Below are 288,358 nucleotides of genomic sequence, written 5' to 3'. Positions count from 1 at the left end.
TCTCTTTGGGTGTAGTATGAGAAGTGTGGGTGTTAAAGGTGAAATGAAAGAGGAAAACTTGCACAATGTTCCTATTGCAGCTATTTTCTCAATCAACATTATTTTTTATGAAGGAGTGTATATTTTCACGGAAGATCTAGAAGTTGTATGAGCCTGTGTGCCACTCGGAAAGGTTTTCTGTACCCTCAAGGTATATTCAAATCCCTAGTTACATTTTAGACTACAGTTCAGATGTGCAGTTTTTCAGTTTGATGTTTGAAAGCTCTAAATACTGAGCCTGAATTCCTCTGGTTTAACTATAAGGATTTTGTGTCATTGGTTAGCTACCAGTCTCTTAACCACTATCTTGATTTTAATACCATATATTAGTTTTGCCTGCCTTAAAAAATTTTATACGCATAATTCAGCATGTATTTTTGTGTGGATGACTTATTTTCTTCCAGATTATTCTTAGGAAACTCATTCATTTTTATGTCACTGTGGTTAAAGGTTTATTTTTGTATTGCTTCCCATTCTGTGAATATACCATGATCTGTGTGTCTGATTTACAGGTGATGGAAATCTCAAGGTGTTTTCCATTTGGAGTTTTTGTAAATGATGTTACTATAAACTTTCAGAAGTTTCTTGGTCCCTTGATGGCAATTATCATTACCGGCCAGTGTAGAGAACTTTGATTCCTCTTCTTCAGGGTCCTAGTGGTAGGCTTGTTGAGGAATTCTTCTTGAGATTCTAACCATTTTTATGGAGATGAATACTCATGAAGAATGCTAAGTAGAGGCCCCAGGACTAGAAAACATGAAGCTACTCTAAGAAATTACTACTAAAGAGCACGCTCACCAGGTAAAGCCGTTTCTCCACAAAAGTCACACTTCAAAAATATGGGAAAAAATTGCAGCCATTTATTTACTTATTTTAGCTACTAGAATCTAGATATTTATTGCAAATGCAAATCATTAGGAAAAGTTCCTAGAAATAGACTTGTTGGACAAAATAGATACATTTTGAGGTTTCTGATTAAGGACCAGTAACATTTTACACACCATCACAATGTGTCAGAATGCCTATCTCCCTTACTAATGCCACATAGAGATTATTGCCAATTCTGGCTGAAAATGGGATCTCTATATTGTTTTTATTTTCATTGTTTTGATTGCAGGTGGTGTTGAAACAGTAGATCTAATCATGAGACAGAGCTTGGAGTGAGAAGAGAAGGAAAGGGAAGAGATAATTAAGCTTTTATTTAAGGTTTTCATTCTGATTTCTGTTATTAAAATGTGTAAATATAATTTTGGATAAAGTTCCCCCCTTTGTCATCTACCTCTCTGTTCTGGAATCCTTTTACTTATTTAATTATCTATTTTTCAACATTTCAGATTTCTAGGTGGAGCCGGAGGCAAGAGGCATGGGGTGGAGTCTAAGAGGCTGGGAACCATTAGGATTAGATGAGACCAGACGATTCCTTTTCTTCTACATTCTCTACCAAAATTTAGATTATGAAGAGCACACATACACTGTGATAATACTATTCTACCTTTTTGAAAAAGCAGAAACATCTAAACTTTAAGATTTCAAAATAAATTTTGCCTTAGCAGTAATAAAGCACAAGGACACCAGTGTTACACAATGAAAGTTAGTGGCAAACCAGTTTCCTTCATGTATTAGAGCACCTTGTCTATAGTATGTATTTTAAAAGGTTGAAAGAATGAATGAACAAGAAAGTGAATGAAAAATGTTTACTTGCAAGATATGAATGCTAGCAGAAAAAAAAATCAAGCTGGGAAATGTAAAATGGTTTTTAAATCTCTTTATGTCTTGCACCGGGGTGACTGAGTTGGTTAAACATCTGCCTTCAGCAGTTGGGTTGGGTTCCTTGTTCAGTGGGGAGCCTGCTGCTCTTTCTCACTGCTGCTCCTTCTGCTTGTGTTCTCTCTCTCTCTCTCTCTCTCTCTGTCAAATAAATAAAACTTTAAAAATTAAAATAAAAAATAAATTTTATGTCTACTGTTTACTAAAAATGTTAGAGGTTTGAGTTATCAAAAAATCAACGAGCAAAATATTGCTCATTGAAAGAAATAATGATTTTTATGTCGTCCATTGTTATGTATCAGTTTATGGGCCAGTATAGTTTGTCAAAAGCAAGCTAAGTGGGAGATTGCTGTGGAATATGCTACTAGGGGTTTTTTGGTAAATAAACATCCTATGGGGAGAGAAAAATAATTCCAAACATTATCAAAGAAAAATCCACTTTGATGGATATGCATTATTACTTCAGAGATTTTTTTCACTGTTGTTACAGCTAAACTGATAATTAGCCCTCATTTGTAATATTAAATATATAGATGAAATATTAGAAACACAATTAAAATAGCAATACTGTAGTATGCATTACAAAGTCTTTTCATAAAAACACCAAGCATTTGTTCCCAGGTAGGATTAAGACGTATGGAAATGGAGAGGAAATTCCAGAAGGACAGTTGGGGGCAAAGAATAAGGATCCATTCCTGTTAGCTTAGGTGATTGGAAATATTATAAGATGGATACAGAATTTAAAAAAATGAAAGTAAACTATCTTAGCAGATGCCATAAAATATTAGCACGTAATTCTTTTTAGTTTATAATCGTCCTTTTTGAGAAATGAAATGTTTAGATGCAAAGCATCTCAGGGAACTACCTTAGTAGAGACCATTCTTTGCTCCTATAATGTGTCTCCTTTATGATGACTTCAGTTATATTCAGTTTCAACTTCTTGCCCTTGCAAACTGATTACTTTCTCACTTCCTTTCTTTTCTTTTGTCATAATATATCTTTATTTAAGACTTCTGCTTACTTATGGCTTGTGTAGGTTTTTATTGTTTCAGAGATCCTGCTTACAGGCTTCTCTTTCTGTAGATATCCAGATTTGCTCATCATATTTCCTGATTTCCACTTTGTGTGGCTTATGGTCCAAATTCAGAGAGAGATCATCTAATTAAGTGAAAGATTCACAAAATACAAGGCATTTTTTGGTGTGACTTTTATGTTAGATAAACCCAGAAGCCATTTCAGGAAAATTGCCACTAGTGTTTGTTATTAACTGCTCTGGAGTTTATTTTCAGAAAACAAATTTCAGGAAACAAATTTCTATAATGGGGTCCTATCACTAGCCAAATTGCCTTGGCAGAGTTCTTAGATCACCTGTGTAAACGACATGCTTAGAAGAAGGTTGGACATAAGAGGAGTACGTTGAAATTTTTCAGGACGTTGTGAAACTGGCAGAGGGCTTCCATGGTATGCCTTCCAACCTTGTGAAAGGTGATAGTAAATAAGAATCTTAAAGATTCAAGAAAAATTTTTAAAAAGCTGAAACTACAAAACTCTTATCATTTTATGATGAAATCATTTAATACATCACAGTGCTGTCTACTGTCATTTATTTTTGCCAAGGAAATGTGCTTATAATGAATAACACATCTAGCACCTGGGTGGCTCAGTCAATTAAATGTCTGACGTTGGCTCAGGTCATGATCCCAGGGATGAAGTCCCACATTAGACTCCCTGCTCAGCAGGGAGCCTGCTTCTTTCTCCCTCTCTCTCTGCTTGCCACTCCTCCTGCTTATGCTCCTTCTCTTTCTTTTTCATAAATAAATAATAAATAAATAAACAAACTCTTTATAATGAATAACACTTCAGTTAACCTAAGAGAGTATTAAAAATGTAAAAATGTTGGTATTCTAATAGTTTATACATGGTCAGTCTTTCTGATTAAAATGCAGTGCTATAATAAATGTTGACTCTACCCTCAATTTCCGTAGTAAAATCATACTCAAACCATATTGAAATAATAAATCAAGCAAAAGAGTGCAGAGATCAGAAAGGACCACCTTGTATAAAAGTTGAAGTGACTTATTCAGAGAATTCCTTTACTCTTTACGGGTAGAGACCCATGGAGAAGTCAACTTTCAGTTTAGGAGGTAAAGGGATGGTGACTTACACATTTGACAGTAGTAGTTACTTTTAAAATTAAACAAAATGGGGTTTATCTTCAAAGTAAAGCTTTAGTTACCAAAGCCATATCATTATTCTGTTTATTGAACCTGAGAGTTTCCTTTCACAGTAAACAAGAAGATGTAATAGTTTCAGAGAGGGAGAAATGGGAGCCTTTTCTGGGAGCCTTATTGACTGTTCTTATGAACTTGTGAAATGTTTTCCTATTTTAGGTTAAGTATTAAGTAGAGTGACATGTGGCTGCACCATTTTTACACCCCCTTGTTAAGTGACATACACTTCCATACACTATTTGAAATAATAAGTGAGCAATTTGAATTGAGTGTAGGTGTTAGTAACATTTGCAGAATTTTCCACATTGTGCTCTTGGCTCCTGCCATTAGACTTTTAACTACTGAGAAATAAAGCTATAGACATTTCTAGTGATAACTCTGGCTAGTTTCCTTCATAATGCAAGTATGGAGCCAAATTTACCCACATGAAACACACATACAACTTGGTTTGGAGGAGAATTTCAGAATGGCAGTACCAAACCTAGGATAGTGCACTAGACATCATTTGTCCCTTGTTTTCATTTTATATAGGCTCAGAGAGGTCATTTTACACAAAAGCAAAAAAATTGCAAATAAAAATGGATATTTTACTAAAGAGAGGATATAGGCATATCTCACTTTATTGTACTTTGCAGATACTGAGACTTTTTTGTTTTGTTTTGTTTTTGTTTCTTTAACAAACTGAAGGTTTGTGGCAATCCTGTGTGGAGTAAATCTTTTGGCACCATTTTTCCAGAAGCACTTGCTCACTTTGTGTGTCTGTGTCACATTTTGATAATTCTCGTAATATTTGAGATTTTTTCGTTACATTTGTTAATATTGATCTATTATCAGGTGATCTTTGATGTTACTGCTGTAGTTGTTTTGGAGAACCACCAACCGGGCCTATACAAAATGGCAAGCATAAACAATAAACGTATGTGCCCTGACTGCACTAACCAGCAATTCCTCGGTTTCTCTCCTTCTTCTCAGACCTCCATATTCCCTGAGGCACAACAATGTTGAAATTAGGCAAATTAATATCCCTACAATGGCCCTTGTTAAGTGTTCAAGTGAAAGGAAGAGTCACACATCCCTCACTTTAAATCAAAAGCTAAAATTTATTAAGCTTAGCGAGGAAGGTATATCAAAACCAAGATAGGCTGAAAGCTAGGTCTCTTGCACCAAAGAGTTAATCAAATTGTGACTGCAGAGGAAAAGTTTTTGAAGGAAATTAAAAGTGCTACTCTAGTGAACACACAAACGATGAGGAAGTAAACCAGCCTTATTGCTGATAGGCAGAAAGTTTCAGTGGGTAGATCAAACCAGCTATGACATTCCCTTAAGCCTAATAAGCCTGATCCAGAGCAAGGCCCTAACTCTCTTCAATTCTTTGAAGGATGAGAGAGGTGAGAAAACCGCAGAAGAAAAGTGTGAAGCTAGCCGAGGTTGGTTCATGAGTTTTAAGGAAAGAAGTCATGTCCATAACATTGAAGTGCAAGGTGAAGCAGCAGGTGCCAATTTAGAAGCTGCAGCAAGGAATCCAGAAGATTTAGCTAAGATAAGCAGTGAAGGGTGGCTACAATAAACAGATTTTCAATGTAGATGAAAACAACTTTGTATTTGGAAGAAATTGCCATCTAGGACTTTTATAGCTAAGGAGAAGTCAGTGCCTGGCTTCAGAGTTTCAGAGGACAGACTGACTCGTTAATGGCTGATGCAACTAACTGGCGCCTCTACGTTGAAGCCAGTGCTCGTTGACCATTCTGAAAATAGGTCTCTTAAGAATTCTGCTCACTCTGCTCTGCTTGTGCTTTAGAGATAGAATAACAAAGACTGAATGACACAACGGCACATCTGTTTACAACAGGGTTTGCTGACTATTGCAAGCCCACTCTTCAGATCTCCTGCTCAGAAGAAACAATTTCTTTCAAAATATTGCTGCAAACTGACAATGCACCTGGTCACCCAAGAGCTCGGACGGACATGTACAAGAGGTTAATATTTTCACGCTTCCTAACATAACATGGTTCCAGCTCATGGATCGAGGAGTAATTTCGACTTAAAGTTTTGCTTTTTAAGAAAAAAACATTTTCATGAGGCATCGCAGCCAATAGATAGTGATTTCTCTGATGGATCTGGCCATAGTAAATTAGATACCTTCTGGAAAGAGTCACCATTCTACGTGCCATTAAGAATATTTGTGATTCGTGGGAAAATTTTGGTCAAATATCAGCAGGAGTGCAGGAGTTTGGAAGAGGTTGATTCCAAACCTAATGGATGACTTTGAAGGACCCAAGACCAGTGGGGAAATAGTGGACCAGTGGATATAGTGGAAACAGAAAGGTCTGGAATCAGAAGTGAGTCTGAAGATTTGACTAAATTGCTTCAATCTCATGAAAAAAACCTAAATATAAGTTGCTTCTTATGTTTGAGCAAAGAAAGTGGTTTTTTGAGTTGGAATCTACTCCTAGTGAAGATGCTATGAAGATTGTTGAAATGACAACAAAGGATTTAGAATATTATATGATAAAGCAGCAGTAGAGTTTGAGAGGATTCACTCCCAATTTTCAAAGGTTCTGTTGTGGGTGAAATGCTATCAGACAGCATCAATGCTACAGAGAAATCATTTGTGAAAGGAAGAGTCAATCAATACAGCAAATTTTATTGTCTTATTTTAAGAAATTTCCACAGCCACCCCAGGCTTCAACAACCACCATTCTGATCAGTCAGCAGCCCATCAACATTGAGGCAACAATTTCTACTAGCAGGAGAGCCTGGGTGGCTCAGTAAGGGTAAGCGTATAACTCTTGATTTCAGCTCAGGTTAGGATCTCGGGGTTGTGGAATCAAGCCCCACATGCGGCTGTGGGCTCAAGGTGGAGTCTGCTTGAAGATTCTCCCTCTGTCCTTCCTCCTACTTGTGTGAGCATAGGCTTTCTCTCTCTCTCTCTCTCTCCCCAAATAAATAAATCTTAAAAAAAAAAAAGGAATTTCCACTAGCAAAACTATAACTTGCTGAAAGCTCAGATCATAGATAGCATTTTTTAGCAATAAAGTATTATTAAATTAAGGTACGTACATTGTTTTACGAAACATAATGCACTTAATAACACTTAACATAACACTTAATAGACTATAGTATAATGTAAACATAACTTTTATATGTACCGGGAAACCAAAAAATTCATTTGACTAGCTTTATTATGATATTTTCTTTATCGTAGGGGGCTGAAACCAAACCTGCAATATCCCTGACGTATGCCTGTATATGTATGGAACCATTTTAAATGGTTTACTCTGTTTTCTCCCATATTTATAAGTAAAAAGATTTTTTCATATTTTATTTAAGTTCCTTTATTTTGTAATGAGCACAGAAGTTTAGAGACTTAATTTACACTTAATTTTTGAAGGAAACTCAGCACATGTTACAACCCTAATTAACATTTTTTACTTTAACTTATCAGATACTGTAGGGGTATACACAAGTTTCTACAGTGTTCCTGTTATACGATTTAAAACATTCCCACTGTGGAATGTCATCAGTGTCTGTTGTTGGGACACATTTGAATAACATTCTGCTCATTATAAGGAAATCCCATCAATTTAATTAAATAAGAAACAAGTGAAATATACAGCCTCTTAGCTCACATGTAGTCTCTCTGCTGCATCATTTCGCTCTTGTTGACAGGCTCCTTGATGCTTTCACATGGGATTCTTTCACAACATCTTAGGCTCTTAGAGGTCAGGGACTACATTTTATTTTCTTCAACATTCCCAGTGTATGGCACAATATTGTGAACATAGTCATTTTAATAAGTAAATGATTATTTGCTAAGTAATTATGTTATACTTGAGAGCACTCATACATGAGGTCGGTCGGTTATTAAACAAGTAGTAATTAAGCAAGTGAGAAGTCATACATGCCTTTCATTTAGTTTTCACTTTTTCTCTTTCCATTTGATTTTTTTGCTGATAATGGTTCCCTAAGAATACCTAGAACAAATCCTCAGATATCTGTGCCTTGTATATTGTAAGAAGGTGCCTACTATTCAGTTGTTCTTCTGTGAGTAAACTGTCTGAAATTGAATTCTTGAAGTGATTTTGGAGATGAAAGGGTTGCAAGCATTGAACTCTCATGGCTGCTAATACTCTAAACTTCAATAGATCTTAGAGAAATTTATCAGAATTGAAGGATTTTATGAATTTTTACATTTTATCAAGTATTTTAATAGTTATTATGAAGTACAAATCAGAAAATGGTAAATAATGAAGTGGGAATTTTTGAAATGAAAGGATAAATCTATCGAGAATCCGAGATTAGCTAATCCTGTTTTAGGTGGAGTAAGAAAACCTGGAATTGGGCACATGATCAGGATGGGCACATATGCATAAATTGTCCCTGGTTGAGTACTATAAAAACGTCTTAGGCAATTTATCACAAACAGGTAACTTATAGATATGTCTTATTTGACATGTGTAATATTTTGTAAACATTTGAATATGTTGTAAACACTTAAAAGTCAAAAATTTTTACTTAAAAATTTGAATTTGTGGTTCTCTTGGACCGTCAGATCTGGCAATTCTGGTTTAACATCTTAGCCACAGCTACAGTTGACTAAATCAGCAGGCTGCTTTTGATGAAGTAGTTACTGTTATTTACAGAATGGTTATATGGTTTTTAGGTCCCCTACAGTTGTCACTAGTTTCTTTCACCTATTTACATGATCTGCCCAGCACCTTTGCTTTTTGTTTTGTAGGTAGTATCTCAAGCCCACAGATCTACGTTCTTGAATTACTAGAATTAACTCAATGGGCTCATTGAACTACATTCAAAGCTGGAATGAGATAGTATAGATCTGTATTGTTCAATATAGTGGCCACTTCACATATACAATTATTTAAATTTAAATTCACTAAAATTAAACAAAAAAAATAGGGGGAATAGGGAAGGGGATTAAAAGATACAAACTTCCAGAATATAGTTAACAATATGTAACAACTTTTCATGGGGCCAAATGGTAACTAGACTTAAGGTGGTGATCACTTTGTAATGTGTGTGTGTGTGTGTGTGTGTGTATATATATATATATATATACATATTTTACATATATACATACATAATTTACATATATATTTTATATATGCATATATATATAAATCACTGTGTTGTGCCCTGAAACTAATACAATAGTGTATGCCATCTACACTTCAATAAAAAAATTTAAAGATTCAATTGTACTAGCTGTATTTCTGCTGCATTTCAAGCTGTCCTTTCATATAGATTGAGAAAATTTTTATCATTGCAGAAAGTTTTATTAGACAATACTGATATAGAAAGTAAACTCTTTACAAGTGACAGTGACAAAAGCTAAATCAAGGGTAGTAGCTGCAAATTGAAAATGCTGAAAAAAAAAAGAAAAGAAAATGCTGCAGCTCAAATAAGTAAGCATCCAGCACCCACTGAATTAAGGTATAGAAAGTGGGAAGTGTTTAAAAAGATAATCCAAATCTCCTTAAATCTATTTAAGCACACTGGCCCAAATGGATTGCATTCTAAGGAAATGGAAGTATTTGTACATGGAATGGGAAAACTTACTACTGACACTGAGGTTATGAACAGTTGGATTTCTAGAAGAAAAAAAAAAAAACCTGGAAAAAAATCCTGGAAACTATATACAAGGGCACTTATTAATCTTTGGGTGGGCATAATTACATAATGGACCCCCAAACTGATGGCTTAGGAATACGTAAGAAAACAATTGCATAATGAGCCAGCTTAAGAGAAGAACAAGTAATGGCAAAATACCTATTAACTTGGCCCACTGCATTGAAATAATTTTAATGAAAAACTTCAAGACATTTTATTGTCTTCCCTAATAGTGACTTGCCTAGCTAATCTTCAAGGTCTCTTCAAGTTCAAAAATATTATGCTTTTATTACTGAAAGAAGAATGTCTTTGAATACAAGATTTGGAATAATAGATAGATTTATAGCTGAGTCAATAACTTTACTTAAAATATAATCACTAAATAGATGGTAATTCAGGAGGGATCTCTTGTGGCATTCCATAAAATTAGAAGATTATACGTTGAGATGTGTCATGTTTTATATTTTTGTCAATGATTTGAATGAATGAATTCATACAAGGCAAGATTATTAAATTATCAGTGACACAAAGATGGGAGGAAAAGTTAATATATGCAATGTCAGAATTAAAATTTGAACAGATTTGATGTCTCAAAACTAACAAGAGTTAGATGAATTTTTTTTTAAGGTGATGCTTAATGGAGAATTTTTTTAAGGGCATAGACTGGTATTTCTTAAGAAGTTATGAATTTTAGACTCAAAATTCAGACTAACTTGACAGCCTGAAATCTGGGTTGAATTAAACAAGGTGGTTGGTGGTGATACCCTAGTATTCAACCTAAAATAAAACCAGCTATCATGATACACCTGCTCCTTGAAATACCTTCTTTGCTTGATTTCAGAAAAGCAAGCTCCTTATAGTTCTACAACTACTCCTCCTCTGTTGTCTACACTGATTCATCTTCATCTCCTCTCTCTTTCTTTAAATTTTATCTATTTGACAGACAGAGAGTAGGAGCAGGGGAAGAGGGAGAAGCAGACTCCCCACTGAGCATGGAGTCCTATGTGGTGCTCAATCCTATAACCCCCGAGATCATGACCTGAGCCCAAGGTAGTTACTGAGCCATCCAGGTGCCCCATTTTCCTCTATTTCTTAGAGAGCATTCATGCTTGTACCATTGAATCTGTGTGGTGACTCTTCCAGTTTTAAATCTCTGAACTGTGTATTCACATATCCAGCAGCCTACTTGCATAGGCATCTCCTCTTGAATTTCCGGTAGAAATTATCTCATACTTCCATGCATATTCCCAGTAGAAATACCTCATACTTCTGTGGGCCCAGTTCCTCATTTTGTCTTCTAGACTTGCACCACCTTCAGTGTTCTCCATCCCAATTAACTTTATTCTCTAGTTCAGGACAAAAATTTGGAGTCATTCTTGACTCTTCACTTTTTCTTACCTCTAAATGTAGTCAGTCAGAAAATTTTGCCTAAATAATTCTAGATTGCCTAGGTTTTCAACATCTCCACTGGTCTAGTTTACCATCCGCTCTCACCTGGATATTTCAGTAGCCTCCTAACTCTCTCTCTGTTCTCACCCTTGCTATATCCTTTGTACTTTGAACTTTGTAGTCAGGTTAATCCAGTTAAATATTACCCTGTCACTATGAGACCCAGTGTCTTCCAATCAGGACCCTTCTCACTCAAAATACATCCCTAAAGTCTCTACAATGGTCTGTAAGTCTTTCCTCTCCCATTTCATTTCTGGCCTAATGTAATTCTCTGCTACCACATTGACCTCTCTCTATTCTCTAACACAGCAGGTCCACGCTTACCTCAGGGCATTGCACTCTGCCTGTAATACTTTTTCTCCAAAGTAGTTTTTGTTGCTCATTCCCTCATATCTTTCACATTTTTAGTCAGGTATTATTTTCTCATGAGACTATCCTATTTAAGCTGTCTGTGTAAATATTTTCAGTTTCTCCTAATGTCAGACTTTCTTCCATACTTAATTTTTCTCCAGAACATATATTACCTTCTAAACCACAGTATAACTGGGACACCTGGGTGGCTCAGTAAGTTACGTGTCTGCCTTTGGCTCAGGTCTTAATCTCATGGTCCTTGGGATGGAGTCTCACGTTGGGTTCCCTGCTCAGAGAGGAGTCTGTTTCTTGCCTCTCCCTCTGCCCCTCCCCACAGCTCCAGTGCTCGCTCTTTGTCTCAAATAAATAAATAAATAAATAAATAAATAAATAAATAAATAATAAAATCTTTAAAAAAAAACAACAGTATAACTTACACATTTTTGCTATCTGTCTTTGCCCGCTAAAATATAAATTCCTAATGCCAAGAAATTCTTTCTATTTTATTCACCATTTTATCCCTTACTCCTAAATTACTGTTAACTTACAGTAGGTGCACAGAAATTATTTCTGAATGAATGCATTTATTTATGTGGGAGCAAAAGAAAGAATGACTCAATAAAGCTACTGTGGAAAAGGTAAAGGATTTACCTAAGTTCGATGTTCATCATTGCTGAGGCATCTAAGAAAGACATCTTGGTTTATAGGAATGAAGTCTAGATTAAGAGGCATCAAAGCCCTCTGTGGTGCCCCAGCACAAACTATTATTTTGCCTTTATGCCTTTGAAGACGACACTTGAAAAGCATCAGTTTTAATGGAGAGTGTTAGAAACTTAAAAAAAATGATTTAGAAGTTGTTCGATGAAAAAATACATTTATTATGAGTAGATTCAGAAAGTACTAGTAGTAATGGGTGAAAATTACTGATCTAGTATCAGTGTTTAAGACAGTATCATCAATATTCTTTATAATTGCCATTTAAAATGGTGTGATCTGTAATTGTCAGTAGGAAGCTTCCTTTTTGAGGGAGTACTCAAGCAGAGGCCAGATCGTTAACTGTCTAGAAAATTATAGAATGAGATGTGTAATGGGTAGAAAGAGAGGCTTGTAGATCCCATCTGAGTCCTAATATTCTATAATTTTTACTACTAAGCAGAGATTGATGCACAGATATAGCTGTGTGAGTAGTTATGTATGTATGTATATAGATTAGGTTTATGTAGAATTTATGTACATAATTGGCATATATATACACATATATATACACACATACATATATTACAGAAATATGCCAGTTTTATTTTTACAGACATTAATTTGATCCTAGAAATTACATTATTGCATGTAAAACTCATCAACCTTTGCCTAAGCTTGGAGTTCAGACCCTACAACCTGTTTCCTTCTAGTGTTTTCTCCTTTCTGGGACATCAAATTCCATGTACAAAGTCAAGGCCGTTAGACGATAAGCATAACTTTGGGCCTTTAAAAGATCAAGAGCTGACCATATGGATAAACATTTTTACCATTTACTGCTTCAACCAAGTTTTAAATTTTATCCAATATAAATTATTTTCCCACAGAACACACAATTATAACTATGGTTCTCTATTACAAAACCCATTTCCTTATAAGTTATTTCTTAAGGTTTTTCATATTCAGGCAGTTTTCTGGAAGTGACAAGCATGAATTAAACCTAACCGGTATGAAGTTTATATGTCGACACATGAGGTTATCTTTTATTTACCGAAGTAGGTCAAAAGGAACGAGAAGGAAAAAATAAATCAATGATCTGGCAAGATGAGTGAAAGTTCATATTGTCTATTGTTTCAGAGAGCAGGTGTTGTATTTATTATTGCTGTGAAACTTGAGAGATGGTTGGGTGAGAATTTTCAGTTGTATTCCAGATAAAATTCCCTTGTGAATGAACTGCTTCCAAAAGTTGATAACACAGTTGTCAAAGAAGCATCTAGCCTATTAGATTTAAATATTCATATATATGTCACTGTTTACAATAGTAATTATTTTTAAGTGACTCCATACCAGGGTTTCTGAAACTTTAATTACAGAAAGAAAAAAATATAAATACAGATCCCTGGGCCTTACATCCAGATAGTCTGAGTCTTCAGGTCAGGATAACATAGAGACATGCTTATTTAATGAACCCTTGGCCTCCCTCTACCGCATGGTATAGATGGTCTATGGACCACGCTTTACCTAACACTCTAAACCTTTATGTACACCCGTATTTTTAAATCAAAGGTGTCCTTTTGTATGCCTGGTTTATACTACATAGATATGTAATAGAGTAAAAGTCCATTTGTGTTTAGGTCTAGACTTTTTAGTGTTTTTTTCCTCATTACACATATTTATTCTAGCAAATTCTTTCATCATGTCTTCCAAAATGTATGTGGAAGGACACACAACAAAATAATTTTCTTTCCTAGCTGAGGCCTCTCACTTTGCAGACACATATTTGGGGAGAGAGCACCCTCATGTGGTTATATGATGCTAATGTTCCAAAATTTTATTTTATGTCTTAGGCAATGAGAAGAAATTGCCGGTAACAGCACCACCAACCCATTGGATTGTTTTGTTTCCAGAGTTTTTAGAGGACCCTTTTTTTTTTCCTGGTTTGTGTGTTGGGGGGGGGGTGTTAGCTTGCAAAAATGGTCCCATTCCCACTTGCACTTTCAGGTTCCCATAACTGTGACATCCTTTATTGCTTCAAGAAGCCTGTCTCAGTACTAATGTTAAGTCATAATGAAATAAAATTAAGTTTCTGGGGACATGGGACTCATCAACACACAATTACAGCATTCTGGTTTTGGTGTTTGTTTTTAAGCAGGTTCCACACCCAGCATGGAGCCCAACTCAGGGCTTGAACTCAGCACCGTGAGATCAAGATCTGAGCTGATATCAAGAGATGGATGCTTATCCAAATGAGCCACCCAGACACCCAGTGTTCTGTTATTATTTAGGGGTTTTTCTGGACCATGGGAATAATTTAACTTTGTTTCAAAATCCTAAATGAAATATCAAAAATATTCTAAGGTTTAGGGAAATTTTTGAATTGGACATTAAGTGTTTCACAAACAACAACAAAAAATAACTTTTTTATACAAACAAAACTGCCCCTGAACTTGATTACAAAATCTTTTGGATGACAAACCTTTTTGTAGAGGACCTATATCCCACTTACTTTTACTGTTGTGTTTGGGGAGTGTTAGACACTGTAAAAAAAATAAACAAAAACAAACAAACAAAAAAACCCAGTAACTCCAGCCAAAAGAATGACATTAACAACAGTAAACAAAAAAGATAATTAAAATTTTCTATTTTTATTGTTTTATGGTATAAATTTGCTTTGTATTAATATTTGTCAAATATAAGCAAGAAGCACATACTTAATATGAATAATACATTAAGCATGTAAAAAAGAAATCTATGAAATTACTGAACGATTTTAAGATTGCTGATAGGTTGGCCATTGCAACCTAGAAGAATTATATTAATTTGAACTTATACTAATAAAGAATAAAATAATAGTAGTAGTAATAGTAGTGGCAGTAGTAATAATAGTAGTAGTAACAATAGTAATATTGAAGAATAGCGTGCAGCCTATGGCAGTAGGTTACAGAGAAAATATAAAAAGAGTATGGAAATAGTGTGATAGAAATAGAGAAGAATAATTTAGATAATTTACTATAGGAAACTGAAATCAATTTGAAATTACAAAGTACGGAGTCATAATCACATCTAAAGAATATAAGCAATTAAATGAGATATAAGATGCAAGGACATAATTTAGGAGAAAAATAATTACTTGGCAGAGCCCTAAAGCTTATTAGAATAATAAAGAGCAGAAATACTTCAGTAATCGTGATCAGTGCTGTAAATGACCAACGATGAAAATCATAAGAAAGCCTAAGAAAACTATACTAGTGAAAGTAATCCTAAAGGAAATGTACTAAGTATTTGAATTATTAGAGAAAGGATTTATTAAGGATTTGAATCCGCAGGAAAGATGATTGGCATCACCAATCATGAGAATAAAAATTGATAACGGCTCAGAAAAAGAAAGAAAATCCACAAAGTCAATAGGGGGAGAGATGGTACACCGAGAATTCTTTATCTCTGTAGCATATAAATGACATATCAAAGCAAGGGAAAGGCAATTTCTTTTTTTTTTTTTTTTAATTTTATTTATTCATGAGAGAGACACAGAGAGAGAGGAGAGGTAGAGACTCAGGCAGAGGGGAGAAGCAGGCCCCATGCGGGGAGCCCGATGTGGGACTGGATCCCAGGACCCAGGATCACACCCTGGGCTGAAGGCAGTGCTAAACCGCTGAGCCACCCAGGGATCCCATGGGAAAGGCATTGTCATACAAGACTCAGGAATTGTACAATCCAGGTATTCTTCTGGAAAAATTTCCTTGAAGACATAGATAAAGAAGAGGAGAATGGAAATAAGAAGGTACAGGTAAAGACTTTGTTAGGGGGCATTTTTTTTTTTTTTTGAGAACATTTGCCCTTTAATTTGCATTTAAAATCAGTTTCTTTAAATATTTTAGTTATATGTTCTGAATAGTGAAGACAGAGTGGATGGTGCAGGCACTCAGCATCAGCTCCCAACCCCCCTCCCCCAGGCCTTGCTTCTCTGCTCAAGATCCAAAGGGGCTCCTGGTGTCAAGTGGCCACTGCCTCAGGCCCGGATGCAGCTGGATGCGAAGTGAAGAAGCCCAGCAGCTTTCGTGACAAGTATTTAAACTTGCTCCAGACAATTCCAATGATTGTACCCAGACCAAGGGGCAGCATCACCTCAGAGGTGTGTTAACATCTTGGGGCTGGTTTCCACCACCATCCGCCCTCCCCAAGACCCGCGGTTCTGCAGATGAAGCGCTTAGACCCCACTCCCCAAGGGCCCTGATGCAGAGAAGCAGAGCTTCAGTCCCAGTGCTTCCACCCAGGGCCTTTAAAAGCTCACATCAACCCAAGCCAGTCCACAGAAGCCTCCTCACCCCAACCTCACCAGGCTCTGGCCCTTGGCACCACACCCTGTCCCACTGCCATGCGCTACAATGGTTCCAGCAGCCCAGAAAGGCCATACAACACAATATTACTTGAAAATTGTGTAAAAAACCCACAAAAGATAGGCAGTATCCTACAAAATTTTAAAAAACAGTATGGGGGCAAAATGAAACATGATTTAAATCAATATAAGTAAAATCAAATATACCTATTAAAATATAATAATTATGAGCTTAGAAGTAAAAGGAAAAATACTTTCAGTGTGAGTTAAAGCATTAACTTTATGCTGTCCTAAGATATATATTCAAAATCATGCTTTGTTTATAATAATGTATGCAAATTGACACTTTGTCAATTATTTTAACTACAAGACATGTTATGACCACTGGCATGACTCAAAGTAGGTACTACTGTTTCTATTTTTAATGTATAAGAAGACTGACACTTAGAAAATATTATAGATTTGAGCAAATTCAGTATTTAAATGAATGCTGTAACCCTGACCTCCTGACTACCAAATTTGGTGTTTTTCCTGGTACATTATGACACAGAATTTTCATTTTATCAGTTTCTAACATACACCATTATATCTAGAGAATAAGTTACTTTTTAAAATCATTTTACAATTACATGAATGTTGATCGTAGACCATCAGGAAAATACAGACAAAATGGAACTAGAATGAAGGAGACAAGCCCATGTGTTTAATCAAGTCAATGTCGTATGCCTGGGTTTTAGGATTTCTTTATTCTGCTGACTTTGCCAGGAGCTCGCTGTTCTTTACTTGCTTGCTTATTCATAAAATGAGTCAATATTATTAATTATACTTATCACTGTAGGATACTTGAGAGAAGAATGACGTAATACTTTTTTTGTTTTGTTGTTTAAGGTTTTTATTTGAATTCTAGTTAACATGTGCTGTAACACTGGTTTCAGGAGTAGAATGCGGTGATGCATCACTTACAGATGACAGTACTCATCACAAGTGACCTCCTTAATACCCATCACCCATTTAGCTCATCCCCCACCCACCTCCCCTTCAGCAACCCTCAGTTTGTTCCCTACAGTTAAGAGTCTCTTATCTTTTGCTTTCCTTTCCTTTGTTTCTCATCTTCTTCTATTTTCACTTTTTTTTCCTTAAATTCCACATACGAGTGAAATCATATGGCATTTGTCTTTCTCTGACTGACTTGTTTTGCTTAACATAACACACTCCAGCTCCACCCATGGCAAGATCTCATTATTTTTGATGGCTGAGTAATATTTCATTATATACTACGTCTTCTTTATCCATTCACCAGTCAGTGGACATTAAGCTACTGTTGATAATGCTGCTCTTCCCATAATTTGGCTACTGTTGATAATGCTGCTGTAAACACCAGGGTGCACGTGTCCCTTTGAATCCGTATTGTAATCTAGGCATTAGCATCTACCGGGCTTCAAACCTTTCTTATAAGAATGAAAACCAAAAAAATAAAAAATAATAAAAAAAGAATGAAAACCAACATATTCTAAACATTGCTGTGATCAGTGTAGCCCAAGTTGTGTGTGGGTCCCAAGCAGGGATCTGTATCTCTTTGATTCAGTTCCTCATTGCCAACGCTCCACTTCATACTTGCTCCTTTTGCTACTGGATATACTGTTGTTGAATTAATTAATTGATCAGCTACTTAGCTGTTCAGTAAAAAGAGGCTTAAACTTTCTAAGTGGAAAGCATCTTTGCTTAGGATGTTTGAAAGAGGATTTGTTGAGGCAAACTAAAGCTACTCTTTAAAATTAATTATGTTAATATTATAAGAATATAACTTAGAAACATGCTTTAAAAATTGAAAACAGATGCAGTATGGATCTGTAGTTGTTGGCTACCCAACCTTTCTCAAAAAAAGAGACAGTCTGGCTCGCTCTTCAGTTTCCCGTTGCTCCTACAGGCAAAGGTTAATATTCTCTCCCACCGAGCACCATGGCTTATATTAGAGTGGCTATATCTGCTGAATTTATTTACAAATTTCAGAGTTTGGAGCCACTGTGGGTGCAACTACTCAAAGAGAAACATTAAAATTACCAGCTTAATCAATTGACATTCGGTGGCTCTTGATTTCTGCTTTCGTATGTGACTTATATGAACCACGAGGAAGTAGATGACAGGCATACTGTCGGCGTTTGCAAAATATGTTTTCCAGCAGCCTGTGGGGCAATTTGATTAAAACACACACACACAAACACACACACACACACACACACACACACACACGTTTGGTTGTTATCCAATTTCTTTTTCCTTAGTTCTCAGTACTAGATCCAAGTGTCTGTCTGTCTATACTGTATGCATGGGAAGTGTGGGAGACTAATGGTTTTTATAAGCTATGGCAATTTTAGAATATATGATATTTAGTCTGGATCTCGTTCTTCCTTTATACTACCAGTAACTGGAGAGAGGAGGCCTTTCATTTAGTTCGTCTGCTTTCTACCCCTGACTCACTTGCTTTCTTTTTTTTTTTTTTTTAATTTTTTATTTATTTACGATAGTCACACAGAGAGAGAGAGAGGGGCAGAGACACAGGCAGAGGGAGAAGCAGGCTCCATGCAGGGAGCCCGACGTGGGATCCGATCCCGGGTCTCCAGGATCGCGCCCTGAGCCAAAGGCAGGCGCTAAACCGCTGCGCCACCCAGGGATCCCTCACTTGCTTTCTGACTCTGAGCAAATAATCATCTCTTTTGGTCTATAGTTTCATCATCTTTAAGAGAATTAAACAAATGGCCTCAAACGTCTGTTTCATCTCTGTAATACAAGTCTTAGAGAACTATTGGGTTGAAACATATGAAGATGACACTTTCTAGGCCAAATTGTTGGATGTTGGAGTTTCATATAATTAGTCTTCGTAATTGGATATCTTGGAGGACTGAAGATATTTTCAGGAGGTGGCCTTGCTATTAGTTACCTTGGAGGACATGTCATTCTCTTCGTTCTTTAGTAGTCTGAGATTCTGAGCTCTATTAGAGCACAGTCTCCATTTTTTAGTATTTTATGCCCTTGTGCCTAGAACAGTGTCTGGCAAATACTAGACACAGAGTAAATGTTTGCTGATTGAACTGTATTATGACTTAAAATCATTAAATTCTACAGAATTATAATGATTAATAATGATGATAATCAGACATGTTGAAATACCAGAGTAGGTAATATCAAAGGTGAAATTTCTGACAGCTCTGTTAATGGGAAGGTGACAAGTTAATCTTAGCTAAAATAATCAAAGGTGTGGCACAGCAGACAAAGATGTAAAAGCTGTGTCAGTACAGGGCTTAACATGGTTTTATGAATATTACTTTTAAAATATATTCATTCTTGTAATCATAAATATATGTCTAAAAACATTTTAAAAAGTTTAAAGAAAAATAATTTATAATTACCGCCACCCGCAGAGAAAAAATAATAAAATTGGAGCCATGTGTAATACCTTCTTATAACATTATCATTTGCCATGTTGTCAAATATTCCTTGAAAACATTTTTTATGTTTTTTTATTTTTTTTAGGTTGTATGTGATTTTACTTAAGGTGTACAATGTGATGATTTAATATATGCACACACTGTGAAATGATTACCACAATCAGGTTAATTATACATCCATCTCCTCATTTACCTCTATGCGTATGTGCGCAAATGTGTATGTGAGTGTGTGTATGATGAACACTTAATATCTACCCTTGTAGCAAATTTCAAATATGGGGTAATTTATGGTAATTATTAGCTATCATTACTGATGTTGTACATTAGATCTTCAGAACCTTATAACTGAACGTTTGTACCCTTTGACCAGCATTTCCCCGTCTTTCCCTGGCTCCCAGCCCCCCAGCCCTTGGCAATCAATCACTGTCTACTCTCTGGTTCTATGAGTTTAACTTTTTTAAGATGCCATAGGTAGGTGAGATTATATAGTGCTTGTCTTGCTTGTTTTTCTGTGTCTGTATTTTCACAATATCCATGTTGTGAAAAGCAACAGATGTTCCTTCTTTTTTTATAACTGAATAATATTACGTTGTATGTACATTTATAGCATGTGTGTATATAATATATATATCATATACACACTTTCTCTTCACATTTCCTTTATTCATTTGTTGACGGACACGTAGGTTGTTGTTGTCATATCTTACCTATCGTGAATAATGCTACAATGAGCATGGGAGAGCAAATATCTATTCAAGATACTGATTTCATTTTCTTTGAATATAAATCCAGAATTGCTGGATTGTATGATAGTTCTATTTTTAGTTTATCAAGGAATCTTCATATACTTTCCATAATGGCTATATCAATTTACATTCCTGTGAGCAGTGCACAATCACTTTCTTTTTACCACATCTTCACCAACACTTGCTACTCTTGGCTTTTTGGTAACAGTTGCTCTAATAGATAAGAGGCAATATGTCACGGTGTTTTTTTTTTTTAACGATTTTAAAAAATTTATTCACGAGAGCCACAGAGAAAGAGGTAGAGACACAAGCAGAGGGAGAAGCAGGCTCCATGCAGGGAGCCCGATGTGGGACTCGATCCCGGGACCCTGGGGTCATGCCCTGATCTGAAGGCAGATGCTCAACCACTGAACCACCCAGGCGTCCCTCTTACTATGGTTTTAATTTGTGTTTTTCTGATAACTAGTGATGTCAAGCCCCTTTTTATCTTTTTGTTGACTGTTTATATGCCTTCTTTGAAAAAATGTCAGGTCCTATGCCCGTTTTAAATTGGATTGATTTTTTTTTTTTTTTTTTTTGCTGTTAAGTTGTAGAAGTTTTTTTTTTTTTAAGTATATTTAGGGTAATTAAATTTAAATATATTTATTAGTTCTATGTTTTACATTTTTTCCCATTGCATAGTTTGACTTTTCATTTTGTCGCCTGTTTCCTTTATTGTGCAGAAGCTTTGCAGTTTGATGCAATCCCACTTGTTGATTTTTACCTTTGTTACCTTTGCATTTGGGTACCATATCCAGAAAATCTTTGACAAGACCACTGTCAGAGAGCTTTTCCTCTAAGATTTCTTCTAGGAGTTTTATGATTTCAGGTCTTGCATATAAGTCTTTAATCTATTTCAAGTTAACTTGAATGTCATTGAAATTTTGATAAGGATTGCCGTGAATCCGTAGATTGTTTTAGATAGTATGATCATTTTTACAATATTAAATCTTTGACTCCATGATCATGGAATATCTTTCAATTTATTCATGTCTACTTCAGTTTCTTTCATCAATGTCTTGTAATTTCCAGGGTGCAGGTCTTTCACTTCCTTGGTATTCAGTTTAGTCCTAAATATTTTATTCGTTCTGTTGCTATTGTAAATGGGATAGTTTTCTTAAGTTCTTTTTCAGATAGTTCCTTGTTGGTATATAGAAATGCAACTGATTTTTGTCTACTGATTTTATATCCTGCAACTTTACTGAATTCATTTATTCTACATTGTTGTATGTGCATGGGGGAGGAGTCTTTGGGGTTTTCTATAAATAAGATCATGTCATTTGCAAAGAGAGACAATAAAACGTTTTTTCTTTATGATTTGGACGCCATTTATTTCTTTTTATTTGCCCATTGCTCTGACTAGGACTTCCAGTATAATGTTGAATAAGACTAATGAGACTGGGAACCCTTGTTTTGTTTCTGATCTTAAAGTAAAAAAAATCAGCTTTTCACTATTGAGTATGATGTTAGCTGTGGACTTGTCATATGTGGCCTTTATTTTTTATTTAAAATATATTTATTTATCTTTTTTTTATAAAGGTATTTGTTATTTGAGAGAGAGAGAAAACACAAGTGGGGTAAGGGGCAGAGGGAGAAGCAGACTCCCTTCTGTAAAGGGATCCTGATTTTAGGCTCCATCCCAGGACCCTGGGATCATGACCTGAGCCAAAGGCAGATGCTCAACTGACTGAGGCACCCAGGCGCCCCTTTTTCTTTATCTTTAATTGAAGTATATTTGAAATGTATTTTTTAAATATTATTTATTTATTTACTTATTTGAGAGAGAGAGAGAGATCACAAGTGGGGTGGGAAGGGACAGAGGCAGAGGGAGAAGAAGACCCCCTGCTGAGCAGGGAGCCCAATATGGGGCTCCATCCAAGGACCCCGGGATCATGACCTGAATCAAAGGTAGATAGATGCTTAACCAACTGAGCCACGCAAGTGTCCTGAAATACAATATAACGTTATATTAGTTTCAGGTGCACAACATAGTTATTCAATATTTATGTACATTATGAGATGCACACTACATTAAGTCTAGTTACCATCTGTCACCATACAGAGTTATTACAATATTATTAACTGTATCTGTGTGCTTTTTTACATCTCCAAGACTTCCTTTGTAAGTGGAAGTCTGTACCTCCTAATCCTTTTCACCTATTTTACCCATTCTCCCAATCCCCACACTCTAGAAACTATCATTTTGTTCTTTGTCTTTATGAGTCTGTCTTTGTTTTGTTTGTTCATTTGTTTTGTTTTTAGATTACATATATAAGTAAAATCATAATGGTATTTGCCTTTCCATTCTGACTTATTTCAGCATTATACCTTCCAGGTCCCATCCATGTTATTGTCAATGACAAGGTTTCATTCCTTTATTTTTATGGCTGAGTAATATTCTATTATACCCCCCCCCCCACACACACACACCCCACACACTCTTTTCCACACTAATTCATTGATGTACACTTAAGTTGGTTCCATGTATTGGCTATTGTAAAATATGTTGTGATAAGCATAGGGGTGCATATATCTTTTCAAGTTAGTGTTTTTGTTTTCTTCAGATATCTAGAAGTAGAATTAGTGTATGCCAACAGACACATAAAAAAGATGTTCAAATAATCATTATGGAAATGCAAATCAATATCACAATAAGATGTCACCTCACACTTGTCAGAATGGCTGGCACCACATATGGCCCTTATCATGTGGACGTATGTTCTTTCTATGCCTACTTTGTTGAGAATTTTTGTATGAAAGGTCATTGAATTTTGTCAAATGTTTTTCTATGTCTGAAACAATATTCTTAATCTTTATTATGTTACCATTTTCACAAATAAATGAAAGTAATAAGATTACTACAACTAATCCATGTTTTCATCATCCAGATTCAGCATTTATCAAGATTTTACAGTATTTACTTCATCTGTCTTTCTTTTTTATCCTTTGTTGTCATATTTTAAAACTAATCCCAGAATTAAGCCATTTTTCTGTATATGTTCAAGGGTGTTCCTGTTTGAAATAGGGGCATTTTATACAGACATAATAACAACAAAAAGAATAAGTAAAGCTTTAGGATCATCCAATAGTATAGAATTGAATTACTCTACCTATCTCAAAAATGTCTTTTGACAGTTTCCTTGAGTTACGATCCAACTAGTAACCACATATTATTTTTGGTTCTTTGGTCTCTTAAAATATCCATTAATCGGTAAAATCAGTCTTTCTTTTCTATCCTGATATTGATTGCTCCAGAAGAGTTAGTTCTTCTGTGGAATATTTTACATTTTGGATTTATCTGTTTAAATCCTTGGTATCATTCAACTTTTTTTTTTTTTTTTGGTCTTTATATACTCTATAAATGGAAGTTAATGTCAGAGGTTTAAGCTTTGGGTTTAATTATTTAAGACTGGTTTTCTTACTAAAATTCTTTATCAGCTTTTCATCCAATAGTTTCTCTGTTTATAATCATTAACTGAAATAATTATTTTACTAGAATTGCAAAATATGGATTTTATAATTCTATAATTTCTCCCTCATTAATTAGCTAGAATTCTATGATTAAAACCTCCCATCTTCAACTAGAAGTTATCAGGTATTTTGAAACAAAGTTTGTAAAAGATAAGTTGAGTTAAATAGTTAATGATTTTATTTATTTACTTTTTTTTTTTTTTTGCCATTTTTCCAAGTCAAGACTTCTGTTATCCTATAGTATTATAAGTTAGTTTGAAAATGCTACTGATAATAATTATAATTAGAGGATAAACTTTACAGTTTTCTTCCATAGCTCCATTTTTACTTAGGACCTATATTCATCTAAGCATGTATAGTCAAAGTACTATGCTATAAAATCACTTGAACAATTTTTTTCTGGTATGATTACATTTATTTTCATTAAAAAATATTAGGTATTTTTTCTTTTTGTATAATTTTATTTTTGAAAATGTAAATACTTATATTTCCTATGTTTAAACTATGCAGAAGTTATATTCAGGGATGCCTGGGTGGCTCAGTGGTTGAGCGTCTGCCTTTGGCTCACATCATGATCCTGGGATCCTGGGATTGAGCCCCGCATCGGGCTCCCTGCATGGAGCCTGCTTCTCCCTTTGCCTATGTCTCTAACTCTCTCTGTATCTCTCATGAATAAATAAATAAAATATTTTTAAAAATAAATAAAAAATTATGCAGCAAGTTATATTCAGAGAAGTCTCACTTCTATCCTGGTCTCCTATAATTTGTTCCCGTTCCCTTTATAAAATAACCATTATAATTAGTTTTGGTTTATGTTTCTAGTATATTCTAGTGTGTGTGTGTGTGTGTGTGTGTGTACATATATATACACAAACACATACATGCATACATTTTTTCTTACAAAGAAATAAACATTCTATTCATTTTCTTTTGCAGTTCATTTTTTTTTACACTTATTTATATGTCCTGATAATCTCTCTCTTTTCCAGTGTATAGCAATGGTTCTTAACCAGGGGCGGGGGGGATATTTCCCCTCTCTAGGGGTATTTGGTAATGTCTGAGAAATTTTGGGTTATCACAACCTGGATGAGAGAATTGTTACTGGTATCTGGTGGGTACAGGCCACAGATGATGCTGAACATCCTGTAATGCACAGGAAAGCCACTACAACAGAGAATTATCTGGTACAAAATGTGAGTAGTGAAAGATGGAGAAAAAAATAAAGTTTATAGTAACTTGCTTTGATGTCCTTGTCTGTTAATTTACATCTATGTCACCATGAAGTCTTTTTTAATTAAGTAATGTTTCCCTTGGTTATGGATCATGATTTCCTGCTCATTTATATTCTAGTACTTTAAAACTTGTGTTCTTTTTTTTTTTTTTAAGATTTTATTTACTTATTCATGAGACACACAGAGAAAGAAGCAGAGACACAGGCAGAGGGAGAAGCAGGCTCCATGCGGGGAGCCCCATGTGGGACTCAATCCCAGGACCCCAGGATAATGACCCAAGCTGAAGGCAGACACTCAACCAGTGAGCCACAGGTGCCCCAAAAGTTGTGTTCTTGACAGTGTGGCTATTTTGTTACTTTGAATCTGGAATATATTCTCTTCCTTTAATAGGCACTGAATATTTTTTTGGAAATTATGTAAATTGCTTCCTCACTTTGATCCTGTCATGATAGGTTTTAAGATTGTGTTAGAATTTGTCAGTATAATTTTGTCTTTAGTTCTGTAACACAGCCCTTGACATAGATTTTTATCTTTACTTCTGGTTTATGTACTTTTTGGCTCTTAACTAAATTTTCTTGGTTTGACTTCTCCATTCTACCTGCCCCAGAACAGCAATATCTTCCAACATTGCCCATGTTCTCATATCTCTCTTCAACTTTATATTTTCCAGTTAGGATGATCAAATTCATCCTGGTTTGTCCAGGACTGTCCCAGTTTTATAACTAAAAGCTCCATGTTTGGAGAACTTCCCCAGTCCTAGGAAAACTGTGTTCTCAGGGACTGCTCCCTGTTAGAATTCATAGAGATTGTACTATATACCTGCCCTGTCCAGCCCTCAGTCAAGGACATCTGGGGGCATTCCCCTGCAGGTTTCTGGGACCCTTCCTCCGTGCAGCTCCCTCTCCTCTGTTATTCTACAATAAAAATTCTAGAAACGTCAGCAACCCAAATTCAGTAAATTATAGCTACAAATTTTCTAAAACCAGGAAAAGCCTGCAAATGAGAGTTACCACTAGGCTCAAATAGGGAAAAAAAAAAAAGAAAAAAAAGAAAAATAAATCTTTCCCTAGATACATGGTAGATTGTTGAAAATCAGAGGGCTATTTGATTCTTTCTCTTGGAGTTTTCATTTCTCTATTTATATTGTCTACCTGTTTTTTGCACATTTTTCACTATTCCCTTAGAATCCTTATCATATTAGCCATGATTATTTTAAATTCTGGGCAACAAATTTCCAAAATCTCTCCATATCTCAGTCTTCTTCTGTTACTTGTCCTGTGTCTTCAGACTTTATCTTTTATCAGACTTTTATCTTTTATTTTTATGTTGCCTTTTAACATGCATTATATTTTTATTGAAAGCTGGACATGATGTAGTAGGTTAGTAGGGGTAGCAGTAAATAGGCCTTTAGTTTTATGCATATCTGGGTAGGAAGATGGCTAGAGGTATATGGAGTTGGGTATTTTCCTTCCATTGGTTGGTTAGGCTTTGGTAAAGTACTTAACCTTGAAAGCAGGCAGAAAACAGAATGTTCTGGAAATACCTTAAAAATGGTTAATTCTCCCCCCTCCAACATTCTCCCTTCTGGAATTATGAAAAGTTTTCTCACATCTTGTCAATGAAAACAGGGAGATGTTCCTGGAAGTAAATCTCAAAAAATGTTCCTCCTCACAAAACAACAGCAAATCATCTTTCCTCTTAGGTGTTTGTACTCAATCTGTAGCAATTGGTCAGTTACAACTTCTGTTTTTCTGTCAGTTTCTGGCTCTAGCAACTGCTGTTTATGTTAAGCTATGGTTCTTTGCCTTCACTTGTCTCTCCAGTTTTCAGGGCTTGAGTTTACCCTATGACCTCAGCTGTCTGATGGATCTAAAAAAATGTTATTGATTTGCGCTTTGCTTAGCTTTCAGTTACAGGGATGAGAGTGACAACTTCTAAGCTGTTTACATGTCAGAGACTGGACCTAACTTTCATGATTTTTCAGGCTTGATTTTAGGTTGTATTAGAATAGCTTTTTTTTTTTTTTTCTTTTTTGATGGAGGAGTGTAGAAAGGCAAGTCATTTATCTTTGATGTGAAAATGGGAAATCAGGATGGAGGGAGAACAAGAGGGGAACCAGCCTGGTGTTTAGATTTTAGTCAAGTGAGAATGAGAACAGGGGCTGGCCTCACAATGGGAATCTGGGTCCCAGAAGCAGTTTATTAAAGCACCATATTCTACTAAGTCTTATTCCAAGCTAAGCAGACCTAAATTTATACTGGAAAGTACTACTGTCTGGAATATTTGAAGAGCACAAGAGTGAGTTGACGTGTAACAAGTCAACCACAGGGCAAGCAGTGTGGGCTAGGCTAACCTAGGAGCAGAGCTCAGGTCTCAGGAGGCTTCTCAGTTTCCTTCCTGGACTTGACACATTGATATACAAATACTTGACGCGTTTACCTGGAAATGCACAATATTGGGTAATTATTTTAAGAGGCAGTGGGACCGATAAATATCTCTACTATTAGAATGTGCCATGATTCAAAATACTCAGTGTTTTCTTTTTGGAATTTTTTCTTTCAACTTTCCATTTTTGGACATTTATGTTAACAAGTTTTCACTTTCCTAGTTTGGACTTCTCAAAATTTAAAATTATTACAAGGATGTTCATCTTAACAATTAGTAGCTATCATTTATTGAAGGCGTGCTCTGTCAAAGATACCATTCCAAACAGTATTGTAATTCATTTATACAAACTCAGTTATATCTGTATCATGGACTGAATTTTGTGTCCCTCGAATCCAGATATTCACATCCCAACCCCCAGTACTGCAGAATGTGACTCTATTCACAGACAGGTGTTTTAAAGAGGTGAGTCAGCTAAAATGAGATCTTTAGGGTGCACCCTCCAATGACTCATGTCTTCACTGAATAGGGAATTTCAGCACAGACATGTATAGAGGGAAAATGATATGAAGATGAGGAGAAGATGGCCATCTGGAAGTCAAGGAGACAGGCGTGGAAATGATCCTTCCCTTACGATTCTCACAGGGAACTAACTGCCAAAATTTTAAACTCAGGCTTCTATCATCCTGAACTGTGAAAATAAATTTTTGATGTTTAAGCCACCCAGAGTGTGGTACTTTGTTATAGTAGCCCTAGGAAAGTAATAACACTTGCTGAGTGAAAACTAAAAGAAAAAGAGTAAAGAAAAGATAAATTTGTGTGTAATTGGAATACACTAAAATTATATTTTATATATCACTACTAGAGTTTTATACACAAAATTATGTCTGTTGTGACTTGTGAGCATTTTTGTATTTTAAAAAATTACTATATAGTTTGTCCCCAGAATCTGACTTAGGGCTATAGCTACCAATTAAAATACAGTTGTACTTTATTTCATGTCGTCCTTATAACAAACCCATGAGGTGTATAGTTCTATTCCCATTTTATAAATGAGGAAACAAATCTAGAGCACTTGACTTATTGCCCTTGGTAACAGAGTGGAAAACTGCCGAAGTTGATATTTCAACCTGAATTTTTCCTAATCCCAAGCTACATCTCTTAACTGCTACACATTACTGAGTTATGGCTCCTTTCTTATTTCTTTCACAACCACCCCACCACTGTTTTCTTTATAATCTAGAATCTAAAGTTCTATTTCTTTGTACTTTATAAAAGAAAATCATCATTTTTTCTAGACATTTTAAAAGACTTCTATTTCAATTTTATCACATTTTATCTTTCTTTGCTATCTGTGCTGCTAATCACAAATGCTTTCCTGAAATCTGTCATCTTTTAAATATTCCCCTTTCTCTTGCATATTCCTTAATGGTACCTTTGCTTTTCCTTCACTGCTATTTGTTCTTAAAAGTCCCAAACATTAACTTTGGAGAAAACTCAAAGCTGAGTCCTCTGTCTCTTCTGTTCTTCCTCTAAACTTATTCCCAAAGAAAGCTCTTCTAACTTCCTTACTCCTGCTATCCCTCTTTTACCCTCAAATATTAAACACCTTGTGGAACCCTCTACTTATCTCTATTCTCAATTTCTATTGGCTGAGAAGCAAAGTATCTTGGAATTCTCTTCTCTATGTCATTTTCAAGATAACACAACATTTCTCTAGGTATTTTTGTTTTTATTATCACCATTGTTATATTTTGCCACATTCTTTATATAACTAGTTACTTATACAATGTGGGCAGAGCAGTTATTGTGTATTAAACTCACTTGTGGGCCCTGAAAATGCAGTGTTGCATAAGTGACAGACAAGCACCCTCTGTGATTATCACTAGCAAATTTTATCCTCCAGAGGAGGATAAAAGAGAAAAGATACCCCCAACCCTGAGCATACGAAGTCTTACCCTGGCAAAGTCTTATTAAATGTATTTCAGCTTCTCCACTTGCGGCCCAGATGGGTGACCTTTTTTAGAGCTCTATATTCATAGTTTACTCAGATGTCATTCTTATAGACTCGTGCACTTTATCTTTCTGGCTCAGCATCCTAATCAGTCATCTAATCTTATTTGTTCATGTATTTTCAATTTTATTTTCCTTTTGCTTCCTGACATGATCTTCTAGCCTTTGTTCTCTCTGGTTCGTCTTACCCAATTCTGAGAGACTATTCTAAGAAAGTGCTTCTATAAACATTTCCGGTTCCTTATCAAGACAGACTTCTCAATTTGTCTGTCTTGTCCACCCGATCTTATCTTTACTTTGGAACTCATTTTTCCTGAGTCCTTAATTCTGAACTACTTTGAGAATGATCTTCACTCCTTACTGGAGACTGTCTCCGTTTAACCCCAGTACATCTTTTTATGCTTCTCTTCCATCTAGATGCTCTGCCCAGCGTTTTCCTGGAATGCTTCCACCTGCCTTGCCCTCCAGTATTGTCAATTCAATGTACATTTCCTTCAAATGTAGAACTCTTTCTTTACAAATAAACATTTGTTTATTTGTATTTGTATTTATTATTGTTTATCTTTACAAATAAACGCTCTTTGCTCTGCAAATCTTTTCCCACTTATTTAAAGTACAGTCCTTATAAGGAATGTTATTTGTCTAGAATTACTTCCAGTGTATGGGTCTTATTTTCTAGATTCAGAGCATTGGAAGATGTAGATTATATTTTGTTCTTTGTTGTGACCTCACTACTTCAGAGCTCAGCAATTTGTAGGAGCCATAGCATGTACTAAATAACTCTGTTCTGTTTACCTTTCTCAAGTCATGCATAACACATCATAGTCTCCTCATCCAAAAATAAAGAAGTCTTAAAATCTCAAAACTTTAAGCCACCAAAATACTTAGTGCAAATCATGGCTATTAGATCTTAGTGGCTGCCCAATTCTCTTAATTGTTGTCTTGAGGGAGGGTCTTAAACCTCCATAAACAGTCAAGTGTAAATGCCTTTAATCCTCAAATAAAAGTAAAAGTTGGCTGTTAGAGGGAGAAGGTAAAAAGGTGATGGAATATCGGACCTGACTGAGAACATCATGTATGCCCTCTTTATTTCTGGCCTCATTCATGCATTTTTGTTCTGGGGCTGTCTTTCAAACCCTCCTCCATGCCCATCAAAACCACCTTCCTCCACCTGTGTTCATAGGTATAAGTGCATATCCTCAAACAGGTATGGGTGGAAAAGACCAATGAAACACTTGTGATATTGCAAGTAATGCTCACTTTTGACTAGGGCGAGTAGGAGTAGATCATCTTGAAAAGATTTTCATCTTTTGTCTATCACTATTCTACTTTGGCCTCCGAATATAGATATTGGTAGGTAGAAAAATGAGGGAAGAAACAGGACCACATAAACATTACACGTTCCAGTCTTCAGTTTTCCGGAACTTTGTTCCATTTTACTATTCTCAGGATGCAGATGTATACATAGGCTCTTCTCACTATAAGCAGCAAGATTCTAAGTCTATAGAATAAAGCACAGTATAGTCTGTGATTCACAGAGACTTGCAGAAATGATTCAATACCAAACCTACTTAAATTTTTATATTAGAGATTTACAAAGCTTAACAAGTAATGACAAAGTTCTTTCTAGCTAAAAACTGCCATACAGACAAATGACAAGAAGGTGGAGGTGATGATGATAATTATTAAATAATCAAGCTGTTTTTATTTTTATTTTTTTTAAAGATTTCATTTATTCATGAGAGACACACAGAGAGAGAGGCAGAGACACAGGCAGAGGGAGAAGCAGGCTCCCTGCAGGGAGCCCAACGTGGGACTTGATCCCCGGTCTCCAGGATCACGCCCTGGGCTGAAGGTGGTGCTAAACCACTGAGCCACCTGGGCTGCCCAATCGAGCTGTTTTTAAATTTAATCTAAAGCTCTGAGTACCATCTTAGAGGTAATATTATCACAACTCTTAACTAGCTCATTGAAAATGTAAAGTTGAATAATTTGGAAATTAGTAATAATGTTAGTGTCCTAGGGCTGCCATAACAAATTTCCATAATCAGGATGAGTTTAAAATGCTGACTCAGCTTTGGAATTAGAGTAAAATGCAATAGTAGTTTAAACAACAATGTGACAAGGGAGAAATAGACAAATAAAATAGAGCATTTTGAATTTCTTTACTTTTATTCAAATTCAGGTAATAGGAAAATAACACATTCAGATTTTTATACTTTTCTGCTTAGTGTGCATTAGTGATGTGCTTGCTTATTGGTGGATAAAGAAATACTGCTTTCTTCAACGTGAAAAATAAGCACACTTTGAAATATTTAAAAAGTAAACATAATGTAGGGTCTATGTTTACATGTCATTCTTATTAACTCTGAAAGTTTTCATTTATATAGCATCTTGTTTGAAAGCCAATGTAATAATAGTTAAAATGAAACAAAGGTATTAATATAAGTATTTGTAATATATAGTGTAAATTATTTCATGTTTATCAATCTGATGTTCTCAGCAACTATGAACTTCTTGAAGAAAGGGGACTTGTAATTTATATACTTGGAAATTTTTCTATGACAAAACACAATGTTGAGAATAAAATACATGCTCAAGAAAAGTAATAGTTTGTCTTTAGTTATTTTTAATTACTGTTAAAATCTTGTTTAACTTATTTTTTTGCAAAGAAAACTAAACATTTTACTTAAATATTTACTGATACTTAACATATAATATGAGCAATAAGTTGATAACCTACTGTGGTCTCAGTCCCATATTATTTTTTCTCTTCAGCAGATGAAAGTAGAACTGAACACAAATAATTATGTTAATTTTTGCTATTTAACAATTTAACAGTGTTTCTAGGTTGGTTTTATTTGGGCTTTTAGGTTTTGAAATACATAAAATGTCTTCATCTAACCCTTTCTGAGAGGATAGTCTATCAATATTTAATTTGACCAGCCAGAAAAGCATTAACATAACATAAAACAATTTATGAGATTGGCTTAGTCTTGGATTTCCTTATTAAATGTGGTTAACATTTATCAACAAGAGCATTATGTGAACGTATTTGTTATCTTAATAATTCTAATTAACTTTTGGTAATTGCTGAGAATCTGCAATTGATGAACTATTTCTATTTTTTATTGTTATAGTTCTCAACAACCAGCAGAGAAATTAATAAAACAAGCCTGTGAAGAATGAAACAATGTAGGCCAACTAAGTTTTCCTTCTCATTAGAGAATATAAAAATCACTAACAAATATTCTATATATGAATATTTGAAAAGAAGTCAGATTACTGATAAAGTTATAAGAAAATGTGAGAAATCTTTAAAAGATTACATATACACATACATATATATATACATGTTAGTGAGTGTGATTTTTTTAGTATTTATATTTATTATTATTATTAATTACTGAGGGATATGACTCCCCTGATTAATAGGTTTCCTCTCTTTGGTGCTTAATTTACTTTTCTCAAGTCACATAAAATACATACATTATAGTTTCCTCATCTTAAAATAGTCCTAAAATCACAAAAAAATAAGGCACCAACAAGCTTAGCGAAAAAATGACTGTTGGGTCTTGCCGTAGTCTTGCTGTAATGGACATGAATGGAAAAGATGCATACACTGAACTGAGCTACATAAATGATTCAGATTAATTTCGACTTCGGTCAGTCTCACAAAACAGTATGGTCTTGCTCATTCACTGATTGTTCATGCTACAAAGCCATGATTACAATTAGTTTCTAGTAATAGCTGAACTGACAGGTTTGGAAAACAGATATTTTCCGGAGATGACATTTGTGGTCTCTTTACCACATTTAATGATATGGAATATAATAGTAAAGAAAAGAAAAGCAGCAAGAGGTTATCTATGTGATTCAACTAAAAGAAAAAAATACTTGATTGCTGTATGATTTGCCCTAGAAACATGAGTTATAGTAAATTATTAATTTAAAATAAAAACCTTACTATTTTACATGTTATGATTTTGTAGATATCAGATAATTATTCAGTTTGTTAACAACACACAACAACAAAATATATGTATGTATATATGTATATATGTATTCTTCAATGTAGGGAAGTAGGTTAAGTTGACCAACTTTATAATTAGCTATTGTTTCAAATATCAATTCTGTCATTATTTAGTCAGCTTGATCAACATTTCTGACTTGATTATATCTGAAGTTTGTTTTTAATGAATTTCACCTCATAAGGTGTTTGTCACAATTAAATGGGATATACTATGGAAAGAAGCTGGGACAGGAAGTGCCTAATAAATAACGGTAGTGAGAGTTGGCTGTGGTTATTTTACTCCTAATAGGAATTGGTTGGCTTGTCATTATTTATCTTATATTTTCAAGGTTCACAGCTACTAAGATAGGTTTCTTAATGTGCAGAGGAGAGAAAATCCTGGGCCTACAAAAAATAGGGAGATGGACTGTAAACTCCTGTATAAATCTGAGACATTGAAAAGAAATGATAAAATGAAAAATACCTTGGTCTCTAGGCAGAGAAAATATTAAACTCTATCCTGAAAATGTGAAATTATAATTCATGTGTGTCATTGGCCTGTATAATATATAGGTTTCAATTATTGAATGTTTACTGTATCCTTTTGATCCATGAATCAGTCACAATAAGGTAATATAAAAAATAGTCTCATGCTGGTGCTCTCTTTGGTCATTTGACATAATTAATAGAATATGAAATATGGAGATATAACCCTGCAAACACTTCTAGAGTTCCAAAAGAGAAACAACCTATATAAGTCAGATTTTTCTAACAAGATAAACAATAGATTTTTCATACTAATACAACATCTAACAGATTATAGAATTGGTATGTTCAGTGTGATTAAAATATAAGAAAAGTCTATAAATCATGAGAAAATAATGTAAAAAAAGAACAGACTTATTTGAAAAAGTATCTAGAATCAAGAGATGAAAATAAACAGGAAGATGTGATACGATACATTCCTTAAATATGGGATGTATTACAGTGACTTCTATCCAGAGTACAGAATGGAAAAGGAGAAAAAAAGAACCTTAACAGCAGAGAAACTTGACAAACACTATCTCAGTCAGTTGATAAATATTAACATCATCAGTGGTAACTCATGTTCATGCCATGTATTTTTGATATATGATGAGAATGTCACCCCGTGTATCATTGGGTCTTGCTTGTTATTCTGACATTTTCTGTCTTTTAAGTACAGTGTTTTGTAAATTAACATTTGCTGCAACATTAGATATTGTTCTATTTAGTCATTTAATCATTTCTATTTATTCTCTCAGTTTTATTTCTTTATTTTTCTGTTCCTCCTTTTCTGCCTTCTCCTTGGAATATTTAATTTTTAAAAAAAAATACTTTAGTCCATCTGTTGGCTTTTTAGTTATACTAATTTGCATATGTTTTAATGTTGCTTTGAGTTGTTTCAAAGACTGAAGGGTATATGATTTTTTTACCTACCTTGCAAGCTAAAAAATTAGCTTGTTGGAATTTCATGGATACTGGCAGAAAACATGAAACTCCTGAGTTAGAGATAAGGAACTCTTGGTTACTCATAGTAGTAGCAGCCAATGTATCAGTTAATATCTTTCATGGTTTCCAAGACTCATCATAAGGGAATATTATGAGAACCAGGTGATATCTGCATACATAGTGATTTGCATAACAGATGATGAGCTCTAAACTCAAGGAACCTGATTATTTTATAATAGGCTATAAATCTGACTGCCCTTTGCTTTGGAGGCAAAGTTATTTTGTTTAGACTACAGTTATAATGCCTTGCTAATGCTCCAGAAGGAAATACTATATATTTCAGGCTTACTTGCTCTACAAATATCCTTGAAAATATAGTCTGGAATAAAGGTAGATGGCATCTCACCTTGCAACGTGTGCAGAAATGTGAGAGATTCAGAAATAATTGCTTCCCAATGATGTATGTTTTTCAATGTCTATGCATGAGGGCATTTTCCCTTGAATACACAGCACCATTGGCTACTCTGATTAATTTGACAGAGGCTGGGACAGAATTTACACAATTTGTCTCATGAGGCATTTAATTACATTTGCTATGAAACAGCAGGATGAGTCCCATTGCAATATTAACCTTGACCATGTCCACAAACAGCTGGATACATTTCTTACACCATCTGAGTCTATACTGGAAAGCTAGATGGCTTCCTTCTTAAGTTTCTGTATTGGCTTTCCCACTTAGCTGGAGGTATTAATTGACCTCGGCTAATAAAGTATAGATCTAGGGCCATTCTGGCACCCATTACAACCATGACCAGTAAGGTGAGACAGATTTGAAAGAATTTTAAGACCAAGGTATTGTCCTTGATCATTAAAGCTAAAGTCAGGGAGAAATTCTATCTCACTTTTCCTAGTTCAATTACTCTCATTATAGGGATAACTGCACTCAGACTGTACATACATGAGCAGTCATTCATCCCTCTAGAAAGCTCTCCCAGAAGGGTAGTCTTATTTTGGAGATATCTCTGCAATCCTTTGAGGGCTACATTATACACGTTTTTTGTTTTTTTTTTTTTTGTTTTTTTTGTTTTTTTAAGTGAGAGAACATGAGTGGGGAGTAGAAGGTGGGAGGGTGGGAGCAGAGGGGGAGAGAGAGAGAGAGAATCTTAAGCAGGCTCAACATCCAGCCTGGAGCCCAACTCAGGGTTCATTCTCACAACCCTGAGATCATGACCTGAGCTGAAATCAAGAGTCAGATGCTTAACTGACTGAGTCTTTACAGGAGTATTTTTGTAAACACTTGAAAATATTTTATGAGCACCCCCCTAAGATACACAGTGACTATGTTTTCAGGAGGGAGGCAGTTTAATGCTTGGTTTCCACAACAGTATAATGTGAAAACTGTACATTAGGGGTACAAGCTCACAATATGGCATCCCATCCAGTTGGTAGGCAGGCCTTAAGGGTTCCAAGTTAATTTCCAGTGGTTGAGATGACTTGGTGATTGTTGTTGTTTGGAGAGAGTGGTAATATAATGTGTGCTGTTTGTCCACACAGCCAGATGACATTCACTTGTCCCATGGAATAACTGAGTGGTGGCTATGGAAATGCAGTGGGGAATACGTTCATGTTCTTTTCTTTCCTTTTCCTTTTCTTTCTTTTTTTTCTTTTCTTTTCTTTTCTTTTCTTTTCTTTTCTTTTTTTCTTTTTTCTTTTCTTTTCTTTTCTTTTTTCTTTTCTTTTTTTCTTTTCTCTTTCTTTCTTCTTTTCTTTTATATGTATGTGTTTTCCTGTGGAATATGTGGAAGCTGGAACCAACAGAAACTGCTGTTTCTCATAGACTACTAGGGGAATGACAATCATATCATGGTCAGAAACATCCAACGTGGATGGCAGACCTAGTGGCTACAGTTTGGTACACTTTGGGAGAGCTTTCTCCACCATGTGGAAATCTCCATAAGTCATTCTTTAAAGCAAAGATTATCCGTGTCTCTTTGTCCTTTTATACCTATTGTGTCCAGAAGGAATTTCCTCTGTATGTGCCAGGGTTATAGTTCTTACACGGCCACACAATCTGGGTGTTCCATACTAGTAGCTATAAATCTACCTTTTGTCCAGTCATCTCCTGCTAACCTTCAACCTTTAATCCAGAAATGTAAGTTAGGCATGGCTATTTAAGAAGAATGTCTATGAATTAAGAGTCCTATTGAACCAGCAGCTTTGCTTCCTATAACAGAGTAGCAGATAAAGCTTCCTCCAAAAAGATAGTTGCTATTTTTCTTATAAAGCCAAGATATTGTTGGGGCCAGGCTGGCTTCGCTCTTGAATACACCATTTCCCTTTGACATATAAGACTAATTAGACTCTTCTTACCTTGTTAGTTTTTCAGTCCCAGTTGGCCATCACCAAAAGGGGATATCAGGCTGGGGAACCATAGTGTTTTCACATGTCACACAGTTCCCACAGGAGCCCAGTAGGAAGCTAATAGCTGAGCATATCAGGAAGACAGCAAGTCCAGCATCAAAATGTTGCCTCTGGGTGGAGGTTACCTCACCTCGCTAGGGTTTCCAATTGGTAAAGTCACCAGTGATGGAGGTTTAAGGCTCAAAAAAGGTAATTAGGATTGTGGGGCCCCACAGGTACTATTAGCATGAATACACATGTGGCTCTTCCCAGTAAAATGATTCCATCCATTATTATGAGTATGTACATATAAAATATCAATAGTGTTTTCGTATTTAGCAGCTGAAGCCACAACTCTAAATACATTGAATCCGCCCAGAAGGTTTCATCCATAAGGTTACATGAACTTCCTTTACCTGTTGTGAATTCTACCCAAATCCCATTACCTAATTCTGGGTATTCACAATGTGTGAGATTGGTAAGATGTTACCTTGGGAACCTGAATCCAATGGAGTTTGAGTCATTTCTCCCCCCCCGCCCCGCCCCCACCATCTCCCCAGGATACTATGACATATGGATAGCCTTTGGTCTTCTTTGAGGAAGGGAGATCTCAGTACCACTACTAAAGTTTTCCCCTCAAAGCTATCAAAGTCATACTAGAAGTGTTGGTATCAGAGGGTGTGGAGAGAGAACATAGCTCCATACCAGTAAATAAGGACCTTTTAGTTTCAGTATTAAGTACTCAGACAGCTGCTCACAGCTAAAATTGTGCCAATTTCTAATGGTTTCTATTCACCCAAATCCCTATATCCTCACTGCTGACAGCACTTATTTCTGCTCTGGGGGTTTCTTGACTCAGAAGCACGTTTGGAACTAGAATGAGGGAGTGTTGTACTTACTTTGGGCAAAAATGTTAAGGAGGTGCCAAAAGTCTAAGTAGTCAAATTAAGTAATATTTTAAAGCAATGGAAAGTTGGAAAATTAATGCAAAACTCCCTGGTGAACAAAATATCAAAACTTACAGACACTATATGATCCTGTACATGCATGATTCAGCTCTCTTGCCCCATTCTCACCAACATCTAGGATACTAGAAGATACTAGAAGATATGAGACTCCTGACTTAGAAACCAAAGCCTTGTTTACTCAAGTAGCATGAGCTTTATGTTTGTATCTGTTAACCTTGATCTCTGCTCCATGAAGGTGATGTGAAGAGGTCTGGGTAGGTGCTGAATATGTAGGAGAGGGTCTTAGGCACAGCTAAGGAAACTTCAGGTTAGAAAATCTGAATCTTTTATAGTGGGCAGGAAGCTCATCTGACTTTTGTGCCAGAGGAGACAGGACTTCTTTTGTTGTGGTGAGTAGGAAACAAATCTGCCACTTATTTCAGAGGGAGATACTATCTGTATCTTTAGAGGCTGCTGTGTACTGTACAAGCATCCTTGGCAAGATAGTCTAAGATAGAGATTCCACTTACAGGACATGTAGAAGTATAAGTGATCTGTGGAGAGTTGTCTCCTAAAATATCCAATAAAATACTAAATATAGAATGGCTAGCTTTTGAATCTGTAGGTGAAAAAAGTAGACATAAAGAAATTGATTCTATTTAGTGCAATGGAACACAAGAAGGAAGAGGAATGACACTCGAGAAAAAACATTGCTAATAGGAAGCACAAACCATAGAAAGAATTTAAATATATAATTAACCCCAAAGAGTATGGCCAGATTAAGTTTGTGAAAGTGAGATATTCTTAAATTGTTTAAATAAATCCAATATATTCTTTTTGAAAGACAAAAACCTTTTTTTTTTGTTCTTTCCTTATGGTTTCTGATGCCTATTTTTATTTAATAAACACATAACTATTTCAACACTATTACACAAACACAACACTATTTTACTGGCACAGTTCAGGGTGCTTTACAAATATGAATTAATTTAGTTCTTATAACAATCAAAACAGGTTATGCTACTACTATTACATGTTTGTCAGTCAAAGAAAATGAGATAGAAAGAGGTTAAATGAATTTCCAAGGCCACTTGATAATAGATGATGAAGACAAGGTTGGAACTCTGGCATTTTGGCTCTGGGATCTATTCTCCTCATACTCTGCAGCCTCGTCAGTTCTTTTAAACATACTGTCCCCAGTCCCCACCACTGCCATGGCTACCCCCAGTTTCTCTAAAGCCATTTTATTATCTCAAAGACTTTAACTATTATTAATGTTACCAGAAAGACTGAAAATTGAAGAGTTGGGAGATTTATACCTGAGAACGTTAATCACAAAGGATCTCGAGTAGCTATGTGCATACCAGATAAAATAGACTTGAGTACATATCAAAGCAAAATAAAACAATCTCTCAGGAGTAGGATAAATCAAATTAAAAATTTATCGATAGAATATAAATTTTCTGGAACTACATGCAGAGTAATAATAATCCTCAACATATATAAAGCAAAACCAATAATTTGGTTAAAATTATTTGGTGAAATAGGCAAGTTATTTGGCTAAATAGAGTATTATGGAAGGTGTTAACAAACTTAGGTTTAGAGATTGATGAATACGGGATCTTGATGTTGATGTTATCTTCCTCCATGATGCGGCACCTGGTTAAGCACTAAACTTCCCAACATAGAGAAAAAAGAAACTATATAACTTGGTGAAATACATAAGCAAGCTGTTTTCCTGTGTTCAGGAAGGAGCTAACAGGCACTCAAGCCTGCCTTCCCTGAAACAGAAAAATTGGCAAGGTAAACCTCATGATCCCTCAGTTCTCTGCAGGAAGTGAGGGTTAAGAGGAGCATCTCCCAAACTCTCAGAGAGCTATGATCCTAGTCCAGTAATGGCACTCCTGCTGAGTGAAGGAGTCAGAAATCCAGGTTCAGGGAGAAGAGAGATTGGGGTAGAAAAAAATATTTGAAAATAAATATTGCCCATAACCTTCCCAGATATGATGAAAAATAGCTACGCATGTATCTAGGCAGCACAGTGAATCTAAAGCAGTAAATTAAAAATATCAATAAGCAATCAAATCAAACTTAGGAACATAATAGTCAAACTGCTAAAGACCAAAGTTAGAGATAACATCTCTTAAGTACCCAAGGGATAAAAGATGCATTGACCACATGGAAACAGGAATAAGTGAGAATCACCACAGACTGCTCAGACAGAATTGTGGCCCATAAGATATCTTAAATAAAGAAAAACAGTGTTAAAAAAAATTCTGTATCTGGTGATAATATTCCTAACCTGAGAATAAAATAATATTTTATTTTCAGATAAATGGAAATTGGCAAAACTCATTCTCAGGAATGTGTAAAGGAAATGATACAAGGTAGAGTTCAGTAAAGAAGGGCACCAAAAATGTTACAGAGTATGTATATAAAATAGAAGTACAACATTAGAATAATGCCAAATGCACAATATCGTGCACATCATGATCTCATAAAACGTAGTTAATAAAGAAATTAATAACAAAAAGTAATCCCCTTAATCCCACAATATAGAAATGAAATAAAACATTTCCAAATTATTTGTGGCTCAGCAAAGAAATTATAATTATAGTTAGAATGTGCTTCAAACTGAACAGTAAACATAGTGTATTTCAAAAACTTGAGATCTAACTAAAGTTATAGAAATTTAAATCCTTAAATTCATATATTGAATAAAAGCATAGATTAAGAAAATAGCAGTTCAACCCAAAGGTGATCTATGAAATCAAAATAACGCTAATCAAAATTCCAGGTGTTTGCTATATCCTATTAATTAATGTTAATTAAAGAGCTATAGTACTTAAGGTAGGGGTAGTGTCACAGAAAGAGAAAACATTATTTTATGGATAAGCAATCCTACTTAAAATACTTAGGAAGCATGACATGACAGAGGCAGCCATATGAAATTAACTTTTGAGTAAATAACACATTCAAAATTGGCTGAGTATGTGAAAAATAATACAAATTTGACCCTACCTATCAGAGAGGCAATTCAAGAACCAGCACTTGGGAAGGAAATGAGAAGAAAATAATTGAGGGTGAGGGATGAAGCTTCAGTGCTTTAAATGTATCTTTATATTTTTGTTTTTGATTTTAAAAAAAAGTGAAAGCTCTGAGGCAAATAAAGCAACCATTGAGTCAGATATTCATGATAGAAACATGGTAATATATATTATATATGGTAATATATATATGTAAACATGGTAATTTGTATATTATTTATAATATATATTATATATATTTGTATTTTTTGGTATTTAAAATTATAGATTAAAAAGTAAATGTAATAGTATGTATTGGAAAGTTTTAGTTGCACACCACAGCTTTAAAAGAGAAATTTATTGGGATGCCTGGGTGGCTCAGTTGGTTAAGCATCCAACTCCTGGTTTCAGGTCAGGTTATGATTTCAGGGTCCTGGGATCAGCCCTTGGTCAGGTTTCTTGCTCAATTTATTATCTGCCTGTCTCTCTCCCTCTGACACTCCTCTTCTCCTATGCCCTCTCTCCCTCTCAAATTAAAAAAATAATAATAATAAATAAAATCTTTAAAAAATATTTCTAAAATTTTCATACATTTCAAGCATATAGACAAACTGAACTGTGTGGAAAGAGGATAGCAGGGTCAAGGATAGACTAAAAATGGAAGAAGAATGGGAGTTTTTAGCTGGTAGAAATGAAGATAGTAAGATAGCTTTCCTTAGATATTTGAAAAGCTCATTTGTAAGAAAATTTAGATTCATTCAGCATAGCCATGTATAATAAATTTCAGGATAATACATCAACGCATCACTTTAATATTTTTTGAGTATACCTTAGGTCTAGATCCTAGTCTTGGCACCACTAATAAAACCTCAAACAAGGAAGATGAGTTTCCTATTCTTGTGGAACTCACGTTCGCGTGGCATGAGGAGGAAGATAAAAAAACAAGTACATGAACAAATGAGCAAAAATATTACTTAGTGACAAGTGCTTATTCTGAGAAATAAAAAAAGTACTGAGACATTCAGTGAATGGAGCTCCTCTTGACTGGCCGACAAGAGGAGGTAAGTGAAACCTACCTTCATGATATGGTCAGGAGCAGGAGTTTCCCTCCCCCTGATAGGCTGGGGAAAATCTGCAAATTGTAAAGAAGCTTAATTTTTTGAGTAAGGAAAAGAGATCAGTGTGGCTGGGGAATATTTGGATATATTCTAATTTACGTATTCACTGTTTTCCTATGGGAACCCAGAACTCTTGATTTAAACTTTTAATAGATGATTATGACTGCTCTGTGTTGAAATGTGGGGAATAATGGTGACAAAAATGGGGAGGGTTGGGAAGGATGGACACTAAACCTTCACTTTCAACCTCGTGAAAGAATGGACATTATTAAATCTTACCTTTAACTGGGTGAAACAAAATGGAGGATTTTATTCACCAGAATTCCAGTATCATAACTACTAATAAAGACATGAGTAAGAAGAGGGAGGTGGTTGAGACTCAGGGCTGCCCATAGCAGGAAAACCCACATGTTAAGGATCTAGGTCTTTGAAAGGGGATTGTCACTAAGTGGTGTGCACCTTTGGTCAAGAAGGGAACAAGAAAACAATGTGCATATGAACGGAGGGAATAGTGAGGAAGAGAGGAAGAAATGTTTGTCATCTCAGGAGTGTGAGGCATAGGAGAAAAGTTCAATGTTTCACAGAGTTGTATTGCGAGATAGTTTGTATAAATTATCGCATCACCACTCAAGAAAACCTATAGTCAACTGTTGCATTGTTTTTACAAAATACTTGCCAAATTTGCATTTCAAAGTTTAAATATTTCAGTATACTGAGACAAAATTTGAGGGGATTCAGCTATCTCTGGATCAAGTGAGAAATAACTGTATATATCTGAAGTTCTCTCAAAACAAGGAAGGAGATTGGTGGAGCTTATGATCAATACACTTAATTGGTTTGGTTTGGGCGAGATAGGTGACTATAACTAACTTTAAGGATCCTTCTGGTGAAAAATCTTGTTTTCTTTGGTATGTAATATTTCTTTGCCATTTCTCATGTCAAAGATGAATAAAAGAAACAGGATTGTAATTGATAAGCATATAAAGTATAAACAGAGAGTTGGAGACATTGACAGAAGCCTTCTAAATATTGAAGTGACATTAAAAACCTGAAAAAAAAAACAGGAATTCTGAGAGTCTATGCAATAAATAAATTTATTAAATACGTTCCTTCCTAAAGGCTCTGTGTCCAAATATCATTACAGTAGGGGTTAGGTCTTCAAAATCATCAGCTTTGGAGGGAAGGAACCATTCAGTCAATAACAGTGTCACAACCAAATCCAACTGTAATGGGTACAAATCCTTTGCCATTCTCCATCAGAAGGACACAAAAACAAATATTTTCAGAATCTTGTTCTACTTTCCATTTACTGCCCTATCCTTCTCTTCTACTTGTTTTTCAAATGTCTTGCAACTTGAAAAGAAACACGGTCCTTACTCAGGCACCTTTCCTTTGCTCCTGGACCAGTCTGGCTTGATCTCCATCAGAGCTACCACCTAAACGATATCATCTGTACATAAATGCATACATAGAAAACCACCATCTGATTTCTTTCTTTGACTCACTTTTTTAGGTGTATCACGGGCATCTTTCCTTGAGTCATTTTCATTTCTTTAAAACCACTTTGCTAAAGGGGTGCCTGGGTGGTTCAGTTGGTTAAGAGCCTGCCTTTGGCTCAGGTCATGATCCTGGAGTCCTGGGATCTAGCGCTACATTGGACTCCCTGCTGAGTGGAGAGCTTACTTCTCCCTCTCCCTCTCCATCTGCTTGTGCCGTCTCTCTCCCAAATAAATAAATAAATAAATTCTTTAAAAAAAAAAAAAAACACTTTGCTGAAGTATAATTGAACATGCAAAAAGCTGCACATATTTAATGTATACAATTTAGTAGAGTTTAGTAGAGTTAAGTATAAACTCATGAAACATGGTGAGGATGGGATTAGTGCTAAAAAGCGAGAGAAAGACTAGAGCTTGCTCTCACTTTCTACTACATGAAGATAAAGCAAGAAGGCAAAAAAAAAAAGCTACATATTTAATGTATACAACTCGGTTGAGTTTGGGGTTAAGTATAAACCAGTGAAACTTGATGAGGATGGGGTTAGTGAGGATGGGGTTAAAAGCAGCGGAAGAGAGACTAGAGCTTGCTCCCTCTTTTTACCACAAAAAGATAAAGCAGGAAGGCTGCTGTCTACAAGAAGATGGCCCTCACCAGGAATTAAAGCTTCCGGCACCTTGATCTTCGCTTCTCAGCCTCCAAAACTGTGAGGAAAAAAACTTCTATTGTTTAAGCGAGAAGGTAAATAAATGAATTAGTTGAAAGTTGTGTGAGGAGTGATAGGAATTATGAAAATTAAACATTATTGTGACAAATATTTATCAGTGCCTAAAATGTGCTAGGCCATGCACATAAACAAAATAGACTTGAATATGTGATTCTTTGAAAAATACTTAACTGTCTTACTACAGAAGTTCGGAGTCACTGTTATACCGTGATGTTGACTTTTTTAAGAATAGGTGCCTATCTACCTAGGTGTATCATGTCCTCTTCTTGTCCTCACCCTCTTATAATCTGTAAGCATAACTTGTCTGAAATGTAGATGGAAGGGTAGGTAAAGTCAGGCAGCAGAGAAATGCTAAACAGCTCTCAGAGACCTGAGACTGCTTATTACGTACACACCGAGTACATCCAGATTTGTAGACTACGCACCCAGAAAAATGTACAAAATGATCCCATGTAATGTGGAAAGGAAGTATTAGGACTTCTGCCTACGTGTATTATATGCAAAAGAAATAAAGCTTTACCAATATCCAATTTACTAATTGACAAGCCTATAGGGATGAAAATATACATATATTAGAGTGCACGCACAGATATATTTTTGAAGGAGGTTAACCTTTAGACCGTTAGGAGTCCATTGCTGTAAACAACTGTAGTCATCAAGTGAAGGGGGAAATCACCCTTTTGTTTCCATTTTTAGTTTGATTTATTAGAGAAGAATCTGTTGGAGCCAAACAGAGTAGATTATTTTTTATAGTTCAAATAAGGATGATAATACCTCATATGCTGTCGTGGGGAGAATTCAGATGTGGATAGTAAATCAAACTTAGCACAAATATTGTCACAAAGGTGACACATTCTCCAAATTATTCCCATCTCTAGTATCTGTGAAGAAGGATATGTGTTAATGGCATTTTGAGTGACTTCTATTTAGTAAGCTACTCCCTTTTATTCCACTTAGAGATCAAGTTTCTGATGGTTTGAAGAGTATGTTGATTTAGGCTTGGGAGTTAGGTTGAAGAATGTGAGGACCTCCATTGTTATTTGATGTTTTTTTTTTTTTTTTTTCTCAGCAACCTGGTTTTAAATACTCCCTTCCCTCCACTTGCAGAGAGTGAAGAGCTAATCTGAAAAGCAGAAGCTGAGTTCCTTGTTTACATGGAGGTGATGTGAAGGGACTTCATTTTCTGAAGTACTATATTGATAATATCCACATAGCAGGTCCAAAATATATGCTATACTGTATCTGTTGCTATTGTCTACATGTTCTAACATTTCTGGAAAATATAATTATTGTTTTTGTTTGTTGGCATTTTTTTCTTAATCATCTGTTTGTATACATTCGGTGGTGCATAGAATGCCTTCTTTAAGGAATGGATTTTGGAAGTAGACAGGTGTTCTTCCTAGATGCTTTAGATTTTACTTCTCTCTAAATAGATTGCATGATAAACATTGAGTAGTAGATAAAAATGCAAAATAAATTTGTTTGTTCTTAGGATCTAAATCTAATTGTTTTAACAATGTACCCATGCCAATAGATTGCAATACAAGAAGATTATAAACTGATGGTTAGATGTTAATAACAGTAACACAAAACATTAAGGCAAGTGACATTTACATAAGTATCTGGATCTTAATACATGTAATTTACATATGAAAATTTAATCATCATAGAGATAAACAGCTGCAAAGTTTAATTAAACTCTCCACACAAAATCAGCCTGCAAGAAGTAGTTTGTCACTGCTAATTCATCACAATTCTCTTAAGTATTCTTTAAAATAAAAATGCAAAATAAATGACTCTTATTGATAATTTAACTTCTGGTTACTTTGTATTTTAATTGTATCATCAAAGCCTGTTGAGAATACATAAAGATTGTAGGTTTATTTTCACTCTGTTTAGAAGGCAAAGCGTAAATATATAGAGAACAAATGTATTTGTTTACAAACTTGTAAGGGTCACCAGCACAATAGCACTAGAGTCTAATTTAAGAAATTTGAATGCCAAAATAAGTTGTGGGTAATGAAGGGATATAAAAGTCTTTCTCAATGGAGCTTTAAAAACAATGAATTATACACAGAAATTAATGCCAACATTAGTCAAAAAAAGAGTAACTAACGATTGCTAATGTAGATAGATAAAACTGAAAATCTTAATTGAGTTTTAAGACCACAGAAACAGTACACCAAAAAGAGCATGTTTAATACATAAGTACTATAGGACGTCACCTTTGGGAAATAGGACATAAACCAATGGCAGGTTTTTTTTTTTTCCATGTATCTTATTTTTTTAAGCAAATGCACTTATTCATTCATTTACTTAGAAAAAATAAGTATCCACTGCATGCCAAGCATAATGGTATAGACCAGCCTGAAACAGTGACCGCAGTTAGCTTTTGTTATGACATTCATATTGGTTGCAACCTTTTCTTTGTAGACAGACTCAAAATGTAGCAATAGGAGACAATGGATATATTCATGGTAAAGCAAAGGACATCTACTATTCAGGACTATGCTTCAAGCCTTTTATTTTTGCACCTAAATTCAGGTGGCTGGATAAGATTATAAATAGAATGCATGACATTCATTTAAGTGAAGATGAAATTAAATCGGACTTTGAAAAGGGGACATTGTCCATGAGTTGGTCCCTATGATATGCTTTTAATGTTGGGTTCTATCTCAACGTGTTTCTCCAAATAATTAAGTGTGTAACAATTACCTAGACGGAATAATAGATATAATTTCCAAGTATACCAATGATATAGTATTAATTACATTATTAACATCAATAATTTCAGTTTCTGTTAAACTGGTTTTTAATGTGTAAATTAATAGCATATCAGGTATTTTATAGTGTTATATGTTTAAATAAATTAAGCCAGGTCTTCCCAGATTGTAAGAATAAACCATGCCACGGAGTAAGCTGGAGGTCATAACATCTGAACAACCCATAAGAGAACTATTGTACACACTATATTTTCCTTCTTCTTTTTTTTTAAGATTTTATTTATTCATTCATGAGAGACACACAGAGAGAGGCAGAGGGAGAAGCAAGCTCCATGCAGGGAGCCCGATGTGGGACTCAATCCTGAAGCCCTGGGGTCACGCCCTGAGCCAAAGGCAGAGGCTCAATGGCTGAGCCTCCCAGGCATCCCTTTCTTCATGTTTTATATAAGGGGATTCATCTGAGGCTGGGGTAGCTCTCAGTTTCTTTTGTACAAAATGAATAGCTTGGCTTAAAAACCTAAAATTTTATGCACTGAATCTCCAAAATTCCTTGACTTTATCTGAAATGTTTAAATGTTCCAACTAATGTGGGAAAAATAATAGACTAAGACAAATATATACTGTTCTGTCCATTTAAATCATTTGAGCAAATAAGTGTATTTGATTATGAAGCCTTGAAAATAATGCTTGATTTAACACTTTATAGTTGTGTGTGTATGTATAGTGTGAGAGAAAAATCCATATTTAATTATCTACTCCCTATCTCGCTACCCATATATCTAAATAGAATCCCTCTTATTAGAACCTGAAAGTGGTTAGTTAGCTAAAAATCAGGAGGCATAAAAAATAATACCTCATACCTTAAACATTTAATTTATTTCAAAATGGGCACAACCCCTCAGCAGTCTTTTGATTTAGGGCCTAAGTCCTTTCTTGAAGATTGAGACTGCTGATTGGGACTTGAAATTAACTTTCTTGCATGAAAAAGTGCAATGTTAAATATTCAATGGTTTACAGTTTATTTCTCCTTAAGGGGGACACAAATTTAAATATAGTATAATATGAATGAAACAGTCTCTTGATTTTTTCCCCCAAACTTTTATACTTGTCTCTCTTATACTTATTAGATATTTTTACACACATAGTCTATCAGTTTTTTCATATTAAATTTTCCATGGCAAAAACAGGCACATCTTATAGAGGCTGGTTTGTATTTGCCCATGTTTCAAATGGTGGGAACAGAGTGTGCATGAGCTTCACTGGTAATATATCAGTTCACTGGAAATTGTTATAACTTCTTTTGTTGTATTTTACTTGACCTTCAAAGCCATCCTATAGGGGTTAAGTGATTCATATAAGATTATGTTATTGTTTTGGTTTCCATAAAAATATCAGGAATATTAAATGATTCACATAAGGTTACAAAATGTAGGAGACAAACTCTGAAAGTAAATTGCAAGAACAAACTTACTGCTATTATTTTGTTATGAGGTATTTCCAAAATAAAATTAATAGCTTGGAAATCTGTTGAAGTGAAAATGAGTATAGAATGACTTTTTCACTGATCTAGAATTATTGCTTAGTTTTATCTGCTCAAAATGTGGAATCTAGTTTAAACAGTTAGACCATCAGTAATTTTGTGATACTTTAGCAGTCTAGTCTTTCCTGGCTTATTATAAAAGCGTTACCAAAAATTAAAGGTATTGATTATTCTATTAATATTAATGCATTAGTGGGTTGTGGTTATACCAGAATTCTCTCGCAACTAAAGATACAACTTAGGTGTAAAATCTTTCATGCTGTATTTTAAGAGTTGTATTTTGTTTTGTTTTAACTTTGAAATCAGGTGCTGATGTACTCATATAGGTATTGGTGGTTAGTTTATAGAATTTTTCTCCCTTATTTGCTCAAATTCTTTTTTAGATTTTACTCTTTCTCCTCACTTTGATACATTGATATTTTATCCTGAAGAATACATGATCCATTTCAGATTCTTACTTCCTGGTTTCTATCACTTAACTGTTCTGAAGATTAAGATCAAATTTTTAGGGAATGGTTTTTAAATGAGATGGATTGGATTAAATGCAGAGGTGCTTATTTTATGTTCTCAGAGTATCAATTACCTTTAATGAGAGACAATAAGAGTCTCAAATGAGGAAGAATGCTTATATTACAAGGTTTTGTTGTTGTTGTTTGTTTTGTTTTGTTTTTTTTTTTGAGATCTAAAATAATATGTAGAGACCAGGAGTTGTACATTATATGTGTTTAAAACTTGAGGTATTATTTCATATTTATTTATGTATTTGGCTAGGACTGTTGAGTCAGTAATGGGTCTAAATGATTATTTTGCCAAGAGAAGCTCATTGTAAAGATAAATTTTATATATGACATAAAGTTAATAAAATTTAGATTGTAAATTCTTTCCTTTCTTAGTAAATTTTCACCTTCTGTTTCTCTTGGATTTGGTTGAACGCATTTAAACATTCTCTGTATGCATCTGAAATTGGGGTTTCTGGGGGAGTGGACAAAACATTGGATATTATATTAGAAATTTTAGCAATTGAAGTAATAGAAATACTCCTATCTTCGTTTTTCCCAGTGGGATAAATACAATTAATGGAGAAAAATTCTTTATATGAAAAGAAATATAGTTTAGCTTACCTTTTCTTTTCTGGATTAGTGAGCCAAACATTACAGCTGCCCATGTTGTCAGAATGCCATAGGAGAATTTAGAAGAGGAGTAGCCAATAATGTAGTCAGCTTCTGACGTTTAAATACATGTTTCTGCTGTTCCATCAAAATTAATGATTAACTTCAGCATTAGAAGCATGTATTTCAATAGGAGAGGGAAATTTTCCCACCATCACTTCAGAGGAGAAGTAACCCTCTGGCGTTATAAATATATATTTCAGAGTAAGAGAGAAGATTGATCCCACAGGATATCTCTCTTCTCCATCCATTGATGATGTCAGTGAGTGTCTGATTAGCTGCTGACATTTGAAATTATGGTGGGTCAGCAGGTTAATGAAAGCCTTCTTTATATAGCTGTGTCCCCATTGCCTCTGTGCCTTCCTAGGCTTTTGGCTTGTTTGCTGACCTCAAAATGCAAGGCAAAAATAAAAGTACACATCAAAAGAAGTATAGTTGGAGCACTCATCTATTGATGATTTCTAATGCTTCTATTTAACAAGAAAGAGAAAGGTTAATGAATAGCAGCGACTTAACTTATTTGGGAATGGTTGAGTACAAAGGGTCTAGTTAATAACCTCAGTGACCTTATTGAGGATAAACTCTGTGTAGATGAAAACATTTCAGTAGAATTGTCTGTACCACAATTTTTCTGCCTTTAAGTGACAGAGTTACATAAATTTCCCATTTTATAATATTGAGTCATCTTCTATTGAGGCAAGGAGAAAGTATAAAACTGAATTAGGTTTCCTGACTCATCAATCATAGTGTCTTAGAGCCAGAGAGGGCCCTTGAGACCTAGTGTGGTGTTTTTTAAAGCTGTGTTCTGTGGCACTTTCAGGTTCCTCAGAGTGACCTTGCAAGCTGCCATAGGGGGAAAACAAGTACGTGGGGCCCTCGTTCCTATTCATATTTATGATGCCACCTAACATGTCATGTAATAAAAGACTCTGCTGACAAAGTTTGAAAACCACTGAGCTGCAACTAACACTCTCAATTTGCACTTAAGGAAATTGAGGTATAGGTGATAAAGTGAAGTTGCCAAAATCCTGTAGCTATTCTACATCACAATAAATGTGGGAAAAAAAAATGTACCTCTTGAAGGATAGTACTTTTCAGTATTTTTGTTTTTCAGAGAAGAGTACAAAAGCAAAAATAATGTCTTGGGACCAATCTTGTTTCAAAATGCTCTGAATCCCAATGGAGGTCAGATGAGGAATGCCAGGCTGATCTTCCCAAACCATTTCCCTGCTCATTTTGTCTGGATAGGGTGAGAGCTGGTTTCCAGTGCCATCTGTGTAAGATGTTTAATTTCCTTTACATGTCAATTTAGGGGATGGACATTGACTCTGGAACTTTAGAAGTTTCTAGTATCTCCAGAGAAGATCATCTGTTTCTGGATTTCTGCATGTCATCAGTAACAGACATTAGGACCACACTTCTGCATCTGTTGGTGAGACAAGTGCAAGTCTGATTAAACTCCAGTGTTGGGTGCTCAAAATGCTGGGGGGGTGCGCAGCCTAAAATGTAAAAAGAAACCGTTAAATATCTGTATATATTTACTTTAATCTAAAAATAGGAAAGAAATTCAGCATTTCTGGATAGGCTGACATGATGCTGAGTTGGTAGGTCAGAGTCTATCTTTAGAGCTGGAGAGTGACTAGCAGGAAGAAATCTTGATGGCGGCCTCTCTCTCTCTCTTCCTCCCACCACCCTGCTGCCACCTCATGTAGTCCCATCTTACCGCAACCAGTTGCAGTATCATGTGCCAGTCGTGATGGGTTTGAGGTTTTGCTTTTGATAAAATCTTTATAAAACTATGTGGAGAGATTGAGAGTGACCATGGAAATCTTTATTGCACACAGAAGTTCTTTGCTATTTTGTAACCAAGTGTGTAAAAGTATTTTCAAAGCTAAATTTGAGGTTTTCCACAGAAAAACTTTTCCAAATTTGCAACAATTTTCTGAGTTGATAATGTTTTTTAGTACTATGGTGTATAAAAGATATTTTTGGAACATGCACACACACTCACATCCAGTCTCTTACACTTTACTGTTCCTTCAAGTTACAGTACATGACTGAGAAAGTGACAACTTCCAAAACAAACAGACAGACCGACAAAAACTTTGATAATATGAAGAAGAATTAGAAGTCTAGAAGGTGCTGGGAAAATGTTCTGTCACTTAAAAAGCTTTTACATATGTCTTCGTCTGTATATAAAGATTAGAAATAATTTCTTTTTCATAGCATTATTATGAGGAATAAATGAAGCTATAATAGAAAAGGTTAAGAGACTGCTTGATATTGGGATGTTTTCAATTACTATTAGTTATGATGATGATCATTATTAAATACTTGGAAACTTACACCATTTAAAAACTTGCCAAGTGAAGAATTTTAATGAATACCAATTTAGTTTTTATAACATAAAAATTATAATTATATAACATATATTATACTTTCCAATTAGTTTTTAAAGAAAAAAAATGACATCAAGGAGGAGAGAGGGAATTTACTAGATAAATTTAAACAAATAGTCTTTGTATAATTGGTAAGTGACTGAAAAATGGGTATAATTAATCAGAAAGTGCAAATACTAATGCATTTCTTTTATGTCTGTCTACATATTCTTGAAAGATATGCTTGTAAGCTATGAGATCCGTTAAAACCAATGATTGAAATAAATTGAATCAAGGATTGCTTGTAGTTAAAGTGTTAAAGAATATCTTTACAATATAATGAATTCAGTTACATTACTTTCACTAAAATAGGGTTAACAATATTTTTTCTGAGGACATACAGTTCTTGTATAGTGTCAGTAGAAAATTAAAGTAGAAGTCATAAAATAGTGTTTACTTTGTCATCTAATCCTTTTAAAATGTCTAGATTTGTATATATTTTATATTGTACAATATAGAATTAGAATAATAATTTACAAATAAGTCATTATTATTTGATGAGAGAATGTCTGTTCCAAACCGTTTGAAGAGTATGAGATGTAAATTATTTAAGATGTGATGAAAAGAGAACTGGGTTCTGAGAGAAAAGATGAAGAAATGAGGCAGTGAAAAAACATGTGGCTTTAGTCAGAATTTGTGAAAGGTTGGTAAATATCCTAAGTGAACACAGTCATCTTTCGTGCTAGGCTTGGTTGGGTTCTGAAGTAGAGATATCCTGGGTAGAGCTAAGCTCACTGTACAGCAAGGATGGAGTGGAGAAGCACTCTGATCCACATGGGACTTCTGCTAATTAAGAAGAACTTCTGGATATTTATCCAAAGAAACAAAAACATTGATTCAAAAAGATGTAAGCACCCTATGTTCATTGCAGCATTATTTATAATAGCCAACACGTGGAAACAAGTTAAGTGTCCATCAATGGATGGATGAAGAAATTGTGTGTGTGTGTGTGTGTATAATTAATATATAGCCATAACAAAGAATGATATCTCACTGTTTATGACAACATGGCTGGACTTTGAGGACTTTATGCTAGATGAAATAAATCAGAGAAAAATAAGTACCATATAATCTCTGTAATATGTGGAATCTGATTCTATATCTCTATGTCTATAGAGATAGATATAATCATATGCAAAGAACAACTTGGTGTTTGCCAGAAGCAGACAGTGGGGATGGGATGAATGGATGAAGTGTTTTCCTTTCTGTTTTTCAGTTTAAATTAATTGAATAAAAAAATATAAATAATGAGGGGATCCCTGGGTGGCGCAGCGGTTTGGCGCCTGCCTTTGGCCCGGGGCACGATCCTGGAGACCCGGGATCGAATCCCACGTCGGGCTCCCGGTGCATGGAGCCTGCTTCTCCCTCTGCCTGTGTCTCTGCCTCTCTCTCTCTCTCTGTGACTATCATAAATAAATAAAAATTAAAAAAAAATTTAAAAAAATATATATAAATAATGAAGTAATGAGTGAACAACATAAAGAGAGAACTCTCATATAATACTGATGGGAATAAATGGATAAATATTCCTTTAGAAAAGTTGGGCATTATGTTATTCAATGAAATTCATGATATTTAAAAAAAGGAGGAGTAGGAAGAGGAGGGTGGAGGGAAGGGGAGGGGGAGGAAGAACAAGAAGAAGAACTAAGTAGGTTCCCCATAGAGTTCTCAAAGCCAGAACTTCCTGGATGGACTCTATTGACAAGGTACCTTCATGTCTTCTCAAGTCTATTCTATGAAGGTTGATGAATATTTTCAGTTCCAGGTTAGTGGTCATTTTCTCTTGACATCAGTACCTTTGTTCATGTTATATGGTCCTAAACTTGTGTAATTTCTCTAGAACATATTTTTCTCATGGCTCTGTTTTATCTCAGTCCTCACAGTCTAGAATTCCATATTTTGTAAGGACTCCATTTGATGAGTGAACAACTACACAGATGCCTGAAAGCTCTTTGATAGGAGTAAAAACAAACAAATAAAATGAAAGAAGTAGAAGATAAAGCAGCAAATCCACTAGAAATAAAATATATAAAATATTTCAGAGACAAAATGAGGTAATAAAAATATACTAGAATAGGAATCTGGAGTCAACCATCTATTTAATTGCATGACACTTCAGAAAGCCATCATCCTCTTTATTTCTCAGTTTTTTTAGGTTGTGAAATAAGAGGTTTGATGAGATAACCTGTCCATCTCTTTCCATTTCTAAAGTTCTTTGAATAAAGAAAGACAAAAACGTGGAGAGGAAGGCATGGCATGGAGAGCTTTCTGCCCAATTATCCAAAATTGTTATGTTGTTTGAGAATAATTATTAACAATAATAATAAATCATAATAATAAATAACAATAATACTCAGCCTAATCTCTCTTTCAATGCAGTGTCAAAGGTGGAGGAAAAGGAGATTGATGAGAGAATAAATGGAGGCTCAGTGTTACAACCACTACTTCAAGTCATTGAACTGTTCTGTAGGCTCTTCCTCTGATGGCCAGTTTTCACCAGTTTTATTGTCAGCGAGGTAGGAATATGTAGCTAGCTCCACACAGGGAGAAAAGAAGTCAGGATTCTTAATATAAAGAATGTGCATTCCATTAATTTTAAAAGACCTGTGAGAATAATGATCAGTTCTATACAGTTACTTCCTTTAAAACTAATCCAGCACCTTATTCAAGTAGCATTAATTCTTGGGAAGATGTCTGATGACACTAGGGCACAGTATCGTATAAAATAAGGGCCATTCTCAACTTTCTTTTCACTCAAAATATGTAGAACTTTCAACAGTTATGTATTGAACTTTGAGATGGTTTTCCTTCGTATCTTCTTGGGAATACTTGTTTTTGCGTTCATAAATTTATCTGTTTTATGAAACAATGGTATTGAAGATATTTAAGATTTTGTATCTCACATAGAATCTTTGAAGCACGAGCAAACTTCTTATTTTACTGCAGTTACAGGCAGACCATTTCTACAGGTCAGCTTCCTAGATTTGTTTTCCTTCTTCTTCCCTTTAAGGTACATCTCTAAAGGGAGTTTTTTTCTGGAAAAACAAAGGTGGCAGATTTATTCAAAGGGAATTAGTATACTTTTTTTTTCCCTACAAAAGGAAAAAAATTAATAAAGAAGACCTGCAAAAAATAAAATTAAATGTTGATTGATAGCTGAACATGGTAGCAAACTGAACCTAAACCATTTATCAAACCATGCAAATGAGAAATAGGGTTCCATGAGGGCTCCTGCTGAGCCCTCTGCCCAGCACAATATGCCAGATAATTAATTGTGACAGATGATTTTGAAATGAGGGACAGCCAAATAAAATACATGTATCATTTTTCTTCCATATTTGGGGCTTGTATAAAAGGCCTTTGCCACTAGCAGTTAAATTGGTACAGTATTTCTATTTTCTTAGGAAATATAGGAACTATATTTCACTTTATAATCCACCTCCAGATGTTACGTGGAGAGTTTGTTAAGAATGATTTTCATACCCTTTAACAACTTGATAGGGAAAACCAATACAATCAATCAGCAGTATTTGCCATGAACATTTTTGGATAAGTGATGACATTCATTCTACATCCCTCTGTGAGACAATTTATTAATCAGAACCATTTATAACATTTGATTTTTAAAAATGCATACAAAATGTCTGTTTATAATTTCATATGCAAGTATGTCTGTGTTTTTGTGGTCGTAATGGTGGATTTTGTTTTGGTTTTGGTTGAAGAAGGTAGTTCAATGCAGGGCTGGGATGGGGATGTAAGAAACTAGGTGTTGATGATACATGAAACATACAGTATTATTGTGGCAGATTCTCTCTAAGTTCTCACACCCAGATTTTATTGTTGTTCTTTACGAATTATATTTCCATATGTGAAATGATTTTTTGGAATAATGATGCCTGAGGAATTCCCCTAGATTTAGTCATTTATCAGATTCATATCTGCAGTAGAATGAGAGAAACCAAATAGTGCCATGGTAGAGTTTCTGACTATGGAAACATTTAACCTAATGGGTAAAAATTTATCTCCTATGAACCTAATTTTCTATCTATCAAATAGAATTTGTTAACAATTCATGTACTGTTGGACATTTTGTGGACTTGGTATTCTACTGCTTAAAATATTGGAAAAGGAGGAAACAGAACATGACTATTTGAGAACTGAACAAATTAATACAAGTAAGGCATATAGATTAATCTGTCATAAAAGGTTTGGACAAAGTATGTTTTTAGTATTTTTGTATATATAGTTGGTATTTTTCCCCAGGGAAAAAGGATCTCATTCCTGAGGTTGGTGATTGAGGGAATGAGACAAAGGCCATTAAATGATTATGGAGTATCATGGGAACTTGAAGGAAGTCAGTGGTGAACATAGAGGTGTATGATGATGATGATTGAGGATCAATTAGAAAAAGTGTCATAAAAATTTGGTTGCCAATACTTTATCCTGCTTATGGTGTTCCCCATGACTTTTGAAAGGTAAAAAAAATAAAAATCTGTGTAGACTGTAAATAGAGAGTAAAGAAAGGCTGATTATATTGATCTTTCCCCCCAAGCCTCTATAGAGTATCAAGCACTCAAAAACTCTGATGCAGTAACATTGGGGCATGGAGTGCAAGCTTAAGTGTATCTTGCATTTTTAGTTTGATTTAACTTTATAATATGCAAATTTTTTGAGGCAGGAAGTATAATATACAGTTTCTTGACATTTACAGTAGATGAATTCCCTGTGGTCTTGTAGGAATAGTACACGGGGCTCTTTTAGGCTTCCAGTTTGCCAGAACTGTTATTTTAGTTATGATGATGTGGGCATTTGCTCCTTAATGGTTAAGACTCTCTTCTCACCAGATGTGGTCTTTTGGAAAAGAGTTCAAGCTGCCTGGCAGGTCAGTAAAAGGGAAGTGAGCATTGTCACTGCAAGTGCTCTGCCTATTTTGTGAATAAATGGATGACTTTACTTTCCAAGGTTGTCAGTCTTTCACAAGAGCCTCCATTTAAATCATAATAATGATGCTACTTAAACTCCAGTTCATCTGCCAGTATTTGATTAGCAAGCTGGCTGAATGCAGTGATAGAGAGGACGGCAGAGCTTCATTTCGTCTAGGGTATCATTATAGCTTAAACCGGCTCTCACATTACCATTATTGTTATTATTAATTGTTACTTGGTGGGGAGGGGGCTGATAAGATTCCTACCATTATTCTCAATGGGGAAGATGACATGGCCCCTTTCCTGGGTCACCACGATCAAAATTAAATAGACATAGATATTATCTCACCTCGGAAAGGGATGAGAAAGCTTCAATTCTATGATTTCTTGTATAAAGTTATAATTTATATAAATTACCTTTGGAAAATTAAGCTCAAATTATTGAGTGGCATTTTTGCATTTATAAGCTTGTGTATTTGAATTTATATATATTTTTGCATATGTATTATATATATATACATATATATACACATATATATATATATATATTTGCGTACAGATACATCTAATCCTTATACCTATGCTGTTATACTTTTAACAGGGAGGAGTTCCAAATCAAAAACCTATGCAACATGCAATACTGAATGAATAGAGACATCATTTGCAAATTTTCTTGTCGTACGTGTGATACCTTCATTCAGTGTTCATATTGCATAAGATTTCAGTTTTTTTGTTTTTAGCTGTTGTAGATGGAACAGAGTGAAAATGAAGGCTTTTAGGAATCACTAATTTATCTTTTCATCTTTCACTCTGAGTAGCTATGTGAACATTTTATGGGCTTGTAGAATCAGAAGTTAGTGATCCTCTTTACTAATTCTATAAAAAACAAGGTTCACAGAAAGTTGAAAGGACCTTGAGCTACATATTCTCTGACATGAATATATGTTTTTAATTAATAGACTATTTTCAAACAGTTTTAGGCTTAAAGAAAAACTGAGCAGAAAATAGAGTTGCCATATATTCCCCACCCTGCCCTCACACCATTTTCTACTATAGCTAGCATCTTACATTATATGGTACATTTGTTATAGTTGATGGGCCAGTATTGATACATTATAAATTAAAGTCCACAGGTATATTAGGGTTCACCATTTGTGCCCCACATTGATTGTATGGATTTTGACAGATGTATTGTAACATGTATCCACCAATATTGTGTAATACAGGGTAATGTCATTGCTCTAAAAATCCTGAGTTCCATCTCTTCATCTCTCCCTCTCCCCAAACATCTGTGAACCCTGATCTTTTTTTGCCATCTGCATAGTCTTACCTTTATTAGGATGTTATATAGTTGGAACTACACAGTATATAGCCTTTTCAGTTTGACATCTTTCACTTAATATTATACATTTAGGAATACTTCATGTAAGTTAATACCCAAAACTATATGAAAAAACTTATATAATTCAACACCAAAAAGCCCAAATAATCCAATTTAAAAATATGGGCTGAAGAGCTAAATAAACATTTTTTCCAGAGAAGACATACAGATAGGAAATAGACACATGAAAAGATGTTCAACATCACAAATCATCAGAATAATGGAAATTAAAACCACAATGAGATACCATGTTACATCTGTCAGAATAGCTAAAATTAAAAAAAAAAAAAACAAACAAGTAATCGCAAGTGTTGGAAGTTGTAAAGGACCCCTCATGCACTGTTGATGGAAATGGAAACTGGTGCAGCCACTGTGGAAAACAGGTATGGTGGTTCCCCCAAAATTAAAAATAGAGCTACCATATCCTGTATTCTACTGCTGGGTATTTACCCAAAGAAAATAAAAAGACGTATGCACCCCTATGTTTCATACAGCATTGCTTAAAATAACCAATATATGGAAGCAACCCAGTGTCCACTAAAGATGAAGAGATACAGAATATACAAAAGGGAACATTATTCAGCCTTAAAAAGAATGAAATGTTGCCGGTTGCCTCAACATGGTTGGACTTAGAGTGTATAATGCTGGGTGAAATGAGTCAGCCAAAGAAAGACAGATACCATATGACTCCACTCATATCTGGAATTTAAGAAACAAAACAAATGAACAAAGAAAAATAGACACATGAATACAGAGAACAAACTGGTAGTTGCCATAGGGAAGATGGAGAGGATGTGGAAAATGGAGGGGATTAAAAGTGCCCTTATCTTGATGAGCATTATGAAATGTATAGAATTTTTGAATAATTATATGATACACCTGCAACTAATATAAATCTGTAAGTTAATTTACTCCTGAATAAAAAAGAATTTTCCACGTCTTTTTGTGGCTTGATAGTGAATTTCATTTTTTATTACTAGTTAATATTTCACTTACAGATCTACTACAGCTTTTTTTTTAATCTATGCATCTTTTGAAGGACATCTTTTTTTTTTCTCCCCAAGTTGTGGCAGTTATGAATAAAGCTGTAGTAAACATGTGTGTGCAGGCTTTATGTGGATATGAGTTTTCAACTCATTTGGGTAAACACTAAGCAATTTGGATGCTGGATTATATGGTAAGAGTATGTTTATTTTTGTAAGAAACTGCCAAACTGTCTTCCAAAGTGGCTGTACCATTTGTATTTGTAACAATAGCAAATGAAAGTTCCTGTTGTTCTACAACCTCGCTAGCCTTTGATATTGTCATTTTTTAAAAATTTTAGACATTGTTAGTGGGTGTATATATATAGAGAGAGTATATATATGTATATATATATAGTGATAGATGGATAGGTATAGTTAGATAGATACCTCATTGTTATTTTTAAGTGGTAATTCCTTAATTACATATGATGTTAAACATCTTTTATGTGCTTTTTTACACCTGTGTATTTTCTTTGTTAAGGTGTCTATTTAGAGCCATTACTCACTGTTTTATTGGGTTGTTTTCTTCTTGTTCAGTTTTAGCAATTCTTTGTATATTTTGGGTAAAAGTACTCTACCAGATAAGCATTTTGCAAAGGTTTTTATCCCGGTCTGGACTTATCTTTTCATTCTCTTAACAGTGTCTTTTACAAAATAGGAAATTTTAATTTCAGTGAATCTAACTTCTTAATTTTTTATTTTGTGGTATGTACTTTTAATGTTGTAACTAAGGTATCGCAACCAAATCCAACATCACCTGGATTTTCTATCATTTCTCTTATAGGAGTTTTGTCATTTTGTTTTTTTACATTTAGGCCTATGATTATTTTTTGAGATCCTTTTTGTGTATGGTTGCATTTTGACATGCAAAAATTCATGCATGTTCCAATTCCTCATTTACAAAAAAAAGTATAGAATTATCATGGGGAAGCCTTCTTAGTCAATTGAGAGAGTGTGCGTAATGCTGCAAAGAGTAGAACAGGATTCTAGTTCCATGACTTATTCATTTTGTTAACTGGAAGCCTGTACCTCCCACTCCCCTTCACCCATCTTGCACGTCCCCTCAACTGCCTCCGCTCTGGCAACCACCATTTGTTCTCTGTATTTATAGGTCTGTATCTATATTTTTGTTTGTGTTCATTTGTTTGTTTGTTTGTTTGTTTTTAGATTACACATATGAGTGAAATCCTGTGATATTTACCTTTCTCAGTCTGACTTCTTTCACTTAGCATACTACCCTCCAGGTCCATACGTGTTGTTGCAAATAGCAAGATCTCATCCTTTAAAAAACAAACAAACAACAACAACAACAACAACAACAAAACAAAAAAAATAGGCTCTGTGCTCAGCATGGAGCCCAATGTGGGGCTTGAACTCATGATCTGAGATCAAGACCTGAGCTGAGATCAAGTCAGATGCTCAATTGACTCAGATAGCCAGGTGCCCTGATCTCTCCTTTTTTAACGTTGTGTAATGATGTTCCAGTGTGTGCGTAGGTATCCCACATTTTCCTTATCCCTTTGTTTATCGAATGGAATTATATGTTGGGGGATCTGTTCTAATCTGTTTGGATACTCATGAGACTGCAGTTAGCTGTGAGTCACAACATTGTTTCCACGCATATATATGTAAGTTATATTTCCCCAGTTTTATTAAGATATAATTGATATACACAACTGTGTATGTTTAAGATGTAAATAATAATTATTTAACTCTCAGTTATTGTGAAATGATTGCCACAGTATGTTTAGTTTGTATCCACCGTCTCATATACATACAATAAAAAGAAAAAGCAAAATAAAAATTAAAAGATTCTAGCTCCAAGGGGGCCACCTAAGAGCCAAGTGACTTCCCTAGCTTCAGTTCTATCATATATAAAATAAGAAGAATAACATGTGTCCTGTTTCCCCATGGGTATTTTTGTAAGGATCAAATTATGTGAACTTTGTTGGAAGCACCTTGTAAATGTTAAAGAGCAAGCAGCAAAATCAAAAGGCTCATTAAGAGGATTCCTAAATTTCCTTTGCTCAGCTAAACACAGAAATATTAAAACTGAACTCAGAACATAGATAGCAAGATAACCAAAACAAGACGTAATATCCTAATGAAGTCCAACACACAACTGAAATACATTGATAACTAAACTTAAGATCACAAAGGCTTCAAGTCAATGGCCATTATTGAGGATAAGGATAAATTAGTATGAAGCAATTATGACTTCATCTTGAGGCCACGGTCATATCTGATTGCTGTTGAATGACAAGATTATACAGATATAACTGGAATGGAAACAGATGTAGTTGTTGAAACTTATAAAATCAATGGACTTTCATGTAATAGAGCAGATAGACAATCTCTGAAATGAACAGACATTTTTAATGTTCTTTTTGAATTTGGAAAAGTTTTCGCTGGCTCTTTTATATAATAAAGTATCTATGAGGGTCTTAGTGTTGATTATGTTGTACTGAGAAACATTAACAAAATAAAAGGAAATTTAGATTCTGTGTAGTCATTGAAAAAGGGAATTTTCAGTATTAGAAAGTTAAACTGAGGTTATTTAAAAACTCACATGGAGGGGCACCTGGGTAGCTCAGCAGTTGAGCATCTGCCTTAGGCTCAGGGCGTGATCCCAGGATCCGGGATCGAGTCCCAGGTTGGGATCCCTGCATGAAGCCTGCTTCTCCCTCTGCCTGTATCTCTGCCTCTCTCTCTCTCTTTCTCTGTATCTCACACAAATAAATAAGTAAAATCTTAAAAAAAAACCTCACATACAGATGAAAATCACCAAAACTCATATAAACTATGAAATAAGGTAGAGAAGGCATTGTGACTATCTAAAGACAATCCTTGGCTTTAGAGTAGGTGAATCTTCAGGCTTGACTAGGTATAAATGATTCCATGGTGGGAATAAAGCCCAAATTTCCCCCTTCCCCTTCTCTTTTTCTCCTCTTCCTCTTTATTTTTTCTCCTCTTCCTAATCCAATGGTAACTCATTCTCTCTTTTCTATCTCTTTGTCTCTCTGTCTCTCGCCCACCCCACCCCTCCACCACATACACACACCAACAAAAGGAACCTCGGATTGAATAATTTTATCAGCGAGTTAAAACAAGATCTGGAACACATGACTATAAAATGCATAAATATAACCACATGAGCCAACAGTCGATCTTTTTTGGCATGTATCAATAATTCATTTCTGTTTATTGCTGGGTAGTATTCAGCGGTATGGATATACCACAGTTTGTTTAAAAGTGACCCATTGAGGGACATTAGGGTTATTTCCACTTTTTGACTATTGCAAATAAAACTTTGTGAACATTTGTGTACAGGTTTTTGTAAACCTAAATTTTCATTTCTCTGGGATAAATGTCCAGGGTTAAGATTTATGAATTGTATAGTAAGCATTTGCCTTTTTGATAATAGCCATTTTAACAGGTGTGAGGTAGTATCTCATTGGGCCTTGATTTTCATTTCCCTATGATGAGTGATGTTGATCACCTTTTCATATACTTACTGAATGTTTCTGTGTCTTTTTTGGGAAAATATTTACTCAGGTCTTTTGCCCATTTTTACATAGGATTATTATCAATATTATTGCTATTGAATTGTATTGGTTTTTTATATATTTTTGTTGTTAATCTCATATCAGATATGTGGTTTGCGAATACTTTTTCCCATTCCTTAGGTTGCTTTTTAATTTTGTTGACTGTTACCTATACCGTGCAGAAGCATTTTAGCTTGATATAGTCCCACTTGTTTATTTTTGCTCTTGTTGCTTCAGCTTTTGGTGTCTCATCCAAAAACTCATTGATAAGACCAATGCCAACGAGATTTTTCCCTGTTTTCTTCTGGGAGTTTCATGGCTTCAGGTCTTATGTTAAAGTAAAGCCCTTAATCTATTTCAAGATCATTTTTGTGAGTGATATACAATAAGAGTCCAATTTCATTATTTTGCATGTGGATATCCAGTTTTTCCAACACCATTTATTGGAAAGAGACTTTCTTTTCCCCACTGAATGTTCTTTGTGCCCTTTGTCAAAGATTAGCGGACCATAAAGGTGAGGTTTTATTTTGGGGCTCTATATTCAATTTCATTGCTCTCTGTGTCTGTTTTTTTATGCTAGTATCATGTTATTCTGATTACTGTAGCTTTGTAATATAGTTTGAAATCCAGAAATGAAATGCCTCAGGCTTTGTTCTTTATTAAGGTTGGGATCTATATGACTTCTAGGATTATTTTCTTTATTTCTGTGAAAATTTCAATTAGAATTTTGATAAGGATTGCATTCAATTTGTAGATGACTTTGGATACTATAGACATTTTAACAATATCAACTCTTCAGATCCATGGAGATGGAATGTCTTTATTTGTGTCTTCTTGAATTTTTCTTTTTCATTAGTATCTTATAGCTTTCAGTATATGGATCTTTCACTTCTTTGGTTAAATTTAATCATACATATTTTTTTGTTTTTGATGCTGTTGTAAATGTGATTGATTTCTTTGTTTCATTTCCAGAAAATTCATCATTGTATGGAAATGCAACTGATTTCTGCATATTGATTTTGTATCCTGAAACTTTACTGAATTTTTTAGTTCTAATAGTTGTTTGGTGTAGTCTTTGGGACTTTCTATATGCAGGATCATATCATTAGTGAATAAACAGATAATTTTCCTTCCTTTTCAATTTAGTTGCCTTTTAGATCTTTTTCCTACTTAATTTCTTTGACTGGGATTTTCAGTACTGCATTGAATAGGAATGGGAAAAGTGGGGTCTTATTCCTGATCTAATAAGAAAACTTCCAATCTTATACTATTGAGTATGATGCTAAGGGCTTATCATGATTGTGCTTTATTATGCTGAGGTATGTTCCTTCTATAATGACTGTGGATTTTTTGTCATTAAAGGATGTTAAATTTTGTCAAATGCCTTTTCTGCATCTGTTGAGATGATCATATGAATTTTTATCTTTTATTCTGTTAATGTGGTATATCACTTTATTGATTTGCATATGTTGAAACTTCTATGCATCCCAGGGATAGATCCCATGGGATCCTTTTAATATGCCATCGATTTTGGTTTGCTGGTATTTTGTTGAGAGTTTTTCTTATTTGACTTTGGTATCAGCATAATGCTGGCCTCATTAAATGGGTTTGGGAGTGTTATGTCTCTTAATTTCTTGGAAGAGTTTGAGAAATACTAACTTTAGTTCTTAAAAGTTCTGTAGAATTCACCCGTGAAGCCATCTGGTGTTGGGTTATTTGTTGGGAAGTTTTTTGAGTACTGATTCACTCTTCTAATTTGTTTTTTTTGTGTATTCACATCTTTTATTTCTTCATGATTCAGTCTTGGTAGGTTGTGTGTTTGTAGGAATTTTTCCATTTATCTTGGGTTGTCGAATTGTTGGCAAGTAAGTGTTTATATAGATTCTAATGATTCTTGTGTTTCTGTGGTATCAGTTATAATGTATTTTCTTTCATTCTAATTTCACTTTTTTTTTTTTTTTAGTCTTTCCCCCCCTTTTCTTTCTGGGTAAATTTAACTGAAAATTCCTCAGTTTCATTTATCTTTTCAAGAAGCCAATTGTTAACTTCTATGGATCTTTTCTAATATTTTTCTATTCTCTAGTTTATTTATTTTGACTCTGATATTTGTAATCTCTTTAATTCTGCTAACTTTGGGCTTTATTTTTCTTTTCATAATTCCTTGAAGTGTGAAGTTAGGGTGTTTATTTGAGATATATGTATGGATGTATATTTAAAGTAAGCATTTATCACCATAAACTTCCCTCTTAAAATTGCTTTTGCTGCATACTAGAAGTTTTATACATTGTGTTTCCATTTTCATTTGTTTCAAGATTAAAAAAAAAAAAACAGAACCAAGGTTCTTCTATTTTTTTTAAAGATTTTATTTGTTTATTCATGAGGGACAGAGAGAGAGAGAGGCAGAGACACAAGCAAAGGGAGAAGCAGGCTCCACGCAGGGAGCCCGATGTGGGACTCGATCCTGGGTCTCCAGGTTCTCGCCCTGGGCGGAAGGTGGCCCCAAACCGCCAAGTCACCTTGGCTGCCCTGTTTCAAGATGTTTTTTGATTTCTTCTTTGACCCATTGGTTTTTTAGGAATGTGTTATTAATTTCTACATATCTGTGTATTTTGCAGTTTTCCTCTTATTGATTTCTAGTTTCATACCATTGTGGTCAGCAAAGATAGTTGGTTCTATTCCATTCCTTTAAATTTCTTGAGGCTTGTTTTGTGACCTAAGGTATGATCTATCCTAGAGAATGTTCCATGTGCATTTGATAAGAATGTATATTCTGTTGTTTTTGGATGAAATAATCTGTTTGCATCTGTTAGGTCCATTTGATCTAAAGTATAGTTCAAGTTCAATGTTTCCTTATTGATTTTCTGTCTGGACAATCTATTCATTGTTGAATGTGGGATAATGAAGTTCTCTACTGTTATTGTATTGTTGTCTATACACCAGTGGTGGTCTTTTCCCTTTATACATGTTAGAATTTGTTTAATATGTTTCCGTGCTCCTATATTAGGTGCATATATATTATGATTATTATATCCTCTTGAATAAATTGACCCCTTTAACATTACATAATGACATTTTTGTCTCTGTTATAGTTTTTGATTTAGTCTATTCCATCTAAGTATGCCTACCCCTTTCTGTTTGCCTGGGATATCTTTTCTCACCCCTCCACTTTGAGCCAATGTGTATCCTAAAAGTGAGTCTTTCATAGGCAGCAGATAGTTAAGTCTTGTTTTTAATCCATTCAGCCACTATGCAACTTTTGATGGGAGAATTTAATTCATTCATGTTTAAAGTAATTACTAATCAGTAAGTACTTACTAATACCATGTTATTGCTTCCGGGCTGTTTTGTAGTTCTTTTGTTTCTTTCTTTCTCTCCTGCTATCTTTCTTTGTGAATCGGTGATATTTTGTAGTATAGTGGTATACTTTGATTTCCTTCTCTTCATTGTGTGCATATCTACTATATATTTTGCTTTGTGGTTCTCTGAGGCTTACATGAAACAGCATATAGATATAAAATTCTGTCTTATAACAATTTCAATTACATACAAATACTCTACCCTTTTATTTCTATGCCATTTTATAATTTTGATTTCACAGTTTACCTCTTTTATATTGTGTATTCATTAACAAATTATGGTGCTATAGCTATTTTTATACTTTTGTCCTTTAATTTTATACTGTAGTTTGGTGGGTTAACACACACCATATTACAATATGGAAATATTCTGAATTTTACTATGTATTTACCTTTCTCTTTATTGATTTTATAGGTTATTTTTTGCCACAAATAAAGGAGCAACTATCTTGTCCACAATCTTTGGAGTAATGCACTGAACATAGTGAATCATCTCAGTCTTGCTTTGGATTAATCTAATCTTTTTCAACTATATTATAGTTTTGGTTTATAAGTACCTGAGGTGACAAATTTCCAAAGTGTTCTAAACAGTTTTTTATATAATGTTGCTGATGGTAATTCACTTTAACATTGACATTTATTGGGCAATTACAACACAAAAGTGTGAAGTAGTGCAAATTGCATCCATCACACTAAAAAGAATGTACATGACAAAATATGAGTGCACTACCTAGGCTGTCCAAGAACTGCAAAGCTCTCATCCTACTGGTGTGGAGGTAGGGTGTTAGTGTCATAGTATGTAAAATGGTTGGTAAATTTGGAGGCCATAGCTGAGCCATACCTGCATGTTCCCCTAAACGGAAGCTGTCATAAGCCTGCCACTTCATTTTTGCTCTGCCTATATTCACAAGCACCACCAACCTGTATTAGCACTGGCTCAGTGCCCGCAGCAATCCACAGAGGAGAGGCAGTTCAGGGTAGAGGCTAATGAAAGAGCCACAATTGGTCTTTTGCTCTAATATAATTTAAGCAAAGTCAAGATGGGTTTCTGAAGAAGAGTTGTTTTTATTCTGTAAAGGTCCTATGCACAATCATGTTTTAACAAGATTCCCAATTTGCATTATGAAAAGCTGGCAGACTTTTCTTCATAAGGCTATTTACTACATTTGCCCTTTTGGTAACATTACTATGTGTTTGTATTGAAGCCTATTATTAAACGAATAAATAGCAGGAAATGCAGTATTAGATTAAAGAAAATGTTGGGCTTTCAAATGGCAAACAAATGTGTTAAAAATTCTCATTCTTTAAATGTGGATCCACAGGCCTCTGAAAAATGATTAAAAATGGCAGAGAAAACCTGTGAAGCTTAGATAGACATTTTCATTATAGGGCTACATTGTTCTCATAACCAATCTGTGGAAACACGGCACAAGGGTTATGCTTGTTTTTTGTTTTTTTTCTTTTTTGGTCAGGTGCAAAATTACTTACAACATTTTAATGTATTTCTTTCTGCAAAAGAAGCTGCTGTTGGGATTCAGCTTGGCACTCAAGAACTTCTAGAGACAATTCCCAATGCCTCAGTTGCCCTTTTATCTCCCTATCAGTGTAAGGTTTTCAGTTCTTTTTCCTTTCTTAATGTACCACATCTCTTTTGATAATCCACAGAAATCCTCAAACTGTAAACTTTCCTATAAAAATAACACTGTACTACTGTGTGGTTTAACAATTAAGAAAAAGAAGGATGCTAAAGACTTTCCTCCAAGTCTTGTTGGCTATTTGCCATTCCCTGAATGGTGGCTGATACAAAATCAGGGCCCAATTTTATGCCGATTTTGTGCCCCAGTTAGCAGTGCTAATTGGGGCACACAAGTAAATTGCACTCTGCCCTGTGGAAATTTTCAGTTAGTCTACTAAATCAGAAAATCATTGAGAGCACTAATCCATTACTCAGTCTCTATTTAATTAGGTGCAAAATCTATGGTCCCTCCAGGAAGGACAAAGTTCAGAAATAGGATCTCAGTGGTCAGTTGTTTGGAATTTGATATATTTTTTATCTTTTGTTATAATCTGAGTTAAAAAAAAAAGTATGTCTGCTTTTGAGGAGTAGAGCATAGGAGGTTTTAGTGAGAATTAACAGTCCAAGTATTATTCAAGTAGACAGGAGTAAAGGTCATTTGGTTTTCCTCACACTTGAAAGACATGGATTTTCTGAGGGAGAAAAAAACAAGATTTTTAGACATACAGAGCATAAATACACTGATAAGTTTAACAGCAAATGCTCCACATTTTATAAGGTCAAATTAGAGTTTGGGTTCAACCTCATTGTCTGAACTACCACATTTAATGAGAGAGCAGAGATTTTTTTCTGTTTCCTTTACTGATGCATCTGAAGTGCTCAATAAACATTTTTGAATGAATAAATGGAGATACGCCTACTGCCTAAGCAAAAAATAACTGAAAAATGTTATATTTACCTGATATGATGAGCTAAAAAATAGTGTTTCTGAAGAGTCAAGTGTAATGTCCATAGTACTTAACTCTGGTAGAATGTATCATTCTAGGTGTGATCATGACCTTTAAAATATTTTTACTTTTCTAGAATACAATACGGAGATTTGAAAATTTTTTCTTCAATTCTCCTGAAAACTTTTATTTTAGGTACAATATAAATTAAAATTAGTTCAAAGGCAAATATTGTTCTCAAATTAAAATTATAGCTTAAAATCAATATGCTTAAAAACTTTTTTCTCCCTTGTTAGAATATATAGATTTTTAAAATTTTAATGTGTAAATTATTTTTAGTTCTAGAATAGTTATAATCTTAAGGAAACTAATTTTGGCAAGAATCATTGCTAGAACAAAGCAACACTTCCTTTCAAAGATTATAGGTTTTTAAAAAATTAAACTGACCCATTTACTTAAATTGTTTGATGAAACATATTGATATAACATAATTGAGTTTTAGAGAAATTTAAATTCTGAGCCTGAAGATCCAATTACAGTATTGCTGAAATGAATGTTGATTTATGTATTGATAGAAGGACCTCCCCACTAGTCCTATATTGACCCTCTTCCAACCTCCTTCTACTTCCTAATCTGTTTCTTTGCTAGATCTTCTTCCTTTTCTTCTTTACCTAAATCCTTCTATTCTTTTTCCTTAAAGAAGTCACACACTGTAATCCTTCATCTCTCTCCTACATTCCAGTTCTGAAATTCCAGATGCTGATAAAATATTTCCAAATAGATGTCCAAGCTAACCTTCAAAATTAGGAAACATTATTATATCTCTATTCCTTTTCTCTTCCAAATTTGCTTTTATTTTTACCATTCCAGTTTCTTCCGTTCATTGTAATTTCCTCTCTGTCATTCACCCTTGGCTTAAGCCCTTTTGTTTCTTCTCTTCACTTCTCACTCTCTTGAAGAGTTCTCAGTCCTATTAATTTCTTATTTTTGCATCCATAGATCTCCTATTTATCCATTTATTTCCAAAGATTTACCTATTTTCAGTAGTGAACTGTTTAGGCCAGGTTTATGGTAGTTAGTCTATTCTAATAGGTTTTCTACTTCTGATGTCTTACCTTCTGCAATAATTTCATGCCAAGTTAATTTTCCACAAATTTTCCTAAAATATATTTAAGACCATGCCACATTGTTATCGAGGGACTGCCCATTACCTATAGATATATATTTTTAATTTTTTCTGGTTCCTTATATTTCGCGTTCTGGCTATATCTACATTTCTTGCTGTATGACATATATTTTGTCTATAAACAAATAAGGAAAGTCTTAATACAAGCTAATGGACATTCCCCAAAACAATGAGCTTTGTGACCTTCATATCTTTTTTTGTTTCCTCAATTTCTGTCTTAGTCCTCTTGGGCTTCTATAACACAATACCATAGACTGGGTGACTGATAAACCATTGTTTCTATCAGTTATGAAGGCTGGGAAGTCCAAGATCAAGGTGCTAGCAGATTCAGTGTCTGAGCTCCTAGCTCACGGATGACTGTTTTTCTGCTGTATTTTTATATGGTGGAAGGGGTCATTTTTATAAGGCTACTAATCTCACTCCTGAGGACTCCGTCTCATGACCTAACCACCTTCCTAATCACCTCCAAACACCATCACATTGGAGATTAGTTTTCAACATACAAATTTTGGAAGGATCTAGATATTCAGTCTATAGCACCTGGTTATCACCTCTGCCTATGAAAATCTTTTCTTCCTTGAGAATATATGGAAACATTACCTTTACTGAGCCCTTATATAATTGGATATTTTAAGGGATTTTAGTGATGAATGGTATGAAGAGAGAAACTCTTCTACTTTTCAAGCCCTCCATTATTTACCCAGCTCTTTGTAGAAGACAATAAGAAAAACAGTGTTAAGAAATAGACATTATTCAGAAGGACTTAAAAATCGCTAAGTTTTAACTCAACAATATATCTTAAGTTATAATCAGATATTGCACTATCATTTCATCCCTCTGGTGGTCAAGTTATTTTTCTTTGAACAGTTTCAAAAGTTTAGGCAGAACTGGCTGACCACTGTACTCACTGTGCCTTCCAGAGGATATGACTTGTGTCTCTTCTCATATCCAAGATGATAATAGTTACTTCTTATCACCTTTCTTCTTCACTTGGGGCCCAGTATAGAAGCTTTCTTATAGTCAGTATCCCAGAAATGACCTAATGGCAAAACTTTCATAAATTGTACAAGGCTTGGACTATAGAACATCTTATCTTGTGCTTTTGTCTTAGCTTTCATTATATTAGATCAATCACTTCATCATATTCAGCCTAGATCTTTTTGTATGATGCTTTTTTGGTGACAGTATGGCAAGTCTAGAAGTTTCACAGGTGAAGTCCAAATGTTTACAATTTGACACATAGAAAATGGCTAAGAAAGCCCTCTGGTGGTTTAAGCAAGACTGTTCAATGGTTTTCTGGCACATTAGCTCTATAAAAGAGAGCTACTCCCCCATGATTCTATAATATTTATGTGAGATTTATCTTATATGGCCTTATTTTATAGATATCTGTGTACATTTTTTCCCAAGACTGTATTTTAAATTGTTGGAGACTAGAGATCAAATATGATACATCAGAACATTTAGAACAATTATTAACATTCTGAAAAAATAATAGAAATCCTCCCATGAAATCTATATGAGCTTCTAGAGGAAAGCCTGTTGTACACCTGTTAATAAGAGAATGTATACCAGCATATATTACTGACTCTTTCATGAGTGTTTTTCAAAAGTTGTAAAATTGTGTGTTGGAGGCTGGTAGGAATAATTACTCTGGAAAGGAGCTGTAGTCATGCTTTCTTTGTATCTCCAATATGAATGAACACAGTGCTAAATAAATGAGCTGTTGATATATTGATATCACTAAATTCTGAGATTTAAAATTCTCTAGCATCATCTATATTTCCTCTGGTCTTTGCTATCTCAATTTTATTTGCTATTATAGACACAAGGTAGCCTTCAGTGAACTGCACCTGGTATTCACACTGTTGAATGTGGACTGGTGCGGAAATCTTTAACAAACAGAAAACAGCACAGGTATGTCAATTTTAGGCTTAGTGGTAGAAAGTACTGGAAATTTTGATTTTTATATTCTCAGAAGCCAGCTATCAGATAAGAAGTTCTATTGCTCTGACACTACTATGCTGTGAGGAAGCATTAGCTAGGGTTTTAGAGAGGCCATGTGGAAAGAACCAAGAGATCCAGCTGACAAACAAAGTGAGGGCCACATTCTATAGACTCAGCTGAACTCCCAGCCAGTGTCAACTTACCAGCTGTGTAACTAAACCCGATTGAAGGTGGATCTTTTAGCTGTAGGCCAGCTGATGCTATCAGAAGATAACTAAACTGGTTTCTTTGAGCCCTGCCCAAATAACAGAATTCTGAGCAAGTATTTACTGTTACTTTAAGTCAGCATTAGACAAGTAACAGGTTTCTTTTAAAAAATGCAAAATTGAGACTGAAATAGGCCACTCACATAATGGTTAAAAGTGCAGTCTCTGTGGTTACATCACCAAAATTGAAATCCTGACCCTGGCAGTTACAAGCTTGATGCCTTCGGCAAGTTCTTTTATCTTTCCTCAATTTTTTTTTTTTCATTTATACATGAGGAAAATAATCTACATAATAGAATTATTTTAGGTGTTGAAAGTATTTATTTATTAGACTCTTACAGAGGTGCCTAGCATATGCTGAACATCCAGTACATGTTAACTATTGTTATTTATGTAATTATTTGTTGAGTATACATCTTTTACAGTAGGTCGTATCATAAGGAAAGGAAATACTTCTGCACGTGTGTGAGTGTGTTTATCTGACTTATGTCCAGTGCCTACAACACAGAAAGAATTCAGTAGATATTAGTTGAATGGATGGATATGGTGTAGGTGGAGCACTGTATGGTATCTCAGATTCCATGGTGATAAAAAAGGAGATGGGACACCAGGGTGACTCAATGGTTGAACATCTGCCTTCAGTCCCAGGATCAAGTCCTGCATTGGGCTCCCTGCATGGGGCCTGCTTCTCCCTCTGCCTGTGTCTCTGCCTCTCTCTCTCTCTCTCTCTCTATCTCACATGAATAAATAAATAAAATCTTAAAAAAAAGTGATGAATGCAATGGTGATGAAAACCTTTGCCTAGGTTTTAAATTTTGGTGTCAGATGCTTATACTCATCAAGTTCACCTCAGTGGAAGCATGACAGAGAGGTTGCTGATGCAGTTAGATCCTTAAGCACAGGTGAATGGGACAATACATAGAGGAGAAAGAGGAACTTTTCAAGAGATAACATCAAATTTAGGCACAAGAAGATGAGTGGATTTTATGGAAAGAGTATATAGTCTTATCTGTTCAGCATGAAATGTTCTTAAGGCAGCATTACCTTAGAATGTGGTGCTTAAGTTCTAAGTGTAAATTTGATTCTAAAGAGAATAGTTAATTCTAAATATTTTCCAAGTAGCAGAAAGTACAAGTAATGCTGGAAAAGTAGATTGTTAGGGTTGGAACATGATTTTATACTTTTTATAATTTTATATAATTTTATAAGCTGACTTTGAAATGGTGGCCTAGATGGACAAATACATGTGTACTTAAGGCAATGAGAAAAACAAGGCTGGGATATTGGTGAGGAGAGAAGACCAGTAATTATGTCCATGTGTGTCACTTGTATAGCAGTGATAGTTTAAGTCCCAGTAGCAGGAAAATCAAGGGCCACAGAAACTGATTTATCTACATGAAAAGGATAGAGGATGAAACAGAGGAAGAGAAAAAAAGAGGAGATTAAGGAAAGCATATTTTCATAGAAACCAAGAAAGAAATGAATTTTTTAAATTTGGCAATTTTCAAAGTATCAAACACTTTTTTAACAGGAAGAGTGGCATCTTTTAAAAAAATGTGGGATTTAGTATTCTGGAGTTCAATGGTAATATGAAATAAAATGATTTTGTTATAATGGAGTATAGATACTTAAGTAAATTATGGTAGAAATTGAAATAGGTTTTTAAAGTCTGCATTAGACTAGTTCAATTTTTTTATGAGTTGAAAATGAAGAAACTATTTGTGGTAATCCAGATTTGAATATATCAGTTGTTATACTTGCCAAGGATTGTATGTAATGGAAGAGTAGGGTTGAATACCTATACACTATGTTCCCTCAGTTTCCATTTTATTTTAATGCCAGATAGCTTGGAAACAAAGAAAGTAAGGTGACTGCATTCCGCCCTTTGCCACGGTGAATTTTAAATCACCCAGTTGTTATTTATAATATGCCCTTTAAATTATTAACTGTTACATCATGTTCATCATTATTAAACAGCTGTGATAAAATCTTACTCTTTTGAAACAAGATGAAGGAGTTTTATGTTTTTAACATCCCACCATACTATTTTCATTAGAGTTGTTGTTTTCTGTTGTATTGCTGAATAGTCTATGGTAAGAATTATTTGTTTAAGGGAAACAGCATCATTTTAGACCTTTGCAGGTGACCTTGGTGTTTTTTCATTTTCAAAACAGTCTTAAAATACAGAAAGGTATTTTGTTTGTGGTCACTTAGTTTCTTCATTTATAAGAAGAAACAACAAATTAAGACTTTTTTCTTTTAATTGGAACACATAATCAGATGTTTCCTTCAAGGTGGATCTGTAGGTAAATTAAATGTACACTCATAAGAAAATCCTGGGAAGTTTCAAAGGTGAAGGTTCAATGGCCTAGTTTACGTTCTGCTTCTTTTGTCTCTTTAGTTTTTACTTGCTGTCACAAAAGAAGCCCACTAGATGGTGTTAAAACCACAAGCTACCTACTTTGATTTTATTAAAAAAAAAAAAAAAAAGTCTTCAAAGGAGAGTGCTTGCAAGGTTTCAGAGGTTGTACTTTCTCCATTTTTTTTTTTTTTTTTTATGAAATGGAGAAGAGGCCAGAAAAAAGCAAAATAAATATTTAAAAAAATAGGTATTTTCCATGCAACTTAATTGTGTTATGAAGTAGACTACTGTTTGCCCCTGAATTATTTTCCAATGAGCTTCTTTCAAAATTAAGCTGTTTTGTCAGGATAAATATCAAGTAAAATGATTATGAATCATCGTGGCAAGTTTTAATACAAATCAGAAAGTAAATTAATCCAACTCTGTCTGACTCATCATGCCTTTTTTTTCTTGAGATACAAATGAAGAGTAAACAATGTTTTGGCAATTTTTAGGTTAATCATGTAGAACTGATTACTCAAGAAGAATGCTATTAACATTTAGTCAATTTATACCCTACAATATGACAAATTAAAATTAATGTTGCTGTTTTTAAGATACCGAATGGGTTATGATTTTAAGAAAAATGAGAACTGTTGTAGACAACTGATAATTTTGTCTCTGAGCCTAGTGAATCTAGGCTTTTTAAAAACCCACTGAAATCTCCCAAAGAAAACAGTACAAAGATTTAGGTAAAAACAACTCTGATTTAGGTAGAGTGTGTCCATAAGCAGGTCTTCTCTAAGAACTGTAATGAGGAATAATAATCAATTCTGAATAATTCCCTATGGAATAGCTATGGTTAAATCTTGCCAATAGCTTAATAACAAGAGAAAGATTTTCTTTTTAGATTGAGTGTATTCTCCTGATGAAGCTCTATTTGATAATTTTTTTCAATGTTTATAATCAGTTCCCTTTAGTATTCATTTAATTAGCTCATTTCAATATACTTCCTTGATGGCATGTGTATGTAAATATATATTTTAAATCATCTCCTTTATATCCAAAGTAATTGATATAATGAAAATATGTAACTATTAACTTTTGAATCAGATCTAAAACAATACATACTACACATTATAACATAAATTACTTTATAGGAAAGATGATTTTTTAAAAATTGCACATCAGACATGTCCATAACTGTCTACTTGGTATCTTTGTACACGTATGTATATCAAGTGCTCGGAAGCTCCCTCTGAGCTCCTTCTCTTTAAAATACATTTAATAATAATAATGGTCATCATCGAAGAGTCACAGGGTATAGCCAATGACCTTTTCTACATTGTCAGTAATATGACACGTCCTGGCTAGACAGCATTTAAAAATCTGCTTCCCTTTCATATTGGCATATGCATTTCCCATGATGTCTACTGGAGTATTATCTACATGTTGCCACATTCGGTGGTAAATTTATCTGCCTCTGATGGCATGACAGGTAATTTCATTGACTTGGGTAATTTTAAAGGCTTTTACCTATGGTTTACTCTTGAACTTAGCAGGAGGAAAACTGGGAACCCTGCTTATTTTAAGGGATGGTTAAAACTCTTTGAGCAAAGACTTTGTTGACATACAGACCTACCAATTCTGGACGTGTCTGCTCTGAAAGCTGCCTCATCCTGCCCAAGCTCTATTACTCCTAAACAGTGTAGCAACATCTCGGCCAAATCCTAGGGATTAGGCCTTTTTGGTTTCCTTAGACACTGCAGTCTGCTTTCTGTTCTGACTCAATGAGACACTAGTAGTGAGATTGTCATTGTCCAGTTATTCAAATGCCATCCTACACCTGACCTTTCTCAGCAGCTTTGTTAAAATATAATTTAAAAAACATGCAATCTGGGCAGCCCGGGTGGCTCAGCAGTTTAGCGCCACCTTCACCCCAGGGCGTGATCCTGGAGACCTGGGATGGAGTCCCACGTCAGGCTCCCTGCATGGAGTCTGCTTCTCCCTCTGCCTGTGTCTCTGCCTCTCTCTCTTTCTCTGTGTCTCAAATAAATAAATAAATAAATAAATAAATAAATAAATAAATAAATCTTTAAAAAAACATACAATCTGCCTCTTAAAGTATACTATTTGTTTTTAGTATATTGTTTTGCACAACAAAAGCTGTGCAACCATTGCTTCAATTTTAGGACACTTTCATCATTCCCCAAAGAAATCTTATACCTATCAGCAGTCACTCTCTATTTCTCTCCAACCCCCCCCCCCCATAGACTTGGGCAACCTCTAATGTACTTTTTATCTCTAAAGATATGCCTCTCTTGAATATTTTACATGAATGAGGTCATACACTTTATGGTCCATTGCAACTCCCTTCTTTCACTTAGCATAATGTTTTCAAGTTCACCATGTTGCAACTTGTATCAGTACTTCATTTTTTCATCGTTAAATACTATTCCATTGTATGGACATACCACTTCTTATTAATTTGTTCATCAGTTAATTGATATTTAGGTTGTTTATTTTTTTGGCTATTATGGTTAATGCTTCTACAGATATTTTTGTACAAGTTTTTGTGTGGAGTACACATTTTTATGTTTTTATTTTTCAGTGATATAGTAGGAGTGGAATTGCTGGATCATATGATAGATAACTCCAGTTTTAACATTTTCAGGGACTGCAAAATAAGTTTTATAAGCAGCTGCAACATTTTACATTCCCATCAACAATGTAAGAGGGTTCCAATTTTTCCATATTCTTGCCAATACCTGTTGTTATGTTGTCTGTCTTACTAGCTATAGTCATCCTAATACATGTGAAGTGGTATTTTACTGTGGTTTTGATTTATATTTCGCTCATGGCTTATAATATTTAACATCTTTTTAATGTATTTGTTGACACTTGTATATCTTCTTTGGGTAAATGTCTAGTCAAATTGCTTGGTTTTCAATTGAGTTGCCTTTTTTATTCTTAGGTTTTAAGAGTTCTTTTTATATTCTTGATACAATTCCACTATAAAATATATGATTTACAAACATTTTCTCCCATTCTCTGGGTTATTTTTTTCACTTTTTGATGGTATCCTTTTGGACAAAAGTTTTTAATTTTGATGAAGTTTAATTTACCTGTTTTTTTCTTTGGTTGGTTATGCTTCTATTATCATATCTAAGAAGACTGCCTAATCCTAAGTCACAAAGGTTTGTTCCTGTGTTTTCTTCTAAGAGTTAAATAATTTTAGCTTTTACATTTACATCTAAGATCTGTTTTGAGTAAAGTGTTTTGTGTTTACTTCGGAACCAATTTTATTCTAACTTCTTTCCATAGGAGATTTAGTTGGCCGGTGGAGATACAAATCTTAAACCTGGCAATGTCTTAATATCTGCATTCTTTTCTTCTCCTTTTAGATAGAGTATAGTTGCCTAACATTACATATATTTTTAAATCTATGAATTGAAGAAGCCAGCATAAATCTATCTAATATTAATTAGAAAGATTAGGGTTATGTAGTAAAATTAATAAAATATAATTTTATTGTTTTTCTTCTTCAGGGACACTGTTTAAGTGGCATGGTTGAATTTAGCTCAAGACTTCTAGGGCTAAAGAGAAGCTGCTATAGATCATAAGATGCTAAGTTTCCACGGAAAAGTAATAAAACCACCTGATAGAAACACATAAAGGCAGATAACACCATGTTATAGGAAAGACTGTGCTTAAAGATTTGTTTCTCCTATATCTCCTCGTAAACTCTCAATTCTTATAGTAGAGGGTATGGAATGAGAAATAATTTTCAAATGTAATGAAAGACATGTCCTAGCTACTGCTTTGAGCTAGATTTGCAATGCAGCACTGCCAGCTTCTCTGATATCAGCAAGCATCATTAAATCAATACTGATTTTCAAGATTATGAAAACGAAAACTAAAACTAAAACAGTCTCTAACATTTCTAAAATATACCAGAACCCCAGATGGGCTCTAGGAGCTAGGCAGAAATACTGGCCGTGATCACATATAGCTTTTTCATTCCCGGCTGCCACAACTTACTTGCCAATTATTTATTACGAAAGGACTCAGATTCACTATGAAAATCAAGCATTGCCTTTTCTCAAAAATCAATCTAAAACATTTAGTGTTTTTTTTTCTAAGAAATACATGGTAATGCCTTTAACACACATTATATTAATATTTTAAGTTACTGAGTAAAAAAAGCCATAGCTTATTATACATTTATGTGGAAGGGTGAGAAAAATAAACATGACGATATCATTTAATATGAGTAAGTTCACAGGCTTTATTAGAGAAATATAATTTAAGGGTTAGCTAAAGAGATGCAAGCAGTCTTTTGTTGACTTTTAATACAAAAAAAACAACAAAGTGGGATTTTGACATTGCTGGATGCACAGTGGAATATCCTCCAGGAGAGGAACCCAGCTCTTCAATGTTCTTCTGGTATAAGAGTGGGAACAGCCTTGGAAATAGGATATAAAAAGATACCACTTAGGCAGCAGATACTTTTTATGAGAATTCCAGCTGTACAGGAAATTGTCTGAGGATGCTGGTGGCTAGCACCTGGTGATACTGGGATAAATTTGACTCAGGCTTTTGGGGAAAGCAGGTTTTTGCACCAATCAGGCAACTAGAATTATTGGGGTCTTTTACTGGAGAATAGTTTTTTTGTGCCCCAATATAAAAATCAATGCCAATAAAAATAGTTTATCAGTAACTGCTTGCTGAATAAAAATAAAATACATGATGTTCAAATATGTAAAATAAGACAGGATACCATATTTCATTCTATTTCCCAAAATAAGGGACTAGAACTCTTGTTGTTTTCACACTTCCTATAGAGTAGGTAATTTGATATTAAACTTAATAATAATCTATTATTTTGGTATTATTAACCCTATTCTGAGGTTCAATTAGAGGTTAATAGATTGTCCAATGTTATCTGGATTAATTAGAAAATCTATAATTTGAACCCGAATATATTTGAATCTGAAGCCCATATTGTCTCTCATTTTTTTTGTCAAGTGATAATTTTATAAAATTTAATGTAGCCATACTCAGGTGTACCTCTTTTCATACATGAAAACTTTTTTTTTTTTTTTTTGAGCAGTGCAATTCTTAATTTCTGTTGTACCAGTTGTGTGTTGTCACTTGAACATAGCTTTTCTCATACTCTCTTACCAAACTCAGGATGGTGGGATTCATAGATTCGCAAATAGAGCTGAAAATGAGGAGGGATTTTTAGATTTTCTGTTCCATTCTGTCTAAAGAAAATTTGTAATCTGAATGAGGATCGAAGTGAGGCATGGGGTACAAAATACAGTGGAAAACATTTCTTAACTTTTGAGAAGTAGTTTCAGGAAACCCCTTAAACTAGAATACTGAGAGAGGTTCACGTGAAAGGGATTCACAGACACAGAAGGAAGAGACTCGTCTCAGTTAATGTGTATTGATCTGCGAACTGTGAATAATGAAACGGATTTACAGTATAGTGGATTTTAGACTTTGTTTAGCCAAGAAATTCTTGATTCAAGCCAAGTATTACTTAGGTACAAAATAAAACAATAAAATATAACAGTTCTGTTTTTGTATCCTGTTATTATTTGGTTGGGAAGGACATGCAATGTCCCATTTTCATATATTTTTTTCTTCCTTGGACATCTTAAAATCAGTGATGTAGTATATTCCCACTTAATGTTTAATATTTGTAATTGCTTTGAATTACATTGTAAGACCCTTGAAGCCTAAGGCCATGTTTTGACCTTCTCTATGGCTTTACTCAGAGCCCTAGAAACAGCACTGTCTATACAATAACTACTCATCGTGTTGACCAAAAACTATTGATTGACTATCTGCTGAGGAAAGAAAAATAGACAAATACCTGCATACCTTATTTCTGGATCTAACTTTGATCTCTGCCCTTATTATATATGGTTGGCTTATTTATTATTCTGTCTATAGCATCTTCTTCTTTGGTACCTGAAATCCAGCACACTCAGAATAAATATGCTGAATGAAAGGACCTTTCAAGCTTCCAACTACAGATTGGGTCCTATTGAGTTTTGAATTGATTTTTATCACATTTGGTGAAGTTTGGCAACATCTGTACTTGACACTGAGCCTGGTAACTAGTAAGGTCTCTGTGAAGCCAGACTTCGTAGGTTGAAATTCTGACTTTGCCTCCTTGTAGAAATTTGCCTGGGGATTTTCACCTCTCTGTTCCTCAAACTTTTTCTCTATGTACCAGAGATGGTATCAATAACTGTTTCATTATGTTGTTTTGAAGATGAAATGTGCTAGAAAGACAGGAAGAAACTTTAGTACAGAATTTAGCTAATAATGAAGTATTTTTATTAATTTTGCAAAGACATTTTATTAATATCTAAAGAGGCTGGAAATTCCTCCTGGCAGATAATATGTAAATTAATCTTTTGAAAGCAAAGGTGTTTAGATCGCTTCTGAGAAAAAAAAAAAAAAGTACACTTGAGATGCAGAATTGTCCAAGAAACAGGAAAAGACATGTCGGTCATAGGTAAGTAAGTCAATTAAGACTAGAGAATATTTCAGCATCAAGGAAGGACTTATAGAAGAATACACGCTTTTTTATTCATTTTCCCCATATACCCAGATGATGCAATGTGCTACATAAATACATGTGACCACTTAAACCTGGGCCTGATCTTCTGCAATGGTGAAAAAAGTGAAGTTTGAACCATTGTGTTTATCCATGTATCAATCATAATAGCTTTATTGAGCACTTACCACATAGCAGGTACCTAAGTGCCTTCAGTTTTTAACTTACCTAATCATCACAACACCCCTATGAAGGAGGCATAGTTAATGTCCTACTCTACAAATAAGGAAACTGAGACAAAGACAGGTGCACAGGGTCATGCAGTCAGTAAATGGCTCAGGGTCAAACCTGAAGAGGTCTGGCTCCAGGTATTCTCTGAACAAAATATGTCCTGCAGAGTAAATTTTATGTTCTTTGTCCCATCAGACTAGGCTAATCTCTACCCTAACATTTCTTACTTGGTCAAACATCTTCTCAGTTTCAAACTCTCTGAGGTTTCTTGAAGCTTTGCCATTGACTGACTTGCTTATTTGTCTGGGTTACTGATAGGCTATTTGACCTGGACCTATGGAGCAGGTATATTTCTTAATTCTCTTTACATATCTGGACCTCTTGAGGATAGATGCTTTTCATTCTCAAGTTATCCATCACCATTTTACGTAATTATAGACTACCTAAATACTCTTTGTCTATTAATACCTTTTCCAGCCATCCATCCGTTGTAGAATAGCTGCCACCCTTTCCCAGACTCCGTATAATATTTACAGGCTCAGTAGTCAAACCAAAGTGTTAGGACTCCTGGTCAGTATCTGTAGGAGTTATTTATGTATATTTTAGACTAATGCCTTTTATCCTCTAGTAGCTAAATGACAAGCAGAGACTCAAGAAAAAATATATTACATTTCTTATAAGGAAAGCCATGTTACAATATACAGGCAAAAATATGTTTTTTAATATTTATGATTTATTTATTTATTTATTTATTTATCTATTTATTTATTTATTTCAAAGAGAGTGAAAGAGAGCATGAGTGGGAGAGGGAGAAGCTGGCTTCCCCACTGAGCAGGGAGCCTGACACAGGGCTCAATCCCAGAATCCTGGGATCATGACCTGAGCTGAAGGCAGACAGTTAACCAAATGAACCACCCAGTCTCCCTCAAAATATATTTTAAAGTAATATTTTTGACTGCTATATCAGTAGTAAAGTTGCACGTTTGAAGAGTTTTCACAAAATTTTCAAATTTATTTCTGGCAACAAGACCAGTTAGTTAGTGTAATTATTGTTATCAGTAATTAGGAATAATGGGAGAGGGTCTATGAAGAACCTGGGAATAAAGGAAATATTCTTTTTTTCTTCAAGTATTTTGAAAATCAGCACTTATTAAATAAGGGAAGAGAGGAGCAGAGTCACTCATAAGATACAACTCAAACTTGACAGAGTATGTCCCTGTACTTAAAGAAATAGTGTCAAAATGGATATAGATCAGCCATGAAGATAAAAATAATTATTCATAGAGGACAATATTGGAAATAAGTATTATTCTAAGCTGTGTCCAGGAGAGAGCCTTAAAAAATAGACTTGGATATTGCAATTTTATTGGCAAGCTCAAGCCTTGTTATTATGACATTAAAACATAAGGCTATGTGAGTCTGATATTATTAACACTTCAGTTTAGCTACTCCTTTTTGTGCTGCATCCACATCACCAAACGAGCTAATTATGATTTGGCTTCCTCTGTAGATCTGCCTATAGGAGAAAAGGGACTGATGGTCAAGCTTCAAGTATCCTGGGGGATGGAGTTGTTATTATATTGTTGAATACTTTGGGTGGCAAGGAACAGAAGCCTACTTGTGCTAGCTTCAACAACAAAAATCAAATAAATGCAAATACATGAATCGGTAATGAACATGCTACAGGAAATAGAGTATGTCTTGGAGTTTGTGGCAATGCATGCAGACAGGTCTCAGAAGTGGACTAAAATGAGAAACTGGAAGGCACAGAGAACCCGTAAAACCTCTCTCCAGCTTTCATTTGTCTTCGCCATATGGATGCTTCCTTTTTCATTTTCTATAAACAATTACTTCTGTTTCTGTAGACTACATGGGAATTGCAACATTACTACTTTGTATTTCCCTAGCATGCGTGTTTTTACGTGTAGGCATACGGATAGAAACTTCGATTTCCTTTCTTCTGTATTATTGAGGTGTAATTGACTTATGCTTATTACTCATAGGTCTTTGGGCCCAAGGCCTTCTTTTTTTGTATGTTTTAGATGAAATTTCCACAGAACTTACCAAAACCTCTTTTTTTTTTTTTTTGGCTTGAATAGACCAATCCAGCTTTAGCCTCGAAATTCTAAGTGCTCTACCCAGGCAGGGATCCTAAGAAATGTGTATGCTCCAGGTCTTGCCACTTTATCTGCCTTCATCCTGCTTGACCTTCCCATTGTGGCCTTTTGAGGTATGTATCTGTGAGTCTGTGAAATACTTTCCTGTTTTAGTTTTCTTTCAGTCATTTGTTGAACCCACAGCTCACCATTAGATCTTGGGACTCTTCTTGAATGTTAATTTCACAAAGTCACAACATGTATGAATTTTAGAATCAGCCCATCAATTTCTACAAAGAAAGCCTTCTTGAATGTTGGAATTATATTGAAACTATTCATCAGTTTGGGGAGGGAACTTGGCATACTAAAAACTCTGAGGCTTCTAACTATTGAGTAAGATCTCTCTCTCTCTGTTTTTCTGGGTCTTCTAAAAACTTTCTTTTACAGTTTTCTAAAAACTGTAGTTTTTAGTGTATATAACTTACACACTTACAGCCACATTTATCCCTGCATATGCTATACTTTTGGATCTACTGTAAATGGTTATTTTCTACTCCAATTTTCAATTATTTGTTGCTAGTACATAAAAATTCAGTTGTTTTTGCATGTTGACCGTATATCCTTTCATTCTTACTAAAGTCATTTAGTAGTTTTGAAGTATATCCTCCCACATTTTCATCATAAAGAATAATGTTATTTATCAATAAAGACAATTTCAATTGTCTTTTCCAACTGGGTGCCTCTTACTCTTCTTACTTGCATTATTAGATTGGCTAGAAATTCCACTTAAGTTTTGAAAAGAAATGCTGAGAGTGGACATTCTTTTCTTCTTCCTGATTGCATTCAGTCTTCCAATATTAAGTATGATATTAGCTATAAGGTTTTGGGATTCTTTGTTTTTTTGGTTTAATTGTCACTCCTTATCAGGATTAGGACATTCAGGTATATTCTTACTTTCTTCAGAAGTTGTATCAAGAACAAATACTGGATTTTTGTCAAACGCTTGTTCTAATGAGATGATCACATGTTTTTGTTAGTGTTCATAGTGTTTTTAGTTTGGCATTACATTGAATGATAATTTGTTTTCTAATGTTAAACTAGCCTTGGATTCCAGAGATATACTCCCACTTGAATGTTATATATTATCCTTTTTATATATTATTAGGTCTGAATTCAAGTATTTTAAAAGACATTTGTACATATCTGGTTATGAGGCATATTAGTCTGTGGTTTTCTTTCTTGTAAAATCCCTTTGGTTTCCATTCCAGGATAGTGCCTCTGGAATGATTTGGGAAGAATTGAATTTTTGTATGCTATTGTAATGGAATTGTTTTCTTAATTTCCTTTTCAGCTTGTTTATTGCTAGTGATTTTTGCATTTGATCTTGTGCCCTGGATCCATTTACTAGTGCTAATAGCTAATATAGAATCATATCGTCTGTAAAGAGATAGCTTTACTTTTTCTGTTCCAATTTGAATGCCTTCTATTACTTTTAATTGCATAATTTTTGTTGCTGGAATTTCCAGTACAAAGTTCAATAATAGAGCATGGGAAACATCTTTTTGTTATTCCTCATCTTAGGGGGAAAGCTTTTAGTTTTTCACTACTAAATATATTGTTTGCTGTGGGTTTTTATAGATGTAATCTATCATTTTGAAAATTGTCCTTCTATTCCTAGTATTCTAAGTGTTTTTCATCATTAAAGAGTTTGTTTTTGTCAAATGTTTTTACTGCTTTAATTGAAATGATCTTATTTTTTTTCTTCATTCTAATTTGGTATATTACCGTGATTGATTTTCTTATGTTCAACCACACTTGCATTTGGGGATAAATTCCACTTTTTCATGGTCTATACCCTTTCAATGTGCTGTTGGATCCAGTTTGTTATATTTTGTTGAGGATTTTTTTCCATCTCTATTCATAAAGGATGTTGGTCTCTATGTAGTTTTCTTTTCATGTGACTTTGGTAACAAGATAATGCTAGTCTCATAGAATAAATTAGAAAACCTTCCCTTTTCTCATATTTTTTGGCACAGTTTGAGAAGAATTGGTCTTAAGTCCTCTTTTCATGTTTGGTAAAATTCACAATTGTAGCCATCTGGTTCTGGGCTTTGCTTTGTTAGAGGCCTTTTTTTTTTTTTTTTTTTAACACTAATTCAGTCTGTCTCATTGTTATAGGTCTGTTCAGATTTCCTATTTCTTTAGCCCAGTTTGGTGGTTGGTATATTTCTAGGAATTTTTCTATTTCATACTGTTTATCTCATTTGTTGACATAAAATTATTACATTACAATCTTTTTAACTCCTGTAAGGTCAGTAGTAGTGTACCCCCTTTCATTTCTAATTTTAGTTACTTGCACTTTTTCTAGTTTTTGTTAACCATCCAGTTGAAGGTTTGTTAATCTTGTTGATCTTTTAAAAGAATAAACGTTTGATTTCATTTTTCTTTCTACTGTTTTCCTATCATCTTTTTTTGTTTATATCTGTTCTAATCTTTATTCTATCCTTCCCTTTGTTAGTTCTGTATTTAGTTTGCTCCTCTTTCTCTAGATAATTTAGGTGTAAAATTTTGCTATTGATTTAGGTACAAAATTTTGCTATTTATTTGAGATCTTGTTTTTATATATTGTCATTCATCCTTACAAGTTTTCCTCTAAGCACTATTTTCTTTGCATTCCATGTATTTTGGCATGCTGTATTTTTATTGGTCTTTTTTTTTTTTCTTAATTTTTATTTATGATAGTCACACACACACACAGAGAGAGAGAGAGAGAGAGAGAGGCAGAGACACAGGCAGAGGGAGAAGCAGGCTCCATGCACTGGGAGCCCGACGTGGGATTCGATCCTAGGTCTCCAGGATCGTGCCCTGGACCAAAGGCAGGCGCCAAACCACTGCGCCACCCAGGGATCCCTTTATTGGTCTTAAAGTAATTTCTAATCTCCCTTGAAATTTCTCTGTTTTGTTGGTTGTTCACAAATGTGTTGTTGAATTTCCATATATTTGTTAATAGTCCAATTTACTGTCTGTTATTGATTTATAGTTTCATTTCATTATGATTGGAGGCCATTTATGATTTCAATCTTTTTATATTAATACTTGTTTTGTGGCAAAGCATATGGTTTGTCCTGAAGAATGTCACTTGTGTGCTTGAGAAAAATGTATATTCTGTACATATATTACTGTTGCCTCTGTTTTTGCTTTATGCAGTAAGTTTTTTGAGCATTTTTAAAAATAACTTTATATATTTACTTTCACTTATGGTAGTTCTTGAACTTTCCATTTTTTATGTGTAAATCCAAATTTCTGCCTTATAACATACTTGTTCCTGAGTAACTGCTTTTAACATTTCTTGTAATGCAAGAGTTCTGGCATTGAATACACTTTTTAATTCCTTTTTTACCTGAGAAGATTTTTATACCTCTTTCATTTTTTAAAGCTTATTTATTTGTAGAGAGAGAGAGAGAGAGAGAGAGCACATACTTGGGTAGGGGCAGGGCAGAGGAAGATGAGAAAGGAGAGAATCCCCAGCAGACCCTGTACCTAGCATAGATACAAGGCTCAGTCTCAGTTCCCTGAAATTATGACCTGAGGAGAAACCAAAAGGCAGACCCTTAAGAGACTGAGCCACCCAGGTGCCACTCTCATTTTTTGTAAGGATAATTTTTCTGGGTATAAATTTTTGGTTTATTTATTTATTTATTTATTTATTTATTTATTTATTTTTAGCACTTTGAAGATGTTACTCCATTGTCTTTTGGCTTGTGTGGTTTTGGCAATGAGTAATAAATCAGTTTGTTTCTTGTAATAATAACAAATAGTAACAAAAATAATGTAGTGCTTACTACATTTAGGCACAATTGTAGTACCTTTCAAATATTTACTTTTTTATTTACATGTTTAAAAATTTGTTTAAGAAAGTGAATTTAACTGCTTTGTAAATTTCCTAAAGGAGTAAACATAAATCTATACATATTTGCCTGTATATAAATATACGTTAAGAAAAAAAGTGATAAATGACTAGTGTCAGAAATAGCAAAGAGATCTACCCTAAAGACTAAATATTGTTTATTTAATTTAGAAAATGAGAGGTTGTTAATATTCTTAGTAAAACTATTTTTTGTAAAATATTTATAGGGCTAAAATCAGATTATATTGGGTTGCACATATAAAGGCTATTGAAAGGGAGATAGGGCAATTAAGTTATTAGTCTTTTGAAAAATTTGCATGGGAAAATGGAAAAGTGTGAAAAAGGACAATGGGAGTAATTATAAAATTTATTATGATAAAATTATAAGCATAGAACACTAAGTTTAAACATTTACTATGTGCTTACTATGCTGAGGGCTTTATATACATCATTATGTATACATTAATTATTTTAGTTAATTCACATCAGTCTGATAATAGTATTTTGAGGGAGATTAAATTATCTCAGTTGTACAAATAAGGAAACTGAGGCATAAAAAGATTGTGTTACCTATCTGTATCCTGAGAGTTTTGTTTAAAAAGAAAAACCGGAGTCTCTCCCTGGCTTTCTCCCTCCCCTCTATCTCTGTCTCTCTCTTTTCCTTCTCCCTGCAATAGGACTTAATGCTTGTCTTGGTTGAAATACTTCAGGTGTGACATATTTTGTTTATATTTTTAACATATAGAAATCAAATGCGAATTAAAGTTTATCTTGTTTTAAGTGCCACATGAAATATTAATAGTGAAGCCAATTTGGAGAATGGTTTGGCAGTATCTACTGAAATTTAAATCTCATTTCCTTTCATTGTAGAGGGATTTTTCCAAAATATAGCTGTCCCAATGTGATGATGATGTCTTCCATCAAAAGTAAGGTTATGTTTACTTTCTTTGAAACTAGACAGATCTGTGTGAATATCACAACCTTTACAATGTAATGAAAATGATGATGCATGGCTTTTGAAACTCTCTTGTGATAAACAATACAGATTTCTTCTGATCTTTTCCCTGTCTTGAGAAGCTTGCTCTGTAAACCCTGCTACCACACTGTGAAGAAGTCCAAGTCACACTGAGAAGACTTGAGTAGGTATTCCAATGACAATCAGCCTCAACCATCAGATATATTCTAGTTCTTGATTTTAGAACTTGGAGCTGAGGCCTTAGACATAATAGTGCAGACACAAGTCATCCCCCTTGTACTCTGTTTAAATATTTGACCCAGAGAAACCATGAGAAATAATAAATAATTACTGTGTATATTGTGTATAGCCACAGGCTTTTGAAATAATTTGTTACCCAACAATAGATAACTGAGTTGTGTTGGTTCCAATAATGGATATTTGGTTTCTACTCAGAAACTTTTATACAACAAGGTATATGAAAAATATTTGTTGGGTCATACATAATTGGTAAGGGCAAGAAACTTGAAAAATCTAGAAATAAATGTCTAAAAATTAGAGACTGGCTACATAATCCTAGAAAATATAAACTATGGGGCAGCCCCGGTGGCACAGGGGTTTAGCACCGCTTGCATCCCGGGGTATGATACTAGAGACCTGGGATCAAGTCCCACGTCGGGCTTCCTGCATGGAGCCTGCTTCTCCCTCTGCCTCTCTCTCTTTCTCTCTCTCTCTCTCTCTCTCTCTGAAAAAAAAAAAAAAATCATTAAAAAATAAAATATTTAAAAGAAAAAAAAAGAAAATATAAACTGAAACACAATTCCATAGTTAAAAATATCAAATTTACTCATGAGGAAAGTTTTTTTTTTTACTAGATACAGTTGGATAAGATCAGCAAAGTACAAAAGGTATTAACATTTTATCTAAAACAGATACATTCCCCCCAAAATAATATTACATATTTTCTACTGAAATATAAAAGTCAGTGAACACAGGTGTGATAAAATGCACCTAATCTAATGCCTTAATGAGGGTAAGGATAGTGTAAATTCAACCTAACATGAGTTAAACAGAAAGAGGAAGAAGTTATCTGGGGTTCTGTTCTCTGCAAGTTATTAAACTATGAGTCTCTTTGATATTATTTTATATATATCTCATAATAATCTTGTGAAGTATATATTATTGCCATGTTTTTTTAAGAGAAGATAAATGAGGGCAGCCCAGATGGCTCAGCGGTTTAGCACCACCGTCAGCCCAGGGTGTGATCCCGGAGACCCAGGATCGAGTCCTGCATCAGGCTCCCTGCATGGAGCCTGCTTCTCCCTCTGCCTGTGTCTCTGCCTCTCTCTCTCTGTCTCTCATTAATAAATAAATAAAATCTTAAAAAAAAAAAGAGAAGATAAATGAGTGTAAGGGTATTTAATACATGGTATAGAAGCTAACTGTGCTTAGTCTACTCCATAATTGATTCTAGAGAGCCTAATTTTTGACTGCTTAGTACATGTGGGCCTCTTTCAACATACATATGGCTTTTGAAATTATCTTTAATCAAATAGTTTCTTAAACCCACTAAGCCTTATTTTCCTCATGTACAGTGGTAAGGGGTTAACCAGATGAATTACATGATTTTTTTAACTCGGAAATTCTGAAAGTACATTGTAGTTTGAATCAAACCAAATGGATATAAGTTAGTGGTCTCTCAGGTCATGTTTTTTGCTTCCTTTATTTCAGTAGACATTTGTATTACACCAATCATTGAACACATTCAAATCAAGGACATTCAGAGTTCTTTGGTGTTCTCCTTGAGGATTATGGAGAATAAAGCAGAAAGTTTCCATGCCTGTTCCAAAAACAGGCGCCAAATGCTATTTGTATGAAGCTTGTTATTCATTGAGACTAATTTCACAGGTGTATGCAACAGATCATCTAGCTGAATGCAAGCAGACTTTAGTGGGAAAGACTTGATTCAAATCAAATTACCATGTGTGAAGGAACTGGACTTTCCTCTGTGATTGCCTTATAAAATCCTTTCCCAGTCACGTGACTATGTTTCAGTTCTGTAAGAAATGGCCTTATCATGTGTGGCATCCACATTTTGGCTCAAGTTAGTTCTATTTTGGTGTCTTTTTCATTGCAAAGCCGATGTTTCTGCAAGAGCCAGTGGTCAAGTTGACTGGTTCAATTATGTTCTCATGTGTGTATAGATATTATGTGTGTTGCATGCATACAGACAGATATGAAGCAAGAGAATATGTCGGGCAATGGGCAGAGGAACAAGCAGCAAGTAATAACATTATTTCTTAGAACAGGAACCAGGTAATATTGGCCTAAGGCATTAAGAATTTGTTATATTCAGATTCTTGGTAATGTGTGGGTTCACCTTAATTCCTAACTCCACTTCTCTTAAATTGATTTTAATCACCGTGAACGTTCAGGTACTTTAGTTTATCATCTTATGTCAATGCTATTCATCTTGTGTGTATAGTGCTGTGCTTTGTCACTTGGCCATTATACTACCCATTACTTTCCTTGAATATATTCTTTTCTAAAATAATGAGTCAGTGTCAAGAAATCTTGTGGCAAGATCTTGATATATTTTTAACTGGAGGACTCCTTTAAAAAATGAGTCAATGATGAAGGATTGTCTTGTAGTGAAGGGAAAAAGAAGTAGAAAGGTAATGAATCTGGACTTTGACATGTCATATATCTTATGCAGGGACACCCAAGAATTGTTGGAGAATGTTGGAAATATTCCAGGATTTGTCATGGCAGGATGGTAGCCAGGTTGATGATGATGCATTGTCATTTTACTTTTGGAAAATCCTATGAGGCTCGCTATGGAGTCTGGCAATAGCAATTACAATTACTGTACTTCATTTTATTCACTTGGGCAAAATAATGTCATTCCACTTAAAACATACAAAATTACAAACTAATAATAAAGCTCTCTTAATGGCCCTTAGAGCGAGGAGTTAACCTTGATGATAAAGTGATGTAAGGCTTAATAAACCTTGTTTCTGGCCAACTCTCAGGGAGAATGAATTCTGTGTGGAATCAATAATAACTGACTGCTGCCTGGCACTAGTTGAATGTGAGGATGGAGCACAGCGCTCACCACAACTAAGGCATTTGCCCAGGCTTTCTCCACCTGCCCTCACAGTGCTTCCCTTTTGCTTTTCTTATCATCAGATGACTCTCTTCTGTGATGTGATACTCAAGTGCTTTGGCGTGCATTTGACTGTGGCTCCCCAACAAGGAATAGTCTTACTAATGGAATCAAATTAAGCACAATTAGATGTTTCAGGCATTTATGTGCTGAATAACAATAAACCTTGGATAAATATTTTAAACAGCCAATAGCAAACTTTGTAGTGAACCAGGTAAATACACTGGAGTGGAATTCAAAGATCTTTTATAAAACAAAGTTGTTGAACGACTCCACTTAGAGTTGTCCCTTAAAAAATTCACAAAGCCCGGATGTTAGTAGAATGCTATATAGACCAGGAAATTCATATTGCAGAATTTTGAAGAAAGGGTATCAGGACAAAGTTCCTGTGTAAGAAGACACTTGCCCGACTAAATTCACTACTTTCTCAGTCTTGTGGTCTCAAGAAAGAAAACTTTTGTAAGAGCCCTGGGATACACTAGAACTGAGGTCTTGGAATTAAGTAAAAGCCTTGAGAGTATCATTCACAAAATATGAAGCTGTATTCATATGCAATAAAATGTATAGGTATCTACCAGTTTATTCTCTGTACCATTCAGAAAGTAGCTCTTTAGAAAGTTATTTAAGTGAGTATAAATTAACACAGGGGTAATTAGCTGCATGTTACAAATGAATAATTGCTGGAACGCATGGATAGCACAGTGGTTAAGCGTCTGCCTTCACCCCGGGGCATGATCCTTGAGACCTGGGATTGAGTCCCACATCGGACTCCCTGCATGGAGCCTGCTTCTCCCTCTGCCTGTGTCTCTGCTTCTCTCTCTCTCTCTCTCTCTCTCTCTGTATGTCTCTCGTGAATAACTAAATAAAACCTTTAAAAAAATGAATAATTGCCTCCTACTGTAGTATTTGAGGCAGATGACATTCTTAAAGTAGTTTAACAGGGATGCATTCCCAGGGCCAGTGCTGGCTAGCATCTCCCCTTTGCAAGCTGATGCATGGACACTATCATTGCTTGTCTGGTTTGACCAGTTTGATACATATTTCATTTTCATATTAGTTTTTATATAAATAGTAACAGAAGTACATTTCTTATATAAATAATGGCCCTGGTTAGAATGCAATGAAACCTAAAAGCCAGTTTGTATGCTGAGAATTTAAAGGTATTTCTAGGACTTGCAGGCATAGATTGAGGGTCTCTGGAGAGGGGCTTTATGCTTAGAGTTCCAGGCTGAATTCCAGGGATATGAATAAACCCCAAGGTAGTTTTGTGGATTGTGGGAATAGAAGGGCCATGTTATCCATTTCCTATATAGAACATTGGGACAGTAGGGAAGGGAATTTTTTCCATTACCTGTTAGATGCAGAAGAATACAACATTTTCAGGATGTCATAAAGAGTATGAGTAAGCTGGCGAGGGCCCTAGAAGATATTGGAATGGACCATGTAATTAGACGCCACTTGAAACTGTGTCCCTGACAGCAACCAGTGTGGAAAGGCTGGGAAGCTGAGAGAAGTTTATAACTCAGCGAGGCTATCATGGACAGAAACCAACCTCTTACTGAGTTTTACTCTCAAGGTCATGGTCAATTTCAGCCTGCATAGCTAAGTCATCCAGCCCATGAAAAAGGAAGGGGAAAGGGAGACATCTTAATTGGCTGAGTTTAAAATTGAAATGGCTGAAAAATATACTAGCATGATCAGGCTTATCTAATGTTAACTAGATTGATTTTTTTTTGCCACTAGTCAGAAGAGAGTCTCAAAGTAAAGATGAAGTTAATTAAAAAAAAAAAAAATCAAGCTAAATTTTGCCAATCAGAATTTGCGGTTTGAAAATACACATCTGCTTTTTGTTTGCATGTATGTATAAATGGTTGTGGGGTTTATACTGGGATTTAAGGCATTTAGAACATTATAAAAAAGATGGGTTGTTGAGGTTTTTTGAGAGATAGAGAATTTGTGTAGCTATAATTCAAATTTATAAAACAACTGTTCACAAATATTTCAATATTATTGGTTTAATGACAACAGATACTCTGTCTTGATACAATTTTATGATGAGATTTGTAATCTAGAATTAATGTTATTGACTTTGCTGTTAGGTTTCTTTAAAAATTCTGTTTATTAAGTGTGTAATGTTTTAATGATAGCATGTGGAGAAGAGGAATTGGGACATTCCTGACCAAATTTTGAGCTATAGTGGCCTCAAGATAGCTTTAACTTCTTTATTTCTCTTATACAGCAATTTATACTAATTACAACAATTCATTTTAGCTAACACATGTGGAAACATAAAAATGTGGAACCATACATAATGAAATTGAAAGTGATCATAAAATTTTAAAATAAATTTTAATATGAGTGGTTCCATGCAGCTGCATATTTAGACTTTTCTTTTTCCTATTTAGTTCCCCAAATATTTCATTAGTGTTTGTTATTTCATGATCAGTATAAATGCCATAGCCCAAACAATTTTGAGCAATAAGTAAAACAGGAGAAATTCATTATCATATAAACTTCTTAGAAATAATATTGAGTTTCAAATCATTGGAAAGAGTAATAACCAAATTAGATGCTATCAAACTTTACTAATACAGTCTATATGTTTCTCCATTCTATTACTTGAATACTTGAGCAATTAGATGCCACCAGCAATGTTAGATTTGATTAGGGGTTTTGGCTTACTGCTTAATAAGCTTAGCTATGAATATCAGCTTACTATCTTTTAGATCTAGAATAAAAATCAGAGTATTACAAATGAGTTGGATTCCCTTTTTTTCCAAAAAAAAATGTCAGCAGTCACAGGACAGTTAAAGTAGTAATAGTAGCGGAAATTAACAAATTTGCATATAGAAGAGGTGGGGGTGGGATGAATGGAGCAAATAGAGTAGAAAATACATGACTGAAGGTATAGGAATCTGAAAAAAAAATGTTTGTATAGCGTATTTCCTATCATTCATTATGCCTAGCATATCTACTGTGAAGAGGAAAAAGCTTTAGATGGCTGGAGACTAAGTATACAAGACCATATTATGGAGAACCTTCCATTTCCATGCATTGACTCAGGACGTTAACTGGTCATTTCTAAAGGACATTTCACAGAGCCATGGCATTACCTTAATCATTGTGACTGCCATTTTCTTAAGGAAGAAAGATAAAGAAAGGAAATTCGGTTCGATTATGAGGCTTGAAGGGGATATTAATCATTAATAATAGCCAATGAGGAAAATGGGAAAGTGTAACCAATAATCAGGACAAGTATTTTAGGGTGGCACTGATGTTTAAGATCATGTGTTAGAACTTTGTTATGTTGCCCATAGACAGTTTTATTCCACTGTGCTAAGCAGCCATGGTAGGGAAACAGAAATATGAAAAAGGAAAAGTGATTAGAGGTGTTATGATATAGAATTATAGGATAAAGTTAAGAACAGAAGATATCTTGTTATAGTCAAATAAACAAACAAACAAAAAACAACTCCTCATATCTCAATATGTTAGACCAATAGTGATGGATTTCTTGCTCTCATGACTAATGCAGTTTGAGTGATGTTACAGGTTGAATTGTGTCCCCCAAAAGGTATGTTGAAGATCTGACCCCTAGGACCTAAGAATGTAGCCTTATTTTGAAATAAGTTCTTCACAGATGTAGTCAAATTAAGATGAAGACACTAGAGTGGGCCCTAATGTAGTTTAACCAGTCTCCTTATAAAATGGTGAAATGTGGGCTCGAATCCAGACACATGCAGAGAAGCAAAGATAATATGAAGAGACACAGAGAGAATAAGCTATTTCCAAGCCAACCCTGGAGCTACCAGAAGCTAGGAGAAAGATGTGGAACAGATCCTTCCGTAGAGCCTTCAGAGAGAGCACAGACCTATTGACACCTTGATTACAGAATTCTGGCCTCCAGAACCGTCAGACAATATATTTCTACTGTTAAAGTCGCTTAGTTTAAAGTACTTTGTAATGGCAGCCGTAGGACACTAATATAGGTGGATTTCCACTTTTTTTTTGTAATTTTACCATCAGAAAGATGCCTCCAAACTAGCCTTAACAGAGAGAAGCATGGACGTTGCACACTGTTTCTTATCTGCTTTGGTGAGAAGTGGCATAAATAACTTTCATTCATAGTCCAATGCCTAGAAATAGATGGATGGTCTCAAATTTAGTTTACAAACAGCCTCTTCTTTGCAACTGCTGTTGAAGTAGATGTATCTGGCCCATGTTTTTAAGAGAGAGTGAGTGAGAGCAGGGTGGGGAGGGGCAAAGGGAGAGGGAGAGAATCTTAAGCAGACTTTTCCTTTGGCACAGAGCCCAATGTGGGGCTCAGTCTCACGACCCTGAGATCATAACCTGAGCTCAAACCAGGAGTTGGACACTTCACTGCCTGAGTCACCCAGGCACCCCAATGTATCTGGCCTTACTCTTATTTCAGTGTCTGCCTCTTAATAGTGGGAAAATTGTTCCTATCTTAATCATTAATTTTTAGATAAGAGTAATTCTGCTGTTAAATAAGAGGAATCTTATCTAGTTGATATGAAGCACCTGACATAGAGATTATTTTCAATAAGCCATTGTTATTAAGAATTAAAGGATTTTTGTAGAATGAGTTCTGCCGGAGGATACAAGGACTGAGACTGTTAGCATCCTAGTGATACTACTTTCTAAAAGTTTGAAGATATTTTGAATTATTTTAGGTATTACTTATTATCAAAACTATGGTGGACTTGGATAAGAATTCAGCAGTTTGAGGAACACCAACCTATTCAGTCTATCCCTTTATTCTCACTCATTTTACTATTAATACATGAATTGGTGTATATTATATATGATAACTTGTTAAGAATTAGACTTTTCACTTTACATTTTTATCACTCACTAAGGAAAACTAGAAAAAAATTAAGTATATAGGAGACCATGTAGGCAAATAACCAATATTTTGTCCTGGATAAAAGTCATTTTATTTGACATCCTTTTTATATTTGTCTTCTTAAATTAAAGCAAAATTAAATATAAATGCTGATCAGGAATATTTTGTTATATTGGAAATAAAAGATAAAGAAATTCTGAGATTCTATATATTTATCCTTAAAGGAAATTTTAGAAATTTATGTTTCTAGTTAACTTTGTATTTGAAACAAAACCATTATATAATTTTATATGGTAACAAAAAGCAGAAAATGTTTCACAGTCTCTGTCCATTTACCTTACAAACATAAAATTCATGTATTTAAATAATTTTGACGTAAATGGATGGTGCCAGCAAGTAGCTACGATGAGCAACATTTGGTCTTTTTTATTTTTATCTTATTCTTGATGATTCCTGTCTTTTTTTTTTAATTTTATTTTATTTCAATTTGCCAACATATAGTATAACACCCAGGGCTCACCTCACTATGTGCGCTCATAAAGAAGATGTATATATACACAATGGAATATTACTCAGCCATCAGAAAAGATGAACACGCACCATTTGCTTCGACATGGATGGAACTGAAGGGTATTATGCTGAGGGAAATAAGTCAGTTGGAGAAAGACAATGATCATATGGTTTCACTCATATGTGGAGTATAGGAAATAGTGAAAGAGTCTATAAGGGAAAGGAGGGAAACTGAGTGGGGAAGAATTAGAGAGGAAGACAAATCGATGATTCCTGTCTTAATAAAACTTCCACATAATAAGTTGAGTAGTGTGGCTTATACTGATGAACTCAGATAGATAGTGGCATTATTAGTAAGGAAAGCACAGGAAAAAAGGATTCCATTTGCAAAGTATTTTAATCTTGCAAAGGATTCTAAGACTAAGGGAAAACAGTGCAAATGCAAAAGAGAGCTGAGAAGACAGAAAATCATATGAAAATGTGCATGATTTTGCTGTCAAAAAGTACAGTCAAAACAATAACGTGAATAATTACAATTATCTGTTAGGACTACAGAAGTGTGATTTTTGTTGATGTCATTAAATCAAGGGATAATTCCAACTTCTGTACAGAAAGTTCATAGGAAATACATTTTTGCCACCCAGAAAGTATGAAAATTATAGAGAATAATAATGGCAATGACAATGATTAAAGTCAAAGACCTATTAAAGAATAAAGCAAATGAATATTTGATATTACAGAGTGATGAATATAACTTCAGAAAGTCATTGATTCTGTGCCAACACCATACATTTATCATGGGGTGGCAAAAGAAGAACAGGGTCAGGTATGACAAACTATGGCCGAAGACCTCTGTAGATTGTTCTTTAATACATGCTGACTATCGTGGAGTTTTCCCTGTCATGAGAGTCCTCGGGAATCTCCTACTAATGCAATAAACAGCCTGTTTTTGTAGATTTGATGGTTTGGGGGTCTCTACCCCCTGTGATAACATTCTGTCTTGCTGCTCACTCCTCCTCTCCGTATCAGACACACACCTGGAGTACAAGACAAGCGAATTCATTATTCATGAGGTTGCAGTTTGACTATTTCCTACACGCCTGGGATTTTGCCCCAAAAGTAGATTAATAGCAAGCCACTATACACACTACTTCTTAAAACCCTTATCATGATACTCCAACACAGGCAAGCATTTCAGACTGAGCAGATGTATCAGAGAAAGGTAAAGCAGGTCAGTATGACCAGGTGAAGACTGGAATATTGTACCGTTAAGTGATCTGGGAAAGCAGCACGTAGTAGTGATCAGAATCCTGAAATGTCATGCTAGTTTTGTTTTGTTTGTGAAAACTAGAAATTTGACAAGCCTAATTAGAGAATGGTAATTATTTTCTTTTTCTTTTTCATGTATTTTCAACTCTATGACAGAAAGAAAACATTATTTTCTAATTGGCCTGTCAAAGATTTAAAGCATTATTTAATACTCAACGTTGGACCGACTGCCCACTTCCTTTCACATCACTGTCTTCTCCCTGGCGTTTCCAGTTTCTCTTAACGTGTACAAACATTGGAAAAGAGTAACATTAATAGCTATTATTTAGGGACGCCTGGGTGGCTCAGTGGTTGAGCATCTGCGTTGGACTCAGGGCATGATCTTTGGTCTGGGGATCGAGTCCCACATAAGGCTCCCTGCATGGGGCCTACTTCTCCCTCTGCCCATGTCTCTGCCTGTCTGTGTTTCTCTCATGAATAAATAAGTAAAATATTTTTTAAAAAAGCTGTTATTTAATTGAGTAATATTGTATGCTAGACATTGACCTAAGTCCTCTATGTCTGTTAAATTATTGGTCTTAACAACCTTATGGGGGTAGGCACTGTTCCTAACTGAGGCAGAGAAACTGAGGCAGAGAAAGGGTAGGTGACTTTCCCTGGACGACATGCATTTAGAGCACTTTATGCCGTGATGCAGACTTAGACAGCGTGGCTTCAGAGTTGTCCTCTCGACGTCTGCCTTCTACTGGTCTGCAGTAGAATTCCCTCCTGCTGTGTCTGTCTTGGGCTCCTTCACAGCTAACAAGTAACACAGAGAGAAGAAACCTTACTGAGTCGGTACCTCCCCCATTTTACATGCATCAGAATCACCTAGAGACTTGTTAAAACATCTTCCCGAGCCCCCCTCCTCTGTGCTGGGGCCTTCAGGGTTGCATTCTAACAAGTGTCCAGGCGGTGCTGGTGCTGCTGGGCTATAGGCTACCCTTGGAGTTTCACTACGTTAGATGACATTTCATTAAGCCGTAAGCTCTTCCCTATTTACATCCCAGCTGTGTATCTTTGAGACCCTCAGAACGTGGCTCTTTTTCTAACCTGTTCCTAAGCTAATAAGGACATAAAAGCTGCACCCCATATTGGAATCAGAAGTTTGTTCACTTCGACGCAGCATTGATACTTATAGTTTTCTTAGCCGTGGAGAAGTTGTTCCTGTGAATAGATGGCAGCAAGAGAGATTTAGGTTAGTGTTTAGCAGGAATTCTCAAAGATATTTTCTCATCTCATAAGAACAAAATATTAGAGGGATTAAATTATTTCAGTTTTGATCCCAAGGTGTTGACCCTTCTAATTAGTTATGAACATTTTTTTAGGTCAAGAAGAAACTTTATCTTGAATCAATTGTGGCTGAAATCATCTCTTTTCTTTCTGATCTGTGTATTTCATCACATAAAAACTTCCAGCCATTAGCTAGTAACAGAAGCCTAAATGAGAAGATAGCAGAATAGCGCTTTCAGAGGAATTAAACCTGTGTTAACATTGTCATTTTTCCTCTGTAGCATTTTTGCTCATGGCATTGACTTTGCTAAAATATTTCCTGAAGGAATAAAGTTAGTAATGCATCCAAGAAAAGTCTTTTTTTTTTTTTTCTTTCTTTCTGTCTCACTCCACTCAGGACTAAATAATTTTCCCCCCTTTGGAAAGAGACATTTTCATATGTCACGTTTCAGTTCCAGCTCAATAAACAACCATTTATTTACAATTTTAAAACAATCTTCAGCCTAGTCAGGTAAGAATTATTTCAAAAGAATAAAAACATTTTCATTTCCCATCACTGCCAAAAAAGAAAAGAACATGAGTTATGAGTCTTGCTATGTTGTCTTAAGTTGATTACTATGGAATGATTAAAAAACTAGCTGTGCTGTCAGTGCAGAGGAGTACATTATAAGTGTAATAACAGCTTAGGGATACAATCCATCAATGCCGCACTTGGAAGAAGAAAAAAAGTTGATCTATTTCTTTGGTCATCATTTTCAGCATATTAGATGACAAATAATTGTACATTCATCAATAACAATAGATTAAAGTTGAAATGATTTATTGCTATTACACTGCTGTTATGATGGAGCACCGGGTCAGTCAAGCATCAGCGGGGTCTGTATTTAATTTTCATGGGTCTCTTAGCAGAAATAATAGACAGAGAGTAAACCACCTGAAACAAGGTAGATCAAAGTTGTTGACAAGTGATTTGTAGGTTGGTTCTTCATGAGTGGTGGAAGAGAGGCGGTAGGACCTCCTCGGCGGGCTTGTTGAACCACTAAATCAAGCGAACCTTACGGAGCTCAGGCTAATGTTCAGCCAGGCAGCACATGGGAATATGAAGGCTACACAAGTATAAACTTCATTCAATGTTACCCAACGGTGATGGAATGCAGTACGTGTTACTGGGACGAAGCCAGGCAATTTAAATAATCTGCAAATCTCAGGTAGGCTAATGAGAATCTGCCTCTTAGGAAGTAGTCTAATTGTCTTTACATCCACTGACTGTCAAGAAGTTGGTGTGATCATGGAGAATTACATAACATGTTCACCTTAACGTATTTATTATGTTTTCTTAAGCAAGGTGAGAGTTGCTTCTATTCAGTGTATTCAGACATTTAAATTCCAATTCAACAAGAATTTACGAAGCAGCACATTGGCTAGGTTTAATCAAAGTGTCTGTATCAGAATCACCTGGGATTCTTGCAGAAACAAGTTACTGGACTCTATCCAGCCACACCTAAGGAGAATTTCTGGGATAAAGGCTAAAAATGCGCATTTATATAAAGTTTCCTGGGTGATTCTGTTGGAATCTAAACGTTTAGAATGAATGTGTTAGGGGGGCACCTGGGTGGCTCAGTCGATTAAGTGCCTGCCTTCATCTCAGGTCATGATCCCAGGGTCCTGGGATCGAGCCCCTTGTGGGGCTCTCTGCTCAGCGGGGAGTCTGCTTCTCCCTCTGCCCCTCCCTCTCCCCAGCTCGTCCTCTCTCTCTCTCTCTTTCTCTCTCTCTCTCTCTCTCCTCTTAAGTAAATAAAATATTAAAAAAAGAATGAATGTATTAGGACCACATATTGTGAACAAGCAATAATTAACTATATTGTCTCAGTGGGTTTCAGGAAAGCCTACCCATCGTGGGGTTTGGGCATACCCAGAGACAAGTAAATATAGTTCATAAGAATTCAACTATGCATGGATCTTCATTATCCTTACCTTAGGTTTTTAAATGCTTTTTTTTTTTTTTTTACATTTTAAAGGCCTTATTTGGATTTGTCATGTGAAACATTGTGACAAAATCCCTTATTTGCTAGTTTATGAAATAATTTTGTGCATCACGTCATCCAATATGCATCTTTATTGATTTATTTTATGTTTACTAATCTGTGTTTTTAAATTTATTGTCCATTTTCTGCTTTTGCATAATCTTCAGTACAATTCTTAGTGGCTATAATAGGTTTAGCAAAAGCTGTTACACAGCATAATTAATTAAAATAAAATGTTTGATGATGTTGAATTTTGAACTGTCTGTGCTTAAGTAGTTTCTCCTATTATTTAAAAAAATAGACATCAGTTTGGGAATTCAAGAATAAGTGATTTTTTTCCTATCCAAAAGTGATAGAAAAATTGTCATTCTGAGAACTTACATTCTGAGATGTGTATTCAGTAGAGATTTGTTAATAAAAGTTAGGAGGAAGACATATTTATAAGGTACCTTTCATCTAATTCATAAGTAAAAGATCTTGGATTGTGCCAAACCAAACGAAAAGTGTCAAAATAATCTTTTATAATTAATCATAGAGAAATGACCAGTTCAGAATGGAAGGAAATAAACTAATAAATCAATGCTTAGTTTATTGCTGCTGAAGTAGACATCAGGATACAGTGTTACCAACACCCACTACTAGATTGGCAGAGAATTTCCATTTTATGGGCAACAGTGGTGATTGGCGATATCTACCCAGAGCCCCATGTTTAGAAGTTGCCCCAAGCATAGACCAGAGAGTAGTAGCTTATTTGCCAAATGAAGTAAAAAGGGAAGGGGAGAAAGTTAATAGTGGTTAAGTTAATGTGAAGTTATTGCTGAGCAGTTGGGGCTCACTCCCGCTGGAGACCCCTTAAAACATCGTGTAGAATATGACCCAGGGGCAATGAGTCTCGATATTAACACCAACTTTCATTACACGATGAGTGAGGGTTGCTCCTGACGTGCCCCTGGGACTTTAAACACTTGGCTCTTCTGGCCGACCCCGTACTCTGGCCAGACAAGCTCCATAGAGAGAAATAGGTACTTGAGGTCAGAAAGCCTTAGGTAAGTACTGGGCCTGCCAGAGAAGTGCAAACTGACCTCTGAGGTGGGCCAGGGAGTTTTGGGCTGGGCACTGAGAGTATCTGCTTAAAAAACATTCTCAGGTTAAATCTGGACTGAACAGATGAGAATATATTCACAGATGTCCTAGATGTCTCTGCTGGCATTTGCCATCCTTTAACTTATTATAACCCCCTCCCCCATGATTGCATTTCATGGAAACTGAAGCTGATCATATTTTTCTGTGGTATATATATGTTCCCTCTGTATGGATGATTGACATGGAAATAACTGTAGGAGTGCCACATACATACCCATAGTGTCCATAGTTAGCAGTAGCCTTAGGGACATAGAAATGACTTTCATATTAGAAGAATTAAGACCAACAACGTTCCTATTGTTTATGATGCTGTTTGGGTGGTGAAGGCTGAGTTCTCAGATTTAATTTGGTAAACATAGTTTTGTGTGGGGTGGTTGTCACCATACTGCAAATATTTGAAAGCATGTCATTACATTTCCTAATTTAAGGCTTTAAAAAAAAAGACATATTTAGTAGTCGTAGCTGTGAAGGCAACAATGTCTAACATGAAATCTGTCTACTGATGTTTGTAATTTGTAAAGGTATCCCTGTACAGAGCAGTGTGCTAACAATCACTGATAGTATTAATTATTCCTTTCAGTTTAAGAAGAAAATGAGAAGTGCTTAATAATCAATTTCAAGTTTATTAGGAGCTAGCTTCCATTGGATGTGAGAGGCAGTTTGCAGTAAGAATGCCGGAGGAGCAGATCCAGTGGCCTGGAGCCCCGCTGAAATTAAAATCATTAGGAAACAATTAACATATGTGGATTTAGCAAACCAGATGACTAGCTAAATTCAGCTTTGAAAAATCCCACACCTGTCAATAGTTATCATCAGCAAAGTAGTATGTGTAGTTAAAAAAAAAGAAAAAAGAAAAAAGCTTTAATTTTCTGTCCAGTCAAATCTAAGTGTATCACACTCAATTTTCCTTCCTTAGTAATCTAAATAATTTCCCACCTTGCTCATGATGAATGTCTTGCCAGTTCCTACTCAGTTCCTCCACTTTACACGACCTAATTAAAGAAAACATTCCATGATTGCCTATTTTTTCTCATGCATGACAACCTATTATTTTTTCTACCACCTGATTAGGGCTTTATTACCCTTGGATTTAGATTGATTTGCTGAGCACTTTAATAAAACACTACTTAGTTTGATTTAAAGGGCTACAGGTTTCCTTCATTCATACAATTATTCTTATAACCATCTCACATTCTAAGTACACTACAGTCCCCCCCCAAAAAAGCAGCTTTAGATTGCCACTGAACAAGGTTATAAAATAAGGATCACAGGTGACATTCCTGTTGAATATGGGCAATGCGGTTTCCATTGTGGGCAGTCATGAGGGGACATTTTGCAATATAATTTGTCAAGAGTGATAAATCTATTTCATCATATCTGTCAGGAATAGCTCCTGTGTATTAAAGCCACTATAAAGTTTGCTCAAGATAAACCAAAACTTTCATATGATTAAATAATAATACGTTTATGATGACAAATTACATTTACTGTGTTATCTACAATGTGAGCCAAAATTAGATAGTTAGAGTTCAAATGGATGATGATGCATTTTGATTTCATATCTAGTGAATTTTTATTAAATGAATGTGCAACATTTATAAAACTGTCTTTTATTTTGGACCTTTTAGTAGAGAGTTGTATCCTACTTGTAAAAAATAAATAAAGGGACACACATACCCACATTGAATAACCTACTAATTGAATACATTGCTAATAGAGAAAGTATTTAAATATGAACTGGAGTATACACTGAGCTTTTTGGAAGCTAAGCAGTTACAGATGGAAAGCAATTCCAGTCCTAGGAGCAAGTCATAATTCCTGCTCCATAGTGGTGGAAGAAAGGTGTTGTTCAGCAGTAGGCGAGAAAAGATAGCCTAGTGAAACCCCACTGGAGTCCAGGGACTTAAGAAATATTGACAGAAGGTTCAGTTGCACATAATCTAATAAGAGATTCAATCATTTATTTATTTACTAAGTACATGCTCCGTGAAAGATTCAGAACATAATGTTTTCCACAATTTTAAAGAATCCCAAGGGGCTTGCAATCTCATTGGAGTAACTAGGTTTATTTGTCAAAGGGAGTTTAAGGAGGGCAGGCTTGGAATATGCCCTATAGGTGTTAAGGAGCTGTATAAATCCCAACTATCTTACTTTAGGATTTTCTCCTGAGGGGACTGAAAGAATGCAGATGGAAAGTGGTTTTTGGCCAAATGGGAATTTCTGTGACTTCTAATACCACAGGCGTATACACGTGTACACGCACTTATTTTATGCATGGGATAGAATTAAAAGTTTTCCAAACTTAGTAGCATTCATGAATCATATCAAGCTATTTTTGTACCTATTCCAGGTCGGGTGAATTGGGATTTTTTTCCCCAAGGATTTCTGTGCAGCAGCCAACCTCAACCAGTCAGCCTGTGGGAGTCGCCGGGTAGTCACTTCCTAATATGGTCAGTGAGATAATTCAGTATAAAAATCACCTGTCTGAAAAGCCAGGATCAAGGCCTATGAGTGTTGTGAAGAGTTCTGATTTCTGTAGAGTGTGAGGTGAAGATAAATCTAGATAGGTATTTTAGGGTATGTCTAACAGAAGGATTGCAAATATGGTGAGTGTAGAGTGATTGCAAAATATATTGTCCGAATTGGGACACCATTGAAAGTAATAGCGGATGCTGGTAGTAGTTATACTGTTGTAACAGTCCCAGGCTAACAAGATGCGTGTCTGCCGTGGGTGTGTACCTCCACGCTTCCCACTGCCCTCCCCTCCTAATTCCTCTTCAAACTCCACGAGACATGGAACAGAACATCAGTATTACTGGTGCTCGTATTATCATCTCTATCATCCAGGTCCTTTGTAGTTACCATGTTTTCCTCTTTATGTTAATCTCTCTTGTTATTGAAACTCCGCTGCCGTGTCAGTTCATTTTTTCCATCTCTACTCTTTGTCATCTATCTCAGTAGCAACCATGTGTGAGCCACAGTCAACTAACTGCCTGGCAACTCTCAGTTCCTGAATTTACTTGTCTGTAAAGATCTTTCAAATGCACTGGTTGTTTCAAATACACTCAGCTGCTCATTGCCAGGTAGCCACATTCTAAACATTGGCATCCCCAATAACTGCAGTTCTCTCAAAATCTTGGGGTCAAGCATTTTATTTTCTGACCACCGAATTTCATCTCTTGACTTCCTTACTCTAATACTTTGCAGCAACTTAAGAACTCCTAATCATTCACCCACATCAGTATTTCATTTTCAACATATGTCCTCTTCCATAGTTATTGCCTCACCTGCACTGAAAATGCCCTAAAAATTTTACTCCACTCTTTCTCCTCTGTACTCCTTGACTAACCCAAATTTAAGCTTAGTTATCTATATTTCCACATCTACAGCAGAATAACTGAAATTTTTGAGGGGGGAAAAAATCACTCTACAAAGAAATTGCTTTCTTCTCTCTCATAGCAACCACAAACGCAGCCACAAACCAATCACAGTGTCATAGTGCACACCCGAAGTTGACCAATGGCTTATTTTATTAAACCTTAAATGGGCACTCTGTACTTAATCCTCTTATATTTCAGAGATAAGATCACTTTCTTCTTAAAAAGACTACACTCCTCTTTTTTGCCATTTTTCCCCACTTTTGCCTTTACCTAATTACACCTGATTGAGAATATAGAAGTAATCAGGAACAAATTATCTCATCATCTCACTAGAAGCCTATCTCCGTAATCTCTATGTTCTTAGTACTACTCTGGATTACATGCCTTCTCTGCTTTCAGTAGCCCCCTCTTCCTTCCTTCATCAATTTCTCTCCCTTTCCCCCTCTTTCTTTCTCTCTCTTCCCCTCGCTTCCTTTCCCTCCCTCTCTCCTTCCTTTCCCAGCCCCCACCTCCTACCCCCTTGTACCTCACCAGTCAAGATCATTTAAAAAATTTTTTAAAGATATATTTATTTACTTGAGAGACAGAAAGAGAGAGAGCACGCAGTAGAGGGAGGAGCAGAGGGAGAGGGAAAGCAGTCTCCCCCCCACTGAGCATGGAACCCAGGACCCTGAGATCATGACCTCATGGAACCCAGAACCAAGAGTTGGACGCTCAATCAGCTGAGCCACCCGGACACCCCCAGGATCATTTTTTGAGTATATAAAAAATGTACTCTAGCATCATCTATCCTAAAAAAAAATAATAATAATAATAATTCTTGAACCTTGCATCCTTCCAAAGCTACTACCTCCTTTCTCCATTTCTTTCACAGTAAAACCTGTTGAAATAATTGTTCACCCTCCACCTTAATTTCCTTGCTTCCCATTCACTATCCAGCTCTCTTCAATCTTGTTTTACACCCATAATTACATGGAAATTATTTCTAACAAATTCATCAGCAGCCTTCATGTGATGGAACCATTCATTAACAACTTTATTTCCTATACTTATTTGACCTCTTATAAGCATTCCATACAGTTGGATCCATGACTTCTCATTATAGTGATCTGCCACCCATTGTGGCTATACCCTTGTAAGTCCCATATGCTGGTTGTCATTCTCTACCAATCTCTGATTTTAGAATTTCCTTGTCTCTCTTCTCTATCTATATTATCAGCCTTAGGAACCCAATCCATTTCTGTGGTCTTAAATGACATCTCTATACTATTTAAATACACATTTCTCTATCTTAAAACTATTTTTCAAACTCCAGATTTTTATTTTCAACTGCCTATTTAATATTGTTTTGACTTTTATCCTACATTCAGAACAAAAATTTTGATCCTGGCTCTTCAACCAAAACTGGTCCCTTTTCTCATCTTGTCTAAGTAAGTAACACTGTCATCCAACCAGGATTCATCAGATTGTCAGATGAAAACCATGGGTTCCAGACATACAGCTTCTCATTACCATTGTATAATTGCTATTAGATCCTCTTGATCATCAGATTACTGACCCCAGGTAGTATAATAGCCTTTTTGTTTGCTTCCTTGTCAATCATATGAAAAGCCCCGTGTACAGTTACAGCTTCCAGTTCGGATGAAATCTTTTGACATTGCTCAACAGAAATGTTCATCAACTGAAACTGGACCCACTAATCCTATAGAGTTTAAGGTGGTCATAACAGTATAAAGTCCACAAATGTGTCCTTGTGCATGGTGATGAAAGGAGCCGTTCCTATTACCAAGTCTTTGCTCCTACATGTTCTAGCTATCATTTATTGGCTCCTGGTTAAGTGCATAGACCTCCTCATAGTGGACCACTACTCAGTCTTGCAAGGCATTGTTCTTGAGATGACACTTAAGCTGAGCCTTCAACATAAAATCCCATTATTATATCAGAGCAGCTACGTACATGGTCAGAGCAGAGAATTTCACAATTATTATCTCATTTTATGCTTTTGTAGTAGTGAGAGTTCATAGCCTATAAAAACACTATATATGAAATTATGACAATGGGTCGAGCCCTTAGATGGTGCCTCAAGAGGCATTTGAGCAGGGAAACTGAACTTTAAGCACATCATTCTGTATTCTGTTACTCTCATTTCTGTCAGGCAGCTGCTTCCGAATGAGGGAATATATACTCAAGGAACCAAGAAAATCACTACAGGTTGGGTCTGAGTACCCATTGAACTCAGTAAGAGATGGACTCAGTCCAGCACTCATGTGACCCCTGCTCAAAGGAGGACCTTGACAGTATTGCAGATCCTCCTGTACTACACCAACTCCGATCCTGTATCTTAACAGTCCTTGAAAAGTCTGGGTATTCCCTTTTCTGTAATGAATGGTTACCCTGGTAAATAAAGCCACATTCCTTTGGGGAAACATTAAAGTGCTGAATCTACTCTATCCTGCATTTGCATTGCCAAATCTTCTCAAGGGGAATCCTATCTTTCCTTTAATTAGTGGGCTTAGGATATGAAAACTGGATTAGGTCTGGAAACTGGATGAAGATCCTGATTTTCCTTTGACCATCTCTTCTATTATAATAAGTTTATCCTTATGATTACTCAGAGAGAACACATTCTAGTTGGCTATTCATCTTTATTGCCCTTCACACCACCACAATATGTTGTCATTGTCATGGGTCTCCATAGGTCAAAATATTCTGTTTGCTTCTACTTATTAAGATGACTATGTGAGGACTTGCTATTCCTTAAGCCAGTTTCATCTACCTCTCCCTCTTTTCTTACATACTTCGACTGGTCTCTGCCCCTCTGAAGTTCTATATTCAAATTCCATGGTGGCATCTCCTATGATCACACATAGATTGGAGGTGGATAATAGCCATTATCAGATTTCTCAAAGATGTCACTGCTCCTCCTCAGAGATACATTCCTTATTGACCTAGCAAAGACAGGTACCTGGAGAAAACAGTCAGGTTTTATGTGACCAGGCCTTGTGTAATAAATGGCTTCACATCGTTCATCTCGTAGCTAACAAATCACATATTACTGCCCAAGAGCAATCTTCTCTGACAACCCTGTGTAAAGAAGTCTTTTCTGCTGCTGCTTTATTATATCACTGTATTTATTTCCTTCAGCACACTTCAGGAGAATCGGGAAGTTGTCTTTTTGAGGTAGGTGTTTATTTGATTATTATCTAGTTCCCCAGTAGAACGTGAACATCTCCGTGACAACAATGTTGCTTGTCCGACCATATGTTTAGCTCTTAGGAACTAAAAAAATATATTTTCAGGAAAAGTGAAATTTTTGGTTTCTAGAAAGCTCTTACGCCTTCTTATGTGCAGAAAGTGCTTTGATGCATAGAAGATAGAAAGTATCTTCCAGGGGCTTACGCTTAGTAGATGACACTGATTCTTCTGGTTCATAGATGATTACTCAACAGAGCAAACATCTGTATGTTAATAAGATTTAATTTTATTTTTTGTATGTATTTGAAATATTATCATTATGTTGTGCCCTTTTACATTACATATATATAAAAGCAGAGGGCTGTATTTTATATCAAATAATACTTTTATGGTAGATACTATGGTATATAAGTGAAGATAATCTATCAAATAGCAGTATTTGGAGAGTTCTGATATTTTATATTGCGGCCTGAGGTAGTGATAAAAATGTGCTTCCTTTAAAATATCTTGTATTTTGGGGATCCCTGGGTGGCTCAGTGGTTTAGCATCTGTCTTTGGCCCAGAGCGTGATCCTGGAGTCCCAGGATCGAGTCCTGTGTCAGGCTCCCTGCATGGAGCCTGCTTCTCCCTCTGCCTCTCTCAGTCTGTCTCTATCTCTGTGTCTCTCATGAATAAATAAGTAAAATCTTTCATGAATAAATAAGTAAAATCTTAAAAAATATATATCTTGTATATTGTAGATTGTTTTTCTTTTAACTGCTAATACTCTTTCCCAAATTCCAACTTACAAAAATTAATGCACATGAATTGGGAGTGGGGAAAAGAGAGAGAAAGATCATAATCCAATAAAAATTCTAGGGTAGGAATTCTGAAATTTTACTGTAGTCAGAGACTCATTTATGTATTTAATATGTTCATTATAGGAGTAAATTCAGTTCTTATGTAGGAAAACTCACTTGTCAAGGAAACATCTTATTAGAATAAGAACTTTTAATAAAAATGTATGACCATGCTTTCTCTTTTCTACAGGAAAAATAGTCAGGGATAATGCTCTTAGAAAGAATAAACAAGCTATTATTTAGGATATATTATTCACTTTCCATTGAAAAGACCAAATTACTGACTTTCAATAATTTTTTTTTTTTTTTGCAGTCTTTTCTAGTCAACATTTTCCCTCTTAAACATATGGAGCCATGCTTTGTCAAGAGTATATGAATTAAAACCTTCAGTTTATCTAAGCCTACTGAAGTTTATTTAAATTAGCTCCAAAATACTGAATCTGGGAATTCAAATGTAGTTTAAACTGGGAACCCATGAGATCTTTATAATTGTATACTTAGTTAAATTTATCAGAAATTTGTGTAATTTATTAAATTCCAGAAACAATAAATGGCTACATAAATAAGAAGTTCTACAAAAGGCTAGTTTTATAGTTTTGAGCAAAATAGGGAAATACAGGGACACCTGAGTGGCTCAGCAGTTGAGTGTCTGCCTTTGGCTCAGGGCATGATCCTGGAGTCCCCGGATCAAGTCCTGCATTGGGCTCCCTTCATGGAGCCTGCTTCTCCCTCTGCCTGTGTCTCTGCCTCTCTGTCCATTTCTCTCATGAATAAATAAATAAATTTCTTTAAAAAAGATAGGGAGATACAGTATTAATAGAATGAGAGTACACAAATTCTTAGTATGGAACAAACTTTTTAAAAAATTTCAGATAGTTTGCTTATTAATACTGGAAATAGACTAGAGCAAAAGCTTTGAAAGGATCAATTTACAGGAACATTTTTTACAGACTCAGTGTCATTTTTTAATTCTTGGGGATGTTGGTTTAGTACATCAGCAGAATCTTTTAAATTTATGTAATTGTGAGAAAGATGTATATTATTTTTACTATTGATATTCATGAACCAAAGTAGAGGAAGATTTCATCTATTTATTTTACTTCCAAGATGTTACATAGGTGTATTATGTTAGATGAGGAAGAGAACACCGATCAATAGGCATCAATTGAAGAGTATATTAGATTGGCCATAGAGTATGTTCATTGGTTTTGTAGCTCAGTGACATGTATTTGGGCTTTTATTTTTGTTCAGGTGTCTCAGTTTGTAAGTTTAATTTTCATATTCCGGAAACTAGTTTTTGAGAATGGAAGATGCCTGTCATGAAATTCTAGAACTCAAGGAAGAGAATATCCTTAAATGGGGATGGGGGGCGGGGGTAGGGGAGGTGGGATGTACCAGATAAAGAATGCTAATTTACCAAGATAAAAATCTGAAAACCAGACAAGGGAAACATACAAAGAAATGATAGATTCAGTGGTACAGAAAGCAAACAGAGTTTCTCCTGGTGTTGATAACTCTTTTCTAACAAGGTTATTCTCTATGGCCCTGTGGTACAGATAATGTAGTCTTTAGAAAGGGAGCAGAGACATTTTCATATATATATTCCAATGCTCAAGTACAACATAGAAGTAGGTGGATATTGCTATTTATTACAGTATTGTTTCAATAGTAGTCATTCTTACTTTATGAAATAAACAATTCCATAAGCAATAAAGAAAAGTTGAGTATCTCTGTGAACTATAAAGTGTAAAAATTTCTCTAATTGACTTTTCTTTTGTGCCTCCATTTCCTCTATTTTGGATAAATGGCAATAAAGAAGGTTTTTGGCTCATGCATGTTTATTTCTAACATAATATTTGAAAAGTTTGTAGTCTTGACAGCAAAGGGAACTTGGAAGGAAGAGCTTCTGGATAGTGAGATTGTAGGTTTGCATGATTCTGTTGATTTATGACTTAGGGGGTTGCTTACTTACCATCCCAGTTTGTTCTGTATTCATTAAGGAGAATGAAGAAACTGACATATGGGAAATATACAATTTCAGTTCCAGACACTCTGACATATTTTAAAGCTTAATAGATGGAGTTATTCAAATGCAAAACAACTACATTCAAGTCAGTACGCAAAAGCATGTTGAAATTTTCCTCTTATCAAAATATGAGGCAAGGCCTGCCCAGGTTCAAAACAATTACTTTTTTTGGTAGATAAACATCAAAAATAATTTTCTGCATTTGTTGGTGTTAAGATAAGGTGCTTTATCAGTGTAATAGTTGAGAATGATATGCTCTAGTAATATTTTGATGAATTACATGATTATAGTTAAAATGAACAATTTCATCATGCTTGAATTAATAATGGTACTATGATTTGGCAAGCACTCTTGCAACATTCTCTAACTCATTACTTCAGAAGATAGACCTGTACAGTCCGTCCATTGTTTTAGAAAATGTAAGTTGATATAGTTTCAAAAAAAGAAGGAGCTGAGGAATCATGTAAGCTACAGAAACTAATGCATGCACAGATTTTCATAACATCATTGTTTGATTACCTTACTTCTTACTGCTTATTTTAATATCTTGAATAACTAATAGTCAGAAAATAAAGAGGCATTTTTAAATATTTTATTATTTACCAAATTTAATTGAAAATGATTCACACCTCAGGGTACTCCTGGTACACAGACATTTTATGTGTATGTATGTTATTTTACACTTAGATTTAAGAGATTAGGAAGGATAATATATAATCAATGCAACATTCAGTTGGGTATCAATCAAGTGAAACACACACATAGAGCTGAACATTACATAATTTCAGGCATAAAAGTACAAATTGCGAATTGATTTAATATATTCATAACTAAGTGTTCTCCTTTAGTGTAACTTGTAATTTATTTCATAAAATTATTCTGTTCATTTTCGTTAAAACCTTACATGCCTGGATACGTCTTCTTAAAAGATACATATAGGGGATCCCTGGGTGGTGCAGCGGTTTGGCGCCTAACTTTGTCCCAGGGCGCGATCCTGGAGACCTGGGATCAAATCCCACGTCGGGCTTCTGGTGCATGGAGCCTGCTTCTCCCTCTGCCTGCGTCTTTGCCTCTCTCTCTCTCCTCTCTGTGCATTCTCATGAATAAATAAATAAAATCTTTAAAAAACAAAAACAAAAACAAAAACAAACAAACAAACAAAAAGATACATATAAAGGCACTCTTTTAAGAATTTATACTTATATGTTGCATTGTAGATCAGAGGTAGTAAAAATTAACATTTCAACATCCCTTTTTAACAGATATATGTGAATGTAAAGGTAAATTACAAATAGATTATTATTCTTTCTTGAAATAATGTGGAGATATTTTAATAAATATTACTTTAATATTACAATGAATATTCAAAACAAAGCAATGCTCATCATTTATGTGCAGTTTTTTAGCACATTTTAAATGAATTTCTTATATGACATGTGGCATTTATTTCATTTTTCTTAAGAGAAGTATCTGGAAATTGTGCATCTATTTTTGATGCTTTTTTTTTTTTTAGCAATCTCAAAGTGCATCTGTATTCTGAAATGTTTATCTACAGTTATTTAGGTGATATCAATAGGACAAAGCCTCATACATTGCAGAGTAGAATATTTCAAAACTGTCATGTCATTAAAATTGATGTTATATTTTTATCTTGATGGCTTTTAATATATGTGTTGTTTTGGATTTGAATTGTAAAGTTGAACTAAAAAATCTTTATGTTTAAAAGACATTTACAAAGAAGGTTGTGTTTTTATCTCATTCGATACAAAAGTAGGCAATTATTCTCATCTCCATCCTTAGAAAGCTTTCCAGACAGAGTAGAAAAGGAAGATCTGATATCGTTTGGTTAATTTGATTACCTTACACATATTGGATGCTTCAAACCTTGGAAGTACATGCAGCATCTTAGAATGCAATAGTTGAAAAGGCAAAACGGTGCCATATTTTCCAGGATCATCTGTTTTAATTAAAAGAAATAGGTTTGTGTTCTTAAAAGTTGTATTTATGTACATCCATAGGCAAATGACATCAACTAGATTCCACTTTTTTATGAAAGTCAACCTCATGTCATTCATGGGATTAGGGAGAAGTCATATTTGAGGTCAACGGATGATTGAAAACCATGTGTGTATCTTGAGAGCTTCATGCTATAAGAAGATTAGAAATGTTGGTATAAGTAAGATTAGAGAATATTACTCTGGAAGAAGAAATGGTGTTTATATTAGTGTCCTGTAGACCAGGGGCTAATCATAAGTCTTTGGAAGTCTGCAGATGATTAAAACTTAAAACAAAATTAATATTTTTTGTTTTTTAATATGTTTGCTTTTTATATTCCATCACTAAAACCCAAATATTTTTCACAGATTACTTCAAATTCTTGTGGACTGTTTTTATAAACCTTTGATTACTCTTAGTTGCATTTTCTGCTGCTTTGAACTACTAAAGCATATGTCCTTAAAATGACCTATGTGAAACTTTCCTTTCTCAAAGTGACATAATTCATAACAACTGAGGAACCTTCTCACTGAGGAAACTAGAACTGGGTGGACTGGTGCAAATGGTGGCATGTCTACCACAAGCATTTGTTAGAAGGCATCAGAGAGCGAAAAGGTTGTGAAGTATTTCTGGTTTAAGATATAGGACAATAAGGATATCCATGGAAGTGGGGTGCTTTTCCCAGAGGGACCTTTGCAAATTACGAAATAGTGACTGGAAGGCTGAGCAAGTAGTTCTGTTAATTCTTTCATGGTTTGGAACCACAATTTAGAATAGCAGGCTCATGGTCTTAGTCACCCTTGTATATCCTCTTATCTTCTAATTGGCACACAAAATGAATCTACCTAGAAGTAAAGGTGAACTAGAAGCAGATGACCTCATACAGAGTTTAGCCCATCTACTAGCCATTTAAGTGGCCCAGAAAATTATTGCTCAAATTAGATTAAGGTGTTCTGGATGTCAGTTTCCCCACAGTGTTTAAACAGAGGAAAACAATATCCTAGACCTCAAAATATATCTAAGATAAGTTACCAAATACAGCATCAAACAGATCAAAGATATCCAAGGAGAGAAAGAAATATAAATGATAACCTATAGCAAAAAAGAGAAAATTGAAAGAGAACTATAAGAGTTTCTCATATTGAAACTATCAAGTATAGACTTAGAAAACAATGCTTACTTTACTAGAAGCCATTTTTAAAACATACAAGATTAATAATATTGACAAATAATTTAAAATTATAAGAAATTAGAAAGCTTAAATAAATTCAAATTTTAGAACTGTAAATTGTAAGAAACAAGATGAAGTCTATGGATAATTTAAGCAGTAGAGAGATGTGAATAAAAGAGAACTAGAAATGTCTAAAAGAGATCAAAAGAAAATACCAAAGGTGGATGGAGAGATAAAAAGAAAATATAGAAAACTAGATAAGAAACTGTGAAGTTATGATGATTAGACCTAGCATTCTTTTATTTGAAGTCCACATTTCAAGTGATAATTGTTGAGAATTTTCCAAAACTTACTAAAAAAATCTTTCAAGATACAAGAGACCATGCAAATCCTAAGCAAGAACCTAAACAGAAACTCATACTTAAATAACTCATAGAAAAACTTCAGAAGACTACTGATAAGAAGGAAAAAAAAAAAAAAGAAGATAACTTAAGTGGAATAAGAAAAAGGAATTGTAGATGACGTCTAAATAGAATCAATGAAAGCAAGAGTAAACTTTCTAATATGATGAATAAAATAATAGATAATCCAAAATTTGTAAGGCCACTGCAGATTTACATCTACAGTAAAAATGAAATATTTTTTTGACAAAAAAAAGAAAAAAAAAGACTTGAGGAAAAAGAGGGAAATTAACAACCTGAATATTTGGTTCCCCTTATCAACCAAGTCTTTAAAAAGTATAAATAGTATTATATTTATATACATGGTTTTATATATATGTTTTATATATATAGCTTAAGCATAAATAGTACTAAAGAAATTATAGATTGTTTTGAGTCAAGCATAAGGCTCTACTGGATTTCTAATATGTATGCTTATCTTATGTAATTCAGTTATTGTCACATAATGTATATTAGAGTATGACAAGAAATATAATTTAGAGTCAGATGTGAGAAAATCTATATAAAAATATATTTTGTTGGACTCCTAACTTATACCATTCACAAAAATGAACTTGGAATGGAACAAGGAATTAAATATAAGACCCGAAACCATAAAAGTTCTAGAAGAAAGCATAGGGAAAAATTTCCCAACATTGGTTATGGCGAGGATTTATGGGATATGACTCAAAAGCACAAGTAACAAAAGCAAAAAAAAAAAAAAAAGTGCTGTATCAAACTAAAAAAAATTCTGCATAGCAGAAGAAACAACAAAATGAAAAGGCAATTTACTGAATGGGAGACAATATTTATAAGCCACACATTTGATAAGGGATTAATATCCAGAATGTATGAGGAACTACTGCAATTCAACAGCAAAACAAAAACAGAACCCCCAAATAATCCAAATAAAAACAGGCAAAAGATCTGAATACACATTTTTTCCAAAGAGGACATGCACATAACCAACAGACACATGAAAGGTGCTCAACATCCCCAGTCCTTGGGGAAATGTAAATCAACACCACAATGAAATATCGCCTCACACCTATTAGAGGGCAATTATCAAAAAGAAAAGAGATAACAATACAGGCATGATGGAATATTATTCAGCCATAAAGAGGAAGAAAATCCTTCCATTTGCAACATGTATGGACTTTGAGGGCATTATGCCCTGTGAAGTAAACCAGACACAGAAAGACAAATACTATATGATCTCACTTACGTGTGGCATCCAAAAAAGCTAAATTCATACCAGAGTAGATTGGTAGTTCCTATAGGGAGGGGAGGGAGAGAGATGTGGAGTTGTTGGTCAAAGGGTGCAAACTTGTGGGTTTTTGTTTTTGTTTTTGTTCTTGTTTTTCAAACTTGAGGTTTTAAGACGAATAAGTTCTGGGGATCTACTGCACAGCATGATGACCTACTGTTAACCATACTGTATTGCAAACTTAATGCAGTAACAGTTGAAGTTACTATGAAAGTAAATTTTAAATGTTTTCACCATAACATCATCAACAACAACAACAACAAAACAGTAATTATGTGAAGTGAAGAATATGTCAACTAATCTTATCGTGGTAAACATTTCACAATATATGTGTCTCAAATCATTACGTTGTACACCTTAAATGTTCACAATGTTATATGTTAACATATATATCTCAATAAGGCCCAAAGAATAAAATAATCTCATATATAGGTATGTATTTCAGCTGAAATTTGAAAGATGAGCAAAGTGAGTGAGTGACATGAAATAGAACTTTAATGTTTTCATATTAAGTGGCATGACCAATATACTGGGTTTATGAGTCCTGATCTGGCATATTCTTATATAATACAAAACAAGGATCCTAAATCCTCCACAGAATCTATTATTATTTATTTAATATCCACTATCAGCAAAGTCACCTGCTGGACATTACCAAGGGGAATTGAGAAGGGAGCAAAGATGATCATGACATGTCTTTATCCTGGCAGTTTTGCATCTAGTGGAAGTGAATTTGTGGGGTGGCCATGCATCAAAAAGACATCCGAAGTGAACCAGGGTGAGTGGAGTACGTGCTGACTATGGCCCAAGGATGGAAGTCTCAAACTTTTCATGCTTCTGTCTCTCAGTGTAGCCTTTTATTTATTTATTTTTTTAGAGATGCTGCCTCTCAGTTTTAAATCATTTATGACCTAGCATGTAAGTCTACACCCTCTCTGAAACTTTGAATCCATTTGTTATTTTTAGAACCTCAGAGTATTTTGAGGCTACTCTTGATGAAATCTTACCTCCTGAAGATTCCCTTGAATCGCCCATCTCAAACTTCGGTGATAGATACTACTTTCTAACTGTATATTGTCTTCATACTATAATCATTTAAAATCCATGGGTTTATTTATTTATTCATTATTTGTTTATTCATTATTCATATAAAATATAAAAATGAATAAATAAACCCATGGATTTAAAAAAATTAAAGATTTTATTCATTTATTCATGAGACACAGAGGGAGAGGCAGAGACACAGGCAGAGGGAGAAGCAGGCTCCATACAGGGAGCCCGACGTGGGACTCAATCCCAGGACTCCAGGATCACACCCTGGGCTGAAGGCAGACGCTCAACCACTGAGCCTCCAAGGCATCCCTACTTATTTATTCATTAAGTCATTCAAAAATGTTTGATTTTCAAGGATATTACTAGTATTTGGGATTGAGAGAAGATGAATGATATAGATCTTATATAAAGGTTTGGCTTATCTTGCTTACTAGTCTCTGCTCCTTTTTGATTCATATTACATTGAGCTATTTGAATAAAGTCTGCTGTCTATAGTGAGTAGAAAATTGATGTCTTTTGTTGCTGTTTTCAGATGTGATGTATGTCCTGTAGTTCCAACCATGGTTCCACTGAGTGAACCATCTGTGGGCACCCTATGCCAGTGTACATACATTAAAAGATCAGATTATGAGACCTTAATTAATCCCTTGAAAATAATGTTTGTGTAGGTTTCAGATTCAAAGTAATTGGAAAAAATTTACTCTTGCTAATGGTAGAGGTATGATGATAAGCCAGATATTCTTCTATGCCAATTCTTTTTACAGATGAATCAAAACAATCTGAAAATTGCATTAACTACTGTGTTATAAAGTATGCTTAGGCTTAGGATCTTCATGCATATGTCTTAACTTTATAAGTTAATTTGTCCACTGTCCCAGGTAAATAATTATGATTAGAGTAAAAATTTAAAACTTCTAAATGCTTAATTAATATTTAATTTTTTAGTTTTTTTGTTTGTTTTTTAGAATACTAATATAAGTTCATTGTGGAAAGAAACAGAAACTACTCTGAAGCAAATAGAGGTTAATTTAAAAATACTGATTATCCCACCCATCAGACATAAATTTAATATATTTTTCCTACCAACATATGTGTGAGTATATTTATGAAAATGAGATTATGCTGTAATGGAGATAATACCTCAGAGGGCTGCCAGTAGGATTAGATGAGAGCATATAGCAGAGTGCCTGGTATAACAGAAGTGCTCAATAATGTAGCTCTATATGGTAGTATTTACAGTTTTTAAGACTGTACAAAATGAACATTTGTTGTGAACAGATAATTCTTTTACAACTCCTGTTTCTTCAAATTGATTGGACTATATTCAGTGGTATGGATAAGTCTATTTTCCCTATTACTAGAAATGTTTCTAATTTTTTATTATAATAGATAACAATGGAGCGCAACTCTTTGTGTCTGTTGATCTTGTTCGTTTTGTTTTGCTTGTTGATCTTTTTAAAACAAATTCTTTAGGATACCTTCTTTAATTTTTATAACCTGACAACACAAAGCTCTGATATGTTGTAGTCCACTTTAATTTAAACATTTACTGTTCCCCAATAAAACAAATACCTCACATAGATTTAGTTACGACTTGGCGTCCTCCGTCTTATGTGCCATGATAGTCATATAGTTTATATCATACAAAATATTGTTATGTTCATATGCCAGTTTTAAACTTGTTACCTCTCAGCTCCAAATCGATGTGTTGCCCTGCTTGGTGATACAGAAGCTGGACTTGAAAACGTTTCTCCTTTGCCAGTTGGCTCAATATTACATATTTATCATTTCTGATCATTTTATTCTAAGCTAAAGTTTGGTTTTCCAGCAAGAGCACGTTTCTTCATTGTGATGAAATCTGGTTAGTATTTTGTGGCGTGCAAGTGTGAGTGGTACAGAGTTTTGTTTGAGTCTGAAAACTTATTTCACCATCATCTTCAAAGCAAATTTCCAGTAGCTATACACTTCTAGATTAACAGCTGTCTTTTTCCCCTTTAGTACTTTAAATATTTCAATCTATTGCCTTCTGGCTTCCATTTTGGTTGATATTCAGCCATTAGTATGGGGCTTGACATTTTGTTTCTGGCTTCCTGTAGAACTTTGAGTATGATTCTTAGCAATTTGGCTCTGAGTAGTTTTCTTTGTGTTTTTCCTACAGGACTTACTGAGACTCTTGAATCTATGGGTTGATGCATAAACTATTCAATTTTTTTCAATGCCATTCTCCTCCTCTTATTCTAGGAGCCTAATTAAGGCTTGTCTGATCTTTTAGTTGAGTCTCACCTACTCTTCTCCTCTGTTCTGACTTCCCTTTTCCTTTTAATTTTTTCTCTGTACTTCACTTTGAATATTTTCTATTGACATCCTTCTCAGTTCACTAATCCTGCTTTCTGCTGTGTGCAGTCTCTTGTTAAATCTATTAGATGAGATTACCTTCAAACTTGAAAGAAAGTTCTTAGCATTTTCTTATCGAGGCATAATCTATGTTTGGTGTACAATACGATGATTATTAGTGCACGTGTACACCTTGATACAGAAACAGGTAAGATATAGCTAATTTTCAACATCTCAGAAATTCCCTTCACATCCACTGTCAGTAAGTTTTCACATCTCCTAAGTAAGGTTTCTTCTCATTTCTGTAATCAGATTTATTATCTCTGTTCTTGAACTTCGTATAAATGGAGTCACACAGTGTGTACTCTTCTATGTCTACCTGCTTTCATTCAACGTGTTTTTGAGATGTACCCATGTAGTTTCAGGTGGTAGGTTATTAGTTCTCCTCCTCCTTCACTGCTTCCTACTGTGGGGTAATATTCCAGTGTATGAATATATCAAAATTTGATTATACATTATCTTGTTGATGGACATCTAGGTTGCTTCCAGCTCATAGATAGCGTGAACAAAACTGCCACTCAAATATTCTTATACAAGTTGTTTTTCTTGTGTATATATAAATTATCATTTATCTTGGAAAAATACTTAGGAATGAAATAACTAGACCACATGGTAAGTTTATAATTAAATTTATAATAAAATTCCAGCTTTCTAATTGGTTGAACCACTTAATACTCACCCAGTAATTAAAGAAAGTCCCAGTAGCTCCACATCTTCACCAACATTTGGTGTTATCATTTTATTATTAGCCAGTCATTTATCTTCCTTTTAGAAGTTTCTAAAGGATTTTGCCCATTTTGGTTGGGTTATTTTTTTGTTACTTATCATAGCCTAAATACAAGTTCTTTTTGATACATACATATCAAAAATATTTTCTTACAATGTGTGACTTGCCTTTAATTTTTTAATGATGTCTATTCATGGGTAGAAGTTTTTAACTTTGATAAAGTCAAGTTTATCCATACTTTTACTCTTATGGAATCTATATTACTGTTTTCTCCCAAAAGTTTATGGTTTTGCTTTTAGACTTGTGTCAATAATTTATTTAAAATGAAGGTTTTTTTGGTATGGTATGAGGTGTCAGTGAAAGTTTTTCTGTTTTGTTTTTGTTTTCTGATACATGTATTTAGATTTTCTGGGACTTTTTTTTTTTTTTATCTATTTCCTTGGCCCTTTTATGAAAATCAGTGGTATTCCTGATTCTATTCCAAATCACTAAGGGAAAACCAACATCTTAACAAAATGAATCTTCTGATTCGTAAATGTATAGCTACTTTTAAGATTTGACTGGTGTTACTTATCTAGAAAAATTCTTAGACTCTTGTATATGGTTTCCTGCTAGCTAAGGTGATCTTCATTTGTGCCATCATATGTGGAAATCCTGTATTTATTCAACTTACTGGTTTATGCACATTATCAATAATCATAAACCATGTCTTATTTATTTGATATTTTTCGTCTCAGCTGAAAGAAGCTGATCCAAATAAAGCATTATTTATGTAGTTAATGGACTTAAGCTTTTTTTGTTAAGGTGATGTTTTGATTTTGTTTATTTATTTAGAGCATGTGAACAGGGTAGAGGGTGCAGAGGAAGAGAGAGAGAGAGAGAATATTAAGTAGGCTCCATACTCAGCATGAAGCTTGATCTCATAACCCCCAGATCATGACATGAACCAAAATCAAGCATCAGACATTTAACCAATGGAGCCACCCAGGAACCAGTTAGAGTGAATTTTTAAAGTATGCAACTAGGCGACCTTAGTTTCTACAAACTTAGCATAAACAAAAATGGAGTTTATTCTTTAATAATGATAACAGTTTATTTATTATACTGTTTTAGGAGGAAGTTTATATAATTATGCATTTAAATGTTAAGAGCTAGGTATTACTTTTTGGGCTGAAAATATAAAGTGCAACATAATCCATAACCTTATAAACATGTCAGTAGTATGATTATTAATTGTTTAAGCAATGTCCTTTCACATCTCTAAACATATTGAAATGCAAGAATATATTACTCTGTATATTTGCTTCTAGTTTTCATTGGTTTCCTTGAACCTTATAAATAACTTATAACTTTTTATGGGGATATCTATCTGAATATATATCATTAATCCGTTAAATACTTTCTATTGTATCTCTTTTTTACTCTTTTTGTGTTTTTAGAATATTCAACTTAACCCTTTCACTTCTATCCCCATTCTTTTATTATCACTCTCCCTTTTGAATCCCTCTGAATGAGCATCTTATTTTCCGTTTCGCTGACTAGTTCTTCAGTTTTATCTATTTGAACCATATATCAAGTTTTCTATTTTAACTGTGATATTTTCACACGCAGAATTCCCAGTTGTTATATTTTATTATTTTTGGTTCCCTTTTCAAGTTTACAATATCCTCCTTTGAGTATCTGAGAACATTTAGCATGTTCACTTAAATGTTAGATCAGTGTTGACGTATACGTTTGCAGTTTGTTGTCTTTCTCTTTTATTTGTTGAGCTCGCAAGGTGTCTTTTTACTTTTCCTTGTGAGTCTCTGTTACCTTTGGGAATTAGGCATCCTTACTAGGTTGTATACTTGGGGATGGGCAAAAAAATAGGGGGCAAAAAAATATCCACGTTCTGGTCTTTGTCCCTCTTGGTGACTTTTGGAGGTAGGGGACATGCCAGAGAACAAAGAACCATTGTGGTATAATTTGTACATTTACCCAGACACTGATCTTTTTAAAGAGGTATTTCCTCCTTCTTCCTTACCTAGCCAGCACTACTCCTGCAAAGGGCAAAGTGAGGGAAAAGGAAATGCCTCTACCAAAACTTATGGCTATTTTAATTAAATCAGTGCTAGCTAATCTACTTCTCTTCTAGGTTTTTCTGCTTTTTATTCTTTCCACCTCTCTCTCCACTTCTCCACCACTTCCCCACCTGTACACAGCCTTACCCATCATCTTTTGCCTCCACAGACCCACAAACCCTTCTGTGACTTTTGCTGGATGGCAGATCTATTAATCTTTCTTTCTGGAAATTCTTTATTGAGAAGGAGCCAGACTATATTATTTCACCATCTTCTCAGAAACTACAACTTGGAACAGTCCCTCAAAGGGACTATGTGGAGTGATGGAGGCAGAGAAATTAAGAGCTTAAATTATTTTTACCACTATAGCTTCTCAGAAAAATAGTATGCTAAAATTATTATTATTATTATTTTTTTAATTTTTATTTATTCATGATAGGCACACAGTGAGAGAGAGAGAGGCAGACACACAGGCAGAGGGAGAAGCAGGCTCCATGCACCGGGAGCCCGACGTGGGATTTGATCCCGGGTCTCCAGGATCGCGCCCTGGGCCAAAGGCAGGCGCCAAACCGCTGCGCCACCCAGGGATCCCAGTATGCTAAAATTAAATGATCAACCTTTTTCCTAGAGTTCTTTGAGGACAGATAGTACAATATATTTTTTTCTTTGTATTTCCCCATATCAGGATTTTGTTCCAAGTAGGAGATCCGTAAATATTGTTAATATATCTTCATATAATCATGTTATTAAATGTGAGAGGTCTGGGATCAAATAGATTGGACTACCTAGGAAACCGAAAGAGAATATAATACACTTTTTTGAGGGTTCCATAATAACAAGTAATTGAAAATTCGTTAATAAACAACCACCTGGTGACTATGATCCTTCGTTCTTAATTATAGCATGCAGCCAAGACTTCAGCATGTGGCACGACACAAATAAAAACTGATGTTTTAATGGTTTCTTAAACAACAAATTTTGTACTTATTAATCTGATATGATTCTGCAGATCTCTGTAAGTTAATACCCAACAAATAAGTAAGAAGTACGAGATGTGAGGATTTCTATGAACTTGGTCAACACTTTTAAAAAGAAATGCAATCTGATAATAATTCTATTGGATTTTCTCCAGTTCTAGATGGTTAAAAAAGGAGGGGGGAATTCAGTGAGAAGAGATCGCATTCACCCATCCATTTAAAATCAGTGCTTTATTTCCACAGGCTAAAAGAGTTACAGTTGCACTGTTCATTACTTTGGAAGTGTCACATTTCCTAGTATGACAAGATGTATTATGGATGGGGGGTTTTACAGATGTGGAGAAATCACTTTCCAAGTTTTTTATTTGACTTTCTCCCCTTATGCTTCTTTGTACTTTAGCGGCCAACCTTGGGATAATGGGATTACTTTATGCTTTCCACATCAGGCTCTGGATGAGTGCACAGAGGCCAGTGGCAAGAGAAATAAGATGGCTGTAAAAATGCAAACATTGGAAGTTAAAAAAGGTGCACCCAATAACTTGCCCCTAAATTTAAAGGGAACTAAATGAGGAACTTCTGGACAATTTATCTTGCTGTTTACTGATAACAAGTCACTTTGTTTTTATGTGCTCAGTCTAGTATTCCATAATTTATTTGAAAGAAGATGAGAAATAATGTAGATAAATGATGAAGTGTCAGGGTCTGACGCTCTTAAATGAAGCTATTATGGTCAAAGAGAAAACGTAAAACCTGCGGCTCATTATGAGAGTGTTCTACTTGTCAGTTAAGTGAAAAGGCCTGGAATGATTTCCAGTTTATTTGTCATTGCAGTTATTAAAGCTGTCTTTTTGGTGCCATGAAAATGAATTGAAGACTTTATTCGAAGTAAATTTGTACTAAAGCTTTCAGATGTATCTTATGTGAGCTCAGTGAGGCAGGGAAGCAGCTTAAAAGCTGAAATATTACAAAGAGACAACTACCGAAGTCTTTGAAACATACCAGGATATATAAATGGCAATAAATAAAGTGTTTGCTTGACTAAGTAACAAACTTTTTGAGGACACAATAGAATAAGGTTGGCAATGGGATATAGCACGTGCTAATTGTTGGGATATATTTTATTCCAAAAAAAAAAAGGAAACTACCTACTTTTTTGTGTAACACTTCTATCAAACTGTCTTTCCTAAGATTGATTTCCAAGAAAAGCAAAAGGATGTATGTTTTTAAATAATATCTACTTATAAAAAGGTAATGAGGATTAATGGAACAGATATATCAAAGAAACGGAAAGGTCTAGATTTCCTTTTTTTTTTAATAACAGGAAGTGTTGAGCTATAACAACAACCTCTTACAAAGTTTACAAGGTAAGAAGCTCAGAAAATCTGACTCGCATAATCTGTTTTCCTCATTGAACTATTGGACTGCAAAGGCTGCACCTCAGTATAAGGAATGAATATAATTACTGACATTTTTATCTCACACGGCTGTTCTTAAAATACTTGACATCCTCGCCAAGGTGTGAGAATAGCTTACATTTTATCTCAGAAGGAGATCAAATCAGATGGACTGTTGATATGGTTGAGGTGGAATTTTTTTTTTTTTTTAAGCACACACAAAAATAAACTCTTTTGTGTTTTCTACCCCATGACCTAGAAGGAGGCTTTTGGTGTTCATTGTACTAGTCTGGCAATTAAAAATACTTTTTGTATAGTTTAGCTGTGCTTTTTGATGAGTGGCAATTAATAGATATAGGTAAAGGACAATTGAAAGACTTTTTCTGCATCAGTTTCCATCCCCCTGCATGAAACTAGACTCACTAAACTGAATGTTTTATTCCAAGCCTAAGAAATCTCCCAGTCTTGCCTTTGAACTCTTTATTGTGAATATTACAAATGTGTGACACATCTTCAGGGTCAGTTTAAAGACAAAATGGGTTCTACATCCCTCTCAGAGGTAATCCGTCTCGGAGGTAATCTGTCAGTGTTTCCGTCAGATTTTATAGCCATTTTCTGTGATATTGTCAGAGAAAAGATCTACCAGGCTCTTTATTATATGCCTTATTTTCAGGCATTTAAATGTGCAACAAAACCTTCCTTTGAAATGGAATCCAGTGTTATATTTGGGATATTTCAAATATTTCTGTAACTTTTATATGCTAATAACTATAAATCCCAATGATTTAAAAATAAATGTTATACAAACTCATAGCTGTGATGAGACGATGGAGAAGGCTACATCATAGCAATTGCCAGTTAAAGGTGTAGAGTTTAGATTAGATTCAGACTGATTCAGATTCAGACCGTGTTTAAATGCCCGAGAAGACTTGTAAACAAACAAAATGGTTGAATTCTTTGGTTAAGCAGTTATTTGGGGAGAATTTTTTTTTTTTTGATGATTCATGTTTTAATGTTTTTACATATAGACCTACCTTTTGTGTGTAGATAGACTAATATGGAGATATACAAGGTCCTTATGTTTTTGAACATATTCAAGTTTTTATTTCAGATTAATTGATTTACTTTGGGTGGTCAAATATATTTTAATCCATTTTAATTATTTAATAAACAGCACTAAGTTGTCAAGCACTAAATTAGTTGACTAAAATGTCAAGCACTAAATTAGTTGGATTATAAAATTAACAGTTTTTATTTTTCTTGAGATCATGGAATTGAGAAGGATGCAGAGGGATGCCTGGGTGGCCCAGTTGGTTAAGCACTGGCCTTGGCTCAGGTCATGATCCCAAATCCTAGGATGAGCCCCACATCTGGATCTTTGCTCAGCAGGAAGCCTGCTTCTCCCTCTTCCTCTGCCTGCTGCTCCCTCTGCTTATGCTCTCTCTCTCTCTCTTTCTGTCAAATAAATATATAAAATCTTAAAAAAAAAATAAAAAAAAACAGAGAGAAAGAAGGAGGCATATGTATAATTAAGGACAGTTAAATGGATTTAGAGACATCTATTTCAGCCTAGCATCATAGGTAAGCAAGGACTCATAGTGGGGAAGATTCCTGACCTTGAATATAGAGGAGACAGGAAAATCAACCCATGAGGAATAGGTAAAAAGTATCTTATGTTCATCGTTATATGACCAGCAGTCTACCTGGCTGATTTCTTTCCTCCCATGACACTAGGCCATATTTCTTTGTTTAAAAAAGCACTGGGCTTTTTCTTCCCTGAAAAAATACCTAGAATCAATGTGTCATTAAAATCGTACTCATTTTCTTACTTTATTTTTATAAATATGTATTTATAATTCCACATAGAGGTTTAATCAACATGTGTTTATTAAATATTAACAATGGAAAACAATAAAGAAATTTGGGGATATGCATAATCTTTTCCTACATAAATTTATAGTCAACAAACTTAAAAATGAAAGAATATCTTTTTTTAATGTTCCAGTTGCTTTTCTGAAATTTCCAATTTTCCACTTTTCTATAAAAGCATGAGAAGTAATTTGTGAATTAAAGTACAAGTCATTTGGTATTATAGTTCTTATTAAGGATTCCATTTTCAGATTAGTTTCCTTTTTGTAATATATCATTATAAGATATTAATCAATTAATAAATGCTTATTGGCTATGTTAAGTATCATTCTCAAGAAGGTAAATTTATGCTTCTCAGACAAATATTAAATGAATATTTGTCAAAGATTCTGTTTAACCCATTAATTGATGACTGAGACAGTAAGTTTAAATCAGTTCAAAGATCATTTGATGATGTGGGTGTAGAGGTAATTTTTTTTTTTTTTTAAGATTTTATTTGAGAGAGAGAGAAAGAGAGAGAGAGCATGAGCAGGGAAGAGGGGCAGAGGGAGCGGGAGAAGCAGACTCCCCACTGAGCAGGGAGCCCAATGAGGGGCTTGATCCCAGGACCCTGGTATCATGACCTGAGCCAAAGGCAGACACTTAACCAACTGAGCCACCCAGGTGCCCCAAGGCAATTTTAAAAAGAAATATGATGATAAGTTTCTTGGGTTACATGTAAAGCTGGTTAATGTCTTATAAGGCAATAAATTATAACTTTGGGGGTTATCTCTTCCATTGGACAGGAGTTATTTTCATCTGTACCTGACAAAAATTTATAAATGAACTGCTTTTCTTACAGATCATAAAATAGTTAAGTAAATACGAAATCAAACAATAGAAGAATACCCAGTTATCTATTTGTTGTTTCCAAACTTCCAAACTTCAGGTAATTTTTCTGATAGTTGTATGTAGTCACTGTGATCCTTTTCTTCAAAAATATTACTCTAAAGTTGCCACCGTAGCTTATCAGTGTGCCATGGTTAGACTGGTGAAGTATTTCCATAGTGGACCAAAATAGATACTGTTCTTGGCTTTCATATTTGGTCAGCTACTTAAAATTATTGGTTGGGTCAGCATCTTATTTGACATTTGAATATTTTTCTAATACACTTTCTGAAAATGGCCTGATAAATGTAGTTACATTAATCCCATTAAAAAGAAAGTTAAAACTTAAATCTTAGTGATGCTTATCTTAAAACAATAGGTGAATAAAGGAACAAGGAATTCCCTCACAACAGGGTATACATAAAAAGTTCCTTATGGGGTGTTTGGGTGACTTGATTAAACATCAGTCTCTTGATATTGGCCCAGGTCATGCATGATCTCAGGGCCCTGGGATGGAGCCCCTGGTCCCCTCCACACTGCTTTTCCCTCACCCTATCCCTCTGCTCCTCCCCCTACTCCCTCCCTTTCTTTCTCCCTAAAAGAAATAAATAAAATCTTTAATAAAAAAGTTTCCTTACAGTTACCACATGTGTGTTGTTATGTATTGAATTGTGGCCCCACAACATTCATATGGTGAAGCCTAACCCCCAATATAAGTATATTTTGAGATAGGATCTTTAAATAGATAATTAGACAAATAAAGTCCTAAGTGTGGAGCCCTAATCTGAAAGGACTGGTGTCCTTTTAAGAAAAGGCAAAAAATATCAGGGATGTGTATGCATAGAAGAATGATCATGTGTAGACACAGCAACAAGGCACGCAGTACACACCAAGGAGAGAGGCTTCTAGAGAAGCCAACCCTGCCAGTGCCTTGATCTTGAAGTTCCAGCCTCCAGAATTATCAGAAAATATATTTTTAATCCATCCGGTATGTAGTATTTTGTTATGGCAAGCCCAGTAGACTAAGATGATGCTTTTATTCACTAGAATATGTGTGGCATTAAGCAAACCTATTTTCTGTAAGAACTAAAGGTAGTGTCTTATAATTTAGATAAATTCAAATCCAGTCAGTCATAATTCCTTCAATATGCAGATAGGAGGCATCCCTGGATGTCTCAGTGGTTGAGGGTCTGCCTTCAGCTCAGGGCATGATCCTGGAGACCTGGGATCGAGTCCCACGTCGGGCTCCCTGCATGGAGTCTGCTTCTGCCTCTGCCTGTGTCTCTGCCTCTCTCTCTCTCTCTCTCTGTGTGTGTGTGTCTCTCATGAATAAATAAATAAATAATTAAAAAAAAAAAAAACAATGCAGATAGGTTAGGAGAAACTGGAAAAAATAGCCAAATAAAACTATGTATAAAATAGCACCAAAATATTTACTGTAAACTGTTGTAAATTCTTAGCTCATTCCTTTGTCCTTACCAGAGTGTCTCTTCTATTTTTTAAAAACAATTCACCCTCCTTTCTCACTTCTCAATATGAATTTTCTCCATTCCCTGAACTGAAGCAAGGATAAATTTCTTGTTTATTTCAATTACTTCTCAGAGAAAATACTGCTAGTTTTCAAGAGACTGACTCCATCGGACAGCTGGTCTTGTTTCTTAATCCCAGTTTGCATTGCTTCTGGCTAGATCTACTCACCAGAAGGTGTTGAATTAAAAGGATGATTTGAATCACAGTCTTATCTTACTAAGGTTTTGTGCAGCAATGTTTGTTTGTATTTCTGCATCAAGCTTAGAAATAGACTAAATATGACAAGCATGCAACCACTCTCTAGGCTTGAATACGTTGAGGAAGCCAGACCCTGGCTTTTGGTCAGCGATATTTTGTTTGTTTTTCCTTTGGGGATGGGGGACTAATATTGAGGAAAAGAACATAAGTAAATATGACCAAAAAAGGCATTCATTTTATCCTGTTGATACTCTCAAGAAAATCGATTAAAAAATTCTGACTGGATTCCTAATATTTCTAACAAGCTGTGTATTACTGTGTATTATTACCTGTTAGTTTTCCTTGTCTCTGCTTTCCTTCTCTCTATTCTTTCTTATTTCCCTTTCTAATTTGCCTCACACTTTTTTTTTTTTTTTTTTTTAATAATACCATTTAGGTTCATCCCACTCATTTACAGTTTATGATTTCAAAGCTCTTCGGGCAACTTTTCCATATGATAAAAACGTAATGCCTGGTTGTGGAAGTGTCTTCTGGAAGCAGTATCAACTGTTTTCTATGGCCCAGGAAAGGGGACTCAGCCACCACCATCGCTAATGCTCGTTACATGAAATAAAACATGGGCATATGCTTGTTTGCTTAGCTCATTTCTTAGAGCCTCCCCGCTACTTCTAAGTTATCAAGATTAAGCCACATGTAAATTGATGGGAATAGCAATTTTTTCATATGTTTATCTTTGCTTTGAATAGTTAAAATCAACTCTCAATCTTAATTGCACTGATCTTATTGAGCTGGTGAGAATGTAGTTTTCATGGCTCCATACGCTGGATGCATAGAGTGAGCCTAGGGGAATTCAAATGACTTCTTCAAGATAACCCAAGTGCCTTTGGAGGAGTCTAGCTCCCAGAACAGTGATTTTTCCATTTTGCTACATGGCTGTAGAAAACCCATACCTGATCTCAAGTATATTTTTCTAAATAAAGGGTAATCAACAGTCAGACACATGGTAAATATATTTGGCTGCTGCTGTTACTCTGGTGTGCTATTATTTGGGGCTTATGAATAGAAAATGTAAAGTAATCTCACAAGGAATTTTATTCTAATGTTTTTTCAAAGAATGAAAGCTTTTCTTTCAAAGGAGTTAGGATGACAAAAACCTAAGATTATTAGAAACCTGGTAGTAGATCTTTCCTTGGTAAGATTAGGGTGAGTTATTACCAGTAAGGGGTAAACAGGGTTCATTCATTTTCCTTTGGTAAGTTGAACTTCAGAGGAGCAGTTGCCAAAGGCTTTGTAGCATATCATTCAGTCACAATGCATTGGATTAAAGAAATATGGTACCTTCCTAGCCTTTCTATCTAGTCCCTCTACTCGGACTAAACCTTAAAACCTTAGATTTTTTTGATAAAATTCTTCAAATAGATGTTTTGATTGTTAAAATTCTACAAGTAGCCACGTGTTGGTGGAAAAATTTAAAACTTGTTGTTTTTCATCGATGTGCTAGGCTGTTTTTTATCCAAGAAACTATAGGCATTAAAATGCCTCTTCTTACATAATGTCAAAATTCTTAATATATTCTGCAATTTATACATAGCCATGTCAAACATTTTCTTCCCTGGAGTGATAACCTTATTGACTGTGTGTGAAACCTTATTATTATTATTATTATTATTCTAGATACCTTATTATTATTATTATTAATTATTATTATTATTTCTAGATACCAATTTTAGTAATTTGGTTTAAGAAACCACAATAATAAATGTTCAAGAAGTAGACCCACAGGAGTGCCGGGGTGGCTCAGTTGGTTAAGCATCTGACTCTCTTGATTTCCACTCGGGTCATGACCTCAGGGTCCTGGGAACAAGCTCTGTGTAGGGCTCCACACTCAGCTGGGAGTCTGTGTTAGGACTCTCTTCTTCTCTCTGTGCCCCTCCTCTCTCTTTTTCTTTCAAATAAATCTTTGGAAAAAAAAAAAAAAAGACAAGTAAATGCTTTCTACTCTCTCTTGCCTCCTTGTGAATAAAGGACTTTCCTACTGTATAGATTCTGTGTGCTTCTTACAGAAAGAAATTGTCTCTCTCATGACAGATGTTCTCCCTTAAAGTATCTGTGTGGACCAAATCCCAAAGGTATCATTTGACTTCCTTATGAATGCACTATTTTTTCCTGTTCATTAATGGGATAATGTAATCTTTACTTCTTAAGATATGGGACATTGACTTTTCACAATCAAAATATGTTTCATAATGTATCATTGAAAATGAAATGAAGAATTTAGGGATGATGAATTCACTTCTTAAAGACAGCTCTATTTTGGTGTTGGTGTGAGAAGTCTAACAAGAAAAAGAAAACTTTCATACCCTAAATTTAAGATGAGCAGAAGAATGAAGCAAGCATATATGGGATTCTTCAAATTTTTAAGAGAGTGAATATTTTGATTAAGTTTATGTAATCAAACTTCATGCACCTCATACTAAAAGACATTTCCCATCTTTTATTGACATGATTTTGGTCCTAGGATATCTATATATAGCAAAGTGGGTATGTTTATTCATTTATAGAAAGGAATTTTATAAGAAATTACTATTTGTTTTCTGTTAAAATTTGTTATAAAGACCATATTCCTTATTTTGAAGCCTCAGTTCTAACTTCAGGGTTTTCTTTTATGATGCTGACTCCAGGGAATACAGTGCTATATATATGTTAGGTTTCTTAGAATTATAAGTAACTGGATATGTAACTAAAAACAAACAAAAATCCTGCACAATGGTAACCAACTTGTAGAATGCAGTAAGTATGTGAAAAACCAAGAATCCAGATAAGGAACCTCAGCTAGAAGCTTTCACAGACATTCTGTTTAAAACACTGTAGTAAAACTGACACAGTTTTAAAGATTTTCTAGAAATTTGTCCCCTCAGTTACAAATGTCCAATTTCTAATGACACAGAGATTAGCCTGGCTCCTGCACAAAGATGACCTGCCAATTCATGAAATGTTCCATATTTTTCTGACGTGATTGGCTTTCTACTGCCACTGGCGAGGAGAGGGGCTCTGAGGTCATGACAAGGAGCAGAAAAATACAAATGAGAAGAAGGAGGAAGCCAAGTAGCTTTGTGGCTTTCCGTCTAACCTTTTTGTCCTCAGCCTGTGTCACACCGTACTGGCATGTCCTCCTTTAGCAGTCACAGGTTCTACTACCAATGGCCTCCCTTTTTCCTGAGTCTCAGTGCTTCCTTCCCCTCAGAAAGCCTCTCTCCTCTGGGTCCCTCCTGGGAGTGTTTTGTAGTCCTGTGGGACTCACCCCAAAGTATTAATAGTAGCTTTGTAATAACCAAACAAAACACACACATTTTAAATTTCTGAGGGGGGAAAAAGTCTGATTTTCTTGTTGACTATGGTGCCTACTTAAGCACGAGAAACAAATTTCTGTATTACAGTTGTGCTTATGTGCTAGTGAGAGTAGGGCAGCTTTTAGTGAGAGAAATTTCCAGAAAAGGAGGTTGGTCATTGTGAGCTTTGAAGCCCTTCCAAATGCTGAATAAGTCAAATCCAAACAAGTGACAGTAAGGATTATGATGGATATTCAGAAGTATGAGATCATATGAGTATGAGACCCTGTCTCTGAAGAAATTATAACCTAATTTATTATGGCAGCATAATAGTAGGACTGATGGAAAATAGAACAAATTATTTAAATAATCACTTAAAATAGAATAAAATAAAATAAAATAATAAAATAAAATAAAATAAAAAAATAAAATAAAATACCCCAAAGTGAAGCATATAGTTTATTGGGTATATATTGTACAGAGGGTAAGAGGGAACAAGTCAGAAAGATTACTTTCTGTAGGATAGCTAATAGAAGTTGTGCCATTGATATAAGATATACATTGTTCTTTTAAAGCTGAGTCCTTCAAAAGGCAAAAATCTGTTCAGAAAGCATTTTATTTATTTATTTTGTTTTTGATTGAAGTAGAGTTGATAATATTAGTTTTAGATGTACAACATAGTGATTCCGCAATTATATACATTGCTAAATGTCATCGTAAGTGTAGTTACCATCTGTCACCATACAAAGCTATTTCAATATTATTGACTATATCCCCCCCACACTGTTCTTTTTATCCCTCTGACTTACTTATTTTGTTACTAAAATTTGATACCTCTTAAACCCCTTCACCTTTTTCACCGATCTCATCACCTCCCTCCCTTCTGGCAATCCCTAGTTTGTTCTCTATATTTATTAGTCTATTTCTCTTTTTTATTGTCATTTATTTTGTTTTTTAGAGACCACATATAAGTGAAGTCATATGGTATTTGTCTTTCTCTGTCTGACTTATTTCATTTAGCATAATACCCTTTAGGCTCATCCATGGCATGCGTGGCAAGATTTCTTTCTTTTTTATGGCTGAGTAATCATCCATTGTGTATATATACTATATTTTGTTTATTATTCTGTCGATGGTTGCTTCTACATCATGGCTATTAAAAATAACATTGTGATAAACATTGGGATACATAGATCTTTTCAAATTAGTATTTTTGTTTTCTTTAGGTAAATACCCAGAAGTAGAATTACTGGATAGATGCTACTTCTACTTTGAGTTTTTTAAAGAACCTAGCTAGTGTTTTCCAATTTACATTTCCACCAACGGTGCACAAAGGTTCTCCTTTCTCCACATCTTTGGAAACACATGTTATTTCTTGTTTGTTTGTTTGTTTGTTTGTTTTGATACTAGTCATTCTAATTACTGCAAGATGGTATTTCATTATAGCTTTGATTTGCATTTTAGGTGGAAGAAATGCACTAGGTATCATTCCTTTTCTTTGATAGGAACAATGAAGTTTTGTGTGGAAGTCATTAGGCCAGGAGACTGTATACTATGCCTGTTTGTGAATAGCGTCTATTAGGGAGGAATATTTTTAATCTACCTATCTTCATTCTTTGGCTAATCTAATAATCAAATTAACATAGGGCAGATTAATAGAATAAAAACAAATTTAATTACATTTTAATTGGGCCTCACAGACATAATAAGACACAAAGGCATATTGGGCAGTTGAGGTTTATATGCCATCCCGAACTAATAAATAGAATCAGAGCCTAGAGCTTTAAAGAGGAGGAAGGAAATTGAAAGGACAATAGAAAGAATGAATGTTGGTAGTTAGATGTTTGCCCTGCCATACAAATAGGGCATTCAGAGCTCTCTGAGCAAGGCCTCCTATCTAAATCCCTTTAAATAGTTAAGGGAATGGTAAAAGGTCTCCTTGCATCAACTGAGTCCTGATTGCCTTCAACTCAAATAATCCACATGCCAGAGTGGCATATTTTGGGGTCATATATTGACCCCTCTTGCTACTCCTCACCTTAGAGATTTTATTGTATATGATCTTCCAAGTTGAGTAAAGCTGTGTATGTGTATTTGATTTATAAAACTATGATATAAAAAATATGTTCAGGAAAATTGTCCTACTGCCTTAAGATTTTTGTGACAAAAATCTTCTTAGTTTTATATATGAACTATTTCTTCATTGGGCATTAAAAATAAAATGGGTATTGGATACTAATGATAGGAATTTACCATTTAAAAAAGTACCTGTTTTGTGTATTTTAATTACATTTATTTTGTTAAAGAGATATTTTCTCTCAATTTTTGTCACTTTACCCAAAAGAAATAAAATGTCAACGTGGTACTTGGTTTCTTTGTATAAATATGTGTATTTTTCTGGAAATAGGGGTCTCTTCATATTGGGTTGTTGTTGCATGTGATATGTGCTATTTCTTGAAATATTTATTTACAAATAAGGTGATAATAGAGATAGCTAACTTTTTTTTTTTTCAGGCAATATCATTAGTTTAGAAAAAGACCAATAATTCTGTCCTGATAAAATGACAAATTTAAATCAGGCACTGTGCTAACCTGGCACCTACAAAGCAGAAACCAATAGAGCCTACATAGTTCTGAAATTATGTATATGTGTAGAAACATATTACCAACTGAAAAATATTTTGTGCCTTCTGACAAAAACAGTTTTAACTACTCTAAAAAGTACCTGAAATCAACTATGAATGTTAGATTTAGATACATCTTATCATCAAACAAAACTGAAATCAGTGAAGTATTTTAAAAATATACATTTGAGTCTAGAAATTAGAAAATAGCATACATTTTGACAGTTTAAGAAGTATACAACTAAAGGGCTTATAAAAACTACTTTGTAGGGGAAAAAAAAAGCCTATTGAATCTCCAAAGAAGTATTTTATAACGTTTACATTTTTCAAGAATTTTGATATGAGACATGAATCCTGATAAGCAACAAAGATTGTGGACTGGGCATATTTCTAAGCCTAAAGTAGTAAACTGAGTAAATAGTCGAGGGAAGTCATGTTGGGCAGTACGAATGAGCATCCTACAGTAGTATTCTAGGGGTGTTGCATGGATTTTTTCAGTCAAGTAGAGAATGCCTTGACATGTTGCCCTCTCCATTCTAACACAAAAAACTTTCATTCTATCATTTGGCCATTTAAATCTAAAAATATATTATCTAATATAACTGAAATTGTTATTTTTGTAGATAGAAACTATCCTCTTAGGGAAAAGTATTTCAAAATTTTTTATTGTGATAGAGCAAGCAAATGACTAAGTTCTACTTCACCCCCTGAAAAATGTCTTCTAACGCCATATTTAAAGGTATTCACCAGGTTTCATCAGTGTTGTCACTGAGACATTCTCTGTAAAATCAAATCTATAGTCTCTTTAGTGCAATAAGTCCTCAGCTACTTAAACTATTATTGTGTGACTCCCCCCCGCCGGATAAATTATTTAAAGTTCTTTGACATTCTTTTTTTTTTTTTTTTAAGTTTTATTTATTTATTCATGAGAGAGAGATAGAGAGGCAGAGACACAGGCAGAGGAAGAAGCAGGCCCCATGCAGGGAGCCCAACATGGGACTCGATCCTGGGAGTCTGGGATCATGCCCTGGGCCAAAGGCAGATGCTCAACCACTGAGCCACCCGGGCTGCCCTAGAATTTTCCTATTTATTTAAATCTTAAAACTCCTTTGACTTACCCATAATCTCTCATGCAGTACTCCAGGATGGCTGCTACATTCCTAGAAGCTGCTAAGTGATCCAAATGAGAATGCTATAAAACAATTACCTTTCAGCTTTAAGATACTGTGTCCTTTTTAAGTACAAAATAATTAAATGAAATAAGTGTTTGCATTTATTCTGGAAGCTAAGTAAATTTCATTTTTAAATTTTTTTTAAGCAGAAAAAATAAAATTTCTCCATATACGCGTGTGCGTGTGTGTATATATATATATACACACACACATATATATGTGTGTTATTGTATAGCATACACATACACATATGTATACACATACACATATATATACACACATATATATATGTAGTTGTATAGCATACATTACCAATATTTGTGAATTCTGTGTTGAAAAGGGCATGTTCTCTTTATTGCTAAGAATGAGCTACATAAAAGTTTTAAGATTTTCCTAAGATGTTTCTATGTATGGATAAAACTGAAGGTCCAGAGTTTGCTAGCATTGAATTTTCACTTCTTAGTCACATTGCATCAGGAATGACTTCAGTATTTTTACTAATATGTCAACAGTAAGATTTTCCTAAGATGTTTCTATGTATAATTAATAATACTATTATGTAAAAACTATCCTATAGGGAACTCATAGTCCTAAGGTTATACACGAATTAAAGATAAAATCTGTGATATTGTACTATTCTTTTTTTTCCATTCTCATCTATCTATATGATTCAGATTGCCTAACTAAACTTAAATACAATTATGAGAGTTAGAGTATTTGTAAAGTACTAAGCTGACAAATACAGAGTGCTGGCTATTATTTCTGTTTAGAAGTCAGAGATTTGAGCTATTCATTTTGTAGTCTGACAGTCATCACTACAATTCCTTGAATTCCCAAAGCTTTTCACACAGCTTCCTCAAGGACGGCTATCATGTCTTAGCTACTGCAATGACAGATGGGATATAATGTGTCATGTGATGGATAACTCTGGAGCCATAGTACTTAATCCTTCTAATACTAATAGCTGCATTATCATAGAGATTTATGGGAATGTCAGTTTCAAGTTCCCAGTTCCATTCATGGGTTTTTAAAACTTCAGCTGCAAAAAACATGCATCCATCCCATTAATTCTAATTATCATGGTTCATCTTCTCAGCAGTTTTGCACTCCGGAACCTTTCAGTGCAAATTAACGTACCAAAAAAGTGTATTAATTAATATTTGTAGCTTTTAATTTCTGCAAGAGTGTTGTCTGGAAGCAGCTGGCAGTACAGGGCCGCTGCTATTGAATCTTTGCCAAACAAGTGCAGATGTAATTTTGTTATCTCTTGCTTAGTCATTTACGCAAATTAATTTGAACAATTAGCCTTTTACTGGTCCTTCATGAATCATGCAAAAGGGATCTGCCAAAAATTGCTAGTTGACAGAAAAGAATTGGTTAATGCTGTGCATTTTGTGGGAAGGTAATGCAGAGTGAAGCTCAACACTATTTTAAACTATAGACAATTGCTTAAATATTCTATTGTAAGATTTACTTAGCACTCTGAAACTTGAGAATCCCCTTAGTGAAGAGTAAACCTGCATACTAGTGAAGGTTTATTTGATAGGGTTCAAATTTTTCAAGAAATATCCAACTTGAATATGTCTTAATCGAGTACATATGCAAAATAAGAAATGAATTTTCATTAGGAAACAGAAATCGGTTAGCCAATTTTTACTACTTCTCAGGTCACAGATACTCACTTTTATTTACTCAATACTTGTGTATATCTTTGTGTAATTAGTTGACATACAATACAGATATAAAACACATTTGTGGCTTCATTTGGTACCTTCTAATAATCCTCTACCCCTCTTAGAAGTTAGAGATGGAGACTATTTTAAAATGTTAAATATGTAGTCATTAAAATTTAAAGGTCAGGTTAAAAAAGACTTAAGTGAAAGATACATAATTCAATCACCTCTGAATGAGTAGAGATCTATTTTGTGGTCTTAATATGAAGTTACCAGTATCTTAAAGAAAAAAACAAACAAAACTGGGAAATAGCAATTATAAAATTTGTGATTCTTTTCCTTAGAAGTGGTCCAAACTACCTGTGATTTTATGTTTTTAGTTTAATTTGAATCCATTTGTTTTCTTGGGATTTTTAATCACTGGCATTTTAATCACTGAGGATTTTTTATCTAATGTATGCAGGTGGTTGGATGCTGTTATAATGTCAAATAAAAGCTCACCAAAAAATAAGTATTTCTTCACTTTGTATAGCATTAGTTTAGAAAAGGCCCAGGAAGTATTTCATGACATGCATTCACATATATTCAAAGTTATGCATGTATAGGTTTTAAATATGTTCACATGAACAGCATATTTATATTTGGTTAAAATATGTCACTCCATCTTATTATCATTATTTAAGTATAAAAGGAAATTGTTACTCTCAGACCATAGCTTTTAGAAAAGAGAATTTAAAAAAATAAAATTCATTTAGATAACCTGTCTCAGCATAGATATTAAAAGTGAGTCTATGCGAGATAGGGCTGATGAATTTCTCCTGCAGAATATTTTTAAAATTCAAAGTTACTGATCACCATGGGTAATCATTGTAATCATAAAGATTAAAATCACGGATGTCTAAAACTGCAATAGGATTATTTCTCAATGACTTTTTTTACTCCATAATGGAATTAAAATTTCCCCAAATATAATTTCCACAAATCTAACATTAATGGCAAAAACAAAGTATTTGAAATATTTTAAATTGTCATTTGTAAAAAATGTTACTTATCTCTATGTTGGTCTCAGTCATCTTTAAAGTAAAATGCTTTGGAGGATTTCAATTGAATAAATAGTGATAAGTCAAGCTCAAGGTAAGATAAATCCAGTGGATATTTAGGCGACATTCAAAGTTTTAAAACGCAATTAGTTACATTTTCTCCTGTTTAAAGAAGCAATATTTACTCACTGATAAGAATCTAAAAACTATAATAAAGAATATTTAAAAATCACTGTTAATACCCCTTTTACAAAATAACTATAGTTAACATTTTGATTTATTTTATTCCTATCTTCTATATTTTTTAAATGTCACCATATTATAAGTAGTAATATAATGTGAAAATCTTTCTTGCAATTAAAAATAATTGTTAATATAATTTTAATAGATTTAGTGTTGAAATTTCATTGCCTATTTTTGCTATTGCTGCACATTAAATTGTATCTTTTAGTTATAAATAATAAAGCAATGGACATCTTTACTCATAAACTTTTCCTTTATTTCAGTCAAATTCTTTAGGCTTCAATCTCAGAAGTGAGACTGTTCAAGTGATGTGAATACTTTGACATTTGGTACACATTTCTTAATTTCTTTCCAGAATAGTTGTACTTTTCCCTAGAAATTTGAGAAATCTTAGATTACCACATCTCCAACAGTGTCCTATGTTATCATCAAAATAATAACAAAATAATTGTTTAATATTATAGATTTAAAAAGATAATCTGCTTATTTGCTTATTTCTCATTATTAGTAAAGTTGAACATTTTCTCATTTAGCATTTGATGCACAATTTTCTCATTTGTAAAATATTTATTAATATGAAGTTCAATTATTATTTTTTGAGATTTAGTTGCATTTAATTGTTTAAAAGAGCTTTATAAAATCCCATACAAATATAAGCTATTATCGGTAACATATTGGTGAATAACTTTTTCCTATAAAAACCTGATTTTGTAACTGAATAACAATAATACTGTTATTTCAACTTAGCATACAAACAGTAGTAAGACCCTGTGCCTCCAGAATTAGGAGTTGCTCATTTCTTTGAATGAAATTCTTTACAGAAAATGTATTTTTCTTCTGTATTACTGTGTGGATCATTAGTAGATATAAGTAATTAAAACTTAATTTACATTAAACCATAAATAAGATAGTATGTAACTATATTTTTTCTAGCTCAAGCTATGAAAATTCAATTTTTAATTTCATCTTTTCTTATTTTCACCAGCAAATACTGCCATATAGTTACTTATTGTTTGAAGTCATCCTATAGTTTGTATTAAATATAATACAATTCCTTGGCTTTAGGTAAATGAAAAATAACTTTCCCAGAAAGAAAATAAAAAATTATACAGGAAAGTAAAATAATAATAATCTTATTATTTTGACTAATTGACCAAGGTAATTTAGTAATCATCTTAATCATTCCCCAAGCTGCATGTACACTGTCTACATTTTTGTCACAAATGTACAATGTAATACAAATGCTATCCATATTTTTTTCTACAGAATTATAAGATTTGGTGTAATAATTGTTTATGGTACTATATAAATAATGAAGAAAAAAAGAGGACAAATATTTTCCATTATTCCTTGGCTATATAGATGAGTTCTTATGTATGGAATGAGATGAATTAATGTCATTTAAATAGTCACAAAAGAATGTGTATTTGAATGTATATTTGAAAATGCAGAATTAAGAAAATAAATTGGACTCATAATCACCAAAATGTAAGTACTGGTTATCTGTAGATGAGTATATGGACAGGGTTTTTGTGCATTTGCATGAATTTTAACAAACTGGCTTTTTCTCCTACTTAATATAGGACACATATTTCCCATATTAAAAAAAAAAAGTTGTATAAAGCTACTGTTATATTATTCAGTTATTTGGAAGAATGATCCATAATTTGTATAATCAATTTTCTATTTTGAATATTTACATTGCTCTAAATATTCGGCATTATGAACAACCCTGAAACAAACATAGATAAATCTTTGCATATCTTCATTTTTTTTTTGAAATAAATTTCTTAGTTGATTTTTATATTTTTAAAGTATGTGTCTGCATGGGTCTTAATGAACACATGAGTGTTTTATAATAGTAATAGCTCTCTGTTATGAGTGAACACCAAGGAATTCAGACTTGTAATCATTCTCAAAAACAATCAATAGTTTAAAATAGTTTAGAATATTTTGGTTTGTTGTTATCAAAACTATAACTAATGCCTTAGTAATATGTGTCTAAACCAGGTTTGTGGTTTCTTTCATTGCTGGGTAACTGACTAATCAGAAAAAAAAATTCCCCTCATATATACACACTGAGAGAGATGAAGCTAGTCTCTCTGTAATTGAAAGTATCAGTGGTAAACTTGGCTGGAGCTTGATTAATAGTATATTAAAATCAGAGTCTTCTTGGTGAGTGCTAGATAAGGAGTTTTGGGCAAATTACTTGGTTACTGGGAAGCCTTTAAATTTTAATCATGGAAGTACTTCAGTGTCATTAGAAACTGAAAGGACAATGGGGTCTGCTGGCAAGTTCTCTGAATTGTTGTGCTTTTCAGGCTCTCCTTCTGCCCTGCTATTGAGAGCCAAGCATGGGCTGCAATCGAAAATCCTTTAGCTCCCCATGACTTTGATTGCTATTATTGTAATTTAATATTACACAGAATCTTGGAATAAAATAGTCCATGGAAATGAGAAGAGATAATGCAGGAGGTGGGGGTGGGGGTGGGGAAAACTGAAATAGAACTCAAAATTAGTTGTGAAAAGAGTTTAAAGCCAGCGAATCTTGCCTCAACCCACTGAAGCTGCAGAGTGTAAAGCAGGATATTACAACGTTTAAGTTAAAAATTAGCAACAGGCACAAAATAAAGACAGGAAACTTGGTTCAATCTTGAAAATATCAAACTGTGTTTAGTTGCAAGGAGAAACATGCGATAGGAAGCAAAGGTGGGGTTACCCTGGCCTCTGGATGCTTTGACATTTCGCATATAGTGTTAAGAAAAAACACGTTACAGAGATAGTTTTATCCAAATAACCCAACGTACATTTGGCTCTTATTAAATTGTTTATGTTAAAGTCATGCCATGGGATTATTTGATGTTCAAGAGGCAAGTGGGCATTTTCCCTGTGTCATGAATTCTAGTCAGTGTGAGCCCTGGCTGCCTCAGTTTTGAACAGGATAAACAAGGAATAGGATCGTAAACAGTAAAGTAAGAATCTTAGCAGTCACCTGTTTCAATAACGTTTATTTTACCCCTTAGCCAAAGGACGAACAGAGTGGGGACATGATCTGACGGGTATGACCCAGCTGAAACAAGCTTCCCTTTAGAGAATTCTCAGTATGGTTTACAAGCTGAGGGATTCTTTTATTATGTTTGACTCCTTTTCAAGAAACCGTTTTCAGGGATACACGCAGCTATTTTCTTGAAGACTTGTGAGATTTGGAAAGAATTTTCTGAATAATTCTAAGAAAGCAATGTGTTACTCTTTGCATTGGTGGCTTGCATATGTGTTGTGCTCTGCACTGAAAGTTGTTTCAAGTTTTTGCAACTTCTTTAATAGATATATGAACTTTCCTCTTTTGTGGAAAAAAAATGAAGGCAAACCAAGGTAGGTTATTTAAAATCCAATTATCTATTCAAGCATGGGTATGAACCATTTTAAGCAGTGAGGCTATAAATATATATGCTAGAGTAGATTGCAGGAGAGTAGTCCTTACACAAATATGTTCCTTGTGATGTGGTAAGTGGATCTGTAGAGGCACAAACAAGATTGAGTGGTGCTATCAAACTGGCATACCATATAATTATTTCTTGATTATCTTGTTTTCATTTCTCTCCTCACCTTTGAATTATTTAGTTTCTTTGGTGTAGAAACAATCACAAATTTACAGAAAAGTTACAAGTATGGGGACGCCTGGGTAGCTCAGCAGTTAAACGTCTGCCTTTGGCTCAGGGCGTGATCCTGGAGTCCTGGGATCGAATCCCATGTTGGTCTCCCTGCATGGAGCCTGCTTCTCCCTCTGTCTGTGTCTCTGCTTCTCTCTCTCTCTGTGTCTCTCGTGAATAAATAGCTAAAATCTTAAAAAAAAAATTACAAGTATGGTACAAATAACTTCATTTTCATTTCCTGTGCCAATTGAGTGTGTATGTTGCTGCCCTCATATCCCTTCATCCCTAAATGTTTTAGGGTTTGCTTCCTACATGACAATGATGCAACTATCCAAAATCAAGAATTTAACACAGATGTATCGCTTTCATTTAATTCTCAGAGGATCCAGGTCAGAGTCAAGTAGTGTTTTTAGTTATTATATTTCCTTAGCCTCCTTCAACCTAAAACAGTTCCCCAATCTTTGACCTTCACAACCTTTTGAGGATTACAAGCTAGTTATTTTGCAGAATGTCCTTCAATTCGGATTGGCTCTCATAATTAGGTCTCGATGATATATCATTGGAAGTAAAATCAAAGTCTTAATGCTTTGTTTTTCTCATTACATTCTATCGAATGGCTTAGGAGTTTTTGTTTGCCCCACTACTTATGGTTTCATTTTACTGCTTGATCAAAGTGTGTTTACCAAGATTCCTGAAATAGGCATATTATATATGTTTCACCAGCGATTTTACACAGTTATTCAGAGGATCCTTTATAGATCTTTTTTTTTTTCCATAGGAATTATTAAGTGTTTTGTGGGAAGTACCTTCAGACCATGTAATAAGCTCATAGAGCCAAGCATGAGCTGCTTTATTATTTATCCATTTATTTTTTTTATTCATTTATTTATTTATTTTTATCTGTTTAGGTTCCTGATTCCCTATTTTATTCAGTGGCTTCTAATTCATCACTATCACTTATTTAGACTTGACCGGTTGGGAACCCATTAAGAAGCAGATTATTGTATCCTGTCATTCTTTGAGTATTTTTTTGGGGGAGGGGGGGCAGATGAAGATTTCTTGGCTTATCTTGTATTTTGCTTGAAAACAATGATTTCTCCAAGGATCCCTGTTTCTTTTTAGTAATGTGTTTCTTTTTAGTAGTGTGTGATGATTAGAAGATCCAATTTCTTTATAATTCCTTATTGTATCATTGTTCTCCAGCCCTATTAGTGGGGGAAAGTAGAGAATGTGTGTGTGCGTGTACACATATGCATGCAGATAGTACACATATGGTCTGTTGATATCTCTTATCGAAATGTATAAAACATGTTTATTAGATTTATATTTTATATTTTTCTACATATAACTACATACATGTATGCATGTATGACTGTGTATATGCACATGTGTATTTCCACCAGTAATTCCAACCCAAACTCATTACCATAGGGTTCACTATAGGTTTTATTTGTTTTCCATATTTGTAAAAATGGCCTTTTCTACAATTAGAGCCTGCCTCCCATCATCCTCAATATATTAATTTGATTTAATCTCTATATGTAAACAAACTAGTATCTCCATTGCACTTTTTCCCTGGCATAGACTCCCTGTTGACACAGCTTGGGCTTCAGTATTGAGTGACGGCTTTTTCTTAGGTAAGCATATCCCCCTTTTCCCACTCGGTATCTGACATCTTCCCTGGGGCTGGCCTTCCACTCAGATGCCTTCTGAGTTATGCTTAGGCACCAACGACTTGCTCTGGACCACTGCCACTCCATTCCATACACCCCATCTCCATTTACTAACCCATAAATATTTGTGCTGCAGGTAAAGGCTTTAGGATTAATTTAAGAAGGGAAAGGATTCTATTTAAGAATAGAAAGGAAGAGGAAAAGCTCTATATGTTCATCAACTCATCTAGTTATTGTGCTGATTGGTATCATTTTAGCACACTATTCATTATTGTTTGTTCACACTAAGAGCTGTTAGAAGAATTTGGCTGACTGTGAGAGAGTGCTAAGTCTGTCCATGCCCTACAGAAATATGGGGTGTAATTTTTTTTTTGGGGGGGGGTGTAATGTTTTTAAAGGAAATAAAATCCAATAGATTAGGGGAAGTCACGGGAAGGCAAGAGAGCAGGTAAAGTCACAAGTACATCAGATATTGTCACCCTGGGGAATAGCAAGTGAAAATGTCTACAGTTGAGAAAGAACATTGTTTTAGATGAACAGAAATGGTGGTCTGTATTTTGTTTAATAGTAACTGAGGAAGGTAGTCATCTAAATAATAGCAGCCAATAATTTGAGTCTCAGTTGGAGACCTTCAATTGCCTATGACAGTAGTTCATAATGTTCCCCCAACTGCCCAATTAGAGAGTCTCTTCAACTCTAGATATCTTAAGTATCCATTAGCTGATTTAGGGTATTTAAATCCTAAATGTTTAGGATGTTTACAATTTATTATTTTTATTTTTTTATTTAATTTAAAGTTTGTATTTTAATTCTAGATAGTTAACATATAATATTATATTAGTGGACAGAATTTATTGACACCACCACCCCCCCGCCCCAGTTGCCTAGCCAGTGAACTGTCAACATTGTCCTCTGTGACTGTATAGCTAGAGCAGAGAACTAAGAAATCCTTAGAATATAAAAAGTTAATATTGACGTGGAGAGAATCCTTCTCCAGTTCTTGCTTCCACAAACTCAAAATTCCAGTTACATTCCATTCCATGATCAGATTGAAGTTGGCATTCTTAGGTAAGCACAGTTGAGAGAGAAATAGCCATCTTCAACCATGATTTTAAATTTCTCATGTAAGTAAGGAAATAGTTTTATCATTAAACAATCAATAACATAGGCAACTTGATTAAAGATGTCAATGCAGATTATAACAGTCTTAATCCACAAGCTAACACAGAACATTATTAGATTGCGATAATAAACAGGCATATTGAATGAGTGTTTGATTTGGAAAGGTATCTCTAGAGAAATGGCTCATGGAGGAGCAATGATCTCAGTCCAAACTTCCTCTGAGTTATACTTTGCCTGAATTGGTGATATTGCTGGCATTCTCATATAATACAATTACAATCAATTATATAATTGATCCCAGGGCCCTCAGATCCTGACTTGAGCTGAAATCACCACTTAACTGACTGAGCCACCCAGGGCCCTGAATTTTCATTTCTTATAAGCTCTTGAAGTATAACTGAAATAACTGAGCCAACCATTTGATTTCATTTTTTTCTTTTTTCTTTTTTTCCTTCTGGAATAGATGCATTGGTATAAAAGTACTTGGTGGGTATGTTTCTGTATGATTTCCTTTGAGGAGGTTTGATTATTTGTTTTGCAAACATTGTTCCGTTTCCCCAAGTTACCCATACTTGATTCCTGTTAGTGCTGCCCTCGGAATCCTCACTCTTTCCTCTTTTCTTATTATGTGAGGCTGCACATGACTCAGCAGAACCTTAGGAAAAAGTGTCAAAAGATGCTGCCTTGTAACTTGATTACCAGATGTGTGTGTGCTCTTGTGCATGCCATTTGAGTGTGATAGCCAAAGAAAAAAATGAATTTCAGGATAACACTCAAGTTTTCAAATTGAGAAATGCAGTTGGGGGCGGGGTGTATAGGAAGGCTAGCAAAGTTCAGATAGAACTGGAGGAGTTGTGTTTATTTTCAGATGATTTCGGGACATGTTTGTGTAAATGCCCAGCATGCTGATGTTGGACTGAGATAAAAATGAGAAAGCACTCATTTTAACCCATTTCACACTTAATAATGCATAACACATGGAGTTTTTGCATGTTGGGGAAAAAATGCAGCATCTTATTTGGTACCTGTATGCTTCTAGATGAATTTAGAGTTAGGCCTCCTTGAAATATTAATTTTGCTTATGGGTTTCATTGGGCAATGTGAAAATGACTATTAGTTCTTTTGAAGTTGATAAAGTTATACTTGGAAATTTGAAAGTTTTCAGACTTAATTGGCCACAGATAGTTGCAAACTTACTCCAATTATTTCAGTTAAGGAATGAAGTATAGACCATATTAAAAACAAAATCAGGAAACGATTCTGATTAAGATGAAAGATCCATCACAAATTAAGAAATAAAAGTGTATGCTGGTACTTCATGTTAGAGCAGGCCATTTAAAAAATCATGAAGCGAAACATAAGAAGGCTAGAAAAGTTTGGAGTAGGCAAGATAAATTATTTGGAAGACTCTGTGTTAATCTGCCATAAGGGTAAGAATCAATTTGGCTGATAGGCAACGAGTGACTTGTGTTTGATATCTGAATTTTTCAATCAGCATTTTCTGAACATGGTTTCTCATTATGATAATGACTAAAGGATTAATTATCACCATGAGAACAGTGATAATGGCACTTTGAACTGTACTTGTCACCATATGACACAGACTATTACTTGTTTTGTTTTGTTTTTTTTGTATTTTAAGAAAGATATGTGCATTTGGAAGCATTTGATTCACTTGGTGAAAGTAATACTATTAAGTTGTTGGAGTTAAATGATGGGGAGACAACATTTTAAAAACACTACTTTCACACTGGCCATCCTTTTTACAGTTTTAATTGACCAGTTAAAACAGAGAATAATTAGCAGAATCAGTGTGAATGCTTGTGTCAAATGCAGAGTTCAATTAGAATATTTGCTGGTTTCTTCTAAAACTCCCTACTGTAGCAGATAGAATGTTGTAAGAAATAATATTGCTAATTACCTTTCCAAAACAATATCCTTCACTAGCTCAAGTGCAACAGATTAGATGTAAGCCATTTAATGAGAATGGCATAGCATACTGGATTTTAATTTTAGATTATTGGATACATGCATGGTAGGCAATGATATAATTGAGAAATGACTATGTTACTAATTGATACTAATGGAGGCAAAGTATGGATTTTTTGGTATCATCATTTTTATGGGGACTAGAAACAATGTTTATTAAAATAATCAAATTAATTACATAAATGATTATATTTTCTTTGTTCTAGAGTGCTTCATATTTGCCATATTAAGGAAGGCTGCTGAGTTAAAAGGATAAAAAGTTTTGAAGTGCTGGGCACTTTTATTGTAGCTCACTGCCCTCTTTGATGTAACCTATGGCAACACAGTTAAGATGACCACTTAAGTGTGCTTTCATTTCTTCATCTATTTTTAGATAGATTGTTTTAGAGCTAAAGTTAGTCAAACTCTTCTTAGCTAGTCTCATAGCAAGAAATGTATTTTACCATAAATACCAATGTGTTTTCTTTTTTTTTTTAAGATTTTGTTTATTTATTCATGAGAGTCACAGAGAGAGAGAGAGAGAGAGAGAGAGAGAGAGAGGCAGAGACACAGGCAGAGGGAGAAGCAGGATCCATGCAGGGAGCCCGAGGTGGGACTCGATCCCAAGACCCTGGGGTCACACCCTGGGCTGAAGGCAGACGCTCAACCTCTGAGCCACCCAAGTGTTCCATTAATGTGTTTTCATATATGTAACATAGAAAAAAGTTTCACTAAAAGCATTTTCTTTTTTTAGAGATTATATTTATTTATTTATTTATTTACTTACTTACTTCTTTATTTGATGGACAGACAGAGAAAGAGAGCAGAGAGAGAAGGACAAGCAGACTCCGTGCTGAGTGCAGAGACTGATGTGGGGCTTGATCCTGAGATCATGACCTGAGCCAAAAACAAGAGTTGGATGCTTAATCTGAGCCTCCCAGGAACCCCCACTAAAAGTATTTTCTTACCACACAGTGCACACTGATATTTTCCTTTTTGTCCCTTATGTATTTTATATTAAAAAAAAATACTGCTTATGACCACTAAGCTGATGAATCACAGCCTGCAGTTAGAAAATCCTAGTTGCAAGACCTTGGTATTAGGCCAGCATGGCGAAGGGCAGATCTGAAGGAAGAGTTAAGCCAGGAATGCAACTACAGAACTCCACATATAGTGCATAGCAAATGATGTAAGTAAATGAGAACTAGTTACTAGGTTTTGAGAATAGTATTTTAGGGACACAAATATATTTCATACTCAATTAAAAAATATTTTAAAATAGTAAAGGACCAAGGTGGGGGGAAAAAACAGTAGATAATTCTGACACAAAAATATAATAGTTATTGGGACGCCTGGGTGTCTCAGCGGTTGAGCATCTGCCTTCGGCCCAGTGCATGATCCTGGAGTCCCAGGACTGAGTCCCATGTCGGGCTCCCTGCATGGAGCCTGCTTCTCCCTCTGCCTGTGTCTCTGCCTCTCTCTCTCTCTCTCTCTGTGTGTGTCTCTCATGAATAAATAAATAAAATCTTTTTTAAAAAGATAATAGTTATTAATGTTTTGCATATGAGTTTTTGATAACTCTTCGTGTGTGTGCACAGCTTCTTAATAAAAATATGCTATTTAAAAAATATGCTATTTTATAGTCTACTTTTTTCTTAAATGTTATTTTACTTTATGATTTTTAATAGCTACAAATCACTATTGGGTAAAATTTCAATTTTAATCCTGGAATAAAAGTGTCAATGACATAGTAAGTTTGATTGTTTAGCTGCCCTACCAGAGGCGGGCTGCTCCTTGGTTATACCAGAAGTTTACAGCTTCCTTTTCCAAATCATAAATGAGTTAATTCTTAAGCACTAGGATTTGCTTTTCTCTTTTAAAGGTAGTAGATGGAAGTCTTTGAAAGTACATGAAATACTTGGATATAAAATAAATAAAAATTATTCGACATATTACAAAGATAATAGAGGCTGGGGAAAGAGAGGAGGTTCACAAACATAAAGTGGAGCCCTTGACTTACTGAGGGAACAGGAAGATTAAGTGATCTCAGATCATAACTCCTTCTCTGCATTGGAAACTTCCATAAACAGTTGTCACTGCAAATGGCCTTGGCCTCAGGATGCATTAATAATACCTGCTACAAGCCAATAGTGAATCCATTAATGTGTGTCCTCGATATAATTATTTTAAGTGACATATAATTAACTCATATCTTGTATATACCTAACAGTTCTCTTCAATGAACATGTGATGACTATATTAGTAAATCAAAGTTAAATGCTTATTGAGGACACTAAGTTTAGCGTGTTACTCTCCTTCGTGATTTATACGTTTGTGTCTCCCTAGTGATAAGTGTATATGTCCTTGGAGTGTGACAAACCTTGACATTAAAAAACAACAGCTGAGGTCTAAAAAGGCAAGGAATGATAGATTTAGTTTATTTGGTGGACTTAAGTATTCATTTTAAGCTCAGGAATTTTGCTGTACCAGGTGCAGTCCCAGTTGGCTCTGTTGGTTGGGCAGGATAGCTTCCAAGCTGTAGTCTTCCTCTGTTTAATTTTTGAGAACAGTTTTGTCCTCCTGAGTTAGAAATTTAGATGCTTTTTTCCATATTCAAATTTTTTACTGCTGGAAATAGTTTTCAAGTTCTCAAAGAATCCGTGGGCCATCTGTATACTATATCCATCATTCTCTAATTCAGTTTTGTTTATGCTGCTCTGAAATTGTTCACTTCCTATCTCCAATAGGTATAAATCCATTTATATCCCCAGATAGAGCCCTGAAACTTGGTTTTAAATTTGAAGGTAGGGAGGTGCCTGGGTAGCACAGTGATTGAGCGCCTGCCTTTGGCCCAGGGCATGACCGGGGTCCTGGGATGGAGTCCCACGTCGGGCTCCCTGCATGGAGCCTGCTTCTCCCTCTGCCTGTGTCTCTGCCTCTTTTTCTCTGTGTCTCTCATGAATGCATGAATAAAATCTTTAAAAAAAAAATTTTTGGAAGGTAGGAAGCCACTTTTATTTGCATTTAAGGGTCAGCAATATGTAGCTGCTAACAGTATAGACTTTGGAGTTTAAATCCCAGCTCTATCACATACTGCCCAGGTGGCATAGCCTAGGCATTTCACCATTTTGTGCCTTCCTAATCTGCAAAAAATGGAATATAAGACTCTACCTGTCTCATAGGGTAAAGAACTTGGTGAGAGAATTTATGTAACACACATTTATACTAACAGTTAGTAGATGTTATCTATCTCTATTTTTTCCTTAGTGTCTGGGATGGTCATAACCAAATACATGTTATTGGATGAATGAATACATATTATAGAAAAATAGCTCAGAGGCATCTTGTTTACCCAATTACTTTATGTAAAATTCAAAAATAAAAGCAAATTACTTTATATTCTCTAAAACACCTAGTGTTTTATATTTCAAGTGATATTTAATGAGTGGGATGTGGAGAATGAAATTAGCAGTAAATATCAGAAAACAAAGTGTACTCTGTCCTAGAGTAAAAGTCATTTGTAATCAGGTTGCAGGAAAAGTGTATCCTGTAACGATCAAGGTCATCTCTCTTTCAGAAGTCATTTTAAATGTATATTAAATTATATATTTACATGTGTATATTTGCACACATGTATATGAACCATATATGAATTTTACACTGTATTCTTGAAAAGTAAATCAGAAGTATGTGGCTGCTATGGACTTCAGGATTGTTCACATAAATGCAGTGCTATTCGAATATCTCCAAGATTTGTTCTCAAAATAAATTTATTCTGGCAGTGGATTAGAATCCAGAATGAAGACCTTTATATTCAAAGTAATTAGCAGTACTTAGTAGTATTAGCAGCTTGACCCTGAATTCTGTGGTCTCTTCCCTAGACTATGTATAGATGTTTGTGTCAAGCAGTGTCTAACCAGTGTACAAAAGATATTAAATTATAGGGAACACATAATAGAGGCTGTGGAGCGGCTTTGGCAGTAGAATGTGCATCTGGAAGTTGATGAGGGTGGGTGGAAGCTAAGAGGATACTGAACTTGACTCATGTACTTATCATAATGTGGCAAGTTGTAACTTGTTTCCGACTTCCTTAGGAATTCTTAGAAAATAAAATATATCCCACATTGACTTTTAAATTTACATAATATGAAACATTCTACAGAGTAGAATTAAAAAAAAAAAACTGTGGAAAATTGAAGTCCACATCTGTAGGTTCAACTTGGTTTGTTTTTCTCTAACCACTGATCCATTTCATCTTAAGAGAAAAGAATCACATTTCTATCCCAGAACTCAAGGACAACTACTTTAGTGAAAAGCTGAAATTCATAGTTAAAACTTAGGATAAAATCTTTCCTTAAATAAAAAGTTTTTTTAAAAAATATGTAACTGGGGGAGACAGCTAGATCTCTAGACATAAATGTTATCTAATGATAGGTTCAGGAGAAACTAAGCCTTGGAAAAAAGAATCTGAGGAGGCTAAGGTATGGAAACACGACGTGATCTTTCATGTTTCTATTGCATTCATCAGTTTTTCAGAAAAGAAATATAGTGAATTTTAAATGATATATGTGAATTAGAACTATATTGTTTTTGAATACTGTAAGCGTAATGTTGCTTGCGTAGATGCTGCCTTTGGAAGTAATATTATGTCTAAAATGTGTGTCAAACTTTATTAAACCTCTTTTTACCTCATTCTCTTAGTTAAATTACTGTGAATTTGACAAATTTGGAGCTAAAAGACAATGGAAGACTATTCATTGAAACGCACTTAATTGAACTTCTGATTCAACAGCTATATTTCATTTCCCCACACTTCCCTCTCTTCATTTTCTTATCTTCCTCATGGCTATATTTTATCATTGTCTTTCTAGCCATAATTTATTCATTCCATTATTCCTTTCTACCCCTTCCTTTTTTACTCTGGCTTTCCCCTTCTTCCTCTCTCCTCTCTCTTCAACAAGCCTGAATCTTCATGACCTGATGTTCTGCATCTCAGGTGTTTCCTATGCACAAGAATGCAAATAGGGTCTTAGAAAAAGAGAGGTGAACAAAAATCACATAGTTCTATTATTGGTTGCTCTGTGCATAGTCTATTAATTAGGTGTTCAAATTAGCTGTAACCTGGTGTTCATCTGGATGACTGGAGCCTGATTTATCCAAATTTGCTTGGAGTTGACATGCAGGCTAAGGAGATCAGGGGTGGGCTGTTTCCAGGGCCGAACATCTCCATCCTTTCTCAGGCGTTTCCACAAAGGAGAAAGATGCTGGTTATCAATTTGAATTTTTTGAATTTTATAAATTTTGAATTATTTGTGACCCCCCCAAAAATATATATATATATTTAATGCCATTATAAGTGGTTTTATTTTATTTATTTATTGATGATACACACACACACACACACACAGAGGCAGAGACATAGGTAGAGGGAGAAGCAGGCTCCCTGCCGGGAGCCTGATGTGGGACTGGATCCTGAGACTCTAGGATCACGCCCTGAGCCCAAGGCAGATGCTTAACTGCTGAGACACCTAGGTGTCCCCATTATAAATGTTTTAAAGACAATATTGCTAGAATAACTTTACTTGCAAGATTAGCAAATGCTTTTAGGATCACTAGTCTTATATATTTTTTCCATTTTCTTAAAAAAGTATATTCTATCTAGAAAAGATCAAAATACTGAATCAAAAAATGACTCGTCAAGCATATTAAATATGATAGATACAGTAAAATTTATGGCTATAAAATTTTTGTTTGCTGTTTCAAAGATATATACATGGAAAATTATTAATCAAATGATATTTCAATGGAAAAGCAACCATGTCTTTCAGAAAAGCATCCTTTCCATTTTTAAATGGAGTATCTTTTATGAGTTTTAGGGTCTCTCACGTTAATGAGGCATTCTGTATTGGTGAGACCCTTTGATGATTGCTACTTTTCTGTTATATTTTTGAAAGCCTTCCCTTTCAAGCAATTTTTGCAAACTTAATATTATTGTATTTATGAACTTTTAAAGAAACTATCAACTACTCTGAAATTCGTAAAGAAATTGAGAGAATTAAATGTTTATGGGAAGTGTACTTAAGAAAAACGATTTCTTTTAATCAAATTTAGTTGCCTGAGTTTCAGTCTTATTTATGTAGTGGCCAATAGTTGCTTGGAGTTTTAATTTTACAGTGACTCTTCTTGTTTAAAGATCTCTATCTTATAATTCTCTGACTTTCCTATTTCTTCTACTGCCTCCATTAAAAAAAAAAAAGATTTATTTATTTGAGAGAGTGAAAGCGCAGGAGAAGGGGCAGAGGGAGAGAGAGAATGAGACAGTCTTAAGCAGTACTGCTTTCATTTTTAATGAAATCATTTTAAAAGTTCAAGTGAAGGATTTTAAGTTCATTGTTATGAGTTCTCTATAAAGAATCTATTAACAGAATTTTCTCAGTCAAGATAGAGATGCATATTGGAAAACTATTCTCACCCACTTATGTCCCATCAACCTTGCACAGGATAAGTCAAGGATGTGGAAATGCAGAGATGTCCTGATATATCTGAATTCTTGGTTCTTATTTGTCACGCTGCAAAAGTAGAAGGCAGCTAGGATGCCACGATCATTGTTGTCTTGCTGCATCCATCCCTCATCATTAATAGCAGTAATAGAGACTCTCTGGGAGGTAGTACAGCTTCATTTCTCTTGGATAAATCTTCTTCCCTCTTTGTACTCAAACCATATTGCCTTCCTCAGTTTCTTCATGTCCTTTCTAACCTCAGGGCCTTTGTACATGCTGTTCTTTCTAGCTGGAATAATTCAATAATTCCTGATATATATATATATATATATGTGTATATATATATATATAAAGAATTGATATATAATATAAATATATATAATATATATTCCTGTGATATATATTAATTACATTAAATGCCTTCAATTCTATAAATCTTAGTTTAAATGTGAGAGAGCATCTTTTGAAGGACTCTTCTGACTACCCAGATTTGATAAGTTTTCCAAGTAAACCTTCCCATAACAGAATGTATTTCTTCCTACCACTTACCACAATTGCAATGAATGTAAATGTTAATTCTTTCTGTAAATCTTTCTCTCACATCTGCTTTTGCTGCTGGTCTAAGCAGTCCATCATGGTAAGGAGTGTCTTTGCCTTGCTGATAGCACTCCCTGGTGCTTAGAAGAATTCCTGGAATATAGAAGTTACACAATAATTATTGGTTGAGAAAAGAAGGAAAAAAGGTAGATTTATGAAGACATTGATTATTTTCCAGTTCCTTTGGTCTAACCTTTTACAAAATGAGTGTGTAGGAAATATTTTGAAAATGTCCATGAGCTAATAACTTTTCAAAGTCATAATTAGAATATTTGAAGGAAGTGACAGGGCCATAAAGTTATGGTGTAGCATCACAGACACCACACTGGTGTTGAGCAATGCAGAAGAAAGTAACCCCTGGATTCAAGGATTTAGACACATGGAGTATCACAGAGGCGGTTAGAAACACACAATATTGGAAATAGTATTTTGAGTTTGATCAACAACTGGTCTTTTTTTCATTCAACAATGAGAGCACACTCTATGCAAAATGCTCTAGAAAATCCTTGTGAGATAGAAAACTGAAGAAAAAGTATCTTAACAGCCTTCAGTATAAAGGGCAAAGCAGAATAAGGAGGGCAAAACTGGCAACATGAACTAAATGCAGTATTAGAAGTATAGGCAGAGTTTTATGAGATTCCAGGCATATCAGGAGCAGAGAGCAGATGCAGGAGGTAGGAAAATGCATGGCACATAATAGAAAATGGCAAAGAGGCCAACTGAGGACTATTCTGAGCAATGTTGGGTGCCATCCATGGTAAGAAATTTTGAGGGCAAGAAATACATAATTCATGCTTGCTTAATTTTTATTTTTGCTTCTTTTTCCACAGGTAGCTTTGAAGTCAAGGTGGGGAATAAATGAAACAAGTGAGGAAATGAGACAGACAGTGGTAACAGCTAAGAGCCTTTTGAAACAATTCAAGTAAGAGATGATCAAATTATGCCTTGTGTTATTAATGGATCAGACATACAAAAAATTTGGATAAATGAAATGAACACTTTCTTTTTTTTTAGTTTTTTTTAACTTTTTATTGTAAATCATATCAAACCTATGGAAAAGTAGCAAGAATAAAAGTAGCACACTTGTATACCTTTTACCTGGATTCACCTGCTAACAGCTAACATTTTTATCCCATTTGCTTTGCCATTTATTCTCTCTCCATATACATACAAACATCCCATTTTTTTCAGTTGTTTTGAGAATAAGTTACCTTACATAATGACCCTTTACTCTTAAATATGAAATGAACATTTTCATTTTTCATGTTTGTTGAGTAATATGAGCCATTTATCGTGAATAATATTTAAGAGATTTTTAAAAATTAAAATTATTAAACAGAAAGTAAAATAATTGGTAGCCTTGAAGTTTTATTATATTTCTAAAATAAAATAAGAACGCTGCTCCATCATTCATTTCGTCAAAGAAACAAATTTGCAGAGGAACTGTCTTAGCACAAACCTATTTCTTTATTTTTCTTTTCTCTCCCAGGTTAGTATATGTTGTGCCCAAGATTACGTATCCGAGAAACTACCAAGGAGCCGGTTTGTGTTTTGCACAGAGCCTTCCCTATGATGATTACACATCATTCAACTAGTATTTAATTGAGACTTTAAGGACCGATCTACTCATGAGGTGAAAAAGGCAAAGTTACAGTTATAGTAAAAGTTACTGCTTTGAATTCCCTGAATTTTTATTCTAAAATATCAGTTACCAATCACTTGGCATGAATTCTTACTCTAAAACTCCGGTTAGTAGCCGTTAGGCCTGAATTCAATATATGTATTCTGTTGTGTGTGGTGAAAAGCCACAGATATGATTGATTACTTTTAGTAATAGAGTCATATAAAAAATACACAGTCATTTATATTATAAAACCTCTTTATTAATGGTAGGTTAGGGGAATGTTGTTTTGACAGTCCACAGAAGGTACCTTATTGTGCATTTGTGTTATTCACTTGGCCAAAATTTGCTCATTTGGGCTTTTTAAGTGAAGACAATAACATTTTAATTTTTTTTTTTCTTAAGTTTTTATTTATTTATGATAGTCACAAAGAGAGAGAGAGAGAGAGGCAGAGACACAGGCAGAGGGAGAAGCAGGCTCCAAGCACCGGGAGCCCGACGTGAGATTCGATCCCGGATCTCCAGGATTGCGCCCTGGGCCAAAGGCAGGCGCCAAACCACTGCGCCACCCAGGGATCCCGACAATAACATTTTAAAAGTTAATGAGTTTTATAATTACTCAAGAGACTGGGTGGTATAGAAAGTATAAAGAATAAAATAGTATCACTTATACTTCTTCCACACAGAGGTATCCTCCTCTATTGATGTCTATATTTTTTCAGTCATATATACATTAATGTTTAATATACTTGCAATAATACTGAGGTACATCATACAATCATACAGCGTGGTCAATTTTGTTTCCATTATCACTTTGTGAGAAGTTTCCCAAAACACAAGAATCCATTTGAATATCTCATCTTAATTGTCAAATAATATGCAGAATTTTTTTTAATACGTTATTTATTTATTCATGAGAGACATACAGATTGAGAGAGGCAGAGACACAGGCAGAGGGAGAAGCAGGCTCCATGCAGGGAGCCTGACTTGGGACTCGATCCCGAGTCTCCAGGATCACGCCCTGGACCGAAGGCAGTGCTAAACTGCTGAGCCACCCGGGCTGCCCTACAGAATTGTTTTTACATGAGAATTTAATTTATCATTTTTGTAGCTGGTCACTGAAATATTTCTAGATACTTTTGGTAATATAGAATAATCTTTGATATGCATTTTTATGTATAAATATTTTCTCAATTCTCTATTTCTTTAAAATAAATTTCTTTTTAAAAAAATATTTTATTTATTTATTTGTGAGAGACAGAGAGAGAGCAGGAGCTGAGGGTAGGTGGGAAGAGACAGGGGGCGAGGCACGCTCCCCACTGAGCAGGGGGCCTGATGTAGGGCTCAATTCCAGGCCCCTGAGATTGTGACCTAAGCTGAAAGCAGACATTTAACTGACTGAGCCACCAAAGCACCCCTAAAATAAATTTCTGTAAATTGAATTCTCATATTAAATTAAATAAACATAAAAAAATCTGACTACATATTGCCCAAGAGTATTCTAAAAGGCCTATACTAACATGTAGTCCAAAACCAGAAGCTTACTTAATTGAAATGTTTGTATTTTCCATTTATATTTATTTAACTCTTAAGTGTGTTGAATATTGTTTTTGTGCTTATTGTCTGGTTCAGTTTATTTTATGAATTGTTAGTTGATGCCTTCTCCTCTATCATTCTCTTGGTATACTAGTGTTTTTATTGACCTATTAAAGCCCATTTTATATTAAAATTATTATTTCCTTTTTATACATGAGCTTAGTAAATGTTTTAACTTAAAGAATTTAAAGGAGTGCCTGGGTGTCTAAGTCAGTCAAGCATCTGACTTTGACTTAGGTCATGATATTAGGGTCCTAAGATGGAGCCCTGGGTCGGGCTCCCCACGCACTGGGGAGTCGATTTGTCTCTCTGCCAAACCCCAACTTGTGTGCCCATGTGCTCTCTCTCTTTCTCTCAAATAAATAAATAAAATCTTAAGAAAATATATTAAAATATATTTTTTCGAAATTCTTGGTTAGAATGATAAAACCAATTGTGTCATAGAGAATTTTGTGATTTCTATAGTAAACCTTTTAAAAATTCAGTCAATTTTGATAGGTTTATCTATCAAAATCTCTCATCCTGAGTATAAGATGTAGAGACAAGTAACTCTAGATTAAATTCAAACACTATTTAAAAATGCAGTGTAGGGATGTCTGGGTGGCTCAGTGGTTTAGTGCCTGCCTTTGGCCCAGAGTGTGATCCTGGAGTCCCGGGATCAAGTCCCACGTCAGGCTCCCTACATGGAGCCTGTTTCTCCCTCTGTCTGTGTCCCTGCCTCTCTCTCTCTCTCTCTCTCTCTCTCTCTCTCTGTGTGTCTCTCATGAATAAATAAATAAAATTAAAAAAAAAAAAAACATGCAGAAGAGTTTTAATTATCTACAAGTCATGGCTGTGGAGACGTTGCAATTTTGAGTTCAGAGAATCCAATGTCTTCACATTTGGCTTTGGCAATCAGTATGGTCATGAGAAGTGATGTTGATCTTGACCTCAGTGAGTTTAAGCAGTAAGGCTTTCTGCTGCTGACCCCTGGGCAAAGATCCTCCATGCAGTTGGTAATTTAATTTTACCTTTTGTTCAAGTCCCTCCCTCCAGTGAATCCAGTCCTGACCCATGCCTGTCAAATCTTGCATTTCCAACTAAATAACCACATAACAATCATTTATTGCTGAGTAGGAACTTTCCTTTTTTAGAAGAGGCACCCCTGAGCTGATTTATTTGCCAGATTGTGCCAGATATTTTATATTTGCCCTCATCCTTCCAATCACTTTCTATCCTTTTCTGCCTAGGGGAGTTATCTGTATGGATACCATCAGCAGGGTTTCCCTTCCCCAGTTTCCACTTATTTTTGGCCAGTGGGGAAAAATGGGAAAGAAAGAAGAGGGAGAGGTTAGGGTATTTATTCTCCTGGCTAAAATCCATGTTACATTACCTGTTTTAACTAAAGGTTGCACCTCCTTGAGTAATGGCCTGTTGTATGTGATTCTTGCTCCCCACTGGTTTCAGGAAGTTCCGGCCCCCAATCATCTCTTCCATTTCAGTGTAGTAACAACGCCATTGCTGCTAGTCCTAGAGTCCCTGAATACTCCTTAGCAATTAGTTATTACTTCATATTTACTACTTTCTAATTAGCTTTTTTTTGTAATAAATTATATTTATTATCTAATACTGCATAACAAATTACCTCTAAACTTCTGAGCTTAAAACGGTAATAAATGATTATTATGTCACTGTTTCTGTGGGTCAGGAATTTAGGAGTGGTTGACTGGATAGGCTTGAGAAACAATTTTCTGTGGATCCTCACATATCTGCATTTATTGAGAGAAAAGACATTGGTTGCCTTAATTCTGTGCTACTTTTTCAAGTACATTTGCAGATCGACTTGCCTTGGAAGATAGATAATTCTTTCTCTTACTTGAACAAAGTATAGCGTCCTTAGTGATAAAAGATTTGGGTTTCTTAAACTCAGGATTTCTCTCATGTAATACAGCTCACCGTGTATACAGGTGTCACCTGACCCAGGAATCTTGTGTCTGCTGCAAGTATCCATGAAAACAAGGCCAGGTAATATATTAGTCGGCAAGTAGGGCAATATCTTAAACCTTTGACAATTCTTGACAGGTAGTTTTGGGTTAGGGTTTCTCATGGGGCTGCAGTCATGGTGTTGGCATGGACTGTAGTCATGGGAAGGTCTAACTGGAGATGGATGATTGACTTCCAAAACGGCTGACTCACATGACTGGCAAGTTGATTCTGGCTTTTGTCAAGAGGCCTTGGTTCCTTGCCATGTGAAATATTCCATAGGCCAGTCTATTTTCCCAACACAGTAGCTGATTTCTCCAGTCATCGATCCAAGGTAGAAGGCCTAATGTCGTATGACCTGACCTCAGAAATCACATTGCTATTTCCATAATATCCTATTGGCCTCACTGGATAACACATCTACTCAGTGTGAGAAGTGACTATACAAGGACATGAGTACTGTGAGGCAAAGATCATTGTAGGTCATTTTGGAGGCTACCGTATAAGTTGTTCTCAGGATATCCCAGTTTGTGTCTAATGTCTCTTTCCTGACTGAAACTTATTTACATGTGCTCTAGCTCCTGTGGGCATGTTTGTATTTAAATGTGTTCTCTTTATTCTCTCTCTCTCTCTGTTTTATTTTTTTAAATATTTTATGTATGTATTTGAGGGAGAAAGAGAGATAGCGAGAGAGAGCATGAGTGGGGAGGAGAAGGAGAAGCAGACTCCTCGCTGAGCAGGGAGCCTGATACGGGGCTCAATCCCAGGACCCAAGGATCATGACCTGAGCCAAAGGCAGATGCTTAACCAACTTGGCCACCCAGGAGCCCCTCTCTTTACTCTTTTAGTGCAAACACTCCTAGGATCATGAATTTCATTTACAAGGATATATCAAGTTACAATCTTTGAGTAATTTGGCCAAAAATTGCAATCAGTATGAGACTAAAGATACCCCAAATTTAATACTCCTTCCAATATTCAAAACAGTTGTTTTTGAATAAGAAATAGAAAAATGAATTGAGAGCAATAATTTTGAAATCTTCTTATGTAAATTGGATTAAGTTGTAGGCAAATACTTACTTAAGTGGGATAATTGAAAGAATGTGTCTATCAAAATATTTTTCCCAGTCTCTTAACAGAATATCTCTATCTATTATCAAAGTTAGTATTGGAGAGTCATCCAAAAAAGTCTGTATTTTGTCTTAAGGCATTGCATTTTATTTAGAGGGGCAATGCATCACTTGGTCTTTTGTCAATAGTTTTAAATTTTATTTATTTATTTATTTATTTATTTATTTATTTATTTATTTATTTATAATTAGGTTCAATCCCTAAGTACATATCGTCACCTAACAGAAAGCACACACATTAAGGGTTGATTTTATTGGACATAAAGGCTTGAAAAAGTCCAGAGACCCATGTGGTTTTGTGCAGTGAGGTTTTAGACAATCTGGTACTATATTTGAAGGTGCCTGAAGGAATGATAGCGTTTGTTAGAAATTCTGTACTCCTCACAAATTCAACTTCAGTTGACCCTAATAGCAGAAATACACTAGTAATTCAGTTTTTAATGAAAGAAAGATGAACAGTTGTGTAAACAAGTTTGAAGAGCTGTGAATTACTTCTTTTACAGAAAATAAAGTATTAGGTGACTGCAATAGTGATGATGTACTTAGGCGTATTCTGAGGTTAGAAATCTTACAGAAAGGGCACCCCCCCGCCCCCAGTTTTCAGTGAAAGTATAATTTAGTTTTTGTCTGTGTTTTGAGCTGAAATATTAGTTTACATTTAAACTTTTTTCATTCTTTCCTTTTAATTCATTCCTTTAACAGTTCTCTTTTCTGCAGCTTCCTTGACAGAAAAAGCTATGGAGTTTTTCAAATCCAATAAGCAAGATTAGAAGCGAGACATCCCTCAACCAAACCTCCACCAAAAGACCTCAGGTCTTTAGTGTATGGGAGGTCTTCGGAGCTATTAATCTGGTAAAGCCTCTGACAGCTCGGAGTGCTTTTATAGATGCCTGGGATGGGCGCTGTGTTTTTAGTGTAAAACAACTCTACGTTCTGAAGATACCTCAGCTCTTTACTGTGAGGGTCAGAGCATGAGTACACTCGTTCGAGGCATCTAAGGAGAGAGAGAAATGAACACAACTGTACACTGCATGCTTGAATCCCCCGGGTGTGACACTGAAACCCACTTTTGAATGATGCTCAGCATACTCCCATAAAGCCCCCTAGCTGAGACAGAGACAAAATAGCTCTGTTAATCTAGTGCCTGCTGCCAGAGCTGCTGTTCAGGTTCAGTGTTCAACCTCTTTGATACTGACTTTGCAACTGAGTGTGGATTATTCTATTAGATCTCCAGATGTGGGATTGTAGGACAGACTTCAATAAACAGTAGAATCACAGGTGCTCTCACCAAGTGCCCCTCTTGCCCTTCAGCCAACCGAGGCTAAGTCTCCCTTCGCCAGTTGTTAACTGTTCTGAGATTGAGCCATTGAGACTAATAAACTTATTTTCCACAGTTATGACTCTCTCCTTCTTCACTCTTCTCCCTCCTTCTCCCCTTTCAGCCCTCTTTCTCTCCTTCTTCTTCTTACCCTCCTTCCCACACCATCCTTGCTAGAGATGAACAATAGAAGCTTCAGTTACTTCTGGAAGCCACCTTAACACACGAGAAGAAACAGCCACAGGATAATGGACCTGAGATGAGAAAAGTAAGCCCCATGACAATATCCTTAGGCCATTTGAAATGGGGTTTCTTTTAGTTGCATCTGAAATCATCCACTTTGACACATGGAACATATGGAAAAAAGAGAGGCAAGCAGAGGCCTGGCATGAGTGGCTCTGCTTGTTGGTCATCCTCCAGAATTGGGGTAGAGTTTGGAAAGGTGGGAAGTATTAAAATATTTTATGTTACTATATGTTTTAGAGAGATCAGTTTGTTGGTAGTGACCAAATAGAATAATACTGGGGGAAAAGTGTGCCTGTTCCATGGTTTGGCAAACCTTCAATGGCAAACTAAGTATTGTCTTCTAGGAGGTCACGTCAGGGCCATCCATTAGGCCCCTGCTTACTCAGGGAGTTCTTCTTTTAGCTTAATATGTTTCTGCATGAGATTTTGCTTGAAAAAAAGGTTTATAATCAGAGACTGAAAACTACTGCTTAGTAATACATACCCATTCTGTCATTGATCTGTGATAAGCATGATGAGTGCCCCAGAAATTGTGTGTCATATGTCATCCATTTGCATCTTTACCTGACTTCTTCTGTCTATACTTGACTTCTGGCAAGGCCATCGTTATTCAGTGTTTTCATTTAGCCTGTCATCACTCCCCTTTCCATGTGAGGATGAGGTAGAGGTACAGCCGTTCCATCTTCCTGTCTTTCATTCTCCTCTCCAATACCGCTTAACAGGGAGTATACAATTTTGTTGACATTCAGTACAGATCCTCAACTCACATGCGTAGTCAGGCTAATTTTTTTCTTCCAGGGATGAATTTGGCCTAAGATCTTGGTTTGCATCATACTGTTAGGAAAAAAAAATGCATTTTGCATTTTTATGATTACCGGATATTTGTCTTTTTTCCCTCCCATTTTGAGTCCGATAAGTGTATTTGTTGTTTACATATTTTGTGAGAGTAGGTGAATGGCAGGTGTTCATTGGATCCAATCAGAATGTACCGATTTCCCTGTTTAAGTCAGCAAACTTTCTGCATAAATAGGAAACAGTAGTCATAGCAGAAGCATCAACAGCCACCTTCAGAAAGAGAAAACAAAATGTCCTAATGCAGGATTTTTTATGTATAATTCAATTGCTTTGGTAAAATATCTACTGGCAAAGCTGAACCTAAACAGCATTTCACATGCATCCTAAACAGCTTGCCTGAAGACTGAAGCATACTCTGCTTATATACTTTCTGAAATCTATCTATATTTTATTTTGTCTTGGAAAAAGATTAAAGAATAGAATTATATTAGAACTGGTGGAGGCATGATCCATGCCCCCTTGATTATATTGAAACATTAAAATGTCATCAGCATGTTAATTTTGTCATCTCAACTGCACGAGATTTATTCAGCACTTCTATCTATTACATTACTGTGGAAACACAATTTATTCTGATTGTGGAAATGTCATAGGCAGCAACTAAAAACATCTGGAATTCTTGGTTTAGAAAGAATGCCTGGTTTCAATAATGCTATTTCTAAATTAACTTTATCTATGAAGAAGGCAGGAATCACGCATTTTTAAATTATTCAATTTGAAATATTCATTTGGCTCACCAGTTTTAACTGAGGAGGTTAAAAACTAAAAACTAAAAAAAAAAAAAAAAAAGATAAAATTTGTGGGTAAGGAACTATTGTTTTTCAAAGGTTGGGAAAAATAAAATGGTCCTCAGTGAAAGTGTAATTTCAGGAAAATATAGTAACTTGATTTTTTTGTTTGTTTTTCCTCTTCATTATGGCAAGAAAAGCTTGACTAAGTCTGTGACACATCTAGAAAGTAGAAGCAAAGGAGAGAGATGGGTAATGAATTCCATGAAGACAAAAGAATTGTCAGAATGGCACAAAGAAATATAAATTTTGCTTTTACGCTTTACTTTCTCCTTTATAAAATCTGAACATAGAGTACATTTCTTTGCTACCGCTGAGATGAAAGCCCTTCCCTTGCTAAGGACTTGTATACAAGGTGGCGAGGGAGGAAAGAAGCAAAAGTTGGTTGATAATAATTTAGGGATTTTCTCAGTATTCATATCTGTAATTTGTTATCTGAGGTATCTAAATCCTGAAGCTCTGAAAACTGAAATAAATACCCACTGAGTGGCAAAAATTGAAGCTGACCTAATGTGAAGTTATATTCTGCATTTCGTTTGACTATTCATAATTTCACCGAAGAATTACTAATTCTAATTACTAATACTAATGCAATTATACGGTGCTGCCCCATACCTCATGTAGAATAATTCTTTCCTAGAACTTGAAAAACTCTAAGTCACAAAACTCATCTTGTTGGAAAAGTTTCAGATAAGTGGGTTATGGATCTGTAGTAAATTCTAGAGTCCACCTCCCTGACTCTCCCCGCATCAAAGCAGATTGTTTCCAACTTGTGTGGGCTTGACTTTTTTTTTTTTTTTTAACAGATTTTATGTATTTATTCATGAGAGGCACAGAGAGAGAGAGAGAGGGGCAGAGACACAGGCAGAGGGAGGAGCAGGCTCCGTGCAGGAGCCCGATGTGGGACTCATCCTGGTTCCTGGATCACGCCCTGGGCCCTGTGTGGGCCTGACATAAAAATCTTCTGCCGTGAGGCATTATTTGAAGCACCTGTGCTCATGTCTTAGCTAAAATCCACCTTCAGGTTTCGCATCTAGTATTAACATTATTTTGGCAAACACTATGGAAAATAAATATTATTATGCTTATTAGATACATGGCAGCTGCTGCATTCCTGCTTTTGATTTTTAACACTCTTCTGATTTGGGAATATATTTTGATTTACAGAAAAGTTGCAAAGATAGTACAGAGGACTCCCGTGTACCATCACCATGTCCCTATCTCTTTCCTGCTATTTTAAAGAAGCTGATATTACCAAAGTTCAGTGCTCAGATGTCTGCTGATTGGCTAATCAAATTGCCTCCCCCCTTTTTTTAAGGTGCCCTTATTGGGCTCTGCACATGGCTTCTATTTATGATCCTTCATTCTTACAACAAGTAAGTTAAGTGAAGATTACTTTTGCACAGCTTAGAAGGGGAAAATGAAGGTCAAGGAGAGGCACTGGCCAACGTAGGGCAGCAGTTCTTCAATAACAGAACTAAGTGTCTAACTCAGGACCTCAGGGGCTCCAAAGCACAAAATATCTTCAAAGCCCACCACTATCATCAGCCCCTGCCTTGATGAGGGCCCCTGGTCAGCAGAATTTGTCTTCCTTCTTCAAGCTCCTATTTGGTCTCCTGGCTGAAGCTACACCCTCTCTTACCTCGCTCAGGGATGCTCCCCCGGAGCCTGTGGGAGATTGGGAGGCCAGCCCATGGAGTTTAGCAGAGGGAAAAACTTATTTTTGCCACTTTTGAGGTTCAGGAATAAGGCCTTTCATGGCTTCTTCCTTTGTTTATGCAAAGGCACTCCATTAGCATTGGCATGTGTTCTTTGTCTTCTAAGAGAAAAAGAGAAAGGATGGAGCTTTAGAGGCTGCTTCTTTTTTTTTTTTTTATGTTGCCTCCTTTTATCTGGAGGAACAAGCTGTAAAATACCCTTAGAAAACCACTTAAGAGGCTAAGGGGAAGAATGGTTATGAGACCCTCAGTTTTTTTTTTTTTTTTTTTTTTTAAACACAGTAGCTTTGTTTATGTCACTCAAAGGCGTGGTGAAAACAGAAAAGGAGAAACTACCCGGAAGCTGCTCGAATAGAATGGAGGTAAAGAAGCCTCTCCTCAGAGCTTCTCCCTCTTTGAATCTTATACAGTCACAACTAGGCACCCACACTAGTTTAGAGGGATGCCTGGAGGGCAACAAGGACTGCTGCGTTAGGAAGATACTCTTGAACACTTAGAGTTAAAAACTTTTCAATAAGTATGTCATTATACTTGGCTGAACCTTTCGTAGTCATCATGAAATAACCCTCTTTTGAACCCCCAAGAGATATTATATGAAAATGTCACACAGCAGTTCCCAGGTGGGCTGGGTATAATCATGATAGCACTAGAGTCCTTATGAAATCAGCTTATTTACTATTTATTTTATAGAAATTGAAAAGTATGCTCCTAATATTTACAGAACGTAATCCACCTGAAAAATCAAATATACCTGCATTTCTTCCTGTATCAAGAATTAAAGCAACACTGATGAAAACAGCTCCTCCTGTGGCTCTGAGGCTCCTTCCGTCTTGTGGCTCTGTGTCTTCAAGACATGGTCTCCGGGTTCACCATGCAAGAGCAAAGATGTGGGAATCCCATTAGGGAGGTCTTTATAGGCCATTCTTGGCTGTGGCCTGTATCAATTCTTCCTATGCTGTGTTGGCAACATGGGAAGTGTGCTTTTATATGGGTATCCGTGAAGGAAAAGAAACTGGTGTAGTGAAGAGCTCACCAGTCTCTGCCATGCTTCCCAGGTTAAGATAAACTCTCTTTTATTCAAAAATTTTCCTTGACTTTTAATTCTGTTAAAGAAAATCTCTTATGTTTTCCTTTACCTTTCATCCCAATTTCTCCCTTTCTCCTCCCTCCCCCTGCAATTTCTCTCCTGCCTTTCTCTTCCTTGGCTTCAGTTTTCTTCTGTATAAGCCCCAGGTCGTTGAGTTAGCCTGGCAGCGCGTTTTCCATTACCCACGGTAACCTTGCTACCTGGTTCTCCGCAGCTGTCCCCTCAGTCCTCCATGACTGTGTAACCAAACAGAAGTTTGTTTCTTGGTAACCCCAAGATAGAAACTACACCCGGTGGAGCTGCCTCACAAAGCAAATCTTATTTGCAGCAAATAAGGAGATCACAGGGAATAGCTTTGAAAGCTGTGACTCCCTGAGCAAGGGTGAATGGGCTCCTTTTATTTAGGGTGAGGATATTTAGATAGGGAAGCTTGTCATCCTATGTGGGCAGGGATAGATTCCACATGTGCCTCCAGGAAACATCCATATACAGACGTTGTATGTTATGTAAATGAGTATTATAGTATTATAATGAGGTAAAACTTTGAGGTCCACCCGTACAGGTGAGTTTGGGGGGTTAGCTTATACTGATTTGGGTGGTCAGGGCCTTCAGGCAGTGATTCTTGCCTAAAGGGTGGTTTTAGTTTCCTTCATAGGGTTTTACATCCATAGGGTCTTTTATCTATGTTAAGAGAGAAGCTGGAAAGAAAAGCTTAAGAAAAAAAATGTGTAACAAATATCAGTGGGTACGAGGAGGTGAACGGTAAAGATCAAGTCTTGGGGTTTAGCTGGTGACACTTAAGCGATCTAATCTTTCTCCACTTTTATTCCACATGGAAAATACCACCACCGCTACCAGGAGCAACAGAAACTCGGTAGTTCTTGGTCCTTATGAAGTCCTTGGTCCTTATATTCCACCGTTTTGGAATATAGGTGAGGTCCGGTGTTGGCGACCAAGAAAGAATTTTTGAGCTGTCTTTGGTGCAAAATGGTGGTTTTATTAAAGCTGAGGGGGGGGGGGGAACAGGACCCATGGGCAGGAAGAGAAGCTGCCCGGGGCTTGTGAAAAGTGGCTGATTATAAACCTGGGAGAGGGGGAGGTAAGGAAAAGGGAGATTTCAAAAGGATTTTCATATGCTAAGGAGGACCTGCAAGATCTTGGAGGCCTTGCCCTTGTCAAGTTAAAGATTGCTTTTCCCTCTAGCAAGGTATTAACATTAAGATAATTGGAAACTTCCTGAAGAATATCACACACATCCCGCCCTGGGGTGGGGGGTTCTTTGTGGGATATCGGCTGTGCTTTGTCCTCAGCTAGCCCTGCTCCCCCATCACTTATAAACCTGTTTCTAACTTCTGCCAAATGCTAGTAATAATGCTGTTTGGCTGTTAGTGATTTGTGATCAATGTACTTTTTTTTCTTTTCTTTTTGTTTTTCTTTTTTTATATATATTTTTTCATTTTCTTTACAACTTTTTTTTTTAAGCTCAAGTGAGGTTTGAACTCATGACCCTGAGATCAAGAGTCACATACATGCTCTACCTATTGAACTAGCCAAGTGCCCCTACTTTTCCATTTTCCATAGCAAATATTTCAAACTTTTATAATATACTTCATCTGTTTATTACTATCTGCTGTAACATCAGAAACTTAAAAACTTAGAAAAAAAATTACACGCAAGTTCCCCACATTCTACTTCTAACCAAGTATGTTTGTATGTTATGGCCTGTTTGTTTTCCAGGACACTTCTGCACAGACTGCTCCTGGCCCTTACTTCCTTACTCTTTCTTCATCTCTTCTCCGTTCTCCATCTGTTTCTCCTCCCCATCTGTATCTTGTTCCTACTGTGGAATAAAAACTAATTCATCCTTCAAAATGCACCTGTAGTATCAGTGTTTTAGTCTGTTCTGGCTCCTATAACAAACGACCACAGACTAGGTGGCTTAAGCAACAGAAATTCACCTTCTCACAGTCTGGAGGCTGAGAAGTCCGAGATCAAGGTGCCATCAAGGTAGGTTTTATTCTGAGGCGTCTTCTATTGAATTGTAGGCAGCTACCATTGACTGTGTGCTCACATGATTTCTTCTTGTGTGAGCCTGTTGGGGGAGAGAGAGAGAGAGAGAGAAGAAGAGAGGGGAGAGGGGAGAGAAACAAGCTCTCTGGTGTCTCTTCTTCAAAGGATCAGAACCCCACTTTTGTCATCTCATTTAACCTTAATTACTTCCTGAGAAATTCCATCTCTAAATACAGCCATATTAGGGGACTCCCTTACCATAGCTTACAATTTTAGCATGATAACCATTTGACTCTAGCTACACAAATGTGACCCTTGAAAACCATCTGTGTCGTATTTTAGACTATCTCCCTATTTTCAACTTCATTATATGAGTTTTAGAGGGACACATTCATTCATTCATACCAATCACCTCCCAGTGATACATCTTTTGAAATGACACAGGAAGAGTCTGTGCCTGAATCAATGTGAATAGTGTGTTGCACTGTCATCATACTTTTAAAGTGTATTTCTTATCTATCCTCTATGGACCATATGCTAGATAGAGCTGGAACTCATGTCTTAGTCTCCTAGTTCAATAGCTAACCCTGGGTCTATGGCAGACTATGCTTTCTCTAACTATTTTTGATTGATCGATTGATCCACAAGATCTTGAAATGATCAAAGACAGATTATATATAGCTTAATGGAAAGAATGGTGCATTTAATTTCAGATATTTTGAAATTGATTCCCTATATATGGCATGCATTAATTCTTCAATGGAACGTTTAATTCAGCTCAGTTCTATGATCATTTGGAGGAAATACCATTTACAAGTACCAGCTTGTGTACATGTATAAATTCCTCAAGCACTGGAATGGAAAAATTTGAGTGTGTTCGTTCCATTGAGCTTGTATATCTCAAAAGGATGCTAGCATAAAACTGCTATGAGAATTAGAAGCTTATTGTGAATTGGGAACAGTATCTAGAGTTATAGCTATTTCTTTCAAGAGTTCAAGCATATGCGTTAAGGCCTTAAAACTCTATTCCTTTTTTGCCATCTTTTTAATCCTGACCTGATTCAATTTTTTGTATTGTTTTGGTTTTGTGTGTGTGTGTGTGTGTGTGTGTGTGTGCGTGTGTGTGTGTTTTAACCAATTACATCTTGGAATTATAGATTAGATTTTTTTTTTTTTTTAGCTTGCTGTTTGTGATTATTCTTACTAGTTCATCAACTCTATAGTTGTCAGAAAGGCATTTTTGCATGAAATTTAATTTCTGCAATGAAGGTTGAAAAATTATCTTGTCTCATCAATAAAGGAAAACTCTACCACATTCCCCCCCTCCGTCCGTTCTCTGTCAGAGCAAAATAATCTCTTGAATTATCTGTATAAAATATTTTGCATTGTTCTGGCAATGATCTGGCTCCATCCCTGGATAGGAAATTGGGCATGTGTGGCTAGGCATCCAGAGGAATATGTTTACCAATGAATTATCTTCCAAGGTTTTGACACCACCATCAGTTATGCCAGATGCAAATCATTTACTCTCTGTCAGTTCAAATACACAGTCTTGTTTGGATGGCTTAAATCTATGCTGGCACCAAAATACAGCAAGCAATATTGCTCAACTTTTGAGTTGAAAGCATAGACAAATGTATACAGCGCCAAAACATGGAAATAATACAATGTAGGCTGAATTTTGCTAAGTGTTACTTAATGTTAGCATAGCATGAGATTGTCAAAGGAATAGTGACATTTCCTACTGAGAAAAGGAAATGTTCCTCTACAATGGTAGACAGAAATGTTTGACATGGAGTTTTCAGAAGACTGTCATGTTCTATATGGCCCACCATCCTGCCAGATCTCATAAAGTGAAAAATGAAGCCCCTGGTAAATACCTCAGGGAAATGCCAAATTAAATTCTGGAATTTGGGGATGTAATAATAATAATGACTTCAGTGCTGCAATATTTCATAGAGTTTAGCATCTGTCTATAGACCATGAACTGGTGGATTAATGACCTCAAGAGTAAAAGAGATTTGGCCAATTTTTCTTTATTCTTTCCTACTTCTGAATCAAGGCAGGTCATGGTACAAAAATTTAGACTGTTAAATCATTAATTTTTTGACTTTTGTCATGAAGATAGCTGAGTACATAAGTTGACCAATATTTTGACTTACTGAATAGGCACAATTTCTGTGTATATGAAATAATGGGAGAATTTAATAAAATATACTAGTTGAGGACAGTGGTTAAGTTCACACACAGATCACTGAGTTAGAAAACCCAGATTTAAATACTAGTCCCACTATTTCATTGCAGTATTGACTTTTTTTTTTTTTAAGATTTTATTTATTCATGAGAGACACAGAGGGAGAGGCAGAGACACAGGCAGAGAGAGAAGCAGGTTCCTTGTGGGAAGCCCGATGTGGGACTCCATCCCAGGACCCTTAGATCATGATCTGAGCCATCCAGGTGTCCCAGTATTGACTTTGCTTAGCCTCAGTTTTCTTATCTATAAAACTCAAAACAAGAGTTTTATAGATAAGAAAACTGAATATCTATGTTCTAGTCCTGAAAGTCTACTGAATTAACAGTTTCCTCTTTCAACCTCTCAGAATACCCGGATTTCCCTTTCCCTTCAAACTACTGCTTTTTATTGCCTCAGCCTTTTTGTCTCTCACTAAAGAAACAGGGCATGCCTGGGTGGCTCAGTGGTTGAGCATCTGCCTTCAGCCCAGGGCGTGATCCCAGGTTCCAGGATCGAGTCCCACGTCGGGCTCCCTGCATGGAGCCTGCTTCTCCCTCTGCCTGTGTCTCTGCCTCTCTCTCTCTCTCTCTGTGTGACTGTCATGAATAAATAAAAAACAAAAACAAAAAAAACTTTAAAAAAAATGTGAAGTATGTTTATATGCATACTTATGACAACTGGCAATTGTTAAAACATACATCAAGTCATAAGGACTTTAAATGAGCTGAATAATCAAGATAATCTAATGTTAAAACAAAACAAAACAGAAAAAAAAACAAAAACAAAAACCTTCCTTTTCTTGGATAGAACAACTCTTACCCAATGTTTTCCTGGCTTCTTTGACTTTGGCCTTTTCCTCTCTGTTAGATTTAAATTGGGTAAGTAATCACATTTCTAGTTAAATTGTTTCTCAGAGTCAGGACCTAAAGAGTGTCCCCAGATCCAGCAATAGAGAAAAACACATTTATGCCAGAAAATATTGGTGCTTTTTAGTTTTTTTTAAACATGTTTTTGTATAAAGCGGTTATACAAAATAAATAAGTGGCCATGAAATTATTTTAAAATCCACATAGTTATGATCTGAGGACATTTTGCACTAGTTGCTCATCAACCAAGACAGTGATTCTCAATGAAAGAGTTTGCTCTGTGGGGGACACTGGTAATGTCTAGAGACATTTTTAACTTTTATGACTATGGTGGGTAGAGGGGAATCACCAGCATGTGGTGGGTACAGACCAACAATTCCACTAAACATCCTACCATATATAAGATAATCCCCATAATAAAGAATTATCTGGTCCTGTCAATGGTACTGCTCTGGAGAAACCGTTTCTATCACGTATGTATCATACAGAGGTGAATTTTTGCATTTCAGAACTAGTAGAAGACTGATTTAGAGATGCTAGAATGTATTTGAACATATTTTCAGCATCATGCACAGGTAACACATTTCCGGAGGAAATCACACACAAATGATCACTTTCTAGAGACAATGAATAAGCAGCATAAGAGGTTTAAGCATTCCGATTTGAGTACACAGAGTATAATATTTTGTAACTTTATTGTTCCTGGTATGGGAGGAACTTCATATACCTGTTGATAGATTATTTTCTGCAATCAAAACAGTTCTCTTGGGACGCCTGGGTGGCTCAGGGCATGATCCTGGAGTCCTGGGATTGAGTCTCACGTCAGGCTCCTTGTGAAGAGGCTCACAAGCAGCCTGCTTCTCCCTCTGCCTATGCCTCTGCCTCTCTCTCTCTCTCTCTCTGTGTCTCTCATGATTAAATAAATAAAATCTTAGAAAAAAACAAACAGTTCCCTTGGGTTACCCATAAATACGTTTCACTTTTTTTTTTCGTTTCACTTTTTAATACATATTTTTATTTGAACTAACAGAGAAAATGTTTTCTAAATTGAGCCTTGACTCTCAACATTATTATAAGTTAAAACTAGAAAGAATTAAAAAATCTATGTACTTCTTCATTTTACAACTGAGAAAGTTGGGAGACAAAGAGACTGAGTAGCTTTCCCAAGGTTATAGTTTGTTGTGTGTAGTGTCAGGGCCATATTTCTAGCCCAATTATTATTATCAATATTTTCCTTTTAATGCTGTCATTCATTTTAAATACATTCAACTTCACTGCCCATTTTTCAAAGAACTTTCTTGTCCCTCCCCCCATCACCCTTCCCACCACAACTCCCACTTACATTTCCTTTTGTATGATTTTTTTTTTCTTCCTCTGATTTCTTTCAGGTCAGTGAAGCCAATAGTAGGAGACCTTTAATTTGATACCTTGCCCAAAAGCCTTTCCATGGACTTTTATACCAAATCAGACCCCCCTAGATTTAAGAGGTATGGAAAAGCTAGATTCAGCTGTCTGAGGCTGGCTAATCTTCCATTTGGTCAGAGTGTGAAGTGGTCTACGTTGCACAGTTCCTCCATCACCAGAGGAAAAGCTCTTCTCATTTATGCTGGTTTAACTTACAGGGATTTTAGTGATCCACAAAACAAGTGAAATTTAAGATACACATCTTAAGCTCAGTTTGTAAAGGCCTGTGCTTTCAATAACAAAACTCACAGTGACAGTGATGTATGGTTTTCTTTATGAGACCTGAAAACTGATGGATATGTGATCTTATAAATGCTTAGACAAACTAATGCACATAATTATATTTTCCATTTGAAGTCTATTGCTAGGCATTCTAATACAATATCATTAGTTGAAATGGCCACGATGATACAGCTTGGGCAGTTTGTCACGGTAATTACAGGGTGATTATTTTTGACTGGAATAAAGATTTCAGTTTTAGTATGGTGGAAAGCATCATCACAAATTACAGTCTTGGAAAATAATAATAAAAACTTTAAGATTTTAATGCATTCTGCAGCATTATTCCAAAATAATTTCTCATTAAGGAAAATGTCCATAAATTGGATAAATAAATTATTTTTAAAGTGATTAAAATATGGCTTTGCCAAAAGGATCCCACTTATCTCATTAATGGTTCCTATGTATAAAAATGTCGACATTAGATAAAATTTGAGTGTGGTAAATAAGGCTTATGTCATAATTAACAACCTTTGAAGAAAGGTTTTTTTTTTTTTTTTTTTTTTAAGCAGACACAAAAGTACGGCATTTATCTTCACTATTTTCAGAATGGTTGATTAAAGTAGACAGTGTCCTAACATCTGTATTGAAAACTATATTAATCAATTGATTAATCATGCAACATTAATCAAAAGCCTCCCTAAGTGTTTTAGTATCTGAGCAGCTCTTAGTATTTTCTATCAGATCCCTTTTAAGGTGTCCATTAAAAAGATTAAATTTGGGTGGTAAATACTGAGGGGTTGTGGAACTTGCGGCTTCTCACTGGAAGGTCACAGACACCGCTCATTAGTGCTACTTTTAATGGGATAAGAAGCAAAAGTTTTGAATATGTGACTAAATCAATTAATCAGTCGTGCATTTGACTCATTCCAGTAAGCAGTTTCGTATTTGCCGAATTGGCACCGTGGCCATCTGGGTGATTTGTCCTCCCTGGGTTCACTTAAACCAAAGAACACTTTTTACATAAGAGTTTAAATGGCGAAAGAGTTAGAATGGCAAAAGACTGATGCAGCAACTGCTATTCAATATGTTGGTTTGTAGAAACCAGTTAAAAGTCAGCCTTTATTATTAAGAATGTATTTAAATGATCTAGGTTGCCCTGTACAATGAGTGTAAAACTTCCTATTACTGGAGTGGATGGTTCACAATCAAATGAATTATTTCAGTGTTTAGTGAGATTCAATTGAACTTCATAGTACACTCTCCAGCTTACTAATCAGCTGTAAATTTCAACATTGGTGATTTATAATTGGTTAGTTCTTAGATTTCCAAACTCTTTGACATGTAAGATTAGTCAGGCAAATTTGTGCAATAAATATGGAGAATGTCAGTATCAAAAACAAACAGAAAATTAATATAGTTAAGGACAATTATAATAATCAACTATCAGGCAGTAAATGAAATGATTTGCCATAATCTCAGAGGGTACTGCTCTATTATCTTTTGCGGCTCATAGCTTTCCAATTTTTAAAAAGCAACAGTTTTCAATATATCTGTTTATTTTGATCATTTTACAATACACAAAATGGTAGGCTCTGCAAACTCTTTTGGTCCTACAGTCCTTTTTGTTTACTTGTTGGAGATTTTCTTGCTACTATTGAAGAAATGATCATAACGACATTCAATGAAATTAAATCTTGTCAATTTTGGGGGGATAATTTTGCCAGCTTTTCAAACAGAATCCAAACCTATAGACATTTAAAAGCATGGTATGGCCCATCTGTTCATCCCTGCTGTTGCTTGAGGAAAGATTCTGTAGACAAGACAGTTCCCAGAGTTTCTGCAAAGGACTTTATGATTTGGGCAATCTCTAGCTATTGCTGTTTTTCAACAAAATGATTAGGTGGTAGTTTTAAAATTCGCAAATATGTCCTGGAGCTTCAGCAATAGAAACACATATCTAGATAACTAAATTTAATATATGCTGAATATCTTCAGTTTCAAAAGATGCTTCTTTTTTTCTCTGCCAGTTGCTCAGAGTGAAAACAGCCAGTTTATTATATATGCTGCAGTGATGCTCATCTGCAAAAGGATGATGATTAAGAAATAAAGGAATGCTTCATCTCTGCATTCCTCTTTTGGGGAAAGTTTTCCACCGAAGAAAGGCATCTACTAAAAGAACAGTTACCTTTATGATGAATTAGGCAATCACACAAATTCATAGGAAATAACTTTACATTTTGAGTTAGCACTTAGTAGTACAGAAAGAGAATTTAGAAATCCATCTGACTTCCCAAAGTTGATCGACCAAGTGCATTACTTTCTTACTCTTCTCAGTTCTTTGTTATCAGCAGAATAGTGCTTAAAAGAAAGTTACAGAATAAATCTAATTATGATAAGGCATTATATAAAATTGGTTTCTGTTAGCATGCACAATCTACATTCTAATTCTGCATGTGCATTTTGGTATGAAGTATCTGAATAATATTCTTAGTTGATTAATACTTAGAGCTATTCAGGTACACACCAAATGCTCTAAACCTTTATTTCAGTTCTTTGTTACCAAATAATTACATGAAAAAGAAACATGTCTAAAATAATCAGAAATAGATTTGGTTATGTCTCTGTGTATATATTGTTTCATATTTGAGTTATATTTTCATTTTGCTATTGACGTGAAGCTTGGTTGCCTTCAGCGGGAAAGGAAATATAATCTGCATAATTCCCATTAGTTCTTCATTGGGTAAATGCATTTTGATATTCTATAGTAGGTTGGTTTGTGGCTAATCATTTTTGTACTTAGCAGCAGGTGTTACTACTATATTGAAAAAATAGTACACACTGTAGGAATTATGAGTATAATTTAGCCATAAAACACCTAAGCTTCAGTATCCATCAACTCATAAGTTCGGAAATGAGAAATAGAATTAGTTGCTAATAAGGTCATTGCCTCATTACCTGGGTTAACTTTTGTACTATTCTAAGATGTTTTAGAGAGATACTTATTTTTTGGTGTTGCTCTTATGGTGTGATAGCTCTACCTGGTATCATATATTCTGAAGGAATGTTATCTCCCATGTGTTGCTTTGGGACAGCTTTTTAGGGAGGGCACTATTATGAGCACGCGAAAGCATTATATGTTGGAACCATTTTCCTTTATAAGTTTTGACTAAAATTTAAATGTTAAATGTTCTTACATGAATGTCCAATTAAAAGTAGATTTCTATAGTTTTCAAAGCGACAACCCCTTAATAGAATTCAGAATTGCGTAATTCTGTGGTTGCAGGCATAAACTACTGGTGATTATGAGTGAAAACTTTTGTTCCTTATCCTACTCCTCAGACCTTTAGGAGGAGGATCTTGGAAAATCATAGAATCGCTTCTGTGACCTCATTTTTAAGAGAAATGATGGGACAGATGTATCTGGCTCATCATTTTGTGAGGTTCACTTGAGATAAAGGAATTAATATCACTTTGAAAAACTGTCAGTTATCAAAGAAAAGTAAATTTATATTATCTTAGAGATTACTGTTTATTGTGTTATTATGGTCTTGATTAGGGCCCTTAGGTCCTGTTTAGGATGCTATTCACTCAGCTGAAGTCTGTTTCTGGAGTCCTGTTGCCTTACTTTGTCACAACTTTTATCTTTGACTTACTAAATTGTGTGGATTTGATACATCTCATTTTACTCATTTGTAAAACAGAAAGTAATACCTAGATTACAGGGTTTTTGGAAGGACTAAATGAGTTAATACAAAGAAAGCTCTGAGAGCATGAGACAAAAAAGCTCTTTCACTGCTTTTGTTGTTGTTGTTACCAGTATCTTGTGGTCTAGCCAAGTGGAGTGATACATTCACTTTCTATTCAAGTTTCTTGTGATGTAAGCTTGAGCCATGACAGGAGGAAAATGTGGAAATGAGCTTCCCAAATGTTGTTGTTGTTGTTGTTTTTAAAAAACATAGTTCTTATTTTTCTCCAAAGTAATTAACTTTTTTTTTCCAGTAATAGAGGCCTCAAAAGACAAATGGAAGTGTGAAGTGAAATTTATCCTGACCGAGAGATTATAGTTTTCCCTCTACACATTCAGCCAGTAGATTCGTTTCCTGGGCAATAACTTACTGAATAATTAGGACAATTCTAAACATGTGGTTCATATCTATAAATGAAAGTGACATGAACTTGTTCTATGAAAGTTTTGTGCTCATTAGAGTTAAAACTGAACTGATATGGACGAGGTGGTGGGACGAAAAAACTGTAATTTGGTTAAGGGGTAATTCTGATTAAATGTAGTCTCCTCATTAGCTGTTGATCTTTAGTCCATCCATAGATAGACCAGGCTTACATGATCTTCTGCTGAGATAGAAACCTAGTTTACTATAATACCCATGGAATTTATTGTTCCACTACTTAAATCTGTTAACCTGCTAACATTTTCTTACCAGATACATGTTTTTTTTTTAATTAATTAATTAATTAATTTATTTATTTATTTTTAACAGGCTCCACACCCAGTCTGGAGCCCAATGTGGGGCTTGAATTTATAACCTTGAGATCAAGACCTGAGATGAAATCGAGTTAGACACTTAATCAACTGAGCCATCCAGGTGCCCCAAAATACATGCCTTTTCTTTTCACTGTGGTTCTTTGTTATCTCTTCATATGAATATCCTAGTGATCTGAACTTTCTTAAAGTTGAAAATTGGAAATAATGGAACAATAGTTTATGTTAAGGGTGTATTTTCTCCAAACCGATTTTCTTTTCCTAAGAATTTGTACATTGCAAGTACTTGGGCCTGAAGAGGGTTGACAATTCTCCTTCAAGAGTTATTTAAATTTCCTAGGAGTATGATGAATCACATTCAGGGGTTCCTGTCAGTAGAGCATATGACTCTTGATCTCAGAGAGGGTTTCTGGAGTCCTGTTGCCTTACTTCTTATACCCATGTTGGGTGTAGAGCTTACTTGAAAAAAATAAAAATTTAATTAAATAAATAATTTTCCTTTGATTCACTGTAGGATTTTTCTTTTTAATCAGATTTCAACTTTCTCCTGGGAAATAAGCCTAACTTGTATTTCCAGTTCTAAATAAGGGAATATCTTTTCTTTAAATTTTATTTAGTTTTATGAAGCACCTGGCAGGCTCAGTTGGTAGAGCATGTGACTCCTGATCTTGTAGTTGTGAGTTGGAGCCCCACATTGACTATAGAGATTCTTAAAAATAAAATCTTTGGGGTGCCTGGGTGGCTCAGTTGGTTAAGCATCCAACTCTTGATTTTGGCTTAGTACATGATCTCAGGGTTGTAGGATTGAGACCTGTGTCAGGTTCCACTCCCAGTGAGGAGTCTGCTTAAGATTCTCTCTCTTCCTCTCCCTCTGCCCCTCCCCCTATTCTCTCTTAAAAAAAAAAAAAAGAAAATCTTAAAAAAAAAGTTTTTAAAATTTATTTTTATTGTTGATGATTCCCCAAATCTATCCAGTTAAAGAGAAAGGGAACACTTAGAACAGTGAACAACAGTAAGTGATCAAGAGAGTTATGGCTACAGGTAAATAAGACAAGAAAGCAACTAAGTAACTATAGGCTACCTCTATATTTTTCAGTAATTAAGGAGAAAAACCTCATCTTTCTAGTGATTTGTGTTTGTTTCATTGAATCAAGGATGAAGAGGAAAGACATAATTGTAAAATATTATTTATGTAATTAGATTATAATATTTAGTTATTAGTCTTTATTAAGATTTAAAAACAATAGCACAGATTTACCTATTTATTCTAAATTCTGGAACATTTAAAAATATTTCTAAAATGTTCTTCATTGAATTTGTTAACTAGCCACAAATTTCAGATACTTATAAACATTCTTTTTAAGATCTCTGTGCCATCTCTTACCCTCAGCTTGGAGAAAAGACCACTTATGTTAATTGCACAGAACACAAAAATGTTTATTGAAACAAAAAAAAAGATATTTTTTAAATGCTAATTCTTAGAAATTTCTAAGCAGTAATAAAATTTATGTTCTCAATGACCACAAGTATAATTCAATTATAAATTATTTTTATTCTGTGAACATTTTTTTTATTACCAGCATATTAGAAAAAAGTTATTAGTTATCATTCAGTTATGTTTCACACATAAAGTATCTTAATTTTCATAACAACACTATTGATAGGAAGCAATACCTGTGTTTTACAGAGACTTACAGTTAGCAGTTAGTTTTATTAACCATGTACATATCATCTGATTCCAAAATCCTTGTTCTCTTACTCAGCCCTTGTGCTATATTACAAAATAAAATAAGCAAATGAGGGATGCCTGGGTGGCTCGGCAGTTGAGCATCTGCCTTCTGTTCAGGGCCTGATCCCAGGGTTCCAGGATCAAATCCAGCATCCAGCTCCCTACAAGGAGCCTGTTTCTCCCTCTGCCTATTGTTTCTGCTTTTCTCTGTGTGTCTCTCATGAATAAATAATTAAATCTTTAAAAAACAAACAAACAAGCCAATAAATACACAAAGTACTGTGAAAATTTTGGTTTCCTAGAATACTCATTAGCTTTATTGCAGCTTTTTACTCAATAGATTCTATTTGAGACTGTTTCCTCTTTTTCTACAAATTGTGTCACCTTGCCTTTAAATGCATTCAATACATTCATATCTACCTATTAAAGTCATATTTATATTACTCTTAGTTAAAAATAAAATTCATATGTATGCTTCAGTCTAAGAGAAATTCTAAGGAAATATATGGTCATTAAGTTAGATATTTTGGTTATTGGGATTTTTAAAAATCCATATACTTTGCTCTCTTTTTATGTACACTTGCAAATTAATTTTTATTCCAGTGTACTTTGATAGATACATTAAAGTGTCATTCTTCTTGGATCTTTAAATTTGTTTGTTTGAATTCTGATGAATACAAACCACAAATTAAATGAGATTATAGCTAAATTAGGTGTACAAAGATATTCAGTGGTAAACCTTAATTTCTCTTATCAGTATTCTTTTGCTATAAACTTGGTGAATTTGTTTTTAATTGGACCATATCAAATGACTCTTGTGAAGAAATACCATTATTTTAACTGGAGCCATGAGCCTACCTAGGGCAGTGTCATCAGTTGAATCCTGTCCAGTTCCAATCCAAACTCAATCTGCTAAACCCTTGAAAGTTTGCTTGTTAATTACCGCCAAGTATAATTTTCATTTGCTCCAAAATTGCATGGAGAATATAGTTATTACGATTAAGTTTATTTTAGAAATTGGCACTAGAGGGAGCTAAGTAATTGTATCATTTATGTGTTTAGGGGGAAATTGAACATTCATTTAAAAACTTGTGTTTTTTTTTTTTTCAGAACCTGCTGATTTTACAAATATGGCAGCTATGCCTCAGCAAATTATAAGCAATAATGAATTAGTTAATTTTCTTTAGTGAAAACTGCTATGGTAAGATTATTAAATTACTGTATTTCTACTTAGTGAAAGTAGCTACCAGTCAGTAAATTAGGATTTCTAGGACTCTTTGGGGAAAGGGATTATTACTATTATCCATGTTTATCATTATTTTGGCCCTAACAGAATTAAAATGCTCACAGTACCATGTTTAGATACAATATTTTGTTTCCAAATTTATAGTTTGATAAGAAAATGGCTTTATTGAATAGGATCTCAGTGTAGAGTAGAAAACAATTTTACTCTTATGGTATATTCTAGGAATTTAGTTGGCTTGATTACTTTGAAGGGCTGATTCAGATTAACAATAGTATCCTCCCCCAACAAATAGCACCTACCATGAATTTTTTAAATTGCACTATCTCCTACTTATATGCTTATCTCCAAAGTGAACAAAAATCTGCTTAGGCAGACTTTTAAAAGCTAAAAGCTGCAGGATGTTTTTATTTACATGAACTAAAGAGCTAAAAAATATTTAATTCCATATATTTTGCATGTTGAAGCCCTGGAAACACATTTGAAAACAGCTTGTATTTAGTCAATATTGTGGGGGAAAATGGGACATTTTATCCTCCCCATCATAGTACTTAGGTAGACATGGCCAAAAAGGCACACATTTTACATGTCCTTATGTGAGCTTATCCTCTTATAGACAATGCACATGGGAATTTGTTCTTTTTTTTCACATGTCTCATGAAGGAAAAATATGGTTTGGATATTAAAATAAAATAAGGTTTCATTTACATGCCATCCTACTTTGAACATACAATGATGTTGAAAATATTGATGTAAAACTCATGATTTTTTATGGTGAAGTCCTTTTCGCTAATCTTTCATTATAGATTTGAATTGATATGCTAGTGTCCAAAGGGACGTTTCTTGCTTTTTCTCTAGTGGGCCATATGAGGACACTCTCTGCCTTTAATTATCTCTGCATAGGTTTAGTTTTAATATAAAAGTGAATTTCAGAGAAAATTAATGTACAAAATAGAAAAAAATTATATCCAGGAACTACATTATGTGATAAACCGCAGACTTGATTTCTTTCTGTTTGCTTCATTTATTTCTTTTTTTTTGCTTCATTTATTTCTTTTATGAAATGAAACTTTGCTTAAATTTTATTTTTTATTTTTATAATTTGAATAGTTAGCATATTTTTATGATTTGAATAATTAGCATATTATCTATCTCAAAGAACTCATAATCGAGGTTAGCTTTTACAAAAGAGGTTAGCAAGTGGTACTTTATCTTGTTTTTTTTTTAAAGATTTATTTATTTACTTGAGAGAAGAGAGAGAGCACACACACTTACACACAAGCAGAGGGGGAGGGACAGAGGGAAAGAATCTCAAAGCCAAAATCAAGAGTAGGGAGTTTAACCAACTGAGCCACCTCTGTGCCCCTAACAAGTGGTATTTTAAAGACAGGATTTAGGGAGAGAAAGAAGCCTGTATACTGAGTATCTAGGCCATCTTTCAGATCTCTAAATTAGCGTTTGAGAGCTTTAATGTACATACTGATCACCTGAGGATTTCTTAAAATGAAGGTTCCATTTCAAAAGATCTAGATTCTTAATTTTTAACAAGTTCTGTGTTACTTATATGTGGGGCACACCTTGAATAGCAATAGTCTTCACTTTCTTTAATCCTGATACATGTTGCTCTGGCTTGGATAAGAATTTACAGCAAAAGAGAAGTTGGAGTCTAGAACAAAGTGATGGCCTTGGTACAGTAAAACTGAGTGTCAATTATAGTTGTTCCTGTCTCTCATGAGCCATGGTAGATGCCCAACATTGACCATGTACAAGAACAGGGCCATCTGCAACCACTTACATTGTATAGCTACAAGCCTCCTTTGATTCTACAATATGTAACAGATCTCATAATGTTATCTTTTTCTAAGAATTTCAATTGCTTTAAAATCTTTCTTATGAATAGATAAATCCATTTCATAGGAGGTGTGTGAGATCTAGGGAAACAGCATGTTTACTTGGAAACAGAGTCATCTGGATTCATATTCTAGCTCTGCCACTCTTCAGTTATGTGGTTTTAAGAATTTTATTTAACATTATTTCTTATTGGTAAAATGAGCTATCAGACCTAATTCCTAGGTTTGATTTTATAATTTCTGATTTCTTGGCTTTAATCACTAAGCATTTAGAGTATTGATATATTTTATTTAGCATCAGGATTTTATCATCAGGTAATACTTTGCTGAGTAAGGACCGTCATTAGTGCAACTATTATCAGCAAAATCAGATATCGGGCCACCAGTAGTGGAATATAGATGGAATGAAGAGTTTGGGAGATGGAAAGATGAGAGAGGAAGTTAGAAAGGAAGATTGGGTCAGATAATGCAACACCTTAGAACCTTAGAACTGTGCTGGGGATTTGGAATTTATTCTTTAAGGAATAACAAACCAATAGAGGATTGTGAGCTAAGGAGTAGTGGGAACAAAATAGTATTTTTTTTTCTTTTTTAAATTAGAGAATGGTTTAGATGGGGATCAAGAAAAGGCATTTCTTCTGTAATCCAGGTTAAGAGATTATAGGAATGTGAGCCAAAATAGTGGAAATAGAAAGAGATATATTTATTTAGTAATTATTTGGAAGTCAGATGAGTAAGGAATACTAGCCTTGAGTTAGGTTGTTTAACTCATCAAAAACCCTAACTCAACAGACTTCAGGAAATCTATTTCACAAAATAAGAAGTGCAACATAAAATGATGTTAGCTTTACTGTGACTCTTTTGGATTGGTTTAAAGATTGCTGCACATCCAGACAATCTCTAGAGACAGAATAAGGACTATCTCTTCCATGTATCGCTTTTCTAAAGTAAAAGAACTTTTCCTAGAAGTTCCCCAATTTTCCTAGGTCCTGCTTCAAGTTGCATCCCAAGCATGGTCATAAACCAATCTGGCAAGGGAAAAGAGAGCACTAAGAATAACTGAGACTATGAGGACTCTTCCTGGTGTGGGGAATAGAGGTGGCCTTTCCTGCAGTATAGGACTATTTGCAAAACAGTGGATTGCTCTGTTAGGAAGTCCTGGGGTGGAGGAGAGGATTGTATGTGTCTGCTTTTGAAAGAGGAAAGTTACACTTACACAGTAAAAATTGTCTGATTATTTACAAATAAATATTTACTGTCTACTCTCTAGAGAGTATACTATAAACATCATGAGACCTGGGACTTCATCATCTTCTATATATTTTTAATTCATTATTTTATCCCTATCAGCCTGAACAGTGTGTGACACACTGGTGATTTTCAGGAAGACGTTTTTATAATGAAATGCTTTTGAAACTCATATGACATTCATATATATTACCTAATAAATTTCTTTACTCTCCTAGTATCATTTCTGTAACCCACTCAACACTAGCCACACCAAGCTTTATATGCTCCTTTACTCAAGCTCATGTTTCTTCAGAACTGAGCAAATGGGTATGTTTCTCCTTTAGTTTTCTGTTCATGTGTCACCTCCTCAGAGAGGCCTTTTCTTTCTTTCTTTTTTTTTTTTAAGATTTTATTTATTTATTTGAGAAACTAACAAGGAGTGGTAGAAAGGGAGGTGGGTGGGGGGTGGGAGTGACTGGGTGACGGGCACTGACGGGGACACTGGATGGGATGAGCACTGGGTGTTACTCTATATGTTGGCAAATCGAACACCAATAAAAAATAAATAAATAAATAAATAAATAAATAAATAAATAAATAGAGAGAAACAGAGATAGCGAGAGTGAGCTCCAGCAAGGGGGAGAGGGAGAAGCAGGCTCATCGCTGACCAGGGAGCCTGACTAGATGCGAGGCTACATCCCAGGATCCTGGGATCATGACCTGAGTCAAAGGCAGATGCTTAACAGACTGAGCCACACAGGTGCCCCAGAGATATCTTTTCTGATTATCTTATCTGAGATATTTTCCCACCATGAGTTACTTATTTTATTTTAGCATCTTGAATATTCTCCTCAAATACTAATTTCAATAATTTTTAAATAGAAATAGCATATATGGATCTAGATATATGCAGTCCTTCAATATCTATGTTTTATTTTTTTGTACCAACATACCTAAGGCACTGGATGTGTTTATACTCTAAATATATGCTCCTTGAGAAAACATAGGTGAGGTCCTTGTTTCCGGATTGGGTAACTTGGAGAATGTTCTTAGTTAATTCAGAAATTTGAGAAAAGGTGTTTTTTTCCCCTTAGTGGCAAATAATTAACATGGATAGTTGTACATTGAGATACCAGAGGAGAATTAAAGATGACTCCTTTTAAAAATTTGAGTCTGTAGCACAGGAGAGAGAAAATGGGTATGGAAGTAACAATCTGGATAACAGAATCTTTGCCTTTATAGAAGCATCTGCTTTTATTGTATTTTAGATTATCTGAGTAAAACAAGTTGATGTGCTTTTCCACCCAGAGTATCTTTTCAGTCTTACAGTATATTTAGTTTTATCTATCTATCTATCTATCTATCTATCTATCTATCTATCTATTTGACTACTTGAGTTTCTCAAAATTTTAATTCTGTGAGTTTCATGAGGAGTTGCCATGACATAGTATTTAGGTTATGTTGAAAAGGAGCAGAGAAGCTTAGATCTTGAATTTGGTAGCATTGTAATAAGAATGTACAGGTGTTAAAGAATGATCTTCAAGAGGTTAAAAAGCATGAGTTGTGCAAATATAGAAATAGCATGCAGAAATACTTTATTCAAGCTATTAATTCAGGAAGTAACCAGCAAAAGGCTGAAACCAGTTCAAAAACCATTTGAGATAAAGTAATGTTATGATAAACTTGCAAATTATATATAAAAGTGACTAATATCTTTAAGGGAATTATACTTTGGGGTTTTCTGTTCCATAGATAGCAGTTATTTACAGCTCTTCTGAATAACAATCTACAAATTACTTCTGCCCCTGAAGAATTATAAAATAGGCAATCAATAGAAAATCAAGCTCAGCATTGCATCAAAACAGGACATCATAGGGTTTATTGGGTGTGTGTATGTGCATTGTTTATTTTCAAGGTTTGGGATAATTTTTCTTATAGGGTAAGGGGAAAAGTAGACTTCAATAAAGAAAATAATTCTATGAATATGTGTGTCTGTGAGAAAGATATTAATGATGATTATTTGCTGCTAACACTACCAACAAAGATCTATAGTGTCCCTCAGTTTAGATATTTGAAAGTTAATATATTTCTGTAACTTAAGAAAAATAAACAAATCAGATATAATTGACCAAAGCAACTTTTTAAAGCTTTTGGTGCCAAATGATATGTGTCTATAGATTTAAACTATGGGTAGCATACATGATGTAAATTTTTCCAAAATAAATCTAATATTGAGTGTTTATGATGAAATGTGGTCAAATTTATCTAGAGGCTCCTGGACCATATCCTGACTTAATTTTCCTTTGGGATGAAAAAAAAATTCGAAAGAGGAGTCACCTACCTTAAAACGGCAACGATGTCCCAGTGCCCATTTTGTCATTTCATTCACTGTCCTTTATGCAGCTGAACTAAATTGTATCCTTAGTGAGAGATTGGTGACACTCTAACAGGGTGACACAGCATCTATATCACGTAACATAGTGTGTCAAGAATGATAGGTGACATTTAGGGAGTTTTTAATCAGCAGAGTGACATAATTCGGATACAACATATATCATTTAATCCATACAATGGGAACTTTGAAGTAGATAATATTTTACAGATAAACACCAAAGTTTATAGAGATTGAATCTTTGGCAGAAGCCTCCATGACCATTAAATGAGGGGCAGTTGTCTATCCCAATCTAATTGAAGCTGTGGTCCAGTCTTTAACCTTGACTTTTATCCTTAAAATAATGGTTTTCTATGGATACTTTTTCTTCAGGGACCTCTAAGCATCAATAGGTTATTTTTTTCAGCAGCTATATGATTTTTTTTTCTGTAGGAATTTGGTTAAAGTAATAATAGTATTAATAGTTACTACTTATTAAGCATTGTTTGTCATCATAATAGTTTTATCTTATGTAATTTTTAATGGGAGGTCTCTGTGGTAAGCATTATTATTCCAACTTTGGGAATCCAGAATTGCCCACAAAATGGCCGGATCAGTCTGACTCCCCTGCCCACATTCACCTCTATCATGAGCGTTGCTCTTGCTTAACTTTTAAGAACATCAGTTTCAAAGGTAAACCTCTAGGATGAATTTCAAAAGACTCCTTTTCCCTAGATCCTAGAAGCATGCTTCGGTTTTTGTCCCTGTCCTTGGGATGGGATTTACAGGAGAGTTGCTGACTTCTTGATAATATTCCTGCTCCCCTCATTGGGGTCATCTCCATGGCTGCTCCCCCAGCCAAACCATATTTGTAGACATGGATGGTACCCTTGATACAAGACAGGAACCGATATCCTTTCTCACTTTTCTGTATTAGTCTTCTTGTGCTGTTGTTTATAGTTACTCTATGCCACCAATTTAAACTGTCATTACTCTCATATCTCCTCCTAATAAGATCATTTATTTAATGCTGGGTCAGAAAACATTTTAATGGTGCACCAAAATGTGGTGTTCAAAAAGTCTATCTTCGGGGGTCCCTAGGTGGCTCAGTGGTTTAGCACCTGCCTTTGACCCAGGGCGTTATCCTGGAGTCCCACGATTGGATCCAACATTGGGCTCCCTGCTGGGAGCCTGCTTCTCCCTCTTCCTGTGTCTCTGCCTCTCTCTCTCTCTCTGTGTCTCATGAATAAATAAATAAAATATTTTAAAAAACAAAACAATCTATCTTCAGAAGGATAGGTACCTGGATATACATGTGGTAAAACAAATACCACAAAGTGTTAAAAAATTTTATAGTAAAGAATCTATATGAGTGCACATGTAAAAATATTTCAACTTTTCTCTTTGGAGACTTTCATAATAAAAATCTTGAGAAAAAATCCCCACCGGCTATGAATTTGCAGCTAATTTATTTTGTGTTGCCATTGTCATTCTGATAGAATAGGATGCTCCATGAGGGCAGGAATCTTTGTTTCTTCTGTTCAGAGACGTGTCCCTAATGTCTAAAACAGAGCCTGGCACTTAGTAGTCCCTTAATATATATTTCCTTAGTGGAAGAGTTTTCTGAGAAAAACTGGAGTGAAAACTTTTTTTTTTTTTTTTTTTTGGAGTGAAAACTTAATGATTGCTTGTGTAAGATGATTTCTTTAAGCTTTTGTGTGAGACCCTGCATAATGTACTAAATGCTTTGGGATGGGGTTGAGAAAATAAGTAGCATCCAGAATGTCAAGATCTTTCAAGTAGATCTCCTCTCTGCAGGTGGATCAAATAGGAATCTGAGGCTCAATTTTAAAATTCTTTTTTCCTCTTCTGGGGTTTTCCATAGAAAGAGTGTATAAAACAGAACCAAGTGAAGACCTACTCATTCATAGGTAACCAGTGAGTTCAGAAAACTTCAGCACTCCCCAACCATGTAGGAGAAATCCTCCACACCAGGAGGACGTACAAGAACATTTAGATTTCCAATGGTAATGTAAATCTAAGAAAGATAGCTGGTAAAAGCAGTTCACTTTTTTTCCTCCAAGAAATTATCCCATCCTCAGAAGAAATAATGTTCCAACCTTAGGAAGACACAGATTGTTAATTGGGCATTACTTCTAGAGAATGTACGAGGGAGCTCTTCTGACAACCACAAGGAGAGAGACATAAGCTGACGTAAGCCACTTTGAGTTCTGTTATTTCTCTAACAGGAAAGTTTCTTCCATTCCACCTCCAAACAGCCCCAAAATTCAGCTTGACTTCCATCTAGCCCAAGAGGTGCTCCTAATCAGAGCTGTCCCCACTCTGAATCCCCAGCACTTGTCTCTACTGAACACGATGGTATGTCATACTACAGCTTATAGTCATTCCAGTGTTGTTGTTAGATTTTATTCATTCGTTCATTCATTCATTCATTTGAGAGCATGAGAGAGAGAGAGAGAGCTAGAGAGAGAGCATGCACCAGACATGGGGAGAGGGAACAGGAGAAGCAGAGTCCCCACTGAGCAGGGAGCCTGATGAGGGTTCCATCCCAGGACCCTGAGATCATGACTTGAGCTGAAGGCAGATACTTAGTTGACTGAGCCACCCAGGGGGCCTCTGTTCCAGTATTTTGATATATGATCATTTTGTGTTTTTTTTTAATTATTATTATTATTTGGTGATTTTTGTAGGAGTATCAAGTCAGTGAAGTCAGGACACATGTCTCCTGAAGCTCCTGCATCTGGGTGTCCCTAATTGTGGTAGCCCGTCAGACTCACATGAGATCTTTATACAAAAAAACAAAACAAAACAAAAAGAAATACACACATACACACACACACACACACACACAGATCCATATATGCTATGTCAGATATATTCAAGATAGAGCCTGAGAATTATATTTTATAGTCTTCCAGGTGATTCATTTGTTTCTGTTCTAGTGTTGATCCATGGACCAACATTTGGGATCTCCTCTTGTAGAGATTAATGGTCAGACTGAACATATTAAAAAAAAAAACTAATCCAGATATATTAATTTGCTAATTCATAGGATTTGTGGTCAAGCATTAGACATCTTTATAAGATTACCTGAAAGTGCATTGAAGAATTAAAAAATCAGTGCACAACATTGAAAATTCATCTATAGTTACATAATAATAATATTGATATTAATAATAATGTCTTTGATGGTACTCTGAAATAAGTCAACTATGATATAGTTCTTTTAAATCCTTCTTCTATTTAATGTATCTTGTTAAGTGCAAATCCTTGAAAGATGCTGTCATTAATTCACCACATAGATTTTAAACATCATCTCTAAGTTTGCTCTAAAACTGAATATGTGTATTATAGTTTTATTCTGCTGGCTATAATGTTTCTATCTAGGAGAATGGTAGTTAAAGCATTCCTATACATAAATTTGTATCTTTAAAGCAGGAAGAGAATGAAAGAAGGTTCTGTCCCTTTGCTCATGCCAGTCCCAAGAGGAGAGTGACATTACAAGATTATTGGGTCACAATATCCAGTGAGTAGGGTAAATGTATGCCAAAGGGCCATACAGTTCTATGTTGCCCTATTCTTTTTCTTTCTTCCTTCATGCAATTGGTTAAGTGAATTGAGCAAGGGACTCCTCTTTGGGTTGTGGAACAGTAAATAATCTTGATCATCAGACCTTGACAGCCTAATAATAAAATGAAAAATCTCTATCATTTTGCTATGTTTTTTTTTTTTTTTTTTTTTTTTTTTGAGTATATAGTCTTGGAAGCAGCTTCTCTTCAGGAGAATTGATTGATAAAACAGAATTTAAGCCTTCTTACATCATCCATCCAAATACTGTAAAATGCCATCTTTACCTTATTATGTTCCTTCCCAACTTCTTGGATTCAGTAGGAGTTACTATCTGTCCAATATACCCATTCAGAACACCAGAATCTCAGAATCTTAACTATAATAATCAGGAAGTTCTGTCCTGGTGAACCTATAAAGTCATCACAGTAGTTGTAACATGGAACTTTATCAGGTTGACAAAATGATATATTTTAAGAAAAGTGGATCCTAAACTCCTCTCTCTCTCTCTCTACCTGTCTATTCAATTTTATTGTTATAAATCTCTACCTCCTATCACTAAAGATCTGTTGATAATTCATCTTAGGAAAAAGAGTATGTCAAGGTACAATTTAAATGATCTTTTGTTTCATGCCATTCTATGGCATCTGGGCTGCAGTGCCTGCTTCTTGTTTTAAGGACCTTATTAATAATTGCAGCAACTGTCTTAGACTTTGCTTATTCACTTGCTCAAAGAGTGATCTTTCATTACTAGGTCTTTAATAGATTGATTTCTATGCTACGTTTGCTTTCTTTTAATATTCTCTGTAAAACTGTGGCTTCCTCCATTACTAATGAAAGAAAATTGAGGAGAGCTGTTTTGGCTCTCTGTCTCTTTTTCTCCCAGGACATATCACTGTTCTATTTGCTACTCTATTCTCTTTGCCATTTATCAGAATTCTCCTCTGAGCTGTGGCAAAGGGAGGACCATTTAAAAATCATTCTTTGGGAAGAATGTACTGCTGTTTGGGCACTGTCAGGACATTCTCCCTGTAAAACATTACAAATCTCCTGGGCAGGAACTTAAGAGAGCTCATGGATATTATCACACCCAATGTTGTGAAAGGTAACAGTACTCAGCAAATGCTTATTAAATGAATCAATGAATAGATGAATGTAATTCCTAGATATGACTCTGAGAATTTTGTTTGCATATCTAGTATAATATGTGATTCAGTAAGAAAATATCGATGTTCAAAAAATGTTATACATTTAAAACAGTGCCTTAATGAAAAAAAAAGACCATAAAATTCCACATATAGACCTGTTTAGCTGTTTTAGAATAGTCCTTTGTGTTGCTAGAATTTTAATGTCTGTTTCATCCCTTTTTAAGAAACTTGACCCCAGAATACCATAGGAAAAAGACTGTTCAAAGTTGGTTTTTATATTACCATTGTATATTAAATCAAGAAAATATAGAATAATAATATGATTTTTAAGAAATACAGCTTATTTTATATTTACATTTTATTTTATTTGTATTATTATAATGCAAATCATAATATCAATAACATTAAGTGCTCTCCAGACTTGAGACTAATTTTGGTAGATAAAGCTAAATCATTTTTTAATTGATATTTAAAGCTCAGAGGGGAAAAAAAAAAACTATTATCTACCTTCACCCACTGATAATCTCTGATAACATTTGGTGCATTTTTTCTAGAAATTTCCTTTTTCTGATTTAAGCTGCATTTAATATTTCTACTTTTCATTTCATAACAAGAAATATTCTAACATTTACATTATATGAAGATGCAATTGAATGAGGGGTCAAGTTCTTGTAGCTTATCAATGCATTAGCCTTCCTTAATTTTATATTGTTGCAATCTCTAATAATTTTTGGGCTTCGTTCAGTGATTAATTTTGGCCTATGTTAAAGAATCATAAAATGTGAGAATCAGAATAAACTTTTCTGAAGGTACTCTAGTCACTTCCACTAATACCTCATTTTATATAGAGGATAACTGAGGGTCAGAGAAGTGAATTGATTTGCGAAATGTGACAACTAGTTGGTTACAGAGTTGAGCATAGGCTATATCATAAATGATTTTGATCTTATGATTATCATATGATACTTAGAATTGGATTATAAATAACTGTTAAAAAATCACTCGTTTAATTTTTATTTGGTAGAAAACTGTCATTTACTGCAACATCAATGAAACTTCTGTGAATATACAGAGTCAAAAGAGAAATAAATCTAATGCATTTTTTCATATGAAGTACAATTGAATGTTATATTAAAGAAAGATTACTGGTGTTAGCTAATTTTGCAACTATATAGGCCAAAGAAATCTATAACAACACAACTTTGAAGCATGAGTGATGTAGAAGAGTTATGGATATTAATTCAGTCTTTCCATGTGGTATTCAGTGAAATATTAAGCTTTAGAGTCTGTGTGGGAGTGTATCTAAATATAGTTGCTATTTTGCATTTTTATTCTACAGTTTCTCAGACATATTCATGGCAGGGAGGGAAAAAAAAATGTCTGCCATAAAGGCATGATTCCTGATAGGATGCTGAGAGGTCATTTCTTCACCGCCAAAGCACAGTATAACTAGAATCAAGAATTCTGCTGGTTCTCTTCTGATTTTGTCTTTCTGACTCTCTCTTTTCTTGCTCTGGACTTTTCTGGGTAGCCTCAAAAGTATATTTTTCCAGAGATGCCGACTTCTGTGAAAAATTCTTGCACAGACTGTAACTAATTAGTTTAACTTAAAATTACAATTGATCCATTTTCCGGCATGCCTGTCAACAACCTGGGGTGCTGATGGGGTAATGGAGATCAGAAGTTCTAGATTAGATATTGGGAACCCTTGAGCCAAGTATTGAGACTTGAGCCAAGTATTGAGACTTGATCCGAGAGTATGTTTTTTTTGGATAGGTACACCCTTAAAGTTTTACATTTTTTAATGTTTTTAGGGAGATCTATATATTCTTTAGTTTATCATTCCCCATTATCTTTCATAACACAGCTTCACAGTTTGATTTTATTTGCCTGCTATAACCCCTGCTTAAATAACTATATCCACTCAATGTTATATATCATAGAATCATAGAATTTCAGATATGGGAAGAACTTGAGATCATCCAGATTAAGCTCTTGCTTGTTTTTTAGGTAAGAAATAGATTCAGAGAGATGAAGTGACTTAAGAAGATGAAACATGATTAAGAAAAAAAGAAGAAACTAACATTAATAGTGAACCTGAAATACCAGGGAGTAGGCTGGACACTTAACTCACCTCATCACATTTATTTCTGTTACTTATAGATGAAAAAAAAAGGATAGTTACATTATATTCACATAGTTAAGGAAAAATTTAGGCAGACTTGAGAGTCAAATACTGGTCAGCTTGTCCCAAAGCAACAGAACCAAGCTTCTAAACAGAAGCAAGCTTACCTTCCTCTCTCAGTGAACTTTCAACTATATCATATTGCCAATCACTTAGGCAAATGAAGGATAAATAATTATGCTTGTCATTTTAAAAATGCACCAATCTGATAAACTTACCACATGTTTGCCTTGGGCATTTTTGCTTAAAATGTAGGAACATTCCAGAAGGAATCCCAAACTGAGATGTATTCGAATCCCTGTGTCCTTATCCTGTCTCTTAATCCTGTCTCTTAATATGTCATCTAAAAGTTTGTAAAATATAAAAATAAAAAGGCAGATAAGTCATTTCTGTGTAATTTATTAGTTTGTGGATTCAGTATGAAATCACAGGGCTCCATTGTTTGAAGGCTACATGCGATATTTCTCATTTCCACATCTTCCTAACCATCTTAACATATCTTGCTTCCTAGCATACTTAAGTACTTGTTAACCTAAGCTAAGTCATTGCTAACTCACACCAGCAAGTTTATACACTGGAGTTTTTCTTAACATTCATACAGGACTATAACAATCCCTGAGGTTTGTTGTTTTTTGTTTTGTTTTGTTTTGTTTTGTTTACCTATGCTTTATACCTTTTGATGTCATACAGCTTAACACAGAAAAAGGAAGGCATGTTTTAAAGACCTCTGTCTTGGGACACCTGAGTGGCTCAGTGGTTGAGTGTCTCCCTGTGGGGAGCCTGTTTCTCCCTCTGCCTGTGTCTCTGCTGCTCTCTCTGTGTCTCTCATGAATAAATAAATAAAACTCTTAAAAAATAAAAAAAATAAAGACCTCTGTCTTTGTGGGTGTATGTACATCAGGAAGTTGTCAGAATGCATAGCAAATGATTTATTAAATATAAGACAAAAATGAAAGTCTACAAGACCAACCATACTGGTCACCTTCTGAAATATTGAAATTTCCCTAGAAGATATGTCTAGAAGGTTCATCAGAATCACTTATGAGTCATATTTATTATTTAATACAACGGAGGAAAGACTAATTAGCTATTGGATTTTGGAATGTATCCAGACAAAAGTGATGCTAGTTGGCCTAGGCTTGTGAAAGATCTATTAATGGGAGATGAATTGGTCATAGAACCACACACAGGAGGTGTGTATTATGAGGGTCTCAGGAGATGGATCAACCTGGATCATGATACTCAATATGCAAAGGGAAAACAGATAAATCTGGATCACAATACATACATAGACAAACTGATTTTTTAAAATAAAAACCATGGAAAGCTTGTTAGCTTAAATATAAAATTAAAACTCTTGCCTGAAATGACTGAACATTCATACGTGCTTTTGGCAATGGTAGCCTCACCTCTTTCAGCTACATTGACACTCTGAGAAGAGGGATAGTTGGTTCACAAATGTGCATATTTTGACATGTCACTGATATTTACTTCATATACAGAAATTCCCCCTTGTCCATTTGGAATATGTTCCAAGATGCCCAATACATGTCTGAAACTGCGACAGTACCTATATATACTATGTTTTTTCCTATACATACACACCTATGAGAAAGTTTATTTTATAACTTTGGCACAGTAAGAGATTAACAATAATTAATAACAGAATAAAATAGTTTATAACAATATACTGTAATAACAGTTATGTGAAGTGGTCTTTCTCAAAATATGTTATTGTAGTATTATCTTCATAACAATATAAGTAATAAGTAATATATAAATATAAGTAATATATAAAAACAATGCTATATTGTGATATGGTGTTATCTTATATTCAATCTTCTTTTTATCATCATGTGAGATGGCGAAATGCCTATGCAATGAGATGAAGTGAGGTGCATGACATAGGCATTGTAATGTAAGGTTAGATCACTACTGACCTTCTGACAGTGTGAATGGAAGATCACCTAATTCCAGACCGTGGTTGACCACAGGTAACTGAAACCACAGAAAGTGAAATTATGGATGAGGGGAACTACTGTGGTGAATATACATTTAAAAATTATGCCTACATAAAACTTTTGTATAAATTGAATTGGGATTTAGGTGCAAGGAGTTCTAGAGTATATATTTTTGTAATAGAAATGACCATGTGTACATGTGTGGGTGTATGTGCATCCCGAACTGATGTAATCTGCTTTATAAATTAAGACTTTCAATGAGAGGTATTGCTGTCAGCCTCATTAGAAAGTGAGTATGGTTATGAATGTGGTGCCCCTTGGGCCCATACCCTTTGTCTTGTCCTGGAGTTCACCTGCCCTCTCCTAATCGCATGCATTAACAATTGGGCTGTTGTTTCCCCCTCTAGTCTTTTTTCAGGCTTGATGGAAGGCTGCCACTTGCCTATATTCTGCAGAGTAAGAATTTAAAAGAGAAATCCAAGAGGCAGGCTTGAGGAAGAGTCAAATTTACATTTGATTAGACTATCCAGGTTATTTCTCCTTCTTATGGAATCATCAAGAAAAGGCAATCTGGATAAAGCCCAGTTGGTTAGAAAACTGTGATACTGGTAAGTGGAGGTGATCGGAAGTGAAAGGTAGAAGAGAACCTGGTAAAAAAATGTGGATTCATAAAGGGGTAGCATTGCAGCTTTTACAGGAATATCTTCATTCTCAGAGTAGCATGGAAGTAGCTGTTAAAGCCAGTGGCCTAGGATAATTTAGGCACAGTAGGGCATGTCATTAGAAAGGTGAAGCATGCCACTATATTGAGGATGGCAGATAGGTTTCATCCTGGCTGTCAAGTCTACTTGATTTGTAGTGGCTGCCTAGAGAGATGTGGACCAAAGGACTCTAAGACCTTATCTGAACCCAACAATTTAGTGTCCTGTGATTGATTAGTGATGTCTACATGGGCACAGAAAAGTGAGTTATTGACATCATGTAATGTTTCTTTCATCCTGTTACCAGATATCTCTCAATAATTGGATAGTTAAAAGAGTCCACATCTAACTAACTAAAATGAGTTTATCATTTGAGCATCTTGATCAGGGTTTAACCAAACTCCAGAATCTTTACAGCTCTGGCATTTGTTTGTTTGGTTATATATATATATATATATATATATATATATATATATATATATAGTTTATCCAAACAACCCAAGTAAAAAAATGAGGCCCTGGAATTCAGGGTCAGAATTCAGATCAAAACAAGGAATACTAGCATGATGCAGACTTCAACTTTTAGTCTTTAAATAGAATGTATCAGTTATGACTGTACTCAGAGTACCAGTTCTCTGAACTGATCTTGGGCACAGATAGCTCCTTCTCAGAATTCCAAAAGACAAATAAATGAGTGCGATTTGTGAATGGTCAATTTAGGACACTACTAGGGCAGTGGATGTTTGCAAAGGAGCATCACAATAGGGGTGAGCCTAAGAGGAAGAAAGATGAAAACAATAAGCCTTACTATATTGGGGTTAAGCCCAAGGAAAGGACTTTGAGACTACCTTAAAGAGTAGTGCCAAAGCCTGGATCACACTGATGACTGGGATATAAGTGAGGCACTAACTAGGGAAATTAGGAGGCCTCACTGTGGGAATACTTGATAAAACTAGGAGAGGGAAGAGTGTGCATGGCCCCCTTGATTTTCTTATATGTGAGATTATGTAAGTGGAGTTTCAGTGTTTATCTATAAATTAGATTTTCCCTCTTAAAATTTAAAGTTTTATGGAGATAGTATTAGATGAAGTATCAGCAGACATTTATATCACACTCTGAATGAGTCTATGAGATGCTTGCCAAATATACATTTTACAAATAGCAAGAAAGCTGCTCAGAGAAGTTGGGAAGGATACCAGTGTAAGTTGGGCAAAATGAAAACTGGAAGTCAGAGGATCCATGAAGGCACGAGATAGATTTTAGATTAATGATTTCTTGAACAAGGAACTTATTACTGGATTCAGAGAACAGCTAAAGACCCTCAAAAATAAGAAATAGTGGTTGATGAAAATCATTGTCATGATTCTTAATGGGCCTTGTTAGATCTCCCAGAGGCTGCTCTTGGGCAGAGTATACAAGTAGGATTACCAGATAGTTCTAGTTTGCCTAGGACTTTTCTGATTTTAGCAATAAAGTTCCCTGTTCCAGGAATTCCCTTATTCCCAGGCAAACAGAGATAGGTGGTCATTCTCAGAGGTGTAAAATGTAGCCTTTTTTTGGAGAGGGGGAATGTAGTAATTTCAGAAAATGTTTTAACACCTGAAGATGATCTTTGCTTGAAAAGCATGGCCAACAGTAATGTGGTCACGCTTTCAGGCATCAGTGTAAGAATGTGAGAAAGACCCTCTGTCCCACTTATTCCCATCTATTAGAAGGGATGTGTGTGTTCATTCAGATAGAGGGGAATTTATTTCCAGTTTTCAAGCTCTAAATGGAGAAGCTTTTGTTTTTGGTGAGCCACAACCAAAGTTAGCATTCACAAAATCAGTGCACCTTCCTCTCTCAAGGAGCATCATGACTGGATTTGATTAGGAGCCCAGTGATTTAAAATGCACATCTGATGCATATTAATATACATGTGTTAGGGCTACTGTTTTTTTATTGGAGAGAGAGGGATCATTATTCTTCATTAAACTTATTCTTTTATAAATCTTGAACTGGATTTTTGGATTTCATTACAATTGCAGTTTTCCATTTTGTATAATTAAAACTGTTTTTCATTATAAAAGAAGAGTCCAACTGGCCACCCCATATCTGACTCTACCATTTTGTATTTGGTAAATTTATCTTCTGTATATTGGCTTTGAAATTCAAGTGGTAACTTCACTACCCTTCCTAGAGAAAATCCCTACTAATTGTTATGTGGTAGAAGAAAATAAATAATAGTGCTTAGAATTGGAATACATAAGGAATAAAAGAATAATATCAGAAATCACTTTTAGTCTTTCAGAAAAGTCATAATAACCATTTTGCTTTCAAAATAGTTGAAATGAATAATTTAGGAAATGAAGTTCTCTAGTATTTGGCATTGTGAGTTTAATTAGTATCCGTGAATACATATATTACTTTCAAGATGCTGAAAAATTGGGGATTACATCAGTAAATAAAAATAGATCAAGAATGTGGGAACTAACCGTAGGCATCATCAATTTACTTGGAGATTTCCCAAGTACTTTCAATGATCAGTTTTTATCTTCTTTGAAATTATTTTAGTTATGGCTAGTTATGGCTAGTTAGTACATTTAAATGACCAGAAAAAAAGTTCCATTGTAATGTAGATGTGTGTGTTTAGGACTTCTCTTGTTTTAACTTAATTGGGAAGGGCAGATACAGCACTGGGCAAGGTTTAATTATGTATTTTGATGTGAATGTCATGTGTTGTGTTGATTGATATTTAAGCACTAACACACACAGTAGTACAATCGTTTGTTGAAATATGGATAAAGGACTAACATTAATACCTGTAATCTGAAAACTATAAAACACTGGTTAAAGAAATTGAGGTGACACAACCAAATAGAAAGGTATCCTATGTTCATGAATTAGAAGAATTAATATTGTTAAAATGTCTATACTGCACAAAGCCGTCTACAGATTCAGTGCAATCCCTATCAAAATATCAACAGCATTTTTCACAGAACTAAAACAAATAATACCAAAATTTGTTTGGAGCCACAGAAGATATCAATAGCCAAAGGAAACTTGATGAAGAACAAAGCCAGAGGTATCATAATGACAGATGTCATACTATACTACAAAGCTGAAGTAATCAAAACAGTATGATAATAGTACAAAGATAGACACAGAGATCAATATAACAGGGTAGAGAACTCAGAAGTAAACTAATGCATATATGGTCAACTAATCTATGACAAAGGAAGCAAGAATACACAATAGGGAAAAGGCAGTCTTCAATAAATGGTGGTGGGAAAACTGGACAGCTACATGCAAAAGAATGAAACTGGACCACTTCCTAACACCATACACAAAAATAAACTCAAAATGGATTAAAGATCTAAATATGAGATGTGAAACTATAAAAATCCTAGAAGAAGAAACAAGTGGAACTTTCCCTGGCATTGGCTATAGCAACATTTTTCTAGATATTCTCTTGGGGCAAAGGAAACAAATGTGAAAATAAACTATGAGGACTACATCAAAATAAGAAGCTTTCACATGGCAAAGGGAACGATCAACAAAGCCAAAAGTCAACTTACTGGATGGAAGAAGGTTTTTACAAATGACATACCCAGTAAGGGTTTAACATCCAAAATTGTTAAGAGCTTACACAACCGAACAACAACAAATCCAATTTAAAAATGGGCAGATGACCTGAACAGACATTTTCCCAAAGAAGGCATGCAGATGGCCAGCAGACACATGAGAAGATGCTCAGCAGCATTCATCACTGGCGAAATGCAAATCAAAACCACAATGAGACATCACCTTATACTTATCAGAGTGGCTAAAAATTGAAAAGACAAGATATAACAAATGTATAGAAAACAGAACCCTCCTACACCATTAGTCTACCCCGAGACCAAAAAACGATGTGGGGAGTAAAGGTTAAGGGGTTGAGGAGAAGACTCTGTGTGTATCTGTCTAATTTCCCTATTGCTAAAACATTATTTTTTAAATTACTAGTAGTCTATCTAGCACAAAGTTGCATAGTTAAAAAAGAGAAAATAAAATTAATTTAAAAAATTTTGGTTTACAGTAACAGGCTTTTGAGCACAGACTGTGGGTTCTAATCTCAAATGGACTTTCTACTGTAGTGGTAGCTAAGACCTGTTTCTCTCATCTTTAAAGATATAAATAAATAAAAGGTGTGTGTGTGTATGTGTGTGTGTGTGTGTATAGGTGTATATATTTATCATATTATGTGAAAAAATTATTTCCAAATTTATTGAAAACAGCTTAAACTGTTCCTTCAGTTTACCTACATTGCCTTAACTGTGTTTCCAAACCTTTTCTCTACTTTCTTACCACTCTTTAGTCAACTAGACACCCTGCCATTGCCAATATTTTCCAAAATTCCCTGCTTATGAAATTTCTCTCATGTACATATCTTTTAGAGAGGTCTGGAATTATATCTTTCTTCCTTCATATGCATCTTTCAAAATCTTGCACACCTAAGATGGGACTTCAGTATCATTTTTTCTCTGAAGCTTCCTTGATCACCCTATATGTGGTATTTTTCTCCTCTGAATATCATATGGCACTTTGTAGGTCTCTTGTGGCATGTTTTCTCTTTGTTTTATATTGTTTAAATGTGTGTTATTCACTTATCTAACCCACAAAATTGTAAACTGCTTAATGACTTTAAGGTAAGGATTTTAAACAAGGGTTAATTTTCATAAAAGAGATATTTTTACTCTGTCTTCTCTGTAAAATTGTCAAGATTTGTGAAAGGTTTGCAAATTAACTATTTAGACTGTGACAACTTCATGGACACTAGCAACACATGAGCCACCTGATTCAGAGGCAAGGGACAGTTTGGTACTCAAAGTAGTGACAGAAGCTAGACCATCAGAATTTTCTTGTGCACGTCTCCCAATTTCCAGTTTCTACACTGGAAACTGGGCCAGTATAAGATGCACACGTAGTTGGCTGCAAGATAGGAGAGGAACCATGAGTTAGGGAAATTCATCTTATCTATTGAACAGTAAAGCTGGCAGTCCCTTGTCCCTAAGAGAGCCACTATCTCTGTCTTCCAGGGCTGTTTGCTATACAAATAGTAGGGAGCAAAGATGATGCGTCTGCTCACAAGATATGCTAAGTTATGAGAGGTCCGAGGAGAATTGTCTCACTATGAAATATCCATTCAACAAGTATTTTGTGAGCACCTCATATATGTCCTAGTTCTAGAAATGGGTACAAAGCAAGCTGTAGACCTTGGTTCTCATGATCTAACTGGAAAAATTATGAAATGGATGAGAGCTTTGGCATATCACATTAGCAGTACAGTTCACCCTTCCACATGTAGGAAAGATTTATTTTTCCTGTTAAGTTTGTATTATATTTTATGTATTTAATGTACTATTTAATTCTGTATTATATGTTCCTTTTTTTTGGTATCAGCTGTCCTATAATGTAATACAATGAGCAAATCACAGTTTTCCCTTAGCTATTAAAAAGAACACATCATTAGAAAGTGTCATGCTAAACTGTAGTAACCATTTTTAGCAAGTAATTAGTACACATATTATTATACATTCCTTTTTAAGTATGTAGATTTGTACCTGGGATATTTGATAAATATTTGATGAATATATTTCACTTTATGTATGAAAAAAATGGATCCTTATTATGGAATGAACTAATTAGTGACAAAAATCTAAGGAATCAACTCTACATTTTAGAGGAGCTGCTACTACCATGACTACTACTCCTAATCTAAAAATTAAGTATTAGATATAAGTTCTTTAAAAAGGCGCTGTTAATTGCTGTTTTACGTTTTCAGATAATATAAAATATTTTATTTTTTTACTCTAAATTGTGAACGTAATAGTTCTATGTTAGAAACAAAGCATCACAAAGCATAATTTTATCAGAAACTTTGTAAAGATCTCATTTCCTCATTCACATCTTTCATTTGTGATGGTGAGACATGGGGCTTGACTCTAATCTGACCGTTTCTGATACTTTATTTCATAGATCCTTTCAGTCTTGTTTATTGTTAAGGGAAGTATGATTGCATTTTAGGAAAACAATGATACTTCCCTGATAGAAGTAGGACATTGTTGGGGTCTCCAGAGGTAAAAAGCTGTTATTTTGTTCAGCTTCTACATAGGCTGTTCTCTGCTCTTTAAAAGTTTTGCAAGGAAGTGAATTAATGTAATAGTTTTACAGTCTGTATAGTATAAAATAGACTCAGATTAAGCTAGCAGACTTGTTATTTGACAGTTTATAAAATATTTTAGTATCTTTTTGGCAGTAGCAGTTTGAATGTTGGCAAATGTACACATTGCTTGCAGTTTCAAAACCTTATAATGAGTATTTTCCACTGTAATAGCAGAGAGCTGAAATTTGGATAAACCACTTAGACTTGTGAACTCTGACATGCATGGTAACAATGTCTTTGTAAAAGAATTTTGTCAAGTATTGGAGCTCCTACTAATAGCACATCCATCTTTCTGCACACCATAAATCTTAAGAAAATTTCTATTACTCTGCAATTTGTCTGGCTTATGCTATTTATTAGCCATTTTATTCTGCTGCTTTAAGAAGTAATGTGATGTTCATTTTATTGCTGGTTCAATAAATTGTTAATTATAATGCAGTGATTGCAGCTGACGTGATTTAAAAGCCACATTAGCACTATAGCATTAAGTTTTAACTATTTTACCCTTCAATTCCCTGTTTATACAACAGTAAAAGGAAAATAGCCTTAGACTAATTTAAAAAATGAAGGTACTTATATCTATTGATCACATGACACATTAGAAACTTTTTTTTTTTCATAAAGGTTACACTTTTGTCTTGAAAAGAAGGGGGAAATGAATGAACGATACACACAGAACCCTTAAGAGAATAGCATATGATTCCGAGACAGAGGGAATACAGGTGAAGTTAGGTATATTATACTTATGTATGTTAGTATTATAGGCCTTGTATACACTATTAAATAGAATAGCGGGTGGGTTGTGCTAATTTTGAAAACATTTTCCTTCTGAAATTAAAAAAAAAAACAAGTTGCCAAAAATATGATAGGAGTGACTTTTGAAGAATAAGTAGGTTTCGACCCTAAATGGTCAAACATGGAGCATCAATGACAGCCCTGTTCTATTTCTTTTCAGGTTCAACCTCACTTAGAACCTTCTTGCTTGCCTGAAACACATGAATCCCAGCCCCATATTGTATATCCATAGAAATGTGGTAACTCACACTATCCTAGACATGGAAACTGTGCCATTTCCTATACAGTACATGTTAGCTGTTAATTATGTACTGCCCAATATAATTTCAGAGTGTAAATTCTATCTTTTTATCCAATGTATGGAGTTTACTAACTGGCTTCAGTTCACTGAAGTCAAGGATTTTGTTCATTGCTTGCTTACCCCTCATCCCCAACTCCCTCAAGTATCCTGCAAAATCCCAGGCATTAATATAAACTGTTCAAATAATTATATTGGCTCCGGAATCTTTCTGTAAGACTGTATCTGTACACTTTGAATGATGGATAATCTATGAGGTGCCATTTCTGTTACGCTGGTGAGTGAGGGCTATTGAACATACCCATTAATGCCAGTAAAGATCGACTTTCTTTTAATTTTGTGATTCAGTTTGCAAAACATGGAAAGGGACAAGACGTTGGGTGTCTTTGTACCTTTCTCCTAACCCCCCCTCCTCTCACACGGTATGAATTTGTGCAAATCAATGGAATTGTTCTATGATTTAGTTTTGAGAGTGTTTTGTTTTATTCAACAGCTGCAAGTAGAGAAACTACCATGTGCCAGGGACTCAACTACATATTCGGAGTCCATTTGTAGATACCCTTTAAAATTTTCCATTCTAATGAATATGGGCATGTAGATACCTAGATGCCTTTGATTTCCCCTCTGCATTAAAGCATCGATCCAACGATTTGTAAATCATTATCTTGTGCTTCCTGTAGCATCAGGGTTTCTTCCTTTTTAGTGCTTTGTCTTATTAAAAAAATTGTATAAAGTGGGTGGAATCTATATGTGATTATTTAAATGGAGAATTAGATAAATAATTATTATAGTACTGTAAAATTATTAGAGACCAAAAGGGAAACTTAAAGCTATTTATTTTTTAATTCTATTACTTCAGGATAAATTGAGATTTCCAATCATATGGCTCTTTAGCTCCACTTCCAAAAGTCTGATTCAGTAGCTTGGGGTGAGACCCTGGGATTTGTATTTTCCTAACTCTCCTTAATAAAAGCATTGATGTAGCTCACATCTTCCATTTTACTACACAGATAAATTGAGGCCCAAATAAGGATTTTCTTGTTCAGTATGTGACAAACCTCCCCCCGCACCCGCCCCCCACCCCCGCTTGCTGCCCTCTCTACTTAGAATGCCCTTTCCCTAATTGTCCGATGGCTGGCTCTTTCTTTTCCCTCATGTTACCTCTTCAGAGAGACTTCCTTCAAAGTGCTCCCTTTTATTTGCTGCCTTTTGAAAAATTAAAAAAAAATCCAAATTGATAATGTTCTCATTTTTTTTATTTTTTAATTTTTTAAAATTTTTTTATTTATTTTATTTATTTATTTTTTTTTAGATAATGTTCTCATTTAACTATTTTCTACTCTCTCTTATATGACAGTGTAAATTCTATACAGCAGGGTTCTTGGCCCCATTTTTCCTTATTATATCCCAGTGCCTAACATACTGTTCAGGCATAGCAGGTAGCTGAACATAGTGTGTGGAATGAATGAATGAATGAATGAATGAATGTTTTACTCAAAGTCAGAAATTATAGCAGTAGAGACTGTAGGCTTAGTATCCATACCACCAGGGCCATGATGCCTCCCTTTTGCAATCTCCTTTGTGTATTTTTTTTAATAGTTGGATAAGATTTTAAAAGTTGTCTGGTTCAAAGAGTTTATTTTTTAGTTGAGAAAATTGTGCCCCAGGCTACAGAGTTCAAAGGTTTTGCCTAGGGTCATATATAATTAGTTGCTTAATTAGGAACAGGAACTCAGGCACTATATCTGGTGATCCAGTGGTCTCTATAACAGCCTGTATTTTAAATAAATATGTTGTTTTGGCTGAATTATTCGGATTTCTCTAATCTCTCTTTACTTTGGAAAATAAGGAAATTGCTTTTATCCATAGAGAGGGTATGTCTAGTAACAGTCTAAGCATTTCTGTGTGTATGTAACAGTTGGAAAAAAATGGTTATGATCATACACATGTATCCTGCATATGCATAAGCCATGAGTGTCCTTTTCTGTCTTTAGCTAAAAGGGGAAACCTCCATGCAGCTCTGGATTGACAAAATAAAGTTGTGTTTATTTCTCAGCAACGTATTACTGTTTGTAAAGAATTAGTGTCTCTTAATAGCTGCAATTTCTATATTATATCAATGTAGGTTCAGTCTTTTCTTTTTTCAGTAATCCACTTTGAGAAGTCAACAACCCATCTATAATCTGAATCTTTACATTGAATTAGGAAGCCCTCCTTTTTAGGCAGTCTTTTAGTAGTATCTTCAGTGTAAAATCAATCTTTGTGTGTGTTTTTGCGCCTCTACTCAGACTTTCCTCTTCATATTGGCCAAGTTATAATATTTCCAACTTCTTGTCTATGTAGCATTGATAGCTCAAATCTGAGGTTTTTTTTTTTTTTAAGATTTTATTTATTTATTCATGAGAGACACAGAGAGAGAGGCAGAGACACAGGCAGAGGGAGAAGCAGGCTCCATGCAGGAAACCTGATGTGAGACTCGATCCCGGGACTCCAGCATCACACCCTGGGCTGAAGGCAGGTGCTCAGCCACTGAGCCACCCACATGTCCCCAAATCTGAGTTTTAAAGTCTGTTTACTCACTTATGATCCCATTTAACCTTACCTAGTATAGTCCAGATCAGGTGGCTGCCAGTAAGACAAGCTCCAGAGTTAACGTGTTAAGATTTTAATTCTAAAATTGGAAATAGTACACAAATGCAGGCAAGCAGGAAACACTTCAAAATTCTTTCTTGGACAATTATTTCTTATAAAGTGTTTGACTTTAATATTGAGACAAAACATCTTAAGTAAACCTGCATAGATTCTTCTTTTATTTCATTAGTCCATTTCAAGATTTTTTTAGCCCTAGTGGCATATCTCACATTGATTTATTCAGATTCTGTATGGGTGGAACCTAAGTATTCATGTTTTTTAAAAGCTCCGTAATTGATTCGAGCAGCCTATAAAAATGGAAAAACCACTAATCTCATTCTTTAAGGACATCATCCTACAGCTTTGCCAGATTAGAACCTATGTTTTCTCTTACATGTAAAAGTTATGTTATAGAGAATGTTAGAGAAATTATGACTTATGGGGGTTCAAAGTATTTTAAAATGTTAGAGGAACCATTAGCTAAGGAATTATAAAGAATCTTTATCTCCACAAAAAATAGTTCTATATGTTACATAAACCTAGATCAAAATATATCCCTTTGAGTTGAGCTTAAGGAACACAATGGGTATTATTCAGTTAATAAATATTCCCAAATTACTATGAACAGGGTTTGCATGGTTTTTTCTAGCTTCCCTTAGCCTCACAAATGGCCATGACTGCTGGGGAGGAGGGCAGGTATGTCTCAAAGCTATAATGGCTGATGTCCTACAGCGGTTCATTTGATCTGATTTTTTTTTTTTTTCTGAAGTCTAACTTCATTTTTCTGTTTATGATTTAATCTCCTCTCCTAAGTGTGACGTGTGTTATTATTTCACTCATTCTGATCTCCAGATTCCCTCCTAAGTGTAACACTTAAGCCTTCTTCAAAATCACTTGCACTATGTCCAGCTACTGAAGATAAACAACTCATTTGTTATTATCTAGGCCTCAGAATCCTATCCTTGGTAGAAACTTCTTGATATTGTTAGCGTTGTCATGTCCTAACAGGAACTGTGACCATATCTGGGGCACATCACAAAATATTGATACTGGATACTTGTAGGCCTACATGTTACCCAGTTGTTTTTTAGAATGATCATTTTTCTTGCCTTTTAGTTGACTGTGTCAGTTACACTTGCTAAATTGCTACCTTAAAAATATTTCCATGCGTTAATTTCCATTCTTTAATTGGAAGGAATATTTTCTCTCTTTTTTTTAAATTATATATTTTAGAGAGAGAGAGAGAACATGAATAGGGGGAAAGGGCAGAGGGAGAGAGAGAGAAAGAATCCTCAAGCAGACTCTAGTGAGCATGGAGCCAGACACTGGGCTCAAGCCGAGGATCTGAGCAGAAATCAAGAGTAGGCCGCTTAACGTACTGAGCCACCCAGGTGCCCCGGAAGGAATGTTTTCTAAGAGAGGCAATCTGAGCTTCAAAGTTTGGTTATGTCGGTAATTACTATTACCTTGATAACTATCCCCTCAACATTGTCACTCCTACACATGCTCAGAATCTAACCAGAACATTTCTTAGTTCTTTTGTTTATCTAGTAATAAGATTACACCAGGATGCTATAGAATTAGAGGAAGGCTTATTTATTTTCACTTTAATGACATTTCAGCTGAATGTCAACTTCAGTGTGTCCACCCCTGAAACTTTGATTTATAATGTCTTCTCTTTGAAATCTTTTCCTCGATCTCTATTTCCATAAATGTCACCAATGTTCTGCTGGTTGCTCAAGCCAGGACTGTGGTCACCATTCTTTATTTTTCTTTTGCACCTCATATTCAGTCAATCACAGAATCCTGTTTAATCTCCAAAATATGTCTAAGTTTCAGGTATTTTTCTTGATTTCAACATCCATAACTTTTTCTTTGATATCATCAATTCTTACTTGCTAACTAACTCTACTTAATTTCTTGCTCTCTCCTTATGCACATTTCCTTTTTATTTTTATTAATTAATTAAGTTTTAGAAGGGGGGTGCAGAGGGAGAGAGAGAACCTTAAGCAGGCCCTATGCCCAGTGTGGAGCTCATTGTGGGGCTTGATCTCACAATCCTGACATGGTGACCTGTGCTGAAACTAAGAGTTAGAAGCTTAACTGACTGAGCTATCCAGGCACCTGTCCATTCCCTTTTGAGTAACAAAAGTGATGTTTAAAATACTAATAAGGTTCTATTACTATAATGCTATATACAGACTAATGCCTCATCTCATTGCTCTTTCTACCTTGAGTCATTCTCCGCACTTCTCATTGTACAACAGCATTTTCCCTACTTCTGTTCAGCAAACATATTGAAATCATTGCCAGCTTAGTTTCCTAACAAGTGCTGCTTCTTCTGCTGCTTTTAACTCTTTCTCCAGGAAACCATATTCAATTCTTCAAGATGATTTTGACTAATGTGTAAAGAATGGATTGGAAGGGTGGGGGGCAAATCTAGGAGGAGAAATGATGGTGTTCTGATTAAGGGTGGTATTAGCAGGGATGAAAATAACTGAACAGATTCAGAATCTATTCTAAAGCTAGAGTTGATAGGATTTTGTAAGAATTATATATATGGAAAAGAAAGGATAAGAATGATTCATTTATTATTTATTTATTATTATTATTATTATTATTTATTTATTTATTTTGCAAAAGTAGGTGATAACATTCACTAAGAAAGGAAAACCTGAAGGAAAAGATTTAAGTCTTGGGAAAGGATGGGCAGCAAGCATTTGCAAACTGTTTGTGAGTAAAATCAGCATTCAATTTGATTTCCTGAATGTGGGAAATGTGTGTGATAGAGAATTTCTAGGATGACTCCAGTGTCTGCCTTTCAGGAAGATGCTGTATCATGGGGGAAACACTGACCTAAGGGACCTTAGAAGAAGAACAGCTCTGAGAGTAAATGATAAATCCACCAGCTATAGAAACCTGGAACTGAAAAAGGGTAAGGTCAGGACCATAGTTTTAAGAGTTACTAGCTTATAGATAATAACTGAAAACTAGGTAATAAGCAGTACTATCTAGAATACAAAGAAGCTGAGGATTAAACCTGAAGGGTTAAGTTGAGAACAATCTATCAAACAATGCCTAAAATTACAACCCAAGAAATGCTAGAATAGTGTGCTGAGGATGTGACATAAAGGGGCAGACAAAAGAAAATGACTTGAGAAGGATAGGTTACTAGTGGAGTGAAGTGTCTTCCCTAAAGCATTTCTGTCCTAGATAGGTTTTGAGAATTAGCAGTACAAAAAATTCGATGAAAAGGATTGTTTTCTTACAATATTGACAGACATCGTTATTTACAGACCACAGTGTTGTCAAGCTTTGTTTCCTTTAAGTGGAAATGTGCTACAAATTCTGAGTGACATCTATATGGAAACAAGATATTCTGACTCTTAATAGCTAATAAAAATGTTCATTAAAAAAATATTGGCTGTTTATGGGGCATCAGAGTGGCTCAGTTGGTTAAGCGTCTATTCGGGTCAGGTCATGATATGATCTCAGGGTCCTGGGATCCAGTCCCACATCCGGCTCCCTGCTCAGCAGGGAGTCTGCCTCTCACTCGGCTCATTCTCTCTCTCTCTCAAATCAATAAATAAAAAATCTTAAAAAAAATATTGGTTGTTTAAATTAAATACCTTAATTTATAAAAAGACAGTTTTGGAGATCAGCCCCAAGCTAGATCCTGGACTTAGGTAATAAATAAATGGCCTGTTCTTCAAGAGTCCAATCTAATGAGGAAGAGGTTAACAGATAGCAGATAGCTAAATATAAATTGTGATAACTTTTTATGATAGTTATAGACAAATAGCTATGCACAAAATAGGGGGAAAAGATGCTTAAATCTGCCTATGGTAGGGGAAATCAAGTTTGATTAGTGGAGATAATATTCTAGCTGATATTTGATGCATTGGCATATCCTCTACTTTTGTTTTTGTTTTTCTATTTTTAATATTTAGTTTAACTTCCACAGATATTTCATAATCTTTTGTAGTAACAGTCTCCTTTAGAATCCGTTAAATCATATGCCCTCTCTCCATAGGAAATAGACTTTTCAACCATTCACAAAATTTAAAATATTTAAGGACTTCCTGGACCAATATGATATTACAGAAATAAATGAAGACCTTCAGTGTGTAGTTCTAATTTTTTATTAACTCTAGACCAGAAAGTCTAGAACATTGTATAAGAAAGCTATATAAAGTCCTATAATTTGCAATATTCTTTTATCTTCGTATAGAATCTTATCCCTATTGTTCTAATTTATACATCACTTCAGACTAATATTCTAAAAGGACCACTTTGATTATATCATGACATTCTCTTGTTTTATCCCTATTAATACATGGAGTCTAAAATTCTACATCTTGCTTTCATAGCTCACCATAATTTCTTCTTTTCCTATAACTCAAAGATTATTAAGTTTTGCTTGTCCCTATTCATTATCACTTTCATAGTAATTCGTCAAATGGTTATTAAGCCTGGCATTCTATGCCAGGCATTGTGCTGCTATTGGAAATGAAGTTAGAAATAAGCCAGAAATTGTACCTGGGTTTAGAGAATATATTTTCTAATGAATGGTACGGAGTATATGTTCTTGAGATAACCCTGACAACTTGTTACTCATCAAATTCCTTGATTCCACTGTACTACTATATGCCTGAAATGAATTCTAACAAGGACTTTTTCCAGGCCCTTCTTCCCATGATTTCAAATTCTGAGTCTTTTTAAGTTTCCTCTCAGCGTGTTGGGAAGCCTTCTTTGATTATCCCTGGTTGATCAAGGGCTCTTCCTTACCTCTTAGAGTTTTTACTATATTAGTTGTTATTTATACTAAAAACTATAGGGCACATCAATATTTTATAATTTCCAATGCTTGCAATATTATAATCTATAATTATAAAATTTTGAAGAGTAAGAGTAGCATTTTATCCTCGTGCACATGAAAATGTCGTTGGGCGTTAAACCAAAAGATGAATGAATGAATTTGTGAAAGCGGGCCAGTCACAGGTATACCACATCCAAAATTGTGATCTATAAAAATTTCCACTGAAAAATGAGTTTTCTGAGTGGAGACAGCATGGCACCCACTTCCATATTATCCACATAACCTGGAAACAAATGCTAAGTAAATAGTGAGTGAATAAATGAATACATTAATGAATGAGTAAATGAATACTTAACTCCAAAAGTTTTCTCTTGACAGCTTCTGCTTAACTAGATTTTACTTGATGCTTTCATGAGAAAAGGTATTTTTCTTTTTGGAACTTCTTTTTCCATTCATGACAACATTTTGGCATTTTTAAAATGATCCTTCCAAATATATTTCTTCTTTCTTTCCATTTTGGTTTATGAAGAGCAGAGAAGTAGAATGGGTTGAAGCTGTTTCTTTCCCAGCTTTAGTTTAAGCCTGAGGCAAAAAACCTCTTGGTCCAGCTGCAATCCAATCTGGTATCTCTAATATTTGTAATAAAACATTTAGCAGGAAGTAGTCAATTTTATGGAAAAGTTCATCATGTGTCTACTTCCCTGGATCTTTATATGCCCCCCTCTCTTGTTCTCTATATTATATAGGATGAGACATGGAGTGGGAAGAAAGAATCCAGCTATTTCATTAGAGTGCTAATATGCTTTCTGTAGAAAACATCTATCATGATCATTTAGGAAGGGGTTGCTTTGTTGCCTTGGTGTATCCTTCTTGGTCAGAGAGATTGTGTGTTTTTCTTTCCCCTGTCTTCTCCTGCCTCCCATTGCAGTCAATAAATTGGGCAGCTTGTTTTTTTTTTTTTTCCTTTTTTTAAATGGGAAATTGGTTTGGAGAAATGTGGGATTTTAGATGGTTATCAGAATTGCTTCAGTTTGTAAAATGTGGAAGTGGAGTTTTCAAGAATGGACTGTTATAAGATTCCTGATTCTGCACTTTTGTGTGCTAAAAGGGAAAAGCGTAAAACACAAACATCTTGAAGAGGTACAGCCCTGCCAGTGATGTCATTGTTCTGTTAGGATAAACTAACATATCCAAAAATGGGAAATAAAACTGGTATTAACTCTGAAAAACCTGTGAAGTTATACTCCAGGCCCTGGTTAAGGAACCTGTTCCTGATAGAATTAAGCAAAGCTGTTTTTCATATATTCCTCTCTCCAAAGGTAGGAACTAGGCACAGATAGAGTATTGAGAGGGAAATGAGACACACATGAGATTGGTTGAATATAGGTAAAGACAGTAGTATAGGCTTCAGGATGGTGGGAAGTGAGACTAGCATCTGTTTACACCTGAAAACGTGGTAGGAAGTCAGTAGAAACTTGGGTAGAAACTAAGAGTGAAGGTTGTAGAGTCAGAGTACCAGGGTTCACATTCTGCTTCTATGGTTATGGATTATCATGGACAATTGACTTGTCTGTACCTCAGTTTCTTCTTCAGTGAAACGCAATACTACCATCTAACTCATGAGTTTTTACTGAGAATTAAATGAGAAACCACAATAAGTTCATCAAGGTCAATGTGTTGGAAGACTCCAAAGGTCAAAATTAATATTTTAAGTAGAATATGGAGTACATAGGATGAAATGTGAGTAGTGTTTCCTGGAACTGTGAATCACGGAGGTCCTAGAGGAACTTAGCACAATGCCTACATACAGGTTTGAGAAACAAAAGCATAACTTAAAAGCTAGCAATAGCAATAGATACTTCGCAGCTACATACTGTGTGCCAGCAATGCACTAAATGTGAGAGATACAGTGATTAATATGATAGATACGGTTCCTACTTTCATAGAGCTTATAGTTTTTCTGGGAAGACACATAATTTAAAAAGTAACAGCATAAAATAAACATTCTCCAGTAGGAGCTAGGAGAGCAATTAAGATAAGTAGGGCATGATACACCTGCTGATAAAATAATGTTACTTCTAATTCTGTATTGCTCTATTCTTTAGATACAATCAAGGCTATAATGAGCAACATTCAACAATTTTAGAGCCATAAAAATATTTTAGTTCAACCTATTTATTTTACAAAATTAAGGAGATAAAGACCAGAAGTGACTTACCAATACTGCACAGTTGGCAGAGGCATAACATTGTTCTTTCTACAGTACCGTATAGCAGAAGTAAAACAATTAGTTATCTTTTATAATCTATATTTATAAGCATTTATAACTGGAACTTTCATATGCCTTACACTTCACTGTATTAAAGGCAAAAAGTTTAAAAAAGATTTCCCAACTTTTTAGAAACTAATGAGTAAACAAAAGCAGAATCAAGCCTATAAATACAGAGAACAAACTGGGGGTTGCCAGAGAGGAGAAAGTTGAGGGCATGGGCATTATGGGTAAAAGAAAATGAATGAGAGATACAGGCTTCTAGTTATAGATTGAATAAGTCCTGGGAATTATAGGCACAGCATAGGGAATATAGACAGTAATGATGGTGACAGATGTAGCTACACGTGGGGTGAGCATCGCGTAACATATAGAGAAGTCGAATTACCGCGTTGGACACCTTAAACTAATGTAATATTGTGTCTCAACTATACAATTAAAAAAATTGTAAAATAAGATTGTCACGTGTTACAAGAAAATGTCAAGCATTGAAATATTCTCATTTGAAAATAAGATAAGCTATGAAGTAAATTTTAAACATATTATAAATGATTTTTCTTCTTTTAAAGCCAGGAAAGTAAAATTGTAATGGATTCTGATTTTGACGTACTTAAAATATTGAAACTTAAAAAGAAAACTATGGGTGAGTTAAATTAGTCATGGAATAGACACACGCATAATTGGATTTCTAGGAATTAAAAGTTATACCCTAAAATATTACATCCTTATAAAATTGCCTTGAGGATAAGGTAGATAGACTTGACATATTACTCATAAGTAAAACATTAACAGGGACAGCAATTAACATCCTATCTTACTTTGCTGTGAGAAGGCAGGTAGAGAAAGAGACAGACAGAAGGAGGAGGTCAAGGATGAAGATGGTGACTCTATGGAGAAAACTTTTATCTCAAGTAGGTTAGACATGGTGTTCTATTCTTTCTCTGCATTCAGTGCATTTTCCAGTAAGGATGCTGTGATTTTATCTAATGCACAACCCTCTTCCACTCCCTTCTGTGCTCTGGGAAGACTCCTCTGGCAGAATGATTGGGGCCACCTCCAGCAAAATATCAGGCCCCTCCGCCATAGTGATTGGTGTTGGGGGGGGGGGAACAAAACAAATGCAAATCCAATTTGATGCTCCCAGCAGTTCTTCAATGGACATGTAATGTACTTATAGAGAAATGCACAGGTTTGAGTTTACAGTTCAACGAGTTTTGACAGTTGCACATACCACTTAATTCACACCTTACCTAAATATAGAATTTTTTTTTTCTTATCATCTGGAAAAATACCCTTTGTGCTTTCCAGTCAATCCATTCCAAGCCCGCAAAAGAGAGAACCAGTTTTCTCATTCCATCTACTATCAAATGTTTTTGCCTTTTTCTAGATCAGTTCTGATCATCTAGATTATCACATAATAGGATCTATTTTTGGATCATTATGTAAATGAAAACATACTATATGTATTCTTATGTCTGCCTTCTTTTATTTAGCATAAGCTTTTTGAGTTTTATCTCTGTTTTCTATGGTTTTATCAGATCACTCCTGTTTTTATTTCTGAATATATATTACAAATAGTTTATTTCTTCTGTTGAGAGATATTTTATGTTGTTTCTTGTTTGGGACTTTTATAAATAAAGCTACTAATGTGTGTATTCTTTACAGTCTTTTTGTGAACATATGTTTTCCTTAATGTTGGGCAGATACAGAGTAATAGGATCTCTAGGACAGGTATTTGATTTACTTTGTAAGAAAATGACAAATTGTCAAAGGGTTGGTATCATTTTATGCTCCCCATCTTCATCAACATGTGTGGTTGTCACTTTTTAAAAATTTTAGTTATTCTAGTGTAAATGCAATAAACTGTTATTATGGTTTTAATGTGCATAACCCTGATGGCTAATGATGTTCAGCACTATTTCATGTGCTTATTGACCAATTTTATATATATGCAATTATATATATACATATGTATATATAACATGTATAATATATAACATATTCCTTTGTTAAGTGCTTGTTCAAGGTTTGCCTTTATAACAACTCCTCCATTTCCCCCTTCCCATCCTTTGTTCTGTCATTTTACATCTTCCTTCTAGATAGTTATAAAGCTCAGAGGGCAGTGTTATATATTTGCTTTCAACAGTCAATTAGCTTTGAAATAATTCAAGAAACTAGAGGAAAAAATACTTGTCTTTCAACCTAGCCATATACTTGTGCTTTTTACTTCCTTATGTTATACTTCAACATAGTATCATTTATCTTCTGTCTGAATTCCTACTTTTAGCATTTCTTACTGGGCTCATCTGATGGTGACATATCATTTCCATTTTTATTTGAAACTTTTATTTTATTTGTCTAGATAAATAGTCTTATTAGAAGTGCTTTCTTTTTTTGTTAAACTTAAATATTTAGAATAATACCTTTTTTCTTTTAGCATTTTAAAGTTGTCATTCTCTTATCATCTAGCTTGTATTGTGTCTGATGAAAAATTGTTAATTTTTTATTGTTCTTTCCCTGTAAGTGATGTCTTTTATTTCCTGTTTACTTTTAAGATTTGTTGTCTTTTTTATTGATTTTCGGAATTCCAGTATGGTATTGTTTGATGTATTATTCCTTTTGATTATCCCTGTTACATTAATTAAGATTTTTTGGTCTCTGGGTTTATAGTTTTTATCAAATTAAAAACATTTTAACTATTATGTCTTTAAATATTTTTCCTACTTCTCTGTTTTTTTTGATATTTCAATTACATGGATTTTTAAACTATTTCATATTGCTAATTTTGTATCAGCTTTTTTATTTGGTCTTTTTAAAATTTGGCTCCCTTCTTTTTTTCTTGTACTGAAAGATACCTATTTTTATTCTATAGTCAAATTTGATGTTAAGCTGATCCACTGGCATTTTATAAATATTAGAGTGTGAAGTTTTAGAATTTCCATTTTATTTATTATAATTTATGTGTCTCTACTGATATTTGCAATTTTTTATTATGCTAGTATTTAACTTTAAACCATTACACAGGTTTATAATAACCATTTAAATTCCTTATACTCTAATTCCATCATCTCTCAACACTTTCTTTTACTTCTTCCTTCCTTTGTCCCCCCTTCCTTCCTTCTTTCCTTCTTCTCTTTGCTTGGTTTGAACCTGGGATAGCATAGACCTAGAGGTGCTATTATCTATCTTGTTGCCATATCAAGCTTGAGAATGACACAACATGGAGAAAACAGAGTCGAAACATGAAAGGGGTCTATGACCTGATGATTTCATTAAACTCAAATCTACTTGATTTAGATTTGTGGTCTAATAAATGACTGCATGTCTCAAGCAGATTTTAGTCAGTATTTTTTGGTTTACTTGCAACCCAAAGAATCTTGAAACAGCTTACAAAGGACAGTGTTTTCTACCAGTGACCTAAATAGGGTTTACACTTTAATTACTATTAATTGAATATGTACCAGTTGTTGTGACAGTACTTAGGTACAGTTATGTATAATACTAGGCTACATGATCATTGGATTTGATCCAGTGTGGTAATTTGTATGATATTAGGCTTTATAATGATAAAAATGTCATTTGACTATCAATAAATGAACTTTATTTTCTAAAATTGATGATTATAATTCGAGAAGCAAAGAAGTTGCAATGTAAGTTTACATTTCCATTTGGGACAATATATAATACACTTCCCCAATCAAATTGTAGAATATCATGTATCATTTTACATTAGATTACTAACATCAGCAAAGGAAATGAACTTTTATACTGAGATACAGAAATTAGCACTTGTACCATCTATTACTTCATTCATTATGGATAGCTTTAGGTTGATATGTATGTGTGTACGTGTATATATATATGTATGTGTATAACATATATAACATACAATATATAATATAATGCCTTTATATATGTGAGTATGCATATTATTTTTAGATATAATTTCCACATCAGTTTCCAGAAGTATCTTGTTTGTGGATAGATAAGAGTCATAAAACAGATATTTCAAATAGAAAACAATGAGAGCCTAAGAAATCTTTGGTACAATGTGTCTTTCTACTTGTATAAATGCAATTTGGAAGGTTACACTTAAAATTCTATTTAATATTTAGAATTAACCTACCTATGACATGAATCTGGAGTAGAAATTCAAGTAAGCGATGAAATTGCCATGGTAAATTATGATATTAGGGGAAAATGTAGGCATGTACTGGTTTAAGAATCGTAGGTGGCCTAGAGGTTTCAAAAGAAAGAAAAAAAAGAAAAACACAGATAAGTAAAGACCAGGCTTCGCTAGAAATGAAAAATAACTTATTCACTAGAAACATATTCAATACATCTTCTGTGTAAGGCATAAGGAGCATAAATAGGTTATTGAAATACATGTGAATATAAATTGTATATTAGTTAGAAAGCCACCAAAAAGTGTTTATGTGGTGAATACTTTGTTACCCTTCGATTTTCTATTGCCTGTTTAGTTATTTACTTCTAATAGTTCTTATCTAAGGTGCTTTCTTAGGCACCCACAAGGTGACATATGCCAATATCTCACACTACAGTTTAAAATTGACTTAGTCCTTTCCTCTCCTTTATTAAAGGAATCTAGAAGAGAACTTTTGGGTTTTGTCCTTTCTATGGAGTCAGTAATTAATTGCTCTTTTCCTCTGAAATTACAAAGACGGCAACCCTCACAACAGATATGTAGATTTCCACTGTTAAAAATCACAAAGGCATAGGAAATAAAGGATTTATTTTCAAATCAGCCACCTGAGAAGTTTGGCATGGGAAATAGTTGAGAAAGCTTATTACGATAGCATGTTCATTACAGAAAACTGGTAAGATATGTTGAAATGTAAACACCTTGCATGTTCTATGCCTACTAGAGAGAGAAGAGGGATAAAAAGTTTGGAGGGATAATTAGGCATCAAAGAGTATGTAATTTATGCAGTGGGTTTCTTTAGCAGTTGTGAATTCAACTTGTGTTTCTTTCCTTTAAAACTAGCAGTCTTTGATTTATCCAGCCAGTAAAGCCAAAATCTTTTCACATGCTTACATGTGAAAGATGCTAGTTTCACCTTTATGAACAAAGCAGCATAGTGTTTTCCTTCATGGAAATTTAATCTAATAAGAGAAATATGAACTGACAAAAAATAATTAAAACCTATAGAAAGAGCCATGCTAAAAAACAAATAAAATTGACTAATGTTTCTTTGTATGTATATACCACATTTTTTTTATCCATTCATCCATTATTGGACATTTAGGTGCTTTCTACGAATCTTGGCTATTGTGAATAATGCTGCAGTGAATGTGGGAGTGCTAAAATCTCTTCAAGATTCTAATTTTCACACTTTTGGGTATCCAGGAGTGGTATTGCTGGGTTATATGGAAGTTCTCTTTTTAATTTTTTGAGGGACATCCATACTATTTAAAAATAAGGAAATCCTTATGTGCAGCAACATGGATGAAACTTGAGGACATCATGCTAAGTGAAATAAGCCAATCACAGAGGGACAAATACCGCAGTGTTCTACTTACATGAGCTCCCTGACCTGACCTACTCAAACAAAAAGAAACAGAGAATAGAATGGTGGTCGCCAAGGACTGGAGAAGGGGGAAGTGGGGAATTGCAAATCAATGAGTATGAGGTTTTATTTATGCAAGATGAATAAGTTCTAGAGATCTTCTGTACAACATTAGGCCCACAGGTGACAGGACAATGCTGTGTCATATGCTTAACTGTCCTTTAAGAGGAAAGATCTCATGGTAACTGTTCTTATCACAATAAAATAAGTATTTAATTTTTAAAAATCCCTATTGTCTGACAATACAGTGGTCAGAGAAGGCCTGAAGATGAAGTAATGTTAAATGAGCCTTAAAACATAAGAAATTACCTAGAAGGCAAAGTTTAGGTTGGAGGAGAGTGTTCTGACAGAGAAAATTCCATCTGCAAAGGCCTAAGGTAGAAATAACTTAGTTAGCATGTTAATTTTTGTTCCTAAGAAGCTGACCTTGAAGGAGGGTGCATGTGCAAGTGATTTATTAAAGAAATGCTAAGAGGACCCATTATGGGAATGACAAGGGCAGGAAAGGGAAAGGGGAGAGCCAAACATGGGTGGGAGTTAAGCCTTGGCCCCAGTCTCAGCCTGATCTTGCTGCACAGACCTGTAGTATATATAGTTCAGAGTGATTCCTACATGAGGTCATGGAGCTGGTTCCCATTCTCCTGTACCTGTCAGTCATTGGTTAGGAACTTATCCAGGCGGATACAAACTCCCAGGCATTTCCAGTGCTTTGCACATGCAGGAAACAAAACAAAACAAAACAAAACCTCAGTAAGTAGCCAAAAGCAGTCTTCTAAAAGGAGCCACAGGTATAAGAAGTTAGAAGCAACAATCTCACAGCCTCTGCGTACTCAGAAGCCAGAGGAAGTGTGTACAGAAATGCTAAATGAGATTCAAGGCATCTGTATGGAACCTGGCAGTAACTTGCAGAATACAATGTAGTCATGGGGACCACATTGAGTGAATAAGTGAGAGGGTAATCACAGGATGTGCTGCATTATGAGAGTACTTAACCTTTGAGAATACTGGTGATATGGGGTGTGTGGGTGAATTTGAAGCAGGGAGGCTACTTGGTTGAGGTAGTACCTTTCTTAAGCCTAAAGGATAAAAAAAAAAGAGAGAGAGAGAGTTGATCGAAATTAATTTCCTAACTTCTATCCTCTTCTTTATTGGACTAAAAGAAGAGGATTGCAGTATTTCAGGTGTCAGAAAGCATAGCACCTTCATTAGAATTAAAGATAGATTACCCAGGATCGCGGTGGGCATGATGGATAAGCTGGAGCTATGCAGCAAGGGTATATACATCAAGCTAGGTACATATATGGTAAAGAGTTTGGATTTCATTGAGGAATGGAGACACTGAAGAATTTTTAAGTAGGGGTGTGGAATATCCCCTTATATTTAAGAACAATTACTCTGACTGACAAGGTAAAAATTTAGGAGCCTTGAGGACAGTTAAGTAACTTCTGCAGTAATCAGTGATAGGAAATTAATAAGACTTGGCCAAAGTCAGTAGCCGAGCAAGTATAGAATCAGAGATACATCTGGGAGACATTTAGGAGGTAGTCTATGAAGTATTATAGTTCTTACATATGAGAAGTAAAGGAGATTGGAGACTGAAGAGGTCTCATTTTCAGAATGAAATAACTGTTCTCATTCATCAAAATTGAGAAGTCACTGAATAGACTTCTAGAATTTGTAGGCAAAGCAAGTGCCCTGTTTTCAATGTATTGATTTTTCAAGTCAGTTGTGAGAAAGAACGTAGAAACACCCTATAGTTTATTGAGTACACCGAGCTGGTCTCAGAAAAGAAGGGGTTGGGGAAAGATTAGTGAATCATCAGTGTATCTGCTGTAAGTGAAATTACGGGCCCAAGTAAGGCCACCCAGAGAAGGTAGGTAAAGAGAACAAAAGAAGAGGGCTGTGAGAAAGAAGACCAGCGTGTAAAGAAATGAGAACAAGGAAGCTATGCAAAGTTTGAATAGAAGGCAGAGAGACAAAGAGAAAAGCAAAAATATGATGTAGTCATAGGGACCATATTGAGGAAAAGTATCCAGAAGGAGAGTGTGGTCAATCAGGATTAAATATTGCAGGCAGGTTAGCTAAGATAAAAAGTAAAGGCATGTGCTCCATCCTGCCCCTCCCACACACAGTATGTAGCGACAGATTATTGAAAAACATGTTGAGAAATTTTTCAAGAAAATGGTTAGAGAAATTTGAATTGCAGTGTGTTTGAAAATGCTGTATAGATAGATGACTCATTTGTTTGGCTCTGAAATACAGAAGGTAAAGTGTGACTAGAGTATAGCATGATATCAAGAGAGGTTTCGTTTTTTAATATTTTTAAACAAGTTAGAGATATGTACTTTTAAAAAATATATATTGAAGGGAAAGAGTTACAGAAGAACAGACTCAGGTAATAGAAGTGGGAGGGGTTAGTTACTATGTTGAGTTAGTGGAGGAAGCAGCAGTATATTATCTGGAACATAGGTGGGGAGCTTACTCGGAGACTATGAGATGAAACGTCTATTCACTGAAATGGGAAAAAGAGAGTAAGATGAGATTTTCTGTAGAGACATATTTTTAGAACTGAAGGGAAGCAATTTAAAAAAGATTCTCACCTAATGGCCTCTAAATTATCTGTCCAGAGTTGGATAGCAATGGTCCTTAGAAAGGGAGCTTGAGGGGTGCCTGGGTGGCTCAGTTGGTCAAGCATCTGCCTTCAGTTCAGGTCATGATCCTGGTGGCCTGAGATCCAGCCCCATGTTGGGCTCTCTGCTCAACAGAGAGCCTGTTTCTCCCTCTGCCTCTTGCTCCCCCTGCTTGTGCTCTCAATCTCTCTCTCTCTCTCTCTCATTCTCTGTCCAAAAAAACTATATATATATCATATATAAATAATATATGTTAATTAATTAAATATATATTATTTATATACTATAAATATATAAATATATAAATATAAATATATAAATAATGTATATCAACTAAATATATATTACTTATATATTATTTATATATTATAAATATATTTATATTATATATTTAATAATATAATATATTTATATATTAATAAATTATATATATTTATAATATATTATAAATATATAAATAATATATAATAAATAAATATATATTTTAAAGAAAGGGAGCTTGAAAAGAGCTAAAGTTCTGAATATACACCTACAAAAAAAAAAAGGGAAAAGAAGCTAAGCAAAGAAAAATTGAAGGATTCACAGGCAAGTCTGGGGGTCTTCCAGCAGAGTCTGAGATTACCCATATGTAGTGGAGAGACCTCCACAGCTACACATCTTCCCAGTGAGCTAACCCACGGCTGACCCTTCCCTGATGCTCCTGGGATGCCTCCCAATCATGTGCATTCCGCTGTCCTCACAACTTTCTCTACTTGAAACTTCCATGTTCAATTCCACACTGTTAGTAGCAGGTTTGACTCTCCGTGCCTCTCCAAGTCAAAATAAACTGACCGAATAAACAATCTGTGTTAGCAGGTTAATGAGAGAAGGATAAAAAGTGTCATTTGTTCTCCAATGGGCTGCCGAAGGTGATAGAAGTTGTCTAGTTTAAGCTGTCTAGATTTAAAACCCCCAAACTAAAGCACTAAGGGAAAAGATGCAGTGGTTTAGATGGAGATAATCTGTTTCTCATTTTCAGGCAGTGTTAATACCTATTCTCTGGGGAATTGAGGTTTCTGGTCTGTGTGTAGGAAATGGCGAAAGCAGAGAAGCACAACACTCTACACTTTGGTGGCCACTCTCCCTTAACGAGTTTAATTGCCTCTTATGACAGAAAATATTTTGGAAAACAGCACTTGTTTTCCTTTACAGATCATCATGGCAATTCACAAGTGTACAGTGAGCAAGTTGGCCATGAGCAGCTCTGAAGGACGTACTGGCACCTACATGATGCCAGACATCTGGAGGCAAATTTTCATATGAAGAGTGGGTGGGGCTGTATATTTTGGAAACATAATGCTGAACATCTGGATACTTGGAAATCAACTCATTGCCTAGCTTTTTAATGTTCATAGAAATATTTTGTTTTCAGTAGATATAGTTGCAGACTCTTTACCCTTAAAAGCAATATCATGATTTATATTTATGTTTTCTCTATTAAATTTTGAAATTATACAGCACAGACAATGTTAGTTTCCAATTCAGATTACTAATTTAATATTAGATCACTCCTTCTCAAACTCTAATAGTGCATTCAATTCAACTGGAGAACTTGTTCATGAGTGTTCTGATTCAGAGCACCCAGATTCTGCATTTCTAGCAAGCCCCTTGGTGATTGCAGGGCTGCTGGTCCTCACACCACTTATTCAGTGGCAAAGTTCTAGACCTGTGCTGTTCAGTATGGTATCCACTTGCCATATGTGGCTATTTCAACTTAAATTGGTTGAATTAAAGAGGATTTAAAAATCAGTTCCTCAGTGCCACTGGCCACTTTTTTTAGCTGCTCAGATGCCAAATATAGACAGTGCAAATATAAACTATTTTCATCAGTGCATCGGGCAGTGTTTCCAGACACATTATTCCATTACTTTGTGCATTCACAAAGACTTGGAAAATTATTTGAAGTTTGCTTATAATTTGCACCATTGAAAAATCACAGAAAAACTTCTACAAAAGTGGATTTCCAGGTTGAATACAACAACAGATCACAGATTTGGGGGTCTAGCATTTCACTTTGAAAACATTCTTTATTAACATGGACACTGATTTGCCTGAATTAGAATAGGTACTTTTAAAGTGACTAAATGTTACATTAAATTCCACTAATATATTCAAATATAATTTATTTGTGTATACAGTTCATCATAGTGCAAATGCAGATACTTCTCTCCTGATGTATCTTTTGTACTTTTCCTTTGTTTGGCCTCATTACTGCTTTTTATTATAATTGTTGTTGAGATGCTGTGTTGCTGTTTCTGTTAGGTGCTGTACACTATCTATTAATATTACCCTACTTAGATTCCCAAGCATCAACAGGTCCCCAAATAAATAAACACATAAAGAATGAAGCGGACTCATGCAGTAAGATGCTTAATTAATGAGGTATCTAGATACTAAGTATAAAACCAGGTCGTAAGTCTCTAATCTGATTCATTCCATCTGTACAGTTTAAGCAAATTACAGAGTCTCTAGAAGGCCCATTTTCTTCATCTGTGAAGGATAGATGATTCCCAAGGACTCAATGAAATAATGAAAGTAAAGTCTCTCTAATACTGAATCAGTACTGTGCACATATATTATTATTATTAGAGAACGATTTTTTAAATGATCATTTACAGTAGTGATGCCCAAATATTTTAATACCTTATTAGGTTAAAATATAAAGTTCACTGGAAAGATAATCATCACTAAAACGTTTCATACCATATAGACCCAGAGATACAACAACATAAAATTGCATATACAACTTGAAAAATAAACCTGGGTGTCATCCTTAAGTTTTGAATTCTCACTTATAATTCTTTCTGGTTCTAGAACACCTTAATGTAATTAAGAATATTTACCAAAAATACAGACAGAAAAATTTTATGCACACTTGCACATATATTCTATTTAACATCTGCAAGGATAAATATTACTTTAGTTATAAATTCATGAGTGTCAAAGCAATTGACCAATGTATTTTTTCTACTAGCTTTATGCAGTACAAATCCTATTACACATACATGAGTGTCCTTTTGTTTCTCTCTTCTCTCACTCTACTTCCACAATTTGTCGTAAAGTTTCAGTGCAGCTTACCTCCTGTGAAGGTAAGATAAGCACTCACTTTGAATTTTGCTTATGAAAAAAAAATAAATAAATTTTGCTTATGAAAATATCCTATTTAAAATCACAGAAGAACTCCTGCAGAAGTAGATTTCAAGTTTGCATATGATATAAAAGATCATAGTTTTGAGATCTAGCACAAATTAAATGGTAGCCCAGATCTACTATTTATATCAGCTTATACTGGTTATCTCTTAAACAGTTCTTCATGAACATTATTATCCAAATAATGTAGCCCTTTGAGGACAATCAGTTGCACAATTCAGACTTCCCTGAAAATTCAGTGCCAACTAGAAAATTTTCACGAACTGTTAAGTTTGAAAAACATTATTCCTTCTTAAGATTCAAGTAAGCTTTGGCTAAAATATTAGAAAAATGTAGGCTTAAGAATGTTGACCTTTTCTCCCTTCCACCCAGTTTTGATTTTTGTTTTGATTTTTTTTTTTTTTGTGGTATTTGGTTGAGCATTGGGTCTTCACATTGGATACTTAATATGTCAAGGAAACTAATTATCTAAAATTATAAGAGAGATTTTAAATGGATCAACCTGCCTATTTCTCATGCCTGCATGAGAAGTCCTTTTATAGCCTTTTAATTTTCCTTCTGTACTTGCCTGGGGATTTGATCAGATGAGTCTGAACAGAATCCTGTCTTATTCTTTGAAACAACATTGGTGAAAACTGGAATGTCCAGTCCAATTTACTTAATAGTTACCCACAGAAATGGTTGTATAGGTTTTTTTTTTTTTTTTTTTTTTTTTTTTACAAAATCTGGATTTTACACAAGCATATTTAATGTACGTGATACAAACACTCAGCATCGAAGTTGAGCTTCCATGCAAGGAGATGCATTGGCCATTTTAATCCAAGCAGTCAGTGCTTCAGCTAAAATCCAGTCTTGAAGCTGATGACTGCATTGGTCCTTATGGAATTAAGGGTGGCCTTTGGTCTAAGAAGCTTGTGATGTATCCAAGTCAAGTAAGTTTCACCATCCCCCACGTAGGAGTTTGAGTCCAGAGAGCCCTAAGTATAATTTGAGACTCTATGTAAGTTGGTGGATTCTCTGTATGCAAGAAGAGAACGTGGATGGGGGTCTGAAAGTAGGATGATGGAAGATGGGCTGCAGATGAACTCTGATTCTCTGATGTTGGAACTGACTAGGACAAAAGTGTTAGAGATGGAGAATTAACTAGGTCTCTTTCCATCCTCTGAACTTATTTCCTGTTCCAGAAAAATCATCTTTTCAACAGAGCCCACCTTGTTTTAATATCCATTCCATTGAAGCTGCTGTGGTTGGTATCACTCAACTCTGATTCTGAAACCACAGGCACCCACACTAGATTTGGAAAGTCGACTCTCAGTGCCAGCTCCTACCACAGGATGATATTTAGGCATCAGGTCTCAGCAAATGGTGTTTCTAGCATGTCTTAGTTGCATCTGAGTGACTGTGGTGCTCTGTCTTGTTTCCCAGAATTGGTGGAGTGATGATCAGATTCAGACATTTGATTAAGATACGATGTCATGCTAAGGGATGGAGGAGTGAAGTCAGCTCACATGGAAGAACCAAGGCAGAAGAGTTTGTTTCACATAAGGTAGACATATTCACTTATCCTTGTGAATTTGGGGTCACAGATTGAAAAATAAATAGATACCCAGGCAGGCAGATAGACAGACAGACAGACAGACAGACAGACAGAAAAGACCTAAAGACTGGCACAGAGCTTGTTAGGAATTCTTAAGTAAAATTGGAATCACAATCATAATGTCAAGGTCCCTGAATTTCCAAGAAGGAAGGGTGTACATTTGTAGTGCAAGTATGCTTCCCTGTTCATTTTGAGGTGTAGAAACTGAAGATCCTGTAAGAGATTTTCAATTTTCAGAAATTTGAATTTATAGCAGCTGCAGCATAGTTCCCTGCTTCTTCTTGCTGCTTATATACCCTTCATAAATTGAGTTTTAGTAGTTGAACAGGGTGAGTAAAATTGTAAGGTTACAAAAAAAAAAAAAACCCAGTAAGTATTCTTTCATGTAATCTAATATTAAAATTCTATAAATTCACAAGAAAAATTATAGTAACTGTAGAAATTTAGGCAGCCACCTATTAGTGAAAAATGAAGAACTGAATACAATGTAATATGGTTAATAATTTACACATTTGAATTAAGGTCTGGCAGAAAAACCTAATGGGATTATATAAATGATGGTTTCATTTATTTTAAATTAAATTATTTTTAGATTTATGTTTTGACATTTTATTGACATTAGATTTTTATTCTAGTTGTTGACATTAGATAGTTTTCCTAATACAGCCTCCACCCCCCAATAAGAGGGGAGAATTTGTTATTAAGGATACATTTTAGAGACCATAACCCTTTTAAAAGTTATATAGTCATTTCATTTTGGAAAACACTTTTTGAATGACATTCATGCTCTTAAACACTTTGAAAAGCAGAAAACAATTATTTAGATACATATACATTTCTCCACATCTCTCACTTTGGTTGTTAATATCAGGCTGTGGTGATCGTATAACTCATGATTCAAACTTGGATCCTTTGAAAATGATAGAAAATGCATTGCTGGGACAAAGGGCATAAGCCTGGACTGTGTTGGCCCACTGGGACATGTGGGTACCCTCTCCAGAAGATTATTTCTGAATATACATCAACAGACTATGTACATAAGTATTTTACCTCCTTTGCTGCTTACTTCAGGACTAAGGGAGAAATGAAGAACATCGTAGGGAGGAAAAGAAGTATTTAAGAAGCAACCAACCTGATTTCTGAAAAAATTGGCTATTAAAGCATATATATATTTTTTGGGGGTATTGCTCTTCTTTAACAAGTTCATAGGTAGTCTTTCTTCACATCAGAATAGCGAGGGGTTCCCATTAAAAGTTTGAGTCATACCCTGTCTTAGACCTAAAAATTAGAGTGACTAAGTTTTGGGACCAAGAAGCCTGGATTTCTATACACTCCCTAGATGATACTCATGCATACTTAAGTGCTGGCTTAAGTAGAATACAGGGATTTTTCCAACCTAAAATGTGTCTAAAACCAGAATCTGACTCCTTATATCACATAATTCCTCAAGATAAAATTTTTACCACTCTTATTGCAGTGACCATAGATGTGAACAATGAAAATCCAATGAGATTTAATATTAGACTTTAAGGCATACTGAAGTTTTATTTCTAGATGATGACATTCATAAGCTCACACACTTCTTAATTCCACCTAATGGAAGGGGTTAACTGAGTGAGGTCTTGCCACTAGAAAGGATGCACTTCAGGCTCCTTGCTGTTGCTCTCTCTTTCAACCTGGACCTAGCCCTTGAGCTAGGCTAGCAAACTCAGAGTCTATCAGCCTACTCTGCCTTTGCAAAACCACAGCATTTATTTGGGTTCAAGACAAATTGCCCAGGATGCCACTTGATTTTTCTCAATCCGATTTTAAGAAGGATACTACTTTCTAAAATAATAATGAATGTTAAAAGATTGATACCAAAGCATACAGAGATTGTTTAGGATTGCAAGCAAGAGTTCACTTGGGGCTGGATAAGAAGAAATGATCAATAACAGGGGTAAATAAAAATTACATTTAGCCCTCAACGCTTCCACTTTTGCCAACTAAATCAACAGCTGTGCTGTCCCTTCACAACGTTCTGATAGGCTCCCTCAAAGAACGCTGTGAAGAGTGGGATTATTATTACTCTTGAGCACACCTGGACCAAATAGAGAACTGCTGAAGCCCATCTTCTTCCCTGTAGCCTCTGAGTTGCAGGTATGTGTCTCTCAAGCCGTCCTATATTATATGTTCTGCTCAGCTCTTTCATTCAATCCTTTATGGGATAGACACTTGCTATAGATTGACAAAGTTATGACGAATGATATGCTCCAGCTGTTCTCACGGAGGATCTTACAGTCTGGTGTATGCTGTAAGATTAGATACACATAAGCATATTTAGTCAGTTACACACATGAAAACAGTCCCACCTAGCAAAGTGAAAAAGAAAATCAGTATCAAAGAAGTGGTTTAGGTAGGCTTTTGCTATAGGGCTTCTAAAGAAGTAAGAATTCCTTCCAGCTGAGAAGACTGAAGATCTCAAAGAGGCAAGAGGCCGTAAGTAGGTTTGAAAGACTAGTAGTATTTAAAGAAATGGAGTTGGATTTCACTAGAGTACATTTAATTCTAATAAGGGTTCTATCCTCAAAAAAGAGTTTAAACTTAGTAGAATATTGAGAATTTACTACTAGCAGATTATTTGAGAGACCACTCAGCCTTTCCTATCTCCCAACAGTCTCCCTAGGTGTTCATTTGCCTGATTATCCGGTTCCCCTATCTGGATTTTGAGATCCAGAGCTTTTTATGGTGAGTACTCTTTCATGTGTTTCTATTATGGCTAGTATGGAAACTTCCATGTGTTTGGAAAATATTCATAATCATAATAAGTCTATAATGATCTAATGTGAAAACATTTCCCAAATGTTAACATGCATATGGAATGTAGGTAGATCTTATAAAAATGCAAACTCTGATAGATGTGGGATTATGCCTATAGGTGTGGATTTCTAGCAAGTTTCCAGGTGAAATGAATTCTGCTAGGCTACAGATCACATCTTGAATAGAAAACCCCCACACATATAATTTAAAACACCATATCCTCATGGTGTTATCTTGTGTTTTTATTCAGTTTTTCACTTATGTAGTTCCCTGTTCTCCAATTAGCATTTAAATTCATTTGTGAAAGAGCCTATTCCTTATATTGATCTCTTCATCTAAAAAAAAATTACTTAATTGCATGTTAAGCACATGTAAAATTATCGCGTCTGTAGAAAAAAAAGCCCTATCAAAAACCAAAATAATAATTTCAAAATAGTAAATATGAAAACAAGTTTGACAGATCAACCAGTTACCAGACCTTAAGTGCCACTTTAAATTCTGATAGGTTTTTAATTATAACTTATGTGTTCCAATTCCCGTGTTTCTAAACAATGATCTCTTTTTTTTTTTTTATTAAGAGAAATCAACTTAGTAATATATCACACCTATGTACAAACAAAATTACTGGTTCAAAGCAAGTTTATTATCCAAATACATATGTTTAAAGAGAAGACTATAGGCTCCTCATTCAAGGTCTATATACTATTAATTCTACAAAGATTGATTTTGCTGTCTATGTCACATTAATTTAGACTAACACTACTTTTATTAGCTGCAGAAATGGCAGTGAAAACTAAGAGCTTTCAATCTAATGGGAAGAAGAGATGGAAAAATAAGTTAAGAAAAGCAGGCCCTCAGATCTTTAAAGCTGAACAATTTAGTGTGATTTTATGTATAGGCAAATGGCTCTCCACAGTTCCATAGGCCCTAGGGTCTGCAGTTTAATATACTCAGTTAAATAATTGGTATTAATGTGAACCCAGGGTACCACTAAAAAGTTGAAATATATCCAATATTTTTCAGAGAAAATAGGAGATTTGTAGTGAATATCTGTGCCTTAGTGTTCAACTACCTTAAATTACTATTGAAAATATAAGTCTTATATTTGGGGGGATGATTTTATTTTCAAATGCTTATTTTTGTTTTATGCTTAAAAGTTATGAATTCCATTATCCAGAATTTGTCATTATGGAAGACATCATGGGTTTAGGTAAAATACTAGTATTTGCAAAAAATAATTAAAGCAATTTGAAAAAAAAAATATATATATATTTACTTTGGACTGGCCCTCAAATGCAGACATCTCTGATTTGTTAGATGAGATTTATTAATCACTACCAAAGTATAATATGCTTTACAGAAATTACTTTTTTTTAAAGATTTATTTATTTATTTATTCATGATAGAGAGAGAGAGAGAGGCAGAGACACAGGCAGAGGGAGAAGCAGGCTCCATGCCAGGAGCCCGATGTGGGACTCGATCCCAGGTCTCCAGAATCACGCCATAGGCCAAAGGCAGGTGCCAAACCGCTGAGCCACCCAGGGATCCCCCAGAAATTACTTTGATATCCTATATACCAAATGGTACATGTACCATGTATAATACAATATAATCTAGAAGTATTTTAATTTAAAAAAATCAAACTTTCACAAAGCAGACAGTACATGTGGAGTGCCTTGAACATTCTATTGTTTTGAATTCATCCCAATAATAAAATCAAATTAAAGCACAATTATTCTAATTTTGCATTTGGCAAGCACATTGTTTCTTAGACCTGTGACTCTTATTATTCTTGATGTAAAACTTGGTTTATCAAAAATAAATAGTTTCTGTATTCCATTTAAGGATTTACTTCATAAAGCCAGTTACAACATATTTCAAAGAAAATTGAATATTGGAATGGCTTAAGTGTGGAGGTAATTAAACAGATACTTAAGTATAATTCAGAGTTATAATTGATATTGGAAACAATATCATGAGTTTTAAGTAACAGATTTTTAAAGAAAATCTTCATGACAGCACAGTGAAAAGTTCAACTTTCTTTTAACAAATTTTCCATATTATCGACTCATTTCTCTTCAATTTGTACTTTGGTTCTTTTCAGTGTGCTGCATATTCTAAGGCCCAGCCCTTCTCTGCGGGTGCTCAACATGCATCTGATGATGATACTTACAGTGATTGCCTTGTGGGGACAAAGTGTTAATTTGTTCTGACATTCCCAGATTTCAATCTAATGAAATGAAAATGTAGACTGGAGTGGGTTAAGCTTTTCTGGTGCTTTTCCTTCTTAGAACTAGGGTAGTTTCCTTTTGCATGATTGAAATCATGCCTATATCATCCCCTTAATGTCTGTAGTACAGTGCTTAATGGCTTCATCAGGATATATCACTTTCTTTGGCACAGAGCTGCCAGTGGAACACAAATCATTTAGAGAGAGAGATTGTTAGAGAAAGATAGGGTGCAGTGGCTGAAGGATCGCAGTTAAAAAGTAAAGAACATGCAGGAAAGCTTCCAGTGTTTGGAAAATTAAGAACATGTCACTGGAAGCATATTAAAATTTTGAGTTAAAGAGGCAAAATACAGGGAAATCTTTATGTGACTATATTGATATCAGTTTATAAGTAGCATTACTGACAAAAAGAACCCTATATTTTTCTTGTTTATTATCTGTTATCACTGCTAAATATAAACTCCATGCAGCTGGAGGTTTCTGTTTGTCCACTTCATGTCTCTAGAAATCAGAACTGTACCTAGATCCCAGTAAATACTGTCTGTTCAAAAAAATGATAGAAGAGAATCCTGAAATCTATTTAAAGAAAAAAACAAAAATAAAGAAACCTCATGAAGTATAGCAAGATTGATCCATAAAATAAAAATCAGTATCTTAAAAGGGTATTTGAATGTTCTCTCCCAGAGCTGTAGGGAAATTTAATAGATTACTTTCTATGTTTTCCTTAATATCTTTAATATTCCTATATCCCATTTGATAATGCACAAGTTATCCTACCTTTTTGTCACATTCTCATAGAACCTGCCCACATTTGAGTTAAAACCAGGGCACAAATAAAGAACAAATGGCACCATTTTTGAAATAATGAAAATAAAAATTTCCAGGACATGTTCCAATGCATTTATGGATATCGGTAGGCCACTTATCTTCTCATAAACAAACTAGATTAATATAGATTCTAATTGAAGGCTTTGGACAGCTGCTTGGCACAAGATGGAATAGAAGTAAAGTCACAACAGCACAGAGAAAGACTTTGCATAAAATAATAGTAGGGGTGCACACTTAACTGATGACCAAATCAGTTAATCCACTTAGAATGTTCGCTGCTTTCATCTCAACTCCTTGTTTCTGAAGTCATTGAACATCTATTACAGAAGATGGTACCTTAGAACAGAGTTGCTAACTGACTCGTTACCTATCCTGTTTTGAGAGTGCTGCTTTTTGAAGATCCTTTGGGGAAGCCAGTGCATGGGGAGAAATATGAACTTCAGGAAAGGCAGTTAAGTATTGGAGCTCTGTACCTGCTTAGAGTTTTTTGTTTTGTTTTGTTTTACTCAATAATATGAGATTCTAAAATTAGGCTTTGCTTGAGTAGAGCTTTTGAGTTGAAAAGAATGGTGTGTAAAAATTCACAAAGTATTTCTGCCAAGTTTGAGGAGATGTTTTCAGATCAATAAGTATTTAACATACATTGATTATTTGTAAATACTTTGTAAAATACAATTCTGAGAAACATGTCAGATTTCATAGGTATAATAAATCATTTATTATGAAAATACAAATTTATAACTTACTAGTTTTATTTTTTTATTTTTTTATTTTTATTTTTTTATAACTTACTAGTTTTAAAATACACATTGAAAAATTAGTAATCGGTACCTGGGACACAAAGTTCTATACACAATATGAAGCTATTAGCTCTGTCTGTACTATCCCATTGTTTTGTTTTTTTTTTTTTTTTTTTTACTATCTCATTTTAATTAAAGTCAAGAAACCTGTATTTTGTATCAGGTCAAGAGTATACCCCATAATTCATACATTCACTTAATAAAATAACATGATTCTCTTTCTGGAGTATAATTTACCAAGGTAACTCAGAAGTCAAACAAACAAAACCATAAACACACACACACACACACACACACACACACACAAACAAGCTCTATCAGTAAGGAGCTGCCCATATAGTGAAAAAATATAGTGTGTATTATTTATATAGACCTATAAACAAATGGGTACAATTGGTGAGAAATGGGCAGTAATCTAAATTTTTCACAATTGCTGTTAGAGAACGGAAGATAAAAATAATTTGCTTGTCAGATGTCATGAAGGCTTTCCAAAGTAGAAAATCTTTTATATTTTAATTAATCTAATTTTAATTAGAAGGATGAGTAGGGCTTACTTGTCACCTGCACAGAATAGGGAACAATAAGTTACATAAAATGGGGGAACAAATGGTAATATCAGTGTGTACGGTATTCATTCTCAGGACAAAGATGAGACATAAGCTACATTGAGGTCTTCTATATTCCAGTTGCGTTCTGCACATTCTGGAGAGACATTGTTAAAAGAATAAAAATCTAGTGAACATATTTATGCTGAATCGTTTGGAGGGAGTATGTAATGGGTATATAGAGGCCCTAAACTATGGTGATTGAAATTATGGGGTGCATGAGGGACAGGAATAAGTCAGAGATAAGTTTGAGAAAAACTGGTAATCAAGGAAAAAAAACCAAAGTGTTGCTTTGCTGTTCTGCTGAGAAAATGGTGCTACTGAAAATTGAGATACAGGCTAGAGAGAGAATAGCAGGTTTGGGGAGTGATAATTTGATCATTATTGTCCTTGAAGATAATGATGACTTTCAAGTGTCTTCTGAGATTCAGGGATGGTAACTGGAAATGAAAAAACTAAAGATCAGAAGAGATCGGAAGGGAGGACCTCGGAAAAGATGAGATGTGTGTGTTTGGGGGACTTTGGCTTTTGCTGGTAATGAAGATTATGGAAATGAATGAATTTTTTCGGAGAAAAAATGAAAAATGAGTAAAAGACAGATTTAGGTAAAAATTCTAAGGAATACTTTCATTATAGAAGTATAAATGGAATAAAGATAATTTTACTGAGCATCTAGTAAATGTGAATATGCATATTCTCATTTCATTTAAACATCAATCATTCTTCCAGGGCACACTTTAATATTCTTATTTTACTCACAAGATAATGATGGCTCAAAGTGGATCAATAACTTAGAAGATATCATTTAACCAGGAAATGTTGGAAATAATATTAGAACCTGTATCTTGATGACCCCCAAACCCACACTTGTGGTATTCTAAATCAGAAGTCAGTTTGACACTCAGTAAGTTAACATTTGACAAGTTTAAGAGTTTTATATTATCCGTTTCTACTGCTGGAAACTTATCTGCCTATCATTAAATAAAACAAAAGTAATGTTGAAAAACTTTTTGAACAATTAAACAACAGATGTTTCTAAAAACTAAAACAAACATTGAGCAAAATATGTGAGTCAGGTCTCAGTTCACAAACTTTTTTAGATAGAGTATTCATTTTTCAGTTGGTCTTTTTCTCACTCATCTCTCTTTAGCTCTGGAAACTTCCAGACATTTCTTCAGATATATCATCAGAACAAATATGAGATTTTATTAGAAACACATTGGGGGAGAAAACTTAATAGGGCTTGTAAATCTTCCTGAGGCTTAATTGTATATTCAGAAGAAATGGTAATAGCAACATTACCTAATGGTGTTTAATACATATTTTATAATGCTTTTGCTTTTATTATAAATGATTAATAGGTGACAATGAAATCTGCCTTTTAATGTCTCCTTCAGGTATGGCTTACACACAGTCCTACTTCACACCTCAGCTCTCTTCGTAAAGTTATGATGGTTCTGACTCACTGACACTCTTGCCATAGTTCTTGCTAAGTCAAAATTTTCATTTACATGTCAATTTTCATTCAAAATCCCTAAATGAAACTATATGCAAAGAGAAATATCAACTTTTTTTCTTGGGAAACCATACTCATATGCAAAATATTTTTACAGTTTGGTTATTTTATTATTTAAATAGGGGAAATTATTACTTTTGTCAAGAATAAAGAGTTGCTTTGGGACTTTTGTATCCTTTTGTGCTAAAAGAATAAAAAAAGGAACTTACTTATAAGCCAGGTGCTTGTTAGGATTTCATTTTTTGCACCTTCACAAAGGATTACTGAGGAAAATAAAGATGCTTATACAATTTCTAAATAATCCTTGGGATAAAGCAGTGGGTACTTTAAAAATGTAGAATAGACTAGGAATAGAATTAATGGCTAGTGAGACACAACTGACATCTTTCTCCAATTCTTCACTGTGTATGATGTTTCAATCATTGCAATTTCAAATGGACCTGATTTGAGACACAGAAGATGATGTCATGAGACAAGTAAGTAGCAGGACAGATGAAGTCTTAAGAGCTAAGAAGGCTGCTGTGATGCAAATCATTTTTCCAAGGGATGTTAAATATTTCTGAAGTTAACAATTGAAACGAAAATACACTGTCAATAAAAGGCAGATAAAATAAACAGAGAAATCACATGCAGTCCTAGGAGAATTGTTTTCGAATAAAACGCTTTTCAAGGTCTTCACAAAGTTGTCAGCAGCTCTTTTAAAAATCAAGTCAATGCATTTGAGGCAATTGTTCATAAGATACGACTGGTTGGTAAACGATTCTGAAACTCCATCCAGCTGTTAATTTTACATAGCTATTCACAAAGTGTGCAAGTATTACAATAAATAATACTTCCAAAACACTGTAACATGATAGGTTTCTTATAAAGCATTATGCTTCTCTGCATATCGAAATAGTTGCCCCCTTAACTTTTATGTTTCATTTATGGTGCTTTTTTTTTTCAGTACATTGATCGACATTATCACATAATGTTCACTGCCTATTGCTAGTGAATAATAGAGTGTTTATTAATAAAAAAGAACTGTTATTACAATTTTGGCAGGACACTGAATTGATTGAGTTCCTCTTTAAAGAAAGGAAGCTGGGGGACTGCTTTTAAATAGAGCATTGAAATTGGATTAGGGAAAACTACCAGATAACCTCAAAAGAGACCAATTTTGAATTCTATAGAATACAGAAGTTAGAGTAAAACACGAAATAAGGCAGTTTTGTCCATCTTTTTAAATTTCTAGTACAGGGATGGACCAAAATTAAATAAGCATACATCAAAAATGAGGAAGAGTAACAATTATGGAGATGGAGAACAGACTGCTGATTACTAAGAGTTAAGGATAGGGTGTGGAGTTTTGAGGGAGTAGATATGAGTAAAAAGAAGTATCCTGAAGGAGATCTTTGTGGTGATGGAATAGTTGTCTGTCTTAATAGCAGTGGTGGTTACATGCACATATCTATATGTGTAATAAAGTGGCGTAGGACTATACATATGTTGTATCAACATCATGGTTTTGATATTACACTTTAATTATATAGATGCGCCCAACAAGAGAAAGTGGGTAGAGGAAAGATAGGATATCTCTGCACTGTTTTTGTAACTTCCTGTGACTCTATAATTATTTCAAGATTAAAATTTAAAAAATAAGATGGTTTGAGTTATGGGTGGGTAGATAGATTCTTAAGAGAATGTATCAAAATTTTAACAATTTTAAATTAACAGTAGGTTATAATAGATGCAATGAAGGAAACAGAGACCCAGAGAACAGAAGAATCCTAATTAAGGTTTTCGATGAAGACTCCTTTGAAGAAGCGACACCAGAGTAAAGATGAAGTTATTCATGCAAGAGTCCAGTTCATCCTAGATCTTAGGAAAGACGTGTTCAAGGGAGGAAAGAATTAGTGTTTTCCAGCAGTGAGACAAATACTAACATGATTGGAACTTAGTGAATGAGAGAGAGAGTTAATACAGGGCGAGCATCAGCAAACTTTTTTTTTTTTTTTTTTAAGGCCAAATGATGAACATTTTAGGCTTGATGAAGACATAGAGTCTCTGTTGCAACTACTCAACACTGCCTATATAGTGCAAAAACAATCCTAGATAATACATAAGTAAATGAGCACAGCTGTGTTTCATTATGATTTTATTTATAAAATGAGGTAGTGGGCTGGATTTGTCCAGGGGACTGTAGCCTGATGACTTCTGATGTATGGTCTTATAGAGTAAGGTGTTCAGATTTGGGGGCCAAAGAGAAGTAAGTCATGAGAATAGTGGTTCTAAAGAAGAGAATTAAGGTTACTTTTAATATTTTGTGAAAAGGAAGAAAAAAGTAGTTGACATGCTAGAAATTCCATGACATAATGTAGACAGAATTATGACAATGACTTTGAGCATATATATCGTGTGTATCTCCCTGCCTCCTTATCTTGTGCCCTGAGAGGACCTAAAGGACATTTCCTTTCATGAAAGCATTGAGTGAGTAGATCAACAACATTCTTGAAAAGTGCATGAAATTTTTAGGCTGAAGATAAAAGTAGGAAATTTGGATATTGATAGAAGATACCTGATTTCTGCAAAAAATGTTGGGATCTGAGGGTGACAGGAGCTAAATAACACTTAAGTATCAGAAGCCAGGGATCCCTGGGTGGCGCAGCGGTTTGGCGCCTGCCTTTGGCCCAGGGCGTGATCCTGGAGATCCGGGATCAAATCCCATGTCAGGCTCCCGGTGCATGGAGCCTGCTTCTCCCTCTGCCTGTGTCTCTGCCTCTCTCTCTCTCACTGTGTGCCTATCATGAATAAATAAAATTAAAAAAAAAAAAAAAGTATCAGAAGCCAGGTGACTAGGATTGCCCGACAAAAAGCCAGGGCAAAGTGGTAACAGAATTGCTTAGCTCAAGTGCATCTTTAGTAATGGCTGATGAATTATGAAGTCCTTAATGAAAAAAAAAAAAAAAAAAGAGGCAGTCACCTAAGGCACAATTTGGGTAGTAAAAAAAAAATTCTAAATCTGGAACCAGTTGCCTGACTTAAATCGCATTAGCAAACAACACCCAAGTTCCAGTTTTCAGATCTACATTATTTTATAAAGACAGAGCTCGTTATATAAAGAAATCAGTTTCCTATGGGAAAGGGTCCTATAATAATAAGCTTGGGGCCATTTGCCAGTATGATTATGCACTAAGGGACAGTAAAGCACCATTAATGATAATTGGGCACTATCTGTAAAATGATGCTAATTTGGGGGATCCATATCATTACTATGGTCCAGCAGTCAGAATGGGGATCTCTGAGAAAAACTGAACATAGTAAATTGATGTCTGGCCCAAGTTTGTCCCATAGTGAGTTCACTGAGTCTTTAAACCCACTCATGTTTTTTACTCTAGTTTTTGTGCTATATGACTAAAATATTCTCACCAACCATCAGAATCCCTACATTGGTTTCCACCCATGAAGTAAGGACTGTCGTGATAGGAATTGTGAACTTGAAGCCCTGGAGTTCAGCTTCCTCATCACAGGACAACATTATCCTGGGGAACTCCAGAGTCAGGGCTACCAACTGATCCTTGAAAGACATAGTGACTCAATCTCTCTCGTATTTCCTTTTAATTGGACTGCTTATCTTACACAGAAGACAAATGGATCTTAGAAAATTATATTATCGTTTAACAAGGTGTAACCACAAATAAGCCAATTGTTTCAGGTGTAATTTCAGTGTGAGAGCAACTGAGCATGGCTCCTGGCAGTAGGCATGTAGCTAGTCATCACTAAGTAGGTAGCTGGTGATTTTTCTAATCCAGTAGGCATAAACAGAAAGTATTCACTTCCTCCTGGTAGAGACAGCAGCACACCTTCATTATCTTTCTTATTCTCTATCAGGTCCATGACTTAATTCTGAGATATCTCAATCGTCTTACCATCAAGGGCATCATGTAAATTCACTGTATGATACCATGTTTATAGGACCTGAGCAGTAAGTCGCACATGTCTTTAATGCCTTAGTGAGACATTTTTTTTGCTATAGGGTGGGAGATAAACCCTATAATAATTAAGGGGTATGCCTTTTTTTGGTGATATTTCTAGCATCTGATGGGCTAGGTTATATTGAAATATCTACTATAAAAAGAAAAAAAATAAAAAAAATAAAAAGAAAAACAAGTTGCTGAATTTCATACACCTTACCTCTAAGAAAGAAGTATACTACAAGGAAGGTCTTGGAGAGACATTTTATCAGCTTTAAAACTGCCACCTCTGAGTAGAGAGCACTGACTAAGGAAGATCATCTAGCTGACCTACGCTGTAGCTGAAGTAGTGCTGTCATTTAGCCCTTATGATTTATCAGAACCAGTGTTACATGACATGTTTATAGTATATTAGAATGATATTCTGAGTCTGTAGCAAGCCTAGGTAGGAGAACACACTTTCAAACCCCTAAAATTGATAGTAAACCATGTCTTCTTTGTAAAATACTGTTTTTATTTTCAAAGACAGTTCCTGCTCGATACTCAGTTCTGGTTGGGATTTAACTGGTGGTGCCATAAGCCACTAAATAACCATATTGTAAACCTAAGCTATCTATCGTGAATGGATGTTATGTTTCCCTAATCCATAAAGTTAGACATGTTTACCCAACCCAAATTCCAAGAGAAAATGTTTTGTAGAATGACTATACATCTCAATTTGCCCAAGATAGTCTCAGTTTATGGTTATTGTCCCAGCATTTCATCCAGTTTATCATTTTAGCATTCAGAAGAGTCTTGGTTTGACTGATGTAATATATAGTTATTTAAAGCTACAAATGAGTTACATGAGTAAGTGAATCATCTCCCAGTATGTCTACATACCTGAGTTTATAAGACCAGATAACTGAGAAAGAGAAAAATTGAGACCGTTTCATGATAGCTCTGAACATCGTATTGGCATATGTAAGAAGTAGACTATTTTGACATTTCAGACTAACTAAAATATTTTTCTTTTATGTACCAATAACTAAACTAGCAGAGTTTGGTGTGGCTTTGGAAAGTCAAAAATGAGTTAGGTGTGATAATGCTTAGAGCATTCCTGCTTCCGCCACTTCATCAATCACTGGGGGATGTTTCCTTTAGACTATACCAGTGGACCCCCTGCTTTGTGCTTTTGGTTGTGTTGGCCAGTGGGGAGACAAGGAGGAGATCAGAAGGAGAGGAGAGGGAATTCAAGGGTATCTTCTAGTTCCCCTTCTGCAGGCTGGCAATGAGCTGGCTGTACCCTTCCATGGAAAGTCTCTCCTTTGTTCAATTTTCTAGTGAAAACTCCCTGTCCTTGCCTTTGAGGGCTAAGGCGGAGAGTCTGTCCCTGCAATCATTCCTTGTAGTTCCCCTACACTCTAGCCATTTGTCAATAGACTACTTACTAAACACTCTTCAAATGATCCATTTTGAGTGTCTTTCTCCTGCTGGTACCCTGCTTAGCCATGTGAAAGAAAGACACAAAGCTAGCTTCAGAGGTACTAGGGAATTGGCCACTGAGGGAGAGACATGCATGTCGACAAAAGTAGGACATCGTCAATCAAGCTTGGGCATGGCCAGCAAATGAAGAGAGGAGATTAGGATGTGAAAATAGCATGTTTCAATAGCAAATGTAAAGCAAACACCTTAAACATTTCTTGCCTCTCTTCAGGCTAAAGCTCAGGAGATGAATCTGTAGGTCAGTTGCGCATCAACAGGTGTAAGGTTAGGTAGATTAAGCAGACTCTCAGCTTACATATGTAACTTTCAGTTTTATATATGCTTTAAAATGAAATAAGACACAAGAGTTATATGACCCCCCCACCCCAAATTGCCTTTCTCAGGGCAATAAGTAAGCAGTTTTCAGCTGTATTTATGATTTCTCTAAGATGTATAGGCTTTTTTTTTTTTTTTCAGACGGAAGCTTCTTTAAAGTCAACTTTCTCTTCACCTCTTTTTCTTATGCATATGTTTTAGATCTCTTAGAAATGTGAAAACGGAAAAATTTTGTGACTTCACAATAATCTCTACAAATCGGATTAGGAATTTCTCAGCAATGACTTCCATTTATTTTCATCTTTTATCACAGTTGCTGACCTATTCTTGATAAAAGGTTTATCTATTACTCTGATGTTAAAAACCTACAAGTGTATAACTAATACATTCATATGTATATTTTTAATTAGTTTTATGCCATATAATTTTCTTTAGTCTTGAGTCCAGGGCTCCCCAAGGCTATGCTGATATTGTTAGTATTTGTATCTAGTAATCACATAAAATTTAATTTAATTTTACTACTAATATTTAAATTAGAAGACTGTTAGAGCCATATTTCCCCTATGGATATAGTTGTCATATAAATGAATAATTGAGTCTCAAATAATTGATCTAAGATTAAGAAAGTAATAGACAGAGAATATTCATTTAGAGTAAATACATTTGCTGTTGTATTCTTGGAAAAGGCAGCATGGTTTTACAAGTGAATTTGTAGTTTCAATTATTTCTTCCTTCTCTGCTTAACTTTAAGAAGAGACTTAAGAGAGAAGAAAGAGGAAAGTGTAGGAGAAAGTGAAGGAAGAAAGAAAGAGAGAAAGGGAGAGTGGGAGAAAATTTTTCCTGAAAGAATCTCCCTTTTAGAGAATATTCAAAACACACCATATTCAATCTTCCTACACACATACACACAGTCCGGAAACATTCATTCTTTATCCTTGGCTAAATAAAGCAATAAAATATTTAAAAATTCTTGTCTGTATAACAATTATTTAATTTCAAAAAAATAAAGAAAAGGAAAAAGAAGCCAACTTGAGAATTTTTAAGAATTCGAGAGGTCCTTTTTTTTTTTTTAAGATTTTATTTATTTTGTCATGAGAGACACACAGAGAGAGAGGCAGAGACATAGGCGGAGGAGAAGCAGGCTCCATGCAGGGAGCCCGACGTGGGACTTGATCCCAGGACTCCAGGATGACAACCACAGCTGAAGACAGATGCTCCACCACTGAGCCACCCAGGCACCCCTCAATAGGTTCTTTTTAAAGTCTAAATCAGATGCTGTCTTACCTGTAATGAATGAGAAGACATCTTTGTTAAACTCCTGATTGTGTTGGGATGACTGGGTGACTGACTCAGTCATTGAGTGTCTGCCTTCAGCTCAGAACGTGATCCTGGGGTCCCAGGATCAAGTCCCACACTGGGCTCCTTTTTGGGAGCCTGCTTCTCCCTCTGCCTGTGTCTCTGCTTCTCTCGCTCTGTATCGGTCATGAATAAATAAATAAAATATTAAAAAGATAAACTCCTGATTGTTTTAATCTCGTATTTACCATTTTATTACTTCTGGAAAGTATATCAGTGCAATTTGCAACGTTTTATCTACCTTGATATTTATTTCGATTGACACCATCAACCATGTTCTCCTTCCATAAGTCCCATTCAAAGCTAGCAAACTCTTTTAGGCAAGATAACTAAAAGTAGCAGGTGATTTTAAATAAGCTCTTCAGTGTTCTGGAAAACATAAAGTACAGAAAACAAGAGTGATCAAATGAATAGAATGAACTTTGAAATTACATAAAATCCAGTACAAAAAAAATTTTTTTAGACATAAAAAAAAGATTTCATGGGAAATCTTTCTTGCACTCCTTTGTGCTCACACGCTAGCCTGCACACACTCTTACCCTGCTACACACACACAATGACTATGAGCTACGATGTCCCTTTAGATGATGCTGATACTGTATGTGTCTAGATCTATGTCCACAAACCAAGATATTATCTATTAGGTGACTTTCTAACTTTTCATAAATGGTTGATCCAATGATTGGGACAATCTCCATAAATTGTTATGACAGACAACTTTTGGAATATAGGTACAAGAGCTAAATATCTAAAAACAAGATCAAACTGATTTTATGAAAATTCAATAGGAAATAATGTGCTACTTAAAATAAGGAATAAAATGAACTTCTTTAAAATAAAATTTCTCTAATTCTTTCAGAAATTAACTACAATTTACACTGATCTGAGCAAGCCACAAAAATTTCCCTTTTGAAGTTAGTAGGTTGAGAATATTGAATTAGGTGGTCTCTAGTGTCCCTTCCAGGTTTAAAGTATACATATCATACACTATACATAAAGATACTTATATATATGAAGGATAGAAGGGTAACACTAGGAGACAGGCTCCCACGCTGAAGTAAATGACTAATCAAAGTTATTTACAAATACTTGATTACCCTCTTTCTAGGTAATAATTCTTCCCTGATTTCCTCTGAATTTAGATGAGGCTATACAACTTGCTTTGGCAAAAGTGATATGTGTCACTGCTCAGTTGTGTGATTCATCAATTCCCTTGTTTTCATAGTGAGAAGCATGTAAGAATGTACTGAATGAGATATGCCTTTCTTCTGTCTGAACCCTTGAATAAATATGATGAGCTGATGTATGTTGCTTACATAACAAAGTGAGAAATAAAATTAAACTACTAAAATTCATTACTAAAACCTCATTGGACCAGACTGTACTAGTATAGATTCTAATAGAGTTAGACCAACATTATCAACTTATCCATTTGTTTCAACAATCTGAAGAGGAAAACATTCCCAAATCATTGGTTCTCCTCGACACAACATAGGCTCTGGTCCCATAATCCTCTCCTCTTGCACTAACCTTCAGTTCTTCACTTACTATGAGTGTCAGTATCCAATCTCGTACAGAATCTTTTTAGATTTAGCTCTCATTTTAGACTCAATGATATGTAAAATCTAAGAAGGAAGAAGACTTGTTTCTCTTCACAGCTGTATCTTCAGGCTTGAGAGTAGCGCTGACACATAGCAGGCATGCAATATTTATTATATAGATTCGTAAGACAAAAATTATTCTTTAAACAGATACAGAATTGCTGGTCTCTATCTCTCGAGTGGACTGCTGTACCTCTTACTGTGCCAACTAGTAGTAAGTACTCAATAAATATTTGATGAATAAATGGATGAAGAGATCTACTTCCCTGTCTATAGCATCTATCTCCTTTATCTTCTATATTTACTTGCTTGTTTATTATTCATTTATTCATTCAACACATATTAATTGAATGACTTCTATTCCCAAGCTCTGTTCTCATTGTTTAGAATGAAGATACAGTTTCTTACCATAGAAGGAAAATGTTCTCACTTTTAACCTGCAAAGTATAATTGAGAGTGTAGAGAGACACATTAAACCTATAAATTACTACATGTGAAGATAATTTTAGACAATGACAAGGGATATCCAAAAATTAAAATAAGGTAAAATAATTGGTCATAGAAGACCTGGGAAAATTACTTTTGAACCAGAACTCAGATAAATTATTGGTGTGATTTCTTCCTTCTCCTCAAAAGTTTTTTATCTTTCTCCATTGCCTCTTGAAAGGAGAAAAAACAATCAAGCATGATATTTAAAACCTTCTACCATCTGTACTACCCTGGCTAGAATTAACTCTGGCTATTTCAGCATCTCATTGTTCGTAGCACTCATTGCCCATCAGAATCACCTCAGAAGCTTCTTTATAATAAATAAATCATATTTTAATAGGATAAATTTCATTTAAAAAATTAAATGGGATGCACAACAATGATTCCATTGACCATGAACTTCAAGTTAAGATTGCCACCAAACCACTTTGGGCTCCTCATGCCTCTGAATCAACAAGCAAGGAAGGAAGTTATAGTGTTGGCTGGGGTGATTAATTTGGTTTACCAAGTGGGAATTGAACTACCATTCCTCGGTGAAAGTAAGGAAGACTATTTCTAGAACACAGTAGTTCTTTAAGGTATCTTAGCTCTCTTAAGGCATTTACTATGTAGAGTAGTACCATGCTCTGTGATTAAAGTCAATGAAAAACTACAACCAAGTACAGGCAGGAATAGTATTGGCCTAAACCCCTTAGAAGGAAAGGTGGTTCATCCCATTGAGTAAAGAACCATGACTAGCTGAGGTACTGCTCAAGGCAAGGGGAATACCAAATGGATAGTAGAGGAAAGTAATTATAAATATAGATATAACCATCTGACTAATTATGGAAACAAAAACTATAATTGTCCTAAAAATGTCTTCCTTATTTTCTTATGAATAGATTTGTATGTGTGTGTGTACTTAGCAACTTTTTGGTTTTTTTCTTCTTACTATCTTATCATGTAACACAGATGTATTGGCTTTATATTAGTATTTAAGTATTGTTAATTTTACATCTTAGTCTAGGATATGGGATATCTGAAGAATACACATCAGATAAAGATTTTTACCTCCTCTCCTGAGAAGAGATTAGCGCATTTTTGGTTGCATACAGGATAGTTGTATCATATTAGGTGTAATTATGATCTTGATTTTTCTTTATTTGGAGATTAAGTATGGTTTAAGGAGATGTGTATGAGGCCAAGTGGATTTACAATGGTTATTGACTAAGAGATGCCCAGAAACATTATTTCTGAGTGTGTCTGTAGGGGTGTTTCTGGAAGAGATTAGCATTTGAGTTGACAGACTGAGTAAAGAAGATTATGGGGTGGGCATCCTCCAATCCACAGAGGGCCTGAATAGAACAGAAAGATGGAGGAAGGGTGAATTCTCTTTCTACTTGAGCTGAGACATTTATCTTCTCTGGTCCTCAGACATCAGGTATTGGTGCTTTTTGGTCCTTGGACCTTTGGATTCAGACTGGGACTTACACCACCCATACCCTTCATCTCAGCTCTTAGGGCTCAGACTGAATTATGCCATCAATTTTCCTAGTTCTCCAGCTTGCAGATGGCTGATAATGGGATCTCTATAATCGCATGAACCAATCCTATAATAGATCTCCTCTTATCTATGTCTACATCTATATCTACCTTCTGTTGCTTCTATTTCTAATGAGAACCCTAATATACTCCCCTAGAACACTTATCCAGTTCCATCCTAGAGTTGTTATATCTAGTTGGCTTCATGTCTTATCCCAATAGGAGTTTCACTTATCAAAATACTGGGAATCTTCCATAATACTTAGTACTAAGAAACCTCAAGCTACGGTGACTAACCATTCCCGCTGCCCAGTAATATCCTGGTTTTAGTACTGAACTTCTGGAATTCTGGTAAGTGGTTATTCTTCCTTTTCCACATTCAGTAGATGCTTAGAAAATGTTTAGGAAATGTGAGTTTAATATATTACTTCAAACATGTTTGAACAAAAACTGGCAGTGCAGCAGCCTTTTTAATTTTTTTTCTTAAAGATTTTATTTATTTATTCATGAGAGACACAGAGGCGGACACAGGCAGAGGGAGAAGCAGGCTCCATGCAGGGAGCCCTATGTGGGACTTGATCCTGGGATTCCAGGATCATGCCCTGAGCCAAAGGCAGACGCTCAATTGCTGAGCCACCCAGGTGTCCCTAGCAGCCTTTTTTAAATACACAAAGTGACACATTTTATTTTTGTTTTTTCCCCAGTACAACAATGCAAATAATTACCTGAGACATGCTGGAAGGCCACCTACAGAAAATTCCCTATATTTAAGTAGAAGACAAGATGATTTAACATATACAACAAATATTTCTTTCCTCCAAAAGCATTTCTTATAAAATCTAACGTTTTTGCAAGCACTCTTCATTTTTATTAACATGGATCTTATCTAGACTCTAAAACACAAGCTGGCTAAAAACTGCACTTGTTAGAATTTTGTTATTTTCAAATTAAAAATAAATAAGCTCCCTTAAGATAGCTTTGTCAATTATTTCTAAGAAATATGACACTACAGACTTTAAAAAAAATTTCTATATCAGAGTTTTCTTCTACTTACAAAAATAAACTCATTACTCTGTTCTGGTCTATTGAATTATCCAGATATCTTACTTTCAAATACTGCACAATCCTATGTTCAATTTGACCTAATAGTGCTTCAGATCTTATAACAATCCTCACCAAAACGCATTAATAAATTTTGCCAGGGATTCCACTCATATAGCACAAACCATTTGTTTTTTAGTTGCATGATTTTATCACTTTTTAAGGATTTGTCACATGTCCTAAAAGACCATGCAATTAATCTTATGCAGATTCACGAAATTAGCCTGTAAAAAATGTAACAAATCATTAAATTGAAAAACCAACTCAAAGCATTTGAAAATAAATCTATCATATTGCACTGAAAACCCTAAAGTGTAAAGGCAAGGCATTTCCCATTTTAGAGAGGGAAAAAAAAAAGTGTGAAGCATGTGGACTCCCTGAGATTAAGCGGGGAAGATTTTGTTGTTGGTTAAAATTTGAGCCTTTACTCTGGCTTGTAGAATAAGGCACTTTGAGGGATGCCTAGGTGGCCTAGTTAGTTAAGCATCTGCCTTCACTTCAGGTCATGATCCCAGCCAGGGTCCTGGGATCCAGCCCCAGGTCAGGCTCCTGGCTCAGAGGGGAGTCTGCCTCTCCCCCATCCCTCCCCCTGCTTGTGTTCTCTCACTCATGTGTGCTCTCTCTCTTTCAAATAAATAAAAATCTTAAAAAAAAAAAAAAAAAGAATAAGGCACTTTGAGAGTTGCATGGGGAAAGGGAGAGGTCAGCGTTGTTTCCAGTCTTAGACCATACTCCATCTAACTTCATTCTTACTTTCTTCCTAGTTTCAATAGGCCGTTTTCATTGATATTTTGTTTTGGCGGCGATATATGTATGAACATATATTCTATACAATTGCTGCACCTTTCCTGAAGACATTTTAATTTTTCTGTAGAAAAAGTTGTGTAAAAGTAAATATTTACACCACCAATACACTTTGTTTAGGGCAGGGTTTCTCAGGATTGGCAGCATTTTGTGTCTGATGGTTCTTTGTTGTGGAGAGCTGTTCTGTGCAGTGTGGGATGTTCAGCAGCATCTCTGGTCTCCACCTACTAGATCTAGTGTGGTAGCACTCCACAATTGTGGCTACCAAAAAGGTCTCCAGAAACTACCTTAGTGGTGGGGAAGGGGACAAAGTCATACATGATTCAGCACCAATGGGTTATATCAGTTGCAATCTTGTATTATTGGAAATATATGTTCAAATCAGTTTGATTTAGTTTTCTCCGTATTTAAAAATTGTAACAGAATTATCTCTGGGAAGCTGTTATAAAGACTAAAATACAACCACATCATCGTTTCTCTTTTCTAATCATTTAGAAATATTAGAAATCATCTTCATGCAATTTTGATTATTGATATAATACCTAGCTTTTATGGCCCAGCAGGTAAAACAAGATATTCAGAGGGCATGGAATACAAGAGAGTTGTCATTTATTGTTTACCTAACTAGAACTCTCTTTCTAGCAATAATTCATTTAATACCATTAAAAGTAAAACTACGGAGTCCTCACAAATCCATAGAGTCCTTTAGATTCTGTTGTGCAGAGGTCATCTATGAGTTTGTCTCAATACTAAATGACAAACTCTAAACTTTTTTTTAAGCTTATATATATAAGGATTCTACTTTTTCTTGCTTGCAACATACTCTAAACTTTTAAGAGAACATTTATTTTTTTCACCCAGTTGCTTTTCACAATCTGTTTTAAAGCCATGAATTTGGGGATCCCTGGGTGGCTCAGTGGTATGGTGCCTACCTTCCACCCAGTGTGTTATCCTGGGGTCCTGGGCTCAAGTCCTGCATCCGGCTGCTGCATGGAGCCTGCTGCTCCCTCTGCCTGTGTCTCTGCCTCTCTCTCTCTCTCTGTGTCTTTCATGAATAAATAAATAAAATCTTTAAAAAATAAAAATAAATAAAAACATGAATTTTACCATTTTATTGATCAAAAATTGTAATGGCCTGACTCATTATGGAAAACTGAACTGATTTTAAAAATAATATGAAATTATGGAACTGAAAAAAAGTCATAGTTTCATCCAGATCTCCCTCCAAATACTTAACATTACATTTCTCTATATTTAAAGTGCTACTTTTACATATGGTGGAAAGGTAATAGAAATCAGGTGTTAGCTGCTTAGTGTAGTATCTTCACAATCTCTTGGATGACAAGATAGCTCTGAAAAGGAAGGTCGGAAATTGAGTAAGTCATTTATAACCCTTCCAAGGTTTAATTTTGTTCCTATTTTCAACAAAAAATAGGATCTCTCTGGATCTGTTATAGGTTTGGGGGTTTGTAGTTACCATGAGGTTCATGTATAATATCCTAAATGTATAGCAGTCTGTATTAAATTGATGGCCATTTAAGTTCAAGTACATTCTAAAAAACCCCAACTTTTTAAAAACTCCTTCTTCCATGTTTTATGTATATGCTATTGTATTTTACATATTTTTATTCAGAATTTTCTTCTAATTTTGGACTTAGAGGCTATTATGCTAAGTGAAATAAGTTAGACTGAGAAAGATGAATACCATGTGATTTAACTCATATGTGGAATCCAAAAACCAAAAGAAATGAATAAAGAAACACACAAAAACCAGAACCAGGCCTATAAATATGGAGAGGAAACTGATGGTTGGCAGAAGGAAGGGGGTGGGAGGATAGGCAAATAGGTGAAGGGAAGAGAGAGATATAGGCTTCCAGTTATGGAATAAATAGGTCATGGGAATAAAAGATACAGCATAGAGAATATAGTCAATAATATTTTATTCGTGTTATATGGTGGCAGATGGTAGCTACACTTGTGGTGGGCATAGTAAACATATAGAGATGTTGAATCACTATTATATATGCCTGAAAGTAATGTAACATTGTCAACTGTACCTAAGTAAATATTTATTATTATAATAATAAAATAAAAAAATAAAACCATGTTTTTAAAAAAGATTCACATACTTATAAAAAATAATTTGTTATTTACTGAAAAACTATGATTTAGAGTGCTATGAAGTGTATTGGTGATCACTTATCAGAGTGATGTGGAAACATTCAAATATCCAAAATTGGTTGCAAAAAGGCCAACCCACAATGAATCTATGAATTTTCTGAATGACAAAACATACACACTTGTACATATATACACAAATGTATAAATGTAAAAAATACAAATACATATAATGTATGTATCTATTGTTCTGTATCTATTCTATATCTGTATTTATGAGTTACACTAAATGAGAGACAGGAGAGGTAAGAAGGGAGAGAAAAACTGGTTTAAAACAGTAAAAGATTCTGGTACAGAATTCATTCACCAAGAGGCTTTTTTTTTTTTTTTTTTTTAAACTTTAGTCCTTAGAGATCCTCAGAGTAAAAGTTTCCTTGATCACTATAACTTAAAGTGCTGCATGGTGTTTATTCATTTTTATTCACAATTTTTTTTCTCCCCCTAACTGACGACTCTTAGCATCCTAGAAAACTGGTGTTTTGCAGAACAAACTTGGGGGAAGTGATGACTTCCATCCCTATTTGACTGAGATGTCACCATATTTTCTTTTAGTCTGTATGGATAAGATGGTCTTGGATTTTGGAATCAAAAGATCTGGGCTTTAGTTCCCTGTTTTCAACATGATTGACTTTTTGAGACACATATTCTTGTGAGGATGTCCAGGAAATCAGATACTATTTGTGAAAGGCTTTTATAATCTTTAAAGTGCTTTACCAGTGTTAATTCTTCATACTAGCTATTATCAAGGCTCAACCTAAGAGCCTCTAAAATGTTACCTATATCACTCAGATTTCTTAAACTATACAATGACATATTCCTTAATTCTCTTCTGTTAATGCTTTGGCCTCCCTCTTACAAAATAGCAAGAAACAGTTAAATGTTCCAATTCCTAAGAGGTTGAGCACTTCTACAAACAACAGTCAGAATAGGGAAAAAAGAAAATTAACGGTTTTCTGCTAATGACTCATATTAGGCCTCTTTGGTGGTCTAAAGCAATGGATTACATCTTTTTATCATTTCTTCCATCTGCCTGTCACAGGACTACTAGGGTGATTGCTAGTTTTGTTGTTAAAAATGTCACCCCCATTTTTTCAGAATCTTTAAAAGTAAACACAGGAAAAGTGGTGTATACCTGTCATTTAGATCAAATAAAACAAAGGTCGATGGAAATACATTTCTCGTTTGAAGAGGCTCCCCTGCTGATTTTGTTTATCAGAAAATGGCAAGTTTTTGTTCCTAATGGACTCAAATTTAAATAAAATCTGACCCTGGAAATAAAAGCAGCCATTATGACGAAATAAAATTATATACTTTGGAGGAGAAATTGAATTAGAATGCTGGCTTTCTTTGGTTAAATTCTTTTACATAAGGAAATGAGCAAGAGAGAGAAAACCGTTGGATAAAGTGAGCATTTTAAAAATCAATAATTGCTTCTAATTTACTTTTAAAAACTTTGTTCCAGACTTCATAGAGTATCATGAATAACACTGAAATTTGTATATTTACTTTACACAAGCGTTTAGCTAAAGCCGAAAGAGCAACTGATTTGCATTTGGTAGTTCTTTTTAGCAAATAAAAGTCTCGAAAGAACCACGATTTTGATGTCTTAAGTCTAATTATTTTTTTAAAAACTAGAGTCATTTAAAGATCAAAGAACATTGGCAAAAACATACTAGAAAAATGAAGAAAATAGCATAGATCTTGTAGGATCACATTTGATTTTAACTAAAATTCATCTTAGAGTTAAAAAGAAAGAGACTCTGACATTCATATAATTTCAGTAGAGTTTATCTTAAAAGTTTGATGGGGAGCCTCTCAGAATCACCACCCCTCTTCTTGACCTTCTTGTTTTGAGAAAATTTATTTTTATTTTAGTTATGTTCAGAAGAGTAGTTCTGCATTGATGAAATTTAGGTAAGACATATTTTATATTGAAACTCTTTATTTCATTTTGAAAAAAAAAAACAAAGTGCATATTTATACTTTAAGTACGTTTGCTTGTCCCTTAAGAAAGTTATTTATTATAGTTATTTTGGAGAAAATAGGAATAATGGAGTCATGACTTCTGCAATTAATGAAGAGCTTAAAAGAATATCTAGTCCAAAGCCTTCCTTTTTTGGCTAAATAACTAATATTTGGCCACATTAAATTATTAATTGAGGATTATCTTTACAATTATGACACAGTTCAGAATAGAATCAACAACATATATTGGGAAGAAACAGTCTTTGTAATAGGGCAGGTCTGGGAACTAAACTCCTCTATTTATTAGCTGTGCCATTTTGGACATGATGTTTTTCTTCTCAGAATCTCAGCCTCTTCTTACAGTGTTTTCCCGTAAGGTTTTGTTGAGGATTCAATGAATTAATATTTTAAAATTTACATGGCATTCTGGTGCCTGGGTGATTCAGTCAGTTAGGCATCCTACTCTTGGTTTAGGCTTAGGTCATGATCTCAAGGGTTGTGAGATCCAATCCTGCACTCGTTGGGGAGTCTGCTTGAAGATTCTCCTTCTGCTATGTCCCCTACCTCCAGACACACACACATACACTCTCAAATAAATAAATAAATAAATCTTGAAAAAATTACCTGGCTTATACTAGATGCTCAATGGAGTCATTGAACAAATATTCATGGAGTAAATAAAAGGCATCAGTCTTTTCTAAGTGATGAGGCTACTGCAGAGAAAAAAAATCAACTTTGTTTCTACTCTTATGGAATTTATGTTCTTGTGGTTGGAGTGAGTTCAGACAAAACCATAAAAATAGGTAATTTTAGAGTCTGAAAAGTACCAGTAAGATCATGGAACTAAATGCTGTGATAGCAAGAATGCTGTGATAGGGCAAGGGAGGCTATTTTCTGTGTGGTGGTCAGGAAGATAGAGATACATATGTGAGATGTGAATGATAGAAAGTATTAATTGAATTTGAGTTGAGCATGAATTGGAAGAAAGAGCCATAGTAGTCATTAGTATTTTCATAGACTTTAGGTCTATAAATTCCTGGGACAATGTTGTCCATCATCCCATTGGTGCCCTCATAAAAGGGTACTAAAGGAATGTTTATGAGTGTTTATACATTCGGTACTTGTTTCGAATATTTTTGAGATAAACCAGGCAGTGCTTGAAATTAGGAAAAATAACATTTTTATGACTTGTAAATTCACCTGTATTCAATTACTGTAATTAGATGAATAAGATTTGATGATGTGGGCAGTAAGGATTTGGGAGACCTAAAGAGACATACTTTGGCCTCTGGGAAGATAGATTACAAAAGACATTTAAATAAAGTCACTACCAAAAAAAAATCCATTTGCATAATTTGTGGGGTATTTCGAAGGCTAGAAGTATTAAAACACTGTCTAGTTTCTTTGTATTTTCAAGAATTCAATTGATAACATGTGTTTGTGGCTTGCTTAAGGAAATCCAGAAACCACCTAGATAGGCTTTGGAGTGATATCTGGAGTCCAAAATAAACCCTTGAGAATGTTTAGAATCAGAACCAGGTATTTTTGTATACCAGCCCACATCATTTTTGGAGTTCATGCCCCCAACCTGTGTTATCCCTATATCCTAAGAGATCTAGTGATTGGCAATCATCGGCATGTTTCCGAGGGTTGCACCTGGCTCTGCAAGAATCTTCAAATCCTTGTTTTGCCTGGCAGAGAGAGAAACTGCTAAATAGGGTTATCCTGAACTGAGGAAATGGCTTGAGAAGCAAGGAAACCGATTACACCCCATTGTTTCCTGCTGAGAAGAAATTACACAATTCTGGGAGAATAGGCAATCTTTGTTCTAGCACAATGAAGGATTTAGTTATGATTTTACGATTTTCTTTTTTAATCCCGAGATTTTTGTTTACAGAATGCAGGAAAAAGAAATACACTCCAAGCTCCCTGGAATATATTCCATCTGCTTTAGAGGAAGAACAGGTCTGAATATACTTCTAGTCCACAAGACTAAATGTTTACTAGAACAAGAAAAGAGCCTCCTCACCTCCTGACCAGGGTTGTTTGATGATTTTAATCTATAGCTTGTGCATGCCTTAGGAGCCACAGAAAACACCACAGCTAATCCAATTAGCTAATGCCTGAAATGCTTTCCCTGCAGATTCCGCTGGTTTCCAGAGTATTTTCTCAAAATCCAATATTTCATGTACTTTTTGCATCAGTCATTTCTCTTTGTGTGCATCCAAACTGGAGATGCTCAGCTTGCTTCAAAATGGACCATCTTTCTCTTCCCACTCTGACTCATATGACCCATTTGTAATGATTGGATTCCTAGGGCCAACATTTTAAAGGGCCACCCTTCTGTGTGTGCAGTTAACACATTTTCAAATGCCAGTTGGCATATGTGTCTTCCTGTGGGGTAATTAAGCATGCAAATGTAGTAATTGCACATGCAAATTTCCCAGCCCAAAAAGAATGGGAGTTTTCAAAACTCAGTCCCAGAGTGGTCTCTCAACATCTCTCTGGAAACTCCCTTCATTTGAAGCCAAGACGCAGGATGGGGTCCCAATAAATGTTTGTCTTCAGCTACCTCTGTGATGTTTTTATATTTCAGAATTTCAATCTTTTTTTTCCCCCCTCAGTTTTAAGATGTGGACTTTTCTCCATCCTCGTCATTGATAACCCTCCTGTATGAACCATATGAGGTTGGAATATTGAAAATCAGGATTTGTATTAGGTGCATGTCTTTTAAGGCTCTCTAAACTCACATTGCTACGTGAGTTTAAGGAATGTAACTCTGCAGTGAGTATCAAAGGACCAGAGTTCACATCCTGGCTCCACTAATTCTAGGACCATGAACAAGTTCCCCTATTCTGAGTTACAATTTTTTTTGTTTGTTGTGGTAGGTGCTGTTTTGTGGTTGTCTTATTTATTTTATGTTACCTTGCAGTTCCCTTACCACTTAAAAAAATTCGGGATGCCTGGGTGGCTCAGCGGTTGAATGCGTGCCTTTGGCTCAGGGTGTGATCTGGGGCCTGGGGATCGAGTCCTGCATCAGGCTTCCCATGAGGAGCCTGCTTCTCCCTCTGCCTGTGTCTCTGCTTCTCTCTCTGTGTCTGTCATGAATAAATAAATAAAGTCTTAAAAAAATTCTATGAACTTGAAAATAAAGGTCATGTTTTTCCGGTCATTTTTCTTTAAACACAAGGCGCTGAGATTCCTTAGCAGCACATTGATATATCCTCTGTGAGGCTGTGGTACTTAGGCTCAGGAAGTACATCAAAGGCTCTCACACTCAAGCCAGCAGCACCTCCTCACCCACAGATTCTATCCATTTTTATGTTCCTTGGGGTTTTACTGGTTTGGTTCTTAAATGATTGTCCTAGACAAGAACCTTCACGTGAGGTTTAGGTGAGCCAATGGGTAACTGTGCTTACATGTCACATAGATACCTGAGCAGGCAGGATCATAAGAATCATTTGATCTCAATTCGTTATTTTGCAGAAAAATATCAAGGGCTCAGCTACCCAGTGAATTATTTTTCTCTCTCTTTTTACATGTGACAAGTTGTTTCCTGTGTTCGTGTTTATTGTTTCATCTCGAATATCGATTTTAAGCCATTTTGTCCTGTGGTGCTTCCTTCATGATCATCAGCTTCAAAAAGTTACTCTCTCCTAGATCAGAGCTGCCTAGATACGCTCCCTTTGCCAAGATTACAGCCTGTATCATAAATATATTTGTTAAATTAGTGCAGAAACTGTGTTATTTTAATGTACATAAATTTTCATTGCACTAAACACTCCAATTCCTCGTGTTAATAGTCCATTTGAATTTAACTTTGAAAAATACTCTTAAAAAAATATTTCATTTATCTTAGAGAAAGACAGAGCCTGTGAGCAGGAGGAGGGACAGAGGGAGAGGGAGAGAGAGAATCTCCAGTAGCCTCCCCACTGAGGTGGAGCCTGACCAGGCACTCGGTCCCAGGACCCTAAGATCATGACCTGAGACAAAATCAGGAGTCAGAGTGAGCCACCCAGGGGCCCCTAAAAAGCACTTTTTAAATTTTATTTTTTAAAATGTGAAGATATTAGACATCTCTATTTAGAACGTTTGAGGCTATTCACATTAATATCTCATTCTAGAGTTTTGTCCTGATGTAAAATGCTGCTTTGGTATATGCTTACTGAATGTGAACAACTCACTCTATAGTAGCTATTTCTTTCATAATTGTTTAAAACTCAAAGCATCTAATTGAAGGTCTTGAGTTGCAAACCTCTAGCTAACTCTGGTGAATGGAGGGGTTTACTGGAAAAAATAGTGGAAAATCTGAAAGGTACAAGGTGTAGAACATGTCACCAAGACCAGCAGCTTCCCCTCTTTGAGTTTATAAGTTCTCAACTTCTCTCTGCATATCACTTTCATTGTCCCCTCTCTCTTGACTTTTCTCTACAGTCTTATGATCACGACTTATATGAGGAGTATTCTTCAGGATTTTGCTCACAATGCCTTATGTGTTCCAGGCCTTCAGTTTCTCCCTGTCTCATCATTGCAATTTTCCTGCTTGAGTCCTCGACTCCTGTTACCCTGGCCTCCTCGCTGATACTCCTGAAACATGCAAAGCTGATACTGTTGGGAGCTCCCCCTGCCTGGAGCTCTTTCCATTTGTGTATTTGCTTAGATAAATCTTTCTTACATGCTTCAGAGTCTTTGCCCAGATGTCATCTTTCCAAACTAAACTTATGACTTGCCTCATCTCTGCCTTAGCAATCATGATCCCCCTCAGCCAGTTTGTATTTTCTTTACTTCAAAGGATTTATCAATTTCTTATATATACTTTATCTCATTTATTAAGTTTCTGGCTTATCATCTGTCTAATCAGATCATAAGCCCCCACAGTTGGTTCTATATCTCTTTTACATGTTGATGTTTCCCATTCGGTTAAAAGAATGCCTAGCATTCTCAATAAATGTTGCTGAATTAATAAATAAATGATGCTACCTCTTTATTTAACTCCAGAGAAACTTAGAAATTCAGAACACTGTTATTTCAGTTTAAAATATCAATTGAAAAGATACACTCTACCCAGACAATAGCATTTTTTTTTTTTTTTTCTTGAAGTGGCCACTTGTGGTCAAATTTATTCAGGCCAACATAACTACGTTCCCTGACCCAGGTCCCATGCAGAAGATTCTGTGGGCAAGGACATATTCTCTGAGAAGTAGGTTGTAAGGAAGAGAAGACCTCCCTCCACTGATTCCTCTTCTGTCAAATCTCTGCTGTACCAGTTTACTTCTGTACACAAAAAGAGATTATATTTGATTTAAGATATTAAAGTTTTGGGGCAGCCCAGATGGCTCAGTGGTTTAGCACTGCCTTCAGCCCAGGGTCTGATCCTGGAGTCCGGGATCATGTCCCACATCAGGCTCCCTGCATGGAGCCTGCTTCTCCCTCTGCCTGTGTCTCTGCCTCTCTGTCTCTCTGTTTCTCATGAATAAATAAATAAAATCTTAAAAAATATATATTAAAGTTTTAGATAAGGATTCCTCATATTAGTGTTTTATTTTTAATGACAGAACCAAAATAGCCCATAAACAAGTTGAGATGATTCAGATGCAGTAATATGTATATTGTATTGGATTTATTTCTAAAAATGTTCTTAATGTCTCCAAAGAATATTCACTTAGAAATTGAGAACTCTAGGTTCTAGGCTTTGTTTCACCATATTGTGCAACCTCACACAAATCCTGTCACTTTGTTGGCCCTTGATTTTTTCAAATGTAAAATGTGAATGCTAGACTAGATGATCTTATCATTCTATATATGATTCTATGATTTATGTCATTCTTACAAAAGAAATTAATTAGGCAATTTTATGAGCAAAAGAAATGAGCCAAATAATTTGTTTGTTGACCTCTAACTTGTGACATATCTCTGTCCAAAATGAGAGTTGTCATCTAATATCATCATTTTGTTATATGATAGAATAAAACATAGCATTGGTGCCATTTGGAGAACTGGTCAAAAGCTTATTTGGTTGGTGGTAACCTTACTACAGTGTCCTGATACTTAGGCGGTTGATTTCGTTGCCGTTGGCATTGGATACAATTAACTGAACAATCAATGTAGAAGAAAATGGAAGAGGAAATAAGCATTGAAAAAAAGCGATACGTAACATTCTTAAATTTTTAAAGGTAATCTAATCCAACATGGTTTCTGAGTATAAATATCAATGAATATATGTTTCTCCAGCTGGATTCCAAAAAGTCTTAGACTTTCTCTCACTTTAATCCAGAACATCTCCCTCAAGTTTGTCATTCATGGAAGGCATTAATAAGAAATTTATAATTTAGTGGTAAAATTATATTTTATGAAATAATCATAACTCTAAACAGGCTCTCTCTATTCCTGTATCCTTAATAATTGTCAAATAGATTATTTGTGTGTATCTATCTTCACATTCCTTTATTCAGTCTTCCATTGAATATTTATTAAAGTCTGTCTTTAAGTACTAAGCACCGGAGAAAACTGCATGAATAATACAAAATTCTTGCTTTAGAGAATTCATATTCCGGTAGGTAGGTTTGAATCATAAACAAATGTTAACACTAGTCATATGTAAACTAATTTCTGGGAACACTGAAGAGGGCATGGATAATTAGATTTAACCATATACTAAATAGAGGAGGTGATGCTTTCTTTGAGTTAACAATATAGGTGAAAGAAACAAGGGCTGGCTTATCTTAGGCTGAGGGGAGGGCTGTTTGGAGGTGATGACAGTGAGCAGGTCCAGTGCTTAGCATTTCTGTGCATGAAGTTTACACATGTGCACAGCAGGATTGGAGGAAAGGGGGGAAATACCCATTGACGAGAGAGGGGTAAGCAGAGGGTTTATGATGATCTCACAAAAGAAGGGAAAATCTGATCAGTGGGTTAGCTTCCTCACATTTGAATTTTAAAAACAGCACTTTGATAAGGTGTCAAGAATGTCTAATTGGACCATTCACAAACCAGCTAAGGACATTAACAAATCCAGGCAGTATTCCACAAAATGCTAGTTGAAATCAGTGTGCTCTTTTAAAAAAGTTCTGAACAAGTCTATCCTCATCCCGAGGCAATCCCTATGCATTCATAATTTATGCTTAATTATTTAAATTGATTTTGTTAGTCTGTGTTTCCTAAAACTAGTAAATCATTATTGTAATTAATAGAATTTAATAACTTCATAAAGTTTTAAAGTATATATATCATTTTCATCACCATACCTGTTGTGTCTCATGATATGACCCCCCCACACCAAAAGCCTAAAAATACCTATTGTCTTATTACTAGAATTCTTACTCTTGATTCTTTCTTACCTGCTGATGTTGACAGCAGAATGAGTATCTCCTACTTTATGTGACTCAAATTAAGTTGTGGAACAAAAGGGAAAAAGAGGCAGACCTACTTCTGAACAAGAGCTCCAAAGGAATTCTGGGCACTACTCAGGGGAAAGTAGGGGAAATACTTGAGTAGGTTTGCACTAAGCTATAGAAACATATTCCAATAACTTTAAAATCATAAAAAAAGCAAATGTGCAAACAAAATGTAAGCACATTGTCACACCACATTTCTGTCTGACTTAGCAACATTCAGTAATTGCTAGTGATGAGGATGATGGTGTTTTTGTTTTTGATGATGATGATGGCAATGGCCATAATGATGGAGAGGATACTGCCTTTCTAATGAAAAAATTTGACCTCTCTGTTCATTTTGGGGTGTATGTCTTCTTCAGTATCCAATTTAGTGAGCCCCCATGAGCGTGCTCAGGCCATCATATAGCCAATTATGCCAACCTTTTTCCTTGAACCAGAATCTTAACTGGAACAACATAATACGAAAATACCAGTTAAATGCTTCCAACTTGTAAACCCAGTGTACATTGTCACACGTTACTATTTTTTGATGATTTCCCAATTTGCACCTAGCTTAAGTGGTAATACATAGTCAAGTTAATATTATCTCCTGCAAGGCCAAATATTTCCCACCGAATGTGTTTCCCCTCCAGAGTATGCGTGAGTATGCCTTTGTGTGTACTTGCCTGTTGGTTTTAGTTTGGTAATTCTTTTTATATCTTTATTTCCCTCCTGTTGTAGAAGATACTTATTGAAATGAAGGACTGTTAACAAACATGAGACCCCCCCCCCCCCCAAGGAGCCTGGAATGGTTTGGCAAAAAATAAATAAATAAATAAATAAATAAATAAACAAACAAACAAATAAATAATAAATAATCCCAGCTTGCTGTTCAGTGGGCCTTTGCCAAGCCAACATAGCTGTAATTGCATCTTTCCACTGGTTTGCCCTATCCACCGCCTCTCCCTTCTTCCCAATAGTCTTTTGTGTGTACTGAAAAAAAAAAAAAGTTATTATAATGAGTACTGTATGTTTGCAATGAATTTCAGTGGATTTGGTAGCCAAAAAGATGTAGATTTGTTTATTAGCAGTAGCTTTCCAATGGAGATAATATTTATAGAATAGGTCTGCTTGTTTGTATTTTCAAAGATAAATAAAAATGAATAATATCCAAACATGATAATCAACACGTCATTTTCCAAGCACATTGGCATTTAGCATGAGTGCTTGCTACATACTTATTCTGTAAGGAGTAAAGGATAGGCATTAGTACCAACTCCCTGGGGAATGGTATTTTCTGCATTATTTCAATATGAACAATCTTCTTTTGTTTATAGCAGGTATAATGTAACTGTAGGAGGAAAATGAAAAATTGCAAATGAATGCAAAGTTTTCATCAAACCCTTTGGCATGAGAATAGTTCTGTACCTTTTTTTGCTGTCATTTCATTCTCTGGGTAATAGAATATGTTTGAAGGTGGATTCTTTAGCATTTCTTTTATCTCCTGCATTCTTTCAGAGCTTTTTAGTATTTGTTCATTACTTAATACGTTCTTGTTTTTTCTCGAGAAGGCTGCACGATGCCTGGCCACTCCTGATTTTTCGGATGCACCTGTACATGCATGTTCAAATTCTCTGAGACAGAATGAAGATTTTAGATTTGTGATTTAATTCCCAGGCTTGTGACTTTGGTTAGAGCAAAGTACCCCGAGCTTATGGATGGCATGTGCAAAGGAGTTCTTGCTCACAAACTCTGCCCTAGGTGAAGAGTCAGGTGCTGCCACTGCTTAGCTGGATGACTTTCAGAATATTTTAAGCCTTTATGATCTTCATTCTGCACATTTGCAAAATGAGAATACGCTTCTTCTGATTGTTATGAGGCCTGATGGAGATGATGTAAGTGGAGCGGTTTTCACATCGTGAGCTCTCTGTACATGCTAGGTCTTTCCTACTCTTCAGCCCTTCATCCATGTCTGCTTGAGTTGGTGTTACTATCAAAGATAACATTTAGGATCTTTTGATATTCTGTCTCTAGGTAAATTATTGTAGAAAACAGGTTTGCCATGGTCTGCTTTTGCATCTTTAACAGCTAGCAGTGGGAGGAGCAGGGATGGGGTGGAAGGGCCCTGTTTTACGACGTCAGCTGATATTTGTCATGTGAATGTACACACCTGGGCCAATTTCAAGCTATCTGGGCAACGTCACTGAACACAGAGCTTGTGGGAGATGTACGGTAGCCCATCATTACACAGTAGTCCCGTCATATAGATAAAATAGATGGAAATAATCTCAAGACCGGTAATAATGAAATACAGTAAAATAATTAGAAATTGAAGAGTCGTGAATATTTATTACCTCTTGTTAATATAATTTATTTAATTGAATGTTTATATAATTCAGTTACTAATAGTGATGTTTAACAATTGGCTTACAAAATTCCTGAAAATTTCACTTTCTGCTCTCACAAGCCAGCGCCAGCAGGCTTCATTATACCTCTGCATATTTGCCAGCAAGCCTCAGTCCTTTGAAGTTAGCTATATGAGATAGAATTAAAGCCAAGCATTCCTCTAAGGATAGAGTGTACTGACGCATAGGATAAGTAAATCACTCACGTGTGCAAATAGTCAAGTAAATGTAAGTGGCACGATGCTAAGTATTGAGAGTTTGTGTGTGGAAACAATGACACTCTTGGGAAATCACTACCTCTCAACTAATTAGTTGAGGACAGATCCCACTGGCCAGAATGTATCCCCAGAGAACTGGCCTTCCTGCCAAGACCCTTATAGAATATTCTGTCCACTTGGCCCTGGAAGAGTTTGAGGGCAGAATGTACAGCCCATTTATTTAAATAGGTCTGTCTCTAAGGGGTTATGTTTTAGGATAGTGGCTCTTGAAGATGGTATTTGAGTTTATTGTTTTAATGAGTTTAACTTTTCGTTATTTGTATCTCTGAGAGTTATTTTGCTTATTGCTGTTTGTTTTGCTTTAAACTGTATGAAAAATTGTGCTTGTATGTGTATTTATCATGAATATCACACCTGCTTACCTAGCAGTAAACACAGCCTAAATAAGCAATTAAAAATACATATCAAACATGAATAAATCGTGTTTGAGTGTCCAAGAAATAAGTGCTAGATAAAGTCATTTAAGCAACCCCATTTTTTCAGAGGACAATGTGTTGGTTTTCATTACTTAATTCTTCTGAGACATTTTCCTAGACCATATTGGACACTCAAGCCACCTGTCTTCCATGATGATGATGCTTAATCCTATAGAAAGGCAATTTATCTTTTTCTGAGTGTAAGTTTCACCTCCCAGGGTTTCAAACTATATCCAGGCCAAGATAATTGATGACCTTATTATCACTATTTGAGCTCTGCTGGTGGCATGCTGAGACCTATTTCCTTGAGGCAGAAACCTAATGACCCACCCCTTCTATCCTGAACTCCAGTGGCGATTTCAATCTCTGTAAATCATAATGAAAAAATAAGTTATAAAATGATTTTCTAAGAAAGAAATGTACATTGGCTTATACCCATTTGTTTGATGGGTAAACTGTAGCAGATCACTTGAATGGGATTTGGAAACTTGACTTTTATATTCTGTTGTATTTCCTTTCCACGTGTTCTAAATTTCTTTAGAGTACACAGGGCTCCTTTCAGTTAATTAAAACAAAAATCTACACCAAATTCCCATAATTTTACTGAATCCTTCTGATCACAGCTGCTATGACCATATTTTTTACCAGATAAATTTACCAGGTTGAAGATGACAGACTATTTTATAGAAGACATTTTATTATTATTATTACTCTCCAGGAATCTTTGAGATTACCTAGTATTGTTCTCAATGTATATGTGAAAAAGTTGAGATTTATGAGATTCAGCATTCCAGCCAAGATCACAAAACTTTAGTAAAAAATCTGAAATCTGAACAAATCTCTTTTTCATACTGTCCTCCTTTACATGGCTCATGTCTTCAAATTTCTTCCTTTCATGGGATCATCATAGGGATTATCCCTTCTTACAGCATACTTTTTTGTCTTGCTTCTTCTCACCCTAAAGTCCTATCCTGAGGGCTCTACCACAGTATTCTACATTCCTGCCCTTAATATTTTTCTTCACATTACTCATAAATGCTGTGATTGCTTTTCTGTTGCATTTGCTTCTTAAGCTGTTTATTGTCTTAACCGTATCCACTGTAAGCTTTGTATCCACTAGCCAATGTCTGGTTGTGAAGGGACACAGGCAGGGAAGGAGAGAGGGTGGAAGAAAGGAGGGAATGAAAGAAAAGGAAGGAAAGAAGTTAAGAGGAATGGACAAAAGAGAAAAGGCAGGGAGGGAAGAAGGAAGAAAGTGAGGAAGAAATAAGAAAGGAAAGAAAGAAAGAAAGAAAGAAAGAAAGAAAGAAAGAAAGAAAGAAAGAAAGGAAAGAAAGAAAGAAAGAAAGAAAGAAAGAAAGAAAGAAAGAAAGAAAGAAAGAAAGAAAGAAAGAAAGAAGGAAAGAAAGAGAAAGAGGGATCCCTGGGTGGCGCAGCGGTTTGGCGCCTGCCTTTGGCCCGGGGCACGATCCTGGAGACCCAGGATCGAATGCCATGTCGGGCTCCCGGTGCATGGAGCCTGCTTCTCCCTCTGCCTGTGTCTCTGCCTCTCTCTCTCTCTCTGTGACTATCATAAATAAATAAAAATTAAAAAAAAAATTTAAAAAAAATTAAAAAAGAAAGAAAGAGAAAGAAAGAAAGAAAAAGAAAGAAAGAAAGAAAGAAAGAAAGAAAGAAAGAAAGAAAGAAGAAAGAGAGAGAAAAGAAATCATCACTTTTCTAGCATACTACTTGGTAAGAATCAATTGGATACATTCCTACAGAGAAGTAGGGAATATCTAGAGGAGGTTCTTTAAATGGTCAAACTGGTTGATTACCCATGTTAAGAATGACACCACCTTGCAAATGCAGCCTCTCTCTCTTCCTCCACCAAGGTCAGACATCCCTAACCTTTTAAGAGATTTTGTTCCTAAACTCAGACTTGAACTAGAGTCAGTCTCAAAACAAAACTCTAGGCAGTCATTCTAAATGAGTTTGCAAAAATCATCTGCCATTTTGGGTCTATGTGATATGACTAAACTGTTTTGCTTTTTGATTTTGTTTTTTGTTTTTTAATTTTTAGTAAAATAATCAACCACGATGTAGATACAAAGATTTCTAGAGCTTTCTATCTGGATATCTTTATTAGTAGTCATTAAATGATATACACTGTATTCAGAAACATATTGAAGAAGTAACCAGGAGATGTAGAGATATACATATTATTAATCATGTATTTATTCTGTTTATCTATACATCCTAGTATGGGGTGGGATGGAAGAAAACTCTAATGCAGGCAATTGTAAACTAATTTTAGAGAGTTCAAAATTACAGTAACCTGAATGTCTTTTTAAAACACATATGGACTTACACAAATCAGGTTGGATTACAAATCAATACTTTGCTCTTATAGACCTATGTTTTTCTGCATAAGCAGAAACATGATGCAGGTAATATTTTTCTTTCGTGCTTTACTTCCCCTTTTTTAAAACAGAAAATTTTGTATGATTTGTGCTTTCTCTTCCTTCATTCATATTCCTAGTGTAATTTAAGAAAATATTCCTAGATCTGAGCTTTCTAAGAATAGCACTACATTTACTATATTGTGTTTTCCATTAAAAACCTTTTGGACGTACTGTTCTCTTATTGACAATTTTTTTTTCTTTGAATAATGCTATATGGTTGTATGATCCATTCTTAGAAAGTCATTTGATTTTTTTTAAATTTTAGTGTTTTGCTTATTTTTATTCTTTTTCTGTCAAACATGCCATATTTACAAAGACAGTGTATAGCATGTCCCTATAGCAAAATTAATCGTAAACATACAAATGAATAAATAAAAAATAAATGAGTTTCTATGCTCAGTACACAGATTTATAAACAGGAAATTACCAAGATTTTCTGCATCCTTTCCTCAGTCCCACTTAATCACTGCTCTGTATCTGTGTTAACTAATCCCCTGCATTCTGTATGGTTTTACCAGATATGTGTTTGTTAAAAGCATGTTTATTTTCAATCCACTTCATCAAGGCCTATTTTCCAGTTTGAGTTTATACTTTGCTGAGTTTTAATATATATTCAATATATATACTAATATATTCAACATATTATACTATGTCAGGACGCAGAATTTATCTTTCACCATGAAAAGTCTCTTTGTCCACAATCCTCTGCCCCCACATGGACTCTGGCAACCTTTGATTGGCGCGTTGTCATTCTCACTTTGCCATATCTAGAATATCAAATGCATGGACTAATTCAGGATACAGCCGTCCATGTCTGGCTTCTTTTGCTTAATGTAACACTCCTGAGATTTGTTCATGTTGGGTTTATCAGCAGGTCATTTTTTAAAGTGTTCAGTAATATTCCTCACTATGGATATACTATGCATTTTTCTATTCATTAGTTGATAGACAATTTGATTATTTCAGCTTAGCTATTATGAATAAAGATGCTATGAATATTTCACACTGTTGTATGAACATATGTTTTTATTCCTCTTGGGTAAATACCTAGGAGGGGTTTTGCTGAGTAGCATGGCAAATATAAGATTAACTTTTAAAAAAACAACAAATTGTTTTCCAAAGTGTCTGTACCATTTTGCCTTCTGTCAACAATGTGTGTTTCAGTTACTCCAAATTTTGGCAGCAGTTAGCATTATATTAGTAGTCTTTTTTATTTTAACCATCTAGTGCATTTGGAGTGATATCCAATTGAGATTTTAATTTCATTTTATCAATAGTACTAATGACATTCATGATATTTATGTATAATGTATATGTTTGCTTTACGAACATCAAAAATGTTGTGCATTTTGTTTTTAGCCATGTTGTCTTTTTATAACTGAGTTTTAGGAGTTTTAAAAATATATTCTGGATATAAGTAATCTATTGATTATATGCTATGTAATTATTTGTCCCCCAGTGTTTTCTTTGTCTTCTCATATTCTCAATAGTATCTTTAAAAGAGCAGAAGTTTTTTACTTTTGAGAAAGTCCTATTTGGCTTTTTTCCTCTTGTGGTTAATATATATATATATTTTTATCTTGGAAATATTTGCTTTCTCTGAGATCACATTTTTCTGTTTTCTTCTAGAAGTTATATAGGTGTGGTATTTAAGTTTAAATCCACGATTCATTTGAAGTGATTCTTTTATTCGGTTCAACATAAGGGTCAAGGTTTATTTTCTTTGTCCATATGGATATCCATTTCTTCTAAGCACTCTTGATTTCCCTTTCTTCTTTGAATTTACCATGATTTTTTTTCCATTGAATACCTTGGCTCCTTTTTTGGAAATATCCAGATTCTGTCTTCTGTTGCAATGATTTATATGTTTATCTTTATACTATACCACCTTATCTTGATTATTATAGCCTTATAATAAGTTTGTAAATAAAATACTCCAAATTTATTCTTCATTTGACTATTTTAGATTCTTTGCATTTTCATTTAATTTTAGAATACATTTTTAAATTCCTACCAAAATTTCCTGTATAGATATGATTGGGATTGTATTGAATCTATAGATTGTTTTTTTTAATAATAAAATGCAAAATCATAAAATTTACTGTTTTTTGTCTATATTCAGTGATATTATTAAGTACATTTGCATTGTTGTAGTGTCATCTCTACAATCCATTTCTGAAACTTTTTCATCTCTCCAAACAGAAATTCCATGTTCATTTAACAATAGCTCTCCATTCTTTCTCCCTCCAGCCTCTGGCTACCACCATTCTTCTTTCTGTCTCTGTTAATTTGAATATTCTACATATATTATTTGAATGAAACCATACAATATTTGTACCTTTGTGTCTGACTTTTCAAGGCTAATCTATGTCACAACACTCCTTTTCAAGACTAAATAGTATTCCATTATATGTCTATATCACGTTTTGTTTATCCATTTATCCATTGATGAACTTTGGTTCATCAATTTGATTTTGATTACTATGAATTACTTTTGATTACTATGAATATGCTGCTGTTAATATGGGTGTATAAATATTTGTTTGAGTCTTTGCTTTAAATTATCTTGGGCAGGTCCAGAAATTGAATTGCTGGATCATATGGTAATTTTATATTTAAATTAAATTTTTAAAGAAACCTCCATATTTTTATCCACAGTGGCTATAGTATTTTACATTTCCACGAGCAATACGAAGGGTTCCAATTTCTCCACATCCTACCCAATCTTATTTCTGATTTATCCTAATAATAGTCACCTATGGAGTATGAAGTGATATCTCACAGTGGTTTAGATACACATTCCCATTAATGATTTGTGATGTTGAATTCCCAACAAAAATCTAAGAACAGATGGCTTCACAGGCAAATCTTACCAAATGTTTAAAGAAGAGTTAATATTTGTCCTTTTCATATAATTCCAAACAATTGAGGAGGAAGGAATGTTTCCAAATTTATTCTACAGGGCCAGATTACCCTGATATCAAAATTAGACAAAATACTATCCACAAGAAAAGAATATTAGAGCCCAGTATCCCTGATGAACATAGATGCAAAAATCCTGAATAAAATGTTAACCAAATGAATTCAACAATATATTACAGGGTCATATAACATAATCAAGTGAGATTTATTCCATGGATGCAAGACTGGTTCAGTATCTGCACATGAATCAATGTGACATACCACATTAACAAAATGAAGGAAAAAAATCAGATGATCATTTCAAGAGATACCAAAAAAGTGACAAAATTTAACATCTATTTATGATAAAAGCTCTCAAGAAAGTGGGTATAGAGGGAATGTATCTCAACATAATAAAGGCTATATATGACAAACCATCAGCTAACATCATATTCAATGATGAAAAACTAAAAGTTTTTCCTGTGAGTTCAGGAACAACACAAGGATGTCTACTCTCACCACTTTTATTCAACATAGTACTGGCAATCCTCACCACAGCAGTCAAACAAGAAAAACAAATAAAAAAACACACAGATTGGTAAGGAAAGAGTAACACTGTTACTCTTTGCAGATGACATGATAATACATATAAAAAAAACTTAATGACTCCACTAAAGTTTTAGAATTAATAAATAGATTCAATAAAGTTGAAGGATAAAAAATTAATTTATAGAAATTAGTTAGGTTTCTATATATTAACAATGAACTATCGGAAAGAGAAATTTTAAAAGTTCTATTTATAATAACAAAAGAATAACATACTAAAGAATAATTTTAATCAAAGAGGTGTACTCTGAAGACTATTATAAGACATTGATGAAATACATTGAAGATGACACAAATGGAAAGAAATACCATGCTCAAGGATTGGAGGGATTAATATTATTAAAATGTCCACATTACATAAAGCAATCTACAGATTCAACGCAATGCCTATCAAAATACCAGTAACATTTTTCTCAAAACTAGAATAAAGAATCCTAAAATTTGTGTGGAAGCACAGAAGACCCCAAATAGCCAAAGCAATCTTGAGAAAGATTCCCAGATTTCAAGATATACTACAAAACTGTAGTAATCCAAACACTATGGTAGTGGCAAAAAAATGAAAACAAAACCAAAACAAAAAATGGACACATAGATCAATGGGACAGAATAGAGAACCTAGAAATAAATCATGCTTATATACCCAATTAATCTATGACAGAGATGGCAAGAATATACAATTGTGAAAAGACAGTTTCTTCAATGAATATTGTTGGAAAAACAGCCACATACAAAAGAATGACATTGGGCCATGTTTTTATACTATATACAAAAATAGACTCAGAATGGATCATAGACTTGAATGTGAAACTTGAAAGCATAAAATTCCTAGAAGAAATCATAGGCGGGATCCCTGGGTGGCGCAGCGGTTTGGCGCCTGCCTTTGGCCCAGGGCGTGATCCTGGAGACCCGGGATCGAATCCCACGTCGGGCTCCCGGTGCATGGACCCTGCTTCTCCCTCTGCCTATGTCTCTGCCTCTCTCTCTCTCTCTCTCTCTCTCTGTGACTATCATAAATAAATAAAAAATAAAAAAATATTAAAAAAAAAGAAATCATAGGCAGTAAACTTTTGAACATCAGTCTCAGACAGTGGCTCTGTCTTCTCATGCAAGAGCAAAGAAAGCAAAAATAAACAATTGCAATGGTAAGCAAACTGAGAAGCTTTTGCAGAGAAGGAAATCGTTAACAAAATGCAAAGGCCACCTACTGAATGACAGCTGTTTGCATATTATATATCCAAAATATATAAAGAACTCCTAAACTCAATACTGAAAGGAAGGGAAATAGAGGTGAGGGAGCAGGAGATAAGGGAAGGGAGTTAAAAAATTCAGAGAATCTGAATAGACATTTTTCTAAGGAAGACATACAGATGGACAACAGACAAATGAAAAGACGCTTAGCAACACTAATCATCAGGGAAATGCAAATCACAACCACAATGAGGTATCATCTTACACGACTCAGAATGTCTATTATCAAAGACACAAGAAATATAAAATATTGGCAAGATTGTGGAGAAAAGGGAATGCTGATGCATTGTTGGTAGGAATGTAAATTGGTATAGCCACTATGGAAAGCAGTATGGAGATTCCTTAAAAAATTATAAAAGAGGGATCCCTGGGTGGCGCAGCGGTTTGGCGCCTGCCTTTGGCCCAGGGCGCGATCCTGGAGACCCAGGATCGAATCCCACATCAGGCTCCCGGTGCATGGAGCCTGCTTCTCCCTCTGCCTGTGTCTCTGCCTCTCTCTCTCTCTCTCTGTGACTATCATAAATAAATAAAAATTAAAAAAATAAAAAAAAAAAAAAAAAAAAAAAAATTATAAAAGAAATACTGTATGATCTAGCATATCCACTTCTGGGTATTGATCTGAAGAATATGAGAACATTAAGTTAAAAAGATCTATTCATCTATGTTCATTACATTATTTGTAATAGCCAAAATATGGCAGTAACCTAGATGTCTGTTGGTAGATAAATGCATAAAGAATATACAGTGTATAAATATACAAGGGGATATTACTCAGCATTAAAAAGGATACAATCTTGCCATTTACCACAACATGGATGGACATAGAGTATATGATGATAAGTGAATAATAAGACTGAGGAATACATATGATTTTACTTATCTAAAAAATAAAAGAAAAAAACAAAATAAAACAGAAACAGATCCATAAATACAGACATCAAACTGGTGATTATTAAGTATAAATTTCTAGTTATAAAATAGTCATGGACATGCAAAGAACAAAGGGAATGTTGTCAATAATATTGTAGTAACTATGTATGGTGATAGATGATAACTTGACTTAACATGGTGATTTTTTTTGTAACATATATATAAATGTCAAATTACTATGTTGTACACCTGAAACTAACATAATACTGTATGTCAACTATACTTTAAGAAAAAATCTGCCAATTGATCATTCTATATGGCTATTCAGATTATTTGTTTCTTCCTTATGAGGTTTAATAATTTATGTATTTCAAGGAGTTTCCATTCTATAGAAGTTATCAGATTTATTGTATGAAATTTTATATAATATTTGCTTAATATCTTTTGAAATTTCCTGGATGCATAGTGTATCCCATCTTTCATTCCTGATATTTGATTGCCTTTTTCTTTTTTTTAATTCACCCATCTAGCTAGAGGTTTATTAGTTTCATTGATAAGTGCCCTCCCTAATACCATTCACCCAGTTAACCCATCCCCCAACCCACCACTCCTCTAGCAACCCTGAGTTTGTTCTCTGTAGTTAAGAATCTGTTTTATGGTTTGACTCTGTCTGTTTTTGGCTGTATGTTCACCTGTTTGATTTCTTAAATTCTACGTGTAAGTGAAATAATGTGGTATTTGTCTCTTTGACTGACTGATTTTGCTTAGCATAATATTCTAGTTCTATCCATGTCTTTGTAAATGGCAAGATTTCAATCTTTTTTATGGGTGAGTAAAATTCTATTATATATATATAATATATAATACATAACTATAGTATATATACTGTAGTATATATATATATAGTGTGTGTGTATATATATATACCGCTTCCTCTTTATCCATTCACCAGTCTATGGACATTTGGGCTCTTTCCATAATTTGAATATTGTTGATAATTCTCTAAGCATTTGGGGTGGATGTGTCCCTTAGAATCAGTATTTTTGTATCCTTTGAGTAAATACCTATTAGTGTAATTGCTGGGTCACAGGGTAGTTCTATTTTAACTTTATGAGGAATCCCCTACTGTTTTCCAGAGTGGCTGCACCAGTTTACATTTCCACCAACAATGTAAGAGGGTTCCCTTCTCCCTGCGTCCTCACCAACACCTCTTGTTTCTGTGTTGTTAATTTTAGCCATTCTGACAGGTGTGAGGTGATATATCATTATATATCTAATTTATATATCCCTGATGATGAGTGATATTGAACATCTTTTCATATGTCTGTTAGCACTTCTTATGTCTTCTTTTGAAACATATTTATTCATGTGTTCTGCCCATTTCTTAACTGCATTGTTTGTTGGGTGTTTAGTTTGATAAGCCCATTGTAGGACAGCTCATTGGTCTCCAAGAATTGCTTGTAGTATGGTTAAAAAAAAAAATCACATATTGTAATTGGTGTTAGAATGGTAGACATGCACAGAGGGAAGACCACATGAACATGAAGATGGCCATCCACAAACCAAAGAGGGAGGCCAAAAAAACAAAACAAAACAAAACAAAACAAAAACCTCTGAGATCAGCCTCCAGAAGTGTGCACAAATACCTTGTTTAAGCCACTTAATTTTTGGTACTTAAGGCATCCTTAGCAAACAAATTGTTTTAATTCAATCTTTTCATTTTTGTATGTTTTTAATTTAAAACATTTAATTTCCTTGGCCAACACTCAATTTGTTTAGAAGTACAGTTATACAATTGCCATATATTTGTGGCATGTATTGTATCATGATATATTTTTAAAACTGATTTTAAAAGTTTTCTTTTCTTTTTCTGTTCAGTGTGGCCAGGGGCATATATTACATGCTTTGCTTTATGTCCTAAAATATGGTTTATCTTTCTCAGTATTCCATGTTTACTTGTAAATTATGTATGTTCTTCTGCTGTGGGTCTAGTGTTCTAAAATGTCAAATAGGTCAAATTGATGGATGCATTGTTCAAATTTTCTTTATCTTTACTTGATTTTTGACTGCATGTTCTATCATTTCCTGAGAAAGAAGTCCTGAAGTCTCAAACTATAATTGTCAATTATAGTTCTTGTGTTGTCAGTTTTTGCTTCATATTTTTTGACTGTGATATTAGAGTGCAAGCACAAGTAGGATTGTTATGTCTTTTTAATGAATTAATTCCTTTTTCATTAATACGATTCTTTACAATTGTTAATATTTTTGCTTGAAACTAGCTTTTCTAATATTATTATAGACTTTTCAGCTTTCTTTTGACTCGTAGTCATGTTGAATGTTTTTTCCAATTTGTAATTTTTAACAAATATTAGTATTAAGTACATCTTTGTTTATGTTTTGTATAAACTTTGTATATAGCTTAGTCTCTTTTTTTATTCGATCTGAAAATTTCTGTCTTTTATTTGAAATGTTTAAACCATTCTCACTTAATACATCTGTTGATATGATCATATATAAATCTACCATTTAGTTATTTGTTTTCTATTTATACAATATATTCTTTCTTCCTTTTCCTTCTTTTGAATTATTTGACTGTATTCTGATACATATTATCTCCACTATTGGATTATGGTCTATGCCTCCTTGTATGGTTTCAGCGGTAACCTAGATTTAAAAAGACCAATTCTCAACTTTAGTTTCTTTTAGGGCACCTGGAGGACTCAGTCAGTTAAGCATCTGCCTTCGACTCAGGTCATGATCCCAGAGTCCTGGGTTCCCACATCAGGCTCCCTGCTCAGTGGGGAATCTGTTTCTCCCTCTACCCTTTCCCCCTGCTCTTGTTCTCTCTCTCTCTCTCTCTCTCTCTCTCTCTCTCTCTCTCTCTCTCACTTTCTCTCTCAAATAAATAAAATTTTTATTTCAGAATTAAGAAATTAGTTTCTTTTAAACTGCCATACCACTGCTATCATATCACTTCACAGAGTGTGAGCACTTTCAACAGTATAACTCCCTTTTATTTCTCCTCTTTTTTGTGTTTTTGCCATATAACATATTTACCTATAAATGTTATAAAACTTAAAATAAAAAAAATAAAAAATAAATAAAATAAAATAAAACTTAAAATACATTGCCATTTTTTTTTAACTTGAATAGTTAATTACCTTTCACAGAGATGAAAATGAAAGAGAGTGTTTTGGATGTATTCCTACTTATTTACCATGTGTGGTCCTCTTATTTCTTATATAGATTCACATTTCCATCTGGTATCATTTTCCTTTTGCTAGAAAAATTTCTTTTAAACATCTCTTATAGTTCAATGAGCTAGTGGTGAACTCTTTCAGCTTTTCTTTTCCTTTTTTTAAGATTTATTTATTTATTTATTCATGAGAGACACAGAGAGACAGGCAGAGACACAGGCAGAGGGAGAAGCAGGCTCCATACAGGGAGCCTGATGTCACGACCTGAGCCGAAGGCAGATGCTCAACAGCTGAGCCACCCAGGCATTCCTCTACTTGAATTTTGATGAGATTTTTGGATATGCAGATTTCTGGTTTTCATCAAATATCAAAAAATTATGATAATTATTTATTCAAATATCCTTTATCTGCCATTTGGCCTCATGGGACCGCAGTTATAAATATATTAAATGGTTTCTTTTTGGGTCCTGTGGTTGTTGGAATAACATTGCTCTGCCAATAATCACATCCTTATCCTTGGAACTTGTGGATATATTACCTTGTAAGGTAAAAGGGACTTTGCAGGTATGATTGTGTTAAAGACATTGAGATGGAAAGACTGTCTTGGATTACATGAGTGGGCCTGATTTCACATAGATCCCTAAAAACAAAGTACCTTTCTTGGCTGTGGTCAAAGAAAAAAATGTGACCATTAAAGAGGCTTAGAAAGATATGGCATGAGTGCTCAACCCACTGGCTTAAAAAGGGAAGAAAGAAGCCATAAGCCAAGGAACATAGGTGACCTCTAGAAATTAGAAAAGGCAAAGACACAGATTCTACTCTAAATCCTTTAGAGGAATGTAGCCTGCCTGCCTACATCTTAATAGTAGCCCTGTGAGACCATTGTGTTACTTCTAATCCACAGAACTTTAAAAATAACAAATTGATGTTGATTAAACCTCTAAGTTTGTGATAATTTGTATTGCTGGAATTTAAATTTTAATTTGTATTGCTGGAATTGCAGTCCTTACAGATCTCTGATACCTCGTTTATTTATTTTTTTTCAGTGTTTGGTTTCCTCTGTTTCATTTTGAATAATGTCTATGATTATGTCAAATTCAGATTTATTCTTCTTTCCTTCTGCAGCATCTAAATTCTGTTAACCCCATTCAGTGGGTTTTCTATTTAACATATTTATTTTCATCTTTGGTTGAGCATTTTGCATCTTTATTTTCTCTCTTCTTTATATCCATGTTGTCCTCTAATCTTCTTATCACCTTTATAATAGTGGTTAAGATTCTTGTCTCCTTATTCTATCCTCTCTCTAATCTCTGAGTCTGTTTTTATTAACTATTTTTTCCTGTGTATTTATATGCCTAGTAATATTTTTTTGAATGCCAGCCATTCTAAAATTTATATTGTTGAATGCTGAAGTTTGTAATATTCCTTTAAAGAATGTTAAGCTTTACTCTTGCATGCAGTTAACTTACTAATGGATCAGTTTGATCCTTTTGAGACTTCTTTTTGAAGCTTTACTAGGGAAAGGGCAACACAGCATTTATTCTGGAGCTAATTTAACTGTTAATGGAAAATGTGTCTAAGGGATGCTAGCCAATATTTAATTTTTTGATGAGGCTTTACTATTCTGTCTAATGATAGCTTGAAGTATCCCTAGCCTTTCTTTGGTGCCAAGGATCATAAGTCTACCCTAGCCTTTTGGGGTTTTATACCACACATGTCCAGATTAGTTTAGAGCCCAAGACAGTGTAATCCTTCTGAACATCTCAGGAGCTCTGCTGCTTTTTAGTTTCATTATATTCAATATATTTTTCTCGATAACTTCTTCTTCTTAGCCTCTCTGAATCCTAAATCTGTTTCTTCACCTCAGTGAAACTGCCAGATTCTGTTTGGTTGGATCCTTCTGTGATATGGTCTGAAAGCTGAGTCTTGGTTGTTACCTAGAGTATTTGTTTGGTTCACCTTATGTGTTGCCTTTCCCTAAAGAATCATAGTTCTTTGTGGCCTCTTGTCAAATATCTGTGTAAAAGTGTTCCAGGGGCACCTGGGTGGATCAGCAGTTGAGCATCTGCCTTTGGCTCAGGGTGTGATCCCAGGGTCCAGGCTTGAGTCCCACATTTGACTCCTTGTGGGGAGCCTGCTTCCCACTTTGCCTGTGTCTCTGCCCCTCTCTGTGTGTCTCTCATAAATAAATAAATTTAAAAGAAGTATACAGATAAATTTTCTGGAGCATAGTTCTACTTATCATAAAATTTTATCCTCATGGTCCTTTACATCCATATTCCAGCTAATACAAAGGAAGCCAAATTGAAGAAAAGGAAATTGTTTCCTTTAAGATCGGTGCTCAGAAGCTGCGGAAACACTTCTGATTATGAAACTACTGAAAACATAAAGTTGAACAAAAATGAAATGGCTGCACTAATGCTTCATGGAATCCTAATTTTAAAGGGAATCTTTTTCCTCTGTTCCACAAACGTCCCCTTCTCTCTCCTTTGCCGTATGTTTCAGGAATCCTGTAGCCCCCTAAACACAGACAAAGGAGGCTGGCAACAAGTACATAATTCCTATCAAAATCAGCTAGATCCTGTATTTCCCTGGAAATCTCCTCCCAGCCCCTCCAGCAGGCTTGCAGTGTTTTGAAGGTCATAACTTGTGTTCGCTTTGGCAGCACATATACTAAAAATTAAAGATCATAACCTGCTATAGCTTCCTTTACCCTGCAAACCAAAAAAGCTATCGTTGCTGTTTCTCCCACGTTCTGTGTTACATGTTGACTCTGAAGCGGAGGTCAGTTTTTGACAACAATTATATCTCATTAGATAAGACTTGGTCAGGAGTAACTGGGGACTATGATATTTGTCCAGAAAGCTCCATGACTAACTAAAAATTATGCATTCCGTTAGTTCTATAGACTCAATGTTCGGGATGCCTTAACATCTTTATGTTGAAATCCTAACCCCCAATGTGATGGCATTAGGAGATGGGACTTTTGAGAAATGATCAAATCATGAGGGTGCAGCCCCCACGAAGAAGACTAGTACCTTAATAAAATGATGCGGAGAGCTTCCCTGCCCCTTCCCCCGTGAGTGACCACAGCGAGAGGATGGCTGTCGGTAAACCAGGAAATGGTCCCTCAGCAGACACTGAACCTGCTGGCACCTTGGTCTTGGACTTCACAGCCTTCAGAGCTGTGAGACAGGAATTTCTGTTGTTCAGAAGCCACCTCATCTGTATGTTTTGCTATCGGAGCCCAAACAGACTAAGAGAGCTACTAAAGCGTGGAGGGACAGTAGTATAAATCCAACAGTCCCTGTCTTTTGGGTTTTCTTTTACCTGACTTACCTGTTAGAGAATTATTCTACTATAATAGAGCATCCAGCCAATGACTGATGGAAATAAGTCTGTAAATGCCAGCCTACCTTTCCCCGTGGGCCTGAGGTACACGGTCACCAACCCCCAGTGTTTCTCAGCAGAAGTAAGCATCTTTTTTTTTTTTTAAGATTTTATTTGTTTACTTATTTATTTGAGACATTGAGAGTTCAAGAGAGGAGGAGAGTCAGAGGGGGACGGACAAGCAGACTCCCCACTGAGCAGGGAGTCCAATAGGAGGTCGATCCCAGGACTCTGAGATCATGATGTGAGCCAAAGGCCGACTCCTAACCAACTGAGCCACCCCGGCGCCCAAGCACCACTCCTCTTGCTTCATAATGCATAATGCATACTTTTTTGACTGACTTGTGTTCCCTATGCCAGTTTGCATAAATTTATTTCCATAAATATATTTACAATTTATTTATTTATTTAAGATTTTATTTATTTATTCATGAGACACACACACACAGAGAGAGGCAGAGACACAGGCAGAGGGAGAAGCAGGCTCCATGCAGGGAGCCCGATGTGGGACTCGATCCCAGGACTCCAGGATCACGCCCTGGGCTGAAGGCAGGTGCTAAACCGCTGAGCCACCCAGGGATCCCTATATTTACTATTTAAACATGTATATATTATACACACAAAACGTATCTTTACTGGAAAATCATCTTTAAAGCTAAAGAATAACTAACTTTCTTAATTTCTTAGTGGAGTGCTCAAAACAGAGGACTTTAATATCCAGAAGATGTCAATAATCGTGCCTAGAGTGATGCTGGCCATTCAGAGCAGAGAGCATTCTGCTCACCACTGTCCTCAGAGCAGAAAACAACCATCTTTTCACACAGGCCTGTTTTGTAGTTCTCTGGCTTCTCCTGTGGCTTTGTGAAACACAGGACTCTTAAATGGGCTTATTGACTTTTTCCAATCCATATTAGCATACCTCTCTTCTAAATAGCTGGTAGTAGGGACTTGCTGCATTCCATTGTTAGCAACACTAAAATCAGTAATAGAACAGTGGGGGTAAATTCACAGAGGGGTATAAAAGCTAGCACACTAAAATATTAAAGCCCAACTGTGAAAAGCTTTCCATGATATTTTTTTTCCATATCAAAATGTGTTTTAAACACTTTTTGAGTATTATTATAATTAACTATAGTAGCTTTGTAAGCAGTTCCTTTTGTAAGAGAAAAAACCTACCATCACTTAGAGGTTACTAGTTTTTGACATTGAGCTCTTAAGTGGATAATTATATTTATTGAGAGGTGATGCTCACTTGACCACTTGGTGTTTTGGTTTGGGCCAAGGGGAAACAACACAGGTGAAGTGTTTTTATTTATAATGTAACAGATATTGCTATTGTGACTCCATTTCTCAAGCGTAGTTGGTTAACTAAATCTTTATTTCCAGAAACTGCAATGTTCTTCTCTTCCTTGTTCTTGGAAAATTAAAAGCTTCTACCTTAGAGAAGTGAATGATACATTATCCACTCGCTCTAAATTGAACCCATTTGGAGCTATTTGCATCTTGTAGAACCTACAGCTGAGTGCTGTGCTCAGAGGTGTAATGAGTGGTTGTCACAACACACTGGAGGTGGCCCCATAACAAAATGATCCCCTGTCAATCCCCTCACAGGAAATGCTTTGGCAACCTGTAATTCGGCCCCAGTATTAACATCCTGCCTGGGTTTTGTTAAATGGCACTTTCTAGGAAGTAGATCTGGGGAACTCGTGTTTAATAATGTTTTAAGGGGAATATTTGATGGAAGTTTTAGAAAGCATCACATGGGGTTAACAGTGATTTGTCATTTGTTTCTAATTAAAGGACCTAATCTCTTATCACTGAAGCAGTTGTTTTTTTTTTTTCTTTTTATACTAAAGGCACAGATGTGAATGGAAACATATTAATGAGATGTCATACTACATAGTCATTTAGTGTTTTGTTTAACTTAAACATAGCAGAAAATGTGTGTCTAAGTAGACACATGTAATGACATCCTGATAGAATTATAATTTCCCTCATTTGCATAATCTTCAGTAAAATTCACACTAGGTTCACCTTGCATTGCTAATTTCATTTCCCAAATCTGCATTTTTAGAAAATTAAAGAAAAGTCAGACTTAAAGTACTATGGGAGTAGAAAGAGCTTATTGTTAGGTTCCTTCAAATTAAAACTGGAATTGTAATTTAAATATTTGAGTGCCAGGTGTTCTAAAAAGTGACAGGAACCATTCAAATCGACAGGAAGTTTTACATTTCCTGAAGCTATTTAAAAATCCTCTAGGCTAAATCATCCCAGGAGCTTGGCAGGTCTTGGGTCTGAGCTGGAGCTGCCAACAGAGTGACTTCTGGGTCTGGGAAATTGTGTTTGTCTGACCGGGTACCCTGGTGTGCCCAGTTCCAGGATTCCATGAGCTATGACTTCCAAGAGTCAGTCAGGTAATTGGGCAATGAGAGAAGCAGCAGGAGCAACCGTATTTAACTACCCCCTGATGCGTCCCACTCGACTCTCCATTAGCCCAGCAAGACAGCTGTGGGTACAGGGTAAAATCAGGTGATCTCAAAATAGTTTGGGGATGTGGAAAGACACTGAAATTAGACATCTCTAATTTTAGATTATTAGTGTGATTGCCAGTAGGAAAACCTAATTATTCCAAGGCCTTGGTTCAAAGGTACTTGGAAAATATCTTCTGAGCTCTGTCTACCTAGCATATGATATGCTTCCATGCTTCAGAGATCTCATTAAATGTGTGTGTGTGTGTCTCGATCATGAGCCAGACATCGCTAAGAGCAAGATGATGTGTCTCATACATAACAACAATTTTTTAAAAGCAAGCATAAGTTATTTTGTGCTAATACAAATGAAACAAGTGGCTTTTTCTCCCCACAAAGATGAAAAGCAATCAATGATTTTTTTTTTTTTTCAAACCGTGTTGTCCCTTGAATTTTTTTTAAGTTCACCTAAGGTCTAAGCATAAGAGTAGCTTTAAAGGTCTCACATGGCCACACATAGGTACTCCTCTTCCAGTTAGACACAAAATAATCTATCAGATTGAAGGGGAATGGATTTTTCCTTTTTAAAATGTGAAATAAAGATGAAGTGTTCACTACGGTTGGGTTAATTTTATAAATTGTCATAGCCAGAGATAAAACAAATATTCACGAGTGGCTCTGAAGTTTCTGTTGCATAGCAGCGCTACATAGAAATTTTATATAAATGTAGATTACTCAGCTCCATCCTGAGGGTTTCCAACTTGGAAATTTTGAATCTTGACTGGTATTCTGAATTTTTTCACAGGCTCCAAAGACTATTATGAGTTGGTACATGACCAAGTTTGAAACATTCTGTTTGGTTATTAACTTTTGTATTAAAATAGTTTGGTGCCGACTCAGTGTAAACTTTATTAACGTTGACAATGGTGGTTTCGTTTATTCACATATACAGATTGAGAGCTAGTATGTGTTCTTTTTTGTTTAATGAATTAAGTAAGGTTCAAGTTTACCTCTGAAGTTCTCAGAAGGCAGATAATTTTTTTTTGTGACTTTCCTGTGCGTTTTCCCTTTTTGTTTTCTATAGGTAAGCCTTGCACACATATCTCTCCATGGAACAAAAATCCTGCTTAATATCAGAAAATACAACTTGAAAAGCAAAAGCAACATTTTGTGGTTGGCAGTTGTTGCACATCTTGATCTCTCTGAATTTATATATTCTTTAAATGTATAAGAAAAGGTAATGATAGGTATATCTGTGGGAACATCACAATTTTAAATTCAATTTTTACTATTTTTATTTTTTTCCTGAAATTGTTGATATGATTGCAAATTCACTTGCATTGTGAAGAAATTACACAGCAAGATCCTGAATATTCTTTATCCAGTTTCCCTAGTGGTAACTTCTTACAAAGTTATAGCAACCTATTGCAATCAAGAATTTGCTACTGGTATAATACACTGGTCTTCAGAGTTTTCCAATCTGTGTCTGTGTCATTGCATCTTTTTTTTTTTCATTGCATCTTTTTAATGGTGTATATATATATATATATATATATATACACACACTTTGTACAACTTCTCTTTTTTTGTATTTTTTTTTAAGATTTTATTTATTTATTCATGATAGTCACAGAGAGAGAGAGAGAGAGAGAGAGGCAGAGACACAGGCAGAGGGAGAAGCGGGCTCCATGCACCGGGAGCCCAACGTGGGATTCGATCCCGAGTCTCCAGGATCGCGCCCTGGGCCAAAGGTAGGCGCCAAACCGCTGCGCCACCCAGGGATCCCTTTTTTTTGTATTAAAGTTAGAGGAGAGAATATAAACTAACTTATTGGAACATGAGTACCCAACACTTAATTCTAATAATAAGGTTGAGATCCAATAATATACCTCTTATTTATTCATTCCCCTCCCTTTCTTCTCAGAGTTCAACATCATCCCATATTCAATGTTTTAATATTTTACTATATATATATATATATATATATATATATATATCCATACATATACATAGGAATAAGCAATATATGTTAAAGTTTTGCAAGTGTCAAACTCTAAATAAGGTGTCATAAAAGTACCTCTAGGATTCTGATGTCAGAGAGTTTCTCTGAATATATGAACAGTAGTGAAATTGTCAGATAATAGGGTAGGTACATCTTCAACTTCCCTGAATATTACTAAATAGTTCTCTATATTGGCTGTGCATTTAATACTCAATAGGAATATATGTGAATTCCTGCTTGTCTACATCACTGCATTGTCTAACTTTTGACTTCTTTGCGAATAACATAGGCTCTGTACTCATGCATTAAAAACCCTCAATTTCCACCTTTGTGAGATGAAAAGAATAAAAATAATATCTATTTCACAAGTTGTGATTAGGTTTAACTATGGAAATCCATATGAAAGCACTTAGCAGTGTCTCACACTCAAAAGGAATTCAAATGTTTTATATCAAAATGTGAAAAAATACAAAGCATCTGCTCTAAACTGGGGTGGATTCAGGATGTCTTCTTAGATGATGTCATTGGTGGTGTATAATTATAGCCCCCTGCATTGGGGTTGATGGTTGAACATAATATTTTATGACAGCAAACTCCAGAAATACAGCACTGATTCTCACTAATCTGGGATCCTGACTAAACAGTACTCCTTCAACCACCACCACCGCCCACTCCCCCACCCCCGTCTTGCCAATCAACAAAACAAAACTAAATACCTGTGATTTAGCTCTACCTCAGGAGACATGAGACTGCTAGGATTCTACAAAGGTAAACATCTTGTGAGCACCTAGAAGAGTTGGTGCTCTAGCAGGAAACTGCAGTCAGAGGGATGGAAAGACCAGGATGAGTGAATGAGTTAGGAGGTTACCCTGATATTCTACAATGCCCCCACACCCCCAAAGAAATGCTGAGGATTTGTTTCCTGGGGAAGCAAAGTAGGATTGATACAGCCACATTTATGGCTATCCAGGATGGCCGTTAGTGTCCTTAGCAGAGTGTATGTCCACTGAAAAGGGAAATGAACCTCTAGCAGGATGAATGTCTGGATTTGAACATAAAGTTGGTGAGTGTTTGATTATAGTGCAAACTATTCGAATGATTAAGAATTTCATGTATTTTCAAAGATGAACAATAATGCCTTTGCTCAGAAATTAGCAGACCTCATCTGAAAACATTTCCCTGGAGGTAGCAGACACATGTGTAGGCTGGCAATATGCAATTGCTATTAAGAGAATGGCCTCTGAAATCAGAAAGTCTTGCTAGCTACCAACTGTGTGACCTTGGGAAAGTCATGTAACCTCCCCTCTGAGTTTTCTCATCCTCAAGAGTACTTATAACATGAGTTTATTATGAGGATCAAGTAAGATATTTTATCAAAACAAAAACGTACACATGTTAAATTGTAACATAGCTGCCAGAAGAGTCTCTGAAAAGGAATCTCTACACTGTACTACAATTTCAGTCCATATGGCATAATTCTGTGGTGACTTGAAAGTGACTGAGATGAGGAGAGAAATCCATCAAGCCATATTACAGTTAGAATAACTTAACCAGTTGTGAGAGACTAAGTATGGGAGAATGGATAAAGTGGAATTTTATGAATTCAAAATATAAAGGCCCCAGAAAGAATGAAACAAAGGGAACAATCTCATCTATCCACATTGCCATTGATCACAAAGTGATCCATCAGATTCTTGGAAGGAAATTTAAGGTATCCAGGACAGAGGTTTTAAGGAGATTATCGGAGGAGATATGGATGGAGGTATGAGGAGGGTTAAAGAAATCCACAAAGAATGGGGGAACAGGAACCCAGGGAGAAATGAGAGTGAGAAGCCATTGCTATTGCTCCTCTGGAAGTGACAGGGCAGAGACTGGTGTTTCCAGAGCTTGGGGGAGCTAGAACCATGAGACGGGAAAGCCTGACACATGCTGTTGCTGAATAACAAACAGCTCCTCAGAACTCCATGCATATAAAAATCGCCTTGGGTTACCGTTGAAGGGCAGATCCTAATTCTGACACTCTGCAGTGGGGCCCGGATTCAACAGTTTTAACAAGACCTCAGGTGACTTCGATGCTACCTATCATCACGCCATGCCGTAAGAAGCAAGGATATAGAGAAACTGTCACTGCCACATCTAGGGCATCCAAGCAAAGAAGTGTCTGGAAAAGAAGTGCACTTGAGTTTCCTTGGGTAAATTGGATTCAGAGTATTAGATTGAAAGTCCCTTTTCTTTATATAAAGTATATTCTAAGACTCGTTAAACTAAAACTAAAATAATATTTAGGAATGGAAGCAGAACACAAAGAAAAAGAGGATTTCAAATGCAGTCTTGAGCCATTAGATAAGCTTCCTTTCTTCAAGACTTACTACAATTAGACTTATGGAAAGGGTGGGAAATATATGCACCACAATACTGTAGTGTCTATTTCTGGATTTTTATTTTCTTCTTCTTTAGATCAATTTTGCATTGTTTTGATAGTCCGCATATATTGTAATTATTGCAGAAACAATGCGAATTACAAAAATGGACAAATACAAAGTATATGACCATGTTTAAATTCAAAAGTAACTTTCCATATCTGTAAACTGACATATACCTCTAATATTTCAAGGGAAATATTTAAAACATAAACCACTTTATCAGCCATATGTGCAAAAGCATTTGTAGTGTCCTAGGAAAATAAACTTTTGTATTATTAAATAAATTGTTGAAGTTGAGATTGAAAGCTTCAATAGTGCTTCTCAGAACTATCAATAAAGCAAGTGCTTCAGGGATCCCTGGGTGGCGCAGCGGTTTGGCGCCTGCCTTTGGCCCAGGATGTGATCCTGGAGACCCGGGATCGAATCCCACATCAGGCTCCCGGTGCATGGAGCCTGCTTCTCCCTCTGCCTATGTCTCTGCCTCTCTCTCTCTCTGTGACTATCATAAATAAATAAAAAAAAAAAAAAAAAAAAAAAAAAAAGCAAGTGCTTCAGAGAAAACATACTGCCGGGGTGGCCTGGGTGGCTCAGCGGTTTAGCGCCCCTTTCAGGTCGTGATCCTGGGGTCCCAGGATGGAGTCCCACGTCACGCTCCCTGCATGGAGCCTGCTTCTCCCTCTGCCTGTATCTCTGCCTCTCTCTCTCTCTGTCTCTTATGAATAAATAAATAAAACTTTAAAAAAAAAAAAAAAGAAAATGCACTGCTGTATAAACAAACACAATGTACCTCTAGTTACAGAGGATTTTTCACCTGGTCTGGCAAACATGGATATAGAGGAGGAAAAGATTTTCAGCTATTAACACACATACTAAGGAAAAGCTCTTTTCTCCCCAGCTGTGGGGATTGTCCCAAGACTCAGCATTTGACACTCTCTCTTCTCATACCTTCACTCAAGTAAGGCAGCACTTCTTACCGACTTAATTCATTCCTGCACACCTGACATCCAGAACTCAACATTTGCTTTGATGTAACTGTCCTTTATGTTTCTGAGAAGTCTCATATGGTTCTTCTGTTAATGTCTACTGTTGAAAAAAAGACAGGGTGGGGATGGCAAAGAAAATAAAGTAAAAAAAAAAAAGAAATTCTCAAAGAAATATGCAGATATACACACTATTGCTTTAGATCTTATATGGGGAAATAAGCATAAATGAGATTAAATCTGTATAAATGAGAGTAATTCTCAATGGCAATGTTGTCCAAGTCTTGAGAGAAAATGATTTTAAACTTAGGATCTCATATGGAGTCAAACTAACATTAAATGGCACAGTAAAACAGACATTTCCAGATATGTGGAGACTCAGATAATTTCATAGCATGAGGCTGGACCTGAAAGAAAGTCTAAAGGTGGTAATAGGACAAAATAATAAAAAGAATAATTAAAAAGTATAAAGAGCACAAGAAAGAAGGTTGAGGGGAAAAACAGAAATGAACAAATACATAATTAAAACTAATGTTTTTTTGGTGCCTAATGATAAAACGATGAATTTTCTGAAAGTAAAACTCTTTGAATTAAGCATAGGTCGTAGCAAGTGGAGGAAGCCAAAGGAAAATAGGTTAATGAGGTTCTTACATTATGGGAAGAGAGAAAATAGGGAAGAGATAAAGATAGTGAATAATTTAGATGTTAGTAAGTCCCTTGTTCCTCCTACTCTTGAGCGTTGTTTCGGAAGTTCAACATCAAGAAGACAAATTAGGATAAGAAAGTGATAAAGGAAAATGACACCATTATTATTTCTGGGTAATACAGTAATTCAAGAAGATATCTGATACAAGATCAAAGTTAAAATTAATAGCTTTCCTAAACATCAAGAATGTACATTAGAAAATACTAAAGAGAAAAGTGAATTCATATACAAAGAAATAGCAAAACCCCAAAAAACCCTCCTGAAATCTGTAGAAAAGCTAAATGTATAAAATAAAAATGAAAACAAATGTGCAATTTCTTGCTTTAAAGAATGACTAAATAGCCTTAGATTTAGAAAGGAAAGCCGAATAAATGGGGGAAATACATTATGTTCTTATATAGGAACTTACATTAGTATAGTAAATGGCTTTTTTGGTAAAAGTGAAAATCCTCTTCAGATTTTTTTCAGTTAACAAAAACAGGCACTAATGTAGGTCTTTCATAAAAGTGAAGTGGTGTGAGGCAAATTTCAGAAAGTGGAGGGAATACTCTTCATTTTATGGAATTTTTGCCATGTAGGGTTTCACAGAAACTGTCTACTTTCAAATAGAGGAGGAAACCTGTAATGTGAACCAGCTAAGCAGTTTATCTCTCAAGATTGACAGCTTGCTCACCAGTACCCAAGTCTCAGTGCCTGTAATCCAAAGCTCTCATGTCATAAACCCTGTTCATCCCATTTATGCCCTATCTTCCAGGTATACCCTAGAATCATTCAAGACTGTGCACAAAAACATTACAGATACTATTCTCCTGTGTCAAGGTAGCATCCGTTTCCATTTACTCATCTACTCTTTGCTTCACCAGCAGGTGTTTCTGGTGGTCTTTTGGGGTTTTGATGGCAGACACCTGGTCATTGCGTCACTAGGAAGCCCTTGATGTGAACTGATGCCTGGGGAGATGTTATTACCTATGGGATGGAGCTAATATGTATCATTATTAGTTCAGTAACATGTCATCTTTTCCTAGCTGTAGACACTGGGAATACCTCTTTCCTTCTTTTCAAGTAGCACCTACCACCTCATAGGTCTCTACCTCATTTGCCTAATTATGTAATACACTAATACATAGCATGGTGCCATTACACTTGGTGTATCTGAAACCAGATTCA

General features: G+C 35.0%; 1 long non-coding RNA gene and 1 pseudogene across 2 annotated transcripts; both read left to right on the top strand.

Annotated features, from left to right (window-relative positions):
• The first annotated feature begins 51,762 nt into the window (after nucleotides 1-51,762).
• On the top strand, nucleotides 51,763-164,293 carry LOC112649961 (uncharacterized). Of its 2 annotated transcripts, none has more exons than XR_003129834.3 (4): nucleotides 51,763-51,884; nucleotides 157,149-157,240; nucleotides 157,808-157,951; nucleotides 164,070-164,293. It is a non-coding gene; the product is annotated as an uncharacterized LOC112649961 (long non-coding RNA). The 2 variants fall into 2 exon arrangements; XR_007403936.1 differs by lacking the exon at nucleotides 51,763-51,884 and adding an exon at nucleotides 89,005-89,062.
• Nucleotides 133,633-133,731, top strand: LOC112650060 (U6 spliceosomal RNA; annotated as a pseudogene).
• Nucleotides 164,294-288,358: the final 124,065 nt, after the last annotated feature.

This window comes from Canis lupus, chromosome 19 (assembly GCF_003254725.2).
Source record: "Canis lupus dingo isolate Sandy chromosome 19, ASM325472v2, whole genome shotgun sequence".
Lineage (NCBI taxonomy): Eukaryota > Metazoa > Chordata > Mammalia > Carnivora > Canidae > Canis > Canis lupus.
The sequence above is the reverse complement of the archived record's forward strand: the minus strand, read 5'-3'. Positions and strand labels throughout refer to the sequence as shown.